The sequence below is a fragment of the Candoia aspera genome, chromosome 5, assembly GCF_035149785.1.
Source record: "Candoia aspera isolate rCanAsp1 chromosome 5, rCanAsp1.hap2, whole genome shotgun sequence".
NCBI classification, from domain to species: domain Eukaryota; kingdom Metazoa; phylum Chordata; class Lepidosauria; order Squamata; family Boidae; genus Candoia; species Candoia aspera.
The window spans coordinates 106,294,197-106,582,554 of NC_086157.1; the positions used below are offsets into that span (position 1 = coordinate 106,294,197).

General features: G+C 40.1%; 3 protein-coding genes across 3 annotated transcripts; 1 reads left to right on the top strand and 2 right to left on the bottom strand.

Moving 5' to 3' along the window:
- Positions 1–31,404: 31,404 nt before the first annotated feature.
- FZD4 (frizzled class receptor 4) lies at positions 31,405–40,613 on the bottom strand. The gene is made up of 2 exons (XM_063305900.1): positions 40,206–40,613; positions 31,405–33,991 (listed from the first exon to the last, which is right to left on the bottom strand). The coding sequence occupies exons 1-2, from the start codon at positions 40,473–40,475 to the stop codon at positions 32,660–32,662; spliced, it is 1,602 nt and encodes a 533-aa protein (XP_063161970.1). The 5' UTR covers positions 40,476–40,613; the 3' UTR covers positions 31,405–32,659.
- A 22,246-nt stretch (positions 40,614–62,859) lies between these two features.
- TMEM135 (transmembrane protein 135) lies at positions 62,860–238,486 on the top strand. The gene is made up of 15 exons (XM_063305905.1): positions 62,860–63,051; positions 81,493–81,620; positions 83,546–83,638; positions 101,485–101,518; positions 134,237–134,302; positions 181,466–181,512; positions 216,399–216,440; positions 219,208–219,354; positions 222,737–222,806; positions 229,822–229,989; positions 231,580–231,643; positions 232,681–232,757; positions 234,050–234,148; positions 235,972–236,039; positions 237,584–238,486. Exons 1-15 carry the CDS (start codon positions 62,911–62,913, stop codon positions 237,720–237,722), a joined length of 1,383 nt encoding a protein of 460 aa, XP_063161975.1. The 5' UTR covers positions 62,860–62,910; the 3' UTR covers positions 237,723–238,486.
- A 30,833-nt stretch (positions 238,487–269,319) lies between these two features.
- Positions 269,320–269,686, bottom strand: LOC134498408 (thymosin beta-4-like). Its single transcript, XM_063304486.1, has one exon. The coding sequence runs from the start codon at positions 269,613–269,615 to the stop codon at positions 269,481–269,483; it is 135 nt and encodes a 44-aa protein (XP_063160556.1). The 5' UTR covers positions 269,616–269,686; the 3' UTR covers positions 269,320–269,480.
- Positions 269,687–288,358: the final 18,672 nt, after the last annotated feature.

The window sequence follows — 288,358 nt, forward strand, 5'->3', positions numbered from 1 at the left end:
GATAACTGGCAAATAGAGGGAGAAAATGTAGAAGCAGTGAAAGACTTTGTATTCCTAGGTGCAAAGATTACTGCAGATGCTGACTGCAGTCAGGAAATCAGAAGACGCTTAATCCTGGGGAGAAGAGCAATGACAAATCTCGATAAAATAGTTAAGAGCAGAGACATCACACTGACAACAAAGGCCCGCATAGTTAAAGCAATGGTGTTCCCTGTAGTAACATATGGCTGCGAGAGCTGGACCATAAGGAAGGCTGAGCGAAGGAAGATCGATGCTTTTGAACTGTGGTGTTGGAGGAAAATTCTGAGAGTGCCTTGGACTGCAAGAAGATCCAACCAGTCCATCCTCCAGGAAATAAAGCCAGACTGCTCACTTGAGGGAATGATATTCAAGGCAAAACTGAAATACTTTGGCCACATAATGAGAAGACAGGACACCCTGGAGAAGATGCTGATGCTAGGGAGAGTGGAAGGCAAAAGGAAGAGGGGCCGACCAAGGGCAAGATGGATGGATGATATTCTAGAGGTGACGGACTCGTCCCTGGGGGAGCTGGGGGTGTTGACGACCGACAGGAAGCTCTGGCGTGGGCTTGTCCATGAAGTCACGAAGAGTCGGAAGCGACTAAACGAATAAACAACAACAACAACAACAATTTTACAAAAAAATACCCTGCTTGGGACTGCCTATATCCTCAGGAGCTACCTTAATAATTCTTAGGTCCTTGGTTAGGACTTGAATTATTAAGTTTTCACCAGTCTTTGACTGTGAATCTGATTATAGATTGCAATAATAATAATAATAATTTATATTTATTAATTTATTTATTTGATTTCTATAGCCGCCCATCTCAGCAAGTGACTCTGGGCGGCTTACAACAATAAAACTATAAAACAATTAAAACAATTACAATTAAAACAGTTAAAATACAAGATAAATACAAAATAAATATACATGGCTGCCAAGTGAGCAACGCATGGATGTTAATACAGCCAAGAGGCGGGACCATCCACACACTCGCGGCCCCAGGCCCGGGCACAAAGCCAGGTCTTCACAGCCTTACGAAAGGCCAACAGGGTTGGGGACATCCTAATTTCTGGAGGGAGGATGTTCCAGAGGGCAGGCGCTATGGAAGAGAAGGCACACCTTCTAGTTCCTGCCAACTGACACTCCCTGGCTGACGGGACCCGCAGCATACCCAACCTACTAGATCAAATTGGACGGGCAGAAACAACTGGGAGAAGGCGGTCCCTTAGGTAACCCAGCCCCAAGCCATGAAGGGCTTTAAAGGCGACAACCAGCACCTTGAATTGCACCCAGAAGCACACCTGCAACCAATGCAGCTCACGTAGCAGTGGTGTCACGTGCATCGAATACCTGACTCCATTTACTTCCCATGCAGCCACATTCTGCACCAGCTGAAGCTTCCAAATGCTCTTCAAGGGCAGCCCCATGTAGGGTGCATTACAGTAGTCCAGACGGAAGGTCACGAGGGCATGAGTGACTGTGAGCAAAGCCTCTCGGTCTAGGAATGGGCACAGCTGGCGCACAACCCAAAGGTGTGCAAAGGCCCTCCTAGCCACGGCTGCCACCTGCTCTTCGAACAGGAGCCATGAGTCTGCGAGGACCCCCAGACTGTGCAATGGATCTGTTTGGAGAAGTGCAACCCCATCCAAGACCAAAGGTGGAAAAACCTTAGCACTGGGAGGCCCACAAACCCAAAGCCACTCAGTCTTGCTTGGATTGAGTCGAATCCCATTGCACCCCATCCAGGCCCTTACAGCCTCCAGGCACTGGGATAGGACATCCACGGCATCACTCAGGCGGTCTGGGGTAGAGATATAAAGCTGCCCAATTATATGCTGCCCAATTCCCAGCAACTCTGGGTGGTTATGCGTTGATGTTACTATGAGCCAATGATACTGAGGATAACTGTTTGGGCCATCTGAACAAGAAAGTCCGTGTTTTCTTTGGAAAGTGTAACAAAAAGGGGCATTTTCAGTAGAGTCAAAGATACAGAACGTAGTTTTGAGTTTGTAGTATACATTTCTTAGAGGTAAAGTTAAGTCTGAAAGTAATATGCACTGGGAAGTTTATTTGAAACGCATGTACAATATTGGCATATCCATAGGCTAAAATTCTATATATCTCCTTTCATCTCCTTTCATCTCCTTAACTGTTGCCGGTCATTTATTATTGCTGGAGCTTGTCTGTCACTTTGTGCTGGTAAGAATGAAAGAACATATCCAGAGACGTGGGAGTTACATGAGTGCTTTATGAATCCTTTAGAGAACCTATGACAAGAGAACAGGCTGAGACTGGTTAGCAGAGGAGCCTCAGAATATGCAGGCATGATCGCTCTGAAGTTAAATCAGCAATGATAAAAGGGTTCTTGGTAGCTTCAGGGTCCCTCTTTTATCAGTACAAGAACAGCAAAGGAGTTTGGTGTATTTTAGATTAAAGCTTCAGCACCAGTTTCTTAGTCCTCAAAATACAAATGGTTAGAAAATGTAAAGTTTGCAATTGCCTTGTATTCCCTTTAGCCTCAAATATTCACTTTCTTTCTTTGCTTGGGAAATCTGTGATGTCTATGATATTAGAATTAACATTGTGGTCTATAGGTGCTACAGTTGTTCTCTTACATGCATGCTCAGACTAGAGAGCTACTGGGCCTTACAGTAGAAGCCTCAAAATCAGCCCATCATAAGGAGGGATTCTATAGATCCGGGTTTCTCAGCCAGGGTTCCATGGCACCCTTGGGTTCCACAAGAGGTCACTAGGGATTCCCTGGGAGATCATGATTTATTTAAAAATTATTTCAAATTCAGGCAGCTTCACATTCAAGAGGTAAGTTTCATTCTTTATTTTTAGTTTAAGAACCCTGTTCGTGCATAGAGACAGGCCTACCCATGAAACGAATAGAATAATGTTGTAACGTCTGGCCTATATTTGAGCCTGAATGTTCAGGGGTTCCCTGAGGCCTGAAAAATATTTCAAGAGTTCCTCCAGGGTCAAAAGGTTGAGAAAGGCTGCTACAGACTAACAGATGCTATCATTGCTTCTGGCCAATAGGAGGCACCATATGACCAGTTTTGTCCTGATTCGAGATGAAGGTGGTCCTTACTGGACTAAAGACAAAACTGGTCACATAGTGTCTTCTACTGGCCAGTAGCAATGACAGCATCTGTTAAACAGTGGCTTGTACTTTCCTTTTGAACCAAGCAAGTGCAAACTATGTTCTGTTGATTTAGGTCTTAGATGTGTAACCTGAGGAAGCAGAGGTATAGCAGAGATACAATCACAAATAAGACCAGAATTTTGAATTCTTTAAAAAAAATGACTTTAAAAATTGGACGCTAGAGGGAGCTAGAAGGAACTAAAGATTACAATTAAAGGAGAAGAACACTTAAATTTGATGAACAAATACAGAATGAAGCAAAATATTTTAACATTGGATATATTGAAGGACATTTTTGAACAATGGACCCAGATGTTAATTTTAAGACTGTCTGACTCTCTAGATAGACTGTGTTTAAAAGATGTTATAGAAGAGGAACAAGTTTTACCTGACAAGATTGAGACTGATCTGAAAGTGGATTTAAAAATGACGGCTACAAGAAGGATATGGAAAAAGATGCTACACTGGACATACAAAAGAAACCAGCTGATGTCTTAATAATTAAAAAGGATATACAAATAACAAACCAAGAGAGTGAGGAGTAATTACTGGGTAATTTTCCTATATTGGATTTACAAAAGAGGCTTGTTACAGCTTTGAAGAATTTTGTGAGAAGGGACAAAGGAAAAATGAAAAGCAATCAAGTTCTAGGACATTATTTGAATGGACTAAAGATGAAGATTGTTAGAAGTAAAAGGAAGGAAGATAAATTTGATTTATTTGGTCAAGGTTAAAATAGATACGTTGTTATTTCTAGTAACCCTTAATGGATTTTTGCTGACATCAGGACTGAATCAATGAGGTTTAAGGATATGTTTATAGATAAGAGATGGGATGTGGAAAGAAGAGATCACTTGTTGCATTTTAAGAGAAGGCAATAAGTTACTAAAATTGTTTATACTTGTTGTGATGAAGAGGGAAGTAATTTATATATTTCTTTTTCTTTCTTCTCTATTTTTTCTTTCTTTTTTTCTTTTCCGCCCCTTTTATTTATTTATTTTGTTTGTATTAGTTTTTATTGTTGCAATTATAATTTGTAATAAAATTACTATTAAAAAAACAAATATTCTGTCTGGGGGAGGGTCCATGAAAAGTAGTGGTTTTGCAGCTCCAGATGCATCTGAAATATACCAATTGTCTGGACCATTTTATTTGGGCCTTCAGGCAGGATGTAGTAATGGTGTAGAATCTGCTTTGCTCATCTTGGTAGATGGGCTATGCCAGAAACCAGATCAGGAGAGAAGGGTGCCTTAGCTGTCCTAGACTTCTTGATAGCTTTGATATTATCAGTCATAGCATTGATAATGCCCACAAACAAGGAAGCTTGCTTTCCATAGAGTCTCATTAGTCAGATTTATTCGAAGGGAAAGGTTTAGGTAATCAAATTTTGGAAACTGGATGTGCGTACCTTAACTCAGCATTTAGAACTTTAAGACAGGCTTTCTTTGATCCCTTTGATTCTCTTTCTAAATATCTCTTGATGCACGGGGGATGCTGTCATCCATTTGTCTGATAAGCAAGGAATGTGCAACTGTTTCAGTCCTGCCATATTTTGGAAGCCTATATTCCCAAACTCAGAGAATTCCATTACAGATGGAATCCTGCAAGACTGCCTAGTAGAAAAAGGCATTGGAGGCACTGTTTTACAGTGATTCCTGTCCTTCTGTTGGGCTGCATTCAGAAGGGGGTGCTGGAGGACTATTTGACATCTAGGCCTTTGATCTGTGGTGTTCTATTTGTCCACCATGCTTCTGAACATCTACATGTAATTGCTGAAGAAGGTCATCCAGAATTTTAGAGTGGGGCATCATCCATATGTTGGTAACACCCTTCTCTAATGCTCTTTAACATTCAGCTGCAAGATAATGTCAAACCACATTCATATTGTTGCTGAGAAAATTACACTGATGGAATGGAATCACCTAAATCAAATTCAATTTCTAGGTGAATTTCTGATGGTCAATGTGGTATAATACTTGAGCTTAAGAGATTGGAACAGGATTAGGAAAAGACGGTTCAAATCCTTTCTCAGCCATGAAAATTCACTGTGATTTTGGGCTAGTTGCTATCTCTCAGCCCATCCTATCTCACAGGGCTGTTGTGGAGATAAAATGGAGATCCCCATGTAAGTTGCCTTGAGCTTTAGAAAAAAGCAGTTATTAATCTAAATAATAATAATAATGAACACTTACCACTCAGTAAATGGCTGATCTCAAGCTAAGTTGGGTTGGACTTGGTTAGCACCTGGATGGGAGATCACCAGTTGAAAAAAACACAGTAGAAGAAGGTGGTGGGGAATCTATTCTGTACTGTTGCAAGAAAACGATGTGGATGTGTCCATAAAGTCACCAGAAGTCAAGCTCACTTTTATTTCTCCCTTCCAGCCAGGGGTGTCCAAGTGTGTGTTTGCCTCCAAGTCAGTGTTGGATAAGTCCCTGCAGCTTTCTTGGCAAGGTTTTTTCAGAAGTGGTTTGCCATTGCCTCCTTCCCAGGGCTGAGAGAAAGTGACTGGCCCATGGTCACCCAGCTGGCTTTGTGGCTAAGGCGGAACTCAAACTCACAGTCTCCCAGTTTCTAGCCTGGTGCTTTAACCACTACACCAAACTGGCTCTATGGGTGTCCAAATGTCTGGTCAATATAATCAAGATGGCAGTCATGATGGTCTGATCAAAACTCTGCACATTGTTTATGTGCCACAGACAAAAAAACAGGCAGAGCTTTGATTGCAACTTTGTGGCCCCCATCTTGAGTTTTTTTTTTAGCAGATCCTACAGACACCTCTGCCTCTCACAGCTGCTCTTATCCCCAGATGAGTGAAGTGGTGGGTGTGGTATCAAAGCAATAACAGAGAGAAGAATGGCAAAAATTGGTACCTGCCTTTATGCTGCATTTCAAAAAAAGTGTTCACTAATATTATTAGAGGCAGGGGGGAATAAAGACCAAAGGACAATTATAATCAGAAGAAAAATTAGCACAATTGTTTCCAGATTTATCTCTTCAGCAGTGTGCAGGAAAATTGATCAGTGCCTGCCTGTTAAATTTCTCAGGAGACAAGAATGAAGGAATCCTCTTCAATTCATTTAAGATGAGCTTGTCTTCTCTTGATGAACGATTTTTTAATTCTATGATGTTATCAGGATCCTTTCTTTTTTTTTTTGGCTCTCATTATAATGAAGTGTTTTCAAGTTCAAAGCTGTATTATTCCCTCCCTTCCCCTGTACTGCAGGCTGTTCTTCTTCTGTTGAATCTCTTCCCTTGTTTTCGATTAACCGCATGGCATCTGGTGTGCAGATGAAGGCATTTTGGGCCATGAAAGTCTGTTCCTGGAAAAAATCTGGGAATGCACAATCCCATATTTGTCTTAAACACAGTTCTTAAAAGTTACATTTGTATTAAACCCAGGGAAGACATACCCTGGGGTATCTCTTATCATTGCCCATTCTAGTCGAGGTTGCTAGGAATTGTAGTTCGGCTACCTCAAAACATCCCAAAGGAATCATAGAGTTGGAAAGAGTCTTGTAGGCCATGCAATCCAAAGATGGACAAGAGGCATTTTACTGTCCAATGTGAAGGGTGAAAGGACGCCTGTAACGGTACGTGGGAATGACCTTGGGAGACAGGAGGAAGAGCCACAGACTAGACAACCATTGTGCAAAAGGGATCTCCATTTTGCAAATCCAATAAAATGATAGATAGATAGATAGATAGATAGATAGATAGATAGATAGATAGATAGATAGATAGATAGTTAGATAGACCATGTCTTGCTGAATTGGATCCCTGGCCCATCTACTCCAGCTGTTCGTTCTCCCAGTGCCCAACCAATTGCACAAGGAAGCCCACTAGTCTCCCAGCAGATGGCCTTCAGAGGCAGTCCCACAGCCATCAAGGCTAATAGCCATCAATTCCCATGACTTCCATGACATGTCCCAACCCTTTTTTGAAGCAGCCAGCCAAACTGGTGTCAGCACCACATCTTGAGATACTGAATTACAGAGCTGAAATATGCATTATATGAAAGAGATGCATCAGAGTTTTCTTGTCCTTGGTTCTAGGTGGCAAAATATCTTAGGCCATCCCTGGCCATTGCTCATATGTTCTGTTCTCAATTTAACTCACCAGAGATGGACGCTATTTTGGCAGATGCTAGCCCAGCCCATGTTTGGTGTGTCTTGCAAACTCAGACAATGTGACAATGTGAATAAAGCAAGATTAAGTCAATCAGGCTAAGCATGTTGTGGGAATATAGCCAGAGTGGTGAACAGCATGGGCTTTTGTTCAGATCCAGCAAGACCATTCTTTTATTTTTTTTACTGATCAATAAGAACTGTTCTCTCTCTGGCCCTCAGTCATATCTCTTCATCAGTCCTGTACACTTTCTCTTTGTTACTGCCAAGATGAAATTAGAACATGAAAACACTGCACATAATTACAATCCCATTAAATTTGACATAATTATACAGTCAATTAGTTTAGAAATAGCTGACATTTGGCTAGTTGATAGCTTTTACACGCTCAATTGCATTGGCTTTTTAGAAAAGATGTACGTTTCATCCAAGTTCAAGCTTGCCTTTTCCATCCTCTAATTAGTAGCTAAGGCAATCGGTCAAAACCTCTGTCACCAAGCCAAGATTTGCTCTATGAAGGTGTTAATGTGCTGAACAAACCAGGCTGCGGTGACTCCTGGCCAACAGTGGTCAGAGGGACTTCAGTAAATGTGTACTCTGTCTGAAAGATGAGCCCTAGAATCCTTTGCAATGGCACAGTAGCTATGGAAAGAAAAACTTTTAAATAGCATTGCACAGTGCTTGGAGGCTGCAAATATTCAGAGGGAGGTTGGCATCATAGCCATAACAGCATTTATTTAAGGCTTCTTTTTGTCAGTCTTCATAAACAAAAGGTAACTTCAGGGTTTTATTATACCCAAATGCTGAGATACAGTGATAAAGCTATATAGTGCCCTCCAATTTATAAATTAATGTCCTGCTCAGACTATGAGATGGCCAGGCAGAATTAACTATTAAATTCTTTATTTACAATAACTATTGACAACAATGAGAGTCCTCAGACTAGATTAGACAGTGCTGTTCAATCAAGTCCACGCAGGCAGTGGAGGATAACAGGACAAGGCTGCAGACTCAGAAGTAGATCGTGGCAAAACAGCAAGGCAGACGTCAGCTAATCCTCCCAATGAGGTGGCAAGACCTGGCATAGCTAGAACGCATGGCAAGGAGGAGGCTTGAGGCACAAGTATCGGGCTTGGCATGGAGGCTAGGCAAGGCTTGAATGGAGCATCAAGGCAAGGCTTGGATCTGGAAGTAAGACTGTGCTCAGCTGGAACGGCAAGACTAGGCTCGACTGGAGTGGTGTGTGAAGGAAGCAGGTTCGCGATGGCAGGAGGAGCTGGCTCTGATTCCACGTCAGCTATAGGCGAGGCTCCCGACTCCGGTAAGGACTCTTCCACAGATGCTGTGAGCTCAAAGGATCAGTTATCCCCAGCAGCTTGCTCTTGGTGAGCCTACCTTTTTAAGCGATCCTTTCCACGCCATTTCTCCTCTGCAGGCAATCGGGCAGCCTTTTGCCTTGCACGCTTCTCTGCTCTTCTCTCTCAAGCACTGATTGGAGGATTCAAACCTCCCTCTGAAGTTTGTCCAATGAGCGTCTCCAATTTCTCCTGCTCTGCTGAGTCACTCCTGGTTTCTATTTCCCCAATTCCCTCCAGATAAGTTTCGTTTTCCCCTTCAGGCTTGAGATAAGTTTCGTTTTTGAGTCAGGGTCAGACTCAAACCTCACAGTTAAGATGTCTCCAGTGTTTGGTCAGATGCTTAGAACCTATCATGTAGAAATGCTGTCTTGGGTTTCTCTCCACGGATTGTTTAACAGCAAGTGTTCCTTAAAGTAATAAGAGACTCCCTAACTTCTGTTCATCCATTACAGATGTTATGGTCTACAGGATCCATCCATTCAAACCAGGAAGCCAACAGCCAGAAATAATTGAACCTGAACGCCAAAATATCTGAAAGGACCAGCACTGGGAGATGATCCCCAGAAATAATGCCTTAGGAACATTTTTCTCAAACTCTCAGAGAAGTCTGATAGCATCTTTCTACCCAGCAAATTTTATTAAAAGGCATAAGCTTTCATGAGCTACAGCTCACTTCATAAGATGTAATTTTTTGTTACCATAAACTAACACAGCTCTCCTCCTACAACTTTTGCAAACTGATGTCCTTCTGATGGGTTATACTGCAATACCCATCATTCCCAGCCAACATTATCTGTGTTGGCTTAATTTCTAAGGCTCAGTTAAACTAAGCTTTATTGGGCCAGGTTAAGCATCCATCACTGAAGTTCTCCTCTCTGCTCAGGTTTCCTTCTGGGTGCCTGAAATTTCTGAAACATAACCAGCTGAATGACCATACAGAGTGCCCATTCTCAGGAAGATCTCTGATTCAGTCCTCTTCTATTCTGGGCAACAGACAAAGCCCTTTGAATTTTATCCACTTATATCTTTCTCTAACAGTGTGCTTTTCACATGTAAAATTCTATAATCCACAGCCACTGGCCATTAACCTTTCCTTTGCTTGCTTCTTTGCTTTGCAATGAAACCAACAAGTTGATGCATGATGTTGTACAGATAATTTTATTGGTCCAACTTGGTCCTTCTTGTGAGCTTCTCATCGGTACTGTGATAACAAAATATTGGCTTAGATTGCTTTTCATTATTGCTCTTATGATGGAGAGTGTTTTTCATCATATTCAAAAATTCCATACTGGAAAAGACTCCTTGAAATGGTCAGTAGAATAATCTTATCCAGATGTTAGAGCACTCTAACCATGGAGGACTCCTAAATGTCCATTGGTTCTGTTATCTCCAGCCAATCATCTGGAAATGAAGATGCAGAAAAGCTGTCATCTTTTCTTCCTTTTCTGTTTTTCTAGCCAAGTTTCCCACCCATTGTCTCTGAAAAAATGTAATAATTCCCATAAAATAAGTTATTTTGAGATATGAAAGGAGTTGGCTGTGATTATTTTTGGAACTGGATTTGGATTCAAACTTCAGAAATGTTATATCAGATGAAATTGGCCATTAATCTTTCCTTTGCTTGCTGCTTTGCTTTGCAATGAAACCAACAAGTTGATGTTGTACAGATAATTTTATTGGTCCATCTTTCTGCATCATCAATAATCTGTGTTTTGGTACATATGGATCTCATGGGCCATCAGAAAGAGCCAGGTTCAGTGTCTTGGACAGGGATGTTGAACTGAATCTGCTCCAAGGGCTAAATCCTTCCTGTGGAATAATGGGAACACAGATAACAGCTCCATTCCTAAAGATCCTCCTCTCCTGCAAATCAAAGCCTTATCTCAGCCCCAACAGAGAATGACTTTAAGAATGAACTCCTGGCTCAACACTTACCTTTTCTTGAAAACACAAGTTCTGTAAGCAAATATTTGAAAATAATAAAGTCTCCTGTTGATTTTATGTGAATTTTTGTAGCAAAAAAACAGAAATGGCTCTTCCTCTTCTCCTTCCTTCCTTCCTTCCTTCCTTCCTTCCTTCCTTCCTTCCTTCCTTCCTTCCTTCTCCTCTTTCTCCTTCTTCCCTTCCTCCTTCCCTTAGATTTAGAGGCTACCTGACTCCAAACGATTCTGGGGAGCACACAATGTAAAAGCAGAGAAACAACAACAACAAAAATATCTAAACAAACAAAAAATCTGAACTTCCAAGACAACAATATCCCAGATCAAAAGAACACTGATGTAACTCCACAGCCACCCCACCCCAAGGCCTGGGAGAACAGTCATTTTTTTTAAGACCTCCAGAACATCATTAAGTGGGAGCCACCCAGATTTCAAGTGCTGTGATACAGAAGGCACACTTCCTGGGTTCTGCAAGATGGCATACCAACTCTGTCTGATCCTACTTGGATAGGGAGAAAGCATGAGATAGTTAATAATCAGTACTTTGAATTACACCCAGAAGCTTACTCATAACCAGTGCAGTTCTTGGACCAGTGCAGTCACCAAGGCATGGGCAACACTGCCTGTGCCACTACATTCTGCTGAAGGACCTCATTCCTGATTGGCATAGCTGGTGCATCAAATGAATCTGTGCAAAGCCATTAGATACAATAGCAATCCCCCCCCCCAAAATATAATAGCCTTCTGAGATTGCCAATCTTCTTAATTACAGTAATAGAGATTTGCTGGTTTGGGATTGCCTCTAGCAGTCAGATTTGAGAATAGATAAGAAGAGAACCAGTTTGGTGCAGTGGTTAAAGCACCAGGCTAGAAACTGGGAGACCATGAGTTCTAGTCCCACTTTTGGCACAAAGCCAGCTGGGTGACCTTGGGCCAGACACTCCCTCTCAGCCCTAGGAAGCAGGCAATGGCAAACCACTTCTGAAATCTTGCCAAGAAAACAGCAGGGACTTGTCCTGGAGTCAAACCTGACTTGATAGCACATACAAAATCTCTAATCTCTATCTCTCTCTAGTAGGCTTGAACAAACATACAAATCCAGCTCAGAAGTGCTAGTCTCTTATGGCAAAAACATGGTGGAGTTGTGCAACATCTTAAACTCATAAAACCTCTAAGATGACAATGCTACATGGTAAAGGCAGCTTCTGTGCTGATTTTGAAAAAAATAAAAAAAGCTGAGCAGTTTAGTTTAGAACTTGGTTGGGAGATTACAAGAAAATCACAGGGCTGTGCACTAGGTTGAGAGTGGCGTATGTCCAGCTGCTCAAGTCTGTCAGTTTGTTTTTGAAATAATTAAAAATATTTCTAAAAATGAAAAAAAAGAGGAGCTGAACTTCTCAAGAGAGACTTCTCTTTCATCTTCAGTTGTCGAGCATCTAAAAATATTGCTGAGGAGCAGACAGAAACAAGAAAAGCTCTGAGAGCAGAGGGAAATGAAATGAAAAAAAGAATAGCACCAGTTACATAATTATAATTATGATGAAAATAACACATTCCCACCTCCCTTTCCAGTTCAGATGGCAAATGGGGTTTGGAGGGTCAGAATAAAAATGTAGTTTCCAAACTTATGAAATAAATTCTTTTCATTCTGAGTTGGTCAGGCCCCCTCTTCAAGGACTTCCTCAGATTCACAAAAGGGCAATAAGGGAATTGGCAACTGATTTTATAGGGCAGACTGAAGGAAATTGGCTTCAGCAAAGGATCGTTACCTTGTCGTGGTGCTGGAGCTTGAGCACCTCAATGATGCCATGAGCTAAACCATGAAGGGCCACCCAAGACGGGAAGGTCATGACAGAGAGGTCAGACTAAGTGCGATCCCTGGGGAAGGTAATGGCAACCCACCCCAGTATTCTTGCCGTGAAAACTAAATGGATCAGTACAACCAGAGATATGTCGGTATACCATCGGAAGATGAGACCCCCAGGTTGGAAGATGGTCAAGATGCTACTGGGGAGGAACAGAGGATGAGCTCAACTAGCCCCAGACGTGATGACGCAGCTAGCTCAAAGCCGAAAGGACGGCTAGCGGCCGACGGTGCTGGTGGTGAACGGCGAATCCGATGTTCTAAGGATCAACACACCAGTGGAACCTGGAATGTAAGATCTATGAGCCAGGGCAAATTGGATGTGGTTATTGGTGAGATGTCAAGATGAAAGATAGACATTTTGGGTGTCAGTGAACTGAAATGGACTGGAATGGGCCACTTCACATCAAATGACCACCAGATCTACTACTGTGGACAAGAGGACCACAGAAGAAATGGAGTAGCCTTCATAATTAATAGTCAAGTGGCTAAAGCAGTGCTTGGATACAATCCAAAAAACAACAGAATGATGTCAATTCGAATTCAGGGCAAGCCATCTAACATCACAGTGATCCAAATATACGCCCCAACTACAGATGCTGAAGAAGCTGAAGTAGAGCAGTTCTATGAGGATCTGCAGAACCTACTGGACAACATGCCTAAAAGAGATGTTATTTTCATCACAGGAGACTGGAATGCTAAGGTGGGCAGTCAAATGACACCTGGAATTACAGGTAAGCATGGCCTGGGAGAACAAAATGAAGCAGGACATAGGCTGATAGAATTTTGCCAAGACAACTCACTCTGCATAACAAACCCTCTCTTCAGACAGCCTAAGAGACGGCTTTATACATGGACTTCACCAGATGGACAACACCAAAATCAGATTGACTACATCCTTTGCAGCCAAAGGTGGTGGACATCTATACAGTCGGTAAAAACAAGACCCGGAGCTGACTGTAGTTCAGATCACAAACTTCTTATTGCACAATTTAGGATCAGACTAAAGAGATTAGGGAAGACCCACAGATCAGCTAGATAGGAGCTCACTGTAATGGTTGCCTACTCCAAGATACTCAGTCTCACAAGCCCGAGCTTTAAGATAACTGATTTATTAAGGAATAGTATGCAGATACAGACAAAGCTGAGAATAAACCAAAAGCGCGCGAAATACAAATCAAATACTGTTGCTTCAGGCCAACTCCGCCCCGTGCCTCCTCGTAGCAACCACCCCATCCCAGATGCCATCCATCATCATACACCGGCCTGGGAAAGTAACCTTGAATAGAGTCACCAACCCAAACATGCATTCCAGAGATTACAGCCACGCAGGGCTGGAAATTTCCAACAGGGAAACACGGATGAGAAGAGTGACATGTGAAACGTTATGATGTCTACAGGACATTGAAACGGAGAACATGACATACTGCCCCCCCTAAAAAAATTACGGAGCGGGTTTGGCGGGATAGGCAGCATGAAATCTAGCGACGAGCGTCGGGGAACGCATATCGGGAGCGGCAACCCACTCTGGGTGTGGGAAATGCTTCCATCGGATGAGATATTGCAAAATAGAGCGCTTGCGACGAGAATCAAGAATGTCCTTAACTTCAAAGTGTTGCTGAGCGTCAATCATAATGGGTGGAGGAGGTGCTTGCTGAGGATGCCAGCGATCCGACAGAACGAGCGGCTTGAGTAAGCTGCAATGAAAAACAGGGTGCAAACGTTTAAGGTTGTGTGGCAAATCCAATTTAAACGTTACAGGATTGATTTGGGCAACAATAGGAAATGGACCAACGAACTTAGGGCCAAGCTTTTTGGAGTGTTGGGGGGATTTGATAAATTTCGTGGAAAGATGGACCTTGTCGCCGACTTGAAATGCGGGTTGGGTGGAACGTCTCACGTTGGCATGTTTTTTGTATGAGGCTTGCGAGTGTTGCAATGCCTGTTGAATCTTTGGCCAAGAGTCGGCTAAGGTTTGAGTCCAATTGGTGAGAGAGGAAGGGAGAGATTGTGGATTGGGGAGTTCCGGAATCGGGACGAAATCACGGCCGAATACAGTTTTGAAAGGGACTTGGCCAGTACTTTGGTGGACGGCGTTGTTATAAGCCACTTCAGCAAAAAGAAGGAGGTCAACCTAATTGTCCTGTTGATAATTGACAAAGGCCCGGAGGTATTGTTCCAAAGTTGAGTTGACAGCTTCAGTAGATCCATCCGTTTCCGGATGCCAAGCCGTAGAAAGGGCCTGTTTGGTGCCAATTAGTTCCAAAAAAGCCCGCCAAAACTGTGACGTAAATTGTGAACCCCTGTCACTCACCAAACGGGAGGGGCTCCCGTGTAGGCGGTACACGTGTACGAGAAACAGCCGGGCCAGCTGTTGCGCGGTGGGAATGGATGCACAGGGGATGAAGTGGGCTTGTTTGGAAAAGAAGTCTTTGACAACCCAAATTACGGTTTTACGTTGACTGGGGGGTAAGTCCACTATAAAATCCATGGAGATCTCCTGCCAAGGGCAGGTTGGGTTAGCCACCGGTTGCAGTAAGCCGTGGGGCTTTCCAACTTTGCGCTTAGTCGCTGCGCAAACAGGGCAGGCAGTGACATAGTCTTTGACGTCCCTGAGGAGCACTGGCCACCAAAATTGACGTCGGGTGAGATGGAGGGTTTTTAGGTAGCCAAAGTGTCCTGCTAGCTTATCATCGTGGCAGCGCAGGAGGATCGCCTTTCGCAAAGCCGAGGGGACATAAAGGCGATTATTCTTCCATGCAAAACCCTCATGAAAAGTAACAGAGTCTAAGTTGGTCTGCAACCATGTATCAGATTTCAGGTGAAGAAGAAACTGTTGTTGCAAGTCTGAGGAAATTGGCAACTGCCCCGGAGCGGGAGAGGGAGGAGCGGCTGGCTGCTGAGTTAGACGGGCGCGTGTCTGATTGTGCGTCACGGCTGCCAATCCCAATTGCTTTTCAGTCCATACTGTGCCTTGGACAGTTGGAGCAGGACCCGAATCTTGGGGCCGGCGGGACAGGGCGTCTGCCAAAATGTTTTTCCTGCCAGGAATGAACTTGAGGGAGAAATCAAAATGGCTGAAAAATTCGGCCCAGCAAAGTTGCTTAGGGCTGAGTTTGCGACTGGTGGTTAAGGCTTCGAGATTCTTGTGGTCAGTCCAAACTTCAAACGGGTGCGAAGCCCCCTCCAATAAGTGTCGCCAAGTGTCCAAGGCTGCTTTTACAGCAAAAGCCTCTTTCTCCCAGACATGCCATCGCCTCTGTCTCAGTAAACTTGCGAGACAAATATGCACAGGGTTTCAAAGTGCCTGACTGGTCACCTTGGAGCAAGAGGGCTCCGATAGAGAAGTCGGAGGCATCGACCTGTACCACGAATGGTTTAGTTGGGTCAGGATGCTTGAGGACGGGTTCAGTTGTGAACAATTGTTTCAGCGTGTCAAAAGCCTGCTGGCAGGCTGGAGTCCATTTAAGGAGTGCGCCTGGATTTTTTGATCGTCGAGTATCCCCCTGAGCGTTGGTTTTTAATAAGTCAGTGAGGGGGAGGGCGATCTCCGCAAAATTTTGGGGAAATGCCCGATAGAAATTGGCGAAGCCAAGGAAAAACCAAGATTATGGCAACCAGCTTGATTGATAACTGGCAAATAGAGGGAGAAAACGTAGAGGCAGTGAAAGACTTTGTACTTCTAGGTTCAAAGATTACTGCAGATGCTGACTGCAGTCAGGAAATCAGAAGATGTTTAATCCTTGGGAGAAGAGCAATGACAAATCTCAATAAAATAGTCAAGAGCAGAGACATCACACTGACAGCAAAGGTCCACATAGTTAAAGCAATGGTGTTCCCCGTAGTAACATATGGCTGTGAGAGCTGGACCATAAGGAAGGCTGAGAGAAGGAAGATTGATGCTTTTGAACTGTGGTGTTGGAGGAAAATTCTGAGAGTGCCTTGGACTGCAAGAAGATCAAACCAGTCCATCCTCCAGGAAATCAAGCCGGACTGCTCACTTGAGGGAATGATATTAAAGGCAAAACTGAAATACTTTGGCCACATAATGAGAAGACAGGACACCCTGGAGAAGATGCTGATGCTAGGGAGAGTGGAAGGCAAAAGGAAGAGGGGCCGACCAAGGGCAAGGTGGATGGATGATATTCTAGAGGTGACGGACTCATCCTTGGGGGAGCTGGGGGTGTTGACGACTGACAGGAAGCTCTGGCATGGGCTGGTCCATGACGTCACGAAGAGTCAGAAGTGACTGAACGAATAAACAACAAACAAAGGAAATTGGGTATGTTTAACCTTTGGAAAATAGGGGTGGAGGAAGATAAAAAAAAACTCCATGTCAAATAATCTGAAATGATGTCACAAAGTCAAACATCAAGACCTGTTTTCTCTCATTCTAGAATGTAGGACACAAAATACTGGATTAAAGTGACAGGAACAGACTGCAATTGAAAATTAGAAAAAACTTCCTAATGGCTGATGGGAGGAGGCTCTTTTAATTGATTGCCTGCATTGATCAGGACTTGGACTGATGACTCAAATGCTTTCTTCCAATTTTGTTTCTCCATTTCTCTGGTACTTATGAGGATGGCCAAACAACATTTTTTCTTTGCTCTTGTTTCGTCTGCTGACATTGGTTGATCTGGTGATCTGGTCCCTGCTGAGGTAAGATGTGAGGACTATTCTCACTATCTGGCAGATACAGTTGCTTGGATCCATTCAGAGTTGGATTCTGACTGGACGGGTCCAGTTGAGGTGCCTGAGGCAAGGTCTCGTAGGGTATCTGGAGTGAGTTTCATTCTACAATTTCCAAGAAAGTAAACAGGGTTCTCCAATCTGTAAGCTCAGCTACCTATTTGTTAGATCCAGACCCCTCCTGAATGTTTAAGGGCACCTGGGGATTGATCTACGGTTGGACCAACACAGTGGTCTCTGCCTCTCAGTGGGAGGAGGTGGTCGCCTCAGCCTTGGAGGAGACTGTGGCACACCTTCTCCTTAAGAGACCACTGCTGGACCCAATAATCCTGGACAATTTCTACCCAATCTCCAACCTTCCTTTTCTGGAGAAGGTTGTAGAGATGGTGGTTGGGCTTCAGCTTCAGAGGACCCTGGAGGAAATAGATTATCTGGACCCATTTTAGTCAGGTTTCAGACTAGGGTGCAGATGGCATTGGTCACACTTGCTGATAACCTGTGGCAGAGCCAGTATGGAGATGGTGCAACCATCCTGGTGGTCCTGGATCTTCATACAATTTTTTAAAAAATCCAATCATGGTATCCTTCTGGGCCAGCTTAGGGAGCTGGGAGTGGGAGGCATTTGTAGTGGTTTTCCTTTCTCTGTGGCCTTTATCTGTTTTTAATCAGTATTGATGGGGTGGCGGGAGATTTTGCCCATGGCCCCTCACTTCTTTAACATCTACATGAAACTGCTGGGTGAGGTTATCTGTTGGTTTGGGGTAAGTATTATTAAAATATGCTAATGATATCGCATACACACATACACACACACACAGCCTGTGGCCTCTGCTGGGAAAACATTGGAAGATTCTCAGAGGCCATATTCTGCATATTATCCATAGATTGTTTGTCTCAGGTGAGTCCTCTCTGCATTTTTTTGTTTGGGTAACCTTTGTTACAAAAGCAACACCCTGTGCTGTTTACTTCACAGAGCAGTTCTGGATTGCTGGTCATTAAAAATCCCCTGGTGATTTCTTAGAAACATGGAGCTTTAAATCATGCTGTTTACCAAGTACTGCAACTTTGGATTGGTGGTCATTAAAAATCCCTGGGAAACATTTCTTAGAAATGCTCTCGAAACCACGCTCAGTGAGTTTACCAAAACAGTTTTTGAATTCAACAAATTCTTTTCATGCCCTCTGCTCGGAGGGTTACCTAATTTGATCCCAGTGTTATAAACCAGCTTCCAACCATGGCTAAATACCTTCTTTCTATATTCTGTTATCAGCAGTTCACATCCAGAACCCTCTGGGGAAGAGGAGGGTGTTGAAAAACTCAAGATGGCAGCTGCAATAGTTGTGGTTGTCATCTTCACTTTTTTGACCCCCCACCTTGGCAGATGCTGCTGCCTGACCTTACAGCTGCTGGTCTTGCCACAGTGGTCGTTTTTCATGCCCTCACCCAGCTTACAAGTGATGCACAGGCATGAGACGGGGCACCGTTTTCTTAGCTTATCTGCCCCATTTGAATGGGGCTGTAGACCGGACCCTATGAGTATGGCAGGCATATGAGAGACAGTGGTGTAATTTTCCTTACCTTCAGGGAGAAAAACCCACATCCTTTGAGTTTTATTCTTCTGTCTTTGAACTATCAGTTTAAAAGTTCACCCTTGCTTCTGCTGACCACCAGTGCCATCTGGTGGACATGTGTATTATTGTAGTGAGACAGGCTTGCTGGATAGATTGGAAAGACCAAACGAGAGATGGGGAATGTTGAGAGCAATTCATGTGATTGTTCTCCCAGAATGGCTATGCTGGCTGGGAATTTGGGCACTGGAATTCCCAACCCATCTGGAGGTTACAGGTCAGCTGCTCGTGGCAAATTAAAATAACGCCAGAGACTTTATCTGGTCTAGGGTTCATGTTTGTGGCGGTGGGGAGTCTGGCACAGGGGGAGGTTCTAATCACAGACAGTCGAGAGCTCAGATCATAGATGAGACAAGACAGAGTGGTCTACATGGCTATTCAGCCCCAAGCCATTCAGGTGGCAGTAGTTTCTTACAATCTATATGCCCTGATTGGCTCGTAGAGTCATCAGGAGTCACCCTGGGAGGAGAGTAGAGGAGGCAACTAGTTTTCTTTAGCCACGTTGCCCACAACCCATTCAGTTTAATCAAGGGCTAAGAGCCCTGGGCTGCAGACATCCTTGGAATCACTAGGAAGAATTTTGCTGCCTAGTTCTGGCAACCCTAATCTAATCTGCCTGATCTTCTGATCAACACAGAAGGGGGCAGATGAATAAATTCTCACAGATCCTCACTCTGACACAGTGCAGACAGGTATGAGAAACCTATAGCTCTCTGTAGGTTGTTTCAGTCAGTCTCTCAGTATCCCTCCCTACTGGCCATGCTGGTTGGCATTCCTGGGGATTGTAATTCGGAGATGTTGGAGGACTATTGTTGCCTCTAAACGGTAAGACTTTCAGAGTACTGATGGTGTTTATGATGTGGCTAGATTAAAGCCTTTGGGATGTCTAGTTGCTGATGCTGCCATACAGGAAAAGGAAATCTGAAGCTGCAAAGACAGAATTACAGCAGGAATGTGGAACAGAAAAGAATGGCAATGAGTGCTCCTCTGGAAGAGCTGAAGGACCAGGTTAAGGACAGATCATCATGGAGAAAATCTACGTGGTCTCTAAGAGTCAGCAACAACTTGATGGCATGTAATCGGTCAAAAGTCTTGAATGAACAGAAGAAAGGAAAACAGCTGGCACCTATCTATTTCTCTTTTTGATGGGGTGGCTAACCTGTGCCCTTTGATCAATGGTGGCCAACCTACAAGCCACATTTGGAGAACGTGCTTCTAAAATTTGGCAGCAAAATCAACTTATTTTAATGGCACAATTTTCCTCTCCCTCAATCCCAAATAAGGCTGTCCTTCAGGACAATAAAGTTGGGAGGGTGAGTTTCAGCCCACAACTCTTTCAACATTGCCTATCTCTGGTCTAGACATTGCTGAACTACAGTTCTCAGCAGCCTCAGCCAGTAGGGCCCATGGTGAGGGATGCTGGAAGTTGCAGCTTAACCACCACTGGGCAGCTACAGTTTCTTAGCCCTGGCTTTTATGATATATAATAAGATACAGAGATTTAAGCTTTTGGCTGTCTACATCTGGTGAGCCCCCAAATAGGATTAAACCAGTTACTTAGTGCCTCCTGGTGGTCAATGGGACTGAAAACACCACAGAGGACATACTTGGTGTAAAAGTAGAGTGGGAAGTAGTGGAAGACATGTAAAGCCATGTACATGGGGGCATGACATAATACAACATCCATCTCTCTCTGCTTTGAGAGTTTAAGGGAAGGTGAACTGTATATACCATTCTGATAGATTCCAGATGGTAGTAAAGAATTATAGAAAACTCTCTTTCTTATCGTCTAGTAGCCATTCAATGTTTTGCAGCTTAGATCTGGTAGCCTTTGTATGTGGAATGGTTGAGGCTCAGTGCAAGGAACCAACCAGTTTAGCCTACATGGTTAAGATATTCTGGTCTTTAAGAAGCCAAAGGCAGAAGAAAAGCTCTCTATTTTTTTCAATGAAAATTGAATGGTGGTAATGGAAACAGAGATCCATTACCACACTGTAGCAAGAGGAGACCACGCAGTTGCCAGAAATGCAGTTTAGTTTACCTTTGTCTACTAGTGATTTGCTTGGGAGGAAGAGAAAAGGCACCCCTCAGTCTGTCTGCTGAAGAACAAAGAACAGAAGCGCAAGGCAAATATCTGGATGAAGTGCAGAAACATCCATCAACATTCAAGAGAGAAGATCTGTTTCCCGAGTTCATATGCAAACAATAAGTCAGTGTTCATTATAGTGACTTATATAGAATATGCTATCAGAGAAAAAGGATTTAGGCATAGACCAAACTTCTCCAACTTGGTGTCCTCCAGAAGTATTGGACTTCAGCTCCCAAAATCCAGTGGGCCAAATGGTTGTGCTGGCTAGGTCTTATGAAGAGTTCATCCAGCCTATCTGGAGGGTACCAAGCTGGGGAAGGGTGATGCAGAATAATCATTATGGTGTTTTGTGCAGAGGAGATTTCACAAGGGGGTGTTGTCACTTTAAGTTGAGGGGGAGGACAAGAATATATGAGAATAGGAGATTGCAGTCTAGGATAAAGGCAGGTGTTGTGCATTTTAAAAATTTATTTTCTTTACAACCCTTTACCTCCTTATCACATGGGCTTTGCACTTAAACTGTGATCTATTTATCCAACATATTTCAATCTGGTTGTCCTAGAATTCTGTCTCCAACACAGAGATAAAATACTTCCAACATAAAGAGATTAGAACAGAACTATGCTCCCAGATGTAACTTCTTGTCATTCATTTGAATTATTATTAAACACATACATGCTTATTGTTAAACAGCCAAGGTCAATCAAGCTCCAGGGCTTCCAAGACTGATATATTTCTCCTGGTCTTCTGTTTTAGGAAATGCAGCTTCTCCTCTAAAGAAAAGGCCTCTACAATCTATGTGTGTCCTGGAGGCAATGTTATTAAGATTGATAGACCCTTCAGTAGATCCCTTCAATCCCTTGATAGTCCCATGGATTACTGTGCAAAAGAGCTGAGTGGGTACTTTCCTTTATGGACAGATTGCTTCCAGCTGATGTTGGAGGAGGATGCATTTTTCAAAAATAAAGATCCACTTAAGTAGAGCTTGACTGCACCCATGCTGTCTTCTTGGGTGAATCTGTCATTGTCTTCTTTTTTTCTAACTTCTCACTTCTGGAATAATTTTCTGATCAACAAGAAATCCCTACGATCCTAGAATTTTTTGGTCCCATTAATATAAATGGGACCTGATTAATTTGATTTATCAGGTCCCATTTAGATTCTGAGATTAGTCAGGGTCAGTTCTTAGCTGACCCTGTTGTTGTTTATTCGTTTAGTCGCTTCCAACCCTTCGTGACTTCATGGACCAGCCCATGCCAGAGCTGATCCTGAGTTTGGCTTAATAACAGAATCTCGCAAATCTGATTGTGGAGGGAGTTCTCTTTTTCTTTCTTATAATTTCGTGAATTAGGGGGGTTTCTCCCTGAGCCACTTCTGAATATTATCTTGATGTTCTGGTCTTAAAAAATACTTTAGCCCCTTTTGCCAAGGCAACAGCTCCTGTATATCTCTGTCAAGGTCATCTTTCTTACTGTCTGCACTCCCTACTGAGGCATTCATGGATTAAGCAGCTGCCTAGGAGAATGTCCTCATCAACACACTATTGCCAAGGTGTCAGAATGCTCCACAGGGAGGGGGTCAAAAAAGTCAAGATGATGGACACAACTATGATGGACCAACTCACCTTTTTTAATGGATGTTGATAGCATGGTTGTGACCGCCATCTTTACTTTTTGGACTCCCTCCCTGCAAACTGTTGCAAACTAAAGCAAAAGATAGTCATGTATCTGGCAGTGAGAGCTGGACTGCTGGATTCCCTAAAGGAATGAGATGGAGGGAGTTCAGTCATATTTGTTTATCTTGCTGGAAGCCAAAAATGTTGGTGGGGGGAATACTTAAAATGTATCTATGACTCTAGGAGGAGCAGAATAAGAGGATAAGCTTTGTATTTCTTTTCTGGGGAGTGGACCAAGTAAACCACTAGGGAGGGAAGTGGGATGCCCTGATCTCTTGCAAATACTTTATCATGTGCAAAGATAAAGAAACCATATGCTCCTGCTGAGCAAAGAAAACATATGATTGTGCATCTCCTTCCAGGGTCATTCTGAGAGACCATGTCTATTATGTCATGCCAATGATGACCTGCCTTGAACCTGAGTGGTATCTTTGCAGTTACCAAGACAAGGACCCAGCTTGGCACAGAATTCCAGCTGGTGTTAGCAAGATTGCTGTATCAGGTGCCTCCAGGCCAGCCAGCTCCAACCTGGTTGTTCTCCAGATGTGTAGGGCTGCCACCTTCCATCATGGGCTCCAGGTTGAGAGAAGGTGCTGCAATCCATGATCTCTTGCTGTCCAGAGTCCCCAGATTTCTTTCCAGAAAAAGGCAGATGGTGAAGCTTGGGACAAACAAGCAGCATGAACATTTGGCCAGATATTCACATGAGGGTTCAGAGTATTATTTAGACCTTGAAAATAGACGCTGTCTATAACACAATGGTACTTCTTTCCAAGGGACTAGCATCAAGGCAGCAGAAGCCAATTCCATTTCAGTAGCTGTGATGGTGCTGAGTTTCAAATGGTTTTAAACATAGAACTCTACATTCCCTTCCTCTAAAATAAAACCAGCACTGGTGTAACATCCTTTGTGTTTTGCCCATATGAGGAATATGGACAAGGGGGAGAGAATAAATGGGCGAGGGAAGCTTCACAACTGAAACGCTGCACATGGTTCTAAAGCCATCTCCTCCAGCATCTATAATGATCTATCTCAACTTCTTTTCCACCAGGTGTCTTCCAGGTGTGTGGGATTGTGCTGCTAAACTCTGGATCATTCTACATCAGAAACAAATGAGCTCCTATTTCTTGTGCTTTACTTTGCAAATCTGGTCACCGTGACCAGTTTTGCCTTGACATCCATTTTTATTTGTGAAGAAACCAATGCCAGTCCAACATGGCATTGTGATGGCACAATGTGATGGCACATTGTGATGAACTGCATGGGCAAATTCATCATCTCTTGAAGCAAGGATAAAGCGTACACCCTGGTTGTGCAACTACTGTAAGTGATAAAATGGCCCCACAGGTACAAAGAGAATAAGAGGCCTTGAAGTTCAACAAGCAGGGAGGGGCATCAAAGGAATCTTTGTTCTTGATCTGGATTCATTTTACTCTGCTGTATTGATTTTTTTTTCCATGTTAACTCATTTAGATCCTTCTTTCCTTCCATTATTATAGTCAAGGGGGTCTGTGTGTGAGAGATCACAGAGCAATCGTCCATCCAGGCTTCCCTCAGCTTCAGTCCTTCTCAACATGCTCTCCAACATCTCCTCCGCCTTTGGGAGGGGACTGGCATCAGTCCCCCCTGCCCCCCAGAAGCTTACTTGGTGGAGACAGCAATCAGCGACTGTATTTTGATGAGGCCATTTTAATTTCTTACAACTTCTCTGACTCAGGAGCACAGCAGGTGACTGAACAGAAAACTCTCTGGTTTGAAATTAAATTGATGCAAGTCCTTTCAGTTCAAACAGGACTCAGAGTAAATGCTGTGATGGGCTTTGTTGGGGCACTGGAACCCAGCAATAATTTGCATCTCATTCTTACTTCCTTTTGCTCCACAGATAGAGTTGCATTCTTAAACTGATGACTGATGCCTGAATTTTCCACTAGATGTCACTAATTCATCACTTGATAGCAGAAAATCAAGCATTTAGAAACAGAGACTTGGATCCCTGGAGAGAGATAGAGATAGAGATAGATAGATAGAGAGAGAGAGAGATAGAGAGAGAGAGAGAGAGAATCAGTAGACCAAAGATTGTATTCTTTGAGTGTATTCTTAAAACATGGGCAGAAGCCAGCAAGAGGCTTTAATGGCCTTTTTAGGTTGCGCCTGCTCATCTTCCTAAAACGCAACCAATAGTTCACACCTACTAGTACATCCAATGGGGATCACATTTGAGCAACTAGAATTAAATGGCGCTGGCCCCTCACAAGCATGGGGCACCTTCTCTAGTGAGTTGCAGAAAATCCTCCCCTTTTCCACTCCAGAATTTGCTGAAGAGTGATGACTTGCTTTAAATTGGCTGCTTCATCCGGTTTCTCTTCAGATTGTATAAATCTTTCGCCCTTACACATGTATCTATATAAATTGTTTTGAAGAATCTTGATTAATAATATTAATTATTGCACTCACACCCACATTAAGAACATGCAAGTGGTTAAGCATCACAGAACTCTTTCTATGGAATAGGGATTGCAGGATCAGTTCATAAGAATGCATTAAAAAAAGAAAAAAACAGCCTGCTCTCTCCGATTTAGGAACATTCCAAGGCAGTTTTTCAATTAAATTTCAGGAAGGACATGTCACTTCCTTAGGGAAATGGGAGTAGACCTCAGGAAATTAGCTAACAGTTAATGTAAATAGAAAAGGCTTCAGGCTCTCGCCCGATCACCCATTTCCCTTGCGCTTAAATGTAAAATGGTACGAACTGTTTGTCTACATGAAGAAATGGTGGCCTGATGAACTCCATGCATCAGAATTTTGATGAGGCTGGGTTCTTAAGTGCTACTTTGGCCAGCGGTGAAAAATTTGCCCTTGTGAATGACACCATTTCAGAAGAGAAGAGACTAGTCAGTCTTTAACAGCATCTCAGGTGGGCAGAACTGGTTTGCAATCAGAAGATTTGGGGGTATATATAGCACGTCCAAAGGAATGAGATGAGGCATAAGCCAAGGAAGGTATTGCTTCTGGGCAGGAGAGAAATTTGAGAGACACAACTGTGCTCCGCAAAGATTGTCCCCAGGTTTCTTAACAGCAGCGAAGTAATAGCTGGTAAGTATAGATGGGCTCTGCCAATGGGAATTGTAGTTCAGCAGCATTGAGAACAGCACAGGGGCAGTACTCCTGCTGGACTTTATGCATGCAAGTTATGTGACTTGCTTTCTGTGAATTGCAGGAGGTAGAAGTTCTCTATAATCCAGTTTAAAAGCCCAAGGAAGTATATTATTTGGTGGGAGCCTTGCTGGGGTGTTTGTTCTCCTACTTTTGAGATAGGCAAAAGGAGACATAGCAGCATGCTCCCTATTAAGGGCAACATGGATTTTGCTCTCAATCACTCACATTGTTCTATTACCTTTTGGGCAAGAAGAGGGGACGTTTTACACAAATCGCCATTTCTTTTTGCTGCTACCACCAGAGGTACCCACAAGATCCCACACTTCCATCAAAACGATAGAAGAGCATTGTGCTATAAGCAATGCCCAGCTGAACATGCACGCAATGTCACAACGTGCATATAGAAGGGCAGGGCTTATGGCACGACGCTGTTTTCGTCATAATCGAAAGTGTTCCTAGTCAAGCACCTGTGGCTGCTGGACTCCTGGCCTACGCTATGGGGAAACCTTCCAAACTTTCTTTTTATTGCTTAAAGCCTAATTAGATGACTCTCCCCTCTTGAGGCTATGAATAACTTGGGATTTTCTCCCATCAGAAGGGAATGGATGACCTTTGAAGTCACGAGAAAGCCCTTTTTCCATAACGATGCACAGGTAGTATTTAGAATATCCTAAGTTCCACAATTCTTCTTTATTATACCTAGGATGGAGGATAACTCAGTACCACGTAACACGCTTTAATAAAACAAAAATTTATTTTGATACAAAAATTAAATAGGAAAGGCCTTTTTTTTTGTACAATGATAAATTAAGAAATTTACAGTAGACATAGCTATTCCCCTGTACAATTGCTGACAACCCGGCCCCCCAAACCAATCGCATCCATTTACCTTAAAAATCTGAGGATGGGAATTCTCTGCAAAACTTGCCTTAACACAAGTAACTTTATAACATGTACCTAAGTGTCACAATCTCTGCTGGTGAACCAGCTGGCCAACCGGGAAGATAAGTGTCCATGAAATCACCCACAGCAGTCGTTTCAAGTGTCAACAAGTCTTATCAATCTCTGATATTATAATGAAAGAAAGATGTGGCCAGAATCACTCCAGGACAGGAGGGTAGGGGAGGAACTGAGTAAATATGCTTAAATTAGAATAACTTCACCTTGGGCACAGGATTAGAATATTTGTGCATGATTTAAGAGTCAGCAGGAATACAATTTGCAACCCTGCAATTCAATGGTAGATTCCCCCCCCCCCCCAGTTCAACATGCCATAGGCTTACTCTACACCAGTGTTTCTCGACCTTGGCAACTTGAAGATGTGTGGACTTCAACACATGGCTGGCTGGGGAATTCTGGGAGTTGAAGTCCACACATCTTCAAGTTGCCAAGGTTGAAAAACACTGCTCTACATGCAGTGAAAGAAAATGGAAACAGTCAAAGCACAAATGGATTGTGTCACTACAGTGAGCAGGAGGGGTGCCCATTTTTTAAAGTGTTCCTGTAAATCTGCCCCCCCCCCTTGCAGCAACTAAAGACGTCAACGAGCTGGCCCCAGTCACTCTCCTGGGTTGCTTGAAAATAATTGCAGGAAACATTTCTACACAGGGGCTCCTGACTGTAATCTCAATGATACCATCCAGTCTATTGAGGTCATATTCCGGTGGCTTTACCCTATCCAGGGTTTTGAGTATTTCCAAGCTCAGAGCGGCCCCCCACCAAACCCTCGGGAGTATCAGAAAGACTGCAATCTTGCAAAGGTTTCTTGACAAAGGGTCACAAATGGCATTTCCACAAACTCTTTATTTGTATGTATGTTGGCAGATATCTGCATAACAAAGGCCCACCAATATGGTCGTCTCCTGGGTCGTGTGCAAACGTCTTGCACTGAGATGCGGGGTTTAGAAAGAATATAAAACACAGGCCATCTAAAAAGGCAGTTTGAGTGACAGTATTGCTTTTTTTAAGGCAGTTTTTCTAGATCAGTGTTTCTCAACCTCCAGGACTTTAAGATGTGTGGACTCCAACTCCCAGAATTCCCCAGCCAGCAAGCTAGGGCCAGAGATCGATAGCAAACTGAAAGAAACATCTGCAAAAACGTTACAAGCTAAGAAAATGCAAGGTCTTTCAAGGCAGTAGCTGGGGAGTTTCTATAAGCATGCTTAAAAGAGGCATTTGCATACTCTTAAAAGAAAAGGTGGGGGGAGGGAGAAGGACTCAGGTCTTCTTCAACTACAGTGCATCAAACCAGGATAGAAGACCTCCAGCCAAGTTAAGGAGCGGGTCAGGCTTTGTGACCGTTCACTTGGTTTGTGCACCGCAAGAAGCAGAAAACAAAATACACATCCCATTCCATCTCCCCCAGTCCCAACTGGGAACTCTAAAGGCTGCCATCCTAACATGAGGAAAGGTGAGCCATGTGTATCAGTGAGAACCTTGCAACTGTGCAGGGTAAAAAATCCCAATTCAACTATAACCGAACACCCCCAGGCTGACAGCTTGCATGCAGAAGACGCTCCATGCCATTAAAGATACTTGCTAAGCCACCCCAGAAAACTGGCCACACTCCCAGGGCTTATGAAAATGCTGTTTCCTTACAAGCAGCTCAAATCCTGGAGGGACCCAGGTTGGGGAAAAGTGGGACACTCTCTGCAGATGGAAAAGGGAGAACTAGGCCAGCTACCCAGCCAGCTAAATTCCTCAATGCTAAACGCCACCCAAAGGATCGTGGGCATCAAACACCTTCGGGGCAGGGCGAAGAACAAAGCCACCAAACTCTTAAAACCTCATATATCTTCTGACCATCGCTATATTTTATTCTCTCTGTGGCTTTTTTTTAATGGGAAAAAAATTCTTTAAAAAGTACACTTACATGCATGGACCAAAAGGCAAAAGAAAACAAAAAAGCGAAGCTTCCCGTTTTGGTTTGCAGGGAGTCAGCTGCGCTTCTCTCTCATGGCTGGGGAATGTCCTCTTAATTGTAACTGACACACAAATTATGCAACTGATCTGTGTGAATGCGAAGCTGCCAAGGAACGTAACATTTCAGTTTGCCCAGACTGGCGTCAACACAGATACAATCACACAGGGTGAAACATATTAAGCCTTAATTGCTTAATGCAATGGGTCTCCAGGGGTGGCCAGATTAGCTTACCGGGTTGAGGGGGGGGGGGATGGAGAGCGAGAGACCGCAGAACAAAACAGGCTTTGAAGAAAGCCAATTGTCAGAAGTGGCCTTCCATTCCCTTTTACTCATTAGCTCCTCACTGCATACAGGCCTTCCTTAGATAAGACTCTTAGATTTTGAGACAACAGAATGGGAAAATAGAAAGGATCTAGGAAATGGCCAAGAGGTCCATTAAATCCAAGCTAGGGGACTTTGCAAAGTGAGGTAGAATCAGATCCGGTTAGTATCTGGATGGGAGGCCACTTGGAAATCCCAGGGCCTACCTATACCGGGAAGTTATTTAAAAAAACCCATTAAGTGGCAATAGCAATCCACTTCTGTACTGCTGTGGAGGGATCTACATGTGCCTGTGAGAAAAATCAGGGGTTTTTTTAGCCACTTTTCTGACTTTTATTAAAAGACATAATTTGTTAGTTGGAAAAGTGGCCAACGGGCTTCTGATGTTTTGCCCCATAAGCTAACACGGCTCTCCCTGTCCAGTGGGTGTGTGCGTAAAGTTATCGGGTTGAGTTTAATCTGAAGGACGCTTTACCTTTGATCACGCAGGGTGAGTGGGGAGAACAAACATTTAGACTGGAAAGGGGCAGATTGGAGAGAAGAGATGGGGTCTGGCTGCAAAGCACGATCAGATTTCAGGGTGTTTTGTTTTTCCCTTTTCCTTTCTGCTTATTTTGATAAGGATGGCAATCCGTCAGGAAATCTTATGCCAAACCTTGCAGAAAGAAGACCTACACCACTTTCACCCTGGTGGATAGTGCTGTGTAAATTTTATTAAAATGAACTTTTCTTTCCCTTTTTCTTTTCTGCACTCTTAATTTTGCTTTCTTTCTGATCTTTTCTTCCCAACTCTTTTCTGCTGTTTTCTATATTTTATCTGTTGAAATTTAATAGTTTTATGAAAACAACAAACAAACAAACAGAAGGTCTACGTGCTCTGAACAGCAGGCTGGAACCACTCTACCAAGACCAAACTTTTTCAGAAAGGAGTGGGGAGTTGCAGGTTGAATGCTCCCATTTTTTAATTTTAAACCGCTGTCATTTGAACAGTAGCATGTGAAGGAGGCGGCACGCCTGATGTGCTTGTTTTCTCAAGGTGGGTGGATTTGGGATGTACACTGTTCTTTTGATTACAGGTAGTCCTCGCTTAGTGACTGCCTCGGGCGGTGACTGTTCACCATTATGATGGTGGTGAAAAAGTAACTTTGTGACCAATGCCTGCATTTACGATCTTAGCAGCATCTCTGAATCACGTGTTCACCGTTACAGTCAGTTAGTATGCATTGTCCTGTGTAAAATCATAAGCACAGTCTTGGTCACGTGATTTTTCACTTAGCGACCACTTCTGTGCCAGTCCCCATTGTGGTCATTAAATGAGGACTGCCTGTATTCAGGAGTGCAGTTAAATATATACCCCCTAGATCCCATTTGCGAGGGTACCACATAACTCTCTTTGGATCTGGTAGATGACTTTGCAGCAAGATTCAACACAGCCTAGGGAAAAAATGGAAATTTGGCACAGCAGACCCCCTGCCTGCATGCACATGAGTTACTTTGTGCTCAGTGGACTGATGAAGTTAGCCTTATTAATTTAGTCCTGTGGGCATTTACTATTAAGGGAAGAGGTTTCTTAAATCAAGAGCAGAGTTTACAAGGCTTCCTCCAGCAGTGTCTGCATGCTCTGCTCCTATGTGGCAATTGCAAACAGCTGCACAAGTGTTGTGTGAGACACCGTGAAATAAAGGGAGCTACCCAGGTATACAGGCATGGCTTTAGTGTCCTAGGGAGGCCAGAAGCCTGGCTAAATTAGCTGACCTCAGCTCGGGCTGAAAGTAAGAGAAGCTCCATTAATTTTCCCATTAATATTCATGGAGATCTATACAAGCTGTGGCCTGGCTCCAACTTACTCTTTTTACTTTGTAAGTTGGAGCAATTAGAGAGGATGTTCCTCAAGAGGGTCATAAGGCAAAAGTTGGTGACTGGAGGTTTTTCGCACCCCAAGACTGCATCTTGGAATTTGGTGCAGACCAGTGGAAGTGGGACAGAATGTTTGCAGATTAGAGGGTGAGAAGAAGACTATCTTTAATCCCAAACAAGAGCCAAATGAATGGATTTTAGTAGTAGGATTTTCAGCTTAAAAACTGGAAACAAGGACAGGCTGAAAAACATTTCTTCTCAACCTTAAACCCCATTTTCTAGCCCAGTGTTTCTCAACCTTGGTTCAACCTTGGCTGGGGAATTCTGGGAGTCCACACCACACATCTTAAAGGTACCAAGGATGAGAAACACTGGGCTAGAAAATAGGCCAAATAGCTTAATTTTGGTGATGCAGTGTTTGAATTTAAAGCATGACAATAAGGATGGCAATGGGAACACAAGCCCTCTGGGCCCTGAGATGTTCCCATCCCTACCCTTAATCTCCCCAAGAATAAAAACCAGGCTAAACATTTTCATCCATAAGGTCTGCAAAGGAAAAACCACACATCGGATGTCAAAGTGAAAAATGCTGCCAGACATTTGTTAAAGCCAAGGAATTAGTACAAAAAAGGAAGAATTGTTCAATTTCTTGGAAAGTGTTAAGCCACCGCCTCAATCGTTTAGGCTAGAGGTTTAATTCCTGGGCCAAACTTCCGCCAGCAACTTTTTAGTGGCTGTGTGAGACATGGAAGTCAAATTAAGAAGTAAAATAGGTGCACTAAGCTTCTTGCTTATTTTTTTTTTAAAAAAAACTTCCCCACCTCTCAAAATCTCCCCAAGCATCTGAAAACCAGCCTCGCCCCTGCAGGGGGTCATGTTGTCACTGCTATCTTCCTGTGATCCTTGGGGGTTAAACTTGTTAAGTAGCTGTTGCCACTGAATATGAAAAGAATGCTCATCCATGGTGTGGTCTGTGACTATTTGTATTTAAAGTTTCTTTGTTTTCTCACCAAAATAAATCTATCAGGGCAAGGGTTTTATGTGCTTGGTGACCTTACCTTTTGCATTGTGACATCTTGACGACACATGTTTTGTCATTCTGGGGGTCATCGTGATTAGAAACAGATCCTGTTTCCCTTCCATGTTTGTTTCCTCACCCCAAATGCAGCCTGAAACCATTATCATATTTAGTAGATGGAAGCGGAAGGCAAATGGCCTTGGCGTCCACCTCAGAACTTTCCCTGGTTTCTGTTTGAAGGATTCGGCAGAGCTCCAAAGCCTGCACACTACGCTGCAACTTTCTGCCATCTCCAAGAGCTTGGACATCAAACTGAACATCACTTTCCAGTTTGAGAGACTTTGGATTCTAAATTTCAACTTCCCCCTGGATCCAGCAAAATGATTACCCTTTGAATTCCTTCCCCTTCATTTTTTCCTCTTGCACTACTTTACAAGACAGTGATAAACGTGAGTTGGGACAGGACAGGGAAAGAATGGGAGTGAGAGAAGGCACACTGTGCGTTATCAGGAGGCGCAATGTCCCATGAATCTTAAAAACACGTCTCGCTGATAGAAATCCAAGAGGCTCCACTGTTTGCATTCACAGCTTTGTGAAGCCACTGCAAGCTGCCTTGCTTCATTTTTAGAAGTTGTGCTTTTTCCCCCAGTCTGGTCAATCCTCCTTGCTTCTGCTGCTCTCCTCCTCTCCTCCGAAATTCTGCCAAATTCATATATGGTTCCTTTTCCCATTAAAGGATTCACTCCAACATTCCTGCTTCGAATGCTCCTGTCCCACCAGCTCATCTTGCATTGGGGAGGAGAAGGAAAGACAATTTGCCTGTTTCTGAGCTTCCTTTATACCACTGTCTCATTCCCTTTCCCAGGCTTCACCCACCCATCTGCTCTCTTCGCTCCCCGTTTTACCCTCCCTGAATTCACCAGTCTATTTGAGCACTTTTGCCAAGTGTGTAGCGTCTTGGCCGACCAAATCCACATGCCTGATGTGATGCCCACAAGCAGGGACATAAAAATCTTAAGCATTTCCACAGCCATGTTGGAGGCATCTGCTGAGTAGCGGAAGATCCCCCAGTTGGAGATCTCATAGAAATAGCAGGCAATGACGCACGTGGCAGGCACGGTGTATAGCACCGAAAATACCCCAATCTTCACCATCAGCCTTTCCAGCTTGTCAGTTTTGGTCCCATCCTTTTGAAGGTTGGACCTGATCTTAAACAAAGCCACTAACCCGGCAGCAATGAAGAGAGTCCCAATAACCAAGTAGGTGAAAAGAGGAGCCACCACAAAGCCTGTTAAGGCATCAAGGTTCTGGTTGCCCACGTAGCACAGCCCCGTCAGCTCATCGGCATCGACCAACCGCATGATCAGGATGACGATGGTCTTCACCGCAGGGATAGCCCAAGCGGCAATATGGAAATAGGAGCTGTGCATTTCAATGGCCTCGTGGCCCCACTTGAGTCCAGCTGCTAGAAACCATGTCAGGGTCAGAATCACCCACCAGATGGAGCTCGCCATGCCAAAAAAGTACATCAGCAAAAAGATTATAGCACATCCTGTGTTCTTGAGGCCCTCCTGGATGAGGACAGGTTCTACTGCCTCGTCAAAGTCACAGGAAATCCTTTCTCGGCCTACAGTCAGCCGGACAATATAAGCAATGCTATAAATATTGTAGCACATGCTCAGGAATATGATGGGCCGCTCCGGGTAGGAAAACCGAGTGGAATCAATCAGAAAGGTCAGGACCGTGAAGGCGGTGGAAATGAAACAGAGGCTCGCCCACACGGCCATCCAGATGTCGGTGAACGCCTTGGCGGACCGGCTGTAGAGGCCAGCATCGTAGCCACACTTGAGGACACAGTTCAAGCTCCTCCGGACCCAGATATACTGGTCTGAGTTAGATCCAACACTCTGGCATTCCTCTCCAGGATGCAAGGGGGCTTTGCTGTGGAGGGGGACCTCTTCGTCCCCTGGTCCCTCCATGCACATGTGATTGTGGTCGTTCTGCGGGGGAAACTTGCTGCAATTCAAGTTTTCTGGCCAGGAGAAACCAAATTCTTTCAGGACTGGCTCACATCGCCTTTTGACGGAGAGGCACATGCCGCCACAGGGGCCAATCGGGATGTTGATTTTCTCTGTGCACATGGGGACGTAGACAGAGCAAAGGAAGAACTGGAAGAGGAAGAAAGGACAAACCAACCTCAGAAAAATGGGCATGTACGTGATGTTGTCTTCCCAAAGTTTTTCATCCCAGCCTTCTCTAACTGGATCCCCGCCAACACTGGTTTCTCTTCAGATTCCCCAAGTACAACTGACCACCTCCATTTGGGTTGGACTTCAACTTCAGCCAGCTCCTTGGATCATGTCCATTGACATCCAACAACTTTGGAGGATAACCAGTTGGACAGGTTAACCCATTGCAGGTAACAACACAGCACTATACTGCGCTTCTTTCACATGCAGGGCCTGAACATGTGAGAGAAAGGATCAAATCCATGGTTTTCCCTCCATTGATCTCATGTCTCCAACATTCCGCATCCACCTATCCAGCAGAGTCATTTGCAAATGAATTTTCATGTGCCAGAGATGGGGCAATCTCAATTTAGGGATGCCCCAATTCAGCAGAACTCTTAAAGAAAGTGTCTGCCAATGATAGATTCCTTTGCAAATGACTTTGGTTGAAGTGTAGAGGGGCTGACAGGGGCATGTACAGCTCTCAGGGGCACAGCAAAAAGCACATCCCTTGCCTTCCTTAACATGGGCAGGCTCTGTGTACAAAAACAGATCAACGAAGCTCAAGTGAAATCTCCAATCCAGGTACATATGGAAGATAACTCCTACTAGCTTAATGGACCCATCCATGTGTTTGTCTTGGCAACAGTGATTTGTGATTACGTTTTTCTGGAATGTCTTTTCAAATTCCCAGGCTGGGTTTTCCTGCTGCTTTCCCATCCAAAGACTAATCAGGTCCAACCCTGCTTAGCTTGAGAGTATCAGCCAAGGCTTGATAGGGGCTGCCTCCTGCCGCAGTTGAGTAGCCCTTATGCAATGAACAATGGCAGGGCTACAAGCTCTCACTTCTTTCCCCATTAAAAATGAGAACTGAAACATTCTGGAGTATGCCCAAAGTCTCCCCACCCCCTCCAAATATGCTTGCTTTCAACAAAGCCAAGATTAATGCATGCCTATAATTTACTACATAGAACATGACGCTGATTTTGAATAGTGAATATTGGAATATACACTTTTTTAAAGGAGAGAAATTCAGGGAAAATGATGCTGAGACACTTCTGCTTCCCCCACCCACCCCCAATAATGGAAGACCACTGTTGCAGAATTGATAATGATAATGATGATAGTCATATTTTAGTTAACATTTATAAAGTTAGTACCTCTAAAAGTTTAACCTGTTTTTTTTTTTTTTGCCCAAACTTACTGTTCTATGTGTAGGAAATTATTTTCATGCAAATGCAGACAACATGGAGGAAAAATCTCCCCTCCCACAGAACTTGGCATGATAGGATCCAACAAAGATTAATGCCAAACATGTATATAAATGGGAATGCCCCGGCCAAGAACTTTATAAAAACTCCACTGGGACCAGATTATGAAATGCTTGATGCTGGCACCACAACCAACTGGGATTAATTTAGAGCCAGAAAGAAGCTGAACAATTTTTATTCATGCTTACCATGTGCTATCAGAGTAATAGATACAGAAGAATTCTTGTTTAGCATCTTCCCTTATATTTTAACTTGCAACACAACCTTTTGCAGGTTTACTCTAAAGTCAGTCTCATTGCCATCTCTGATGCTTGCCTCCAAGTAAACACATTTAGTTAGGATCACAAACTTGGTCCTTGGAAAAGCCGGGGCATGGGTGGGTTTTTGACTCCTGGCAACTGCCTGGACAAGTCCCTGCAGTTTTCTTGGCAAGGTTTTTCAGAAGTGGTTTGCCATTGTCTCCTTTCTAGGGCTGAGAGAGAGCGACTGGCCCAAGGTCACCCAGCTGGCTTTGTGCCTAAGGCAGGACTAGGGCTCACAGCCTCCTGGTTTCTAGCCTGATGCCTTAACTACTGCAGCAGACTGGCTCTTTGGAAATGTTAGTGTGGGATTTTTTAAAAAAGCAAGAAATACCTATTGAACTCAATATAAATGTTTATAGTTCTACAAAGGTTGGATTTGCCCTTCACCTTTATTGACACAGATGGCGGCACTTAAGCCAGCATTGTTCCACTCCCAAATGATTAATACTTTGATAGGAGACACCAGGAAATTAGGGCTGAATGGAAAAAGCTAGAGGTTAGATCTGAAGACAGGCCCCTCTGCTTCAGGCCACGCTCTCAATCTCCGGATCAGAAAGAAGGTACAAACTGGTGTCTTCTCCCGTTCCGTGTAAGTCAGTGTGCATGACCTTGTTAACACTTTACCAAAAAAAGAAAACAAAACAAAATAAAACCCCAATTGGCACATTTTAACTGCTAGCAACAAGCAAGTAAACCATTTATGTGTCCAAGAAAATGAAAAGCTTTATTGTAGTTTCAGACCGCTAATTATTAATGTGGGCTAGAAGCATGCTTGGTTGCATTTGACCTGCAAAGCTGTTTCGAATGTGTTTTTAAAAGGGAGACTTTATTTAGCACAGCCTAAACTGGCCAACTGCCTGTTTCTTCCATCCATTTCGTTTTCATGCATGTTAATAGAGGGATTTCGCCTCCATTAACGTGGAAATATCTGACATTCTTAAGGCACTGCTGGTTCGCCTTTTGTTTATTAATGTCAGTTCAGAGGACCCACTCCGGAGTCAGCGCTGAGTGCTGTCGTCTAAATTCCTGAGCTACCTGAGCAAACACATTCTCTCTACAGGGATAACCTGCCAATCTCCTAAGACAAGCCTGAGATTTTCTTTTCAAGACAAACAGCTTTTTTGCCTCCATGTGCAAATTAACCTGAAGAGAGAGGGAGGCTGGCAGAGAGGGAGAAAGAGAAAGAGGAAAACTCTGGAATATTGCATTACAGCCTTGCAAGCCACACCACCAGACCTTCTTGGATTTAGCTGTTATTTTAAGTCTGTTTCTTATCTTGGCAGATTCACACCCAGTGGAAAACTTTGCTCCGCCCTTCAGTTTTCACTCCAAAGGAAGAAAATGCCGTGCACCGTTCCTGCTCTTAAACCGGCTAGAACTCCGGGTCCGAAAGTAAGAGGGTGGCATAGTCATGTTTTAATAACATGTCGTTATGCGGTCCTAGTGAGTCTGCAGAGACCAGGGTCTTGTTAGGAAATTCACCGACTTTGCAGTTTTCTCTCCGTTTAATCTCCCTCACAGGGGTGTTGTAAAAGTCCCTGAGAGTAAGAAAGATACCTAGTACTCTTTGAAGGCAAAGTGGGAGAGAAATGCAATTTATCAACCTTGGTTATATTTCTGGACATCTTATTTTGCACACCTAAGATGCAAGTCTTCAAGTTAGCCATTAACTTCCTGGAGCTGTTTTGGAAAATAAGTCTTAGCCAAAAGGAATAAAATGCTGGAGGTAGGATTACAAGCCATGATGTCAAGGGAAGGGGTGAGAAGATGGGATTAAACATGCACATGCCACCTGCTTTCTTTGGGAAGACAAGATTTTCCAGCAGCGCTGAAAAAACCCAAGCATTCATAAGGCTAACTGAAAGCTGTTTGGTTTGCACATTTCTCTCCACGATGACATTAGAAAACCCCAAGGTCTGATCACCTTTGTTGCTATGATTTTAGTCATTTGCATTTCATCATTTTCCCCCTCTTCTGAAACTCATCCACCATCCTCCTGGCTTTAGTTGCCAAACTGCCATGAGAGCGAGACTAATGGATGGATGGCATGTGGCAATTTTTCATGCAAGAGAAACACAATTTGCTGGTTGTGGTTACAAAAACAAGGGAGAACCAGGAAATGCCATTTGCTGGTTAACAGGAAAGTCTAGAAAGCAACCCAAGGTGGGATCTTTTTAAAAACTCTCCTAAAAATAGTGGTGGAAAGGCAGAGCCTTCAGGGGAAAAGACAGTGGAACTCCTAAGCTTCTGCAGAATATTGAGAGAGGGCTCTATTCCATGATGCAGCATAACCTTGCAATACATCCACTGTGCTCTGCTTGCACAGAGGAAGCGGTATGTGATGTGGGTCTCGCATGCAGGTGGGGAAAAGACTTGCAAAGTGACGGCACTTCTGTGTTGGATGAGGACATCCCCAGAGCAATTCATGAACCAAACTGAGATGCAAGCTGTCTTTCATATGTGGGCTTGTACTGAAATTATTCTGGAAGGCCACTTCCCAAGAGTCTCCTCGAGTTCTCACCAAAGCCATGCCACCCCAAACTGTCAGGGATAAGCCTGAATATCTGAGTGCAACCACCACCACCACCCCATGATTGAAACCCACCAGTGGAAACTAGGGTGCTGCTGACCTTGGAGGTTGAGGCCTCCATGGTGCCAGGACAGGCAAGGAGAAACGCAAAAGAAGAAAGTGAACTAAGTAGAATGAAGGAACCTAAGAAAAGCTCACCTGGATCAGGCCAAGGCCAACCCATCCAGCACTTGGCATCACACAATATCGAACCAGGGGCATTTAAACACAACACCATGGATAGGAGGGAAACATTCCTCTTCCACCGTTGCTCCCTAGCAGCTGGCATTCATGATTCCCGAGGTAGCAGGCAGCTATCAAGACTCACCGCCACTGATAACCTGATCCACCAGGAATCTGTCCAGTCCCCTTTGAAAACCTTTAAACTGGTGGCCTTCAGCAAATCTCATGACAATGAATTGCAGGGCTGAGTGATGAGTGGCAGAAAGATATCCCCTTTTGATCACTCTTGAATCTCCTGGCATTTTGTTTTCATGGATGACCCCTAGCTCTAGACAGGGGCGGGGGGGGGGGGGGAGAACCTCCTTGTCTACTTTTTGTTAATTGTGTGCAATTTTTATATACTTCTGTTGTGTGTGTGTCTCCCTCACCTTCTCTCCGAGCCAAAAAGCAACACCACCCCTCCCCCAATCTGCAGTCTCCTTTTGCCCCCAAATAATCCGTCCTAGTTGTCCTTCCTTGTACCTTCTGCCCAATTCCTCACAGCTCCCCTTCACTACAAGCTTTTACCAGTCTTGACTGCTTTATTTCCAATCCCCTCTGGCCTGATTCCAGCATGGAATTTGCTTTTTGTTTTTTGTTGTTTTCCAGCAGCAGCAGCAGCAGCAGCAGCAGCAGGGAAGCACGCTCTTAACTACTTAACTTAGTATAACCCTGATCCCCATTGTAATTCTAGTCTCCAGCCATTCTGGACAAGTTTGGCCTTAACTCCCCTGCTTCAACCTCAGCCAGGCCGGCCCAGAGCAACTGCAGCAGGCCCAGAGCAGCCCTCCTCCAGCAGCCTTTGCCAAATACCAGCTCCCTTTCAGTACACCTGATCCCCCCCAAAGCCTCCTGTCTGGAAACACCCAGGAGTGGATTAAGCTCTCCACTACTCCCAGGAGCATGTTTTGAAAGGTGCAGGAAGAGTCACGGTTCTTTCATGCCCGCCATGAATAGGCTGGTAGGGCTGTTCGTTGCAAGGTTCCACACAGCCTGCCTCAGCTCTGCCAAGCCTCCCTTTTTAACCCCCAGGGTTATAATTCAGATGTTCCAGAAGAAAGAGAGCAAGATCTCAAAGCATTTGAAGAAAGAGGGCTATTCTTATCAACCCAGCTGCAGCCACAGCCTCCCCAGATCTCAGAGAAGGGCCCCCATCCAAAGAAGAAAATGTCCAACCAGCTGTCTTGGTGCTGCATCATTCCCAGCTGGACCTCAACTTTGCCTGACAATTCCCACAACCTAGCCCTGGTTGGCTAATGAATTTTCTGGGTTAGTAGCCTGAGCAGGTCAAGCTTGATGAGTTCACACCATCTGCCCAAACTTCCATGGCTCATTTGGCCAAAGAGTGCCACTAGGTCTCCGATGTGGGCAAGCATTATATATGACCTCACCTTCTCTTCCTTTTAGGCCTACGAAGAGGCACTCAGCACATGGTCCGGGGAGCTCTTTTCTTGTTTTTTAATTCAGATCGCGGCCCTCAACGCATCTGCCACATTAAACTGGACTCACTTCCGGGGTAAATCGACTTCTTGCTAAATGCCTGGCCTTTTAGAACTCAGGACCGAAGAAAAGTTAAATTACAGGCGGAAAGCACTTGGGCTCCGAGCATTTAAGACACTGATCGCAGCCCAAAGGCCGAGAAGTCCCACGCGGTTTCCCACTGAGTAAGCACGTCCCACCCCGGGGCATCTGCAGGAGAGTTTGCATCCCCGGGAAAGTAAGTTCGCGTTGGGAGAAAACCATCCGGGGAAGGAGAAAGAGAAGTCACCTCGGGAGGCGGCGGCACCCACCTGCAGCTGGCTGGAGCAGCCGTACTGGATGAGCGGGGTGAAGGTGGTCAACTGGAGCTCGGCGTCGGTCTGGAACTGGCTGCCCACCAGGTTGGGCATCTTGGTGACGTTGTAGCCCAGGTTCTGGCACATGGAGATGCGGATGGCATCGCAGCGGCGCTCCTCTTCGTCGCCGAAACCGCGCGCCGCCTTCAGCGCCGCCAGCAGCAGCAGCGCCAGCAGCAGCCGCCGCCGCCACCGGGCACCGCTCTGCCCCGCGGCCGGGGACATCGTCCGGCAGGCTGGCCGCCAACCCTGCCGCTCCCGGCTCCAGCCCTGCCGGAGCAGGAACGAAGAGGCTCGCTCGAGCCGCCGCCGCTGCCACCCCTTCCTCGACCCGACGTCCCGAGCGCCGCCCGCCTCTTGCGCCGTGCGCCCGCCGAGCGCGCTTCTGGCTCCGCCGCCGGCGCAGCGCGCTGTGACACCAGGCGAGGCGGTCCTCGCTGGGCGAGAGGGCGGCGCCGGGCCCCTGGCGAGGAGCGGCGAGGGCGGGCGAGCAACCTGCCCAGGGGACGGGCGGCCCCACTTCGGCCCGCCCCTGCCGCGAGCGGCAGCCGCGCCGGTCGCGAAGCTGCCTCGGGAAAGTTTCGCGGCGCGAGGAGGAACCGGCCGCTTTCCCTGGGAGCAAACCGCGCGAAACTGGTAGAAGGGGCTTTCCTGCTGAGTCGGGTTGCACGCGGGGCACGGTCGAGCCCCTGCCCCCTTCCTTAGGAGTGAACCCCGCCGCGCGAAGGCTGGGCGGTAGAAACCGGGGCTTCTAAGAATCGAGGCGATTGCGTTTGCCGCAGCGTCCAGGGCACTGATCCTGCGGGCGCTCTCGGTCCCACTTCCACTAGGGAAGGCTGAGGCTGCGCGGGCGAGCATCTCTCCCCCCGCTGCGCACATTCGGAGGACCCACAGGAACCTCTTTGAGGGCTTCAGGTAACACCCCAAATCGTACGCTGGACTAAAGAGCTGGGTTTGCTAGCAGACCGCGCCAGTCACCAGACCCAAGACAAGTAAGGACAGGCTGTGCAAATACAACTGCGAAGTCTTTTAACTCGGTGTTTGTCAACCTTAGCAACTTTAAGATGTCTGGACTCCAACTCCTAGAATTCCGCAGCCAGTGTGGCTTAGCACAATATGTGAAATCATCCATAATTGGACCAATTCTCACTTATCCTTTCTGCAAATATCCCTTCCTATATCCTACTGAAGGGCGGATTTATCCATATTTATTCCCTTGCTGGCTGGGGAATTCTGGGAGTTGGAGTCCAGACATCTTCAGATTGCCAAGGTTGAGAAACACTGTTGTATAGCCTAGATAAGAGGATTTTGCTCGTTAATTATATTGCCACTTAGGACTGATAAGGTTTCAGCTTATACAAAAGGATGCATTGTGTCCTCCTCCGCAAAATAACGTATGAGAGCCAATCCATTCATCTAGGCTAGAAATGAATTGGAAAAATACAATGGAATTGAAGTTTATGTCTAAACTCCCAGATAGCCAGCTGGATTCCAGCCAAGCCAGCCAAGCTGCTTTAGTATGATGGATCATAGCACACTAGAGAGGTCTGATTTATATAAAAAAATAATAAAGGCCGGATATAAAAAAAATAAAAAATAAGCATTTACAGAAAAACTTTCAGGAAGTGGTAAGGGTCCTTTTGTAGCAAGAATCCTCCAGCCTGCATTAGCGGTGCAAGGTTATAATAGAGCCCCCAACACTTTCCTAGAGGTTCTATATACAATACTTTGCCACTTAGATTATCACCAAGGTCAAGGCAGGGTGAAACTGAGCTTGAGGTGAAAGGTGAGCTGAAATCTCAGTGTAATTCTACTGCATCATGGGAAACATTTTTCCCATGGGTGACATCACTGGAGGAAGTCCTTGGTCCAGCTTAGTCTTCCCCAATATGATGCCTTGAAACGACTCACATATTTCCCAGCCTGGGTGACTGACCTCTCTCCTCAAGGCTGAACCAGTATTTTTCTGTTAAATCCATGGTGCAGAATCCTGCAAATCTGCCCTCCGATTCCAATTTAGGCAAATTGCAGGAAGGCAGAATGGATGGATTGGATCCATCCTGGAATGGATCTCTGGAGATAAAGCAGAGCTTTATCTTACATAGCTTATCCGACAACATACAGAGTCTATCAGTCCCCCTCCAAAATACATTTCTACAGGGGGACTGATAAGCCATGATAAACTTATGTAAGATAAAGCTCTGCTTTATCTCCAGAGATCCATTCCATGTCTACCTACCTTCCTGCAATTTGCCTAAATTGGAATCTGACACCCCCCACCACCACGGCCAACATGCTATAACTCAGAGAAAAAATGAGAGCTATTAGCCTAGCCAACCTTGATTCATTGATTGATTACATGCCATCAAGTTGGTGTCGACTCTTAGTGGCTACACAGATTTTCTCCATGATGACCTGTCCCTATGTTGGTCCTTCAGGTCTCCCAACAGTGCACCCATTGCAGTATAACAGTCTATCCACCTTGCGGCTGATCATCCCCTTTTCTCTTTCCACCTATCCTAGCATCAGAGCCATCTCTAGGGAGCTGGGTCTTCACATGATGTGTCCAAAGTAGGATCATTTGAGCCTGGTATTCAGGCATCTTCTCCAACACCAAAGTTCAGAAGCATCAATACTCTTCCAATCCTGCATCAAGGTCCAACTTTTGCTTCCATAGAGGGTGTCAGCCCTTCCAGGTAAACCAGACAGGAAACATGACTAGATGAGCTAATTCTACTTTATTGTAGGGCTACATTAACAGAATCTTGCAAGTCTGAAAGTACAAATCTCCCTCCCTCCCTCCCTATTGATCGCTCGAGTGGTCAGGGCGGGTCTTTCCTAAGTTTCTTCTTTAGACCGTACCCTCTCGTGGTCTTCCTTTCGTTTCATCTGATTGTTCTCTAGGCAGCATCTCTTCCCTCTGTTCCCCAAGGTCGCCCTCACATTCCATCCCAGAAGGTCACAGGGATTACCATGGCTTGTACTATTGTGAGCTTAGCCAACCTTGACTGATCTCAAAAGCAGGGTCAGGCCTGGTGAGTATTTAGGTGGGAGACCAGCTCTAGGAAATCCTTGGATTGTGGGCTAGACTGGGAAGGTGAAAAAGCATCACGGGAGAAGGCAGCAACAAACCACTTTTAGATTGTTGCCAGCAAAACTACATAGAAGTTTCCATGTAGTCACCAAAAGGCAAGTTCAAGGGAGACTTTGCCTTTTTAATTAGCTGCTTTGGAGAAACTCAAAAGTTTGCGGAAGCAAACTTCCTTTTTTAATTGGCAAGTTAACGGGAAGTGTAAATTGGGAAACAGGCAGAGAAAGAGATATATGCTCCAGAGCCTGACTCAGAAGAGCAGTCAATATGCAAGTACAAAATATATTTAAGGGCAATGGAAAACCAGAATGGCTTATGAGCAAAAAGAATATACTCAGTGGCTACAGGATGCTGGTTGAGTATTTTGGGGAAAGTGTAGAAAATGGGTGTGGGAGGGTTAGTGGACTTGAGTGGTTGGATTCCAACTACAGCACCCACACATCGCCACATTTTGGTATTTTCCAATTTTGCCCCACAAAAGAGCATTCTGGGATTCCTTCATGTGGTTATATAGAATACACTTTGCTCTAAGCAGTGTTTCTCAATCTCAGTGTTTCTCCTCATGCTGGGGAATTCTGGGAGTTGAAGGCCACACATCTTAGCGTTGCTGAGATTGAGAAACACTGCTCTAAGTATAACGTACTTTATTTACTCTTTTGACTTAGCAAGATTTGCAAATCCAGTCACGGTGGGTAATAAATGGTTTATGTCCAAACCTATGTGAAAGTCCAGTACATTCTGACTTGTCAAGCAAGCCATGGCTTAGCATGATGTATGAATTAAAAAATAAGGAACTTATGAAAATAAACCATTTTCTCCCTCAGTCACTTGTCCTGCATTTCATGACCTTGCTTGTTTCTCTTCCATCCTGGATGCTGTTGTGCAAAATCCATACCATATAGGAGAAGTGCCCATTTTGACTCAGGTGCTGTGAAAAGCCACTTGGCTATTGGAACATAAACCATGTTGTAGCAGAGTTGGAATCTGCAGGAGTGTAGCTCTGGAGTTGGGAAGGTGCTTGGTCACTGTTGGACAAAAGGGATGGAATTCATTAATGGATCTGACAAGAGTGGTTTCCACACATTTTCAAAAGGCACAGATGGATCTGTTCTTTACATCAGTAAAATAATATGGTGTGCGGTTTGTTATGAACCTTTCAAATGGAGACTCACCAGCATGCAGAAAGATTAGGTGTATATTATATACTGCTTTAATGTTGCTTTCTGTTAGAAATAAAGCTAATGTGATTTCTGTTCAGTGCTGTACTGAATATCACATTTAAAAAGGCAATTTGGAAACAACTTTTGAACGTAACTGGAGGCAGCACCCAAGACTTTCAGGAATCAAACGTATTCTGGGTTGTATGCCTCTGCCATGAACCATGTTCTAAAAGTAAAGGTGCCTTCAAACTGATCTTTCATTTAGTTGTCTTCCCATGATATGGAGGTGCCTTTTCATTGCCTTTTTCTGGGATGTTTTCCCAGCTTCCAGGTGAGTGCTACTCCACAGTGCTCAGATTTCCTAAGTGGTCTCTTGTCGAAATAGCAGCCAGGTCTGATCTTTCTTAGTCTTCTAGATCAGCCAAGGTGGGCTACCTGCTGCCACCTAGGTGGACAACCTGTGGTTCACAGGTCATATTCTAACTTAGCATTATCTGTGAACCGGGCAATAGTGACTTCCTTGTGGCCCCCCAGTGAATTCCTGGATGCAAATCAAGTCTTTCCAGCCCATGTCCATGATGACCTACATATTGTAAGTCATTGGCAACAGTTAAAGAACTAATTATGCATTTATCTGCATTATGGAAGCACTGTTCCGATATGCATGAAAGTCTCCTATCTTCCCCAACTGCTTTTGGCTTTTGTTCTTCTATCAGGGCAATAAGTATCCGTTTAAGAAACATTTTAGTCTTGGAGCAAATACTCCTTTACAAATCTCTGGGGGAAACATCACATTCATCATCATCATCATCTACAGCTTGACCCTTTGGAGGTTAATTCTACCTCCCCTAAGAAGAATTCCAACTGTCAGCTGATCTTAATGAACTTCTTTTTATACTTACTATGTTCGACTGCATTTCTTTGAGCCATATACAGTATACAGGATCAAACAATTATCTGCATTATTGCCCCATTCTTGGAGTAGCTATCATGATGATCTTCCACACATTGAAATGTATCATCCCATAATTGATTCTCAAAATAAAATGTTACCAAATACCCCACAGCCATAGTATGTTCATAACTGGAGCCCTGGTAGAGAAACAAAAGCCAAAGGCAGTTGGGGAAGATAGGAAATACTTAATGTCTGTAGGAATACTGCTTCTGTAACCCAGATAAAGACATGCAGAATTGGTTCTTTAAATAGATCAAAGCAGGAAAATGCAGGGACAGTGAGGTTAAGCTCCATATCAGTGGCCAGCAAATGTGTGCACAGCTACCCGCAGCACATTTAATGAGCATGGGATGCTTGAATATCTCAAAGACTATGGATATAGCTCAAAGGGCTTGCTGGAATTAATTGAGTGAGATATGGACATGACTGATGACTGCTGATACAATCTTAAATCTTTGCCTTTCCATATGTGCCAGCATCTTCATTTAGATCTTATCTATAGCTAAAGAATTGCAACCAGCTCCATCTTAATTGTACAGTACATGACCAATCCAGGATAACAGGAATACATTCCATGTTTCTCCCTGCCCCTACCCTGCACTCATGTATGTTAAAAGAAGTATTTTTTTTTAACATTATAGATTAATCTTTGAGGAATAGAGAACCGTGGTTGGCTTTTCACAAGCCTGCCAAGGCCCACTCTAAAAAAGCACTGGGTGAAGCCAAGAGAAAAATTGAAGAAATAAGAATGAATATTTTTATTAATTAAAATTAAATTGATATCTGGTATTCACTTACTTTTGTCCCATTAAACAGTATGGTAGCTGGAGTTTGGGGTAACACAAGAGGCTGTGTCTAAGGGCTACTGAAGCTCTGGAACTTTGGGATTTGCATCTATTGTAGCCTTGAAAATTCCTATTTTAGAAAACCTGAAATGCTGGCAGTTCAAATGTTTTAATCCTTAGAGGCAGTCTTTTGGAACGAACATTCTTAATCAGGCACTGAAATCCGTCCTCTGAACAATTTTCTTCCCCCGTAAAAGAGGCTTCTGTTTTTCTGTCATTCTCAAGATGATGAAAATTTTCTCCAGGATTTCTTTGGGTGGTATCTTTCTGTTTAGTTTTGTTTTAGGCTGTAGTAGATGCTGTCCTTGTTGCCTGTTACTGTATGCATTTTTTAATCATGCTGAAGTTTCCTTGCTATCCATAATTGGAATAAGAGGCACCCCCTCACAATGGCTTCCCTTGGAATTTAAGGATTCCTGGCAAGAGGGACAAGGTAGCTAACCTTCATAGGTTTGTTCAGCTCATGCCAGACTGGCAAAACCAGAAAGGGGCAGATTCCATTTCACTAGAAACTTCAAAGTATACTGAGCCACTTTCAATAAAGTTTCAGTAAAACTTAATTCAAAGAATCAGTTGAGAAATCCTGGATTTTAGCATAGCTGTGATAGCAGACGTCACATTCCCCAAATATAAGGGGCATTGATCAAGAAAGATTTCTGGTTCCTTCTGACACAGCTGTCTAAAAAGCCTTGTCTAAATAATGTTATGGTTCAGCCTCTTTTTTTTTTTTAATCATCTCATATGTTTTACTATGTTACGTCTGTCTATTTGGATTTGCTTCACACGCAAGGGAAGATATTGTAGCGAAACGCAAAATGGCATCTCTGTCCTTTGAATTGCTGTGCGACAAATTTAATCAGACATAGGTTGCAGTTTAATTCACCCCTCTGCATAAATAGTAAAGGTGCAAAAGCGTTCTTCTCTTTTCTGAGTGGTGGACCCTGTTTTTTGAATGTCCTGATCAAAGATGAAGAAGCAATCCTGGATGAAAAATTTGGCAATCCCACCTAGAATTTTCCCATGTACAGTGTGTGACAAAACGTAACCTTCTTTCCTCCAATATTACTTTTCATCTATGTAAATGTAAGCAAAATATTGAGTTCCAACAGCCAAGGGATTGTATCTACCACCCCCTATTTCATTTTGTTTTGAAACTGAATCACTTCAAGAATTTTTCAGCTGGAGCAGGAATGACCTTCCAGATATTTTGTATTTTAAAATGGCTTAGAACTGCATTCTTCCCACCTTGAGGCCCAGAAAGCAAGTGAGCCAGCCAGCTTTGCAGGAGGAAATGATTTAATATTTTCGCTATGCAGATAATGACCCACACAGGAGATGTTTTCTGGCAGAAGCAATCGGTGCACGATGGAGAAGTCATTGCCCTTCAACTGGCAGGAGACCATGGTTATCCAGAGAGCCACAATTCTTTCTTCCCACAGCTGAAGGAGCTCAAAAATTGGATTATGTTGCATAGATTCACAGGCTCCTTCTCTAGAAGTTCAAAAGGCTGTGGCTGTAAATCTACAGTTCCTGTCAGGTTGCCAACTTCTTTTAACCATTTCTAACTCCAGTCCTTTGGCAGATCCTTCATCTGTAGATGTTGGCAGGTGAAAAATACTTGCGTGTATGGGTGGGTAGGAATACTCCCCTGTAGGTTTAAAAACCAAGGAGACCATCTGGTGCTCTGTCAAGCTGGTTGCCTATCTAAGGGCCTTTTCCCATCACCGAGTTAAAATGCTTTCTACCCATCTTTCAATTGGCTGAAAATGACACTGGCGTGACTTTTACTACCTCCATTGATGATCAAGATTGATTACCTCTTGTCTGATTCACTGGAAAATGGAGCTGTTCTGATCTTGCATGCACAATGCATGATAAGTGAAGCGACTGTTGCTGGTTTCCCTCTGCAGTGCATCACCAGCCAATGGAAAAAAAGTACAGTAGTTTTCAACTTATGACCTCAATTGGGACTGGAACTTCCATTGCTAAGCAGTGCAATCATTAAGTGAGTCGCCCCTGATTTTATGACTTTTTTTTTGCTGTGGTCATTAAGTGAGTCACACAGGTGTTAAGCGAATCACATGGTTGTTAAGCAAATCTGGCTACCCCCATTAACTTTTCTTGTCAGAAGCCCTCTGGGAAGGTCACAAATGGCGAACATGTGACCACAGGACACTGCAACCATCATAAATACAGGCCAATTGCCAAGCATTAGAATTTTGATCCTGTGACCTCAGGGACACTGTGATGATCGTAAGCGTGAGTGTTGTAAGTCACTTTTTTCAGCACTGTCGTAACTTCAAATGGTCATTAAATGAATGATGGTCATAAGTCAGGGACTACCTGTATCTATCAATCATGGCACTGGAGCAGAAATGGGACCGATCTAGTGCAGGCCTGTCCATCTTCCTCTGTTGCTTGTTGTACGTTCTACTATATTATAAACTAAGTTGAATAAAGTTAAAAAAAAAACCAACAGAATCACAAAGACAGGTAACATTTTTATTTCGCAATTCTCTCCCTGTCTTTTCCTTTCATTATACAGTATAAGCAGTAAATGCCAACTTCTAAATTCATCCTTGCTGTGTTCAGGAGTGTGCTGGCCTGTTGTTTCCGTCTGTTAGGCAATTTTACCGTTATGCTATCCCACGCTTACACTGTGTCGTGGTTCCATCATTCCACAGTTACCCCATTCTACTGATTTGCTATTTCAACTTTCCATTAAATGGGAATGGGCCATAGATTTAAAGCACTTAACTGCAGGCTAAGCAGTCTAGCACTAGTGCACAATTCTGATAAGCCACCAGCAGAGCACTGCTGTATCTGACTCTTTAGGGAGCAACAGCAGAATGCAGCAGGTAAGACCCTTGGTTGGCCACCTGACTTTGCCTCTGACATAACTGATGGTGACATGTAACAGATTGTGCGCACTTTGTAGCTGCTGCTGAATGCTGTCAGTTTAAATGGGGAAACACTACTGTAAAGATGACAAGCTTGTTTCACATATGGGCTGAGGATGAGATGAATGCAATGCCATGACAATACAGCAGAAGAAAAATGTAGCCAGGGCATGTTTGTTTCAGTTAGATGCAAGCGGAGATTAGTTATAAATCAGCATTATCTGGATGTTGGGCAGAGGTGTTTCTTGTCCCAACATTTCTATAAATTCCAGTGTCTTTGGGGTGGTTGTGTCTTTCTTCCTTGAGCATTTGTCACTTACATTTTATTTTTAAGTATGATCTGTTGAAATTAATACGGCATTCTTTTGAATAGTATGGAGGAACAAAAATCTGCATTTTTATATATGCAGTTTCCCAGTTTCCCACTTGAATCTACTAGAACATAGCACATTTGAGTGCTCAGTTGACATTTCTGGTCATTTTGTGATGGGGTTCACAGCTTCTAAAAAATGCACCAAATATATAAACCAAAATGGGCACAAAAAGTTATATATATTAGGGAAATGTGTACAGAAAAATACGTTAGAGAATAATTGGGCCAACAAAAAAAGGAAAAAGCACACACACTTGGAAAAAGTCATACAAAGTATGAACAAATATTCATGCAAACCTTTTTTTCACCATGCAGTTAGCAAATCGATGGCCCCAAAGAGAATGTCTGAGAAAATAAAAAATGGAGCAAACTTAAATTGGACAAATTTATCCATCTGTGCTTCTGACTAAACATGCAGAAAGCTAGAAGGAATTTCTATTTAACCTTGAAAAGTTTATAGGACAGGCACCCTTTGTACAGACAAGTATTTTCTATTTGGGGAAGACCAAGAATCCCAAAGACGTAGTGTAAGACATATTCCAAGTAAGAATTCCTTAAAAAGTAAGAAAACTAAATTCTGTGAACTATAATAATATTTCTAAACTTCCCAACTATTAATAGATATTAGTTGGCAGGCATTTGAAATGATGCTATAGGTATGCTAAAATGGCCATGTATCAACAGCACATTTAACCCAGGCAACCATTAACCCTGTCATATTTACTGGTAGATTTGGCAGCACACACACAACTGGGTCAAAATAATTATTTTAAGATCGCAGAATCTCTGCCCAGTTTTTCTAAGGACCTAGTGTCCCATAGCCCTTTGCCAGGAACGTACTGGCAGATCTTCATGATATCATAGGTTCTTATTCACTGGCCAGGTAAACATCAGCAGGAGGGGCATTGTCAGTTCAGCCAATGAGTGTATGGGAGACTCATTCCTGGGCAGTGAGTTCTGTAATAGAGAGGCTTGCTTTTTCAGATGATCTTGATTTCCAGCTCTTTTCTTAGAGGACTGTGTAGGTAAAAATGGGTCAGCTGACTTGAATTTAGGTGTTCTCATGACTGGGTATGGTTAGGTTAATCTTAACTAGCTCTTCTTTCAATTAAGTTAAAAATTCTTTCACTGGATCCCCTGAGTCTTTTTTGATGTTCCCATGGTATTTTAACTTCCTCATTGACTCAGTTGTAGGAATTATGTCTATTGAGTCCATACACACCAGGCAGGTCTTCGGTCTAATCAGGATCTCTCTGATACAGAATTTCACACCTACTGTATGTCCCATCTCACTGAATACATAGATGATAAAGTCATGCATTTGTGACCTCCAGCCTGGACTATTGCAGTGTGCTTTACATGGGGTTGCCCTTGGAGAGTATTTGGAAGCTTCAGCTGGTACGGAATGTGCTGGTGTGGGCAGTTACTTATTCATTGGACAGGTAAGCATCAGCAGGTGCTTACTTGATGCCAGTTACTTGGTGCATGTGACATCAATGCTCCACAAACTGCATTGGCCTCTGGTGTGCTTCTGGGTGCAATTCAAGGTGCTGGTTCTTACTTTAAAGCCCACCATGGCTTGGACCTTGGTTACTTATGGGAATGTCTCACCCCATGCCTCTACCTGTCCTACCCAATCAAGCAGGAGGGGCGTGCTCTGGGTACCATTAGCTACGGAATGTTGGCTGGTGGGGCTCAGAAGGAGAGCCTTTTCCGCTACAGTACCTGCCCTGTGGAACATTATCCCCCCCGAGATTAGATTGGCCCCTTTCCTGTTGGCCTTCTGGAAGGCCTTGAAAACTTGGTTTTGTGCCCAAGCCTGTGGCCCTGGGCATGGGATGGAGCCTGCCTCCTGGCTGTGGGGATAACTGGTTGGATAATGCCCAGCTGCTATGCTTTATTTTTTATATAGTGTATTTTATGTATTTTATTGTAAGCCACCTAGTGACTCATCTCACGTAAAAGTGAGAGAGATGGCTTTATCAATCAATCAATCAATCAATCAAAGTGTGTGGCTATGGATGAGTCAGCAGTAGCACTGGTAGGATGAGATTTGCTTCTTCATACCTACTGATGAGTGCATGGGGAAAACATTTGGGTTCTCTTACAGTCATGTACAAGATACCAGTTTCAATATAATGAAACTTTTAGCTCACTAAAACTTTTTCGTCAACTAAAAAGCTGGTGCAGAACATGCTTTTCCCCCCAAGATAAGGTGAGGGTTGGACATCAGGCTTAGATACTTTATTTTCTATCCCGCCTTTATTATTTTTATAAATAACTCAAGGCGGGGAACATGCCTAACACTCCTTCCTCCTCCTATTTTCCCCACAACAGCAACCCTGTGAGGTGAGTTGGGCTGGGGGAGAGTGACTGCCCAAGGTCATCCAGCTGGCTTTCATGCCTAAGGCAGGACTAGAACTCACGGTCTCCTGGTTTCTAGCCCATTGCCTTGATGAAACACAGCTGAGTTTTTAGAAACATGATTTATGAATTAGTACAATGAGTGAATCCAGCTAATTATGGCTTGTTAAATATATCATGGTGTAGTTGGCTATGTGAATCTAATGGGGTATGTTTTCTTTCTCTTTTATCAGTCTGACACTTAAAAATTAAGGAAACAAAACTTCTCCAGGGAGTACAGATAAAAACTTCATTTGCTTAGCTTCTGTATGTCATTACTATTATGGGCTGGTTTAAGAAAAAGCCAGTTATAGATAAACATGGTTCCTGTCACATGGCCCCACATGAGGTTATCCCAGAATCCTCTTCTGCCTATGATTGGTTCTGTGATTAATAAAACATACTTCTCTCTCACAGCTGGACAGGTCTCTAAAAATATTTAAACAATATTAACAGGAGACATAATATTGTTACTAATTCTTACTTGCTTAGTGCTGGTGTTGGAAATATTTTTTTTATTTCCAAATAAAAGACTGATGTCTCTTTCCCCCCATCATTCATTCATTCATTCATTCATTCATTCATTCATTCATTCATTCATTCAATAGTAAATTCTCATTCGCTTACAAATTAATCTCTGGTTTAATTACAGACACAAATCTTCCAATGTACCTTGGCTTCATAATTTGAAAGCTAGCAGTCTATATCAAGTGATGCCTTGTATGGGTAGAAATTTCTTTCTGAAATATCAGATGAATGTAGAAAGCCTGAAACAGCAGACTGATTACATTCAGGATGTTGTGCCACTTTGAAAAGTTAGATTTCTCTGTTATGGTATGTGCTGAAATGAACTCCTAGTTTTCTATTTTTTTTTCTTTTTTTGTCAAACATCTGTTTTGTTTTGGGATAAACACTAGGTAAAAAGAACACTGTTGTGGTAGACACATAAGGATATGATCCAGGCAAAGTTGAGAAATTGAAAGTCCGTATTTTATTTACAAGGGTGGTGGTGGTGGTTGGTATACTACCTCATTCTGAAAAGAGTCCCATCAAAGGAAACCCATGGAATGTAGAGTTTCAGAAAGACACTACTTCAAGGATTTATGATTCTGAGCCCAGGACAACAAGATACAGGTATTCCTCACTTAATGACCATTTCTTTAATGTGGTTCAGACTTACGGCAGCGCTGAAAAAAACAGACTTACAACTGGTGCTCACACTTACGACCGTTTCAGCATCCCCACATCACATGTTCATGATTTGGGTGCTTGGCAATTGGTTCACATTTATAACCGTAGCAGCATCCTGTGTGATCACCATTTTTGACCTTCCCAGCCAGCTTCTGGCAAGCAAAATCAGTGGGAAACTGCATGATTCGCCTAATGACCATGTAGTTTGCTTAATGACCGTGATTTGCTTAATGACCACTGCAAAAAAGGTCATAAAATCAGGTTGGATTTGCTTAATGACCACTTTGCTTAGCAACCAAAATTCCAGTCTCAATTGTGGTCATTAAGTGAAGACTACCTGTAGAACTGGATAGGGTTCCTGCTACATCTTTTTATTTTTTAAAAAAATCCTTAAACAAAATAAAGAGGAACTTGACATGCTGACCATGCCCACCACGAGACCCACTTTGTGATTAAGAAAGTTGCCCGATGAGACCTCTTTGATGAGAGCACCCATGATATGCTTTCAAAAGTCACAATGGATCCACTGGCTCGAAAAGTTAGAGTGTCCTGAGTTAGAGCAACAATACAAAATCCTGATTCGTAGAGGCAATCTTATGAATGCAGGGTTGCCATCTTTTCAACACTGCACTGTTCTTGTGCCTTTAATAGTAGCCTGGGCCTTTAAAGAGTAGAATGACAGGAAGTGAACATTTTCCTGGTGTGGAAAGAAGTGATAATAAAAATGACACTGTTCTTTTTGGCGGTGGACTGGGGGGAGATTGGCAACTGAGTGCTGGTGTGAGTCCAGTTAAAATAAACAGGCAAGCTTTTGTTAATTTAAGGCAGCAGATGCTGTGCCCAAAGGAGAAAGAAGCATTTCCCAGCAGAATGGTGTAACTCATGCTCACGTTAGAAGAATGGGTTTACCAGATAAGTTAATAGAGAAGCTGTGCTTCAACTGAGCGTAGCACAACAATTTGCATGTCAGATGCAGAGAATGGATTTAAGATCACGCTTTAAATTCACAGGTAGATTCTGGCCATTTTAACAAAACAAAGCTGCCTTTAATCCGCCCCCAGTCCCCTCACTGGCTCTGCTCAGCTGAGCTTTATGACGGCTGCATATCACTGGAGGAGCGCAAAGCACCTGAAGTACAGCAGTGAAAGTTTATTGCCCTTTTCCTCAAGGTTTATTGAAACCTCTCTGCAGAGGCACCGTTAGGGAAGAACATGAGCTTCAAAGAATCCCAGTCCCTCTACTGTTTGATTGGCATTTGAGGGATTGATGAATGCCAAATAAGTGGGTCTTGAGTCTTCCTGTAACTGTATCCCAGAGGATCACAGCTTAAGAAGCTGCCATAGACAGGGATCTAATCAGAGTAAACTGAGGATGAAGTTCAACGATAGGTCCTCCCATCACACATTCCTTTTAGTTGGGAATATCAGGGATCAGATTTTTAATTTCTGGTATACAGAACAGATGTCCTACCACTGAGTTACGGTTCCCCTCTTCATCTATTCTTCATTCAAATAACATTAAATTCAGTTGTCGTTAAATTCAGTGGGAACTGAGTGATACCTCCATTTATACCTAGAGAAATTCTGTTCGGCAAAGATCCTTCTTGTCCATCAAGAATTGGAACTGTGTTATAAAAGAAAGATTTTTTAAATCAAATTCAGCAAGATAGGCCGATTCTATTGCCTAGTTCAACCTTTTCCACTCACCAAATGTACTGGGGATGCAATTCCCAGAATTCTTAATCCTAACATGTCTGGTGGATTCCAGGTGGAAGTGGTTGTCTGGCTTTAATGTTCTTTAGTTTCACTGAGTTAGCAGTCAGTGGATTAATGGACCACTCAGGAGTTCCTGGTAACCTTTGTACTAGATCATCTGTAGTTACCCAAAACAAAATTAAGTATGGGAACATGTGAAATGATTGCAAAAGTGAGGAGGTACTCTTCTGAGACCTGGTTCTCTAGGTGTAAAAAAACCTAAAGCATTCTTCCCTAGATATGATGACTACATTGTAGTGTAACACATCTGGTTGGCAACAATTTGCAGAAAAGAAAATTTATAATAGGTTAATTTTGCCCTTGCTGTCCCTTCACTGGAGGACCCCTTAATGCATCTCAGTGGGATATTTTCACTGACCCAGCAAAATGTATGGCCAAAACTTTTCAACACCGTGACTAAAATTGGCAAAGGACTAAACTGGCTTCAGGCCCTGTGTTGCCTTGTTTTTGTTATTGCTGTCTTTTGCTAGATTCAATTGTATTGTGCCACAAGCAAAATTAAGGGCAACTCTCAGTTCAGTGGGCATTTTTCATGTTACGCTGCATTTCCTTGTGGGGAGTTGACTTTTTATTTCCTTTTTAGATCCATTCTGTAAGTGGGGGGCAGCGGGTTTGAATTGCAAATCCATGGTTTATTTCTCCTTCTTTCTGGATTGCTCTTCTTCCACTATTTTAGGATCCCAACCAAAACCACCAGTCCTCTAGTTGCCACAAACCTTGTTAAGGAATTTGCCAACAGGATTTTCCTCCTATTTCTATTAGTTGTGAGGAAGTTTTTTTAAAATCAGGATTTCAGTAGCAAACAACATGTTAACTCCCCATGAAGTCCTAATCCTTGATTTACTATTTTTTTTTTAGTAGAACATGCAGTGACAAGTTTAAGCACGTTGTTTGGGACCTCAGCTTTAAAAGGAGCTCATGGTACTTTCAGACAGCAATTCAGACATTCAACATGGCATGCTAGACTTTTTTTGAACCCTCCATTCTGTTTCCATCTGAAAGGCCTATGTTGACACATGTCAGAATTCTGAACAATCTCTTATTTTGAAAAGAGTTTTGTTTATGTCAGAGAACGATTCCAACATTCTGTAAGCCTGCCCAGGAGAATGGTGAATAATACTGGTGGTGTACGTGAATTTCAGTGTTTGTTTTTCGTATTTCTCACAGGAATGTTTAACTCTTCAGGGAGATACTTTGCAGCCAAAATAATATGGGAAGTGGTAATTTAGGTCCTCTATGCCAGAAACTCAATTTCTTAGTTACTTTGGCCCCATAGATACATCTCTGGGGTATTTTGTTTTTAAAGGAGCCTGGGAAAATTGTACAGGCAAACACAGAAGGATTGTGATTTGTAGATGGAGTTTAAAAGGCATAAAATGTGTTATTCATTATCCCAAGCTGAGGCCTAGTTCTCAATGTAGTGGTAAAAAGGTTGTGTTTAGACTGTACCACTTCACTGGGCAGGTGGGAAAATGCTAGCAATAATGTTAATTAATATGGTAAAATTATCTGTACAAAAATAGGTGTTGGGAGGATTGTCCTGGTGAGGAATCCTACTGCTTTGATATTTGTTTATACTGAGATATATGTAGAGTAGAGATACCCTTTAAGAGTACCCAGAAACAGGAATTGGGGCAAAATGCAACAGTTAGACCAGTGTTTTCAACCTTAGCAACTTTAAGATGTGTGGACTTCAACTCCCATAATTCCCCAGCCAGACATGAGAATTCTGGGAGTTGAAGCCCACACATCTTAAAGTTGCTACGGCTGAGGAACACTGAGACTGGTAAATGATACAAGATGGTTTGGGTGAGGTATCATCAATATGCTGATGATACCCAGCTCTGTATCTCCATGCCGGGCCGCCTGTTCATGTCTGGCCAGAACATCTATCACTCTCCATGCCAAACTGCATATTGGATTGAAACTTGGAGAGCAGTGTCTTAAGCCAAATACTTTTCCAGCACGTTTCAGCCCCAGGCAGAAACAGCTTAAGTTTGCTGTGTGGGAGACCCCTAGGATAGCCAGGAGAGTCTCCATTGCCCACCCCCAATAACCCCCATATTTAGAGGAACATTTGTCCAGCATGTAGGAGTCAATGTTCTCCAGAGTGGCTCCCAAGCTATAGAATGCATTTCTTTAGGAATTGCATTTAAACCTCTCCCTTCCACTCCAAAGAAGTGGCAAACTTTGTCACATTTGGAATTTTGAGAGCTTTATTGTGGATCTTTTCACAGAACAGCTGCCGTTGGGATGGTTGTCTATTCATAAAATAGACATGACTAATAAAACGCTGATTTACTAGAAAGCAAACTAAAGAGATTGCTCCATACAACCCTCTTAAGCCTCCTGCAGGATGTTCCATAATACCTCTGGTTACTTTGCCTTTTTGTGGAAAAATGGGTATACTTTTAAACCAAATACTGCTGTTTTTAGTTTTTAAGAATGCCCATAAGGCCTAAATGGAGACTGGATACATTCCTGAAAACAGTGAATCTTGGACCTACCCCTGTGTTTTGTAGCATGCAATCTTCACCATCCTTTAAAAAAAAAAACCAATCAATTTTTTTAAGAAGTCAGTTGAGACTGGAAACCTCTTGGGTTTCTGCTGTGAAGAAAAGAGCAATGGCTTCCTTGCATCTTCATCTGGACTTTTGAATAATTGCACCTGACTTTGTTTTTGCATCCTTAGCTTGCTTTCTACTCCTAGTCTTAACTCCAAGCATTGGTACTGTCCTAGCATAGGTTTATGAGAATTGTGCCTAAAACTGGCAGGTTGTTAAAATGAAGTGTGGCAAGCAAATTTAACAAGTCAACAGTGCATTGAATATCTACTGACTGCTAATTATAGAAGTTACGTCCAATACGTTTATTGATGGACATGACGGACCCCGTCGATAAGAGAATTCCATCTGGTGGGGTCCAGGAGGCGGGCCTTCTCTGCAGTAGCTCCTGCCTTCTGGAACTTCTTGCCCCCGGAGGTGAGGCTAGCCCCATCACTCCTAGCCTTCTGGAGAAAGTTGAAGACCTGGCTCTGCCACCGGGCTTGGGGCAGGGAGGAGAATAGTCGTACTTAGGGCTGGCTAGTACCTTGAAGTGCCCCTCCTATACAATGACTGAATGAGACCATAGCCATCTGGATTTTATTATATTGGGTAGCTCTGTGAAATTGTTTTATAATGTGTTTTATACTTAAATTTTATTATATATTTATTGTTTTATATTGTAAACCACCCAGAGTTCCTCCGCTCAGAGGAGATGGGCAGTGACAAATTTGATAAATAAATAAATAAAATAAATTTAGTGAACCCCCGACAGGGAAAGGCTGATAGTGAAGTTGGTTTGATTATGCTAGACCATGTTTGCCTAAAAACTGTTCGTTGAATACCAGAATTGGCAGGGTTTCAACAACATAGTAGGCATTTGTTTATTAACAATGGTTCATGCTCCATAATGGCTTCATGTACAGTGTAAACCCAGTCACTGTCAGGTTAGGCCCAAGTTAATATAATTCAATTATGGAGTTACACCATATCATGCACCAGTATTTTAGTATAAACCAACCAAGGTCGTTTTGAAGATCAACGATTTGTGAAGCAAAATGTGGATGAAAATGTGACCTCCATGTTAACTGGTGTTTGAATGGCTTCCTTTTTCTTGCCACCATTAAGGTTGTTGCAGTGTTTCAGAGAAGGAGTTCCACAAATGGTTGCTCATCTGTTTGAAAAAAAAGTTTCCTTGTCTCTGGATAGCATCTCTGGGGTACTCTCAGACGTCTTTGGTTATATTAGAGAAGTTGGGGAAATAAGCAAATAAATAATGAAGGGCAGTGGTTCTTTGGGCTCTTTTGGACTATTTAATTATTGGCAGGTGGGCTAAAGTATTTTATCAGTCCTCCAAAGTGGAAAAATGTGATTTAGAGAAAGTGATGGAGGCCCTTCACAATACCTTTGTTTAAAAGGATACACATCTATCATTGGAGAGAATCCAGTTTTCTACAGACTACAGGATACTGCTGTGAATAACAATTCACCCCTTATTTATTTTGGAAAAATGACATCTGGAAAATGGGAATGGTTCCAGTTAATTCCCTTACCTTGAAATATCAGTAGACACAAGGGTATTTTGAGATCATTTCTGCTTTTAAAAAAGAGAGAAAAGAACAAACAACATATAGCCACTTGCCATAAAAACTGCCTTCCAACCATGTGAAAAGTCTTTGGGGTTTAATGCTGTAATTTGGAGGAAGTTCAGAGCAGAGGCTGATCCTCTCAAGGGCCCCTTGAATGTAGGAGTTACTGCTGAACCACTCCTAATAGAGGGACACACCAGCCAAATATGGGATACTTTTTCTCTTAATACTGTATAAGGGAGGGGTAAGCAACCAGGTGCCCTTCAGATGTTTGAGACTTCATAATTCCTACCTGCTTGGCTAATGGCAAAAGACTGCAGAAACCAAGGCGAACCACATCTGGGAAGCACCAGGTTGCCTTTCCCTTGGTAAAATACCAGCCATCTTTCTTTAATCCCTGCTGTCCAGATGTGTCAGGGTATCTCTTTCCAGATTTCCAGCCAGTGTACCCCAGTGTTGGAATTCTAGAAGCAATATGACTGATACATGTGGTTGGCCCCAATTGGAAAAGTTGTTTTCCAGCAAGGCTGACCATTCCTTTTTGGGCTAAAGGTCCCACTTAGCCATTGGGTGATGTGTCCTCCCAAATGAGCATGGCCAGGCCTAAGCAAAAACTAAACGTAGCATAATTTAAGTTTAAATATAAATTAAACACAGTTCATATTAATGCTCATGTACTGAATAACAATTCCCTCCTACTGCATTAAAAATTGCAATGTTTTTATACAGGAAATAGGGTTCTCACCTGACTTAGAGAAGATTCGAGAAACATTTTGGTGCATAGGAGCTGCATTTAATGGTTCTGGACACAGTTGCAGTAGCTGGGATTTCTGCTTTTTTGTGGTGGTGGTGGTGGTGGGTCACATCTAAATATCTAAAGTTTAAATTAAGCCTATGTTTTCTTCCTCAAAATGCAAGACATTAAAATTAAGTAGAACAACGTATATATAGGACACTGTAGTAGCCTAAACAAGAGGCTATCAATGCTTGGGTGACTGAAGAAAAAGTATAGTGGTATATCAACCTTAATTAATACTAACAGTTCCAGAAAAAAGGGCCTTATGCCTTCAGTAATAAAAACGGAGCAATAAATATCTTAAGACTACGTTGAATTTTTTTAAGTTCCTCCAACTTTTGGGATCTGTGGGTGCATTTAGGTGCCTTATGCCACTTGTATGTACTATACACCACCTGTGACAATTTTTGTCATTGCCCTCCTTTAAAAATAGGTACAGTCATTGCTGCATGACCTATATATGCCTGGCAGGGTCACTCCAGTTTTATAGCTTCGGTCCAGAGGAACAGAGCTGTCAATCTACTACAACTAAAACACAGAGGAATGTAGGACAGCTTAAAATGTATCAGCAGATTCCTATTCATGTTCAAAATTAATCTCCCTGGGTGATTCGTTTGTTGTACAGAACTGCTATTTGACTGCAGTTGAGAAACTCCTTTATCAGATTAGGTTTCTACTGAAGTTGTCTTGTTTCACCTATATTTACAGTTGTGTACAAAATTGGACACAGGACAAGATGGGAGAATGGAGTATGTATTTTGTGGGACATGCTTTACGTCTTCCAGATCAGTGCTATGCCAAGACCGAATCAGATGGACACCCCCTGGAGGAAGACATTAGGAGACAAGATCTTGTAAAACCTGGTGCAGAACATTCCATGGAGATTTGCAGGTACCATCTTGGTGGTAGCAGTGTCCATGGGGGTGATTTCATATTCAAAAGCAGCAGGGCTTCATCTGTAACACGATATCCCCATGGACACCCCTCTCTGACAATGAAGCTGGTGATGATGGAATCAGGGGAAGGGATCTTCCCACATTCTATTGGATTGGTGAGTCTTCTTCTCCCTGTCTGATTGCTGGGCACTGGTTTCTGCATCCCTTTTGGCCCTTGTTTTAGTCACAACTATAAATGCTCTTGATCCACTACTATAAATCCTTGCCGAGAAAACTGCAGGGACTTGTCCAGGCAGTTGCCAGGAGTCAACACTGACTCAAAGGTACACACACATGCATAAATCCTTAATTTTACAAGGAACCTCTTCATAATAATTGTACTATAAAGTATGATTATTATGAAGAGGTTCCTTGTAAAATAAATCTGGTGTCACAATATTTATATTTGTACCTTTACACTACCTTTCCCCACCGTGGAGCTTTCTCACTGTCTCTTACACATTTCATCCTCCCCAACCAGTGACTCAGAACCCCAGGAAGCTGCTGGCTACCTATTCCAAAGGGTGTGTGTGTGTGTGTGTGTGTGTGTGTGTGTGTGTGTCTGTCTGTCTGTCTGTCTGTCTATCTATCTATCTATCTATCTATCTATCTATCTATCTATCTATCTATCTATCTACATACATACATACATACATACATACATACATACATACATACTAGAAAGAATTGTGGGTAACCAAGCAGATCACAATAGCTTAAAACAGCCTTTTTCAAACTTTTGACCCTGGAGGAACCCTTGAAGTAATTTTCTGGCCTCGGGGAACCCCTGAACATTCAGGCTCAAATATAGGCCAGGAATTATAAAATCATTATATTCGTTTCATGTGTAGGCCTGTCTACATGCATTAACAGTGTTCTTAAACTAAAAATAAAGAATGAAACTTACCTCTTTAATGTGAAGTCCGAATTTGACATAATGTTTTAAATAAATCGTGATCTCCCAGGGAATCCCTAGTGACCTCTCACGGAACCCTGGCTTAAAATAATTTTGTTACTCTGCTGGGGCTTTGGGTTAGCTCCTTTGAATGCCCTCTGGGCGGGGTGGGAATTCTCAACCAGTCACTCCCGACTCTTTAGGACCATTTTCCAGAAGAGATCAGGAACTGCTTGAGTTCTTGTAAGGTCATGCTCCTTAAAATCACGGACGGTTTCCATCTTTCCTGCTGTCCTCTTTTTCTAATGCCTTTGATTTTTCCAAGCATCAGGGCGGAAGGTGAGATATACATCCTAACGATCTTGCGAAAGACGGCAAAGAGGGAACGCTCAGTGCGCGGGAGGCGAATAGTCGTTGCCAAACGCGGGTCCTCGAGGATCGTCTCGATTACACGCTCAGTGGGATCTCTGCACCCGATCCGTTAAGAGCGGCGCGGATGGGCTGCAACTTCCCCCCCTGCAGCTAAGGGGTCGGGAAACCTTCCCTTTTGGGGCGGGGGTTCTGCTCCTCCATATAAAGATGCCTCCATTAGCAGGGGAGCAATCGCCGATTTCCGGACGCGTTGGGTGGGGGGAGGGGGCTGCTCTTGCTACGTCATCTTGCTGCTTGTGTTTATTGCATTCTTACTCTTTTTTTATTATGGTTCCTTACAGACATCATATCATTCCCACCCACCCTCCGGTCTCACGTTCATCGCGGATAACTCGGTGCAAGTCTTGGCCCGCCCGGCCAAGCTGCTCCCCTCGGCGCCTTTTTTGCAGCGTGGCCTCCGAGGCGGCGGAGGCGGCTGCGTCACGGCTGCCGCCGCCGCCACAGCTCCCCGTTGTCGGCCGCCGCGGCGCTTTCGCAAAGCCGCATCCACGTGCCGCCCCGGGCGCGATCGCGTGGGCGCCAGGGGGCGGGGCGGCGTTGGGAGCGCTCGCGCCAACCCCTTTCCCCTCCCCTCCCCTCCTCTCGCCCCTGCCACAGGCCGGGCGCGAGCGGCCTCCGGATTGGCTGAGCGGGCTCACGCGAGCCGGCAAAGCGAAGGGGCGGGGGGAGAGGTGGTTGATCGGGAGTAACCCCGGCGGCCGCCGTCAATCCTCCTGACGCGCGCTCACGCCGTCCTCTTCCTCCTCGGCCCCCCTCGCCCCCAGCCGCTGGGCCAAGATGGCGGCGCTGAGCAAGTCTATCCCCCACAACTGCTACGAGATCGGGCACACCTGGCACCCCCACTGCGGGCGGGCCTTCGTGCACATCACCCAAGGGGCGCTGGGAGAGTCGCTCCGCATCTATGGGACCCTTTACCTGGTGAGAAGCCCCGCCTTCCTGCCACCCCCCCCCCCGCTCCTCACCTCGGGTTGGGGAGCTGAGCGGGAGGAGGATGCATGTGGGGTGGGAGGGGGGCTTGGGGGGCTGAAAGGCCTGGGGATGGGTGGTCCCTGGCAGGGCGATTGCGTGACACCTGGACTGGAACTGTCTGGGTTGGTGCAACTGGCAAGGACACCCTCTAACATATATCAGATTAAGGCAAGCCTTGTATGTGGTTTGAATGTAGCTGCTAGGCCTTTCAAGTGAGAGGTTTAATCTGTTGTGTTATTCCTGTTGGCTGCTATTCTCTAAAATGTACCCATTGTTGTATAAGATGTGTGATAGATGGAATAAAGCTTTCTCTCTTTTTCTGTACCGTGTATGTATTGCTGTATACATGGCATAGGACCAGATTACTTGAGGGACTGCCTTCTCCCAAGAGCATCTGCCTGCCCCACAAGCTCCCACAGGGAGGGCATGCTTCAGATTCCTTTTTTAAAGTCTTGTCATCTTATGGGACCTTGGAGGTATGTCTTTTCTGTGGTTGCCCCTGATGCACGACTGGCCCAAACTCTCCTTGACTTTGGAAAATCCCTTAAGACCTGGCTCTTCCCCCAGGCATTAGGGGTCAGTTGAGTGGGATCCCCTCCTCTGAGGGTTGGTTTGTTTTGTGCTTGGTTGTCATTTTACATTCCTAGTTTTTTTGGTTTTTAATTTCCCCTTTATTATTTTTATAAATAATTCAAGGTGGGGAACATACCTAATACTCCTTTCTCCTCCTATTTTCCCCACAACAACAACCCTGTGAGGTGGGTTGGACTGAGAGGGAGTGACTGGCCCAAGGACACCCAGCCAGCTTTCATGCCTAAGGGGGGATTAGAACTCTCAGTCTCCTAGTCTCTAGCCTGGTGCCTTAACCACTAGACCAAACTGGCTGTTGTTAGTTGTTTGTTTGTTGTTAGCTTTTATTGCTATTATTCTTGTTATCATCATTATTGTGGCCATACAAATTTGATAAATAAATATTGTGCTTCTTTAATCGTTTTTAAAAAATGAATGTTTTTATTTATTTATTTATTTATTGAATTAAGTGCTGTACACCGCCCAGAGACACTTTTTGTGAGATGGCCATACGTATTTGGTAAATGAATAAATAAATAGTGTGTTTATGTTGTGTGCTGTGCAGTCACACTGAGTTGGTTGGCCTAATAAATCTTCAGCATACTTAGATACTAGATTGAGAATGGCTGTTCTGTGATATATCTAGTGGGCATGTGCTGTTGCTATTTCTCCCTAAGAGGCACTTCCCCCCCCCCTTTAATTACATTTAAGATGTGCAAGTCTTCCGATTCCAAGGCAGAAAAGTGCTTCTGAGCCTGCAGGATTGTGAAGGCAATGCCCCTCTGCAGCTGCTTAAAGGAAACATGTCTTTTCCCAGGATCACATGACAGCTGAATGATGGGTGGGGGAAGACACAGCTGCTTTAAGAAGTTGCAGGCAGTACTGCATTTATGTTCCTGTGCCTTCTGAAGCACATTCCCTCCTTGTGATTTGAAGTGCTGCAGAATCCTATTATGATTCTGTTTCACCTTTCCTGTAAGGAAGCCAAAATGATGCGATTTGTGGTTTCTAAGGGGATGCCATCTGTTGTTATTAAACTGGTAGCTATTCTGCTTCAATAAGTTGCTACAGCAGATACTTGCACTTCATACTTGTGCAAATGCTAATTAAAGGAGCAAAAGATAGTGAGGAGTGTAGTATATACTGTATACCAAGAGTTTGAATTAAGAGGAATCAATATTGTTGGGAAAGTATGTCACTGGTCATTGGAAGAAAGGACAGTATTAAAACCTGAGCTGATAACTAAGAAATAAACTAAGAAATAAAGGCTAATGTATCTCAATTATCTCTCCAGGTTTATATAACTCTCACTGCCTCCCACAGATCATCCTATGAGGACTGTAAATTCTTGCTGACCTTTCCTTTTTGACTTTAATTTCTCAGTTTATCTTTGCCTAGCTCAGGGAATGTCCAAAGTTTAAAGCTATCGTCATTTTCAATATTAGTTGTATGTGAGGACCTTGACCAGATTCTGTTTGGCTTCAGTACATACAAGGGAGATTTGTTATTGTAATGAGATGTAATAGTGAAGAATGCAAGCTGAGAAATTAATACTGTTATTGTACAGGTGTTCAGATTATTAGTCTGTTTCTTTCTGTATGGTGACCTGCTGATTCTGACCGTGATCTGCTCCAGGGTAATAAGCAGAACTTCAGCAAAGGATCGTTACTTTGTCGTGGTGCTGGAGCTTGAGCACCTCCATGATGCCATGAGCTAAACCATGAAGGGCCACCCAAGACGGGAAGGTCATGACAGAGAGGTCAGACTAAAGGCGATCCCTGGGGAAGGTAATGGCAACCCACCCCAGTATTCTTGCCGTGAAAACTAAATGGATCAGTACAACCACAGATATGTCGGTATACCATCAGAAGATGAGACCCCCAGGTCGGAAGATGGTCAAAATGCTACTGGGGAGGAACAGAGGATGAGTTCAACTAGCCCCAGACGTGATGACGCAGCTAGCTCAAAGCCGAAAGGACGGCTAGCGGCCGACGGTGCTGGTGGTGAACGGCGAATCCGATGTTCTAAGGATCAACACACCATCGGAACCTGGAATGTAAGATCTATGAGCCAGGGCAAATTGGATGTGGTTATTGGTGAGATGTCAAGATTAAAGATAGGCATTTTGGGTGTCAGTGAACTGAAATGGACTGGAATGGGCCACTTCACATCAAATGACCACCAGATCTACTACTGTGAACAAGAGGACCACAGAAGAAATGGAGTAGCCTTCATAATTAATAGTCAAGTGGCTAAAGCAGTGCTTGGATACAATCCAAAAAACGACCGAATGATCTCAATTCGAATTCAGGGCAAGCCATCTAACATCACAGTGATCCAAATATACGGCCCAACCACAGATGCTGAAGAAGCTGAAGTAGAGCAGTTCTATGAGGATCTGCAGCACCTACTGGACAACACGCCTAAAAGAGATGTTATTTTCATCACAGGAGACTGGAATGCTAAGGTGGGCAGTCAAATGACACCTGGAATTACAGGTAAGCATGGCCTGGGAGAACAAAACGAAGCAGGACATAGGCTGATAGAATTTTGCCAAGACAACTCACTCTGCATAACGAACACTCTCTTCCAACAACCTAAGAGACGACTTTATACATGGACTTCACCAGATGGACAACACCGAAATCAGATTGACTACATCCTTTGCAGCCAAAGGTGGCGGACATCTATACAGTCGGTAAAAACAAGACCTGGAGCTGACTGTAGTTCCGATCACGAACTTCTTCTTGCACAATTTAGGATCAGACTAAAGAGATTAGGGAAGACCCACAGATCAGCTAGATATGAGCTCACTAATATTCCTAAGGAATATGCAGTGGAGGTGAAGAATAGATTTCAGGGACTGGACTTAGTAGATAGGGTCCCAGAAGAACTATAGACAGAAGTCCACAACATTGTTCAGGAGGCGGCAACAAAATACATCCCAAAGAAAGAGAAAACTAAGAAGGCAAAATGGCTGTCTGCTGAGACACTAGAAGTAGCCCAAGAAAGAAGGAAAGCAAAAGGCAACAGCGATAGGGGGAGATATGCCCAATTAAATGCAAAATTCCAGAGGTTAGCCAGAAGAGATAAGGAATTATTTTTAAACAAGCAATGAGCGGAAGTGGAAGAAGACAATAGAATAGGAAGGACAAGAGACCTCTTCCAGAAAATTAGAAACATCGGAGGTAAATTCCAGGCCAAAATGGGTATGATCAAAAACAAAGATGGCAAGGACCTAACAGAAGAAGAAGAGATCAAGAAAAGGTGGCAAGAATATACAGAAGACCTGTATAGGAAGGATAACAATATCGGGGATAGCTTTGACGGTGTGGTCAGTGAGCTAGAGCCAGACATCCTGAAGAGTGAGGTTGAATGGGCCTTAAGAAGCATTGCTAATAACAAGGCAGCAGGAGACGATGGCATCCCAGCTGAACTGTTCAAAATCTTGCAAGATGATGCTGTCAAGGTAATGCATGCTATATGCCAGCAAATTTGGAAAACACAAGAATGGCCATCAGACTGGAAAAAATCAACTTATATTCCCATACCAAAAAAAGGAAATACTAAAGAACGTTCAAACTATCGAACAGCGGCACTCATTTCACATGCCAGTAAGGTAATGCTCAAGATCCTGCAAGGTAGACTTCAGCAATTCCTGCAGTGAGAATTGCCAGATGTACCAGCTAGGTTTAGAAAAGGCAGAGGAACTAGAGACCAAATTGCCAATATCCGCTGGATAATGGAAAAAGCCAGGGAGTTTCAGAAAAACTTCTATTTCTGTTTTATTGACTATTCTAAAGCCTTTGACTGTGTGGACCATAACAAATTGTGGCAAGTTCTTAGTGGTATGGGGATACCAAGTCATCTTGTCTGCCTCCTGAAGAATCTGTATAACGACCAAGTAGCAACAGTAAGAACAGACCACGCAACAACGGACTGGTTTAAGATTGGGAAAGGAGTACGGCAGGGCTGTATACTCTCACCCTACCTATTCAACTTGGACGCAGAACAGATCATGCGACATGCTGGGCTTGAGGAATCCAAGGCTGGAGTTAAAATTGCTGGAAGAAACATTAACAATCTCAGATATGCAGATGATACCACTTTGATGGCTGAAAGCGAAGAGGAACTGAGGAGCCTTATGATGAAGGTGAAAGAAGAAAGTGCAAAAGCTGGCTTGCAGCTAAACCTCAAAAAAAACAAGATGATGGCAACCAGCTTGATTGATAACTGGCAAATAGAGGGAGAAAATGTAGAAGCAGTGAAAGACTTTGTATTTCTAGGTGCGAAGATGACTGCAGATGCTGACTGCAGTCAGGAAATCAGGAGACGCTTAATCCTTGGGAGAAGAGCAATGACCAATCTCGATAAAATAGTTAAGAGCAGAGACATCACACTGACAACAAAGGCCCACATAGTTAAAGCAATGTTGTTCCCCGTAGTAACATATGGCTGCGAGAGCTGGACCATAAGGAAGACTGAGAGAAGGAAGATCGATGCTTTGGAACTGTGGTGTTGGAGGAAAACTCTGAGAGTGCCTTGGACTGCAAGAAGATCCAACCAGTCCATCCTCCAGGAAATCAAGCCAACCTGCTCACTTGAGGGAATGATATTCAAGGCAAAACTGAAATACTTTGGCCACATAATGAGAAGACAGGACACCCTGGAGAAGATGCTGATGCTAGGGAGAGTGGAGGGCAAAAGGAAGAGGGGCCGACCAAGGGCAAGATGGATGGATGATATTCTAGAGGTGATGGACTCGTCCCTGGGGGAGCTGGGGGTGTTGACAACCGACAGGAAGCTCTGGCGTGGGCTGGTCCATGAAGTCATGAAGAGTCAGAAGCGACTGAACGAATAAACAACAAATAAGCAGAAGCATTTGCCATTACTTGCTACCTGATCCTTTCAGTTGTGGAAATGCTAGAACCTTCAGTGGAGTTTATAGAACCTTCCAGTTAAAAAAAAATACTTCCCAGTTTAAAAGTTTAATGCTCCAATTAAAACGTCATACCAAACAATAATGATTGATATTTTTGGCTTAGTGGGATGTGGGAACCCAGCCATTGTGATTTGTAAACTAAAATGTATGGCTTAGCAAGTTGTGCAAACTTGTTAGTAAACTATGGTTTAGCATGAAATGTGAACCCAGTCAGTTTTATGCGTATACTAGACAACCCTGTGACCCATTGGGTCATCCTTTGAGAGAAAGGTAGTGCAGTCTGATGTGACCAGAATGAACATTAAATTTTAGGCTGACCATTTTTTTACCCCAATGCTGGATGGTCCTGTGATCATCTAAGAAGAGTATATATCATAAATTAAAAAATGATTATAGTGGCAAATGAACTTCAGTAATAAGTCTATATTTCCTTACCTAAACAGATAAACAGAATGACCACGGGCAGGCAAAAAAGTAGTGGGAACAGGAGTGACTTCCGACTTCCTGCCGGCTTCCCCATTGACTTTGCTTGTGGGAAGTTGGCAGGGAGCATCGGAAATCACGACCACGTGACTGCAGGGACACTGCAACAGCCACAACTTTGTGAATAAAACTGGTCTGAACATTGTGGAATTTTCAATTCCACATGAGTAATGGGTCCTGGATTTTTTACACATTCTTTACGTTAGCAGATTTTAGGTACCTTGATTCAAAAATTGTTGTGGTATAATGCACCATTGGGCTAACTTGTGGGTACAGACAGACAGATAAACAGAATGAGAGTTTTAGTAGTATATAGATCGTGATGAGCAGTTTTTGCCTATCATAAATTTTTGGTATGCCATTGGTGATAGTGTCATGGTGATAGATACAGGAGTAGATCAAAAGACCAGTTTAAAACAAATGTTTTACGTTGAAAGATTTGAAATTGAATCCTTAACATCCTAATTGCAGTGTTGCTAAGTTGTGTAATACGTACATAACCTAGAACTCTTATAGACATTGTGACCTAAAAGAACTGGAAGGCGTAGTCTATAACTCATAAGTTGGGCAGTGGTTGTATACCTAGATACCTGGAAATAAGTTTCACTGTACTTGGGTTCACTCCATATGTTAAGCCATAAACCATAGTTTATAAACTATAATAGCTCTGTTTGTGCAAAATACAAGCCAAAATCCATCAGACTGTATGAGATATGAGTCCAAACAGTGGTTAAGGTTGGACAGCTTACTAAGCTGTCTTCAGTCATTAGACGCACATCATAGTAACTGGATTACTCATTTTGCTAAGGCAGTGTTTCTCAACCATGGCAACTTTAAGATATGTAGACACAGTTGAGAAACACTGTGCTAAGGTGTGGAGAGTAGTTTACAAACCATAGTGGGTGAATTTATGGAATATGCTTAGCTAAAACCAGACCAACTGCATTATGGGCAAGTGCAGCGTATGAGCTAATCTTACAGACTTAAACTTGAGCAAGCTTACTAAGGTTGAGTAAATATGGTCAGCACATTTAATTTAATCATGGGTTGTTGTTACCTATATTTTGAAGAGAATCAGCGGTTCTGAAGAATATAAAGGAACCGGCATAGACCTGTGATTGTAGCTTCTTCTCTAACTGTGATTCTATGAAGGAGATCAAAAAATTGTTGCACTCTCTCTTGAGAGAAAAGTATGTGATGTGGGGTGTGAGAGGTTTACATGTTATTCTATTGCATGATCATCTTAATGTTGTTTATTGAATAAATCACTGTTACCTGGGTTTTCACAGTATGCTAAGCCCAATCAACATTGTGGCTGGGGCAAAAATGTTAACCAGCTTATACACAGAGACACATTCACAAAGTTTCTTCAGTAATAAGTTTTCTACAAATGAGATTACCAGTTGGGTGGATTGATTTGTGTGACTGACTCCATTGGCAAGCCTGCAGTATTCTCTTGTCTATTATGAAATCACACTGTGGAGAAATGGCTGTTGTGCATACATTTAAGAATGAGTTAAGACGTATCCAGGAACTATAAGGAACCTACACAGAAGGATTGAGAGCCAATTTGGTCAAGTGGTTAAGGTTCTGAGCTAGAATCCAGGAGTCTGTGAGTTCTAGCCCCGCCTTAGGCATGAAAGCCGGCTGGGTGACCTTGGGCCAGTCACTTTATATCAGCCCAACTCGGTGCAATGTAGACTAGCCTCCGTGTGGTGCACCCCGGGCAGTGTGACTTGTCACGGCTAAATAGTCAACACATCTGGCTGCTGGACCTCACAAGGATTTCCCAGCAAGAAAAAGCAGCATGAACACCAAACTGCCATGCCATATGATTAAAAAAACAAAACAAAACAGGAGGATTATTAGTATTACTGTATCCAAACTGAGATTGTACCCCAAAATGACAGCCACATCTGTTCAGTGGAACTGGCTCTTCCTCCAGGGAGTCTTGTTACTTAGGCCTTACCATTAAAAAGTTTAGAAGTTCTGTTCTTTCATTTATCTGAGAAATATAACATCAAAGATGAATGAAGCAATTTGTAAATGGCTTTGCGAGATTCTTTTTTGTAAGAGTGCTTACATTTGGGGGGTCCATGTTGAAATTTAGCTATGTAAAGTATTTCTCACAGCATCAAAGTACAGTAGGGGACTATACTTATCTGAACTTAATCTGATCAGCTTTACAAAAATCGTTTGGGAGAGGACAATGTACCAAGGTTCAGCCCTAGTCTGTAGTTCTAAAAAGTTATAGGGAACATCAGACTTTCGTTTATAATTTCTTTTGAAAGTTTCTGTAACACGTGATGGGACATCACATGCAGCTCGTTTCAGTCTAATTTTGTAGGATGAGGCATGATATGCAATTGAATTATTTAGACTTTGAAAAAAATCAATTGGATGGTTTGTGTTGCACATACCTTTTTGGAACTTGCTTGTTAAGGATTTTGAGGAAATAAATGGTTAAATAAGCACAACGAATAGGATGAATTTTGAGGTCCTTTGAGGCTGGGAGCTTTTTAAAATAATATTTACCACCTTAGGAGTAATTTGGAAATGCTGCTGCTGCTGCTGCTTCTATTCAATCATGTCCAATTTTCAGAGACTGCCTGGACAAGCCCCTGCAGTTTTCTTGGCAAGATTTTCAGAAGTGGTTTGCCATTTCCTCCTTCCTAGGGCTGAGAGAGAGGGACTGGCCCAGGATCACGCAGCTGGCTTTGTGCCTAAGGCGGGATTAGAACTCGTAGTCTCCTGGTTTCTAGCCCGGTGCCTTAACCACTGGACCAAACTGGCTCTCATAGAGCTTCTAGTAACTTTTATATATGTGCAGCACAACTCTAGCATTGATGATGGTTCAGAATGTGTATGCAGCTACTGAGATTTTAAATGAAGGGATGCAGTAATTACTTAGTTTATTATAGGCAGATACATTTTATTGCTTAGCTCAGCTTATATCATAATACTAAATGAATTCACCTACAATAAATATTTATCAGCATCCTGTGATTACAGATGGTAGAACATAGCATGTTAATAGCTGACACTTCTTATAAATTACGTTATTGGAATGGGAAAGATAGTTTTCCTTTTATTGCAGGGGCCAATAAACTTTATTTGGGATTTTATATTAAGCCTTTATTTGCTATTATTCTCCATATAGTTTTGACTTCAATAGTTAAACTAGGTGAAGGTTTAATGATTCTAAAGGAATCTGTCAATTTTAAATGGATGTTTCAAAGGAATCAGGCTATATTTATCCAGTGTCCATATTGCTGTGCATGAGCCAATGTGTTGCTGCTCTCTAGGTGAATACTTGACAGACTTGCTTGAAACTGATAGGTATACACGTGGGAAATAAGGAATTTGTTATAGCAGTAAAAGAACTTGAAGTTCCCAGCTGATGAGCCAAATATATTATAAAGAAAAAAAAGTAAAACTACTAATTATAGTATTGGGTTATTCTTTCACTACTTTTTATATCTTGCACTGAACAAGATTTAATTAAATAACACCTCATGGATAAGAGTAGAAAAGAAAGCCAGTGTTGCATAGTTATTTAGATGCTGGGCCAGGAAGACCCAGGTTCTAGTCTTCTCTTAGGCACAAAAGCTAGCTGGGTGACCTTCGGCCAGTCATTCCCTCTCATCCCTAATCAGTGTCAGGCTCTGTGACAAGCTGGCTGGTAAACAAAAAGATGAGAATGCAGTTATTTGTTTTGCCTATTATTAAACAATTTTATTCAATGTGCACATAAAAATATTTCAGATAAAAATATCCTACAATATGTGTTTACTGTACATTATTTTGTGAACCAGGGTTTTATACCTGAACAAATGAATGCCTTCTACAATCATACTGAATAGATTACTTGGTTGAGGTCCTATGTTCTTACCAGAAAACTTGCTATATTGAAAGTGGGATATTTTTCAGTATGTTGTTGTTAGTTGCTGTTGAGTCGTTTATGACTCATGGCGACCCTATGTATAACAGAATGAAAGGCTGTTCGGTCTTGCGCCATATGCCTGACTGTTCCAATGTTTGCATCCATTGTTGTGGTAATTGTATCAATCCATTGCATTGAAGGTCTTCCTCTTTTCTGCTGGCCCTCGACTTTACCAAACATGATGTCCTTTTCAAGTGATCGGTCTTTCCTGACTATGTGCCCAAAGTATGAGAGTCTGAGCCTGATCATCTTCGCCTCTAGGGAACATTCTGGTTGTATTTCTTCTCAAACTGATTTGTTTGTTCTTCTGGCGGTCCATGGTATTTTCAGTAATCTTCGCCAACACCATAATTCGAATGCATCAATTCTTCTTCTATCTTCCATTTTTAATGTCCAACTTTCACAGGCATATGTGGCAATTGAGAAGACCATGGCATGAGTCAGACACACCTTTGTTTTTAAACTGACATCTTTACTTCTAAAAACTTTAGACAGGTCTTTGATGGCAGATTTTCCCAGCATGGTATGTAGTTTGATTTCTTGATTACTATTTCCCTTGGCATTGATCATTGATCCTAGTAGAGTGAAATTGTTGACGACTTCAATTTCTTCTCCATTTATTATGTCATTGTTTATTGGTCCATTTGTGAGAATCTTTTGTCTTCTTCACATTTAGGTGTAGTCTGTATTGCTGACTATAATCTTTTATCTTCATCAGCAAGTACTTCAAGTCTTCTTCACTTCCAGCAAGCAAAGTTGTATCATCTGCATATCGCAGGTTGTTTTTGAGTCTTCCAGCAATTCTGATACCCTGTTCTTCTTCGTACATTCCTGCTTCTCAAATTATTTGTTCAGCATACATATTGAATAAGTAGGGTGAAAGTATACAACCTTGCCGCACACCTTTTCCAATTTTGAACTACTCGGTATCATCGTTTTCTGTTCTAACGACTGCCTCTTGATCTGTGTACAGGTTCCTCATGAGTACAGTTAAGTGCTCTGGAATTCCCATTCTTCGTAATATTAGCCATAACTTGTTATGGTCCACACAGTCAAACGCCATTGCATAATCAATGAAACAGAGGTAAACATCTTTCTGGTATTCTTTACATTCAGCCAAGATCCATCTGACATCAGCAATATCTCTCGTACCGCGTCCTCTTCTAAATCCAGCTTGGACTTCTGGTAGTTCTCTGTCGATGTAAGGCTGCAAATGTTGTTGATTTATTTTCAGCAGAATTTTGCTAGAATGTGAAATTAATGAAATTGTTCAATAATTTCCACATTCTGTTTGATCTCCTTTCTTTGGAATGGGTAGGAATATGGATCTCTTCCGGTCAGTTGGCCAGGTTGTTGTCTTCCAAACTTCTTGACATAGAAGAGTAAGTGCTTCCACTGCTGCATCTGATTGTTGAAATATCTCAACTGGTAATCCATCAGTTCCTGGAGCCTTATTTTTCAGTATAGATGTTCAGAAAGGGGCTATTCATTGATTTGAAAAGAATTTGTTCTCCATGAGCCCCCTTATAATTTCATCACAGTGTTTTTAAATGGTCCTGAGAAAAATGAATTCTAGACATAGTTGTCATGTTCACTGTTTCAATGTGCCTGGTACATCGTAACACTTCACATGTCATTTGCTAGTCACGTATTTGATTTGTAACACTTCACGTGTCAGTTGTTAATTGCGTGTTTGATTTGCAGGGAAGGGAGGCTGCCATAGCCCGGACTGTTATCTTTTGGTTGAGGGAATGGAATGTGTTTGGGTTTTCTCAAATGCTCAAGGTTGTTTTCCCAGGACTGGTGAAGACAGTTACTGGCACCTGGGAGGGGGGGTGGTTAGAACGGCTGGGTGGGGGGAGGTCTTACGTTTTGAGCCGAGGGTTCTTAATTTGTATTTGGCGCGCTTTTGCTCATTCTCAGCTTTCTCTGTACTTGCATACTAATCTTTCAATAAACCAGATTTCATAGAGTCCACTTGTGAGTCTGGCTTTGTTAGATTAGGCAACCATTACATAAAGCTGAGAATCTTAAACCCTTACCGCTAAACTCTATCCAGAGCAATCTGTGAGGAACTAGAGTTAGCGATGACTGAGCCCACTCCTTACTCGGGGGAGAGCGAGTACTCAGATGCTGGGGAGCCGGATTCCACGGCTAAAAGAGGTGGGAGAGAACCCACTCTGGAATCGGAGGATCTGTCGGGGGTGTTGAGTCCCAGTCCTGCGATCCAAAAGGCTGTGAAGTCCAAGGTGATGAAGAAGGCAGAAGAGGCGCCGACTGAGCAGGTGATGTGGGATGAGGAGCAGGGACCTCTACCAGGGACGTCAAGGACGTCTTGGAAGCTGAGGTACCCGCTGTCCCCGAATGTGACTGTGGCCGGTGAGAGAGGGTCGGAGGACTCTGCAACCCATGTGAAAGCACAAGGGTGGGATGCCAGGTTGCAATCCCTAGAGGCAATGGTGCTGAAAATATCGTTGGCTTTGTGGGACCCAGTCAGGGAGAGAAGGGAGCACCATTCCCGCCAGTCGTCCCCCTCTCCTCCCTCCTCCCCGGGGGCGAGGATGAAAGGTCGGAGGAGACATCGGGCGGGTTCACCATCTAGCAGCCCCAGATGATTGTCCCCATCGCCCCCATGGCATTCGGATGACCGAGGAAGGAGAATGGAAAGGGGGGAGAAGAGACATCCCAAAGTCAGGATTTCGGATTCCCCCCCCCCGACGAAAAATCGATGGGTGCCAAGCGAAAGACTGGGCAGAAGGAGAGGAAGAAGAGCCCGCTGGGCACTAGATACAGGGAGTTTACGGTCAAGTTTGATGGGGACCCCACGAAGTTGTCATTTTTCCTGACGAATGCGAAGAGCTATATGGAGGAGTTTGGGGCGCTGTTTCCTTCGGAGAGGGCTAAGGTGAATGCAGTGGCCACCAAACTAGAAGGCAGGGCAGCTGATTGGTTTGTGCAATTGACTGAAATGGAGGCCCTAGAATTGACCGAATTCGAGGACTTCTTGTCGGCGCTCAAGTTACACTTTGCTGACCCGTTGGCAAAGGAAAAAGCCAAAGTGGCCCTGAGGGAGTTGATCCAGGGATCAAGGTCGGTGGCAGACTACGCCCTAGAGTTCCAAGCTTTAGCTGCCAAGGTGGATGATTGGTCGCAGACGACCCTGATAGAAATGTTCAAGGATGGTCTGCGACCCAAATTGTTGAGGTGGTCTTTGGGGAGGGCAGACCCAACCACTCTATATGATTGGATACAGCTGACAGGGAATGTGGAGCAGGCCCACGCGAAGTTTGCGCAAAGCAAGAGGGGTCCCAAGCAAATGGCCATTTTGAGAGCTGCCAAACCCATGGGCACTGCGGCCAGAGCAGGAAGAACGGCGTGGCAGGAGGAAAGGGAAAGCCGCTACGCGAAAGGGCAGTGCCTCCGATGTGGGAAGGAGGGCCACCGAGCGGTGGCATGCCCGAAAGGGAGACCTGAGGAGCGCCAGGGGAGATCGTCGGGGAAGTCGCCCACCTTCCCCAGAAAGATGAAGGTGGCTGTAGCTGAGGGCGAAGAAGAAGGAGTCCCGTATTTCGGAGAGGAGGGGGAGCCCGAATTGCTCCAGCCAGCGGGAAACGCCAGCCACCTGCTCTAAAGGGCGCCGCTGGGCAGGTGGAAGAGGGAGGGCGCAACTACCCCTCGGTGAGTGGAAACTTTCCTACGTTGGCAGTGAAAGTTAAGCTGGGCTCCCGCACCTGAACTGTGGAAGCATGGGCGTTGGTCGATTCGGGGTGTTCCCGCTGCTTGATGCACCCGGACGTGGTGGATGCGTTGGAATTACCCATGTTCCCCCTAAAACACTCTATGATTTTTACCCAGCTGGATGGTTCTACGGCGGGGGGGGGGGGGGAAGCCAGTCACCCATTTTACAGATTTGGTGGCATTGCAGATGGGTAGCCACAGGGAGGGGCTGCCGTTTATCGTGGCGCCTGTGGGAGGGCCGTTGGTCATTCTGGGGATGCCCTGGTTGGTCCAGCAAAACCCACACATAAACTGGGTGCACCGAACTTTGACATTTGGGGATGGGTTCTACCAAATCCCTATAGAAGAAGACGCCCCGCAGGCTGCGGTGGGGAGGGTGGCGGCGGCGACCCCGCATCTCGCGGCCGCCCCCCTGGAGGGCCTGCCGGAACAGTACCAGAGTTTTGCAGATGTGTTTGGAGAAAAGGAGGCGGATCAACTCCCCCCTCAACGGAGAACTGACTGTGCGATTGAATTGGTCCCTAATGCACAGCTGCCCAAACCTAAAATCTATGCCATGACGCAAAAGGAGCTGGCAACGTTACGTGAGTTTGTGGACAAAAATCTAGCTAGGGGTTTTATTCAGCCAGCTAATTTGCCGGTGGGCGCCCCAGTCTTGTTCTGAGCCAAGAAGGATGGGACTTTGAGACTGTGCACGGATTACCGCGGGCTCAATGCAGTATCGGTCCTAAATAAATACCTGTTGCCCCTCCTAAAAGACATGCTAGCACATCTGTCTAAAGGGAAAATATTCTCTAAACTGGACTTGAGGGAGGCATACTTCCGTATCCGTATACGGGAAGGAGATGAATGGAAGACTGCTTTCAATTGCCTGCTGGGCTCCTTCCAGTACAAGGTGTTGCTGTTTGGGTTGGCAGGGGCACCTGGGGTGTTTATGCAGCTAATTAATGAGGTATTGCATGATCATTTGTTTAAGGGGGTTTTGGTGTATTTGGATGATGTGCTGATTTACACTGAAACAATGGAAGAGCATGAGCGTTTGGTGAAACAGGTGCTTAGCAAACTACGAAAGGCAGAGTTGTATGCCAAACTCTCTAAATGTGAATTTCACAAAACACAACTGGACTATTTGGGGTACAGAATCTCGGATGCTGGGGTGGAAATGGACCCTGCCAAGGTGCAAGCTATTTGGGATTGGGAGTGCCCGCGCATGCGCAGGCAGCTCAAGTTTCCTGGGGTTTTGCAACTATTATTGCCCGTTCATCCAGGGGTTCGCTGAGATTGCATTGCCTCTAACTGATTTACTGAAAACCAAGGGGCGGGGCGATACACGCAGGGTAAAAAACCCGGGGGCTGTGCTCAATTGGACGCCTCAATGCCAGGTGGCGTTTGACAAACTTAAGGGGTTGTTCACTGCTGAACCTATTCTGCAACATCCTGATCCCGATAAACCCTTTGTGGTTCAGGTGGATGCTTCGGATTTTTCCACTGGGGCTCTCTTGATGCAAGCCGATGTTGCCGGTTGCCTCAAGCCTTGTGCGTACTTATCCCGAAAGTTTTCTGAAACAGAAAGACGGTGGCATGTCTGGGAGAAAGAGGCTTTTGCTGTGAAAGTGGCTTTAGACACTTGGCGCCACCTTTTAGAGGGGGCTAAATGTCCATTTGAAGTCTGGACTGACCATAAGAATTTGGAAGCCCTTAGCATGCCTCGTAGACTCAGCCCTAAGCAGGTTCGTTGGGCTCAATTCTTTAGCCGTTTTGATTTCCAGTTAAAGTTCATCCCAGGGAAGAAAAACTTCCTGGCCGATGCGCTTTCACGCTTGCCTCAGGATTCAGCCCAGGCACCTGAAGTCGTGGGGACGCTTTGGACAGAACCCCAATTGGGGATGCAAGCTGTCACACGCAGCCAGACCCGTGTGTGGGGGGGGGGGGCTCAGCGTCAGTTTCACCGGCTGCTAGAGCTCCGGCTGTTCCTTCCCAATTGCAACAAAAGTTTCTCTCTGAGCTGAAATCTGACACCTGGCTGCAAGCAAATAGGGACAAGGTTTCTTTTGACAAAGGCTTCGCTTGGAGGCAAAATCGCCTCTATGTGCCTGATGCTTTGCGAAAGGAAATCTTAAGGGGGTCTCATGATGATAAGCTGGCAGGTCATTTTGGATTTGTAAAGACTCTACACCTGATCCGCAGGCAATTTTGGTGGCCCTCCTTAAGACGTGATGTCAAGGATTATGTTGCTTCTTGTCCAATTTGTGCCATGTCAAAACGGAAGGGGGGTAAACCTCAGGGCTTACTGCAACCTGTCGCCAGTCCCTGCCGCCCTTGGGAGGAGGTCTCCATGGATTTTATCGTTGATTTGCCTCCCAGCCAAAGAAAGACTGTGATTTCGGTGGTGAAAGATTATTTCTCTAAGCAAGCCCATTTCATTCCATGTGCCTCCATTCCGTCTGCACAACAATTAGCCCGCCTTTTCCTAATCCACATCTACAGGATCTACGGGAGCCCCTCCCGTTTGGTCACGGATCGCGGGACACAGTTTACCTCCCACTTCTGGAGGGCATTTTTAAAACTTGTTGGCACTAAACAAGCCTTATCCACGGCGTGGCATCCTGAGACTGACGGAGCCACGGAAGCTCTTAATGCCACCCTTGAGCAGTTTCTCCGCTCATTTGTAAACTATCAACAAGACAATTGGGTAGATCTCCTCCCCTTCGCTGAAGTGGCATACAACAACTCCGTTCATCAGAGCACTGGACACACACCTTTCAGTACTGTATTCGGGAGGGACTTTGTGCCCATTCCTGACCTTCCTCATTTTTGGGTACAATCTCAGTTTGGATACAGTAATACTAATAATCCTCCTGTTTTGTTTTGTTTTTTTAATCATATGGCATAGCAGTTTGGTGTCATGCTGCTTTTTCTTGCTGGGAAATCCTTGTGAGGTCCAGCAGCCAGATGTGTTGACTATTTAGCCGTGACAAGTCACACTGCCCGGGGTGCACCACACGGAGGCTAGTCTACATTGCACTGAGTTGGGCTGATATAAAGTGACTGGCCCAAGGTCACCCAGCCGGCTTTCATGCCTAAGGCGGGGCTAGAACTCACAGACTCCTGGATTCTAGCCCAGAACCTTAACCACTTGACCAAATTGGCTCTCAATCCTCCTGTGTAGGTTCCTTATAGTTCCTGGATACGTCTTAACTCATTCTTAAATGTATGCACAACAGCCATTTCTCCACAGTGTGATTTCATAATAGACAAGAGAATACTGCAGGCTTGCCAACGGAGTCAGTCACACAAATCAATCCACCCAACTGGTAATCTCATTTGTAGAAAAATTATTACTGAAGAAACTTTGTGAACGTGTCTCTGTCTGTAAGCTGGTTAACATTTTCCCCACGCTTATTCAGTTTGTTAGGATTCTGTTTATGTAGCAGTAATAAACATTAGAGTACTACTCCTCGTCTCAGCATGTGTCTCACTGTTAGGACATACTCTGATGTTACAGGAGTTACTTAGTTCAGTCTTACATTTTCTGAGAAACATTTCTGTCAAATTCATTGGACTGAAATGCATGTGATTGCAGTCTTGCACACAGTGTTTGTTTCTTTAATGAATTAATTGAAATTAGTGTTAAATTTTAGTGGAATTTCAAGAGGATTCTTCAAGTTGGATCAGAAATGTCTGTGTATGCTTTTAAATTTACCACTAGATGAAATGCATTAATGCTTCTTAGCGAGTACATTCTGGGGCTGTTGCTTCATGCCATGAAGTGTAATTAGTGCAAGTTAGTCTTAAATAGCTAATACTTCAATAATCCTAAAGACTATTTATTTATTTGATTAAGAATTTATTTTAATACACTTCTCATTTCATGCAGCCAGAGTAAAATACCTTAGAGGAATGTGTCATAAAAGATAAAACAGTGAAGAGGTTTCTCATATGTGCTTTTGGTGCTTATGGATGTATGAAAGGGAAAAGTGTAAAAGAGATATATAGTAGTGGTGCCTGCAGACTTGGAATTTGAACCATTCTATGTTCAAAATGCCACTTTGAGCGCATGGAAGTTCTGAGTTCCAAAATCCTCCAACTATTTTGGAAGTTTTGAGGTATAAACAAAGCTATTTTGAACTTGAAATATTTTAAAAATGATTAGAACCAGCCCATTTTTAATGCAAATTGGGTTGTTCCAAGTTCAAACAGTTTGCATAGGAATTTGAAATGCTTTGCACATCCCTAATTTGTACTTTCTGAAGATCCTTACTGGTTAGGACAAATGTATGTTTCTTAAAGGCTGACCTTCCCCACAGAGGTTTTAGGTCCTTTAATTCAAGGAGAGACATAAAGAGTAGGGGAACAGCATAAATGGAGGCATGTGAGTAAACGTAGCATTAATTGTAGTACTGGCTGACCAAGTGATTTTTCTGATTCATTGACCTCAATTAGTCCTGTTGGAAAATTGGAGTCCACTTTCTTGCTGAAGCAATATATAAAAAAAAGGTGCATGGGAGGATGCCTCAGGTATGTAACGTCCCCTAACCGGGCAAATTAACAGAATGAATATTAATCTGGGACAGGTTTTATCTCAGTGTTGGACATGTTTACAGTTTTATTTATGTGGGTTTTTCTTATTCATAAATAGGGTTTGAAAGGATATACATTTAATATTTAAATAAATAAATAAATAAATTTGAACTGGTGCATGGATCTCTTTCAGATTGCTGCAATTCTCCGGAAACGAAAACTTGATTATTATTTGAACAAACTGCTTCCTGAAATCCTGCAATCAACATCCTTTCTTACAGCAAATGGAAGTCTTTACATTTTGTTTTTCTGCACTTTAAGGTGATTTGATTACACATTTTTGACTAAATCAGAGGATGGTGAAATTACTGTTGTAAAACTAATGGCTTCTGAAATAGTTTATCTGACAGCTGTCTGATATTTTTAAGGAACAAAATTCATGTATCACTACCAAAGAGCATTCATTCTCCTTCGACCCACCACCACAACCAAGATATATTTGCAGCTGTCCCCACCAACAGCCTCTAAGTTGTTACCACTAAGTTCTGACTGTACTCTGCACTTCAAGCCTCTGGTGACAGGTTGCCTGCTGGCAACCCACATACTCTATAAATCCAGTTATCGATGATTAGTGTCAGCAGATTGCTGATATCCAATAATAGCCTGTTACTTCATCAGTAAATGTCATTTTGCAGAAATGAGAATTTTGTCTATTTCATCTAAACCCCAATCCACAAAATAATGAGTGCCAGTTTTCATACAGTCACAAGCAAACAGATACCAGACTGGAACCAAAACAAGAGGCAGGTGGAAACTATCCCTCCTGCCCAAAAAAGAGTGGCTTCTAATTCATTGTACCATGTGGGTGGGAGACATAATAAGAATTTGAATTGATTTCACTATGAATAGGGCTCGGGTTTGATACACAGCCGTTGTTGGAATTCTTTGATAATGCCTTCATTACCTTTTCTACAATGAATTTACTTATCAGAATGTTTATGTCCTTGAAACTGTAATATTTTGGATTCTTACTTAGCTGGTCAGGAAAAGTGTGCCAAAAATAAAGTATGCTGTAAAGCGAATTGCAAAACCAAACAAAGATTTGAGAAATAAGGCTGGAATTAATAGGTACAAGTTAAGCTACTCAGAATCATTTGATGACTGGAGTAGCATATAAGCCTAGTAAAATAAATAAACAAGAAAATTTGTAAAATAGAAAAAGCAATTTTCTACAATGTAAACAATAAAATATACATTATTGTATATTTTGGCAAATGATAGAACTTTTGTGCTTTTCTTATGAAAAAGGGCTGATTCATAAGCTTACTAATATTAAAAAGTCTATGCTCAGCTGCCAAGATTAAGACAAAATTTAATATTTTTTGTGACCCTGCTCTAAGTTGCTTGTGACCTGGGGGCATGAACCACAGTTTAAGAACTCCTGTTCTATGAAATTGTGGAGAAGAAAACAGTCTCATCACTGTCCTCTTAACATTTAAACCAGGCATTAACTCCAGCTGGCTCATAGGAAGGATCTCTAAAGAAGGAGAGAGAAACAGAGAAAACCACTACTACAGGAGCCTGCTCAGCTGATTTCATCTTCTATCATGCCCAGGCCTTTACTACTAACTGCCCTATAAAAGGATCCTAGCAATTTTCTTCTTTTTACAGAATATTTATTACATTTTTATTTACAGTTGTTTGTATTGATTGTGGGCTGTTTGAGGAATGTCATCCTGAAAGGGGGACATACATTTTTATAAATAATAAATTAATTGAATGCTAATGTAAATGTTTGGTCAGCTTAGAGTTTTCTCCTGTGGTAACTAATACGACTTACTACTATGTAAATGCACACGGTCCTTTGTATTAAGGTGATCCTTTGAAATATAAGGCAGTAAAATTGAAGTTCCTCCTGGAGGTGTTAGAACTATGAATGCTATGAGGTTCTTTGAAGTGTTGTTAAGAGCACTCTTGCTGGACCAAAGAGGAGGAAGAAAGCATGCTTAGTTCTTCCCACTGTAGCTTCCCACGTTGTTCCCCTAATCCTCTGCAGACAGTTTTTGGGAGACACAAGTGACTGCCAGGCAAAGGAGAAATCTGAAAATCACATCCCCTTCTTGCTTTTGTAGGAGCATCTGCTGAGTGTAGTGATCCAATGTGAATGTTTTGTTTCAGTATTTGCGGCCCAATATGACCTTCCCTTCCATACCCACTGTAACAAATTCTACATTTAATTTTTTTAGGAGAATATTTGGAAAATTCTATTTCTGGTCTCCTGGTTTTGGTGCTGCTTTACCAGCGTCCTATATAGCTATTCTTATTGAAAGGAAGAGCAGGTATGTGTTTTTACATCCTTTACAATGTTGTTTATGTAATATACTTCCCATTGGGGTGCGATTCAACCACAGTAATAAATTAACAAATAAGAACTAAACAGCACTTAAAATCATTCAAAAGAAATGCACTCAGTATATGCCACAATATATTTACAATCCCCATGAAAATAATGCTTATTCAGTTATAAAATTCTAAACCTATCCATTGCATTACTGCCTTCCGCTTTGTTCTAGATGGGACTTACTCAAATTCCAAATTAGTTTTTTAAATATTTTTTAAATAACATATATTTCAGCAAGGATATATAGAGACGCTGAAATATATACAGTAACTTGACTAAGGGGCAGGACTACACATGTGAAAAGGAACAGCTGGTGCTTATTAACCTCTTTGAAAGCAATAGGGCCTTACAGAGTATTTCCAGGAGTTGGATATTCTGTATTGTCAGTCCTACCAGGTAGACCAGACCAGGAATCAATTCCACAGGAAGGCTTTTATTGAGCTTGGGTATAACATAACTACTTTTATTGAGATTGGCTGCAATAACAGAATCTTGCAAGTCTGATTGTGTTGTGCTTCCTCTCCTTCTTATACCCATGTAAATTAGGGGGGTGTCTGTCTGAGCATTTTCTGCATACTTTCTGTGTGTTTTGGACTTACGTTTTTCCCCTTTCTTTGTTTTTGTAGCAGAGCTGGCATACCTCTGTCAAGGTTATCTTCCTTACTTTCTACAGTACTGCAGCCTTCCCATACCTGGCACCTTACAGATGTCCTGGGACTGCAACTCCCAGAAATTTCCATTCTGGTTGGGAATTGGGGGAGGGGGAGCTGAAATCCCAAAATATCTGGAACCCTGCTGAATTGCATAGGGCCCGGTCTTCCCTATTGCTTTCAGTGTTATCCCTTTGCTCTTAATGATCTTTAGCAATTACTATCAAGGGAATGGTTATCCCTCCCCTGTTTTGTTCATACCATACTCTGGTTTCTAACTGATAATGTTCTTGACACTTAATCTCCCCCTGTCAGATTTTGTCCCTGCTTGGAAAAAGACTAAAGGACTTGTGTGCATGTAAGTCTCATAGCACTGTCCATGCTGAAGGTTTCAGATGTGGCTTTGTATGCCCCCATAGAATTTCAGAGACAGCTGTGCATGCTGCTTTTGTGGAAGTGCTTAAAAAGGTGCATAAATGCTGCATGCATAACTTTCTGGGGCTCCTCTTGACTAAGAATTACTGGCTTTAAGATAATTAGAGAATATATGTCATGTTTATTTATTTTTATTTATTTATCATATTTTTATCACTGCCCATCTCCCCCACACTGGGGACCCGTTATTTTCAGAATGAATTATGTGTAGAGCTTCCATGGTATCTCTTAGTGGTAAAAGAGGTGCTTTATATGGCTGATAGCCCTTGCCATGGCAGTTTTGCAACTGCGCTTGACTTTCTTGAGGCAGTTGCATTTTAGTGTAGGGAAAAGGAAAATGCTAACTTACAGGCTGTCGTAACGCCCTTGGTAATCTGGTTTTCCTTTTTCCTTTTCCTTGTTTTCTTTTTCTTTCCATAATGTAGGTTTCTTCATGTGCAAATCTGAGTTAAAATGATACTGAGTCAAGATAGACAAGGAAGTACTTCTTTATGTAGGTCTTACTTAAAACTGTAGAGTTCATTACCATAAGATGTCAAGATCGACTGATTACATGCTGTAAAGTCACTGTCAACTCTTAGCAACCACATAAATAGATCTTCTCTAGGATGTATAAGCAAATTGCCACCAAGTTGTTGTTATTTTTAAAAATAATCTATGCAAGTCAATAGGGAATAAGGTAGCTAGGGAAACTGAGTGTGCTCTCCTGCAGATTATAATTTTTTAAAATGGTTTTTAATGGTTTTTATTGTTTTTAATGTTCTTAAATATTTTTGTGGTTATGTTTTTGGTTATTTTATTATATTGTTTTTGTTTGTAACTTTGTACAACACTCAGTCACATATGTGAGATGAGTGGCTCCATAAGTTTTACCAATTAATTAATTAATTAATTAATTAAATTCCTTCCCATAGGATCAGAGGCAGCATGATTGTGAATATCAGATGCTGGGAAGTAATAAGAGGCAGTTACTATCATGTCCTGTTTGTGGACTTCTCAGAAGCATCTGGTTTATGGCCATGAGAAATACAATATTGAGCCAGATAAATTTTGCATCAAATGCATCATGGCTCTTCTTATGTTCATATATATATTGGCATTGTTTTGCTCAGGTTTGAGCTTAAATGCTCATTTTTATTAGTTTGCTGCTTACACAATTTTTAATAATTCTTTCAGAATGTTTCAAATTCTTTTACAATGCACAAGGATACACTACATGCAATAAAGATGTCAAGATGGTATTGCTGGAAATAATGTTAGAAAGATTATAGTACTAGGGTTGGTCAATTAAGGTTTAAATGTGTTAGAGGAGAGGAAGGGAGTTTATGAAGATAGTCACATTCCTAGAGTGGGAAGGGATGTATCATACTCCCTCTTATTCTTATCTGTTTGGTTTAGATAGTTTCATGGAAGGTCTTCTTTGAGAACCATGGCTTTTTAAATGAACATATTTTCATGAGTGTATAACCATACCTCCTTGCCTTTTTGATGTGATGCATCATGCTGCTTGGCTATACATTTCACTGGTCCAGAAATCATGACACTGCCCTTCATCTCTGTATCCTGTTGCTCCATTTGTTCTCACCACATAACTGAGGCTAACCACCCACCCTTCTCCAGTCACCTGCTTCTCCTGAGGCTCCTAAAGACATTCTTTGGAATGAAGCCCTTTGCTTTTCCCTCCTGCTGGGCTCATGTTGTTCTCATCTATAGCTGCTCTTTACAAGTGAAGGCGTCACAAGAGAGGGCAAAAGGGATTAGTGAGAACAGGTGCAGTATTCATGAAGTTCTGTGAGGTTCCTTGAAAGGAAATAGCCCTGGCAAGAAGCTGGCATATAGAGATTGCCAAGAATTAAAGAGGGAAAATGGGTGGGCTATCTTTCCCCAGTTTCTGTGGGTGTTATTTGTTCTTTCTCTATGGGTCTGTATCATCTATCACTCAAAATACATGTCTACAAGTATGAGGAGAGCTTACAAAATTTGCTGCAACTGTAAATTGTAGGCAATCAACCACATCATCACCTGAGGACAAATTAAATCTGAGCCCCCCTTTTCATCAAAAGCAACTGCAGAAGCTTGTGTTGATGCCCAGTTCTTTCTCTCCCTGCTTCCAGGCTATTTTGGAGGGCAAATCAGGGACAGGTTTTATCCCAAAATGACAATTGAGAGAAGACTTGGAGCTCCTATGTTAGCTCTGGAAAATATGCTAAGACTGCTTGACTCGGTCAGTTCATTAAAACCCTTGCCGCACATTCAGTACTTATAACTGCTTGCTGCCATTCTCTCCTCCCCCCCAGCCCCACAATTTGGGCTCCCAATACGTCTGTATGAATGAGATGAATATTGCTTTCGATTATAAAATTATGTCTGTTGATAATCTTGAAATGTACAAACCACACCATCATCTTAATGGTCCAGGATGAGTCTCATGATGCAGCAGCATCATGAGATTTTATTTTAATTAAAATCTAGATAGGAGACCACGTTAGCTTCTGTGGAACTCAAATAACCCCTTTCTCTCTGTAGGCAATTCTGGGAGTTTTGGGTCAGTTGAGTAGATTCCTCAAACAGAACCTTGTCATTTTTGCTAAGCTAAAAATTTCAAGGCTGTTTAGGGAAAGCCAGATGGAAGTGACACAAGCCTTTGGTGTAAATAAGATGCTTCTGTCACATAAATATGAAGCATTTAATATTCAGCCTTCCTACCCAAAAGAGAGGATTCGTCTAGGAAACTAAGTAGCCCCTTTCTCTTTAAAGTCAGAAGTAGGTCCTCTGCTTATATTCACAGTATATTATCATCTGCCTACATCAGAGGTCTCACGTGTGCCCCGCGAGGACTGGTTCCTTAGTCCTAGATGGCAGCACCAAAGCCTTTTCATACAGTGATACGAAAAAGTCTGTAATGAGTTACAAATGGGAAAAAAAAAGAAGTGTCACTTTATGCCATGAAACACACATTTATTAAATAAAAAAGAACTGTGGAACAGAAGCACTTGCAAAACAGTAATTTCATTTTGACCGCTTAGCTGGCCTTGTTTTTCATTAACCAGAGCACAAATATTTAGTTATTCCAGGGTTGATGGGTTAGGGCGCGTTCCTGCTTTCCTTTTTTCTGAGCAGAGAGTTTCTTTTTTCTTTGGGGCTTTTTCTTACTTACTTCCCCACCTCTCCTGTTTTCCTTCCTTTCTTTGCCCAGCATTGTAGTCTTGCTTGCTTGCTTATTGCCTTTTGTACCTCTTACTCAGCAGAGAAATCCTGGCGATAGGGAGTCCAGGTCTGCCGTTCTTCTTGGCTGCCTTCTCCTTCCTTGCTCTAGTATTCTGAGTCATCTTTTCTGGTCACGTCTCACCATCTCACTCTCCCATTCCCCTACCCAGAGAGCCTGGCATCATTTCAGAGTTGGGTGCCCACCATTGAGGGCAAGAGTAGTTGGGGGTTGCCAAAGGGTGGCGCTGCATGGTGTAGGCTTGGGGTTCTGATTCTGTGGCCCACTGTTGGCAGGAGACCTGCTGGGTCAGGCCAAAGTGCATCTGGGCAGAGTTCAGCACCTGGTTCTTTCCGAGTAGTGTCCTCAGCATCTACAAAGTATTGTTGCAGGGTGCAGAGGCCTGCATATGGCTCATGGGCTAGCAACTTGAAACCTTACTGTCCATTTTTATTGTAAGTACAGGTAACCCTCGTTTAAGACAGTAATTGGGACCAGCAACTCTGTCGCTAAGCGACATGGTTGTAAAGTGTGACTTAGGATGGCAGTTGCGGCAGTTCCATTTGCCGTTGTTAGGCGAACCCCATGTGGTCACAGCATCCTGTGGTCACATGATCACCATTTACAACCTCCTGTGGGCTTCCCCATTGACTTTGTTGGAAGCCGGCAGCGAAGGTCGCAAATGTTGATCACGTGACTGCAGGGACACCGCGACAGCTGCAGCTACAAGGAACGGTCCTAAGTCCCCTTGTTCAGCACTGTTGTATTTTTGAGCTGTCAAGGAATGAGTGGTCCTTGAACAAGGACTACCTCTATTTGGCCAGTAGGAGAAAATAAATCATGCTTCTTTAAATAATTCCTTAACAATACAAGCAGCAAAGGCGTTTTTTTTAAATGTACTTTGATCCGTTTAAGTATAATGTATTTCTTGTGCGTGGTGCTCCAGCTTTGGAACTCTGTATAGCATAAGACTGCATATTGGAGCTGGCTGCATTTTCCATGAACTGGTGCAGGTAGAACTTCCATCTGATTGAAGAAGCTGATCTGGAAGCTTCTCCTGAATTTGGTTGCAATGGTCCAGGCATTTATGCTGCAGTTAGAAGGAGAGTGAATTTCCTACCAGCTAAATTCTGATAACTTCTTGGTTTGAACAGGTGCATCATTTGACTTTTTATGCTCTTCTGTGCCTCCCTCCTCCCCCCATATCAGAAATATTACAGCTGCAAGCTTAATCATCCCTTTTCTTTCTTTGGCGTGAGCAGCAGAATGGTGACTGCCTATCCAAGAGGGTAGCTGACATTTCAAGTGTGTGAGCATCAGCTGCAGCCTTAATGCAGTGAATAGGCTTTGACATGGAGCGTTTACCTTTGTAGTTGCCTTGCTTTTTTTTTCTCTGGTATCAACAGTGCAGTTGCTCTTGCAAGCAGGGCATCAAAACAACTCACAGGTTCATTTGCAAGTGAACTTGTTCCAGGTTGGTTCTTGCTCAGGACACATCACATGCCTGATGGCATCACCCACTCACACGCACCCCTCCCCCATTCTAGTTCAGGTTTAGCAGAGACTTTCAGACAATGCTTCAGGTCCAGTTCAAGGGGAAAAGGTTGGCCTCAGGTTCAATTTTGACTCCCTGATTTCAGTTGTAGGTATCTGCTAGATGTATTTTATTAAAAGCACCAATCAGTCTTGAGAGTTAATTTTTGAATGACTTCCCCCTTCATCACAACAAGCATAAATAATTTTAGTAACTTATCAGCTTCTCTTAAAATACAACAAAGGATCTCTTCTTCCTGTCATCCCTTATCTATAAACAAATCCATAAATCCTTGTTTCAGTCCTGATTAGCAAAAGTCCATTAAGGGTTACCAGAGATAACAACATATCTGTTTTAACCTTGATCAAATATACCAACTTTATATTCCTTTCTTTTACTTCTAACAATCTAAGTCCCTTCAAATGTCACAGAACTTGATTTCTGTTCATTTTTGCTTTGTCCCTTCTCACAAAATTCTTCAAACTTTTAACAAGTCTCTTTTGTTAATCCAATATAGGGAAATTATCCACATCATTCTCTTGGTCTGTTGTTTGTATATCCTTTTAATTATTGAGACATCAGCCAGCTTCTTTTGTATGTCCAGTGTAGCATCTTTTTCCATATCTTTGTTGTAGCCTGTCATTTTTAAATCTACTTTCAGATCAGTCTCAGTCTTGTCCAGTAAAACTTGTTCCTCTTCCATAACATCTTTTAAATACAGTCTATCTATAGAGGCAGACACTCTTAAAATTAACTTTTGGGTCCATTGTTCAAAAATACCCTTCAGTATGTCCAAGGTTAAAATATTTTGCTCCATTCTGTATTTGGTCTGGTTAGCACCCTAAAGATGCTTCCCGGAAATTAAATTAAGAACTTTTTACCATCTACCTCTTGGAACATATTATTTATTAAGAAGACTGTTTTTATTGCACTATATTATTCTTTTACTGTTTTGTTGTATTTTAATTAATGTTTTATTCCTCTTTTATGTAAACCACCCAGACTTACTCACTCACTTTCTGAGTGAGATGGGCGGGGAAGGAATTTGATTGATAGAGAAATAAATAAGTAAGTAAGACAAATTTAAGTGTTCTTCTCCTTTAATTTTAATTTTTAGTTCCTTCTAGTTCCCTCTAGTGTCCAACCTTCAAAGTCTCATCCTATTATGTTCTTTTTAGAGAATTTAAAACAACACTATTTTCCCATGGGAAGGATTCTTATAGTTATTTCCAAATTCTTATTTCAAATTCATCTGGACCCTTAGTCCATTTATAACTTTCCAAAATCAAAGTTCTAATCACCCTTTTGCTGTTTATTCCAAAAGAATTTTTTTTAAGTCCTTAAACTTGTATTTAATACTTCTTGAGCTAAGGATTGAAGGAAACTCACCCAGTGCTGTACACCTTGTCCATCCAAAAGTTCCTAATAGCTGTAAAGCAGTAAAGCAATTTCCAAAAGTGATAAGAAAAGTAAGTATGCGAACCCAGTGAAGGCGCCGACTGCGGTTTGAAGGCATCTACCATGGTTTCAGCAAGATGGCTATTCTGTCATCTCCCAGAGCTCTAAACCCACTGGAGACCGCTTTCTTGCAGTCTCTTCACAAGGAGCAACTCTCTGGAGCACTTGTGGGCGATCTCAAGTCCTCTCCTTGTCTGGAGAGGAATCCTCTCTAGCTCTTCATTCTGCCAGCTGTGCTCAGTTCTCCATTTCTTCACCGGAAGTCCTAATTTTCCAAAGTATTTTAGACTAAGAATGGCATAGCATTGCAGTTTGAGATTTTCTCTGCAGTGGAAGTTTTGTATGGCAATTTTTTTGTCTCTGCCAGTATTTATGGGATACAGCTCTTGATGATTCCTTTGCCTCCCCACCTTTCCTATTTTGGGATCAGAAATAATGATGGGAAGGTATACGGCTCTTTTCCACCCTATGAGTTCTGGTGGAACCCCAGAGAGACATGAAAAAATAGAGAATTTTGTGGCAAAACCTTTTAAATAGTATAAACATCCATTTGATTGGTATTGATTAGTTATAAAAATAGTCTGAAATATATTTTCCTCCAGGCATTAGGCTTGGTTAAACATCTAATTTTTGAATTGTCATTTCCCCCCATTTTGGAGTTCTTTGCAGGGAAATAAAGATACTACGGAGTAAATCCAAGTTCATGTTGCAGCTTAGCAACCGCGTGCATCATAAGCAAATCTGGATCAGTTGAAAAATCCTGGGATTTTAGCTCTGGCTTTTAAAGAATTCTAATGTTGGCATGTAAGTTTCAGTTTCCTCCTCATGGGATAGCAATGACTGTACTACCTAAGGAGGGTGTTTTGGTAAGGCTCTGTAAATATCCCATCCCTCTGGCCTTTCAGTATGGAAGTTTGAGCTCTTGTTTAATAAGCTCTTAGCTTCTCCACTTATGAGCAGGAGTCTGTTTGTTTAACAGGAAAACATCCAGGCACATTCCTGGTTTTGTTACCGTGCTGTAATTTATTAACTATAAAGGATAGCCTTCCCAACTTATTTACCTCCAGTTGTTTTGAACTATGATTCCTGTCACCCAGGATTCCCATTACCCCATTCAGAATTCCATTATTGCAAAGAAACATGGCAGCTGAGGTCCATTAAATCTGGAAACACTAGATTTGGGAAGGCTGTTCTAGAGAGTTACTGTTGTGGAGCAATGAAAGACTTGCCAGGAGAAATGAGGATGGACTTCCTCTAAAATTGTGGGTAATGCTGAGTTAGTTTAGCAATTATGGAGGAGCATAATTGGGTTTTAAAAACAATTGGTCTCAGATAAACTATCTTTGATTAAGGTGATAAGACATAGGACAAGGGCCTTATAAAAGATTTCTTGATAATTTTTACTATTGTGCACTATCCTATTGAAACTTAAAGAAAGATAGAAAACAAGAAAGGCAATATGGAATATACATTCAACTCTCTATGTCCTTCTGTGTATTATGAAACAGCCAGGGTTATCAGCGTTGCAGAAGCTGTGTATTAGTAATAAAATATAAAATGTGTACTTGCAGATAAAGCACAAACAGAGTAACGTGTAGTCAGTCAGTTTTTGCACGTTCTTGTTAAAGTAATCAACTAGCTGCCTATCCTACGCATGTGCATTTTTGTAGAAGTAAGTTTCACAGTTGTTCTGTTGGACTTATTCCATACTCTGGGAAAATTCTGGCCTTAGTTATATTTAAACCAGTTTGAAAACTGTGCAGAGTGAGGTGCCCCAGAGGTGAGATTGGCCCCATCGCTCCTGGCCTTTCAGAGGAGTCTGAAGACCTGGTTCTGCCGCCTCACTTGGGGCGGAGTGGGGAATAGATCTACATGGGGATGGCTGCTATAGACCACTCCTCCCACACTTGGACTGCTTTAGATTCTTTTGCCACTTGGACTTTTTTATTTTTTACTCTTATTTATATTATTTATTATTGTAATTTTATATTGTGGATTTTATGATTGTTGTTTTAATTGATTACTGTAAACCGCCCAGAGTCCCCTGAAGGGAGGAGATGGGCGGGGACAAATTGGATAAATAAAATAATAAAAAAATAACAAAAATAAACCTCAATTTCTGTTGTTGAGAATTTAATGAATTCCATCTTAAGAAGATGCTTAGAGAACATTACCAGATTCCAGTAGTTCTGTGCTAAGTAGCCAGTGATTGGGGTAACTAGAGTTGTTTTCCACTTCTGTGCTATTGTGACAGAAGCTGAGGATCTAATAACTTGGGGGAGGGAAGACATCCCGAGTGGCAGTGTTTCTCTTCCATTTCTCTCATAAGCCAGTTTTGAAGATAATCAAGTCAGCCTTCTTCCTTCTATTTCTTTGTGAAGACCACAAGAAGGTGAAAGCAATCGCATATCTTTCTGTCACTTTAGCATTATATGAGGCATGGTGAAAACATTGGTACATCTTTTGCTCATCTGACAATTCATACAACCATAAAATTACTTTTTTTCCTTGAAAAGAATGTGAAAGGTTACATAGGTGTAATAGCACCTAGATCCAACAGGTGGATACTTAGTTCTCTTCTAGTTTTCATAGCTCATTAATTTCTTTTACCTTTGATTCTAAGACATATTTATTAGGTGAACTGAGTTTTAAAAGCAGCATAGTAATTTTGGTACAGTGTGTGCAAGAACTTTAGGCCTCTCTTTAGAAGCTAATTGTTCTTTTATTTGCCTAATGAGACCAGCTATGTGGGTCTTTCCTTGTTTAATTACATCACTATGAACACTGCGAAAGAAATCTAATCTCAGCTAATGAAAATAAAGTTTTGGAGTGGCTTTGAAAAGACCGAATTGTGTGTGTGTTTCCTCTTCTCCCCCTTCAAGTGTCCTCTAGGTAGGATTAAGTATTTACTTTGTGCCTGTTAACATTATAATGGTGCCTATCACATCCCTACAGAACAGGCAATGTCACTGTAAATGCTGAGTTGAGGTTTTATAATTTGGCTACAGAAATATTCCTCAGGCTATCTCTAGCACTTTTTCAGATCATGGTGTAGGACCTGTACTCTAGGTTTAATATTTGTAAGGCATTTAGAAAGATCACTTCCTGTCTTCATTTTTATCAGCTTTCCAAAAGGCTCATGGGCCTCTCTTCCCAAGCTGCGGCCTTAACTTTCATGCTATATAAATTAGATGAATTTCTTTAGATGCTAAAATTAATAAAGATGTGGATGTTTATGTTAAAAACCAAGTTGCCTATTTTGGAATTTTACAAGTGTAGAGTTCTGAAGCTGGATATCCAAGTGGTAGAGGAAGACACTTCATTAACTGACTGATTAAATAGCAGAATGCTTTTTTGTATACAGCTTCCTTAGGAGATGTCAGTACTTATGCTGTCAGTTAAGTACTACAAAATTAAGGTAGCTTTTGTAGATCTGACAGCTTCAACATAAATTGCCCTTTGCCAAAATGTTACTGTAGATTTATGTTTGTGGCACTATCATATATCTAAATTTCCCTGACTAATTCCTTCTTGTTTCCTGGAGCTTTTAATAATTCCTGTGTAGTTTCATCATGGATTACTTGAAGTTTGTAAAATAAATCCCCTGCTTTGCATGTTGTGATTTGTTTTTTTTTTGTTGTCGTTTTTTGAAAGAGGTAAGAGTAGAGTCTTTACTCTCCACACGAGGAGTCTGTCCTGTTAAATATAAGTTTCCTTGAGAAGGCATGGTTGCTTGGATCCTGCCTAAAAGTATCAACAACTTAGAGCAAGCATTACTATGGCCATGGATAGAACTAGAGAGGGAAAGGAGGAGGATGAAGGCAGGAGAGAGATGAAGAAGAAGGAAGGGAAAATAAGGCTGTTCCACCCATTCTGCTAAGAGACATACTTCCTTGGGAGTCAACTGTTGCTACTTTCCATTCCCATTGGTCATTATAAAAGTTGTGCAACTTTAGAAACGAGCCCTTGTATGCCTAGTCCTTTTCTTTTATCTTATATCTGTTCTCCCCACAACAAATAATTTAATTTGTTTTAAATAAGTTAAGTGGTCTCTGTGCATCATTCATGATTTCTTAGCTGTCTAGACATACAAGGTTTGCTATGAAGATGTCTTGATCCATTCATTCATTCAATATTGTGAGCAGATCCAGATGTGACGGTGGGCAGAGCCAAAAGTAAATGGAGTCATGGTATTGCAAGAGTTCACATGTTGCCTGTATCTTAAATCTGTTTTGGCTTTTTTTCCCCTACCCTCTTCCCGCCCCTCCCGCCCCATTTAAACAAGTCTGAATTAATTAATATAATTAATTCAGGTATGGGTCCTGCCTTTGCACTACAGACTCCACAAAGAAATTTCAAAATGTTATATCTCATTTCAGACTTACAAAATTTAAGTACATATCATTTTTGCACAGGAACAGGCTTTTTTGTAATTCATCTGTCTGATGAGCTGCTGTTGAGCACTCTACTAAATAACAAATTAATAGATGCCATTGATAAAAAACATACTTGCTGGTGAAGGAGGGTATATTTAGAAGTTAGTATAAGGCATCAATATTCCCACAGTGGGAATCTCAGTTTTAGTTTAAATAAAAATATTATTTTTTAATCAGTGCCTGATGACCTCCTGATGACCAGGAAATTAATCTTTTGTTTTAGTTCCTTATCTTTCCTCAGGAAGGAGAACAAATGTTCCAAAACACAAGCACATTTTCATAATTTATTGAGACAGTTAAACATTGTGTTTCTCACAATGAAAAAAAAATGCACAGCTCTTGACTTTCTAATGGCTTCGTGTATTATGCGCCTTGGGGATTATAGCTGTCAGTAAAGCTATGTTGGAATGGGATGGCTCTGGAGGTGAGAGTATGATATCATGCTCTGACCAAAAAGCAAACATCAGAATGGGAACAGTATATACAAAAAGTTTAGTTTAAATGAGCTGCAGTTTCATGTTTAAGTATTTGAAGTTATCTCTCGGTGTGTATTATCTCTGTAGAAGAACAAATGATAGATGTCTGCATTTTACTGAAAAATAAGTGTGGGGAGCTTTCAGTCAATTTTTCTTTTCTTTGAAATGCTCCCACTCGCTGTCTAGAAGAGTGCAGAAAGCCTTTGACCATTGAAGCAGTTTTCATAAAGGTCCTGGGAATTTTTAAATGAATGTTCACATACCAAAGATGTAGGAGTTTCTTTTCTCATCTTCAAAGTATTTGGATTCTTCAGTGTTGTTACAAAGAGAGAAAGGAGAAAATCAGTTGTTTTCACAGATCAGGCTGGTTAGCGCCTGTTTGGTTTCTAACCTTCCTCAAATACCCTTTATCTTGTTCATCAGATTCTTACACTTTCACTTAAATATGGATGTATCTATTGGGATGTATTTATCTGAGAAGAAGTCTTGGCATGTTTCCAGAGCTCTCGTGCAAGTTGCATCATAGCAATTTTTCCCCACATAAAGCAAATGCAAATCAAATGTTTTATTATTGTGGTCCAAGACCAGTATCCATATAAAAGGACTAAAGACTAATTTAATTTAATTTATTAAAGACTAAAGACTAATTAATTAAGTCTAAATTAAAACTGCAATAGGAGAGGACCAAGAGTCAGTTTGGTGTAGTGGTTAAAGCACCAGGCTGGAAACTTGGAGACCGTGAGTTCTAGTCCTGCCTTAGGCACAAAGCCAGCTGGGTGACCTTAGGCCAGTCCCTCTCTCTCAGCCCTCAGAAGGAGGCAATGGCAAAGTACTTCTGAAAATCTTGCCAAGAAAACTGCAGGGAGTCTCCGAGAATTGGACACGACTGAACAGCTTAAAAAAAAAAAAGCGGGGAGGACAAGTGCAGAGTAGCAAATTCTTGGACAAAACTCATCAGTTGCATAATAATGAATTCATATAACATGAATTTGCACAAAATCAGGCCAACCTGTAGTTCGTTAAGAAAGAAGACTTTGACAGAAATAGCAGCATGATTACACAATGCTTAATGAGGAATTTGTCAACTAAGGAATGCAACCTTAATGCCAACATCAGAAAGAAAAAGGATCAAGAGAGAGAAAAAATGGTAACAAAACCACTTTTCTACATCACTAATTATGTGATGTCAATTAGGGCAAGGGAGATTATAAATAATAACATGCACCAGAGCTAGATAATCATACACTTGCTAGGTAACAAATGGATTATGGTTAACAGAGGAGACCATGAAAGCCAGATACGCATCTCTCAGTTAAAAGTTCTGTAAATGTTGTCCCCAAAGTGAAGTTTTGGTTTGTGCAAAATGGAGTATACACTAACAATATAAAACAGGTCAGGTTCATCTTTAAATGAAAATTGATGTAAAATGCTAATGAGACTTTAAAAGATATGTTAACAGATCTATCTATCTATCTATCTATCTATCTATCTATCTATCTATCTATCTATCTATCTATCTATCTATCGCCCAGAGTCCCCCTGGTGGGGGGAGATGGGCGGTGAAAGATTTGATAAATAAATAAAATAAATATTTACATACATATTTAACAATGCAACATTGTCAATTTTTTCTGATAACATACTTGAAATATAATACTTTAGATAATTTTTGTCCTTCATATTTTGATAAACTGTATGACTTCTTCAGTATTACCAGGAGTAATTATTTTGCTTTGTTGCTCAGATGAATAGCTATCTTAAATAAGTATTTTGCTGTATTCTACTATAATACGGAGCCAACATTACGCCATAATGTTGCTTTGGCTGTTTGAAATTGTTTCTTGAAATTACTGACTGGGAATCTGTAAACCATATCTTGTGATAGATACTTGTTTTCATTACAAGTTATTTTGGGGTTGTCTTTAGATTGAAATTTCCCTGCTCCGGTCTGCAGTTTTGGTTCTCTTATTTTGAAGCTTAGTTCTTCTTGTTGGTTTTAAGTGAACTTTTGCACCGGGGTCTCTCTGTCAGACTTCAGTTGAAAGAAGGAAATAGGTGGGTGTGAGTGATTAAGCATAATCTAAACATCAACTGTAATGCTTTGTTATTTCAGACTTCCCTCCCCACCAATCTCATCATAGTACCAGATATGGAATTGTGGGCCAGTCAGTTAGGCAGCTGTCCAGAGGATAAATTGGTGATTTCTTGATTTGATTATGGGTTTGAGGTCTCCATAATTTTTGCATTTGATTTAGTTGTACAGGTTAAGTTGTATGTTTAACTTTTAAAATGGCTGTGTTTGTAGATTAGATTCTATCTTCTGAAGGAGCGCTGTTGCAAACAGTTTTATGCAATTATGTTCACGTTAAAAAAAAATAGCCATATAAACTGCCTCCTGTTTGAGCCAGTGTATACAAAGATTTGTCCTTGTAGTATGTGTGTTGTGAACTGTATTTTCTTTAGCAGAAATACAGTAAAGCTAGCTATGGCACAGATTTCTACAGAAGTACAATACACAGCGGCATGGGCATTCACAGAAAATTTCCCAGAAGGAGCAAAATTGTAGTGTAGGATTTTTGGATGCCTTACTTGTTGGTACAATACATTTGCCCCCTTTTCTTTTATCACATTCCACAATACAAGAGTCATGTTTTGTGAGAGTGCATCTGTCTTAAGAACATATTGGATATTTTTGGCAATACATGTTTCATAAATTCGACAACTTCACAACTTTATCAAGATAAAAATCCTTTGTTATGAGATAGGAACGAGAGAAGCTGCCTTACAATGAATGAGACTACTGGTTCGTATATACCTAGGTATTGTCTACACTGACTGGCAGCAGCTTTTCAGGTTTCAAATGGGACTCTTCCCAGGCCTACCCAGATTAAACTAAGGGCGTTCTGTGTGTGAAAGCAGATACCTGTATGTTACTACTGTGTTAGAGTTCTTCCATTCATCTTGAAAACATTGGAGAGGGTTTCAGTAGAACAAGTACTAGCAACAAATACCATAAAAACAAAAATTCAAAAAACCTAAAAACAACAGCAAATAAAGATTATGAAAAGAGAAGGGCAAGACTGCTAACCACTAATAAAATTGTCCAGACAGATTATTGAGACAAGCATGATCGAATGGCAAAAATGATGCACTGTAATTTGTGTAAAAAGTATGGATTTGATGCCTCAAAGTACTGGTATGGTCATAATGTTGAAAAAATGCTACCAAATGGTAGTGTAAAAATTTAATGGGAATTCTGCATTCAGGCAGACTGACATCTAAAAAACAACAGGTTGGACATCACAGTAGTTGAAGAAAACTAGGTTTTATTTATAGATGTGGCAATACCAAATGACAGCAGAGTAGCTCAAAAGGAATTGGAAAAGATTGTGAAATATTGGGACTTAGCATTTGAATACAGAGATTATGGAATAATTTATTAGAGCTTTAGGAACTATAACAGTAGAATTGTCGAGAGGTGAAAAAATGAATTATTTGACCTCCCCATACATATTTAGTTTACAAAAAACAGCTTTGCTTGGAACCACATATATCTTACAGCAGTATCTGGACAATTCTTAGGCTTTGGGATAAAGCTTGTATCGACCCTAAATTACTGGCATTTGCTGAGCATTCTTCAAAAAATAATTAACAACAACAACAACAATTTTGATCACATCAACCAGCAGGTCTATTGTATATGGTACTTCCACTGAAGGAACAGCCTGGGCAGCAGATGTATCAACATAGATATGCCTGATTTGGAGAAAGTGATATAATATGACTGTCCTTTCTGCAATTAGTAAACATGGGATTCATTCAATTTCATAGAAACAGAGTTGGGAGAGACCTTAGAAATCATCTGACCCAACCCCCTACTTAGTGCAGAATCTATCAGAGCATCTCTATTAGATGATCATCCAGCCTTTGTTTGAAGACCTCTAGCCAAGGACAACTACCCTGTTCAACTGGGCGAGAGCTCATATAGTTAGGAATTTACGTAAGCAAAGAGAATTCCCAGACTGAATATTGTATGATGGAACTGTAGTCTATGTAGACAGGTTAGGCAAAGTTGACTAGAACTGGATCTGTTCTAATTTGATATAAGCAAGTGAACTTGGTTGATTGAAGATCAAAGATTAAAATAAGCTCTGGGGAACTTTCTTTAATGTATGATATAAGATCTAAAGACAGCATAGTTGGAATTTCTGACATGGACTGGTAGAACCTAGTTTAATGTCTTCGTGTTGGTCCTTAGCTGATCTGCAGTCTGTCTCACAGGGAAAAAAAAACCATACTGTGCTTGCAGTTCCCTGAAATCCCAGGAGAAAGCATTGGCTTCAAATGTATTAGATGTAATTTATCTGTTGCTTTAATGTTTAGATCTGGGTTTCTCAACCAGGGCTCCGTGGAACCCTAGGGTTCTGCAAGAGGTCACTAGGGGTTCCCTGGGAGATCACGATTTATTTAAAAAAAATATTTCCAATTCGGGCAACTTCACTTTAAAGTGATAAGTTTCATTATTTTTAGTTTAAGAACACTGTTAATGCATACAGTATATACAGGCCTACACATGAAACGAATATAATGGTTTTGTAACTTGTGGCTTATATTTGAGCCTGAATGTGCAGGGTTTCTCTGAGGCCTGAAAAATATTTCAAGGGTTCCTCCAGAGTCAAAAGGTTGAGAAAGGCTGGTTTAGATCAAGCAACTTTGCAAGGAACAAGGAACCATTACAACTGAATAAGGTATTAGCATATTGTACTTATTATACAAGCAATGACAAATCTCGATAAAATAGTTAAGAGCAGAGACATCACACTGACAACAAAGGTCCGCATAGTTAAAGCAATGGTGTTCCCCGTAGTGACATATGGCTGTGAAAGCTGGACCATAAGGAAGGCTGAGAGAAGGAAGATCGATGCTTTTGAACTGTGGTGTTGGAGGAAAATTCTGAGAGTGCCTTGGACTGCAAGAAGATCAAAACAGTCCATCCTCCAGGAAATCAAGCCAGACTGCTCACTTGAGGGAATGATATTAAAGGCAAAACTGAAATACTTTGGCCACATAATGAGAAGACAGGACAGCCTGGAGAAGATGCTGATGCTAGGGAGAGTGGAAGGCAAAAGGAAGAGGGGTCGACCAAGGGCAAGATGGATGGATGATATTCTAGAGGTGACGGACTTGTCCCTGGGGGAGCTGGGGGTGTTGACGACTGACAGGAAGCTCTGGCGTGGGCTGGTCCATGAAGTCACTAAGAGTCGGAAGCGACTAAACGAATAAACAACAACAACTTATTATACAACATATTGTACAACTTGCTGTACTTATTGTACAACACAGTCTGTTGGAGATGGGCAGCTATAACAAATTTGAATATAAATAAATACCTCTTTTCAAAGCCATCAATATGACCAAATTCCAAAGCAAAATAATCTAAAGTAGAGTTGGTATTTTCACTGTTCTGGCTATTAACAGAATTTCCTTTTAAATTTATGGTGGAATTCTTGATTCTGTTGTGTTTGATGTGATAATACAGTAAGTTTAGAATGCCCTAGTAGTTACTCTGTGTGTCTTCTTTTGTTTATAGGAGGGGTCTGCTTACAATTTACATGGCTAACTTGGTAAGTAATACTATTATAATACAGTATATATATAAACATGAAAGCTATATTTAGTCTGAATCCTATCTTCATTCAATGAGATGTAGTGTCTCCATTGGCTTAACTAATACCTGGAGCCTAGGCTCACCTCTGTTTTGGGGTTGAAAAGACAAATAAGGATCCTGGGCTGAAGAGTATTATCATTCTATATCAGTCTTCTTCAACTGATGCCTTCCAGTCAGCTCTCCTGGTATAATGGAAATTGGATTTCTGGGAGTAGTGGGTTTTATTTAATTATTATTAAAGTTGTTTATCGTAACTTTTTCTTAGTTGAGAAAAGGTATACAATGTGGCTCGCATTAGTAAGGAACTTCCCAACAGATGCAAGGAACTAACTATCTAAGATGCAGCAAGGGTGGAAAACAGGAAAGAGTAGTTAGAATGAAGGTTGTTTAGGATACACAGACTTATTTTCCGTAGAATTAGAAGAACAACAGGGCTGTGCTAAAGAATTCTTGGAAAAGAAATGGATTTTGAAGGAAGTAAGAATCGGCATTCTTGAAAGCATTCATTCAGACAGGACAGCAAGGGAGTGGCAAAGAGCTGGAGGCTTTTGAATGAAAAACGAGAAGCTTGGTTTAGATGTGGCAGGAAGATAATCTTTGGATTCTGTGAGGGCATTGTGTGATCAGAGTGTCTTATTAAAAAAATAACAAAAAGCAACAATTTTACAAGGTGGTGTAAGGTTAAAAATAATTGTCCCCCACCCCACCTTCATGAGTCATGTTAAACATTTGTGTACAAACTGTTCATGGATAATTTATGATAGTTAAGCAAAAAGCCTTAAAGATATAACCTTAACAACAAGGTCTCTTTCAAATATGGCTACCTTAACTGAGAAAATATTGGAAATGTCGCTTTAATTAATTAATTAATTAATTAAATAAATAAATAAATTTATATTGCTGCCTATCTCCCCCGATGGGGGACTCTGGGCAGTTTACAATTAAAAAATATTAGTGTTGCATTAATAATCTCAAACTATATTATTTTTTTAAAAACGACTGTTAGTTGAGTAAAAAAAAATCCAAATTCATAAATCCATTAAAGTAATATATTTATTAAACAACTGAACTTTTATAATACAAGTAGTCCTCATTTAATGATGGTAATTGGGATTGGAATTTCCATCACTAAGCAACGCAGTTGTAAAGCATGATGTCATGTGGCCATTCTGCTTAGTAGCAGCAGTTCTGGCAGTCCCCAATTACTGTTGTTAAATGAGGATGATACGGGGCATTAAGCAAGGACCTCAACATGATCGCAAGTTCCAACTTCCTGCTGGCTTCCCTTACTGACTTTGTAGGGAAAGTTGGAAATCACAATCACGTGACCATGGGACACTGCAATGGCTTGAAATCTGGTCTGGTTGCCAAGCGCCCGGATTGCAATCACGTGACCGTGAGGGCACAGTGATGGCTGGAACTTTGAGGACCGGTTGTAACTACCACTCATTCAGCACTTTCTCAAGTTCGAACAGTAACTGAACAAGCTATTGTTAAACAAGGATCACCTGTAATATGTTTTGGATTTCTTAGCATCCTTCTTTAGATAAAATAGATTCATGTGTCCACTAACTACTAGGTAACCAATAATGCTTTTAGGTAACTTAGATAATTGATGGGGTTTTTAACATTGTTTTGCACTAATACAACAATTTAAATTACCTCTGGCTTTGTTACTCTAAAGACTAAGTCTACATCAGTCTTCCCTAGCCTGAGCATCTTTAGTGTAGACTATCTGAGAGACAGATACTGTCCCAAAGTCACTCTATGAGCTTCCATGGTTGCTTGAACCAGGTTTTCCTTGAGTCCAGCACCCTTAAATACAATAAAATATAAGACATGTAGTCTTTTCAGTCAAATACATGGTAATCTATCAAAATCTACCTTTTCAGGATCATGTTGAAAATATTTGTCTGTGGTCAAGCTTTAGTAGTATAGTATCTTCATTACTGTGGAGTTTCTGTGGGATTATCAAGCAGTCATAGAGCCAGTTTGGTGTAGTGGTTAAAGGTATCAGGCTAGAAATCGGCAGACCGTGAGTTCTAGTCCCACCCTAGGCACAAAGCCAGCTGGGTGACCTTGGACCAGTCACTCAGTCTCAGCCCTGGGAAAGAGGCAATGGCAAACCGCTTCTGAAAAACCTTGCCAAGAAAACTGCAGGGACTTGTCCAGGCAGTCTCCGAGAATTGGAGACGATTGAAAGGATTTAAAAAAAGCAATCCTGCCCTTGTATTTAGGAAGATCTTGTTAGTTTTGGAAATTGTTGCTTTTAAAAGCTTTATATTTCTACAAGTATCAAGGTCTGCAGGGTGGAGCCTGTGATGCTCCAGATGTTGGTGATTGATGGCTCCTGGTATCTTTCCTTCCTTTCTTACAGTGGTTGAGGAGTTACCTGGGCCAATACAGGTTCCTCATTCTTGAGGTAGGTAGATGCCCTTTGACCTGCAGTTTTAATAAAACAGCCAATGATCTCACTGGGAGCTGGTACAAAGAGATGTATGTAAAGTAATACTAGATCTAACGCAGTGAGGAATGTGGGCTGTAGAATCTGAACCAGTTGCAATCAATGAATCAACATTTCTGTAATACCGAGGAACTGAGAATGGTAGTAGCTGGTCCTGGAGGCCGCACAAACATTCACAAGTCTTTCCAAGTCTATTTTGGATGGCACATGTTGACGGCAAGACATTTTTAAGATGGTAAGAAAAGGGATGTATTGGTAACATGTATGTATATAAGATGATCCCTCTAAAGATATATTGGGTTCAAAGAGAACCCCAGGATTCCAGCTAGAGGAAGAAAATGAAATGTGATCACAGCGGTTATTTTTGTCTAATGAGATAGGAAAAATGGGCCTAAGATCACTCTTGAAAGTAAAAGGCACAATAGGTAAAAAGCTGCCAAAAAATTGAGAAAAGTACATCAAAGAAAAAAACAAAAACAAATATTGAGCATTTAAACCAAAGGAAAATTAAGTAGGTAGGAAAGAACAATGCTGAAAGCTTTCTATATCAGTAGTGATATTCAGTGGAATAATTTGTGATTTATTTATTTCTTACTTTTTATTCTACTTCTTAGCTTGAAGGTTTAAAAACATTTAATAAAATATAAAGCAATAATGTTGAACTTTTATAAAACAATGAACCAGTAATAAAGTTAACATAATCACTGAAACAAAATACCTGTTCCCCTGTTAGGAATTAATGAGTTTAGCGTAGTTTGGAATTTTGGGAGACAGTTCCTTCAAAGAAAAGTTGTGGTTATCAGCTTTCTTATAATAATAAATTGCTCTCCAAGCAAGGGTACTTTTAAACAAATTTATATCTGCTGCCTCTGCTTGTATTATTCATACAAAATGTGTTTTTCTCTTTAGTTTTTAAAAATTGTTGAATCTGTAATTTTAGAATGTTTTGATTTGCCTTGAGAAAACTTCATTTTGAATGTGCCCTACATTTGTTTTCTCTCTCCTTCTTTGTCCCCTCTCTTTTGCTTTCCCTTTCCTTTTCATTTTCTAATCTGCTGTCATTAAAAATCTGTATATTTCACTAGGTTGATCAGTAGAATTCTTTTCCCTTTGTCCGTCCTTCCTTCCTTCCTTCCTTCCTTCCTTCCTTCCTTCCTTCCTTCCTTCCTTCCTTCGATTAGCTTAATATTAAACTAATTAATTAATTGGTTTATTTATGTATTGTCCACATTTCTACCTTGCCACAATCCAGGTGTAGCAGAAGTGTGTTACGTAATATTTGACCACTGCTGACCAGGATTTATTATTTTTTCTCACTTTTTGATGAGGGGATTAAACAGGATATGGCATGTCTTTTTTGGGGGGGGGGCTCCATGTGTTCCATATTAACATATAATGGCAGTCTTTTTTTATAGCATGAAATATGAATTGCGGTTGGAGTCTACAAATTGGTGTAGATAAGTGAGGGAAGTAGTTAATAACTTAAAAAGGGATGGACTCATAGTCTCCCTAAATGGTTTTTATAGATGCTTGGAGAGTCATTCTAAATGTGCAAGAGGTGTTGCAGTTTTAATTTGTAGAGGTTTAAGCTCATAGTTGAAGAAGAAATAATAGATGGAGAAGGTGGCTTTTCACTACTTCCTGACAGATTGTGTGATTAGCATCTACTGTTTTTTTCAGGTTTCCAAGATACTGCTCCAACACATAATGGGATATGAAAACCTATTTGTGAAGTTGGGCTGTAGGGTCAGATGGGATTGCTGCTTGAGTACCAACCTCTGTATGACACAACAGCCTCTTTGCCAAACCTGCTTGACTTCATGGCTGGGCTGTTGGTGGAGTTCCCCAGGCTGGGATATGGTGCTGGAGGATTTAAACCTGTTTTCACTTGGCCTGGAGTCAGGGGAGGCTTTGTAGTTCATGGCTACCATGGCCACGATCCAGGTTATTGGCCCAATATACGGTGCAGGTCACATGTTAGATCTATTTTTTATCTCAGGGAAGTGGCCATGTGATGTTGAATTGGGGTAAGTTGTCATCTGCCCCATGTTGGGGACAGATCAGCCTTGTAGTTTTCTGTGACTGTCCCCCACAGCAGGGAGGGGGGACTATTTGATCAGTCTGTCCCAGACACTGGTGGATCCTGTGGGGTTTCAAGGGAAGCTTTGGGTAATTCCTTAAGCTGAAATGCACTGCTTGGCTAAGGCTTAAGTTGCTGCTTGAAACGAGCAGGCAACAGTGGCCTTGGATCAGATCACATCTGTGTGGACTCGGTGTGTCTGTGGAACTTAGAGGGTTCTCTAGTTTTTGGAGGAGATTTGGGAAATGAAGTGGCTCAAGAGATGACTAGAATGCCACTGGAGGAAGACAAAGTCCAAGTCCAATTGAATCTGCTTTTTGGAGTACCACATGGGACTGCTCTTGAAGGGCGTTTGGAATCTTCAGCTGGTTCAGAATGCAGTGGCATGTGCATATTGGATGCACCACGATATACAGTATATAGCGTCTTGTATTTTTATAATGGTTTTTATGATTCTCTATTTATAAGCCGCCCAGAGTTGCTTTTATAGTGAGATGGGTGGTATATAAATTAAATAAATACCCATGTAACACCGCTATTATGTGCACTGCACTGGTTCTGTGTAGGCTCAGGGTATAATTTAAGGTGCTGGTTTAAAGCCCTACATAGCATGGAACTTTATTGTGGGACTGCCTATCTCTGATGGCTTTTGCCCATCTCACTAGTTTTGGCAGAGTAGGCATGATCCAGGTCCTTCAGATGAAGTAGTGTCACCTGGCGGGTCCTAGGTGGACCATAAAATAAGAAAGGAATCAAACTTTGGATCCATCTTTTTTTGGTATAATGCTACACTATTAAATTATATCCTCAAATTTGTAATACTTCGAAAGACGACATGTATTTAATTACATGTCCATGTTCCTTCCAAATGTGAAAATAATTTATTTTCCACGGTACATAGAAATCCTTCTCTTAGCTAGATATTCCCTGACTTTTCATTCTCTGATATCTAAAATTAAAACAAGTGACATAGCTATTATTACAATTTCAGACTCCTGTGAAATGTACTGATAGAGAGGTTTTTTTATATATATTAGCATAGAATTGGTTGTAGCATTATCTTTGATTTGGAACACTGATGCGAAGTGTATTTTGATTTGATCCAACTGAACTGAATTGAATTTGATTTTGATTTTATAGGATGTAAGATTTTGGATAGCTAAACATGCTTGACATTTTCAGTATCAATTTAGGAGTATACTGATACTAAGGCCTACAAGTTCAGTATTAAAATACAAATTGTAAACATAAGGCAGTTGGTCCTATATTTTCAAATATAGTGTTATGCTATAAGGTTGCTTGCTTTGTTTTGTTTTAGAATAATGCATGAATGACGTTACTGTGGTTTGTAAAGCATAGATTTAAGGCTTAACATTAAACAGTGTGGCTCAGTCAATGACTATGTTAGAACAAACAATGATTTAGCATCAGTTGTGAACCCCATAATTGGATAATTTCAGTCCCTTCTCATTCAGGCATACATTTTTCTTCTCACTTGTCATACCTAGCGCTAAAGATTATGTTACACAATCCATAATATAGTGTTTTAAGAAGAATCAAAGTTTGGTGTTCAAACAGAAGCTAAACTTGTTTCAGAAATCTAGTTCATCAAACCCAGGCTGGCATTAACAATGGCAAAGGCAGTTCTGTTTGAGGCAGTGGTATGGTTAAGTGATTTTACTTTCCAAAGTAAATACTAGCCATATTAATTTGCTGAAACAAAAGGGACAAAGAGACTTATGCCAAATAAAGATTAAAGTGTCTCAAGAGTCTTTGATACATAAATTCAAACAAACAAACATATATTCTTGAAGGCCAATAAAATATTGCCCAAATAATATTGATTAGACTCCATGGACAACCCTTGAATATGATGATCATTCAAGTTTATGCTCCAACCACCAATGCAGAAGAAGAGGAAGGTGATGACTTCTGTGATCAAGTTCAATTTGAAATTGACAGAAACATGCAAGCACGATGTGCTGCTTGTGATTGGTGACAGGGATGGCAAAGTTGGAAACATGAAAGAGGAAAATGTAGTTGGATTGTATGGCTTAGGAAACCAAAATGGAGCAGGAAACCAACTTGCCAATTTCTGCCACTCCAATGATTTCTTCATAGCTAACACTATTTTAGCTAACCAAAATAACACCTCTATAGATGGACATCACCAGATGGAGTATATAGACATCAAATTGACTATAATATTGTTAAAAGGAAGTGAATGAGCTCAATTATAGCATCAGGGACATGGCCAGGTGCTGACTGTGGAACAAATCACGAACTGCTCATGTGCAAGCCCCACGTTAAGCTAAAGAAGAAGAAAGCCAGTCAGTTTTCATGATATGATCTTGAACATATACCCACCATTTTCAAGGAGAACATCAGGAACCTCATTGATCGAGAACCAGAGGAATTATGGAATGAACTTAAAGAAGTCATTGAGGATGAATGTGAAAAGAGGGTGCTAAAAATGAAGAAAGAGAAGAAAGCAAACTGCAAACTGGAAAAACAAGGAAAGTCTTTCAAAAGATCTCTGAACTTAGAAGGAAGTTCCAACCTCAGATTGGTATGTTAAGGGATGCCAATGGACAGTAACCGATTCAAAGACATCAAAGGAAGATGGAAGTAGTATTCTGAAACACTATACAGTAGAGATTTCAGCATCTAAGATAACTTGGAAGATATTCCTTACTTACAAGAACCTCTAGTACTAGAAGATGAAGTTTGATCAGCACTCCAGTCATTACCAAGTCAGAAAGGTACAGGAACTGATGGAATACTCACTGAAATATGGCAAACAACAGAAGAAAAATCAGTCAAGGTTCTAACCAAGCTATGCCAGCAAATCTGGAGAATAAAACAGTGGCCAACTGATTGGAAAAGATCAATCTATATTCCAATACCAAAAAAAAAATAGTCTTAACAGAGTGTGCAAACTATCGTACAATATCCTTAATTTCACATGCTAGCAAAATAATGCTTCGGATCATCCAATGCAGATTAGAGCCATACATGGAGAAAGAGATGCCAGATGTTCAAACTGGCTTTAGAAAAGGCTGAGGAACACGATACATTATTGCTGATGCATGCTGGATAATTGAAAAAGCCAAAGAATACCAAAAGAAGTCAGTATGTGTTTCATTGATTATAGAAAAGCCTTTGATTGTGTTGATCACATCAAGCTGTGCAATGTGCTCAGAAAAATGGGAATTCCAGAACATCTCATTGTCTTCATGAAACCCTGACTATATATAAATACAAGTCAGGAAGCCACAGTACGGACAGAGCATAGTGAAACAGACTGTTTCCAGGTTGGCAAAGGAGTGCGACAAGGCTACATACTCTCCCCTTAATTATTCAACCTATACAGGTAGTCCTTGACTTACGACCATTAGTTTAACGACAGTTTGAAGTTATGACAGCCTCCGAATGGGTGCTTTACGGCCTGTAAAGCACTTCAAAGTGTTGCAAAATATCACATCAAACCCCAAGGTCACATGATTGCATTTTGAGCACTTGGCATCAGGTTTGCATTTCCAATCGGTTGCAGTGTCCCATTGTCACATAATTGCTTTTTGCGACTTTTTTGCTATTTTCTGGCAAAAAACGCCCATTGGGAAAGCTGGATTTGCTTAATAGCTGTGGTGATTCACTTAACAACCTGTGATTTGCTTAATGACCACTGTAAAAATGGCCGTAAAATTGGGTCCAGTCACTGGTGACTTGACTTATGACTGCAACGGCTTATGATGGAAATTCCAGTCCCAGTTGTGGTCGTACATTGAGGACTACCTGTATGCTGAATATATATTACAGGAAGCTGGATTGAACTCAGTTACAAAGGCAATGAGTGCATCATTGGGAGACATGAATGAACAGGTTAGGGATAGATCATCTTGGAGAAAATATATCTATGTGGTCACTAGGAGCCGAAAACGACTTGATGGCACATAATCAACCAATCAATCAATAAAATAAAGTCATTTTGATTATATGTTATGTACACAACTGGCTTTTGTGGGGGGGGGGACTGTTATCTTCAGAACTTTAACTCTGTGAAATTGGATGTATGAAGCTCTTTTTAACATTTCATTTTCTGTCTCCACCTGTTAGGTTTTGAAAGGATTGTTGAGAGAGGGAGTGACTGGCCCAAGGATTTCCAGTGAGCTTCTATGGTTGATAGTGGACTAGAACCTGGGTCTTCCCACTTCTAGTCCAATATGCTAACCACAAAGTTGATCATAATAATGAAGTGTAGTATGCACTGAAAGAGATAAAGGTGCTCCAAGCTGTATCTATGTTGAGGATATTTCAGTGCTGCAAAGAGTTTCTCAGATGCAACGTAAAGAAGAGTGTATGAGAGAAAATAGGCAACACGATCAAATCTGCCGAATGGTATAGGATGAATTTTGTTCTGGCAATTATCAAGAAGTTAGTGCATATTATGAATGACTGTTGGAAGTCATAAACAGGCAAAACAATTTGGGCTAAAATGAATTTATCTCAGTTCACTAACTATTTTTTATTTTTTCTATTGAGCTAAATTTAGGCAAGCAGTAAGTCACCTTGGTCTCTCTGATTTCATTCTCAAATATTATGGTAACTTTGTAAGGAGCTCACCAATACTGAAAACCTTCTTTAAAAATGAAATGCACATGTTTAAAGGAATCACAGAGGAAACATGTTTTACGTTAGCTTGAAAAGGCTCAGTATGCTTCCCGAAAAGTCATTTTACTCTTTGAAAACTGATGCCCTCAATGGTTAGCTGTGTATATATTAAACATCTCATATTTTGTGGAATAAGCAGTTTGAAATATAGCAAGGACAATACTACCATGAACTGATACCCTTAAAATAAGAAAGATTTATGAAACATAAGCAAAAAAATTACATGATAATCCACATTTTTTTGAGGCTTGTAATATAAGCTAATTTGATTAACAGTGCATGGTATAATCAAATTACAGAAAATGAATAGCACTCATATTGCCTTCTCAAAGGCCAGAGTCTAAGGTCGTTGCTGCCACTCCACAGTAAATCTTTTTGAGGCAGGTTTTAGAATTAGGAGTTATGTGAACTCTTAACGTTGCTGATATGTTCCGTTTTAAAAATCATACAGTAATAATGTTAGATCCCGGCAGCTGGTGTGCTTGCGGATTGACATGGCTAATTGGCATTGGCATGTTAGCCCCAGGAAACCTCATCTGTCACTTCAGCACAGAAATTCTGTCAGGAGCCAGAGAAATTATTCAAGATTTTCTCTCTTTTTATGTAGGGCGGCCTTGCCTCCCTTTAGCTTTCCTGGAACACTTTTCAGATTTTTAATCTAAGAATGCTTACGTTCTAAGAGAGATTCTTGAGTGTTCATTTATATTTTCCTGCAGTGAATGAATGTACATCATGCAATGTGATGGAGGAGGAAGGGAAACAAACAGAAATGTATGTCAGGGCCTTTTTTAAGATATAAAATGTACCATACCAAACTGCAATATTCAATACAATATTTTATGTCTGTGCTGACTTCTGTACTGAATTATACATTGAGAATATGAGCAAACAAAACTTTCTAGAATTTCTGATCAACTTCAAGTATGTTCAAAGTGTGCTTGAGCTGATTTCTGTTGACTAGGTATGTTTTATTATTTAATTTTGATATTTCTACTTTTGCATCATGGATATATTCTGCCATAGTGAGTTTCCAAAACAAGTAACAATTAAACCTACAAAATAAAAGTTGCAACACATTTAGCAAAACTATCATTTAAAATGAATCACTTCTTGATTTGCAAAAAACAATTACAATTCTTTAAAATTCTACTGCAGAAAGGAAAATCAACATTTTTACAAATCATAGAGTGGTGTGGCCAGATGGACTTCATTGAGAAGAGAGTTGGGAGGTGACCTGCACTGTGAGAACAACATGACTTTTGTCCCTGATGTCACTGAAATATGGAAAACCATCATACGGGAGAAGTCGCTGACTGAGATTTTATTTATTTATTTATTTATTTATTTGTTACTCAAATTTAGCCACTGCCCATCTCCCCCAGAAGAGAGACTCTGGGTGGTTTACAATAAAATCCCGCACAAAACATAAACATTAAAATCACATAAAACAATTATGATAAAATACAATAAATAAATAAAATCCAAGGAAGATGTAAAATCCACTGTTATGCTCAGAGTTGAAGAAAAATAGGCCAGCCAAGTCTCAGGTTCTTGAAATTGCCATTTGAGGACCTGGACTGATACGAAGTGGTGAGAGACTGCAGGACCTAAGCCATGTCCTTTCTAGTTGTACTCTCCAAAGCCTGACTTGCCAGAGGAGTCAAGAACTTTCCACTCTATGAGTCCTGCTGGGCAGAAGGCCAATGACGTTTGGAGAAATGCTCACCTTAAAATGTGATGTTTTAAATGTTCACAATCTTCAGTCACTTGGATGGAGCTCAGCTCTCCTCGAGTCATGGATGAGTTCTTCGGAGCTTTCCATGGTGCTGTAACCAGTATCCCCCACTGGTGGTTTTCAGTCTTTAAGTATCTCCAATTACCCTCTGAAAAGAACTCTTTCTAACCAAAATAGAAACAAAGTGCTAGGGTTTGGGGGGGGGGAAGGTTGCAAGAAAATATATATTTGCATTCCTTCTGTTGCTATGTTAATCAGTTACTGTAGGCTTTAAGGATATTAACAATTGCAGCAACACTTTTTTTTCATAACTTTACACTGAATGTTAATAACAGAAACATTACTGAGGAAGATTTGTTGTTGTTTATTCGTTTAGTCGCTTCTGACTCTTTGTGACTTCATGGACCAGCCCATGCCAGAGCTTCCTGTCGGTCGTCAACACCCCCAGCTCCCCCAGGGACGAATCCATCACCTCTAGAATATCATCTATCCATCTTGCCCTTGGTCGGCCCCTGTTCCTTTTGCGTTCCACTCCCCCTAGCATCAGCATCTTCTCCAGGGTGTCCTGTCTTCTCATTATGTGGGCAAAGTATTTCAGTTTTGCCTTTAATATCATTCCCTCAAGTGAGCAGTCTGGCTTTATTTCCTGGAGTATGGACTGGTTTGATCTTCTTGCAGTCCAAGGTACTCTCAGAATTTTCCCCCAGCACCACAGTTCCAAAGCATCTATCTTCCTTCTCTCAGCCTTCCTGATGGTCCAGCTCTCGCAGCCATATGTTACTACAGGGAACACCATTGCTTTAACTATGCAGACCTTTGTTGTCAGTGTGATGTCTCTGCTCTTAACTATTTTAACGAAATTTCTCATTGCTCTTCTCCCAAGGATTAAGCGTCTTCTGATTTCCTGACTGCAGTCAGCATTTGCAGTAATCTTCGCACCTAGAAATACAAAGTCTTTCACTGCTTCTACATTTTCTCCCTCTATTTGCCAGTTATCAATCAAGCTGGTTGTCATAATCTTGGTTTTTTTTAGGTTTAGCTGCAAGCCAGCTTTTGGACTTTCTTCTTTTACCTTCATCATAAGGTTCCTCAGTTCCTCTTCGCTTTCAGCCATCAAAGTTGCATCATCTGCATATCTGAGATTGTTAATGTTTCTTCCAGCGATTTTAACTCCAGCCTTGGATTCCTCAAGGCCAGCTTGTCGCATGATGTGTTCTGCGTACAAGTCGAATAGGTAGGGTGAGAGTATACAGCCCTGCCGTACTCCTTTCCCAATCTTAAACCAGTCAGTTGTCCCATGGTCTGTTCTTACTGTTGCTACTTGGTCGTTATACAGATTTCTCAGGAGGCATACAAGATGACTGGGTATCCCCATACCACTAAGAACTTGCCACAGTTTGTTATGGTCCACACAGTCAAAGACTTTAGAATAGTCAATAAAACAGAAATAGATGTTTTTCTGAAACTCCCTGCCTTTTTCCATTATCCAGTGGATATTGGCAATTTGGCTCCTAGTTCCTCTGCCTTTTCTAAACCCAGCTGGTACATCTGGCAATTCTCGCTGCAGGAATTGCTGAAGTCTACCTTGCAGGATCTTAGTTTTCTCTAGTAACTACTGATGAGACTCCTTTTATTGGAATAGGCAATCATTACACTGACACCCAAAATGTCTATCTTTAATCTTGACATCTCACCAATAACCACATCCAATTTGCCCTGGCTCATAGATCTTACATTCCAGGTTCCAATGGTGTGTTGATCCTTAGAACATCGGATTCGCCGTTCACCACCAGCACCGTCGGCCGCTAGCCGTCCTTTCGGCTTTGAGCTAGCTGCGTCATCGCGTCTGGGGCTAGTTGAAGTTATCCTCTGTTCCTCCCCAGTAGCATTTTGACCATCTTCCGACCTGGGGGTCTCATCCTCCGATGGTATACCGACATATCTCTGGTTGTACTGATTCATTTAGTTTTCACGGCAAGAATACTGGGGTGGGTTGCCATTACCTTCCCCAGGGATCGCATTTAGTCTGACCTCTCTGTCATGACCTTCCCATCTTGGGTGGCCCTTCACGGTTTAGCTCATGGCATCCTTGAGGTGCTCAAGCTCCAGCACCACGACAAGGTAACAATCCTTTGCTGAAGACTGAGGAAGATAGCAGCGAAAAAACGATGGAGGATGAAGCAATCCCAGGCATGTCCTAAGGGTACAATTTCATGAAAGTGGCAATTGAAAAACATGGAAACAAGCTGTTGGGTTTTTTGTTTTGTTTTGTTTTGTTCTGAACAGTGACTATTGCACATAAAACCAATTATTTCACCCCAGCTGTAAAGATGACCCAGCAATTTCATTAGATTATTAGCTCCATTCAGCAAATGTTTCTCACGTAGCACACACTGGATAAGAGTGATAAACATGAACGGAAAGATTTTTTTGCAAGTGATAACAGTGGACTTGAAGATGGAAGGGAGGTCCCAGTCTTGAGATATAGGGGAAGAGAGCTGAAGCAATTTAGGATTGGAGGGATGGAGAGTGTGGCTTAGAAGAAAACTGCCTTCTTCCTAGAAACAACACAATGGAAAAGTGTTAGCGCAGTGGAGAAAAGGAGGTAGAGGTGGCTGGAGAAGATATTTTACATCTTTCCCCCCAAGTTCTGGTATGGTGAAGGAGGAAGAGATAATGGGATAATGCTGTTTTAGAATATGAAATTTACTGAGATTCAAAAAGAAACAATAGGAACTAGCTGCCTTATATGATGAGGACTTTCCCCATGGAACGTATGGAGCTCCCCACTGTCCACTTCATTTACAATAGTTTCCAATTCATTCCCAGAAATACTTTGCAAAGATGCTTGAATGCTTCCTTTCTGCTGTCTTCTGGGCTATCTCTCTGTCTCCCTAGATAGTCTTCTGATTTTCCAATGCACTAATTTGAAGATGAGCCACATCCGATTTCGTCGTTCAGTGTGCTATCAGTAGAATTCATTCTACTTGTTAAGAATGATGTAGATTCCTTCATAATGGCTATGGACCCATCAGCATAGATGCTATAAGCTGGTTCCAGGAGAACTATCAGATCCTAAAATGTATTTCTTTATTTTACTTTATTTAAACAATTTATATGGCCACTCTTCTCACAGCAGTGACTTTGGATAACATACAAGGATTAAAACTACTGTAACAATTATAAACAATGACCCATGATGCCTGAGGCAAATAATACATTCCAATCATAAAAACCATATCAACAGCAGAACTTGCCTAACTTCCTGGCCCAAACACTTGGGGACCCAGAACATGCTCTCTTTGCTAGATCTGGTGGGGCAAATAGAAACAGTGGGAGAAAATCTGTCCCACAAATAGCTTGGCCCAATGCTATATATACCTATTTATATGAAGTATTTTATTTTTTATAGTAATTTTGGAATTATGGCCCAAAAGTTCAACCTTGGTCTCATTAGACCATAACACATTTTCCCACATCCTTTTGTCAGACCTGATGTAGGTTTTTGCAAAATGTAGCTGGGCTTGGATGTTTTTCTTTGAACTTTTTGGCCATAATTCCAAAATGTATGTTTGACGCCAAAACAACACTGCACATCACCAAAAGTACACTATTCCCACAGTGAAGCCTGGTGGGGGCAGCATGATGCTTTGGGGCTGCTTTTCTTCAGCTGGAACTGGGGCTTTAGTCAATGTGGAGGGAATTATGAACAGTTCCAAATATGAGTCAATTTTGGCACAAAACCTTCAGGCCTCTGCTAAAATGCTGAAGATGAAGAGGAACTTCACCATTCGACATGACAGTGACCCAAAGCATACCTCCAAATCCACAAAAGAATGGCTTCACCAGAAGAAGATCAAAGTTTTGGAATGGCCCAGCCAGGGCCTGGACCTGAATCCAGTTGAAAATCTGGGGAGTGACATGAAGAGGGCTGTGCCCAGGAGATGCCCTCGCAGTCTGACAGATTTGGAGTGCTTCTGCAAGGAAGAATGGGCAAAGATTCCCTAGGCAAGATGTGCTGATAGATAGACTCCTACCCCAAAAGACTGAATGCTGTCATAAAATCAAAAGGTGCTTCAACAAAGGATTAGTTTAAGGGTGTGCACACTTACGCAACCACATTGTTCTAGTTTTTGTATTTTTATTTTTTCGCCCTAAAAGATTTAAGTTTGTTTTTCGGTTGAATTGTACAGTTTGTATGTTATATTAAAGGTGGAAAAAATTCTGAAGTAATTTATCTTGGTCTGATTTTTTTACATCTCAAGAATGTGGCATTTTAAGAGGGGTGTGTAGACTTTTTATATCCACTGTAGGTTAATGAACTCTGAAGAAATTCTCCAGAACCAAAGGACTATGTGCATTCACAGTCTCTAAGCATTCTGGGATATAAGCCTGAAATTTGTTCCCATTTTAATACAGAAAATATCAATCCTCTTCCAGTGTTGTCCCAAGTTTCAGAAATTGACAATTTAGGTAACAAAGAGGGTTTTTTTTTTAAAGTAATTATAACATACTGAATTTTGAAGCTATAGGAATTCAGGCCTGTTTTATAAACAGCCTTTGAATTGACAGATGGGGGAGGTTGAGCATTTGAGATCTTGTATCTTCAGTGAGAAGCTCCTTGGCTCTTAATTAATGATTAGGATGGGGAGAAGCCTGGCTCTACCAAGACTGTAAAAGTCAACCTTGATGGAAGACAGCTCCATATCCAAGGAGACTGGCATTGCAAAAGCTTAAAATAAATTCCCTTGGAATTGTTCTGTTAAGGAAAAACAAGCCCTCACCTTACTTAGGGGAAAAAAATTATTGATTCCACTCAATTTAATTTGAAAATCCTTGTTTTAAATAATTGTTATAAAAATATTGACATTGCTGATTATGTTGATATTTCATTTTATCCTAACCTATCCTCAAAGTTGTTTTAAAGTAATTTGTTTGCTTCATTAAGAGGTTATAATTTGGTTGAGGAAAATATCCCATCCATTTAATAAACACAACAAAATCTCCTTTTTGTATGGAAGCTATTTGATGCATCTCAGAGCTGGTTGCTAACTTGCATCTTGACATTCCAGATCTGAGATGCATCATATGGGTTTAGGAATCTGAGGCAGGATTTAATTATCCTTCCCAAGCTCTCTCTCTCAAGAAGCAGCAGCAATGCTAGAAATGGAGCAATTTAATGTAAGATTGTGGCATATGAGACTGTGCTGACTGCGTACTATGCTAGAGGATTCTCTCCTTTTATAAATCATTGAAGTAAACCAAGTGAGCTGTTGAGGGAGAATATGTGCTTTGCACTTGTACAAGAATTGATTCCCCCCTTATCAGTTCTCAGAAAATATAACTGAGTAAAGGACCAAAACGGTATACTTTTCCTGTAAATGCAATAAGGAATAGCTAGGAATTGAGGCTACTTAACCTTGGGTAGGGAGATAAAAACTCTTCTGAATCCTGATAAGAATAAGATTGGGACTAAGTTACTGCCTTTATGCATTGCTAATGCTTTGACGTAGACTTCTATAAGAACGCATTTATTAGATCAGATCTGGTACGTAAAACTATCATAAATTGTTTCAACCATTTGACATTCAGTGTGGTTTTGGTGTCTGGATCCTTCCTCTTACATATGCTTGTCACCATATTCAGTGTTTCTCTTAAGTGTTCCTCTAAACTTTTCAGAAGCTTTGGAGGGCTTTGAGTTGTTTAGTTATTAAAGAACCTTAACTATGGATACCACATGCAGTTTGGCAGCACAGTTGACATTGGCTCATAGCAATTATGACTTGTATATTTTTGTTGCAGGTGAATGCCATGCCTTATTGTAAATATGAGATGTGGTACAGTTAAAAGTGGAAAAAAAAATCAGAATTAACTGTTAAATGCAAAATTGCATCAGTTTGTTATGTAAACTATCAAGACCCCAGTGCAAGGATTAAAGAGTGTCTTTGTATATGCGGAGGTGGACATGGCTTTTTATGTTACCTACCTCTGAACCTGGGGAGTTGCTGAATTGCAGTTCTTCCCATTCTACAAACACAGTATGAATAGAAATGCCAAAGCACATGGGTTGTGCTAGTCATTAATTAAATCTTCAGATACTTAGTCCATTTCAGACAAATAGTGCCTCAAGCAAAGGTGGAGCTGATGATGATAATTGCAGCAAAGAATTAGAAAATTAGGCAGATGGAGGGAGGCCGACAATTGCACAGTATCGTCTAATCTTCAGTCTTTAAGAATAGTCCATAATGATGGATGAGTGTGACAATTTCATTTTTTCTTCCAATGTTAATGTCACATAAATGTTTACATGAAAATCATACACATTTTCATGGCCGTTTCTCCTAATATATACATTTTTGCAAGCAACTTCTCATAATGGAACAAATCATATACACTGTTTTTAATATACTCATATTCTGTGCACAACTTTGGACTGAGAACTGCAGCACAATTCAAAAAAATGCAGACGATTGGTATTTGTATTTTGATTAATTGTATTGGTTTGGTTGCATTAGTTTGACAAATATCAACTAGGTGGGTGTGCATTAAAATATACATTGAATTAACTTCTCCCTCCTTATGCCTATCTTTCCAGCCATCAGCATTGAAAATATTTAGCTCCCTGTAGAAAGGCCATGGAAAGCCACCTGATAAAAGTATGCTGCTTAATGTATTTGGAAATTCTCTGCTGCAACAGAGAATGAGAGAGATGAATACGTACATACGTGACTGTTCCTACTTTGTTCTCTCTCCATGCTAGCCATTTTTTTGTCCTGAGGTCCTGGACAATATGGCGGTTGTTTCCTTTCCTCTAATACAAAATAGTTGTTACCATCTTAAACCTAAACCTTTAGATAATCTGCAGTGGAAAAAAATGAATAATAAATAAGAGAAATTCGTTGTTCTTTTTGCTTGTCTCAGTAGCACTGGCTGTCTTTAATAGATGCCTTAATCTTGTAATTATTGTAAAGCTTTCAGAGCCTTGTGATATTTTCATTGAAGGGTTAGCTAATTTTCTTCTGAAGGGATTCAGTTAGGAGCTACTACAATGAAGCTATTGCAATTATTGCTTCAGGGTAGTGAAACCTTCGATCTAAGTTGGCTGAGTAATTAAGAAAAATAGTTCATGAGACAGCACTTTTCTTAGCTGTCAGTGTTTCAGTAGCTAAAAAACTGCTTACCCCTGCACTTTTGATGAGAGTCTTTTAACATGTGGCTTGAATTCATGTTTTAATCAGAATGTGGAAGTAATTACTGTGACATCTGAAACTGAGGTAGCAATAAAAAAATTATCGCAAACAAGACAGCAGACACAAATTATTTTGTGTTTATTAATGGGTGGCCTTTTGGAAACTTCCCCCTCATCTAATTGATTCCAGATATTTAAAAACTGAAATTGTTTTTAGGGATATATTCCTGCCCATACTAACTTGAGCTGCCTCAGTGGGAATAAAGTTGTCAGCCATTAATGTCTGCCTTCAAAGATTTTGGTGATGATAATCAGGCTAGTGGGTTTACCAGAGACTGTTTTCAAAACAAACACACAAACTTACTGCTTTTCTTCTCCAGTACATTATCCTGCTTTAGTTTTTTCACAACAAACAAGTTCTGCAGGATGGGAACTTGCGTTAATCAGATTAACTGGAACCTTTTTTTTTTTTTTTGGTCGTATGGCATAGAAGTTCGGTGTTCATGCTGCTTTTTCTTGCTGGGAAATCCTAATGCTTGTGAAGAGGTTAAACACCTCTGCAAGATGTTCTTCTTGTAAACATGAGACAGAGAGAATGACTCGTTCAATGTGAAAGAACGAATTGTGCAAATGAGAAAGAATGGAGATTTGGATTTCAAACAATGCTTTTCAAGAAAATGTTGGCCTGCCAGGACAATAGATGAGCCTGTCTTCTGGGAGGTGAAATAGGCAAGCCCCAGCTGTATGTTTTTGATATGTTGGTTTATGGATTTCATTTTTGGTGGGGGAGTGCTGTATGGTTTTCATTTGCAATTTTGTCTCTTTATGGGATTTTATTTGATATTCACCTCCTAAAGTCATAATCATGTGAATTGGGCAGCTATGTAAATCTAATAAATAAATGAAAATTATGCAAATGATTCATCAATAAGACTGATGATACCTGATACCCTGGACAGGGTTCAGACCTCTGTACAAGAATCTGTATAAGAACATATAACTACAACAAGAAGCCTTCATCTCCTCTTCCTACCACCCATTTTTGGTCAACCCTTGGAATGGCTATCCCCTGTTCTCAGACCCTCTTCTAGTAAGAAGCTCGCTACTCCCCATATGTATGAATTAGTGAAGAACTAATTAGTCACCTGAAAGTGCAATTCTTCTATGGGTGATCTGTGAATTTACACAGTCCACCAACCCTGTTTGGTGTAAGGTAACCTCAGTGTTCCTTTGTCACCTATGTCAGTCTTAGAAACTGAAAAGGTTTGGTAGGAGCCTCACTTAGATATGTAGTATTGATGGAGGATAAGTCTCCTGACAAACAATTCAGCAAGCTCTAGAAGGTTCTGATGGAGCTCTCTGCAGATGTATAATCCAGGTATGTGAATTCACAGGTGACCACTGAGAATACTACAGTTACAGTTCTTGTTTTGCTAATATTATCTTGTTTTAATCTGCTGGAAGATTATTATGTTTTAAAATTTTATTGTTCCCTGTAACATCTCTAAATTGTGTTTGAAGATTGGGGTATAACTTTTCATAAAGCAATAATAAACATATTTTTCTTAAAAACATCTAGACCAAAGAGGATTTGCTTGAATTCACAGAGTTCTGATTTTGCAATCCTGAATTAAATATTTTATGGTGCAAAAAAATGTCCGTCACTGAAGTAAATTAAGGCAGGAAATAATGTTGTGGAAAATGAAGATTGTAGAGTACTGAAACACCTTTTATTCACTTTTTCCCTTAAAGAACAGTGATTCAATTGTTTCTTGGTATTCACATAGGCAGGCTAGAAGTTCATTTACAATATACTTTTTTAAATAGTAATTTTATTAAGAATTATAATTACAACAATAAAAACTAATACAACAAAAAAACCCTAAAAGAATAAAAAGAAAAAGGTGCAGAAAAGAAAGGAAAAAATAGAGAAATAGAAAAAAATAGAAAAAGTAAGAATACAGTAAAGAAAAAGAAAAGAAATATAGAAAGAAGTGACTTCCCACTTTCATCACAAGTATAAACAATTTTAGTAACTTATCACCTTAAAATATAACAGGTGATCTCTTCTTCCCATATCCCATCTCTTATCTATAAAAGGATCCTTAAAGCCTCGCCATTTAAGTCCTTATGTCAGCAAGAAGTCCATTAAGGGTTGCCAGAGATAACAACATATCTGCTTTAGCCTTGATCAGATAAACCTACTTTATATTCCCTCCTTTTACTTCTAACATTCTTGATCTTTAGTCCCTTCAAATGTCATAGGAGTTGATTTCTTTTCATTTTTTTCTTTGTCACTTCTTACAAAATTCTTCAAAACTTTAACAAGCCTGTTTTGTAAATCCAAGATAGGAAAATTATCAGGTCACTCTTTTGGTTTGTTGTTTGTATATTCTTTTTAATTATTAAGACACCAGCTGGTTTCTTTTGTATGTCCAGTGTAACACCTTTTTCCATGTCATTCTTGTAGCCTGTCATTTGTAAATCCACTTTATTTTTTTTATTAGAATTTTATTACATTTCAAGCAAAGGTAAAAGCTACAGAAAAACAAAAAACTACAAAGAAAAAAGAGAAAAAAACCAAAAAAGTGTAGAAACACAAGAGAATTTTTTTTTCCAACATTACAAAAAGAGGTGACTTCCGACTTTTAGCAGCAAGGATATGCAATTTTTTTCCCATAATCAATCCCTTACTCTATATTAAACCAGAATCACATTATTTGTATAAATCATTCCATTGGCACATTATAAAAACCACTAAATAAAGTTACTCTCTCCCCTTATATTAAAAGAAAAAAATATATATAAACCTCCTAAGCAACTGCCACCCCAAAGATAACATTTATTTAATTATTTCCTTCCCACTACTATTCTATACATTCCTGTCTACTGTAAGATCAAACTAAAAAACTTAAATAAATGAAATCAGCCAAACACTAAAAGCAATCCAGATAAATATTCTTACCCTACTTCAAAATAAACCAGAGCATTTACATATCCTCACAATGCGCACAGAGCTTTTTTCTTTAAAAAATTGAACAGCTCACCTGCCTCCTCAAAAACTCTGACTTTTCTTCAGGAGACCTCTGCTACATAATAATGGTGACATCCTAGCCTACCGGTTAGCTCTTACCAGTTGAACATGAACGCTGTTTGTGATCTTCTGGTTGCAAGCAGCCATCTGGAGGAAAAATGGGGTGATTCCAGGTGTTTTCTTTTTTCCAGAAAAAACACTCCTGGGCTTCAGGAAAAAATTGCCTGAGCCTGAAAAAACTGCCGCATCGTCAGTTTTGCCACTGAGCCTGCAGGCACAGCTGTTCAGTCTGCCATGTCCCCACCAGAAGTCCATTTGTAAATCCACCTTCAACTCAATCTCAGTTTTGTCAGGTAGAACTTGTTCCGCTTCTGTAACATCTTTTAGTCACAGTCTGTCTATAGAGGCAGACACTCTTAAAATTAACTTCTGGGCCTATTCTTCAAAAATATTCTTCAATATATCCAATGTTAAAATATTTTGCTTCATTCTGTATTAGTAAGTCAAATTTGAGTGTTTTTCTCTTTTAATTGTAATCTTTAGTTCCATTTAGTTCCCTCTAGTGTCCATTTTTTAAAGCCTTATCTTATTATGTTGTCTTTAAAATAATTCAAAGCAAAAGCATTTTCCCACGGGAAGGATTCTTATAATTTATTTCAAATTCTTATTTCAATTTTATCTGGACCCTTGGTCTATTTATAACTTTCTAAAATCAAAGTTTTAATCGCCCTTTTGCTGCTTATTCAAAAAAAATTTTTTTTGAAGTCCTTAAACTTGTTTTTAAAACTTCTTTCACTAAAAACTGAAGGAAACTCAACTGGTGTTTTCATACTTGTCAATCCAAAGGTTCCTAGTAGCTGAAAAGCAGTCAGCAAGCCATTTCCAAAAGTAATTAGAAAGGAAGTATGCAAAATTTGTGTCCTTTCAAAGGTGCCAACCACAGTTTGAGCAAGATTCTCTCATCTCCCAGAGCTCTAAACCCACTGGAGATCACTGTCTTGCGGTCTCCTTGTGAGGAGCAACTGTCTGGAGCACTTGTAGGCGATCTCAAGTCCTCTCCTTGTCCAGAGGAATTATCGAAGAGCTGGTCTACTTGCCATTTCTTCCCCGGAAGTCCACAATATACTTAACAATAGCACTGTGCTAATAAAGTAACACAAAACCATCCAGACCTCTTTTTTCCCCCCTAGTGGTATATTAATCCATTCCATTGTTACCTCTAATCACTTAAAGAATTCTATCCTAGTGCTCTATTTATATGGTTGTGTAATATATGTTATGCTACAATCAGGTGAGATCAATTAGCATACAAGAAGCAGCAGGACTGCCAATTCATAAACTAAAATTTTAATTGGCATAAAACATACTGAGGAGTTCATTGATTCTTGTATTATTAGCTTTTTGGGCAAAAGCCTCAGAGACTAGAAATTAATAATTTGCAGTGCTGCCTGTGACACTACCATTTTGAAAATTAATAGTATAGACTTCTTTTAAAACAAATAATAATAGTAATAATAATAATAATAGTAATAATAATAATAATAATAATTTATTCCAGTATATTTTGTATGTGGCACTAAGAAATGATGTGGGTAGAAATGCAAAGGAAATATTGAATCATACCTTGTTTTCAGAATACTTATGAAGCCAATATTTGAAGTTCAAAATACTTTGGGAGCAAAAGACCACTTGAGCCAGATGTAGTCTTGAGATCTAGGTGTGTAGTTCTCACTATTAGAAATGGGCCTTCCAAAGGATGGGTTGCAACAGTGTATCTCATGTTGCCCTTAGAATCATAGCATGTAAGGGGTGGAAGGTATCTTTGAGATCGTCTAGACCAACCTCCTGCCCAATACTACCACCTGCTGCTATGGAATTCCTGACAGATAAGGGGAGTTAAAAGATGGAAGAGTGTTGGAATAAGGAATTCGGAACAAGCAGCATCTCTGTCTTGCCTGGATTCATCCTGTTCTGGTCTACCAGTCCCTTACAGCCTCAAGGCACTCAGTCAAGTCTTCCACCTGATCTCCTGCTCAGCTCTTGGTAGAGAGATGCAGCTGAGTACCATCAGCATAATAAAGGTACCCAAAACTGACAGATGACCTCTCCCAGCTATTTCAGGTAATTATTAAAGAAGATGAGAGACATGCTGAGCCTTCAAGGACTCCATATTGGAGTGTCCACCATCACTAACGCACTGCTTATTAAGGAAGAAGCAAAACTATTGAAGAACAATGCCTCAGCCTTTCAGCCCTTGCCGATGGCTCAAAATATACCATAGGCAATGGCATTCAATGCAGCTGAGAGATCAGGCAGAACAAGGAGAGAGACATCCCTCACATCCGAGTCTTACCACAGATTACCCATAAGAATGATCCGTATGGTTCCCATGCCATGTCCAGGCTTGAACCTCAACTGGAAGAGATCCAGACAATCTATTTCATCCAGGACCATTTGTAACTGAAGTTCAACAACTTTCCCTAAAAATGGAAGGTTGGAGGCAGATCAGTAGTCTGTAATGAGGGGGTTGAAGGATAAAGGGTCATAATGCTGCCTTTTCTGAGGCTGAGAACATCACCTCTTCTTTCAGAGAGATATTCACTGCCACCTGAATGTAGTCTGTTATTTTCTTATTGGTAGTCTGAACAAGTTAGGAGAGTCAAGGATCAAACCCATAAGTGGCCAAATTCATCTCACAGAATACAGTTAATTAAATAGTTCTTTTTTTTTTGGCAAGAGTTAGTCTTCAGCTTCTGTATGTTGTGTATTATTTGGAGGAGACACCATCTCATATTTTAGGCTTGTTCTGTGATACCATTTTGGTTTGATATTCACAAGGTGGTTAACATGGCATTGCGAAGAGAAACAAATGTTTAATCTTATGCATGCTTAGCAAAGTATGAAGAATGCTGGATTTACCATATGTGATCTGTAGGTAAAAGAAACTGCTGTACCTGATTTAAAACCCTGTACTGTATTGAAGATACACTCTCATTCTTTACAAACGAATTGGCTTTTTATCTTTGCATGACAAAGATCAATACAAAGTAGACTAGATTTTCTAGCCAATGATACAATCTCATATTTTGCATCAGATTCCTGCTACCTTTGATTTGTGCAAACCATACAGATGTTATTAGGGAGAATAAACTTAATCAGCTTTGTATGTACCATATTACAATTCTGTAATGAACAGAACAATTTTCAGTTATGTAACAATTTCTACCACATTTAAAACATTTGTAAATACTTGAAATATTTTCATGGAATTTTTCAAAGCCCATTCTTCTAAGCCCAGTGTATTAAACCTCAAAGAGGTCAATTTTTCAAATGGGAAACACTTTTGTAATACATGAATGGGTTGCCTGACCTTTTAACTATTTTCACCCAATTGATTGTAAATCATTAGTTTCACTTTGAAGGTATTCCAAAGTAAATATTGCACCAACTAGTTCTATATCAGATTACAGGTATCCTTTGTCAGAAATGATTCAGTTCTAATTAGCCATCAATCTAGACAGAAGGCAGGGGCAACTCCCAAGAAATGTGAAATAGTTTAAGTTTTGTTGTTCTGTTTCTGATTAGTTTGGAGGGTTTGTATGGCATATGACTACTGAAATAAAGATTCATTTGTCACCCAAACTAGATGCAAGTGATAATCCTTATCATGTACAGTGGTATTGTAATAAATCACTGGTAGTTGGACAAGATACATTATTTTTTACCTTTTGAATTTATGTGTAAATGATTGGCCTGAAGTGCATACATAAATTTGCTTTTGCATTGTTGTTGTTGTTGTTTATTCGTTTAGTTGCTTCCGACTCTTCGTGACTTCATGGACCAGCCCACGCCAGAGCTTCCTGTCGGTCGTCAACACCCCCAGCTCCCCCAGGGACGAGTCCGTCACCTCTAGAATATCATCCATCCATCTTGCCCTTGGTCGGCCCCTCTTTCTTTTGCCTTCCACTCTCCCTAGCATCAGCATCTTCTCCAGGCTGTCCTGTCTTCTCATTATGTGGCCAAAGTATTTCAGTTTTGCCTTTAATATCATTCCCTCAAGTGAGCAGTCTGGCTTGATTTCCTGCAGGATGGACTGGTTTGATCTTCTGGCAGTCCAAGGCACTCTCAGAATTTTCCTCCAACACCACAGTTCAAAAGCATCGATCTTCCTTCGCTCAGCGTTCCTTATGGTCCAGCTCTCGCAGCCATATGTTACTACAGGGAACACCATTGCTTTAACTATGCGGGCCTTTGTTGTCAGTGTGATGTCTCTGCTCTGAACTATTTTATCGAGATTTGTCATTGCTCTTCTCCCAAGGATTAAGCGTCTTCTGATTTCCTGACTGCAGTCAGCATCTGCAGTAATCTTTGCACCTAGGAATACAAAGTCTTTCATTGCTTCTACATTTTCTCCCTCTATTTGCCAGTTATCAAGCTGGTTGCCATCATCTTGGTTTTTTTGAGGTTTAGCTGCAAGCCAGCTTTTGCACTTTCTTCTTTCACCTTCATCATAAGGCTCCTCAGTTCCTCTTCGCTTTCAGCCATCAAAGTGGTATCATCTGCATATCTGAGATTGTTAATGTTTCTTCCAGAGATTTTAACTCCAGCCTTGGATTCCTCAAGCCCAGCATGTCGCATGATGTGTTCTGCATACAAGCTGAATAGGTAGGGTGAGAGTATACAGCCCTGCCGTACTCCTTTCCCAATCTTAAACCAGTTCGTTGTTCCGTGGTCTGTTCTTACTGTTGCTACTTGGTCATTATACAGATTCTTCAGGAGGCATACAAGATGACTTGGTATCCCCATACCACTAAGAACTTGCCACAATTTGTTATGGTCCACACAGTCAAAGGCTTTAGAATAGTCAATAGCTTTTGCATTAGGAGAATGTAAATAGTGACATAATCATACAATATAAAGCTGTTGTGATTGTGATCATGTTTCTTAGTCCATCTGTAGGGTCATGTAGTGAACACAATGAATCTAGAACTCTCACAAAGTTTACCATACAGGTAGTCCTCATTTAGTGACCACAACTGGGACTGGCAATGTGCACACCCATTCATGCATAGTTTTTTCTTCTCCTCTCCACATACACAACTGACTATCTCTGCGAGAAGAATGAAGTTAAATACTGTGCACTTGACCCCTGTAGTAGTGCTTTTAGTAAGATTTCTGTATTCCATGCCAATAGCAGTGAGAAGTTGACAGTTTGCTCTGGATGGATGGAAAAGGGAGGAAGAGACCAAGATTAATGTTCCACCTATGTACTCCAGCAGCCTTAAATAATAATATATACTTTTGCCCTTCTTTTCCTTTTTGTTTTTTTTCCCCCTTTTCTTCCTTCCTAGAAACAAATGTGCACAAACATCATTGAGAGTGATACATATTTAATACTTTACTAGAGTTGTTTGTTTATTTAATTGGTTTATATTGCTACCCATTTCATGTACAGTATCTGACTTATGGAACATAGGTGTCCTGACTAAGCAAGAACCACACCGAGACGAGCAAGAAGTCTCTAGTGTTTTTTTATTGCTATAGTAGACAGAAAATTCTACCCAACTGAAGAAGCGTGGGAAAACCCAGACAGATAAACCCACAAAAGTCAAGGTGGGTCTGTTCTGTGTCTCTTTGAATGACAGCTCAAAGTCTCTAGACTACGCATGCGTTTTTGCCCCTGGATAGTGGCCCCCTCCTGCTCACCATCAGAACTCATGACAATAGGAGACACATGATAGTAATCTCCATTGCTGATACTTTTGCCTGAAACTGCCTTCAAATTATACTTCATAGTTATTTATTTATTTTTAAAGAACTTACTCAGTTTTTCACTCCATTTGGAAAAGCCTCAACTTTCAACCTGATGTCAGATTATAACTTAATAACATCTTGTGTCTTTGAAAGCTGTCATGTTAGGTTTTTTAAATAGATTCAAATAATAGAATTAGAAGTTAAAATGAGTTTGCAGATACTTGATTGAATTCATGCCATGCCTGATAGGAATCTGATCTCAACAAAATAATTGGCATACTATCTTGAAAAATAATTGGCGTGCTGTTTAAATGGAATGAAGAAACGCTACACTGTCACCTGTTGGCATGTTGCATCTGGTATTTAATGAAGTAATATACAGTTCTAGGTGAAAAATATACACATTTCTATTGGATTTAATTACTCCTTATTTCGTTAATGAATGGGGCTGTGGGCCATTTATGCATAATATGCATGAGTAAATATATTGGACTTGTGTATGTTGTTTAAATTCAGTGGTGTTCTTTAGTGGATGGGTGAGAGTTGGACGATCTGCACCCTATCCCTAATTGTTAGCCAAAGTAGTGGGTACAGTTGTCCTTAAGACCGTGTTAAATCTGTGCCTACTCTTCCTTGAAAGACATGTTGGCAATTATTTGAAAGGTAGAATAAATATTGTTCTCTTTTTATAACAGCTTTATTAAATGTTAAAATAAAGAGATAAAATCATACAAACTTATAAAGAGAATGAGAACAGCAGTGCAGAAAAAGGGAACAGAAATAGAAAAAGGAGTAACTCCTGACTCCTTTTACAACAGATATAAGTAAAACTTATACTCTTAGGTTACAATATAACATCCATTTGTTCTACTGTCAACTAATATTATTAATCATCAAATCCTTATATCATAATTTCGTTATTTTCTGTTTCACGAAAAAGTCCAAAAGGGACAATTCACCATAAAATTAGTTAATGTCTTTTCTCTAATCAAAGCTATCAATTTCTCCAACTCAGCCAAAGAATAAATATTTTTCTCAGACCTTGGTGGATTGAGGAAGTGGTGTCAGTTAAAACTTGGAAACAAAGGGTATCTGAGCAGACTGCCAATAGTATGCCTAAACATATTGCATTAATTAATGCCTAAAACAATAAGCAGCATATTGGCCTGTAAACACAGTATTAATTTATCCAGTGCAATAAATGGGATTTAAAACTACAGACCATATCACCTAGTCACCATGCCTGATTTCAGAGGCTAACTAGTGATGTCTTGGTTACTATTTAGAGAGGTTAGAACCCAGGAGTTCCAGAACTAATTTGACTGGGAAGTTAAAAAAATATATATATATATAGCAAAATTGCAAACCATGCTGCCAAGAAACCAGCATGCATGCAGCCATCAGGAGTCAATCTCAACTAGAGGATGCACTTATTTTCCACTTTGAACCGGTGTTTCAAGAAACAGTAATGTGCAATTTATTCTAGAAGTATAGGATTTGAATAAAAAATTGTTCCCTGGGGTTGTGCAGATGCTTTGAAGAGGTCCTTTAGAATGCAGAGGAGCACATATGAAGCACCTTCTCAGAATGTTAAAGCAGCCCTGTCTTTTTTCACATGCTTGTTTGTGAAGCCATTAGTGGACAGCTAGGACCACTGAATGGAGCAGAGTTTAACACAGTGGAGAAGCTGCACACAGAAAAAGATTTTTATTCATTCATTCATCCACTGCCCATCTCCACCCCATATTATCTTAAATAGCTTTAATGAGCACATTAGAAAAATACAGGTTATTGATCTTACACACTCAGCCCTCCCAAGCATAAAGAATCACATGCTTAGACAAAGTAGGTTTAAAAGTGAAAAGAGTCTTACTGATTTTATTCTTCGTTCAGTTACATCCATCTTTGGTGGAAAAATGAAGATTCTTTGTTTCTTCTGTTTTTTCCCTAAGCTTTATGAACTCTTAGTCTTCATAACTGCTAAGAGCTGTGTGCAGATAATGGGAAAAATCATCTCCAACAGTTTGGCCATTTTGGAAGCTGCTTCTGGATGTCTCTACATGAACAGGCATGCGTACCATGTCACTTTTTTTCCTCTTTGACTTGAATTATTATGGATACATATTATATGGTATTCTACAGAGTGTTCTATCAATACAGCATAGGACACACTTCTCATTTATTTCATCACAGCATCTTGATTTACCGCCACTACATTTCTCTAACCTCATGTTTTGTTCCACAGGAAGGAACAGATCTGCTTCGCTTCATTTTGCCAGGGTTAGGGATGACCAAAATTTGTTTAGATTTAGGTGCCACGTAAAAATGTTTTACATGCAATCTGTCATGTTTCCCATTTCAATGTTCTGTTAACATTGTAATGTTTCACATGTCAAGTTCTTTCCCGTGTTCATTCGCCCCTTCAGGCTTTTTCCATTCCTCCGCCCTCCGTTGTTTTGGAGCCTTGGAATGTGTGTTTGGGTTTGCGATCCTGTTCAAGGTTACTTTCCCAGGCGTGTGTAACGGTTCCTAGCACCTGGGAGGGGGTGCGCACTGACGGGTGATTGGGGCGGGGCTAGCTTACAGGCAAAGCTTTTAAGTTTGTATTTGGTGCGCTTTTGCTCATTCCCAGCTTTCTCTGTATTTGCATACTATTCCTTTAATAAATCAGTTATCTTTAAGCCCGAGCTTGTGAGACTGAGTATTTGGGATTAGGCAACCATTACACAATCACTGCTTTTAGAGAATTGCTTTGCAATATTTTGTTTTAAATAATCTGATCTTAGTTTATTCATTATTTGTATTACTTTGGTCATCCTTTTGGTATAGCTTGTATTTATTTTAATTTGGATGCTCTTGAAAAGTAGATACAAATAATAACAACATCACTTTTGATGAGCAAACTTGCAAAAATGCCTTACTTGTCCTCTGGCAAATCTTTAGGATGGAACTGGACATTGTTTTAGGGGAGTCTCCTCATGCTGTGGCACTCTTCCCAGGCACCCCCAGCATCTGCTGTGAAGGGTATTCTCTGCCCGGAGCGAATACTGAAGGTGCACCAGAAACTAAGGGAATATTCTTCCTTCTAGTTTAATTGAAGGAAGAAATTCTTTCTTCAACAGACATGGACTTTTGAATTCTGTCTTTAGACCTTGCTAGGAAAGATTATTTTTTAAACCTTTAAGCTTTTATGACAATTTTTTCCCCTTGATGCAGATTTGCAGAGCTGCTGAAAACTTGCTCCATGTATTATACTATTAACATTTGAAGATTTTTAGTGATGTTCTATTGTATGGATTTATTTATTTTATTTATTTAAATTTTTTTTTAAAAAAAATCCTGCCTTTATTATTTTTATAAACAACTCAAGGCAGGGAACATAACCTAATACTCCTTCCTCCTCCTATTTTTCCCACAACAACAACCTGTGAGGTGAATTGGGCTGAGGGAGAGGGACTCTCCAGTACCATGTATGATTATTGCAATATTTTTCTTTGAACCCAGTTACTAAAGTGTGCTATTTATTTTTAATCTCTTCAGCACCTATATTCTTTATAATTTTATTTTTTCATATCTTTTGTCTTAAACTCCATTCTTCCTATTTATTTATGCACTCATTTAGTGTTTCTGTTAATACTATCTTTCACTTGCCAGAAATTCCATCTGAATGTGTTTTTTTAAAGAAAGCTTACTACTAATGAGTAGTACTTGTTTTGCCTGTGATGAGCATCCTCTTTCCCCAACTTTATTTTAAACAGAACACTTCAGAAATATACTTAATCTTCTTAGCATGCGTGAGTGGTGATTCTGTCAAGAACTCCTGGGTTCACCAATTATGTGAGACACTCTTTTATCTAAGAAGCTTTGACAACTGAGTTTGGCTGTGTGAGTACATTAAAGAAGATCTCTTATCAGCTGGGGAAGAAGGAAAGTCACATAGCCCGTTGGCTCTCAATAGAAACAAAGGAGGCTTAGCAGTATTGACAGAATGCTCTATTTTGCTGAAATATCTTTAAAATGTTGATAGGAAGAATTGATGAAAGAAATCAGTTCTGAAGAACACAAGGTTGCATGAAGTTGTCACCCCTTTAGTCTTCAGGTGAATGTAGAATTAAGTCTTGGGGCTGGCTGCAACTTCTTGTGGGTGTAAATGAGCTAATAAAATGAGGTCTCTGACTAGGCAGTTGTATTCTTTGCCCTCCATCTCACCCAGAGTTGAAAGTACAAAGAAATAAAAATGCATTAAGACTACCTGAAACGTAGGAGACAGGATAGGAATGTAATCCATAAATCAAAAATAATCACTTTATAAAGAAAAATATTGCTTGTATTTTAAAAATTATTTTCCTACATATTTTGAACGTTAATGAACCCATTGTAATTCTTCTTACTGTAGTATGAGTCTTTGTAGCTCTAACCACTGAATTCTTGTATCATGATCACAGCAGTGTTTTGGTTGACCATTCTCTATATTGTTTTAATTAGCGTTAGTAATGTTGAGAAAAGAATGATCATTTTTGGAAAATTTTGTATTTTCTCTTTAACATTAAAACTCTTGCACTGAATTATCTGAGAGGTAGATTTAAAGCTGGTTATAAACTTAACCTTTTAATATTAATAAACACAGTTAATTTATTTCATTAGATTTAGGTACTGCCTGGCACAAAATGACACTGGGAGGCTCACAATATAAAATAAGGAACAATTAAAAAAATACAGCATAAATAAACAATGCACAAAAAGGGAATTACATACACTCTATGTAAGCCGGGGGGAACATTTAAGGCTTTCTGGAACATCATTGGTGTTGGAACTATACAAATCTATGGGGGGAATCTCATTTCAGACAGCAGGTGCCACAACAGAGAAGGTGCACCTCCTGAGTCCTGATGGGGGCATTGGTTAATTGAAGGGACAAAAAGTATGTCATCTTGCCAGCTCTTGCTGAACAGGTTGAAATTATGAGAGAGAGGTGATTCCTCAAAAAATGGTTTTTGTGCCATGTAGGGCTGTATAGGTAATAACCGGCACCTGGAAGCACACCAGCAACTAATGCAGCTTTTGTGAAACAGTGGTGTTACATGGGCATATCGTGGCATGCCCTTCAATCCCGCACCATTACATTCTGGACCATTTGAAGTTTCCGAGTAGTGTTCAAGGGTAGCCAGTGTAGAGTGCATGGCAGTAGTCAAGCCAAAAGATTAGGGCAAGAATGAATGTCTGAAAGGCCTGCTGATCCAGGAAGGGGTGCAACTGTCACAGAAGATAAAGCTGTGCAAAGGCCTCCTTGGCTACACCTACCAAGTGCTCTTTGAATAGAAGCTGTGAATCCAGCAAGACCCCCGATTGCTCACCAGTCTTGAATAGGAAGGGCAACCCCACCTAAGATTAAAGGTGGAAAATCCCTGGATCTGAGGGACCTGATATCCAAAACCACTCAATCTTGGAGGCATTTTTTGGGTATATGGATTGTCATGCATTTTTATCTCTAACAATCCCTGAATCATCAGCTACAACATGTAAACAAAGCAGAGCATTCTCCAAAAGTCCTCCTTTGGTCAAGCATTATGTAAGCATATATATAAATATAGTATAAATAGTAAGGACTTTTACAAAAAATATTTATTAAAAGTTGAAATCCCATTGAATTCTGTGGTACTGTCTTCTTAATAAGTCTTGTCCTGTGAATGTTGTTATTTCAAAAAGCAGATAACTTTATTTCAAATAAACTCTCTTTTTGTGTGCAGGCCACAGAAACTCTATTTCGCATGGGAGTATCAAGAGGAACAATTACTCCTTTAAGACATGGAGAGGTAACACTTTTTTCATGTGTGTGGTATAGTTTTAAAAGTGAACTTGGGTGAAGCAAGTTAGTGATGGCTGATAGAAATATCTGATAAATGAAAATAGAAATAAATATCACATCTTTCTCATGATTGGCATCTCTGCAATTAAGTAGCCGTTCAAGGGTGAATACTAATCCATATATAGATTATTTAAAAAGACAAAACAGTACCTTCTTAAGAACATAAGGATAGCCCTGCTTGATCAGGCCTTTCTTAGCATGACTTCCCCCCCCCCCCCCCCGGATGCACATAAACAAGAGATATAGATGTATTCCTCCCCTGCCATTGTTCCATGCAGCAAACATTTGGAGGCATGTTATCTCCCCTGAAGATAACATGGAGATTTCAAGAACAATAGCCCTTGATCACTAGTTCTACATGAATTTAGCCATTCCCCTTTTAAAGCCTGGAATGTTAGTGGCTACCATCACATCATGTGGTAATGAATTTTACAGATTAATTATGCACTGTGTGAGGAAGCAACATCAACAAGATGGGTGTCAGCAAACTGGAGGGCCAGCTCCCTCCCTAAAGGCAGCCCTTGTGGTCTGAGGATGAATTGAATGGATTATTTTGAAAGAAACTGGCTGGCTGGAATACCGAATAGGACCATTATACTCTGCAACATTTGTTATGGATCCCACTTGTATAGCAGCTGATATTTATGAAAAAACCCTGTTGCCTGCTGATGAGTTTATAGTGTTTGTGATTTTTATGTGGGATGCAAAGCAAATGTTTAGTTTGGACTCTCTGAGAACACATCAGCATTCACACAGGTTGTACAAACCTATATGGAAGCCTGTGGATGGAGTCTTGGTATTAACATTTTCAGTGGGAAATGATGAAACACACTTAAAATGATTGTTTCTCCTGATACGTTAAGTGGTGGTTTGAATGGTTGGTAAATAGAGAAAAGAAAGACTAATCTTGAATTAATAACAGATCCCCACTTTGCACTACAATGAGTCGATTTGAAAAATAGCACTCAAACCAAACAAGTCGCTAAGGACTCTTCAGACTTGGCTTGTTTCCAGGCTGAGATGGATGTGGAGTTTATAAGACTGAATGTTTTGAGGGAAGTCTTTTCCCTTGGTTCCTCCTCTCATCTTTTCTGTATGCTGGGATATTCAGCTCGTCAGTCTCCCTGGCTATGACTATGTTTCTTTTGTCACACTTTTAGGTGTCATCTTTTACACCTACAATAGGGTTATTTGCTGTTTACATGTGGATTACAGCATTATTGACAAGGTTTTGGCACAGGGTGTGGAAATGGGGCTGCCAAGTGTCATTCATCCAAGTAAGACAGATAATTCTTGGAATGGTGATCCTGTTCAACAACATCCACTGTATTGTGAAAAATTATTTCAGGACATGTTATAACCGTGGAGTTGACTGATCTCCAAGAAGTCTAATAGCACCAGGGGAGATAATGAAATTCAAGAATATAATTGGCTTCAGGACTGAATGCATTTTTCTCCTCTTTGCTGAAGTATTTCCATCAAGGCTCCCTTTTGGAAATTATGTGTTCAGAGGTCATGTATTTCTCCTCTGGCTCTTAGGGATCCCATTGGAATCTGCTGGTTTTGTGAAGGTTTTGTCAGTCTCCAACAAAACTTAAGACCACATGACATTTTTCTTCGGGGCAGTGGCTTGTGCTTTTATTCCTGTCTTTTTTCATGCTCCAGTTTTCTTTAAAAAAAAAAAAAAGAACTTCTGCAGTTCGTTTTTGATGGTGATCAAGGCAATGTGAAAGATAAATTGGGATGCTTGTCATTAAGAAGAGTTGGTTCATAACCTAAGTTCTCTTTTACGTGAGATGCAAAACACTGAATATAATTCTGCAGTCAACACTTCAGGAATTCTGGTTTGGTGGACAAAGGCTGTATTTCCTGCCCAAAATGGTAAAATTTTCAGGGAAAAAAGTGGACAGGAACTGTATGGTTTACTTGTTGCTAAGCAGCAGTCCCCTTATTTATAAAGGTAGCCCCAAGCTCCCTTGATTTCTTGGGAATTAAAAAAAAAGCCCTGGCATCCTAGACAATTGTGTTTAGTAATTCCCAATTATCCTTGCAAGAAGGTGATGTATTTGCTATAAATGAGTAGGTGTTTCTGTTAAATAATGACAACCTCAACAGCTTTCCAGTTTATTGGCTACAAAAGGAGCAGGGCAAAACTGGGAGGTATACGGTTTCCTTAAGAAGAGTGCAAATTGACTGCTGATGGGGAAAATGATACTTGGTTGCTGTGGTAAGCAAAAGTCTGTTTTTCCAAACACTGAATTTGGCTTTTAGAATCTTCCCAGGAATGTTATTTTCTCTAAGAGAAATCCACTTGCTGCTTTCTAGAGCCAGCATCCAATTCTGTCTGTGTAAGCATGGTGGGATCACAACATATCTTAAAATGCCACTGTCTCCAGCCTTTGCTGAGATGAATCTGGTTTATATCTTGGCTACAACTGATAGCCATGTTTCTCTTGCTGCATATCTCTGTTCTTAATGAAAACTGTAATAGCTTTGTCACTGGTACCCAGATCAGATTGCTTGGGGCAGCAAAAGAACTAGGATGTGGCAAGAGTTGATGCATTATTTCAGCAGCTATTTGTGAATGAGTTTCTGCCAAATCCTAGAGCAGGTATCTGGTCCTATGGGGCTCTGTAAAGTCTCCTGCAAAGGCATCAACTTATCTCACAAGCACACTGATTAGAGACAATTAAAAACAAAAAAACAAAAGCTAACCTGGTAGAACTCTCTGGTTCTCACATAATTCTCCTCCGTTCAAACATAACATATGCCTGAACTTTCTTCTTTCTGTTCTCTCCAAAACCTCCTTCTGCAGATAGATCTATTGGTCAGCAAGAGAAGCAAGTTCAAATATATGCAAAAGCCTGTTTTAATTGTAACTTTGCAGTAACAATTAAAGTTATATACAACATCTGAACTGGCAGTACCTGTGCAGTAGAAAATTATTCATTTCTCCTGGTGAAAACAGAGAATCAGACTTAGAAGTACATAAGAAAACCTGGAAACATAAAATAAATCTTCAAGATAGAAGTGCACTAATTCCTTATCTAAATTTCTCCTCATATAGCAAATTCAGGTATTAATGTGCATCTTCTGAGAACATAATTATTCTACCCAACAGATTCTCCCAGTGAAAGGCCCAAACATTTCTGAATATTTTCCCAAGCCAGAATCTAGTAACTCTACTTGAAAGTTGCAGGTGGGAATGCTGTTGCCATCGTTCTTTAACACTTTCAAAACTTTTCCACCTACTAGCAACATTTAGTATTGAGTGGAGTTGAAAAGGACACCAAGATCTAAAATGCCTAGCTATGTTTATCAAGCTGCTTCAGATCCTTTTTCTATGTCCTCTGTTTAGAACATGGGAGAGGAATGTGGAGGATTCATGCAGTTTAAACAGGCCTGTGGCAAGTGAAGTACACACTGATGTACATTGACGAAAAAAGGCATTTTTAGTCATGTGAGACGATAGTGTTGCCATGAGAAGGATGCAGTATAGCCATGCTAAATGGGAACAAATCACTGTGTGTGATTATGTTATGTGACTGAAAGTGAAAAGATTGCCACTATTGTGAAAGGAATATAGGACTGTATTTATTTGAGTTTTTATAGAAGAGAGTAAAGAATAAAAATTGTGGATAATTAATTTCTGGTTTAGAGGGCAGGAAACAGAATCAAATACTGAAACTGTTATTTCTTCTGAAATGTCTGTGGTTTTGTCCCTAATTCCAATCTTCATGCATTTTATGTGGATAGAGATGATAGAATTAAAAACATTCATAAATCAAGTAGTACTTTATAGAATCCACCTTGTAGAAATATAATATACATGTCACCCAACACCATCCTATGAAGCTAACCAGATGATCTGGGGCAAGTGACTATATTTCAGCTGTGTTTAAATTTATCTCTTACTTCAAAGGATCAGTGTAGATTTAAAAAGTCTGCACTCCATGGTGAAAAGATTGGATATAAATGTTTAAGAAATGCCTTAGATTTAGGTGCATATAAATGAAAATATTTAAGTACCCAAACCCACTGAGTTCCTTTTTATGCAACACATAATATAGAAAGGATGATGGTGATAAATTCCTTTGGGAAGGAGTTTATTCTTGACAGTGTTGAATTATTGCATTGTTTTTTGTTTTTAATGTTTGAGTTAGAGTAATGATCTGTCTTTTTGAGAAAGTACATAACGCTTGAGAGAAAACCGTTTCTGTTTTGGCTGAAACAGACAGTGAAAGTATCTTAAAAACTGATTTTGATTTAATCTTTTCAGGTCTCTCTCTCTCTTGTTTTAGCTTGAGGACATGGCAGGCCCTAGTTACAGGCACGTTACAGAGCTCAATAGTGATGTGATCCTAGATATCTGATCTGTTCACCCTTCTTCTTCATATCACAAAGATACCATTATTACTGTGGGTTCAAAAGGTCTGTTCTCACGGGTAGCTCATCATCTCTAGTTTCATTGCTGTTGTCTGACTACTTTGTTGTTGTGGTAATTTGTGGAAAAGATAACAATTTTCATTCTACTTTTACTTTTTCTTTATACAATTTTTATAATTATGGTATAACAACAAAATATTGTTTAAGGATTGGTAAATCCCTTTTTAAAAAAAGAAATGGAATAGTTGAAGAATACAATCCTGTGAGCTAAATTATGTTGTGCTTGTCTCAAAACTTGACATTCATGGAAAACTAAGTTCTATAAAGAATGCTTGATCAGAATACATGAAAAAATACTTTTGTAGACATCTGTATGCTCTTAATGTTATTCTTGAAGAGTGTTTAACTTCTAGCAAAAGGAAGATTAAGTACAAGTTAATACTATGGATTGTCCTTCTGACTACTTCATATAGTCTCTTACAATGGCAACTATTTGATGTTGGTAGGAATCCATGGTGTTGTTTTCCCCTTTGTTTAGGGGAAAATATTTATTTATTTAATTTTTATAGCCACCCATCTCAACAAATGACTCTGGGCAGCTCACATTCATAAAAACCATAATACAGTTAAAATAATTAGAAACAATTAAACAATACAAAATAAATATATATGGTCGCCAAGTATACAATGCATAGATGTTAGTATAGCCAAGAAATGGGGCTCTTAACACACTTGGGGCCCCAGGCCTAGGCACATAACCAGGTCTTCACGACCTTATGGAGGCCAACAGGGTTGGGGACATCCTGATCTCTGAAGGGAGAATATTCCAGAGGGCAGGTGCTACAGCAGAGAAGGCACGCCTTCTAGTCCCCGCCAACCGACATTCCTTAGCATGCCTAACCTACCAGACCAAATTGGATGTACAGTACATAGGAATTTTGAATATGTAGGTTTTGATTATTTTCACCAGTGAACTGAAAAATATTTATATAACTCCCAGGAAGATTCCAGTGAAAATCCAGTGCTTAGCCGGATAAAGGGACGTTTTATTGGATAGAAATCAAATGAAACATAAGAAAGAACAATCAAAGAAAAAATTAAGACTCAAACTGCTATTTTGTGGCTCTTGATTTCTTGAGTTAATGTCAGAAGTCTAAATGTACACATGCATTTCTTCAGAAAGTCAGTGTGTAGAGAAAGGTAAAAGAAGTATCTTAATGAAAGCTGTATATGAGAAAAATATTGTATACTTCCCAGAATTCAGGATTCTGTCAAAGAACCTACCCTGAACATTGAAGTATGGTTCAATAATGGAATAATTCAACAACAACCATTTTTATTTCAGTTGTAGACTAGTATATCATAACAAACTACAAAGATACAAGAAAACAATATCATCAACAGAATCTGAGACTTAATATTGTTTGCATAAAACTGTAACATTATGGATCTTTCTGTGAATAACCTGTTAAGCAGTCAAATACAGACTGTAAGATATACTGTAATATCCAATTTATTATTAATAATAAATGTTAATAAACCTTTTGTCTACAGTGTACTCCGTGCTTATCCAGTATCAGTCCAGTTCTTATTTATAAATGTCTATGTAATATCTCAAAATTTGCAGAGTTAACTAATTCTTTTTACTCAGTTCTGGGCATGTTTTACAACATGCAGTGGAAAAGGAAGTAACTTTGCATGTTGTTGAGGAACTGTAATCCTCAGTAGCATTTATGAATATGTCTGATTAGCATGAAGATGCCTTGGATCGAGCCAAATGGAGATGGATATGCAGCAGACCCTGCCACAGCACGGGAAAAACGCTAAGAAGGAGAAGAAGCATGCTCTGGCAGTCTTGGCAATATTGTAAAGTTCAATCCTTTTAACCACATATTTTCCCACTCTTCCACCAGTAATTGTGTCCAAAGTTCTTAGCCCATTTTATCATACAGTCTTTCCCTTGTTCTTTTTCCATTTCAAATTTCAGTAAAATTTATACATTTTAGCAATTCCATGTTCATCATTTGTACATAGTTCAAGTTCAAATTCTGTCTTCTGCTGCTCAGTTCCAAATGTCCTGTTATCTACCTTAAATATTTCTCTTAACTGTGCATATGAAAACCATTGAAAACTAAATCCCTCTGCAGCCAGTTGCTCTCTTGATTTCATCTTATGTTCCCCATGTTCCTGTTCTAACAACTCCTGATAAATTAACCATTTTTCTTTACCTGCTGTTTCTTTCCTGTAAAATACTTCTTGTGCTGAAACCCATAAAGGCATTTTCGGGCACAGCCTGGGTTTATATCTGTTCCATATTCTCAATATGGCACTTCCAGTATAATGATTCTTAAAAACTACATTAACCTCAACTTTACTGTACCATAGAAAGCCATGCCATCTGAACCTCAGATCGTGCCCTTCTAATTCTAAGATCCTCTTATTTCTCAGCAAAACCCACTCTTTCATCCAGACTAAGCAGCAGGCTGCAAAATACAGTTTCAAATCAGGCAGTCCCAATCCTCCTCATTCCTTTCCATCTTGAAGTATTTTATATTTAACTCTTGGTTTTTTCCCTTGCCATAGAAACTTAGATATATCTTTCTGCCATTGTTTAAATGGTACATCAGTTGTCATAATAGGTATTGTTTGTTCTTATACCTCCTCTTTGAGATTGCAGAGAGGAAAGCATTCAAGTGCACAGTGTAAAAACCCTTCTAATTGCAAGCGATACACTGCTAGTACTGTTGTGAATTTAGGATTTCCTGAGAATAATTGATTAAGTACCTAGTTAGATCTGACTGCTGCTCACTGTCTTCAAGCCTTTCGTTCAGAGTACTCAGCCTAGTCCAGAACCCTCAGCTGGGTCTAGCCTTGTTCCGAGTTCGAGTCCTGATTCAAGTCTTCAGTTCATCCCTGTCTGTTGTTCATAGTCCTGTTTCCGGGTCCAGTGAGTCAGAGATTCCGCTTCAGTGTTGTTTCAGTACTGTTCCAGTTCGAGAACCATTGCCTCCAGCCGTCGTGTTCCAGTCGAATCCGTTTGGCCCAGTTGGGCTTGCTAGCCAAGTCTTCGCATAACAAGGCCTTAATTATTGTAAATAGTTATTTAATAAAGAATATTCTTTGAGAACTGGTCTGGTGCTTAGTCTGAACAGGACAGGTTGATCGTTTCTCGCTGTTGAGATAGCTAGTTCATGCTTTTGTGGTGTTTTCTCTTCATCTAAGTCAGTAACAAAAATACTGAGGAATACTAGGCTGGAAACCTTGCTCCAGTTTTGTGAAGAACTGCTGTTGAGCATTCTTTAAATACTTTTTCCAAGTCAGCTATGACCTATCTAACAGGTTAGATCTGACCTATCCTTTATATACTTACTTAGCTTGCTCATCAGAATGACATTTGAAAATCATTTTATACACATGACTACAGAAATGTTGTAGACTGGAAATCCTCTTGAGAAGTTAATTTCAACTACTCTTTTCTATGTTTTTGACAACTTGCTGGAACAGCCTGCATGGTTGGCATTCCACTTGTCCAATAAAGCCAAGAAATAATGAGACATTAATTGGCAGGTATGGAATTACAAGTCTGTGTTGGTTTGCGAATGGAAACTCCTGGATACTTCTCCTGGGGAAAAACTGCTGAAAGTATTTCTTTGAGATTCTAATAATTCATAGTCCCATCTGTGTGCTGGGAAATGCAGTGACCCCAAACATTGAAGTTGGAAGTACTTATATCTGAATGCCCTGGGGATGTTTTAAGCTTGCAACAAGCTTGCTCATCTGCAAGTGCTCAACAGTTTTGCATGTCAACATTTGGTCCTCTCCTCTCTCCTCAAAAAATAAAAGAAAAAAAATCTGTGTTCACTGTCAGAACATTAAGAGAGTATTAAAGACCTTTATAATGAATCAGGTAATTCCCTCTGTCTACAGAGGGAAAGCAACCTGGTCCCCCCAGTTATTTTTAACTACAACTTATTAAAATCCCTCCATTGTCTCTATTAAGTGGGACTAATGGGAATCCTAGTCTAGAACTTCTCAAGATGCACCAGATTGGCAATACTTAGTCAGCAAGGGAGAGCCAGTTTAGTGTAGCGGTTAAAGGCACTAGGCTAGAAACTGGGAGGCCATGACTTCTAGTCCTGCCTTGAGCATGAAACCAGCTGGGTGACTTTTGGCCCTAGATAGAAGAAGGCAATAGAAAACCATTCCAAAAATATTACTAGGAAAATTCCAGGGACTTGCTCAGGCAGTTGCCAGGAGTCATAAATGGCTCAAAGGCACCTCCCCCCAAAGTTAGCAATGATTGGTAGAAGCCCCCCAGGATTTAACGTGAGAGTCTTTCTTTTCTGTACTTAAGATTATTATTGACTGAACCTGCAAACCTTTGAGTGCCAATCTCATCCCATACTATTGAACTGTGGACTTTCTCTTGCAAATTAGGTTGCCAGTTTTGGTTGTAAGAATTCTTATTCTTGACAAGAGCTGAGAGCAGAGCTAGAATAAGCAAGCAGCACAATCTGATGACCTTTACCATAAGCAGAATGTAAGGTGGTCAGAGCTTGGATTCTGCTACAGGTTTTGAGGAGGCTGGGCAGGGAAAGGGGGAGCAAATGGTTACCCTTTTGATACATTTGATATACCATCAGCTGCCTCCCCCATTATAGAAAGGAAGGAAGATGACCTTGGCAGAGATATGCAAAAGAGGCTAAAGCATTTTTTAAGTCCAGAATATCTGTATAACATTAGGAAATGGCTCAGGCAAACATCTACCTAATTCACTGAACTATAAGGAAGAAGAAGTACAGCACAATCAGATTTGCAAAGTTTTGTTGTTATAGCCAATATCAATAGAAGTGATTTTAGACATCCTTTGAAGTTGATTTCATGGTCTGGTCTGCCTAGTGGGGATGACACCCTCCCTCCCAACTTAACAGAATGTGGGGGAGGTGGGCATAGAGAAATTTTTTAAAAACTATAGCACCCTGTAAAATAGTATGCTGGGTCTGAATTTAGCATCTGGTCTGTTCAGTGTGCACATATGGATTAAATGAAAGTGCTGCTGCTACAAATAATAATTTTAGAAAGCCCCGTTACAGCATTCACATTCTGGCAATGAACCCACATTAATTTAAGATTTCTGTACCAGTGCTTTAATTTCTATGAAGCTACAATTTTGTTAATATGAATAAGGAAAATCTTACGCATTTGCATGGTGTTGTGAGTGTGTCTTCTCTCACTGACAATCATGCAGTTTCAGACGAAGTATTTTTGGAGGAACTGAGTAAGGAGTAGCAGGCTGCAGGACTAGCATCTGGTAGCATTTTTCAAGTATTGATTTAGAACATTGGCAAGCTTATTTCAGGGTTTTTGAAGGTACCAGTGAAAAATTTAAAAGGGCCAAGCTGATGTTTAGGACAAGTGTCGTGTCCAGGCTGTTTTCCTATCTCTAGTAGTAGCTTCCATAACCTAAAAAAGTTTTGGATCACATCCATTTGAGAAGATTAATCTACTTTTAAGCCATGACTTCTGATTATTACAGGGATCCAAAATATACTAAATAGACCACCTAATAATTTCACTATGCTGAAAGCAGAGTTAAACATATTTTATACTTCATAATTTAGAAGTGGAGATAATATTAAAACAGTTTTCAAACTCCTTATAGACCTGCCTCTTTCTGTCTTTGCAGCAGAAATAACACTTCAACTCGTGAATCAATATTCTGTCAAACAGTAATTTGACTTCTCTTTCCCAACATGTTTTCAGTAGTCTGTTTTCTTTTTTAAATACTAAATTTCTTAATTGGAGATTTGTTGAAGAGAAGAAATTTATAATACTTTATTGGCCCATACCGGGTTATTGCTTAAAAATCGATGCAGTAATAATCATCTTGGTTTGAGAGCAGCACAGGTATGTCTGAACATAATTTAATTCCCTGACCTCAGACTCTACAAATATTACACCTTTCTTTGCTTACATTTTATTTTTGTGAAACCACTAATTACATTTCAGCTTGGCAATTCTAAACTTTTAAGAAAACAAACAAATGGACTAAAGAACAAAATGCAGGGTTCTCATTCGAGGCACAAATAAGCAGGCTCAAATTATCATATTTTGGACACGGTAGGTGAAGAACCATATCTCCATTGAGAAATCCACAATGCTGGGAAAGATGGAAAGAAAGAAGAGCAGCAAGGTGGATAGACTGAATTACAGTGGTGATGGGTGCACCGGTGGAAGGCCTGAAGTGTCAGGTTATCCTGTAGAAGGTCTATCTATGTGATTGCTAAGAGTTGACACCAATTTAATGGCACCTAATAAGTCTACTACCCCCCGCAAATAAATCTTATTTGCTCCCCCCCCCAAACAAAACAGCAACAGTTATGTGCAGATAGCCTCTGTCCTATACTATAGGAGGTCACTGAATTCTGGCCTAAGTATTTTTCTTACTATACTGAAATTAAGCCATTGGTGCTTCTCCCTGGAAATTAGGAGAATACCATCCTACATTGCAGTGATTCATTTATTTCTGTAGAAAATAAATACAGTAAGAAATGCCCGTTGTGGTATACTTGGTAATATCATTAAGTAGCTTTGTTCTTTTAACTCATTCGCTTTTGCGGGCAGAACTGAAATATAGATTCTCTTTTATCTTCAAGGAGTACATCTGTTTTAGTAATTTACACAAACATATGCCATCAATTAGCATCCTTTATAGCAGCTCCATTTATAGCAATGGGTCTGCCTTTCTATTCATTAGAAAAGAAAGAAATTTAGCTATTAGCCTCCTTATGTTTAAGCTACTGGAATGGGAACCACTCCATGCTGCTACTGGTTTTTAATGTAGCCTTCCCCAATCCCATTCTTTTTAGATATGTTGGACTTTAGCTCACACCTCCCTCTAGCCAGTAAAGCTGGGGTATTTTGAGAATTGGTTCAAAGCATTTGGAAGCGCCAGGTTAGAGAAGGCTTTTTAAGAATATTGGAGAAGGAAAGTGATTATTCCATTTCTGTACTGTTCTTTCTTCATCTCTATTGCACGCGATTGTGGTTCTTCAAGAAGGGAGAACATTGTGCAATTCCTAGTTAAGGATCTTCTGGTCCCAGGTAAACATATCCCTCTGCAAATCAGAGTAGGAAACCTTTGAATGGAGAAACAAGATAATTGGCTACGCTTTACATCTTGAGTGATATTTTGCTTTCCTTAATTTAGAGATTAAACATGATTAAAATTACAGAGGACTTACCTTGATACATCTTTTTGGCAAAGACTCCTATGACAGGTGGCTTCTTCTGTAATGCAGATTAGAGGAAATTTCTTGTTTCTTCAAGCCAATCCAGTCTGCTATAGCCACCAAACATCTGAGGCCACACCACAGAGCACCAATGCAGTGTAAGATGGGAAATTTCCCAGCATTCTCTCTCCCCAAGCAAATCATCTTTGTCCAAAATAAATGCAGAGATGGAGTAGAAAATAGAGGTTGGAAGTAGGCAAGGGTCCTGAAGAAAAAGTGGGAAGGTTTCTTAAGAAAGAGCCTTTTTCTCAGGGGTAGGAAAACTAGTTGCCAGTTTCTGTGGAGAGGAAAGAAGGCAAAATACTGGAAATAATTCAATGGAGAGAGTTGGAAGTGACATATTCCCTTCCCTGTTGCATAAATTATACTCTGCCTTCTCAGGCAGGGCTCTGAGACCTGGTTTGTCACAAGAAGCAATGTAGGCTTACCTGTCAATTCTTTGTGTTTTGGGGGCGTTGATGGCAGTTGCTCTGCAAAACAGTGAAATGGGATTGTCCTATTCCTGTGTGTTTTACTTCTGTTAATTTCCCATACTGCTTTGTAATTTCAAGTTATCAACTTCTAATTTAAAAAAGCATGATTTGGGGCTGTGGTGGTGGGGTAAAACGGTTGAGGTACGTGCCTTCCTTCACTGCTAAAGTGAGATGGGATGTGACTGATTGCATAAGAGGGCTCCTTGCTGTGGCATCTTTTGCCAGATTGAGGTCTCAAAGATTAAGGGAGAAAGAGCTTTAAAGTCTTAATCCTTTTCATATTTTGTAGTTTCTGAAATGGGTGTCCCCCCTCAAGCTTTTTCTTTTTCTTTTTCTTGTATGTTTTGAAAGTGATCTATCTTCAGTATTTCCATAAAGATACTGCTCTTAAAAAAATGAAATAAATGCAGTCAAACATTAAACTAAAGCTACGCACAGCTATGCTCATGAATACCAACACTGAGAAACTTTTACAATTTATTGCCCATAGTGTCTCTTGATTTCATAGAATTAATAAATGGCTGCCAAGTGCTCTTGAAGGATTTTACAAGTTTGCCATCTCTTAGATGAATATGTTCTATTTCCTTTGGGTGTTCTGCCAGCTGGCAAGCTAAGATAGGTTTTACGGTTTGGAAAGCTTTGAAGCCGATACAGTCACCAAAGAAAGTTTGCATTGGGATTTGTTCTTTAAAATAACAGCTGCCTCCATTTTCATTGTTGTTCTCTCCTAGAAGTAAGGATAAAGTCATACCTGCCTAGCTGCACCTTTGTATATACTGTTGAAAAAAATAGGTCAGATGTTAATCACAACATTGTTTTTAATTATGGATTCTGTAGTACCCTCTGTGCTCTGTTGCCATCTGCAGTTGCAGATCTCAAATATCAGTTTAGCTTAACTAATTTCCTCTTTATTTTCAATCTCTTTTCAGCACATAAAAATTAACGACTGAAAATGAGCCCCTAGCGAGTAGACTGGCCTGTCATCTTTCATAGTTTTGTGATGGAGTTCCACCTTATGGGTGGAATTAGATCTACCGTTATTTGGATTTTATCGCATTTTATATTTATGGATTACTGGCATTATTTATGATTTTCTTGAATTTTAAATTGTTCTATTGTGAACTGCCCAGGGCAGGGTCCTCTGTGTGGGGGAGATGGGTGGTCATAAAAATATGATAAATGAAAAAATTATTCCAAAACAGTTGTATTAATTGAGAAACTATTTTGAATCATTTATTGCAATTCCTAACAGTTTATTTTGGTAAATGTGTTCCATTGTCTAATTTCAAATCGATTCCATTTTCTGTTCGTATGTAATTGAATATAAGTAGAACTATGGAAAGTTAACCTAATGGGTATTTACTAGAAATGTGTTAAGTTTTTTTCATGTGAAATGACTTGGCATCACCTGCATCATTAACATATGACGCAAGGCTTTTCCACCGTACACATTGACAGCGGTCACATTTGGTAATGAAGCAGGATTTCTTTTAATGGTGTTCTGCTTTGAAACAAGACCATTTCTTGCATACCATAATAGACATAATGTATTTGATTTACAATATATGGCTTTTTCAGTACCCTTCTCGTCTGGGACCCCCTATTTATGTATACTTTTATTTCCTCCTATTTACTTGTAACAGACCTGGATGCATTGTGTTTGTCTCTTTGCTTAAGCATCTCCCCTTGTCACCATCAAGTTTTCAGCCAAAATTATTTACCTAAGATCAGTAATAAATGAAACAGGTAAGTTTTCAATCTGAAGAACAGAAAGCAACAGAAAAAAGAGATTGGAAGGGAAAGGGAAAATATACTAAATCAGCCACTAGTGCAGTGTTTCTGAACCTTGGCAACTTTCAGATGTGTGGACTTCCAACTCCCAGAATTCCCCAGCCAGCCATTCTGGCTGGGGAATTCTGGGAGTTGGAAGTCCACACATCTGAAAGTTGCCAAGGTTCAGAAACACTGCACTAGTACTTAAATGAATAAGTCCTTTAAAATTCCAATAAGAATATTCAAAGAGGAGTAAAGGCAAGGCAAATGCAGCTAACTTCTCAGTGGCTGATAGAGTAGAATTTGCTGCCTGCTCTCTTTTCTTTCTCATCTAGAGCTGGATAGAATGGCTGCCTTAAAATTATCACATGGGCAGTAAATTTTGCCCCTGTCTCGACCAGCCCATGCAGGACAGTGACCTGGTTTTCATCCATGAATTATTAGATGGTATGTTTCAGATATAATTTTAAATAAAAAAAATGTTTAGCCTGCTTGCTGGAAGAAGGGCATAACAGAATTCCTTAGCTAGAATCACAATGAGCCCCAAGGTAGGACATCTGCTCATTATGTAAAGATACTATTGTGTGAAAAAATGGCATTTCCCCCAGTCCTTCTTGGAAACATGATAGCTCTGAATATCCATTTATACCTTGCACTGATGCAAAGTGATGAAATATGTCAGCATCAGCATGCATCACTTGATCCAATAGTCAGATTTCAGGCTGTTTTAAGGCAATGTGCTGCCTGCCTGTGCTGTTCTGCTTTTGACTCAGTTGTTTTCACTTTGGGTAATTATTCCCTTTGGCCCATAAACATTAAGGTCCTCCTGAGGTCAGGTTATACCTCAGTATTTTTAACAAAAATCTGTGACACACATGAAGAGCTCTGTGATGCTTCCTGTTTCCGCCAAATGTTTTGGTGCTTGGCCATTTTAACTGTGCAGATTTATCAAAATAAAGAGCAAAGTTCAGAAATTATCTTCAAGCTCAGACTGGGATTGTTGGACAGTTCTCTGTACATTCCCCATTGTTTTAAATACTTTCTGAAAGATGTAGGGAAGGGATGTTTTGTTTTCCTTATAGGTTTGTCTGTTTCCTTTTGGCATATGTTTTCTTCTAGTGTTTTCAATCAGTTTGGGTTTGCAAGCCTGTTTCCAGTTACGCAGCATTTCTATTCAGTAGTGTGAAGAGGAAATTAGAACAGTTTGGGAATAAGATTGTTAGTTAATTGCTGCTAAGAGCCCACATAGGCACAGTAAAACATTTTATTTAGTCAAACACAACTGTTTTGTGAGGATTTATGCAACTGTACCCCTATGAAATAGAGAGGATCCCCTATATTTAGGAGATTTTTGTGCTTTAGAGCAGAGCCTCCCTTTCAGCAAAAATCCATGTTGTTCTATTTGTTAGGCAGTACTGAGACAAGTTGCTGGTATATTGCACAGCAGTGTGTTACCCTCATGTTTCTGCAGGACATGGCTTGTTTCTGAGAATTTATGTCACTGGGATAATGCTGCTGGTGCCCAGCATAAAATGTAGTATTCCTTCTCTCTCCCTCCCCTCTCTCTCTCTTTCAGTTTAAGCATTATATATAGAGTAGAGCTTATGCAGAGAAGCAGCCCACATATCAAGAGGGTATGTGTGCAAGTGTGAGGTTTCAGCCAGCCTCTGACTCAGGAAACAACTTTCTGAGTCAGAAGGGGAAACAGAAACGTACCAGGCAGAAACCAAGAAAGCAAAACCCAGAAGTGACTCAGCAGTGCGGGAGAAGTTACAGACGCTGATTGGCCAGTCTTTGGAGGAGGATTTGAATCCTCCAATGAGCGCACAGGAAAGCTATGCAGAAAAGTGTGCGAAGGAGTAGGCAGCCTGATAGACTGCAGAAGGGAATAGGTGCACAAGGGATCAGCATAAAAGGCAGACACGTGAAGAGCAAGCTTCTGGGGACAACCGATCCTTCGAGCTTGCAGCCCCAGTGGAAGAATCCTTACCTGCGTCGGAAACCTTGTCTGTAGCCAGAGAGGAATCAGCGCCTGCATTTCCTACTGAAGAGGACCTGTATCCTGCACACGATGCAACAGTGGATCTTCTCCCTGTCGAATCCAGCAACCTCAGCCTCAGATATCACCACTGCCATTCTGCATGTTCTAGGTGTGGTTCCAGCCTTGCTTCAGGCTTCCAGCTCCCAGCCTTGTCCAGAGTCTCCAGATCAGTTTCGTCATGCTTCTAATTTCCAGTCTTGCCCAGGATCTCCAGTCCAGTCTAGCCATGCTTCGGTGGCCCAGCATTGTTCAGGAACTTCAGACTTACCTTGTTGCACTCCAGGTTCTCAACCTTGTCCAGACCCTGCAGTCCAGTCCAGTTGTGTTTCGAGCTCGCCGCCTAGTCAAGAACCTCCGGTCCAGCCTAGTCGTGTGCCAAGCTTCCAGCCTAGCCCGGAGTCTCCAGCCAAGTCCAGTTTTGTTTCGAGTTATCAGCCTTATCCTGAGTCTTCGGCCCAGTGTACCTAGTCCAGCTTAGATCACCCAGTTCAGTCCAGTCCTGCCTCCAGAGCCAAGCCTTGCCCAGCGGTTCCAGTTTGGTCTCACCTAGCTTCCAGGTGCCAGCCTAGTTCAGGTGGTGTTTCAGATCGTGGACACTCACCTCCAGTTCCAGTTTTGCCATGTGTTCTAGCTTCTTCCAGTTCCACAGCTCCCGTCAGTGAATCCTGCCTAGCTGTTTTGCCACTGTCTCCTCCTGCAACCTTGCCGGTTCTCCCGTTGTTGCCCAGGTGGTCTTGATCGGAACCAGCCTACCTCTTGATCACAAGGACTTATTATTGTAAATAGTTGTATTAATAAAGAGTGTTTTTGATAATAAACCTGTCTGGCCACCTCATAGTCTGAACAGGACTGCAAGTGCTGTTCAAGCGTTAGGTACCTGAAGGTAACACTTAGCAAAATATAACTGCTATTTGGAGCAAAGACATTTACTGTTGTACATGATGAATTTGTTATCCCCTCTCTATGATGGAAATATGTACAGGTGAGCTGCCGATCGGAAGGTCGGCGGTTCGAAACCGTGCGGCGGGTGAGCTCCTGTTGCTCGTCCCAGCTCCTGCTCACCTAGCAGTTCGAAAACATGCAAATGTGAGTAGATCAATAGGTACCACTTCGGCGGGAAGGTAATGGCGTTCTGTGAGTCATGCTGGCCACATGACCCAGAAGTGTCCTATGGACAACGCCGGCTCTAAAGGCTTAGAAACGGAGATGAGCACTGCCCCCTAGAGTCGGACACGACTGGACTTTACGTCAAGGGAAACCTTTACCTTTACCTAGTCCTTGTTTAGTGACTGCCTCATTTTGTGATCGCTTGCAGTTATGATGGTGATGAAAAAGTAACTTTACAATTAATCCTCGCATTTATGACCACCTCAGGTCTGTAAAGCAAAGGAAAGCTGAAGTATAATCATATGTATAGGCGTGGTTTCACTTAGTGACCACTTTGCTTAACAACTGAGTTGCTGGTCCCACTTGAGGTTGCTAAACAAGGACTACCTGAATTACAACCTAACGTTGGCTGAGGTGCTTATAGGAGATCCTGTTGTCCTCAAGTTTGATCAAATCTCTCTCTCCGCACATACAGACATGCCCACGCATATATATTGATTAATTAGGTGCCATCAAGTTGGTGTCGACTCGCAGTGAACACTTAGATAGTTTTTCTCCAGAATGATCTGTCCCAAACCTGGACCTTTAGGTCTCCCCAGACACCTGTCAATGGAGTCCATCCATTTTGATGCTGGTCATCGCCTTCTCTTTCCTTCCATCTCTCCCACGATTAGAGCTTTCTCCAGAGAGCTCGGTATTTATATAACGTGTACAAAGTATGGTAATTTGACCCTGATCATTTGTATCTTGAGTAAGAACTCTGGATTGATTTGTTTGTCGACCCATTTGTTTGTTTCCTTAGTTATCAGTGGGATTCTCAGGAGTTTTCTCCAACACCAACATTCAGAAGAGTCAATATTTTTTCTATCTTCCTCCTTCAAAATCCAACTTTCACTTCCATGTCATAGGGAAAATGATTCTAATCTTTGTAGGTACAGATGCATTCCAGCAGCTGAATATCTTTTCCAAGGTCTTCATGGCTATGTCTGTCTGTGGCATATTTCTTGACTGCTGGTTCCTTTATTGTTGGTAGGTGAGCCTAAAAGGCAGAAATGATTTACCACTTCAGTATCTTCCTTGTGAATTCTAAGGCTGGTTAATGCAAATCTGGTCATTATTTTGGTCTTTGCTGTTATAACTGATTCCTCCATCTTCTTGTACCAATAATACAGTCAATTAGATTTCCTTGTTCTCCATGTGGTGATAGCTGTATAAGTAGGCATCAACCTATAATATAGCCAACCATAAGTTGGTTGTTTGAAGAAATCATTGGATTAGCAGAAATTGATAAATCATTCTTCTGCTTAATTTCAGTTTCCTAGGCCATTACAGTCCAACTATATTTTCCTCCTTAATATTTGTAACTTTGGCATTCCAGTCTCTAACCACAAGCAGCTCATCAGCCTCTTGCTCTTCTGCATCAGTGGTTGGAACATAAACTTAGTCGATCTTCGTATTAAAGGTCTGTCCATGAAATCTAATTGAATTATTCAGTCATTGATTGCATTGTAGCCAAGTACTGTTCTTGCTATATCCTTCCTAAACAACACAATTTCTCCTTTGTTTTTCTTGTTCTTAGAAGTAAACAGTGTGATCTGACTGAAAGCATCCAATTCTACCCTACCTCAATTCATTGATTACTAAGATGTCAACGTGTAGTCATCTCATCTTTCACTGTGTTGCGCTTTGCCATGTTCATGCTTCTTACATTCATGTTCCCACTGTAATTCTATTTTTGCAGCTTCAGGTTTTCTTTTCCTATATAGTCAGCAATTAGAGATCCTGAAGGTTTTAATCTAGCCACACCATAAACACCATTAGTATTCTTGAAGATCCTCAGCCTTCTCCTGTGCAGTATGAAGTGATGCCTTTGCCATTGTCACTAAAGTGATTGTCTACCTCTAGCGTCTTCCTATATCACTGCTGCCCAATATAGGAGCCTGTCTGCTTTAGCTGGGCAGCTGGGATGACCTTCTCACTTTGGGTGTCCCTGTTGGGAATATATACTTTTCGGATACACTTCCAGCATTCTTCCCTCAAACCTCCCTGGAAAATCTCCACCACCACAATGGGCAGCACAGCAGAACTGGGGTGGGGATGGGGAAGCACATATAGGTAAAGGCACTTCAGTTGCATGGAACCTGTATGAAACGCTTTAAATCAAAAACATATTCTCCTGGAATTGCTGAGCAACTGTGGAGGACAGCCACTTGATCCCAGGAAAAGACCCAGCTGCCTTAAGGAGTTCTAGACAGGTACTACATAAGTGCAGTTTTAATACATACCATTTCTTTGTCTGTGTACACATAAAAAAAAAAGTAATCTACCACATTAAGACAAGGCTACCAAAATTAAACTTTGGATGTAAGCTCAAGACCATCTCCACTGCAGTGGAGAGCAGTGTCAGCTGCTACCAAAGGCTTTACTACTAAAGCTAGTATTTTATTTTTTATGTTTACTTGATTAAATAGTAGCTTCCCATTAAGATCAGTTTCCACTCAATTTTATGCTTTAGAAATGAGATATGGAGAATGACAAATTTTGAAGTATGGATCACCCAAGCTGATCTTAGTTCATCTGGGAGAATTACTTCTCTCCCTCTTGGAGATTACTCAGAATCTATGTGGCTTTCAACACATCATTTATACTGGGACAGTTGTTGAGTGACATCCAATAAGTGTGGGAAGTATTTGGAATGCCCCGTATGAATATTTTATTCAGTCAGTCCTGGGCCTATAGTGAGAAAGACAAGATTCTGAGGATGATTTACAATGTTTTGTTTGGGGTCTTGGCCTGAACAGTGACATTTTTTTTTTTCCTGTAAGGCAAAATTAAAAATGTTGCCATTAAAAAAAAAATGAACACAATGACCTGTGTCAAATGAAGTCCAGAATATAACAAACAAATTATGATGTTTGAAATGAAAACTTTCATAGCCTGAACAATTTAAAATGCACATGAATGGTATTTCTGATATTATGAATGATTGCTGGGTTCTTTGAGAACTAGTTACTACAGTGATTAAAAAAAGGATTACAAATTCAACAATAATTGAATTTGACTCCAGAGGTGAATTAAGAATGTATTATAAGTTCGGCTGCTTTGGGTTTAATATTTGATTCTTTTTCCTGCAGAGGATTTTAACAAAACCACCACATTTTGAAACCCAGGAGTTGTTTGAAGATTATGATCCTGATAATTGTTTTTCAGGGAGGGGAGAAGAAGATTTGGAACTTGGGTGCAAAGTGGTGATGTTAGGCTGAAGTATAATTATGCGAAAGCTGAAAACTTATTTAGAGCTTCCTTTCCACTAATGAAAGATTCAGAGTTTGAAGATTACTGGCTGTAATATTTATGGGGACAATGTCAGTTCCTGACCTGTCTTCAAATTTCACACCTATTAATATGGTAGCATAATTTAACAAGCTCTAATGTTCAGTCCCTTCTCACCATCTGAACAATAAAAAAGCGACTGCAGTATGCATATAAAAAAATAAAAGTTGGGTTTAGTGACAAAAGTGTTGGACTAGGACCCGGGGTGACCTAGGTTCAAGGCAGTGTTGTGCTGATAAATTATCCCTCACCACTACAGGGCTGCTAGCCATGGAACAGCTGATTGGCATAGTAGGTGTGGCGGCTCAGCTCTGCTCTCAACCAGTTCACAGGCGGTTCTCATGAGCTGTTGCAAGCCTGCTCCGACACATCACTGGTTCAAAGCCATCAAGACTCACTGGGTGACTTTGGGCTACTTGCTCCCTCTCAGCCAACCTACCTCACAAAGTTGCTGTTGTGGGGATAAAATGAAACTGCTTTGGGCTCTTAGAGGAAAGTGGAGATATAAATTTAACGAACGAGAGGAAAAGAGGAGTGTTCGGTGAAAACTACATAGTAGCCACATCTCTAGAATTGCCGTGGTGAAATTAAGCAACTAGAAATGGTTATCTGCAGTTTTCGAGCTGAAATTGTCCCTAAAGTGTAAATTAAGGGTAAAAGGGTCAGAATTAGACTTCTAAGCCAGCATTTTTCAAATAGGCCTTGTAGCCTTTAATGCAGGAAATGTAATAGAACTGTTGCTGAAAAAGGAACCAAGCCTCTACTATAGTATCAAAGAGTTATATAATACTTTTCAAATAGTGCCCATTTACTTGGTTTAAATATAAAGAAATTGAAGCCAAAATGTAAAGCCTATGATAAAGCTGAAAATGAGGAAAGTTAAAACTGCAATCATCTGCTAGCCATAATTTAAAATCTAGGGTCTTGCCCTTCCCTTGGAAAATGGCTTAACACCTTTTCAATCTGTTTAAAATACTTTAAAGCTATTAGGAGAGGAATACCTCTAAGTAAATATATGAATATTTGCAGCAATATTCATTTTTACTACATTATCTTTCTCCGTAAACTCACTGGGATTTTTAACTATGATGGCTTTGATCAGAGATAAACAATTTGATTCATTTGCATCCACAAATGAAGAAAGTTTCCTTGGAATAATTATTCCCGGATATTTAAAAGAACTCCAAAAAGTAAACCATATATTTTAACAAAGTGAAAAAAAAAGCTTACAGGAAGCTACTTGAATCTGATAGTTTACCAAACTGTTGAATAAAAGCAGTATATTTTGGAATACAGCATACATAATTACTAATGACGTAATATATCTTGCTTGGCTTTGCTGATTAGTGATATTATATGGGCAGATTGAGGCTTGAGAGCAAATTAATCTGACAAAGAAATGGGAGGGTGGAGAATCTGTCAGAAAACTATGGGGAAATCTTCACATTAGTACACATAAAAGCAACTTCATATTTCCAGTTAGATAAGTTAAAAGAAGGAATTTTGAAACCACATTGTTTGACCTCTGCAAGACAAGGCTATACTGTCCAGAGCTAATCAAGGGTATTTCCATGATTAATTGTGTGGCAGTGCAGAAAGCTGTTGCTTTTCATTTGAAAGGAATGCCTTAAACATTTAATGAGCACCAATATTTTATGGCCAGTCTTGCTATTGCACAGCATCTACTACACCTCCTTCTTTTTTAGCCACTTTGATTAGGAACAACTTGATTTTTGCAAATCAAGTTTTGCTGTAGCAGTGGGGCAACTTCAAGGCCATTATCTTTCTTTGAATCAGCATGAAATAGCATGGTTTTATTTTTGAAAACCAGACAGTCCTTCAAATAGAGAACATTTCTAGTAGAAGATTGCCACTATCAGCTCTCCAAATGTAAAATAAAGCAGGATACCTATGCATCTTCATGGGAGGCTACCTTATTGATGAAACAATCTAGATTAAGTCTTAATGACTTATTCAGAAACCAGGCCAAAATACATGAAGTGACAGAAGGGCAAGAAGCTGAGATCCTCCTGAATGTTTTTCTCATCAGTGAAATGGGTTGTAATCTTCCTTCCTTCCTTCCTTCCTTCCTTCCTTCCTTCCTTCCTTCCTTCCTTCCTTCCTTCCTTCCTTCCTTCCTTCCTTCCTTCCTTCCTTCCTTCCTTCCTTCCTTCCTTCCTTCCTTCCTTCCTTCCTTCCTTCCTTCCTTCTTGTAATTCTTCTGGGATCATTGCCTCTCCCAACAGGAAAAGAGAAACAAGACTGAATCTCTATTGTACTGGTACTTTTCAGGCTGTCCTTTGACAATCTGTCCCATAGGCTACATTTTTGTTTTGCTTACTGTGGTTTGTTCAGAATTGTGTTATAACCTTTGACGTGGCTTACTGTGGGCTTTCAATCCTTGATCTATACATGTTGGGTCCAGATAAAGCTTTAGCAGAGGATAAGCAGAGAGTCCTTGATTTAGGTCTACAAAAAAATAATACAAAATATTCCGTCACTGCTATGGAGACCTTAGCAGGCCCCCGTTACACCATCCCTAAATATTTTTATACTATTCTCTCCACTCAACATAAAAGAACATTTATATTGTTAAGCTTTGGTGCTGTATCCTTGAGGGCAATGTGCTAGCTGGGGAATTCTGGGAGTTGAAGTCTGCACATCTTAAAGTTGCTGAGGTTGGAAAACTCTGCTTGAGGGTATTGTAGGGGAAATTCAGTAATATTGCATAGCAGGAATTGTTGCGTTTATTCAAAGGTAGAACCGGTTGAACACATTCTGTTGGGTTGCCGTCCCTGCCACGCCTGGTGTGCAGAAATAATTTATCCCCTTCTTAGCAGGGGAACGGTCCCCCTCAGAAATTGTGCACTATCTTTTAAGGAATTAGTCCATTGTAATCTCCACAGAAATGGCAGCATTTCGCACGATAGCACTTAGAAGATGCTGGATCTGATCTGAATTAACTTCAGACTAGAACTGATTCTGTCATGTGTGAAGGTTTATAAAATATATATGATTTAATTTTTTTACTTTTTAGAATAATTTTCCTTATCTGTATATTGTCTGTAAGTATCACGCTCTCTAACTGTTCATCTAGGGCCACACTCCTAATAAAGAAATAAATAAAAGTAAGAGGACTATCTGTTTGCTGCTGCTTTTGTTGTTGTCAGATTTCACCCTGTATTCCATGTTCTGTTCTCCATTCTTAAAAGAGATAAGATTATAATGTAATTATAATTATAGTGTATTCTTCTGCACATTAAAGTAACAGCTCTAACTATTCTTTTGGGGAAAAAAAATTATCTGTAGTTCTTAATATCTGGACCATTGTATAATGCCTTTTTTTTAATGCAGGTTCAACAAAATTACGCTTCTCAGATTTTTATTCACCACAAAACATTATCTTTGCTTTCATTTTTAAAATAATCCTTTTGATTGTGAGGGTTTCCAAGTACAATCTGTGAATGTAAAATGTTAATTGTTCTGAGGCTTCGTGAATGCCGGGAGTTAATTTTATCATATGGTGACAGCTAACGTCAGCTGTACATTATGAAGTTTCCTGTCGTGGGAAATGTGAGAGGTATTTTAAGTTTGTGCTTGCTCTGCATTTTGGGGTTTCCCTCACTTCCTATATGTTCTCAGGAAGCTGCTACTTAAACAAAAAGTCTGTGGACTTCATGGCTTGATAGAAGAAACTGGTTTATGTTATCAGCTTACATGAAATGTGTACAGTGTTATTTGTATGCCTGGAAGTGAAAAACTTGTCTAGTGATGGAATGACTGTATATTTGCCAGTAGTTAGAAATTGCAGAAATTCTTCTTATGTACATACGTGTGGTGCGGAGTGGTAGGTGGCAGTATTGCAACTGAAAACTCTCCCCACGACCCGAGTTCGATCCCAGAGGAAGCTGGATTCTTGGGTAGCCGGCTCAAGTCGACTCAGCCTTCCACCCTTCCGAGGTCGGTAAATGAGTACCCAGCTTGCTGGGGAAGGTGACAACTGGGGAAGGCAATGGCAAACCACCCCGCTCTAGTCTGCCAATAAATGTCCCAGACATGACTCAGTGCTTGCATAGGAGACCTTTCACCTTTTCACATATAGGGTACCAAATATACCTGCAATTCAAGGTTACAGGTACTATTAAGTCCACTGCTAAAAAGAACAGCAGATGAATCCTTGCCATAAAAAGTTTGGTAAAATTTTCCAGTATACAAAACAAAACAAAAAACAAACTTAAAGTGTTGTGGGAGCTTTTTCTGGAAAAAGGATGGGGAAATTGGGTTTTGTATCTGACAGGGAAGAATCTTAGCAGCTGCAGTTTATTCCTGAGCCATTCAGCAGTAGGAAATATTCTTAATCATGGAAGTTATAATCATCCACATTAACCTAACATGGATGATAATTTTAAAATAAGACCACTGAACCATTAGATAATTTAATATTAAAATTGCATGATATTGAACAAAATACAAAAAAAAATCTGGACAAAAATTCACAGGAAAGAATGTCGTAATGTAACAAAACCAAAAGGAAAAGAGAATAGCACTGCTCATCCTACTTCATACCTCTGGAGTGGTGTTTCTCAACCTTGGCCATTTTAAGATGTGTGGATTTCAACTCTCAGAATTCCACAGCCAGCATGGGAGTTCACATGCCAGAATTCTGGGAGTTGAAGTCTACACATCTTAAAGTGGCCAAGTTTGAGAAATAGTGCTCTAGAGAAAGGTATGTTTTCTACAGTATAAACATAATTACAGAAATTGGAGATGTGATGGAATACAAAATCCACTTAATGGGCTTAGTGGTGCAGAAAAGACCAAGGTCTCTTAAAGCCTAATACCAATTTATCTTAAGCACAGTAGCGGCAGCTGGCTTGCAGGGAGAAGATGAGGATATGGTCCCAGGTCAAGTTACTGCATCCAACACAAAATATTTAAAAAGTGGCAGAAGAGCTATAGAATTATAGGAAACCAATTAACATTTTTACATGCAAAGGATACTGGAGCTGGAGCTGGAGCCATTTAGGCCATCAAGTCCAACCCGCTGCTCGGTACAGGATTCTAATTTAAATCATCCCTGATATATGGATTTCTCTCCTTTGCTTAAGCACATCCAGTGAAGAGGAGACCACTATTTATCTGGGTGATCGTTGAACTGCTCTTACTAGGTAGTCTTTTCTAAAACTCCACTGGAGTTCCTTGGTAGAGTCCAGTGTGACTGGGACTTTGCCTTACTATTATCAGCAATTCCTTTTAGATGTAGATTCTACAGAAGTAGATAAAGTGCTCTCTAGCTTGTCTTCTGTCACTTGCAGGCTTGATCCTACATGGACTTCTGGGGGATGAGGTGGATCAGGAAGTTGTCAGTTCCTCATTTTGGAAGGAGGTGATGCTAACAGTCTTGAAGGAGGATGTGGTGTGTCTCCTCCTTAAGAGGCTTTTCTTGGATCCCACAGGACTTCATAACTACTGCTAAGTGTCCAATCTCCCCTTTTAAAGAAAGGGGTGTTGTTGAAGATTTTGTTGCAGAGCACCATAGAGGAAACAAATTTCCTATAGCATTTTTATTCAGGGTTCAGGCCCAGACATGGGGCAGAGATGGCATTGATCACTCTGGATGACCTTAATGGCTGTATTGTGTTGGTGTTATTGGACTTTTGGGCAGATTTTGATACCAGGAACATAGTACCATGTGGACCAACTTCAGGGACTAGAGACTGGAAGTCTTGGTTCCATTTCTTCTTGATGGATGGTTCAGTCCGTAGTGAGTGCGGGGAGGAAAGGTTGACTCACCTATGGAATGCCTCAGTGGGCGGTTCCCTTTGCCATACTGTTTAATATCTATAGCCATTGAAGAGGTCATCTGCAGTTCCAGGGGTGATACCATCAATTTGCTAATGACACTGCTACACTGGGCCCAGCTGCTGATGGCATCAGAGTCTCAAAGTTTGGAGAATGTTGGTATTTTAATGGAAGTAGACTAAAGACAGAATTGTTGTTTGTAGATAGTGGTTCTCTGCATCAGTGTCTCTTGAAGGGGTGGTACCTCCCATGAGGGTACAGGTTCATGATTTGGTGATCCTGGACTGGATAGGCAGGTGGAAGGATGGCAAGGACCTTTGCTCAGCTTTGGGTTGATAGCACTGCAATTCTTCTTAATGTGTGATATCTAAAACTAAACACAGTACTTGAGGTGATGTCTGACCAGCTTACAATAAAGAGATACTGTAACCTATAAAACCTTAGATGGCATGGGTCCAGATTATTTGAGGGACCTCCTCTCCCTGATTATGTTTACCTGTCCTATTAGGTCCAACAGAAGAGGCTTGCTCCAGGTTCCATCTGCTAAGGAATACCATCTGGTGGGGCCCAGGAATAAAGCCTTTTCTGGCATGGTGCCTGCTTTTTGGAATACTATTCCCCCAGATATTAGATTGGCCCTGACCCTATTGGCTTTTTGTAAGGCCTTAAAGATTTAGTTTCAGGAAGTGGGGCCGAGCCCATACATTGGTTATCTTCATTTGTGATTGATGGGTCTGTTTCTGTGTGGGTTTTCCCCCCCGTTTTTTATGCTTTTATATTTTCTTTTAACACTGTTAACAACCCAAAGTCATGAATTTGAGATGGGTGGCTGAATAAATCAGAATGAATGCATGAATGCATGAATGCTTTCTATGACCTTGAAAGTATACTTTTCTTAATGAAGCCAAACAGCAAAAACGATGATTGGGGATTGGAAGTTAAGGAAGGGACTACATTTAGTCTTCAGAAAAGACAGCTAAAAAGGATATGATGGCACTTTCCAAGTACTTCATAAAGAAGGCCATAACTATTGACTCAGAGTGCTGAAAACAGAATAATGGTCTCAAGTCAGAGGAAGGCAGATTCTATCTGAAGTTAGGAACAACTTCCCAACAATAAGTATTGTTTGATAGTGAAACCAATTAATTAAGTAGTGAGTCATCTTTCATTATATGTGTTCAGGAAAAAGATGGATTTATATGTGTTGGGGACACTTTAACTGGAATTACTTCACTGAGCAGAAAGTGGAACTTGGTGGTTTAAATAGCCCCTTCCAACATATGCTTGTATTGCTTGTGGTCCTTTGATACTACTACAGCTATATATATCAACATTTTAAAGTCACCATCCGGCCCTTCCGAGGTTGGTAAAATGAGTACCCAGCTTGCCGGGGAAGGTGACGACTGGGGAAGGCAATGGCAAACCACTCCGCTATAGTCTGCCAAGAAAATGTCACGAAAGCAGCGTTCCCCCCAAAGGGTCAGACATGACTCAGTGCTTGCACAGGGGACCTTCCATCTTTCACAAAGTCACCATCATACTTTACCTTCTGGCCTTAATATCTCTTTAACACAGTAGAGAGGAGAGGATTGGAATAATATGTGAGAAATACAGTATGTCTCAGTGACTTTTCACTGAGCGGTATAGCAGTTAGGTCAATTTTCTAGTGGAATTAATATTACTTTGACAAATGGCATGTCATATTCTGGGATTACATTGATTGGACATACTGTGTAGTACACAACAATTGAGACTTTGGAGAAGCCCAGTAGACTTTTTTTTTTTTTGTTCCAGGCAAACAAAATGCTGTTTCAGCCAAAGTCTGAGTCTGTTGAATTAATATTAGCCTCACCAGGAGTTGGACTTTTAAGAACAGTTGTGATTGAGCTACTAGCAATGAATGCACTGCTTGATAAAGTTAGCCTAATTTTCTGAAAACCATTATGTTTGTGTAAGTTACTGCAATTATGTTAAGTCAGAAGAAGGGCAAGTACAATCAAGTTAGTCATGGATGTTGTTGTTTCAGGCTCTAATTCTTGGGTCTGGTTACTATCCAAACAACTCCACCTCTGTTCTTGTGGCTTGTGATGTCATTGGGACCCTTTGATGGAAATGCATGCTTTATTTGTTGTTGTCTTACTGTAATTTAGAAGCTTTTGTTACACCATTTATTGCCATAATTAAAGGGACAAATGTGGTTTAATTTCTTACAAGAAATTCTCTGATTTTATCTACTCCCTCTTTTCCTAGTATTAATTTAGCATTAATCACCTGGCAAACTAGAATTAGTTACTGAATGCACCACTGATATTGCATTTCCTTCCTTCTACCTCTCCACTAGCTGAATTCAGAATTAAGTGAAATGTTTTATTGCAGAAAGTCTTATTCTAATTGTTTAAATTCACCTTATTTTTTTTATTTTCTTTCTGTTACACGGGCATGGACTTGAGTTATGGTGCTACATTAATAAACACTTTGGGGTGTTTCTGTAATTATGCCTGTTACTTTAAAGGATGGGAAAGTTCTTAAAGAAGCAGATGGCACATTGGAAATTCAGCCTGTTGTCCCTAGTTGTTTCCCATATATTTCCTGCTAATAGCTTAGAATACCATCTCTTCCTTATGCCATGTCATGTTTTCCTTTCTTAGCCATTTTTTATACGATTGCAGTTCATCAATGCCAAAGAAAGTGATGTTCAGGTATGCACAGACTTAGACTTATCCTGTGCTTCACAGTTACTTCCTTTACAGACTTGCCTCCCTATTACCATTCCTTTTAATTCTGAATTTCTGCAGGTATCCACCCTTAATTCATCTGCTGTTTTTCAATTTCCATGTATATTAAATATCCTATTTTTCTAATCTCATCCTTTTGGACTTTTCACTTCCAGGAATATATGATATCATGGCAATATCATTAATGGAGTGCTTGCAGATGTACAGTTAAGAGCCATTCTCTTATTTATTTTAGGTTTTGTCCTTTGTTTGGGTTTTTTTGTGATTCACTTGGCAAATTGACACAATTTTAACTCTAACTTGACCCCTTAAAGGTTTGTGACCAGGTAAATTTCCCTGAAAGAAATATTGATATTAATTTAGATCTGCTTGCTATACAAAATGCTCACTAACTTGTTGGCAGTAATTCTTAAAAAGTTAAAACATTTTAAATTATGCAACTATATAAGCACCTGTGGTTGGGGGTTAAGCAACTTCCAGGGTATGAATATGGATTAATTTGTGGAATACTTCACAGAATATTGTCAGAATCAGATGACCCTGATACCATTTTAGGTCTTAATTCTCTAACGTTTTGTAGGAAGCTCTCTGTACTAGATATGCTCCTTCCAGTGCTGCTGCAATTTCATTAGAAGGACAGGGAATGCAAACATAGGGCAGCTCCCCAAACTTCTAAGCAATGGTACCAGGAGCCAGCTGCTCTGCTCAAGGGCATTTCCCATTAAAGCATTAGTAAAGTGAATTGTATTTGACCCCAGTCCTTCTGTATTTTTGCAAATCTGTTACTCACCCTCTCCTTGATAATTCTAATTTTAAAAACATAACTTTTTATCATTTTGTAAGAATCCTGCAGAACGCAGTTCACTAGCTATTTGCATCTCCCTTCACAACAATTAGACATGTTTTATTGTGCGTGTCTGGCTACTGAAAGGTAAAAGAAGATTTTCAGTTTGAGTGCCTGAGGGTTGCAAAGGAATTGCATGTGACCATATGACTCCACTTCATTCTTAATCATCATCTCAGTGTGAAGTTACTGAGTCGTTCGTTCTGCCATGCTGAGATCCTGCTTTGTCCCATTCTGGTTTTTTTGTGGGGCGGGGGGGTAGAGGCAGCATTGGTATTTTGGTTTCCTTAGACTGACGCTCTACTTTGGTTTGCAAATACAGTATCTCAGAGAAGGTTGTACATAGTCATGTTCTTTAGAATTTCATCTGAAAAAGGTTTCATCATGACAGTGATGGGAAGACTTGAAATCCCAGGAAATTTTTCAGTCGTGTTTTTTTCATTCTGCATATGTGTTTCTGTCAGATTATCAGATGCATGGATGGAGAATCAACAATGTCTCTAAATTTTGTAATTTTGTTTTTAGTAATGTTTAGCTTTCCTGACAAGAGTTAAATGCAAACTTAATTTAGTTGGTTGTCATATAGTAATATGTATAAAAGGAGATACTGCAGTTAATCAGTACCAATAAGAAATTCTAAGTTACTGCAGACCAACTTAAAAAGCCTGGCAAAATCCATTTCTTCCCTATCTTGAAATGACTGGAGAAGATACAACATTCCCTAAAATGTAATCTCTTTTTCCTTGTAACTCCAAAGAATTAAAAGTAATTTCTCCCAAATAGTGAAATCATCAGTTTTCCTGTTCGTTTTTTCTGTAAATTCTGTTGTGTAGTTGATGTTATGGAAATGGATTCAATTTAAATATTTGTTCAGGCTTATAAGCATGAGGCAATAAGAAAATTATGACTTGTGGGCCCATTCAAGCCATACAGTGTTTCATTTGTAGTTTGTATAAAACAAATTATTTTAGTCAGCAGCTATTCCTAAACTGTTTTTAAATGTAATGTAAGAATTCACATATTTCTTTTATATTTATGGGTTTTGTGCATCTACCATTTGAAATGTGCCTATTCGTCCTTGAGTATTTAAACTGAAACTGGTTGATAGATAAGTTTTTGTTATTGTGTGCATTCGGTACCTGAAATGTTAGCTGCTTTGAGTTTCTTTTTGAAAGGAAAAGTAGAATAAAAGCATTGAAATGTAATGCAGTTTTCAAATTTTGCAAAGTTTAAAAGGATTATTTGTGTGAAAAGAGGCTGTCTGCCCAAAAGTTAAACTACATGATGCTAATGGGAAAAAGAGGGGTGTTCAGTAAAATAAACCATTCTGGCACATGAAAGTCACATGGATGGTGTCTAAAGTAGATGTGTATGTATTTGAATTCTGTCTGAGGGTAAATTGCATGTGACTTTGGCTATGAGTTGAAGTCTGCTGGACGCATAGCAGATACTAAACACAATTTCTCTCTTCCATCAACAAAGGTATATAGCTCTCCATGTAGGTCTATGAAATGGTGTATTTTACTTTCTGGTAGGATCACAATGAAGACCATTTTCCATGCTTAGATCTAAAGCTTGCTCTATTTCCAGAGTGCTTAAAGCTAGTACATCTTGATCTGTGTCTTTAAGATGTAGTTTGAAAAATGAACTTGCATTTGAGTGCAGCCAAAGCAAAAATAAAGCTTTTTCATCATTCTTTTGTCACTTATTCTACTTGTCTTTATCTGGAGCAAGAAAAGTAAACGTATCAGCTATAAGAATAGTCAAATAGCAGCTATAAGAATGGTCAAATAGAATTGTATTTATAAAGAATTGATTTAGTACTTAAACATGTATGCTTATATAAGGTTAGCGAACCATGAAATCTAGGGATTTAATCAGATGTTCCCTTCTCCTTCTCTAATGACAGGTGTTCTCTGTTTTGGCTCAGTTGTGTTCTCTAATTGCCAGTTCTAATAATTTCACCATGATCAGACAACACTGCTTTAACAAGAATCTACATAATCTCTTGTTTAATATCATGTATTAGTCATCCTTTTGATCTTCTCTCTCTGCCGTTCACTTGGGGCTTGTTGGCAGATATGTTCAAGAGTATCTTAACAGCTGTGGTGGTGTAGGTATAGCTATCTTGGCTGAGAGCCCAATCTATGCTTGACAAATCGTTTTATTCCTTTCCCATAAAACATGTGAATTCAGGAGGCTGAGCAATTGTGGATTCCTATTAAGTTCCTTTAGGCCTGAAAAGTGATGACAAATATTTACCAGAGTGCATTACATTTCAGAAAGCTTAGGACCCAAGTTTGAGATATTTCTTTACCAACACCCATCTAGTATTCAAGTGTCAATCCAGGGAGTGAAAAATAATTTATACTGTACACAGTAACTAAGCTTAATTAAACTACTGACATAGAATAACAATTTCAGTGACCATGGAAGTATTCAAACATAATAGTTAGCCTATAGAACTAACAAAATTCCATCCTCTTCCAGTATTTATATTTTTGTGTTTCATTAAGACAATATAGTTTCTCTATATTCAAGAAAAACATACTGTGCTGTTGTTCCCTGTATACATGGGGAAGGCATGTCACTTGGTCCATATCCATGAACTTCATGAAGAGCAGGTTCACTTTTTAAGGATTAGATCAGCAGCTTCAGTTCTGGCAAGGTGTTGCCCAATACATCCTGGTGCTGCACTGAGAGGGTCTTTAAAGGTAATGACCAGGTCTTTGAACTGGGCTCAGAAGCTGGCTGGCAATCAGTGGAGTGCTTCAAAATAGGTATTATTATTGTAGTCTGATGGGATTGTCCTCTGGAAGTCTGGCTGCTCATTTTGTACCAAGTGGAGCCTCTGGATCAACTCCAAAGGGAGCCCCATGTAGAGGGTATTGCAACTCAGTTGGACTGCTCTAATGTGCTCTACATGGGATTACCTTTGGAATTGACCTAGAAGCTACAGCCGGCACAAAATGCAACAGCTGGACTTCTGAGAGGACAGTCCCATTATCTTTAAAGTCCCTTAGGGTGCAGCACTAGGGCATATCAAGTAACGTCTCATCAGAACTGAATCTGGTGGTCCCATCATCAAAAGGGGGCCCATTGCAGGTTCTCTTTACTCATGAGGTTCATGGGGCATGGAACAGGTGGCATGCTTTCTCAGAGCTGATCCCTGCTTTATGGCATACCTTACTCCCAGAGGTACACATGGCCCCATTCTGTTGGCATCTCACAAGCAGATAAAAGCAGTCTTACTCCAGCATGGCATTTGGCCCTTAGTTTGGTATGTTTATTTTTATGGGTGCCTATGATGCTCATTATTGATTTTTTAAAATGATATTTTAGTTTCTATACAGTTTTTATTTTTTAATTTTGTTTGGTTTGATCTTACTGTTCTCTACCCAAAGTGTACTAGTAATGGAGTGGGCTATAAATATTGCAGAATAAATAAATATGCTGCCCAAATCTCAGCTTGCCAAGATCACAGGTTGAGAGTGAAGACACTGGGCTTTTGCAATACTTACTGAATAATAATTCATACCTTGTTTCTGCTAAAGTACTTGCTAAATGTTTATTTACACTATTTGTATACCACTTACTCCACATGGACTCTAAATGGGTTACAGGAATACATATAAAATCCACTAAGCCATTAAAACCAATTTCCCCAAATCCACCACCTACCCACACAGCTTCCCAATTAAACAATCAAAACTAACAAATAACCATGTAAAAATTGCATAGCATTTTCTGATGACTGTAACAAAACCAGACATAGAACTTTATACGGAGGCCACTTAAACTACACAGACTACCTGGATTTTAGCCAGTTTTCTTCCTTTCCAGAATCCTGAGCTGGGAAGTTGAGAAACAAAGGACTGGCTGAGATTTCCTCCTACTGATGGCTTTATTTTTCAAAGGTTCATAAAAATGGAAATGTTGCACTGTTTTTTGAACCCAAATGCTTTATTATTTAATTTCCTGTAAAGGTTCTATGCCTCTACATGAAGTACAGTGTATGTGAGACCATTGGCCAGAGGTATATTTTGCAGTGTATTAAAACAAATATTGAGGCTGAACTGATGGCATGATAAAGCAAACTTAAATGGATTGTGTGCATGGGGAGATTATTTCTTTAGTTTCAGTCTGAAGGTTTCTATCTATTATACTATATTTGAAGTTGTTTTCAGTTCCAAACCATTTTTGTAGTCTCAGGTTGCATCACAGGTGGAAGCAAATACAAGCCAATCCTGTTGAGTTCAATGGAATGTCTATACAAACAACTTAGGCAGATTTGTGTCAGTCTATCTATATGTCTTTTACAACAGTGACTAATTTGATAGACCAGAGGTATGCTGTGGATGTAGCATATCTTGATTTCTGTAATGCATTATACAAAGTCTCATGATATTTTTGGACAAAATGGATAAATATGGGGTGTAATCCAGTAGATTTGCAACTCATTGAACAAATTCACTGAAAGAGCTCCTGCAAATGGTTCTTCATCAAAAAAGATAGACTGGAAAGAATATCTTATTTGCAGATGTCATCAAGTTAGGAGGATTGATTAATAACTTAGAAGAAAAAATCATTATTCAGAATGACCTTGACAGGTCTAAAGATTAGGTAAATCTAGCAGAATGATGTTTAATGTAACAAGTACAGTATATGGTCTTGTACCTAGGTCAGAAAAAATCAAATGCATAACTACAGAATTGGTGAGACCTGGCTGATGTCAGTGCATGTGACTACCTCCTGAACATGTATCAGTGGTGTGATGCAGCAGTTAAAAAGTCCACTGCAGTCTTGGGCTGCATATAAGAAGCACTGTTTTTAGATAATGGGAGGAAATAGTTCCATTGTTCTTTGTGCTAGTTAGACTAGATTAAAAAATTAAGGATCCGGGCATGCGCACACATGCAGCAACAGATGAAAGCAGCTTCAGGAGCGGGTGTTCAAAGTAGAAAAAGATACTGCAGCTTTAACAGTTGAAAAAGAGGTGCTTTGTATGTGGGGATGTATGCTCCAGTGTACCCCTTAAGGCAATTTACATAGCCCTAATATGTTGCTTGTGGAAGAGGAACTTTAAGGAGAAATATCTTAGTTATCCAGATATCTAAAAAATTGTCATATGCAAGAGGAGGTGGATCTGTTCTCTAACAGCAGGATAAGGACCAATGGGCAGGAATTAAAATAAAGGAGATTTAGGCTGTTAGGTAGAATTTTCTGAAGTAAGAACTGCTAAGCAGTAGAATAGGCTGTGTAGAACAGTGGTGGATTTTCACATAGGAAGTTTTCAAACTGGGACTGGATAGCTTCCAGTTCATACTTGGTATTTCTAATTTTAGTCTGGGTTTCACAACAAAATTCATTTAGTCAATATTTTTGTGTTCCAACTTGCAGGTTTTTTTTAAACAAATTAAGCAATTTTAGATGAAGGTCAAGCTAGCCTTTCAAGCAAAGGTCAAGAAGCTGCAGTGAATTGTCTCTTGAGTATCTCCTTTCCTTCAGCATGCTATTGAACAGTATGAGAAATTCTGGACACCAGCCTGACTGTTGATCTTAAGAAGTCCAAAGAAGCTTCACAATTCTGACAGGGCAAGTGCTTGTTAACTACTGGCAACAGGCACACCAAACATTTGATATAATTCTGTAGCAGTTAAAGAATTTCACGATAGCTGAGATGATGATAAAGGGAAAAGTACTCAAGAATTTTGACTTGCGTGCAAATATATTTCAACATGGGTATCTCTGCTCAGCTCTTTGAAAATGAAGTTGCATGAATTTTGAAACCAAGTCCTGAATGTAATGTACCTTTCCTGTTCTTTTTATACTATCCAGAGAACAGAAGCAATAACGTCAACAAATTAGGAATCACGTTTAGTATTTATTTATCTAAATTTCAAGGCTGCTCAACCCCTTGAAGACTCTGGGAAGCTTACAGATAAAAGGGAAACAATATGTATAAAAAGAGATCCTGGCCATATGGAAGAATAGTATACCCAATCATAAACCAAGTGTAACTAAATGGGGCTTCACAGCCACCTTGTCCCAAAGCCTGGGAGAACCACCAGGTTTTTAGCAGGTTTCCTGAATGTCATGAAGGTGGGAACCACATGAATCTCTGGCGGGGGTGGGGGGGCTGTTCCAGAGAGCAGGCACTGCAACAGAGTAAGCATGCTTCCTGTCTCCTGTAAGATGACACTGTTTAATCAATGGGACCTGGAGTTCACCCACTTTGCTAGGTCATACCAGACAGGCACCAAGAAAGCATCTCAGTAAGGCCAGACTTGGTCGGCCTCCAAGTATGTGGACATCAGCTTCCAGAATTTTCAGAAAAGGTCATGCTTGTTGTGGAGTTCTGGAAAATGAATTCCATACATGTGGAGGGTGTTGAGACAGGCACCAAGAAAGCATCTCAGTAAGGCCAGACCTGGTCGGCCTCCAAGTATGTGGACATCAGCTTCCAGAATTCTCAGAAAAGGTCATGCTTGTTGTGGAGTTCTGGAAAATGAATTCCATACATGTGGAGGGTGTTGAGATTGGGAGATACTGAAGTAGGTCATACCAATATATGTCTCACGAGGATTAGTTAGTTTCTCTGCTACTTAGGTCTGTCCCCAAATCATCAGATTCCAGATGATGGACCTTGCAGTTTGATACAGAGGAGCTCAGATATTCTGGCTTTCTCATCACTTGTTGGCTTTTTCTTTTGACATTATTGTGTCATAAATTTGTTCTTTCTAGAAAGAGCTGTGAGAAACAGGGAAGACTGCTTATGATGGGAATAATATCCCAGAGGAATTGTAATTGTTTTTGGCAAAATCTGAGGACTTCCTACTTTCTTTTTTGGTGCTTTGTGTGGAACCATTTCCAGTGTAATTAATTTTAAGAACAGGAGTTAGGGTAATCAAGCAGAAAATTGTATTTTGGAATGTTACTACAAAGTTCTCAAGCCATGTGAAACTATTATCCACATGTAAAACCAGACATGCCAACGCACAACTGTTTTGCAACTGGTGGTCCCAAATAATTCTAAACCTCATACTTTTTGCAAATATTTGAAGCACAGTGGGTTTATTATTAATGCTTTTTGTTGGTGTAGATCTTAAAATTTCCTTGGTGGTTTCTCCCCTACTTTTTATCTCCTTCTACTTTACCTTTAAGCAGGAGATGTCATGTATTCAACTTGACTCCTTCTGTGTGCCCTTTGTATAGTTTTTTACTTCCAATATTGAGCACTGGAAAGACGCTCCAGCCCTAGGCCACTGGTTTTTAAAAATTATTATTTATTTTAGCATGAACTAAACACAAAGGCAGGTTCAGTCACTTCCATATTTTATCGTTTGTGCCACTTTCAAATTTAGGGTACTGCTGATACATTAAAGCCAAAGTCTCAAAATCTTTGTCTATGCCACTTTCGAATTTCTTTTCAGTTCACCCATAAGAATTGATTCCTTAATGTCTTGGTGCTTAGTGCTAAGATATGCATGCTATAGAATTTCTGTTTTTTCCCCTCATTTTGTTACTTGATTACAGAAGAAAATATGCATTTCTATATTGACTGTGCTTGTAGAATATTGGGCAGTCTGTCCCTTTCTTCCTGCCTCTCACTTTTCATATCAAGCTCTGAGGTTGGTCTGGGCCTGTTAGTGATCTGCAAAGCAGCTGTTCCATGATAAACCCAGGGCAGCTGCATAATAATACGTGGGGGGAAGAAGCGAAAGAAAACATCTCCAATAGCCTCATGCATCCAACAATTTATAAGCATTCAACTTCCTTCCTGTTAAATTTTTAAAAACATGCAATTGAAGTGAAATTGTCATTATGAACAGATGACATTTTAGGTCTTACTGATAATTGTCAAGTTTGTGTGCCTAAATTTGTGGAAGTTATACAAGAGCTTGTTAAAATATTTGATTTTTTGGTTTGCTGGAGTGAGTCCAACATACTTACAATATTTAAGAAGGGTTGGGGTTGAATCTTTTTATGCTGAAGTATAATGTAATTGAGAGGACTCTGACACATGGATTGTCTTCTTTTTGTCTAATATTCTCATTATTTTTAATATTATTTTGGGAAGATAAATAAGGATTAAAGATGTTGATGTGATGTTGATTTATATACTAAAAGCCTGGAATTTATCAATTTTGAAGAATACTGGACTAAAGAAGCTTGGGGCGTATTCTAATAGTGTTTCATTATTGAAAAGAAATTACCACTCTGGGCTTAAAATCCTAGATTGGGTTCGCTTTCAGGCTGTGAACTGGCTCTTCATTCACATTATGAAGAGTGGTCAGTATGATTCTGTGTGGTCAAGTTTAGTTTGCTGTTTAAAAATTAAGCTGTTTTAAATGTTTTATTTGTAAGCCACCTGATTTCTAAGTGATTCTGGGTGGCTTATGTATTTTAGCATCTATGTTTGTTTTGTTTTTAATGTTTATTGTTTTTTATCTTGTAGATCTTTTGTCTTTTTATATGTTGAATCTATAAAATGAATTAAAAAGCATTTGTTAAAAATTCATCAATTTCATCAGTTTTTAGCTCTGCTTGCTGTAATTCTTTTACACATACGGGTTTACACATACAGGTTGCTTATGTATGAACTATAATGTAAGAGCTTTTGGTTGTTTAAGGAGCATCTAATAAACAATATAGGAAAAGCTAAGAATAAAGATAACTTAAAAGTATGCGTCAATAGTTCAAAATTCTTTTAGTCTTTCTACTGGATATAGCTATTTATACAGCTGGAAGATTTCAAAGACTCTGTGTTGCAAAACTCCATTTTATTGGCTTTCAGACATCAATCAACTATGGATGGGTCATGGCAAGGGGAAAAAAATGAAGTAAAATTCCAGCAGACCTTTGGGTAATTTACAACTTTGGTTACTGGTGAATACATAGTTACAATTGTATGTGATATAAAACATATTTAAGTGTTTAAGGAGCAGTGTGCTGGATCAAACAAATGGCTCCTCTAGTCTAGCAGTCTATCCCAACAACGCCTGATCAGGTACCAGTAGAAGCAGCACATGAGTGTAAAAACAACCTCCCACTCAGTTGCTATCAAGAGACGATTGTTTTTAGAATGCAGTTTGCTTTGTTACATGATTACTTGTTTTTTGCTTTGTTAAGGCTAACTCAATTCTATCTCTGTGTTTATATATTTATTTGGATATTTTACTGAGGGATTTTTGGTGTATGTAAATAATCAGAGTCTGAGCATTTTTACATCAGTTTTGTTTAGAATTCCTGGGTCTTTGTTCTTATGAGTTCAGATGGAAGCAGAATTGTAACTTTCCTACAACACAGTAAGGCATTATATCCTCATTATTGTTCTGCAGTGCTTTATTCCTATAGAAAAAGGGGAATGTTAATTTCAGACTGAAAGCAGTATATTCAGCCTCCAACAAATATGCATGATAGTGGTCCAAAGATGAGAAAGCCTTGATCTTGATGAGCAAAAACATTCGGAGAGGGAAGTCACCTTACATCATAGAATTATCTTCACCTTACATTCAGTGAAGATAATCATAAAATGATGCAAGTGGGTTTGGAAGAGTCAGGATTCTGAATGACATTTACAAGTTTTTGTTCTGTTATCATCCCTTCTTTTTCTGAAAATAGATCAGATCTTATTGGTCAGGTCTGGATTAGAGCACTGTCCAATCATTTTCTGGTTCTCTCAATTTCTTTTTCTTTATTTATATGTTCGAGACAGCTTTCTTGACATACTCTCTTTGCACTGCTCCTGTCTTCCTTGCTTAGTGGGCACTTGAGGGACACTTCTAATGCTAGCTTTTGTTGTTACTGTTGCAGTTATTATTATTTATTAAATTCGTATAGCATCCACCTCCCAATGACTCAGATCATGCGGGTAACAATAAAGGAAGACAAAGTGAAGGCAGAAATCCTATTATTTAGACGGTAGATTAAAAACAGGACCATGGAGAGCTCCGACTAAGTTTACTTACCAAAATATATTTTACTGGGAACAACTAACTATAAGAGGATGTTGTCTCAGCAGAAGCCAACTGAAACCTTATGTATGCTGATAAAATCTAATATAATTAGCACCATCTCCCCTCGAAGAGCATTCTGGGTTACCAAAAAAGGTAAATATTTTTGTACAGATTTGGGGAGGGGGGCAGTTGAAGAAGAATGCTGCCAGAGACATATCTTCTAAAACAGTGGATAGTGACAGGGTTCTGGCTAGGAAAGTCCTGGAGAAGATTCTAATTATCCTTCCCCTGAAGAAGTCCTCATTGGTGTGCTTCACTGCACTCAAACTGCTAGCCACAAAACTTCTGCCACACAAATTCCTACCTCCCCTAAGAATATATTCCCTCCACATAACTCTCTGTTAATGTACCACTTCATTCTAACATCAGTTTTTTTAAAAAAACAGACCTCCTTTTTAGTGGGAGAGAACAATTTCAGATCAGGCTTACTTTCCATTGGCTCTTCTTTTTGACTCCCCTTTGCTGCTACTTTTGTTTTTTTTTCTGCAGGTTAAATTAAAAACAATAAAACAACAGCAACAAAATTGCAGATAATAAATTTTAAACAGCACGGAATAGACTTTCATCCTTTGGTTTGAAAAAACAAAGATTCATAAAACAACAAGTCATAAAAAATAAAACATAGAAGACACAATAAAACCAAATTCTAACTCAGTGCTTCCTAATGGTGATCACTGTATAGCTTTTTTCATGGAAATATCAATGCTAGTAAATATATACCACCATCTACAGGCCAGAGAAAATATGAATAGAGGGGGATATTAGTTTGGAGTGCAAGCTGCCATTATAATAAGGCAATGTGTTTATATAGCTATTTATTCTATTTTTAAAATATATTTTATGAAAAGTTTAGCAATTACACAGCATTTATAAAATTCAAATATAAATGAATCCAAACCAAATTTTAACTGTGTCTCATTATTTGAGGCAAAACTATAATCATTATATGGGATTCAAGTGGGGCCTTACAGTAACCTAAGTGCAGTCAAGAGGGTACAGTCCAAGTTTTTAAACTTGATTGTGCAAGTCCCCAGATGTGTATTTAACACAGCTTTAAGACTAGAACTAGGAATTACAAGGATAGGAGCCAGGATCTGGAATGTTATTTTTAATTACTGGCTAAAGCTACTATTTAATCGAACAGGCCTCACATTCCTGGATAACAGGGGTAACTTCCAATGTACTTGGAAGATGTCCATTAGATTTCTCTGGGAGGCAATGGTTCTCTAATGAGGCAGTAGTACAAAGGATGGAATATCACCAAGCAAAAAGACAACTGAAGGAGAGACTCCTTGACCCAGGATGGCCACAAGATACCAGTTTAGCACCAAGGCTACATAAGTCTTGGTGACTGTCTTTTACCACCAAGGTAGCTGACTATTGCCAGTCCTTAATAAACAATAGATATCTAGACATCTGCAATCCCTTCAGCAGTTATTGATGGTAAATACCCCAAAATTCCCTTCCATGAATGACTGTCCCTTTGACTCCCACGCCATCGAGGTTGTTTAGCATGTCCTGTTGCACTGTAATTTCTTAATATATTAAGAAATATATTTAAAATGTTTTTAAAAAGGAAGATAAAAACTAATACAAACTAATATAAAGTTAGAAAAAGAAAAGAAAAAAATCAAAGAGAAAGTGCAAGAAAGTAAAAAAAGTAAAAAAAGAGAAATGAAAGAGAAAAGATACAAAGAAGTAGCTTACAATCTTCTTTACAGCAGTTATAAGTAGTTATAAATTTACCTCTTACTCTGTGGTTGTAACATAGCTCTCTTCTTTCTATAATTTATTCTGTCTAATCAAAGCCATAAATCATAAGTTCATTTTTTTCTCTTTTACACAAAAAGTCCATAAGGGGTTTCCAGTCAGCAATAAATGTAGATAGTGTCTTTTCCCTGATAAAAGAAGTCAATTTAGCCATCTCAGCAAGTTCCATCATCTTCACCAGCCATTCCTCCATTGTGAGTAGTGCCAAATCTTTCCATCTTTGTGTATACATTAATCTCTCTGCAGTTACCATATACAAAAACAAAGTTCCATGACTTTTTTCCAACTGTTCATCAATCCAGAAAGAAAAACCTCTGGTCTCAATTGTATATTAATCTTTGAAATCCTCTGAATCAGTGTATGCATTTGAATCCAAAATGTTCTAGCTCTTTTTACAAGTACACCAAACATGATACAGGTAGTCCTGTTTAATGACCATTCATTTAACAACAGTTTGGAGATATAATGGGGCTAAAAAGTTACTTACGGCCTGTCCTTGAAGTTACAACCATTGCACCACCCCCACGGTCACATGATCGCAACTTGGTGCTTGGCAACTGTCTCACATTTACGACTGGTTGTAGTGTCCTGTGGTCATGTGATCACTATTTGCGGCCTTCCCAGCCGGCTTCCAACAAGCCAAATCAATAGGAAACCGTTGATTTGCTTAATGTTCACTGCAATTCACTTAACGACTGGGGTAAAAATGGTTGTAAAATCAGGTCTGTTCATGTGATGCCTCACTTTACAAGTGCATTGCTTAGCAACTGAAATTCCAGTCCCAATTGCATTGTTAAGTGAGGACTACCTGTAAAATGTCCCTTCCTGTTCGCATTTCCAACATAAATTTGAAGTGCCTTTATACATTCTAGATAATTTCTCTAGTGACACATACCAACAGTACATCATTTTATAAAAATTCTCTTTATGATTATAACATAGTGTAAATTCCAATCCTTTCAACCACGTATTTTCCCATTGTTCCATCTGTATATTATAACCAAACATTTTAGCCCCCTTTATCATACATTCTTTCGCTTGTTCTGTTTCAAATTTCAATAAAAGTGTATACATTTTAGCAATTACATCTTCATCATTTGTACACAATTCTATTTCAAACTCAGTCTTACAATGTTCAACACTGTAATTTCTATTTGAACCTGCATGATGTATTTATTCAGCCCCTTATAGAGGAATTCCCAGGGAGAGATGACAACTGGTATGTCTCCTTCTAACAGATCATGAGACCACTAGTACTCATAATGTAGCCAAATTTTGCCTCACTGTTATGACAGGGGGTCAATAAATATTGTCCAATAAAACTGCATTCTCTTGATAACTTTGAACTACTTTCCCTTCCCTTCCCTTCCCTTCCCTTCCCTTCCCTTCCCTTCCCACTCTTTTAACTTACTTTAAGTACCATTTTAATGATGTGTGTAGACTTTTATGTATGTACACATGTTGGTCAAAGACCACAATAAAGTTTACCTTCCCTTCCCTTCCCTTACCCAGTCTCAGTTTTATTATATATTATTTGGAGATTAAATCCTTCCCAAGATATTTATCATTTTACAATCTTTCAAAATGCTGACAGTGGTTTATGAATGGGAGAAGAGGGCAGAATATAAATTAAAATAAAGGTAAACACAGGCGCCAGGGAAAAGATTCCTAAGATCTAAAATAGAAAAGTTTGCTGAGTCCAATTATGCCTCCATGTTCTTTCAGACCACTGTGTATAGCGCAGTGGGATGGAGGGTAAAAATTAGGGAATAACTGCAGAGGAGTCATGAAAACCTGCTTTCTAACATACTATGTGGCTCAGTGGAAGCCAGATTCCTCTTCCATTTTTTCAGCCTCTGGAGGAAAGCTTTGCAGTTCTCTCCATCATTTAATAGAGCTGTAAGATTATCCCCACTTACCGTCCCTCTACACACTTCAGTCTTAAAGCTACCCCCTCCCCCTGGAACATTTATGGTGATGTTCAAAATTTCTAAATGTGAATAATGATGTTTTCCCAAGAAGTACAGTGGAACTAAAAACAACAACAACAAAAATATTTTTAAATCACATATGCAGAATATATTTAGAAGTTAAGGGGCCTGCTTAAAAGTAATAGAGGAAGAGACTGGTTGCAGAAATAATGGCAACAGGAAATCACAGGACAATGTGGAGGAAATAGATTTTTTTTCTGCCTTCTCTCATAATACCAGAACATGGGAGTCATTCAGTGAAATTAATTAGATTAAGGACAGTAAGAAAAACACACAGTTGAAAAGGTCTAACCACCCCCCTGCCCCTGTTAAAAATATTTCAGATGTATTTGGCTAGTTATTGTGTGGTACAGAATACTGGGCAAGATGGGCTGTTGGCTTAATCTGGAAGGTTCTTATATTCTTAAGGTACTTTCAGACAGGAATTTTAGCATATAATCAACCTGGCTCTATAACAGAATTTTGGGAGAGTCCAGATGATGGTAGTTTTTACTTGTGAGACTGCAGTGTTTTCCCATAGCTTTTCTTTCTGCAAGAACAAAACAAACCTTAATAACTGCAGAATCACTTCTGATTATATCACACAACCTGGCAATGCCTTGTCATTGTCATAAGTGAGGAGTTGCTGCCTTAGTCTTGAAGTTTCAAATGAGGGTTAGGAAATCATAGAACTGTAAAAGGTAGGAAGGGACCTTGGAGATCATCTTATCTAATTCCTACTAAATGCAGGAATCTACTACTACAGTAGCCCCAACAATGGCCCTCCAGCCTCTAATTAAAACTTCTGACAAGTAAGAACCTACTCTGTCCATAGGCCAGCTTTTTCATTTAACAGGTCTTACATTAGGAATTCTTAGGAACGTATAAAAAATCTACTTTTCTTATAATTTAACCCCATTGTTTATTGTCCTGTCTTCTGGACAAGAAGTTGTTCAGTTGTCTCTGTGTGGATAGTAAGGGATAATTGTCAGTAGTTATGAAGGGTCTTAGGAGCATTTCCACCACATACCTAATGTGTGTCCCAGGAAGACAGCACAATTCTCTTGACAGACCATCCAGTGGGCAGATTGCTGCTTTGTCTCTCTCGGCATCTCTGTAACACTATCTGTTGCTTTTTCCTCTTCAGCGCAGAGGCAGGAATCTATCCCTTTGCACAGTCTGTTGAGGCTTCCTCCTTAGTCCCTGAGGCTTGTGGCTGTTGCATTCATCCAGCAAAAATACTGATTAGGAGACTCTCTGAAACTCCAGAGAATATGAGCTCATCTTGAGGGGCTTGGGCCTTTATGTCATGCTTCATCTATCTCTCCATCCCCTTTATCTAGCTTTTTTCTTTCTTCTGGGAGGCTTCTTGATGCCATTGACCCTCCATAAGTATGTCCTGTGTCCATTCCAAAATTTTCTCAACTCTTTATTATCTGGGGGAAGGCCCTCACTTTCTCTTCCAGGAGGGTAATCACCCCTTGTAATTCTTGTCTTCTTCATGTGGGAAAACAAACAAGGCACATCCCCTGCAGGTCATGAGAACAGTTTCCTCCATCTCCATGTTTCTCAGATGAACAACAGACAAACACAATGCCTCTTCCTTTATCTGCTCCACTGAACTCCCTTGCCAGCTTCTCTTTGCTTGGTCACGGAGAGCTTGCTTCTGTACATGTCTCCTGAAGGTAGATTAGATCTTTGCCTTTTTGTCCATACAGTCTTTTCAACACTTAAAATGGTTTAAGTGACTTAATGAGAAATTTCTTCTCTGATTCATCTGCTATGCTTAAAACTCATAGAGGAAGATAGGGCTTTTTGTTTGCTTGTTTGTTCAGTTTTAGTTGATTTTTAATCTTCAGGACTGTGTTGCTCTTACAATTCGTTGGACTTAATGCTCAAGCTAAGCACCTAATGAAAAAAGTTTGCTTTGTGGGATTGGTGAACATCAAATGTTAGATTTAACATGTTAATTCTATCAGTGATGGAGAATGTTAGAAGGAGTTTTAAAATGTAATCTTTCTTTTTATGGACTGTCAAACAGTACTAACAATTATAAACACATTTGTTTTAGAACAGCAATTAAAAATCAATGCAAGCTATTTTTGTCTTTTTTAAAAAAGGTGAAAGAGTTTACTCTGAATCCAGTCTTTATTAAATCATATGTTCCCATGTTGACTGTTAATGATCAAAAAGTCCCGTATAGCCATTTGGATGGCTGCCAACATCACCCACTGCTGGAAAAATAAAATAATTAACTTGAACTGACATAGTGAGATACAACTGTGCTAGTGTGTCTCTGCTGAAATTATGCAAGAACTTGTGCCAGTAGGTAGCAATGGAAACACATGGAAATGTAGCAGGGAGTTGCAAGCAGTGTTTATATGCGCAACTGAAGTTCTTCAGCTATTGGAATCAGTGTGTGTTTGGTCACAATTTGGTCACATCTGTAGACTATTGCTAATTGTTACTTGATCCAAATCTGGATGCAAGTTCCAATGCAATATATTGATGGATGCAGGTGGAAAGGAGAGAGAGTAAAAATGATACAAATCTAAGGCCTTTTGGTTTAATTTGTATTTATTACACATTTGTACTACGTAATGACAGGAATTCTCCATTAGATTTTTGATATATATGTATAGGTGATCATTCACAATCTTATCTTTTATATACATTTCTGCTTCATTCATTCGTTCATTCAGTCAATCAGTCATATTTTTCTATGTTGCTTCTTATTTATTTTGATTTATTTTACTTATGTTTCATATTTTGTCACTGACCATCTCACTAAGAGCAACTCTGGGCAGTTCTTCATTGATTTTAGATGGCTTATACCATAAAACAACAAAACGTACCCAAACTCACAATAATAGGCAATGCTTAAACAGAATCATATTGGCCAACCAATGGCCGCCTCCCCACTCCCAAATATGTGGCTATTGTTACTCTTCTTTTCAAAGACTTTGCAGAAAAGTATGGTCTTTATAGTAGGAAACATCAGTATCTCTGTATAGCTGAGCTCAGTTTATATTTTGAGCATTTCCTTCTTTACAGTCCGCATGAAGCTCTGGAAAAGATGAGCCATTATGCTGCACTGCCCTTCTGCTTTTTAGAAATCCTGGTTCTAGAACCCCTAGGAATCTGCCACCACCTCCTTCTCTCACATGTTTACTTTAATTTTTCGTTCCTAGCAATTCAGTCATTTCTGTGCCAGTGCTATGCCCACTTCCAATCCCTTTGCTGCTCTAACCCAATGGATAGATCTTCATGTTGGCCTAGACATACAGCAAAGCTGGGGTAATACAAGGACTTTGTGATAATCAATGAAAGAAGCACGGCCAAGTGTTTAATTCACTATATAGTTTGTATCTTGTTGAGTATATGCCAAAAGGACAAAAAACTCTTCTTTATAACATTGTTATTGACACTTTTCACTGTAAAGTTCACTTTTTATAATGTGCCTGGTGAGGTCTCTGAATTATTTAAACTTCCTGCAATCTGAAGTTGGTTTGGAAATACGTATTGGGATTAGTTGTTTAAATAATGTTCTTTTTCCTCTTTATAGGTCCTTTTATTCTGTGTAACAGCTGCCCTGTTTATGTTCTTTTTCAGGTATGTTGCCAATACTTTTCTTACTTTATATTAAAAGTTTATTTGAAATGGAAAGTGCTGTACTTTTATATCTTTACCCAAATAGAAAGTAAGTTCCATTCTGGAAAAAAAATAAACCCCTGAATTATAGTTCCATTTCACTGCGAGTTTAATTTTCTTGGGATATTATATAACACCATCTGCAAAAATGTTCAGGAAACATTGGGAGAGCTCCCAGTAAGGAGTTACTTATTCATTTGCTTTTAAAACAATGAAACATCTATTGTATATAACCGTTTCCTGCTATTGTAGTTCCATAACCACCTAGCTCCAAAACCACTTATGGCTATTAATGTTAATATGACAGCCAAAAAACAAATGCTCTTGGGAAAAATTGTGATGATATACCATGATGAACGTGCACGTAATGATACTTTTCTGAGTCTTTAAGAAAAATGGAATTTTACAAAGGCGTTCCATCTTTTTTCTGAAATGTCCCTGACTTATTTTCTGCAAGAAGAGGAAATAATCAACGCTGAAAATAAAATAATGAAAAAGCTAAAACAAACAAAAATAAAGTAAAAGTAATTGTTTGTAATGCTCAAAATCCATTCCTATCTTCATCCCATAGATAGATATTTATTTAATTTAATTTAATTTAATTTAATTTAATTTATCCCCGCCCATCTCCTCCTGTCGGAGGCCTCTGGGCGGTTTACAACAAGTGATTAAAACCATCAGAATAATACAAAAAATAAAATACAGTAAAAATACTACAAATAGAAATAAAAAGTAAAGAATAAAAAATCCAAGCGATGAAACATCTAAAACAGTCCAAGTGTGCGAGGAGTGATCTATAACAACCATCCCCATGTAACTCTATTCCCCTCTCCACCCCAAGCGAGGCGGCAGAACCAGGTCTTCAGACTCCGCCGAAAGGCCAGGAGCGATGGGGCCAATCTCACCTCCGGGGGCAGCATGTTCCAGAGGGCGGGAGCTACTGCGGAGAAGGCCCGCTTCCTGGACCCTGCCAGATGAAATTCTTTTACAGACGGGGTCCATAGGATGCCCTCTCTGCACGATTGGGTGGGACGGGTTGATGTAATGGGGAAGTTATCAGTTAGCTAAAATGTTATTTATGTCATTAGAACTGAATACTAAAAACACTGTTGGGAATTCAGATTTTACTAATAAGCATTTTGTTGTTTCTGATCTGTGGAACCTAGAGGACTTCAATATCTGTGTGCCTCCCTTATTTCTGGAGTGTAAGCAGGTCCATATAGTTGGCTGCTTTGAAAACGCATTTTGCCAAATTAAGTCTATAGGGAGCTAATACCTTCCTTTTCCTCTTTTCCCTTTCCAACCCATTCTATCTTATATAAAGCCATGTATTATCACTGTATTCTCTGAATCCCATTTGTGTAAGATTGGCGGGCAACATTTAGAGAGGAAAACCAGTGGGAATGAAGGGAGTAGTTCTTAATCCCAACCCCGTTGGCCTTTTGTAAGGCCGTGAAGACCTGGCTTTGTGCCCGGGCCTGGGGCCTCGAGCGTGTGGATGGTCCCGCCGCTTGGCTGTATTAACATCCATACATTGCTTACTGGGCAGCCATGTATATTTATTTTGTATTTATTATATATTGTAATTGTTTTAATTGTAATTTTTTAAACCGTTTTATAGTTTTATTGTTGTAAGCCGCCCAGAGTCACTTGCTGAGATGGGCGGCTATAGAAATCAAATAAATAAATAAATAAATCCCATTTTTGCACTAGTTCATGTTGGGTGACACTGGCTTTCAGTCCGGCCTTTTTCCCCATTGTGAGGAAAAATAGGAGGAGGGAGTACTGTGTGTGCTGCCGTGAGCTCCTGATGAAAAGGTGGGATAGAAATCATCCAATCAGGCAAAAAATAAATGATTGAAGGTTGCCTTTTCTGCATTTCAGTTTGGCTTTGGAGTCAGCCGGGAAAATTATTTAAAAGGGTTAGGGGTTTGCAGGATGGAGTCTCAGTTGGGATGGGTTACACAAATTAATTAATTGTACTGTGAACCGCCCAGGGTCCCCTGAGTGGAGGAGATGGGTGGTAATAAAAATATGATAAATAAAAATAAATAAATAAATAAATATGTGAGAAACTTCTGGCTGGCAATGTCAAGTTTCCATTATAATCTATGGATATACCAATCTTTAATATATTGGGGAAACTAAGTATTACCGTGTCATCACTAGTGTGAAGATAAGGTTGTTGCAGTTTTGTAAAGGTAGGACCTCATTACTGTATCCCATCTCAGAACAAGACAATGGTATTAGTAAAAGAAAATGTAATATGCTCCCCACTCCATCGCCAAAGTAGGTATTTAGCCACTATGTGCCTGCCCCAGGAGGAAAAAAAAACTAGTTTGAAAATCCTTCAATTTTTTGTGTGGATATATATTAGAATTTTTGTTGTTTATTCGTTCACTCGCTTCCGACTCTTTGTGACTTCATGGACCAGCCCACGCCAGAGCTTCCTGTCGGTCGTCAACACCCCCAGCTCCCCCAGGGAGAGTCCATCACCTCTAGAATATCATCCATCCACCTTGCCCTTGGTCGGCCCCTCTTCCTTTTGCCCTCCACTCTTCCTAGCATCAGCATCTTCTCCAGGGTGTCCTGTCTTCTCATTATGTGGCCAAAGTATTTCACTTTTGCCTTTAATATCATTCCCTCCTTCAGCAAAGGATCGTTACCTTGTCGTGGTGCTGGAGCTTGAGCACCTCAATGATGCCATGAGCTAAACCGTGAAGGGCCACCCAAGACGGGAAGGTCATGACAGAGAGGTCAGACTAAATGCGATCCCTGGGGAAGGTAATGGCAACCCACCTCAGTATTCTTGCCATGAAAACTAAATGGATCAGTACAACCAGAGATATGTCGGTATACCATCGGAAGATGAGACCCCCAGGTCGGAAGATGGTCAAAATGCTACTGGGGAGGAACAGAGGATGAGCTCAACTAGCCCCAGACGTGATGACGCAGCTAGCTCAAAGCCGAAAGGACGGCTAGCGGCCGACGGTGCTGGTGGTGAACGGCGAATCCGATGTTCTAAGGATCAACACACCATCGGAACCTGGAATGTAAGATCTATGAGCCAGGGCAAATTGGATGTGGTTATTGGTGAGATGTCAAGATTAAAGATAGACATTCTGGGCGTCAGTGAACTGAAATGGACTGGAATGGGCCACTTCACATCAAATGACCACCAGATCTACTACTGCGGACAAGAGGACCACAGAAGAAATGGAGTAGCCTTCATAATTAATAGTAAAGTGGCTAAAGCAGTGCTTGGATACAACCCAAAAAATGATAGAATGATCTCAATTCGAATTCAGGGCAAGCCATCTAACATCACAATGATCCAAATATACGCCCCAACCACAAATGCTGAAGAAGCTGAAGTAGAGCAGTTCTATGAGGATCTGCAGCACCTACTGGACAACACGCCTAAAAGAGATGTTATTTTCATCACAGGAGACTGGAATGCTAAGGTGGGCAGTCAAATGACACCTCGAATTACAGGTAAGTATGGCCTGGGAGAACAAAACGAAGCAGGACACAGGCTGATAGAATTTTGCCAAGACAATTCACTCTGCATAACAAACACTCTCTTCCAACAACCTAAGAGACGGCTTTATACATGGACTTCACCAGATGGACAACACCGAAATCAGATTGATTACATCCTTTGCAGCCAAAGGTGGCGGACATCTGTACAGTCGGTAAAAACAAGGCCTGGAGCTGACTGTAGTTCAGATCACGAACTTCTTCTTGCACAATTTAGGATCAGACTAAAGAGATTAGGGAAGACCCACAGATCAGCTAGATATGAGCTCACTAATATTCCTAAGGAATATGCAGTGGAGGTGAAGAATAGATTTAAGGGACTGGACTTAGTAGATAGGGTCCCGGAAGAACTCTGGACAGAAGTCGGCAGCATTGTTCAGGAGGCGGCAACAAAATACATCCCAAAGAAAGAGAAAACCAAGAAGGCAAAATGGCTGTCTGCTGAGACACTAGAAGTAGCCCAAGAAAGAAGGAAAGCAAAAGGCAACAGTGATAGGGGGAGATATGCCCAATTAAATGCAAAATTCCAGAGGTTAGCCAGAAGAGATAAGGAATTATTTTTAAACAAGCAATGCGCGGAAGTGGAAGAAGACAATAGAATAGGAAGGACAAGAGACCTCTTCCAGAAAATTAGAAACATTGGAGGTAAATTCCAGGCAAAAATGGGTATGATCAAAAACAAAGATGGCAAGGACCTAACAGAAGAAGAAGAGATCAAGAAAAGGTGGCAAGAATATACAGAAAACCTGTATAGGAAGGATAACAATATCGGGGATAGCTTTGACAGTGTGGTCGGTGAGCTAGAGCCAGACATCCTGAAGAGTGAGGTTGAGTGGGCCTTAAGAAGCATTGCTAATAACAAGGCAACAGGAGACGACGGCATCCCAGCTGAACTGTTCAAAATCTTGCAAGATGATGCTGTCAAGGTAATGCATGCTATATGCCAGCAAATTTGGAAAACACAAGAATGGCCATCAGACTGGAAAAAATCAACTTATATCCCCATACCAAAAAAGGGAAACACTAAAGAATGTTCAAACTATCGAACAGTGGCACTCATTTCACATGCCAGTAAGGTAATGCTGAAGATCCTGCAAGGTAGACTTCAGCAGTTCATGGAGCGAGAATTGCCAGACGTACAAGCTGGGTTTAGAAAAGGCAGAGGAACTAGAGACCAAATTGCCAATATCCGCTGGATAATGGAAAAAGCCAGGGAGTTTCAGAAAAACATCTATTTCTGTTTTATTGACTATTCTAAAGCCTTTGACTGTGTGGACCATAACAAATTGTGGCAAGTTCTTAGCGGTATGGGGATACCAAGTCATCTTGTATGCCTCCTGAAGAATCTGTATAACGACCAAGTAGCAACAGTAAGAACAGACCACGGAACAACAGACTGGTTTAAGATTGGGAAAGGAGTACGGCAGGGCTGTATACTCTCACCCTACCTATTCAACTTGTATGCAGAACACATCATGCGACAAGCTGGGCTTGAGGAATCCAAGGCTGGAGTTAAAATCTCTGGAAGAAACATTAACAATCTCAGATATGCAGATGATACCACTTTGATGGCTGAAAGTGAAGAGGAACTGAGGAGCCTTATGATGAAGGTGAAAGAAGAAAGTGCAAAAGCTGGTTTGCAGCTAAACCTCAAAAAAACCAAGATTATGGCAACCAGCTTGATTGATAACTGGCAAATAGAGGGAGAAAATGTAGAAGCAGTGAAAGACTTTGTATTCCTAGGTGCAAAGATTACTGCAGATGCTGACTGCAGTCAGGAAATCAGAAGACGCTTAATCCTTGGAAGAAGAGCAATGACAAATCTTGATAAAATAGTTAAGAGCAGAGACATCACACTGACAACAAAGGCCCGCATAGTTAAAGCAATGGTGTTCCCTGTAGTAACATATGGCTGCGAGAGCTGGACCATAAGGAAAGCTGAGCGAAGGAAGATCGATGCTTTTGAACTGTGGTGTTGGAGGAAAATTCTGAGAGTGCCTTGGACTGCAAGAAGATCCAACCAGTCCATCCTCCAGGAAATAAAGCCAGACTGCTCACTTGAGGGAATGATATTAAAGGCAAAACTGAAATACTTTGGCCACATAATGAGAAGACAGGACACCCTGGAGAAGATGCTGATGCTAGGGAGAGTGGAAGCCAAAAGGAAGAGGGGCCGACCAAGGGCAAGATGGATGGATGATATTCTAGAGGTGACGGACTTGTCCCTGGGGGAGCTGGGGGTGTTGACGACCGACAGGAAGCTCTGGCGTGGGCTGGTCCATGAAGTCACGAAGAGTCGGAAGCGACTAAACGAATAAACAACAACATCATTCCCTCAAGTGAGCAGCCTGGCTTTATTTCCTGGAGGATGGACTGGTTTGATCTTCTTGCAGTCCAAGGCACTCTCAGAGTTTTCCTCCAACACCACAGTTCCAAAGCATCGATCTTCCTTCTCTCAGCCTTCCTTATGGTCCAGCTCTCGCAGCCATATGTTACTACGGGGAACACCATTGCTTTAACTATGCGGACCTTTGTTGTCAGTGTGATGTCTCTGCTCTGAACTATTTTATCGAGATTTGTCATTGCTCTTCTCCCAAGGATGAAGCGTCTTCTGATTTCCTGACTGCAGTCAGCATCTGTAGTCATCTTTGCACCTAGAAATACAAAGTCATATATTAGAATAGATATTCGCAGTTCTTACCTGCAGAACTTACGGTAATTATTCCAGGTGGTTTCCTAAGACCCAATGGCATAACGAATATTACAGTATGAAGAGATTGAGAGGAATATATCTGTTATTATCCTCCTGCTTTCAACATGGAGCCCTCAGTAGCCTGGCAGACAGATAGACTACCGTAATATGTTCTGCATAGGGCTGCTTTTGAAGATGGTTTGGAAGCTGGGGTTGGTTCACAATGTAATTGTTAGTTGGCATGTGTTGCCAAGAGCACTTTACATAAATGCTTTAGGTCGTCCATTGGCTTCCAGGAGGCTTCCAGGTACAATTCAGAGTGACTCTACGAAGCCCTATATGCCAGCGGTTCCCAACCTTTTTGGCACCAGGGACCGGCTTCGTGGAAGACAGTTTTTCCACAGACCGCAGGAGGGGGATGGTTTTGGAATGATTCAAGCGCTTCCTCTTTTTCCTGACCTTTTATTCTTTTTTCTTTGTGCCGTTTGGAGATAGCAGCCAATGGGCTTGCTTCCTCTTACAGGAGCCGGAGCTCAGGCGGTAATGCGAGCGATGCGGAGCGGCTGTAAATACTCAGGCTGTAAATTCGCTCGCTCGCCCACCGCTCACCTCCTGCTGTGCAGCCCGGTTCCTAACAGGCTGTGGACCGGTACTGGTCCACGGCCCGGGGGTTGGGGACCCCTGCTATATGCTACACACTTAAAAAGCATGCTTAGACCTAGAACCGTGTTCTCTAGAATCAACTCAGCTTGCTTATTTGCTAACACTCCTTATCCTTCAAATGTGGGGTTGGGGCACGGATGTGCTGCTTTTCTGTGGCAATGCCTACCCATTGGAACATTGTTTTTATTCACAACATTGCTATATCACTCCGGTCAGACAGTGCCCCCTCCTTTGGGGGAGAGATGGGAGGTAATAAAATTCAGTCGATCAATCAATCAATCAATCAATCAATCAATGCCTTCAGATTTTGTTCTTGAGTTTTCCGACTGTTGACTTTTTCTAGGAAAGAGCACAAAAAATCTTCTAAACTTTGGCAACTAAGTGATTAGTAAGCCTAAGTTGAGCAAATTGAGTAAACCTCTCCTAAACCTACCCATGGGATCTATGAGGAAGAAAAACAGTTGTAATTTTGTCTGCTTTTTCTTTGGCTTCTTTGCTTCTCACTTGGCATCACTCATGATGACTGCATTGTTTGGGGGTTGACCTTTGGTTTCTGGCAACTCTTTCACTGTGTTTTGTTCAAACATTTTATCATGAAACTTTTAAAATCGGCTGCTTAGGCAGTCTAGTGAACGGTTTGCATGGGTTTTATTTTTAATTAGAAATAAAATTAATTAATTATTGCACCAATAATGTACAGTGTAATGTAAGATGCATATTGTTAAAAAGCAATACAGTAAGGGCAGTTTATTCTGTTTTGTGTACTGAGATACATCAAAAACACACAAACACAGCTATATGCTGATTTGTCTAGCAGGTTCATATTGAGAGAACATTTTTTTAATATAGTAATTTTACTAAAAATTACAACTGCAACAATAAAAAACTAATACCAACTAAAAAAAGAAAAGAATAAAAAGAAAAAATATAAGGTGCAGATTAGAAAAAAATAGAAACAAAAATAGAAAAGAAAGAAAAAATAAGTATATATTAAAAAAGGGGAAAAGAAATATATAAAGAAATGACTTTCCCCTTCATCACATGTATAAACAATTTTAACAACTTATCACCTTCTCTTAAAATACAACAAATGATCTCTTCTTCCCATATCCCATCTCTTACCTGTAAAGAAATTGTTAAAGCATTGTGATTTCAGTCCTGATGTCAGCAAAAGCCCATTAAGGATTACCAGAGATAAGAACATACCTATTCTAACCTTGATCAAATAAACCAACTTTATCTTCCTTCCTTTTACTTCTGACAGTCTTGATCTTTAGTCCCTTCAAATGATGTTCCAGAACTTGATTTCTTTTCATTTTTTCTTTGTCCCTTCTCACAAAGTTCTTCAAAGCTTTAACAATCCTCTTTTGTAAATCCAATACAGGAAAATTATCCAGGTCACTCTCTTGGTTTGTTATTTGTATATTATTTTTAATTATTAAGACATCAATAATTTATTTCTTTTGTATGTCCAGTGTAACATCTTTTTCCATGTCATTTCTTAACCTGTCATTTTTAGATCCACTTTCAGAACAGTCTCAATCTTTTCAGGTAAAACTTGTTCCTCTTCCGTAATATCTTTTAAACACAGTCTGTCTACAGAGGCAGACACCCTTAAAATTAACTTCTGGGTTCAGTGTTCAAAAACATCCTTCAATATGTCCAGTATTAAAATATTTTGCTTCATTCTGTATGTGTAAGTGGAATTTAAGTGTTCTTCTCCTTTAATTGTAACATTGAGTTCCTTCAAGTTCCCTCTAGTGTCCAACCTTCAAAGTCCCATTCTATCATGTTTTTAAAAAAAATAATTCAAAACAAAAGCAATTTCCCACGGGAAGCATTCTTTATAATTAATACCAAAATCTTATTTCAAATTTATCTGAACCCTTAGTCCATTTGTAACTTTCTAAAATCAAAGCTTTAATCACCCTTTTGCTGTTTATTCCACACAAAAAAATTAAGTCCTTAAACTTGTATTTACAGCTTCTTTTGTTAAGGATTGAAGGAAACTCACCTGGTGTTTTCAGACTTGTCAGTCCAAAGATTCCTGGTAGCTGAAAAGCAGTTAACAAGCAATTTCCGAAAGTGATTAGAAAATAAAATATGAGAACTCAGTGTCCTTTCAAAGGTGCCGACTGTGGTTTGAGCAAGATGGCTGTTCCCTCATCTCCCAGAGCTCTAAACCTGCTGGAGGGCACTGTCTTGCAGTCTCCTCATGAGGAGCAACTGCCTGGAGCACTTGTGGATAATCTCAAGTCCTCTTCTTGTCCAGAGAGGAATGATGAAGAACCGGTCTACTTGCTGGCTCTTCATTCCACGGTGCAGAGCCATCTTCAGGTTGCCATTTCTTCCCCGGAAGTCCAAGACCACATATTGTTAAAGTTGGAAGTTAGATTTAAAAAGCTGCCCCATAAGCAGTAGTAATTGCTTGGCTACATAGTACCATACTATGCCAGGCGCAAGATCTTCAGAATTGGAACTTCTAATAGCTGAAAGCTTCTAAATTTGGAAATCTGACTAATTAGAGAGAAAGATCAAGCCAACCTTTCCCTGTATACCCTTGTTCAGCCTTTTACAATATGATGTCTTCCAGTTGCGCTGGACTGCAGTGCCTTTCAGTCACCACCGATACAGATCAGAAACAACTTTGCTTCTCTGTTTTTGTTATGCAAAGTCAATAGTTACAGAGTTTAATCTGAATGTTAAAACAAATTCAGTCTTCAGTTGCCAAGTATGCAGTACTTCTGGTCTAGCCCACCCACCAAGCGTGTTTAGGGGCCAAGCTAGGAGTCTCTTTGCTCTCCCCTTCCCCAGCCATGTACTGAAGGTGTCACAAGATCTAGTAGCAACATCACAATATGAGTTTAAAAACAACTTTCCCCAACTTGAAATGCTCCAGATCTGTTGGACTACAATTTTCATGGTTCCCACCCAGGATGATCTAAGTCTATGCATTCCAACACATCTGGAGAGTATCAGGTTAGGGAAGGTTTAGCTAGCAATTTCCATGGACTGTAAGGTACCTTGGCAAAAGGACAGCCAACCATATTGGAATAACCTTTAGAAAGTCTGGTGGGAAATAAAGTAAAATTGCTTGGAAGCAAAGTTGGAGAAAATCTGCAGCATTAAATATTGATATGTTAGGAATAAAGTGAAGAGTGTGGCTTTTAGCCATGTGGAGCTTTTACATGTGTCTCATTTCTTCTGATCCATTGCATTTATCATTCTCCAATCTTTCCAAATCTTACCCCCTCTGCATACTTTAATTTACTGGAGCAGGCAAATTTTAATATGTACTCAGCAAAATCTCCCAAGAAGATGTTCACTGCTTTTCCATCATTTCTATCTCCACCTTTACCAACTGTTGCTGAGGAATGTTGAAGCCTGATGATTTTGATAATTATTTTGTATCAATGCTGGGTTCTAACACTCCTAAATTTACTAATTCTAGTTAGCTACTATCAGAATTTTCCTTCTCTCCACTGGGCTTTCTGACAATATCCTTCATCCTGATCTTTTTTTACTCTTTCCTTCCTTCATTCCTCCTCCCTTCTTTCCTACTTTTTGGTATGAGGCTGGTAAACTCACCAAGTTCTTTTCTTTGAAAAAAAAAAATGGGGGGGGCTGACTCCTGAAAACATGCTTATGTGTGCTTTTTGTTAAAAATTAAGTCTTTATTTGATCCTTTCATTTGTCCTAACTTCCACCAAGTAAGTGTCTCTCCTTCCCCTTTTATTTAAAGTTCTTGAAAGAATAATTCTTTTTCAGTTCTCACTTCATCTCTCTATAAATAATCTTATGAATCCATTCCATTCAGGTTTTCATGTGAGATACTGTATAGAGTCTGCATTGGCTTGTGTTGTTAATGAATTATGACGGCCAAGGCAAACTGCCTATCATCAGTGTTTTTACTGTCAGATCTGTCACTTTTGACATCTTGGACCACCAAATATTGCAAGTATCTCTGAGTTCTCTTGGTGTTACAGATACAGCATTTCAATGGTTTGAACCTTATTTATCTCACATTGTTCTGGTTTCATGGAACGGCCTCATTTCTCAATCTTTCCCCTTGTCAGTAGGCATTCCTCAAGTCTTATTGTTGGGCCTCTTATTATTCTCTTTGCACACTCTTCCTTTAGCATCTTTGATTTTGTATTCCAAGTTCAATTGCCACATGTACGTGGACAACATTCAGATTTACTCATCTCTGGATGACACCATGTAAACATCTTTTTCCAACTGCCTGAGCAGGATTTCAGATTGGATGTGCTCCCACCCTCTAAAACTGAATATGGATGAGACAGAGAACATTGTGTTCCACTCTGATCATGCTATTGATTCCCTTCCTGTTTTTCACATTCAAGACTAGCAGTTACATGTCTCCCCCGTTTTGAGGAACCTAGGAGTCCAGATTAAGGATATACTATCTTCAAAACCTTTAATTGGGGAAAAAAAGTCAAAATCTTCTATTTTCTGAATGTTCATAGAATCCATATATTCGTCCCTATCGAGACAGCCACATCGTTGGTTCAGGCCCTGCTTGTGTCACACTTGGATTATTGTAGCAGCCTATTGGCTGGGTTACCCAAGTCCTCATTCTGCCCTTAGATTTCTGTCCAAAATGCTGCTATTCATACTATTCTCTACCTTTTATTTTGCTATGAATGGTACACCTTTATTTCTTATTTGCTTGTTTACTCTCAGACTAGAGAGTTATAGATGTTAATTGGTCTGGACCTCATACTAGGTGCCTCAAGACCCTTCTCCCAAAGAGGGGTTTGTATGACCCTTGTTTTGCCTCTAACTGGTTTTCATTACAAATCATTAAATTGTTTGGAATTGTTTGGAATTCAAGAAAGGTACCATTGATAAGGTTGACACATTGTTCCCTGTACATGGAGATACTCATTTAGTTGAAAGACCATCTGGGGGTTTATGTACCTATGCATGTGGCATAAGTATTGGGCCAAGAACATTTGTTTGTGCTATAATGATAGAATAGCTACCACAGAATTAAGAGCTTTTTCTAATCTGGCTTTGTGCAAAAGAGCCCCACCCAGTTTACGCTTGGAATTGAATCATTTGAAACACTTCCTTTTCATGGACCCTTCTGAAGTTGCTTTAAACTAAATAAATTCTTACCTGTCATTTTATACAATTATAGAAAGTATAACTGTATGACTTTATATAGAGATTAATGTTATATGTTATGCCTTTTACTTTATATTATGAGGTAATGTACTGTTTTCAATTGTTATTTTATGTTTGCATTGTGCTTAGTAATCAACACATAATAAACAAAACTACTACTACTACATTTACAAGAAGATTATGCCAAATCTTATTCATGAGCTTCTACTTTAGTGTTCCTTACTAGACCAAGTGCACTAAATTATTTTTCTATAATTTGTAGAAAAGAAGTGGGACCACTGCTTTCCTGACTGCCACTGGCAATAGTGCTAAAAGCTCATGATTGGCTTTTGGGCTTTCAAATTGGAAGCACTGATTGGTTATCAGATAATTGAGCCATAAACTTCCAAAGTTTGAGCCTGTAGCAATCAAATTCTTAGGCTGGATGCTGAGAATATTAAGGCTCATGAAAAGGTTGATTGGACACAAGCCCTCTGCATTCACTACATACCTCCCACAGTTTTTATTTCTTTGTCTAGTCTGAAATCTTGTACTTGGGGTTAAATATCAAGTGGAGTTATGTTTTACTCTGTAAATAAGTATTCTTGAACATATTTTAGTTAAAACTGAAAGAACCCTACAGGTTCTCAGAAGGTTGGGAGAAATGGCTTTTCCAGTTTAGAACAGGTCCAGAGGATGGCAACAAAGGTGTGATACAAGGTCTTGAATATGCCTCTTAGGGCATATCCCCCAAAAATTGGGATGCTCAGTCTGGAGAAAAGAATACTAAAGGAAGGCATTATGTTGTTGTTCAGGTACATAAAAGGTGTTATAGGAAAGATGGTCACAAATTACTTTCATTGCCACTGAACCTAGGAGGAGAAATAATGCAAGCTTCAGCTACCTAGATTTTGTTTAAATATAAGGAAGAACTTCCCAATGATAGGTTCCGTGCTAGTGCAAACAGTCTGCCTATGAATTTCCTATCTTTGTTGCTTTTTAAGAGGGTAGATAGCTTCTCCTTGAAGAGGTTTAATTGGTTTTCCTGAATATTACAGAGGGTTGAATCCTTGTAATCCCTTCTAACTCCACAAGTCTGTAATTCCATAAATCTTTCCTATCTAGTTTGTCCTAAGTATTTTGCTCTATCTTTGCTCTATTCATTCTTAGAAAGTGTTTTGGAAGACATGTGGAGATGAACACAGCACCTGTTTGAAACTCTTTAAAACAGCCATATCTTTTCTGCACTCTGAAGCTTCCACACAATCCCAACAATAGATACGGTTCTTTTAAAAATTGCAGGCTAGTATGCTGTTGGTTCCCTCGCACATATGCACCAAACCACCTTTCTGGAACTGATTCCAAAAAATTGGACAGCTGTAGTATATACTACATGATTCTGGTAAAATTGTATAGGCTAAATAATTCATTTTGTTCATGACATGAACTTAACACAAGCCCATTGCAACATCTCATCCAGCAGTTTTCTTAAGTTGCATGGACAATAGGCTAGATTAGTTACTATGGCAATAAATCCTTAGTAGTGATTCACAGTAGATGTGTCTGAATTTCTACTAAACTTTGGAAAGAAAAGTGTAAAGCTAAAGTTGCAAACAGAAACAAGTTGTTAAGGATTACTTTTTAATGTATGCAAATAAGTATATAAAAAGAAACTGGCATATTGGTCTTAACGATGTAGTTTATAATTAAATATTGGAATCTTCAGTTTTGCTAGCAGATATATTTATTACATGCTGTCATTACAGACTGATACAGAAACAGTCAAATCCACTTTTGTAAATATGATTCTGATTTTACTCATTTCGGTTTTGTTCTCTGTTGAATGATTTTTATAATTATAAAAATATAATTCTAATGGAATTTGAGATTGAGGGCCCATTTCAGAAAATATTCTAATGATAGCTTAATTTTTTCCTCTCCTTTCCCCCATCCTCATGTCCTACAGTTTTTTGCAGGGAGTGTATTAATGAAACATGAGCCAAAGCAGTTAAGTAGGACCAAATAACCTGTGGTTCAGGTAACACAATCTTTTATCCTCTTTTGTTTTCAAAATACAATATCTAGACAGTCATCTTTCACCCTAGACGTTCAGTAGTTTTTTCCCCCTCCTTCCCGCTTAGCTCTGAATGCTTATGCTTTAAAAAAGGAAGAAAAAAAAGAAGGAAAACTGTACATTTTAGAGATTCAGATACTTTTTAACACCTAGTTTTCTTTTCTACCAGGGGCATTTTAATCATTCAAGTTGCATTCTCTTCTAGACAGGTACAGCAAACAAAGTCTTCCATTTCCTTTGTGAAAGCTTAGTTTGAAAAATGCTGTTGCCTAGAGTGTTGTAAGAATCAACTTCGTTACTTTAAAATCATGGCTGATAGTCAGATTGCTATCATGTAGTGTAAGAGATTTAAAGATAACTAACTGATGGCATCTCAAAATATGGACAGTATGATGTACGGTCCACATTTCTAAACTTGCAGAAAGCTAAGAGTGCATGGCATTGGAAGCAGAAAACAGAAACGTGAATGTGAACATTAAGTAAACATACACACTCAGTCAAAATTGAAGGGAAAATAGAATGTTATATAAAACACACAGCAGATTGTAGGAAAGGAAGAAACATAACATCAGTGAAAAGAGACTGCAAAAATGTAAAAATAACAAGTGGAAAATATTTTACATCTAAAACGAATTAAATAAGATAGGTTAATTTTGAAGACATGCCTCTAATAATCGAAATTAATAAAAACTATGAAAGAACAATAGTATTTGTCATATTGTGATGAATTGTGATACTGTGATGAAAAATATTAGGAAAAGTCAGATTTTAAAGGAAATATTTAAAAATTAGATATTGTGATGGAGATTGGAGCAGGGGGAGAAGAGAGCGCATTCCAGGCTGGTAAGCGTTCTCACAGTTTGCACTCCTTGGAGAGGGTGGAGGGGCCAAGGAAGAAAGACTATTCCCAACCTAGATTTCCCAAGAGTATTTTTCCCTTTAGCTCAGTTAAGGAACCTTTAGTTTGGCAAGATTCTGTATATGGTAGAGAACAATAAAGGAACTAGAGTTGCATCTGACTCAGCGTGGTTTTCTTTGCCAATTACCCTGACAGATATTTAGGATTTAATAAGAAAAAGGGAAGGTAGTATTTAGCAAAAAAGACAACTTAGACCAGCCTTTCTCAACCTTTTGATCCTGGAGGAACCCTTGAAATATTTTTCAGGTCTCAGGGAACCTCTGCACATTCAGGTTCAAATATAGGCCAGAAGTTACAAAATTATTATATTTGGTTCATGTGTAGGCCTGTATATATGCGTTAACAGCGTTCTTAAACTAAAAATAAAGAATGAAACTTAGTTCTTTAATGTGAAGTTGCCTAAATTTGAAATATTTTTTAAAGTAAATTGTGATCTCCCAGGGACCCGAGTGACCTCTCACGGAACCCTAGGGTGCCGTGGAACCCTGGCTGAGAAACCCTGGGTTAGACTTGTTGGAAGGAAATCTTACCAGGTCCATTCCGAGCTGGGAATGAAAGTTCTTAGGCAATTGCTTGAACAGAGATAATTTTATTTTCCAAGGGCATGGTACAGCATCTGCTTGTTGGAGGTGGCCACATTTATATTCTCCCCACAAGCTCTTTATATAGAAGAGCTTGGCTATTGTTATTTAAAAGTGTTCCCGCCCTGTAGGAACTTCTGAGAAAGTGCACTTGGCTGGTTTCTTGGCAGGGGGCGCTTTCTAGGAATTCTAGGAAAGTGCAGTTTACCAGAGTTCAGAGAGGAGGCGCTCTGTGGTCAAGCTCCCTGCTGTTTGTGTTTCCTGTTCTGATAGTCCAGGTTTCCTGCTGGGCTGTGGCTTTGTCTACTAGCCTGGAATGTTCACCTTGGAAGGAATCTTTTGTTACCTGATTATGGAGATCTGTTTGGCTGGGGAAGAATGTTCACCTGGATGGGCTCTGCTAAGTTCTGTGAATGAGCGACCTTTTGTCTTGCAAGGTCTCTGATTAAGTCTGAAGGGAATCTTTTATCTAAACAGTTGGGGTTTCATGTCATATTTTAATCTCTGGCATCTTCTTTGTATGAACCCATTCTATTTTGTAATTTTTAACCTTTTACCTTGCTCAAGGGGGAATGATATGGCAGGAAGATAGTGTTCTGTGGGGAGACAACAGGGCGGGCAGGGAGAGATCTTATTTTTTTCCTACAGACTATAGGATGTGGTTATCAGTCTCTGTTTACTGAATCCCAGTAGAGAAGTGCTTCATTACATTTCATCAGGGGTGTCTGCAGCAACAATCACTGGCTTCAAAATGGAGGGCATAACATGGCAATCAAAGCCCCAGCCCTGTTAGGCACGTTGCAGGCATTGCATCCACGTAAAAATGAGTGGGGCTTTGTTTGGCCAGTTTCACCCGCCAGTTTGAAGCCAGTGACTGTTGCTGTGGATGTCCTGCTCTCCACGCCATAGAGCTGGTAGTAGAGATTTTGGGGTTGTAGACTGAACCCACACTCTTCACCTGAAGGGACAAGGCACTATCCGTTCAAATGACCCACTTCACAGAATCAGTGTGTGGTTCGTTTTTCTTCCACAATTTAAATCAAAGCAGTTTTGGGCACATTGCATCTCAGTTGAAGAACAATATTCAGAAAAACTGCCTAACTCTTTTCCAGGCCCACAACTAGGGTCTGTGTCACCTGGGGCAAACATGGATTCCACGCCCATTTTGGCGCCCACCCATGCAGCGCCTGGGGCACATGCCCTGCTTGCCCCCCCCCCCCCCAGTCGCAGCCCTGCTCTTTTCCCCATGATGATAATTTAAGTTCATATTACTATTCTTTATATGTGGGTTCTCCTTCTGCAGAATATAGGGGGGGAAAGAGAACAATTAAGCCAGAAATATATGGAGAAAAAATGTGTAAGCAGCATTATTTGCAGACATATCTCTATCAAATTGACTTTGAAGTTACTGCAAGGTTTTGTGAATCTGAAAGAATATAATAAAATTCCATTTATCATGTACATTGAGCCAATGCCGTAGAATAGTAGAGTTGGAAGAAGACATTCGGGACATGGAGTTAAATCCCCTGCTTAGTGCTAAAATCCAAATTAAAGCATTCTCGGCAAATATCTATCCAGCATCTGCTTGAAAAACTCCAGCCAAAAGGAATATCAGAATTCTGATAATGTTGATATATGGAATCTCTCAAACCTTACTTTCTGTCTCTGAAATATGCAAATATAACTCAGGGGATAATTGTAGAACCTACATTTGAATTTGACATATTATGATATTTGATTTTGCATGAATAAACAGTAAGACATTGGAAAAGAAAATTGAAACTAAAAGCTACTCTGTAAATGGTAGCATGATCATGAAAGTCAATAAATTTAGTAATTTTACCCCTTTTGTGTGTGGAAACTTTCAGATATGGACTCTTAAATGTTCAGCCCCACTGTATGACCTGTAATGGGAATTTTGATGAGCTTTAAACAGATATTGTAGATCCAAAACATTCTTAAGAAATTAACCTAAGCAAACCTGTGATTCTTCTAATAATTATCCAGATTAATGTGCAGCAGTAAAACAATGGACAGAAACAGGCATCCTAATATACCGCATTACAGACAGGCTGAAGACAAGAAATAAATACATAAATGTATAAAGAAAGAAAGGAATGCAATTTTTCATAAACAGCTCTGGCCTGTATGGGAACACAGTTTTGGCTACAGATTCTGCCTCACGGGATACATATTACAGCAGGTGATGTCCGATCAGGTACCACCAGTCTGCAAGCTCCGCAGAGAAAAACGGAAGTAATAAAACGTTACCCTGGAGGAATTATATTATGTCAAAGGAACTGACTGGTAGTGAATATGAGGAAGTGGGCCCTGAGATGATGAGCAGGTTTGGGCCATGTAACTAGTGATGAATGTAGTAAGGCTGCAAAACACCTGGTGGGACTGCTGACTGTCGCTGGAGAACCGCTGCATGAAAACTTACAACTGATTAACAAGATATGGTAGCCCTGCCCATCTCCTGATAGAAATGGGATGTTAAGAGCACATTACACCAGTGTCTTCTTGAGCGTTTGCACCATAAGCCTTGTTGACCTGGTTCATAGAAAAGTGATGATTCTTAATTGCCGCTTCAAACAACTTTGGAAGCTAGCAAAATCAGCTTTCTTTAAGGCACTAGATATAATCCATCATCCAGGCATCCATCATCCAATCTTTAACCCGTGAGTGGATTAAGGAGGCCATTGTAACCCCTACATTCCTTCCTAACTCTTAAGATGATCAGAGATGCCACATACATTTATTACTTACATTTCAAATTATGACTGAAGAAGGTACACTGTGGGATATTCCTCCTGGTTCTCTTTTTTTTTTTATGATTCAACAAAGCACAGACCTGAATCTTTCAAAAGTAGCGTAGAACATTGCAGCTGGCTTTTGGGTTTAAATTGTGTTAATAATTGAATGGGTATGTGCTAAATCAGATTTACCAGCAGCTTTTGTTTATCTCCGTACTTACTGATCATTTTTGTTGATATCAATAATAAGGAAAACATGTGAGAAGTCATCGTTTTCAAGGTTTAAATTGCACCTAGACAGTACATTTAGTTTGTCTATTTGCCATTTCCCACAGTGAGAAAATGTGATACATTTATTGTCTCTGTTAGATATGGACCTTCCTGAAAATGTGTATCTATTACCAACATACATAAATTTCAATTATATTCTGAATGATTGCTGAACTCAAAGTGGATGAAATTTAATTGCTGCAGTAATTCCATTAGCTATGCCAGTGAGAAGCATCTTTGATACTTTTGAGCCAGGATCCATTTTTAGAGCATTTTATTATTGAAGCTCTAATTTAATAAGCTTCCACTATCTCTACGGTAGCCCTAGTATCAGGCAATTGAAGTTTAGAGGCTGTTTTCTTACTGCTTGTAAGTGCTACTGTGCATTTTTTAAAAACATAATGGAATGGAATGGAAGCATAATATATACATTCAGTATCTCAGTTTCAAATCCAGCTGCCTCTTATTTTAAAAATATTTTGTGGAAAATCTAGCACTGAGAGGAAGGCTTTCTTTTAGCTTGGGTTTGTGATTTAGATCATTAGTAAATAATAGTTATTTCAGCTTGTTGATCATTCTCCTTGGAGTTCTTTCAAAGAATGCTGCTATGTTTCCTGGCTTTTGTGTCTCCTCTGATAAAATTCTCATAAGGCAAATATAACTTGAGTATGAAATCAGGCTTGCAATGTTGAAAGAAACTTGAAGAACATCTGGCCCCAAACTCCTGCTTTATGGCTCATACTTTGGGATTTAGTAGGCGCTTCACAGCTACATCATGGCCATATTTGGTCTGGCCTGGTTTGGCCTCATCTTTCTTGGTTGTATTAAGCAGAGATGGCTTTTTAAGGGAAGTAGAATGAGGAAACTCTGTGAAAATGTTTTTCTTTAGAAATGGCAGGTTGTGGAATGTAAGAACATGGTCTGTCTGTAGTAGCAGCTTCTTTTTCTTAGACTGCTGGAATTGAAAGGAAAGATATCTGTAAAAGCTCATATGTAGGATTATACTTTGTGCTTGTGGTCACGATATAAAGTGATTGCAGGTAAGTGATCATGCTGTATTTTTTGGGAAAAGAGAGCAGGCCACGTTCTGCACGAACAAGCGTTTGCACAGATATTTTTACCTGTGTTTGGTGCCCAGTTTTGGGGCAGCACAAGTGTAAGTTGAACATGATATCCTAAGCAGAAAATATTATTTTCATGTTCTCATCATGCTCTCAAATGACAGCACGCAACATTAGACAGATGCAATAAGTCTTGATTTGTATACCTCTTAAATATGTCTTTTGACATCCAAAGAGAATGTCCATAATTTTCATGGGCAGCCACAGAGGAAGAAAGCTAGAGGAAAATGACAACAGAAGTATCACAAGGCAAGCCCTGCTCCTTTGCATTGCCATGATGTCATGTAGTGAGAGTGGAGCTTGTGTTGCGGTATCACGATGCTGGTTTAGTCATTCTGATGAAGCAGTCAGATTCTGTCCATAACTCTCATTATACTAACTGTGTCAGACCATTGTCTGTTCTTACACAGAATCTCACACTTGGACAGCATAAACAGAAAATCCATGCCACATGCATATGGAAGAGTGGATGTTACTCTTCTGTCTATGAGGCTGGTGGTAAATCTGTCATTATAGCTCTCTTCCCTTATATCAGTGGTTTGATGCTGCCACAGAGATTTCAAAAATTTGTGTTTATTAATTATATTTATAATCTTCATATTTCAGGTTCTGTGAGGCTCTGAGAGGAGGGCAGCATGCAAAAATAATAGCACGAATGCTGGCTATAAATAACTGTAGCTTTTGCATTCAGTGGGACCATGGGATGCAGCTATCTCAAGTGACCAAAATTACTGAATTCATCCTTTCAGTCAGAACCGAAATGTAACTTCACCCTTGCTTGGGAGATAGGCTCCTGAAGCGAACTGTGCCTTGCTTGACTGTATTGCTTTCATTCCCCCTGATACAGTATGCAGGGATGTTGTCAGAGAGGAAATCAGTGCTGCAGACAAGCAGTGCAGAATTACAAGCGTGGTCCACCATTCCCAACCATTATCTGACTTTAAACAGTGGTTGCATTTCCGATACGTGACTGATTCTCTGAATCAGGAAGGTGTTTACTTGCAAGGTGAGCTGGCAGTAATAGGAGAAGCTTTTAAGAGCTAAAGTTTCGGGTGTCTCTGCACATAGCCATCCCAGGAAGAAGAATGAGTGGGTCTCCTCGGTTTCCTTTTAAGATTCCCTCTGTCAGTCACAAAGCCCTTTTGTCCTTTTAATGCATTACGTGACTGGCCTTTGGCTGTTAATCATGTTTCTGTCATCCAGATACAAAATAATAGTGTGGGGGGAGGGAGAAATAGCTTTTCTGGTTCTCAGGCCTCTGAGAAGAAGTTGCTTGGGGCTACAGCAGACCTCTATGTCCCAATTGCCTGGAATGGTTAGGATTGGGTCACCAGCAACGATGCACATTATTGTTACAGCATTCAGTTCCTGGACTTTGCTGAGAACAGGACTGATGTTACAAGGGTGATGATGGAAAGCATTTGAACTTTACGGATTTGGTTTCTTTCTTTGGTCTTGGTGGCATAGCAATGCTACAGTTTGAAAGTGGAACTATGCTGTACGTGAAATGCCTGGCAAGCTTTTAGATCAAATGTCCTGTGCTGCTTTTTCATGGACCATTCATTCCAGGTTTCCATAAGGCAAAGATGGTGGCTTACTCTTTTTCACATCTCCTGCTGTCCTAATCAGATTTGCTGGTGTCCCTGTCTGAAATTTTGCCTTAGCATTTCTCCTTCCTGTAATTTAATCACATCTTCTCATATCCTCTCATTAAAATAGACACATCTTGCCTTGAGCGTGGCAGTTCTATGCTAGTATGCAGTTTTATGTACTGGAGTCTTTGGGTGTGGTTATTTGAGAATGCACCTTGATAAATTAAACACAATTTACTTATATGTAAATTTGCACAAGCTCAAGATTCTTATTTGTTAAACCATCGTTTCCCAATGTAGTGTCTCCCAGATGTGTTGAGATTGCAATTTCCAGCATCAACAGAATATGATTTAGGATTTCAACTAGTCTGTCGTAAGCTTAATTAAGCATGGATCCAGTCTAGTGTCCAGATTGATTTAAAAAACTATATTGTATACAAAAGCACTGTCTTTCAGCAAAATTAATTCTTAGTACTAATGCCATTTTAAATTTTGTGAAAGACAAAAGCCTTCTTTATCTTCCTCATACAATATATTTCATTCAAAACGTTTTATTAATAAATTAAAATTTGGCTATAATGATTTTGAAGTTTATATTAAAAGATGTGAGTCATAAACATGATTTAAAAAATAAACTTAAATAACTGTCTTCACTTTCATTTAGGCCATTAATTCAAATTTGTGCATTCCATAGTATAATACTGTAAGCTATACATAAATTTTAGATGCCACCCATTTTTGCTATATAGTTACCTTGGAAATACAGTTTAAATCAACATGTTTGCACATGTTTCAGAAAGCATTTGCAGGTTTTAAGAGATTACTAGAAATTAGCACATAGAAATGTGTAGCATTTCAGAACCATTGCTAAATACTTCGGATTCTGTTCCAGTGAGGTAACCTGTAAGCTCAAGGATGGAAAAGAACAGCTACTCTGTGGTTAGATGTTTGTGGTTTCTTCTTTGGGCAGATAAGTACAGTACAAGATTACTGGAGGGTGAGTTATATGAAAATAGCCACTGATACGAAACAGACTGTTTCCCACACATCTTCAAATTTGCCAAGTGACTAATGATAATTTTTTGCATCATTTCTTCTGTTCCCATTCTGACATGTTGAGATGTATCAATAGGTTTAATACAAAGATGTGAAAACAACTGACCTTGCTATAATATTGGGGGGGGGGGGCTTCTTTAGTACATTTATAACCTTCCCCACCGTAGAAGCCCAGGAATACTGGATGTCAGGAATACAGAAAAATGCAGTATACCCCCTTCCCAATCAAATGCAATTTCAAGTATGTAAGTCTCTTAATGCTTTCAGAAGGTTCTAAGCTTGGACTTTGGGAAGATTAAATTAGAAACTCCTTAAATGAAAATGAGTTCCACTTTTTTTTCCCACTATACTGACTACTTGAACCTAACACAAAGAAAGAATCATTAAGTAGAAACCTGTTGGTTGATACCATATCTGGAGCAATATTATACCAAAGTGTTGTGATGTACAAGCAAACTATCTGTAGTTTCTGATGTTTTAGAGATATAAGGTGAGAAATCCTAAGAATGGGTATACAGTGATGCTTGTATATCTGTCAGAACAAAGTTGCATGAATTGGCAATATTTTTAAAATATTCTAATTCCCTTGAACCCTTGATTGATTTAAACCTAGTGGATCATATTATTAAATCTTTGAAACAAGATGCACTTAACCAGGCTTTCTTTTGGTTTACTTTGTGCTAGCAATCACCAAGAATTCCTGAATTTCTTTTATTTATAATTGTTTTAATAGTACATAATATTTCAAAGATGATCACATAACTGTATGTATCTAACCTGATATAAAAACAAACTCAAATTTAGATCACTTTGCTTTCATCCAGTAGTGAATCTGTATGGACCTTAGCCCTGTTGACAGAGTTATATATTGTCATGTTCATTAAGGAGATATCCAGCAACTGAATCCAATGAACCCCATGGAAAAGAATGAATATTTTCCATATGTGAGGAAGATTCAGTGGTTCCTGCTGAGTGAATAACAGGAAATTGTTTCATAGCAGCCCCCACCCTTTTGCTGCTTGGAACCTATGGCAGTGAACCTCTTCACTGTATAACTGTAGAGGAGATTAATCTGGAGATTGCTATTTCCTTTAACAACTTTTTAAAATACTGATTATTATCTCAGATTATTGGCATGAACTTTTTTGGAACTCCATTTTTCCTCTACTCAAGGCTACTTAGGATGATGATGGTAATTTGGTGAGAAAAATCTCTCCACTTCTGCATTTTGTTCTTACTGTTTGAAATTTCTCTGTCTTCAAGTCCAAAGATGCAATTCCTAAAGTGATAGATTGTAAGTTGTGAGATAAATTGAAAACCAGATACAGTTAAATAAATTACTATATTTTAAAAACAGCACAATACCTACTGATCTAGCTTCAGATTTAGTAATGTTTTTGTAACCCAGGATAAAGTGGCATTCTCTGTACTAATCAGCACAAAATCTCATTTGGGTAGCATTTAGTCCAAAGTTGTGAAACATGGTTCTGGTTCAACTTCATTACTAACCCATCATATAGGTCACCATGGAATACTTGCCCCAAATTTTAGTCCAAAAAGTCCTTCACATCTTGGATTTGATGATGATCATATTCTAGTTTAGGAGAGGTTGTTGTTGTTTATTCGTTTAGTCGCTTCCGACTCTTCGTGACTTCATGGACCAGCCCACGCCAGAGCTTCATGTCGGTCGTCAACACCCCCAGCTCCCCCAGGGACGAGTCCGTCACCTCTAGAATATCATTAGGAGAGGAAAGTTTATCAAATGAACAGTAGCTAAAGGACTTCCTGTGCAATCCAAGCATATAATCATGTTTTTTCTGCTACATCATATACCATTATAGTTGTTGTAGGAGCAGAGGATATGTTGTGCACTTTAGTTGACAAAGCAGCACATTGATTTGGTCAATCTAGATTGTACAGCATATGTGTAGACTGCTCTCTCTTTTTAAAAGTCATGTTGTCTATGTATTTTTTTCATACTGAAAGTCCCTAATCAGAGCTACTTCAGCCTTAAATCAACCTTCATGGACTTCAAGTCCAAAGCAATATGTATAATGCATTTGGGGGACTGAAAGAACAGCAAGTCTTTGTAAGCATAATTTGGAAAATTTGCTGCAGTGAATATTTTTGCAAAATTTTAGTGATGGTATATGCTTCTCTGTGAAAATTTTAATAACTGGGCTCCTTCATAGCCTTATATACTAGCATCCTTAAATTATCTCATTCTTCAAAATAGAGAATATTAACCAATATTTTTTGCTTTTGCATTACATTTATGAATAAGTAGAAATTACTTCAAGTTTACAGAGAAATAGTAATTTCTATTAGTATGTAAATTCCAGGATAATGTAAATATAAATAATGAATTATGGGATAAATAGGCAAAAGGAAAAGTAAATTAGAATTGATACAAGAAGACAATACCAGTTTCAGATAATGCTGACTGCTGCTTTACATGCCTGTAAACTTGAGGGAAATCAAACGGTTAGTTTAAAATATAGTTTTCTCTGTTTAAAAAGACCAGGCCCAAGGCAACCTTGGCTTATTCAGATTCACATTTTGCTGTGTTGTACAAATAAAACCTCTGATTGTAGTGAGACTTGGGACAGGAGTGATCTTTGTGGTTCTGGAATCCAAGTTTGTGTTGTGTGTTTGTGAAGTAGGGGGATTGGTCTTGTGACAATGGAAAAGGGCTTAGGAACCACTCTGTCAGCCTTCCTGGGATTTCTTGAAATTTGTGTTTTCAGCAGGAAAGAAGAAGCAAGATTTTAGTTCCTGCCAACCCTTTCACAAAATAGAGACCAGACTGTTGACTTTAAAATACACAGCTAAATAACAGTGGAAAGTCTGGTTTCTAGATTACATTTTAAATTTCATTTCCATAGCCATTTTATTAAGTTCTACATGTGCTGTGATGTCTGAGACTTTTCTTCAAAGCTCTCCTTGAGTCCCCCGATGGTTTGCTGTTTGAAGATAGAAATGAAATCTTTGTTCAAGATAAGTGAACAACTTGTGACTATACAAAACATTGGATAGTTTATACGGGAGCACCATCACCGACATTTATTGCAAGCTGTTTTACTGCTGTAAGGATAAGAAAGCAATTTGTGTGTGTGAAAAGGGGAAAAGATTTCCTTTGCGAGGATGCCAATTCATATATTCCTGGATGTATGCAGACCACCCAGGCCACAAGCCCCTCATTTATTCCTCTGAGATCTAAATGGATTCAGCAAAAGCTTGATATCTTTGTTCCATCCAGCTATTGTTTCTGAATCTGAATGTCTAAACATGGTTTTCATTTCTTTTCCAGCATGTTCTTTTAAAGAAGTTTGGTGGGAGGAGATGATTGACTATAAAGAGATAGCTAGAGTGAAAATTTTTACATTTTACTAGCCTGCAGTCATGGGCTACTTCATTGGCATTTCCTTGCTTGTGCAGAGTCAAGATTACTATTCATACTTAGGATGCTTGATTTGGAATTAAGTTGGATACTAGGCAACACTGTATGTAATTTGATTTTTTTTGCCAGGAATTTATACCTTGAACTGGAAACATCACAAGTGGCCATATGTACTGTGTTGATGGTCTGGTAAAAATTTAGAGCAGGTAAGGTCTGTAGGAAAAGGGGCTGTAGGAAAAGTACCCTTTGTTGGGGCTCCTTATATGTTGCTTGGGGTGATGCCAGACAGCTGGATCTAAGCACCAGCATCTGTCTGTCTGTCTGTCTGATCTGTCTAATTTATATAGCTGCCCATCTCACTAATGGACTCTGAGCCACATGCAATAAAACAAGAAGAAATCTTAAAAAATCATTAAAATAATTAATAAAATATAAATAAGATCATGAGAGAATGCACCAAAATCTCACATACAATGCAGCCATCTCATGGGCTCCTCATTAGCATTGGATCCCCAGGCCTGCTGAAAAAAACACATTTTAAGGAAGGACAATAGGGTGGGAGCTATCTCACCTGGGGGGGGGGGATGGAATGATGTTCCAAAGGGCAGGCACCAAGGCAGAAAAGGTTTGTCTCCTGGGTCCAGTCAGATGGAACTATTTAGCAGATGGGACCCATAACATGCCCCTGCTGCCAGACCTGATGGGACAGGTCCCATTTATCTAGATTTTCCAAGTGGTTCCAATACAGAAATTGCTTTGAATTGCAGATTATTTTTTCAAAAGATATCATAAGGCAGTAATCAACATCAGACCACCCAGGACGTTGTAAGGTGCCATAGGATGCATGGGTTCATTCTGGGCTTGATAGCAGATCTATGTGTACTGTACAGAAGGATGGTGGCATGGATCTTTCATTTAGTTTAGCTACTCAGAGATGCTACTGGAAAAATAAAGTAGTGATCTAAATGGGCATAATGAAAGGCTGCATATGTGTTAAAAAAAAGTTTATAGTTGCATCAACATGGATGTTAATAGACATATATTGGAGTTGGGTGGCTAATAAATTCAAATAAAGTAAAGTAAAATAAAAAAAATGAAAAGACGGATGGATGGATGGATCTCCTATAAGAATAGGCCTGCAGGAGTTGCCAGATTGTTAACAAATTTTATTCAGAATTGTTGTAATATTACAGATACAAGCAACCATAGACAGATCTAAAGATCTGTAGCTATTGAAGCACCTTAAGGTCAAATGTGGAAAGATAAGATATAAACATTTTATTATTTAATTGCTATGCATTTTATATTTAAATGTGATTTCTACTGTAGAAACAACATCTCATATATATTCAACTTTCTGGAAACTTTACCTCTTTTGAAATCTAGTGTCCTCCTAAACAAAGTTTCCCAGGTATATCATAGAGTAAGTTGCATAACTCTTACTGAAATTTCAGCATCTCAATTGTCACATTGATACTCTTTCTAAATTTTGATATTAATTTGTACTGAATTGCTGATCTTTCAAAAGATTTTGCTTATATTTAGTCATATTATGCACACTATCTCAAAGTAAATTAAAATATATTTTATCCATGTGATTGTGTTTATCTCTGAGGGTAACTCTTATATTTACAAAAGATTCTGTTTATATTTACAATATAAACAGTAAGTTTTCTTTTTCTTAAGAGTAATTTGGCATCCTTGTGTGTGAGTGAGTCTGTTTCATTGGAGAACATCAGCAGTGAATTGTGTCTGTGTGCTTTCTCAATTACTGAAGTGTCTAGCAAATAATTACAAAGGTTTTCAGTGAAGGAGTAGGAGTCCTATCTTTCTTATGTGATTGATTTGAGGGTAAAGGTTGTGACCTTTAGGGTTGAGGAGATTGTGGTGTGTGTAATAGGGCGGTGGTCTTATCAGCTAGTTCCATTCAGTGTGTGCTTTCCTGTTGAGGCTACAAAGCTAGTAAACATCGGTTACCTGGGATGTTAATGTTCTCAGGAGGGTTTCTTTGTTTTTGTCGCTTGTGAAAGTCTTGATCTGTGCTTGAGCCTAATTCCTCAAAATCCTTTTTTGATATAAGCTCCTTTCAATGCCTCTGCGGCACTGGAGGATTGGACTGTTGCAAAACAGCATTATTTTATATTTGATATATTGTCTCTATTTAAGCTGGATTCCAGCTGCTCCACTGTTTTCTCTTTAGGAAGCCTACTTATGGGATAGAATGGACAAGAGTAAAGAAAGATGATGAAAACATATGCTAATGAAAATACTTTTATTTTATTTTTTTCTGGCTGATGAACTTTTTTTTAGAAGTGGGAGAATAGTGACAGATTTGGATTTCATTCCTGTTGTAATAATTTGCATTCCTTCTGAAGACATTTTGGCAAGGTCAGCTCTACCATTAGGCTGAGTGGGATGTTGGGGGTTGTGGGGAGATCCTGAAAGGTAGCTCCAAATCTTTTTGGAGATTTCTCTTGATTTTCCTGTCTATTCTACTTCACTGGAGGACAGATATGAGTGTACTGCATAGCTGTCTTGAGAACACTGTCTCATTATCAAAGTTGACTTACATTTCTTCTCCCAGTCCCAGTTCATTTCTGCAAGTGCGATGAGAACGAGGCATCATTTTGTTTTCCACAAGCAATAAAATATTCCTGGCTGCCTTTTTGCATGAGAGCTTTCTTCTGAACCATCCTTGAAATTGTCCTCAATATATATATTTTTTAATTTTGAAGAAAAAAAATAGTATCGAAGTAATTTTTCTACAACCAGTTTAAGTTTCTCATTTTAAAATATATACACCTTTTATTTACTTTTGCTTAATGAAATGATGAAATAAGTAACTTCAAGACTTAATTGAAGATACATGATTGTAGACAGATACATTTTGTTGTTGAAGTAATAATTTAGCATATTGTCAGGCGTGCTGTTTCCAAAGAATGTTCCCTAAATATAGCTGCTTACTCATTCAGAAATTAAAATGTCCACTTAGAAACAGACTCCTATTCACATGTCACAGATGATTTGTAACATCCTAATCCATGTCATGAATCCCTTCGTTATTCTCAGTATCTCAGATGGAGAATTCGCAAAAAAAAAAAAAAAAGTTATGCTACCTATGAGAAATAAACCCCTTCATTATTTGAGAATCCTATTAGTTTGAAGAAACAGGTTGAGAACCAGCACTGTGTAGTGATGTTTGGGGTTGGGGGTGGTGGTTCAAATCTGTTCTCAGCCAAGAAACTTCACTTCATTCATCCAGTCTTAACCAAATCAACCTCACAGGACTGTTGTGAGGATAAAAGAGGGAAGGAAGAAACTCATACTGGCTACCCTAAATTCTTTTGAGAAAGGAGGCTGGGATACAGGTGTAATAAATAGTATTTATGGAATATAACACTTGCAACATGCATGGTTCTTTTCTCCAAGAAAAGGGCATCTTTCTCATATTTCATCACAATCATAGTGAGAAGTTTATTTCCTCTGTCGATTTCCACATCTGTTTGGGGCTGTGTCCCATGGCATACGTATTCTATGGTTTATTTAATATTTTCGTTTCTTAGGTTTTATATTAACTGCTGAAATAGTTTTGCCCTCTCTTTCGATCTGAAGATTCTGAAGGCTGTTAACAGTAAAAAAAATCCTGAAAGAAAAGGAAGTATGGCAAGCATTTAAAATCAGCAGGAAGTTAGTGTTTCACAATTTCATGCAGCCACAGGCCATTATAGCTGGGAATTATGGGAGTTAATGTCTTACATATATAGAGGGTTCAAGTTAGACAAGTCTCAAGTAAGATAAACACAATTCCTGCTGGAGTGGCAAATCTTTGCACGTAACCAAGATTGCAACTTGTGCTATTGCTAGCTCCACGGACAAGAAGCTTACACCAGGCATGGTGGATGGCTGCTCTTGTCCTCACCCCCAGTTCCTCACCCTTGTAAGGGCTTCCTCAGTATCCAGATGATATGTAGTACTCCGTCACAGTCCAGGAGGCAATGGTGGGAAAATGAAGAGGTTCAGGATAGCCCCGCCCTAGAGTCTCCCAGGTTATTTCCCCTGAGGTCAGGTAGAGTAGCTTTAGTCTGGCAAGACTCTGCCTATATGGTGTGAGCAAATAACTGGAGTTTGAATGGACTGACTCTTCGTTGTTCTTAGGCTGGGCCTGACAGTTTGTTAGCTAACGCAGCTGTAGAGTGCTTCAATCTAGAATGAAAAATAGCATGATGTTTTTCACCCAGGGATATATTTCATATTCGGTAGGTAACTTCAGAAAATTTCTTTGTGCCCCAGTGGAAGAATGGTATTTCAAAATGAAAAATAGACTCCAGTAAAATGTCAAACAAGTCCTGTTTCTTTCTACCCGTTCCCCTTATCTTCTGTGTTCTGTTTCATCTTGCAGTTTGCATTGACTACTTGGTATATGGTTTCTTTTTAAATCTTAAAATAAGTTGGCAAGACCGATCATATTTGGAAGGATTCTCAATTTCTCCTCTTCCCCAATTTTTCCATTTAAAGGAGGACCTGGAAAACCCCAGCAAATCATTCTTGACTGATTGTTTCCTGGTTCTTGCTATCAATTGTTTGTGTTGTCAGAAATGTTTATATTTGAATGTTAAAGCATGACAGGAAGGAATTGGATATTTTTTATGTCATGATCGTTTCATTGCAAATGAAAATAGTTAAGAAGGTCAAAATAGCTGTCAGAAAGCAAAATACAGGGCAGTTCTTATTTAATGTTTCTTAATTTGAACAAATTTACAAACTATGTACTATAATGTATGCCTCCTGTCTGTGCAGGTACTAGAAATACTGTTATATCCTGAAATGGCTGTGTGATAAGCCTCCTTTCAGCAATCGATTCTTGCTGGCTCTTCATGCATCCGTACAAACATCAGTTCTGAATGTCCACAATGCAGATTTAAAATGTCAGCAGTTGACTTTCATGTTATTTATTGAAATGGTTGACAAACTCTGACATTGCTTTTAATTTGCACCTCTTGCCCTGAGTGTAAGGAGCATTTGCCTGATCTTGACAGAGTTCTACAGTATAGCTTTAGACTTGCTTAGTTTATATTTGTTTGTTTAGAAAATTTAACTGCTGCCTACTTCTTTAGCCACACTCTGTGTATCGCAGAACAACAATAATTGTTATTGATTATGGTAGAAGAGTTCTGACCGCTAAAACTTTATCTCTGAAATGGCATATTTTAGAAGACATAGGAACATGTGCAGGTCTTTCGACATGACATTTATTGTGAATTTCCCACTCTTTCTTTCATAATCGGAACAGAATGGAAATGCTAACAATAAAAATAAAAAAAGGACATGCTTAGAGCTGCGCTTTCCTGAAAATAACCAAAATTATAACTTCCTTATAAGAAAAGTTACATTTTACTTTTCTAATCCTTTTTCTAAAATTACATTTTCTCTTACAATGCTTGTAATTTTCACTGCGTGTGATGCTTGTTGTTGCATACTATAGTGATTAAGCCTCACCAGAGGAGTTCTAGACAGTCACCCTCTGAATGAGAATTTTTGAAAGGTTTACAGCAAGACACACCAAAAAATGGAAAGCTAATTGGTGACATTTAGCCCTACAAAGTGGTGTGGAGACCTCTTGCCTTCACTCACAATGGGGGTGTGGAGAGAAGATTAGTACGCCCACATTCACAGCACAAGAGCTATTAGTTTTGGTCTGTGGCTAGACACAAAATGGGTAGATCTCCTTGGCATGTTGAAGTTACTAGAGGCAAATATAGCTCCTGTAAGCAGAAATGTGTATATGCAGCAGCTGCAGATTATACTTGGTCTATGTCTATGTATCCTTTGAGTGAGGAGAGTTAGCAAGTCTTTTGCAAGTTTCTTTCCACTCCACCACCACCCCTCCAATTATGGCTATATTTAGATAGTATCCCTGTGGCCCTGTTAGCTGGTCACCATGGGGATACAGCTTTTTCCTGTACCCTTTTGTGAAGCTGACTTGCTTGGTCCATCTGTATTTGTTGTAAATGTGTCCCTTGTCCTCCATCTACATCTGGCATAATGCTTCTCTTGGGAGGGGAAAAACTGTTTCTAAATTAAATAAAGGAGCATGGAGTTGGATGATCTTCAGATATCTTAGAGACATACCATTTTATAGATGTATAGCACCCTGCTTTTTTACTTTATTTAATATGTGGAGCAGCTAATATCAATGAAAAGAAATACAAGACAGTCAAGCTGCTTTGGAAATCCCTCTCTTATGTTACTTCTAGGGTGAAAATCATAAACCTATATAGTTCTCCTCCTCTACCTCCATATGATTCTGATGAATAACACTTGGCCATTTGTTAGGTTTCTAGGTACCTGTGTCTGGCTCATAAGCCAATTTCAGTTTCAGTTTTCTTTGAAAGGATGTGCTACCCATGAGCCATGCTGTCTTTTCCACAATTTGCCAACTGAGAACTTCACTTTCGTGGAAGAAAGTACTGGCAAATTAATTGGATCTTCTCTTAGTGGTCAGGAGGGATACTGGGCTGAGCATATGGCTACATGACTTTCTGTAAGAAGAAAGTGGGTGTTGGCATGATTTTAAAAGATGAATCGATCTCCTGAAGGTACAGATTTCTTTGTCGATTTAGCAAAGCCAGAATCATTATTTTGCTGATTCAAATCATTGCAAGGCTAAGCCATGATTTCAGCTTCACCCTAATTTTCAAGCTAATGGGAATTTCTTGAAATATAGGGTTTTTGTCTGTACTACAGACAAAGCAATGTTTGTTAACTTAGTGGTTGACTGTGGACTGAAACTTTTCATCCTGATTCTACACTTAAAATAAACTCAGCAGAAGTCAGTTTTCCAGATGTGTTGGAACTGCAGTTCCCAACCTGGAAAGTGCCAGGTTGGAGAAGAATGACTTGAGAGGTGATGGCAGCAGCCCCAAACAACTGACAGCTTTTTGGGAAATACAAAATTGTAATGTTGTAACAGCAAATCATAGCCTGATAAATTATTATTTGCTCAGGGCTTACATATGCCACAGACACACTTTGCCTCAAATCTATTACACTGTCTTTGGAAAGAGTTTAGTCTAATCTTAGATATTCTTAATCTCATAATAGAACTACAATTTCAAAGTGTCTTGGCTTGTTACGGAGTAAAAATACCTTCAGGGTTGATCTTTTTAACTCTTACTGATGTTATCAGAGCAAAAACCTTTGACAGGTTTATTCTTCTTACAAATGACATTGCAACTGATAGGGTCCTGCATGCCTGCTAAAGAAATGTAAGTCTTACTAGGCAACATCTGGATGTAAAGTTTAAAGGTTATTTCCCCTACAGTACTCTGAAAGATACCTGTGGCTCAGCAGATGTTGCTGAACTGCAACGCCTAACATCCCCAGGCATCATAGCTAATGAAATTAAATTGGAATTGAAATCTAGCAAGATCAAGAGGACCGTAAGTTCTCATCTCTGGGGTATAGGGTTGCAATGTGAACTGATTTGTATAGGAATGTGTCTCACTGCGTATCAACAGACCGGCTCAATTTTAGAAGGATATACCAAAAGCAGATACCCACTAAGATTGCCAGCTGTTTATCTTATAGGGTACATGACTAGAATCAGTGCCAGTGTGTATTAAAATGAGAACAATCTGGACTACACAGTCCTTTTCTCATCTCACAAGGGAAGTTAGATAGTTCCCTTTCATTTTATAGAGAAGTTTCTTTTGTTTCCTAAATATTGTTGTGTGTTTCCAGATCTTTCCCAAAGCCACAGCTCCTTTTGTTTCATTTATTTATACACACACACACACACAACACACACACACACAACCACACACACACAACACACACACACGTGCTTGCGTGTGTGTGTGCAGAGTTTTGCGGACGAAATTAATGTCATCTTTGTGCCTGTACACACAGGCACAAGATGGATTTTGTTTAGAGATTCCTTCCCAGATTTTACATGTTTGTCGCATAAAAGACTTTTGTTTAATTAATTATGAAAACTGATGTTGATACTACACAATGCGGCAGATGGTGGTCCTTAACCCGCATACCTGATTATTCATGCTGCTAGCAGGCAAATCCCACAATAAGGGTCACAAATTGCACACTACACCAGCACTGCATGAACGTATTCAAGTAACTTTTAAGTACCTGTATCAGCTGGAGCTCTGTTGGTTTAGTGGCCTAGTACACTGTGCACACCGGTTTGTATTTACATTTGTACTCTTTCTTTGGTAATTGCCAGGGTGATTACTGAGGGTGAGTTATGGACCTTCTTTAGGAGAACACTCATGTACCGTATACGCAATATTTTGTTAATGCTCTTGACATCTTCCCTTTAAATTGTTGGCTCAGTCCATCTCCATAATATTTATTATATACAAAATGTAATTATTCTTTGTCCCATGGGAAAAGTGGCCTTTAAAGAGGAAATCTGTCTTTGAAGCATGTTTCCAGCTCTCATAATTGGTGGCTAATGTACTAATGTGTACAATGTCTCAGAGAAAGCTGCCAGAGTAAATGTCTGTCTGTGGTCTAGCTAAACATTAGATTTATTAGTTTGATGTAATTTTCAGTGGAATTGCTGCTGATTAGAGACACCTGCTGGCAGAATTGTGGAACTATTTGGCAAATGTTGGAATGGAAATCAAAAATCTTTTTCCAAAGCTGGGCTTTGCTAAAACTTGCTGAAGCTGCTAATGTCATTTGGAATGTTTTTTGTACTCCTGTTTGCATTACACGTATTCTCGCAAAAGCTTTAACGTACAACAAAACCAGAGTAACTGCAGACATATTATCCTAAGCCAGTGTTTCTCAACCTTGGCCACTTGAAGCTGTGTGGACTTCAACTCCCAGAACTCCCTAGCATGCTGGCTGGGGAATTCTGGGAGTTGAAAGTCCACACAGCTTCAAGTGGCCAAGGTTGAGAAACACTGTCCTAAGCTGACTGACTGGAAGTCTGTGAGAAATAAGTTGTAAGGCTGTGATGTTGGAAATTGTCTCTATGGTGAGGTTGTTCTTGGTTACTCATAACTTTGAATATGTGATTTTTATTTCAGAAGCAAGGATGGTTTGAAAGGATTTACATTCTCAGCACTAAAGTAAGTGAACCCAAACAAGTCCCTTCTTTGTAGCCTGATCAACCTAGATAGAGTGAAATTTTGTGCGAATTTAAATCTGGGATGCACAACCAACAACCCCAGGGCAGAATGTGGCCATCCAGAAATGGAGAATCAGAGCCCTGACAAAAGTTGTCGTTGAATTGTAATGCGAATGTCATCAGGTGAGAAAGCCTCTGAAGACATGGTTAGGCGTAGCAGTTGTATTTACTTAATGTAATGATAGATAGATAGATAGATAGATAGATAGATAGATAGATAGATAGATAGATAGATATCTGTTCAGTCATGTCCGATTCTCGGAGACTGCCTGGACAACTCCCTGCGGTTTTCTTGGCAGGTTTTTTGGGAGTGGTTTGCCATTGCCTCCTCCTTAGGGCTGAGAGAAAGTGACTGGCCCAAGGTCACCCAGCTGTCATTGTGCCTAAGGTGGGACTAGAACTCATGGCTTCCTAGTTTCTAGCCCGGTGCCTCAGTGTAATGTTAATCGGGTTTAAATTAAATGAAATCAGCTTTAGTTTTCCAGTTGTGTGTATTTTTTTGGATTGCCTTTGTGTCACTGCACTTAGAGAACAAGTGGAATCCTCAGTCCAAACAAGATTGTGGATCCTTGCCTCAAACAGGGGGAAATAAGGTGGTATGCAAAACATATGAATTTAAGTTTCTTCTCAAATGATGGTGCCCAGGCTGTTCCTAAATTTTCAAAAGACAATGGATATCCCTTTTGGGGATTTCTTTTCATCGATATTTTGTAGGAGAGGGCTACAAGTCCAGAATTTCATTACTATGTTCTGGCTACTCATCTTCTCTTGGTTACCTCATTCCCATATTGGACAGCCACACTATTTAAAGTTATGACTCCACACAAATGTGATTAAACAAAATAGAAATTAGTATTTGTATCCATTTCATATAGAGAGAGCCAGTTTGGTGTAGTGGTTAAGGCAGACTAGAAACCAGGAGATGGTGAGCTCTAGTCCTATCTTAGGCATGAGAGCCAGCTGGGTGACTTTGGGCCAGTCACTCTCTCTCAGCCCACAATGTCAGGCTCGGGCAACAAGCCGGTCAGTTAATTCCTGTCGCAACCAACAGATCAACGTTCGTTTGATTGGAAAAAAGCGGATCCTGCACCTGCAGGAAAAATGCTAGGAAGAAAATGTATGTATGTATGTTTCATGTATAGAGAAATGCATTCTGTTTTTACTTTCCAAACTCTCCTCGATTTATCAGTGACACATTACAATAGAATATTAAATCTTGTAATAACGAGCAGGGTTCCCTGTTTTTTAAAAAAATAACACATCATTTCAGAATGCCATAACTATGTAAATCTAACAAGCTAGGCAGTAAGCTAATATCTTAAAAACCTTGCCATAAAAGTTTTAAACTGTAAGTATCCTGTCTTGTTGCCAGATGTACAAGCTAGGTTTAGAAAAGGCAGAGGAACTAGGGACCAAATTGCCAATATCCGCTGGATAATGGAAAAAGCCAGGGAGTTTCAGAAAAAACATCTATTTCTGTTTTATTGACTATTCTAAAGCCTTTGACTGTGTGGACCATAACAAATTGTGGCAATAATAATAATAATAATAATAGACTACTCCTTGCTTGTGTGGACCATAACAAATTGTGGCAAGTTCTTGGTAGTATGGAGATACCAAGTAATCTTGTCTGCCTCCTGAGGAATCTGTATAACGACCAAGTAGCAACAGTAAGAACAGACCACAGAACAACGGACTGGTTTAAGATTGGGAAAGGAGTACGGCAGGGTTGTATACTCTCACCCTACCTACTCAACTTGTACACAGAACACATCATGCGACATGCTGGGCTTGAGGAATCCAAGGCTGGGGTTAAAATCGCTGGAAGAAACATTAACAATCTCAGATATGCAGATGATACCACTTTGATGGCTGAAAGTGAAGAGGAACTGAGGAGCCTTATGATGAAGGTGAAAGAAGGAAGTGCAAAAGCTGGCTTGCAGCTAAACCTCAAAAAAGCCAAGATTATGGCAACCAGCTTGATTGATAACTGGCAAATAGAGGGAGAAAATGTAGAAGCAGTGAAAGACTTTGTATTTCTAGGTGCAAAGATTACTGCAGATGCTGACTGCAGCCAGAAAATCAGAAGATGTTTAATTCTTGGGAGGAGAGCAATGAAAAATCTCAATAAAATAGTTAAGAGCAGAGACATCACACTGACAACAAAGGTCCGCATAGTTAAAGCAATGGTATTCCCAGTAGTAACGTATGGCTGCGAGAGCTGGACCATAAGGAAGGCTGAGAGAAGGAAGATCGATGCTTTGGAACTGTGGTGTTGGAGGAAAATTCTGAGAGTGCCTTGGACTGCAAGAAGATCAAACCAGTCCATCCTCCAGGAAATAAAGCCAGACTGCTCACTTGAGGGAATGATATTAAAGGCAAAAGTGAAATACTTTGGTCACATAATGAGAAGACAGGACACCCTGGAGAAGAAGATGATGCTAGGGAGAGTGGAGGGCAAAAGGAAGAGGGGCCAACCAAGGGCAAGATGGATGTATGACATTCTAGACTCGTCCCTGGGGGAGCTGGGGGTGTTGACGACCGACAGGAGGCTCTGGCGTGGGCTGGTCCATGAAGTCACGAAGAGGCGGAAGCGACTGAATGAATAAAGAACAAATCCTGTCTTGTATGAGAAGCAATTGCATTACGTGTTTTAAAAGGCAGTGGAACTCAGGTAGCTAATAAATGTGTTTGTGTTTTCTTACCAGATTCATTGTAGGGAAAGAAGAAATTCCCACCCATTCATATACACCAGAAGGAGCTTTTCTAAAGAAAGAGAGAAAAATAAAACACTGCAAAGAAATAACACAACAAATGAATTTTATTGCTGCAACAAAGAAATTGGTGGACAATATGTGAGTGCAAAACGTTTATTCTTTGTAATGTCTGTTTTTATGTGTACTTCGCCTTGTGTAAATTGTAACTTTGCACTGCCTGTTTTTTATACTGACCCCAATATTTGTGCTGATTACCTGAGTTGTATACACACCTCTCCCTGTCTCTCTTACACAGGAACACATTCTATGCATATTTACATCTTTCCATTTATTCATACTTACTTCACAAATGTCTAGCAAGCATTGCCTTCTTTAGAGCAAGTAGTGACTGTTCGTGCACATGAACAATTTCTTGATTTCCTGTTTTTCAGTAGTAATGCCTGAAAAGATCACATGTTGTTTTTAAATTGCTTTTACAATTCCTTTTTGCAGTTTTGTTTTATACTTGATTGTATTGGGAAGCTAGAATATAATGAACTGCCTTAAACGCTGAGAAATAATCACTAAATGTTTTAATTAATAAAAGTGGCAGCTGGTTGCAGGAAGCAAGCAGGTTATTCACAGCTAACCTTTCTATTATAAACGGTACACAAAAAAGTTAACAAGAAAAAAAATACAAGATAAACTATATAGTTATAATTAAATATTAAACATGTTCACAAAGAAGAAATAAATACAAATCCATAGTGAAACCTACATCAACCAAGTGATCTTTAAAACCAAAAGGTGATCTTGCCAGGTGGTAGAAGATCAACAAATCTAATACTAATGTGGCCTTTTTTGGCATGGAATTTCATCAAATAGCTTTGGTCTCACATGCCCATCAAATGGGGCTCTGAAGATGGCCGGGCAGAGAGAGGAGTCACTCCCAAGAGTCTTAAACCCAGTTAGGCTCATCAAGACTCAAGACTGTGATAGAATCACCCAGCTCCAAGTCAGACTTTAGGTTACCATCAACACTTCCAATTATATCAGCAAATGCTAGGTAATGAAACTGCTGTACTCAGGAAATCACATTCTCCCTAGAACTGATCCCAGTCAAAAGTTTGTCAAGTACATTCTGGGCTGGCTAAAAATTTTCTAACACTTCTTTAAAAGTACTCCCACTATTATAGTAATATAATATAATAATATAATATAATATAATATAATATAATATAATATAATATAATATAATATAATTAATATAATTAATATAATATAATATAATATAGAACTAATATAGAACTAATATAGAACTATTATAGACCAATTCCAATATAGTTCAGTCATGGGTCATCATTGCCAGAACAGATCTCTGAGAATGGGCACAGCTGGCATACTTCTCCAAACTATGAATACCTCTACCTCCACAGCCAGAACTTTGGCATCTAGGTTCAGGATTAAATCTAGGAGCCATCTCCAAATTTATAATCCTACCCAAAACAAATGGAATCTTTGTTCCTTGGATTAAGTTTTAATTCCTTCCCCTTCATTTGTCCATTGACATCAATCATTGATTTAGATGCTGAATAGCTTCTTTGGTTTTAGATGGAAAGTTAGATTTTAAGTTAGGTCTTTTAGTTAAAAGGACCCATTTGGTCTTCTATAAACTGCACAACTGGCTCTGAAGTAGAGTGGAGGACTGGCCAGTAATGTCTTATTCTTGCTGGTTTCCATAGCAGAAGAGAAAATACGTCAGATATATTTTACTGTCTGAATTCTCAAGATTCCTGGTGCCTGCCATATGAGTAATGTAAAGATTTTCATGGTATATTTCCTTGAGTGAATGACCCTGTGAAGTACAAGAAATAAAAAGAGACCCAGTTCTCCAGAGCTCAGTTCGGTATATGTTTGGATTAATCCTGGATATTGTACTTTAATAATCCAGGAAACTTGTACTTTAATTCAACAGAGTCACACAAAGCATAACAAAAAGCTATCAATACCCAGTCAGTAGCTCCATCAAAAAAACCTCTCACTGCAGGCCTTAGGGGAAAAAAAAAAAGGCCTGAACAATCAGCAAACAAGGTGAATGAACCTCCTTTGGTATTTCTAATGTCCCACTTGCACATGTCCAAAAAACCATTGAGTTCTTAATCCTAATCCTCTATCATATTTCTCTCCCATATGTTTCCTTTCAGATATAGCTAAGTCTAAATGTCTGTAACTTGATCACATCCTCATTACCATTTTTGCTACACAAACTGACCTAACGGATGATTTATGACTAATATACTTTTGCAGCACATAATTCAAAGCTTCCAAAGCTATTTGGCACAGTAAGAAGATTGAGTAATGTTGTTTTGTGCTCCAATCACAAATACTTGAGTACAAGAAAATTTAATTCCTAAAACCAGTATCAAATTGATTTACTTGTAATTCCAGTTGTCTAACAACTGGACATCCCTCCCTGAAGTATTTATCATTTTCAAATTCTCTGCCTGCCATAAAACTGTTGGAATCCCACATGACAGTAGGGTTTGCACAGTTATAACGCTCATGGAAAGTGAGGTCCTGTGAGTTTGGAAGAATATACATTTGGCAGGCTGTACAGACTCTCTGCTGGATCTGGAAAGACAAATATTCAGCTGTGTGCTCTCTTTCTGGGATATTTCCCCAACCAGGTGTATGATGCTGCCAAACACATTCCTGGCTACCTGCAGATTACTCAGCTGATGGGACCCTTTTTTTTTTCCATACAATTATTCTAGAAATGGAGATGGGAGTTCAGTGGCCTTTAGAGTGCAGCTATTAGATGTCATTGAACTTTTTCTGTCCAGGCTGGTGCCATTGTATGGTTTGTGACAAGGTTCTGATATCCAAGTAAAGGCAGGAGGAGGTCTCAGCCCTTTCTTCTTCGGCAAAATGAACACAAGAATTCATACATTCTTGCACTGCTATTTTTTTTTTCAAGACAAGGAATTGAAGTTGGAGTTAGTGATAAGGCTGAAACTATAGTTTTATGACACAGGATTGTTATCAGAAAGTATAATTAGAAAGTAAGTAAATAAATACATAAATAACTAGAAAGTGGCTCATTATAAGAGAGTGTAGTGATAGTCACTGGCTTGCTTATAAACTAATTAAACTAATTTGTGAAGGATTTGAATTTAATAGCTCCTTTTGTTAGGTTTATCCAGTACTACCAGTACTGGAGGCAATATAGTTCTTAATGTCAATTACTGGAGAACTGGAAGAAAGGATGCTGCTTTTCTTGTGTCCTGTGCGTGGGTTTCCCAGTGACATCCCATTGTGGGATTATCTTATCTCTAGAATAAAGCTTTTGCCTTTATTTGTATAAGTTACAGAACATTTTCAAAACTTGTCTCACTTATCTACATTTAAGCATCGTAAGTAAACCCTTGATAAATACAAATAATGAAGGACTGGTAGGAGAATACTTTGTATATTCATACTGTATACCTGTGGAGTGCAAAAGAAAGCTAGAGAGTCAACACTGTTTTGTTTACTTTTTCAGATGCAAAAATGGGCCAAGGCACAGATGCTGTAAACACTACGAAGATAATTGCATCTCATATTGCATTAAAGTGAGTCACCACTAGCCCTTCTGTTCACAGATAGTTGTCTAAAAATTAACATGCAAATAAAAGAAGCTGATGAAAGTTGCAATAAAGATGTTCCTGCTCTAGGTCCTTAGTGTGTGGTCTAGAAATGGGAGTGGTGACCTAGAATGAATTTTAGTTATACATTGTACTTCCCAGATAATCTCTTAAACCACAGTGTGATGTGTGTTCTTTTGGCACAGCAGGTTATGTGCACCTTGCAATTGTAATTAGTAAACCATAGTTTATGGCAGAGGAAGTCAATTCACAGGGCACATGAAGTCCTCTTGTCTTCTTTGTGCCATTAATATCCCTAGGCACCAGTTTCCAGTGGCATGATTTTCCAGTTATTATTGCCCCCAATAAATGCTTCATACTTTGCACCTTAATTCCAGAAACTGACGAAAAGGCTGAAAAAATTCTGCTCTACCGTTAGTGAGATAACTGCGTCACCATAATGCCTCCTGAGACCCATAGAGACCAATTAAAAATGGACATATGGGTCCCAGGCAGAACAATGTATGAACTCCTGGAGTGTGGTTCAGTGTGTTGCAGAAAGCCCACCAAATGCAAGCTGTGCAATATACCACAGTTAATCAAACTGTGGTGTGTAACTCTCATCTTGGTATGTTTGCTGGGTGTCACCTGCAGCATGTGGGCAGAGCATATAGCATAAAACTGCCCCTTGTATGATAATCAGATTGGGTAAATTCACAACAAGATCTCTAACAGCTGTCTGCAACTCCCATGGTCCTGAGTGGGGCTTGTTGTGCAGCATATATGGATGACACTGGGTTGAGGTGAGTTGATGTGTAAGGCACCAGATGTGCACACAGATAAAAATCAATGTTGTCTCTATTGCCCTTTTGTATTCTGTTTACTTTCTCTTTGTTTTAGATGAAAATCTGATCCATTTGTATGTTAGCTGCTTATTTTTCTAAAACAACATGCAACTTAAGTAAGTTATTGCTGTAGTAAGGTTAGAACAGCCCATAGGTGCTGAAAGGTGTGGATGAATTGAATTGCAATAAAGAGTTTGGGTCTGGGTGCCTATCTTACATTTTATAGTTCTGGGTGTCTTTTAGTGATGCCTTTCCAAAGAATTCCTTCTTCCAAGAGCTGCTTCATCCTCTTTTTAAGTTTTTCCTCCAAGAGGTTCTTCAATCTCTAAGAAGTTTAAGTTGGGTAGAATCTGTACATAGAGAGGTGTTACCCTCATAATAATGGTATAGTCACAAGACAAACAGAAAGGTTTCCAAACCTTGTTCATGAGTGCTTTGAGGCATTTGCTTAACTGTTGTAGTGGAGAAAATACTGGACTCTTAGCAATTTCGGTAATTGTATTTTTGAAGAAAAGCATCAGGCGGTATACACTAGCAGATGCAATGAACTTCTGAACAGCTGCTTCTGAAAATCCAGTTAGAACATTTTCTTCTTCATGACCAACCTCCTTGAACAAGCATCTTCAAAAGAGCCTTGCTTTAACAAGTGTCTCTTTCCTTGGTCGCTGCTGTTGCCTTGCAAGTGGAAGTAATGTTCCAGTAGTGTCTATGGTGAGCTTTTAAAGTGAGTGAAAAGCAAGGTCTTGAGTGTCTTGATTAATTTAATTATGCCCAGAAAGCATGTAACAGATCCCACTTGCAACCAGCCCCCCAATTGACTCAAATATTGGGAATGTGCTGTGCTCAGCAGCTCGAGTAGCATCATCCATACAGCTGTGTCTCTCTGGTGCATTGGGGCAATCTTTTTTTTTTTTTTTTGAAGCCAGTCTGTGAATTTAGTTTAAGGATAATGGGAGAAAATCCACAGTTGTTGCCGACATGAAGAGCAGTCGTTGTCCATGGGTATAAATTATCCTCCCCCAGAATGTGATTAGTATGTGTTTTCTTTCCATAACTCTGCAGGGAAATTGTTTTGGCTGGAATTTGGCTGGGACAGGTGGGAACACCTGCTTCTACTTGCTTTGGTGGGACTCCGTCAGATTTCAAATTTGGATTTTGAAAGTAACATTCATTGGGCAAACTGGCTTTGTGGGCACCTGTTTTATTTGCAATGTTATTTCTTCCATTCAGAGTTAATTGGTTTGGCTTTTCAGCAGTGGGTATGAAAAACCAGCATATGAAAGACAAGATGCAGCTCAGTAGTTTGCATATTTTGACACAGTGTGATTGTTGAGTTTTGTGCTGAGCGAGTCTCTTCTACTTTCCATGTGTCAGCTCTTACAGCAGATTACAGCCAGCTAATTGCCAACACAATCCAGACTACTAATAATCAACACAAGAGGCTGTTGTTGCTTAGCTTTAGTTGTGACTTATGCATTGACTTTCTTCACAGTGGTCTGTTTTAAGTCTCATGTAAGACACCAGGCCTTTCACTTGAACTATCTTCATGGGCTTAAATTTCATTGCACAGGCATATTTTCAGCAATGACTTCTATCATTGCTACCAGCACACACTAGCCTGTTTAATCACACCCAAAATTCTTGTACCGTGGCCCTGTAAAATAATACACAGTAATCAGCACTATAAATGAATCATCAAGATTTTTTAAATGCTCTGTTTAAAAATAGAAAACAACCTCCTTCAAAGTCAAGAAATAGAAAGGGTCATTGTAGATGAGGCCCATGTTCCGTTTCTCACAATAATCAGCCAGGCCCTGTGGGAAATCCTGAGCAGGACAAGAGAGCAATAGTCTACTCTTCGTTTTCCCCAGTCATTGATTCTGGAGTTTATGTACATCATGATGCCCACAAGACTTGGATTGCCTTTATCCACCACAGTTTTGTCTGATAAACTTTACTGCTAATCTGATTGTAACAGGACTGGTGAACTTTGAGTTCTTAAGAAGCCTGTGCCAGTTTTCTAGCTGGTGATGTCATCAGACATTCATCTGTTTGTACACATTTCTTGTTAGTCTGAATGAAAGAGCTGTGAAGTACGGGGTTAAAATTTCCATATTAGCTGGAAACTGGATAGTCCTTCTTTGTCCGTGATTGTGGAGACCACACCTGATAGTTGTCCTTTGAAGTCATGATTCCTTTGTAGGCTGGTGTCCCTACAGTCCTGCCAATTGCCTCCAGGATCATTGGCAACCTCCCTTTTTTTCTTTAGAAGAAAAATCTTCTCTTTCCTTGGAGTTGTTTTTAATTTTTACTTCCTTGAGATCCTAGGAGCTGTGGTTCAAACACATCTGAAGTGCCACAAGTTGCCTATCTTGATTTGAAAGTGGGGTGCTTAAAAGGAAACCTCTCTGTCCTGCTCTGTTGTGCAACTGCTGCTGTTTCTTGATAATATGTTAGAGAACTGAAGCCAAACTGAATCCTGGCAATGTTGGCCGGTCTGGATTTAACTGTTCATATTTTGTATTAATTAAGCTGAGACAAAATTCAGTTCTTTAGGTCATTTCCTTCTGGTCTGAAACTTGTGGATTGAGATTTTTACAGGATGACAAGCAATTCTCATCTTTTTCTAAGGAGGTCTTTGGACAGAATTAGCAGCAGCTGTTTGTTAAGGAAAGGCTGATGTGGTTTTATTTTCTTAATAAAACAATTGTCTCTTTATTCTGGAAAGGACAGCTACTAGCAGTTTTTCTTATCTGTCATAGCTTTCCTTTCTGCCAAACAGCTTGCCTTACCATCACCATACTTCCTTATGCATTGCATTTTTCTGGCATTTCCTCTTTCATGAGTGAACAAAGTGGGGCAACCTACAACTGCTCCCTTTCCTATCTTTAATTACAGAGAAATTTTTATTATTCTAGTTACTACAACAAAATAAATAGCATTTTAGATAGATTAAATTTGGTTGACTGAAAAAAATGTGGTTTGTATTGTTTTGTTCACTTCTAGCAACTGCATCTAACCAACACATTGCATTTTTCTAATGCCAGAAGAGAAAAGTACGTTAAATCTCTTGGTCATGGAACTGTAGAAGGCAATCAGTCCCTTCCTGCCAGCCATTTCAGATGTCTCAGCTAGAGAAGCATGCTATTAATCAAAGAAATCAAAGCAGCTAGACACAATCAGCAGAGACAGCTGATGGCACCCAAAATACCCAGGTTCTAAACCTTTAATTGCATGCTAGTTACATTAGATTGGATAGGACTTACAGTATATATATTCTGAATGAATTCATGGTCATCTAGTTTAGATGGGAAGGGAAATGAACTCTGCAAAAATATTAATTTATTTAAACTGTTTTCACAATCTGTATGTGGGGTCAGAAAGGAATTTTCCTAGAGGTTAGTGACCCTGGAGTTGTTTTGCCTTTTCCTTCACTGTGTGGTTTGGCTCAGTTTAGTAGCTTGAGTCATCTGGAGCTGTCTGCTTTCAGATAAGATGTACCATGCTTGCTCAGCCCAGCCATGTTGACGCTAGTTTGTGTGTGAGAGAGAAGGATTTAGAAATCTGATTTGACAGCCTTACAAAGGACTCCTGCAGATTCGCAAGATTCACATTGCTTGAAGACTAAAAGAAATGCTCAGAATGGTAGCCCATTGGAAAGAGGACAGCAAAACTCTACAGTGTTTTTCAGATTGGCAGCTTTAAGATGTGTGGACTTCAACTCCTAGGATTCCCCAGCTAGCAATTCAAGGAGTTGAAGTCCACACATCTTAAAGTTGCCAAGTTTGAAAAATGCTAATCTAGCACATCGGTGGAAGTCGAAAGAACCATTCACCTAAGGTTACTGAAAAGCTTAATGTGGTTGTGGTGTATGCTTGGAAATGATACGGAGGCAAAATAAACAGGTAAAACAGGCAGTGACTTCAGATGGATGAATCCATGATCATGCCCACCCATGTTAGCACCCTCAGCCTTTCATGGCATTATTGTTACTGCTACTCGCTGACATCACTGCTTAAAGCAGGTTCCCTCTGCTCCTCACTTACAAAGTACTGAACTCCAAGGAAATATGACAGTTTAGGCAGGCCTCCGCATTCTCAAACAGCTTTGCTAGCTGCCAAGGTACTTCAAGCAAATGCTTCTCTGTGTTCCCAATGAGGTGAGGAGATACTGGGATTCTGTGAAGAAATACAATAAATAATCAGTTACTCTGAAAGCTGTAGATCTGAAAGGCAGGTGCTAGGTCTGCAAAGTCTGCTTTAGAGAATAGGATGTACACTTATTCAGAGCCCTGAAAGTGAACTAGATATTGAAACAAATGATTGAATCAAATATAGGTAGTCCTCCTTTAATGACCATTCATTTAGCAGTTGTTCAGACTTACAATGGCACTGAGGAAACCAACTTATGACCAGTCCTCACACTTAAAACCATCGCAGCATCCCATGGTCACGTGACTGCCATTTTCAACCTTCCCAGCCAGCTTCCACCAGGTGAAATCAATGGGGGAACCTTGTGATTCACTTAACGACCACGTGGTTTGCTTAATGCCCACAGCAAAAAAGTCGTAAATTGGGTCAGATTCGCTTAACGACCACATCGCTTAGCTACTGAAATTCCATTCCCAGTTGTGGCCGTTGAGCAAGAACTGCCTGTAATGAACATTAACTGGAATGCTTTACAACACATCTTTTTGCTCAAGTAGACCCCTTGCAAAGTAGTTGTTGAAAGTAGTTGTTGAAATGGGGGAACCTTGTGATTCACTTAACGACCACGTGGTTTGCTTAATGCCCACAGCAAAAAAGTCGTAAATTGGGTCAGATTCGCTTAACGACCACATCGCTTAGCTACTGAAATTCCATTCCCAGTTGTGGCCGTTGAGCAAGAACTGCCTGTAATGAACATTAACTGGAATGCTTTACAACACATCTTTTTGCTCAAGTAGACCCCTTGCAAAGTAGTTGTTGAAAGAACTGAAAAGTTGAGTATGCTATAGTTGGAATTCTAGTTCCTTTGCTTTCATAAATATCTTAGTGTTCTGAATTTTTTCACTTAATCTTTGTGGTCTTTGTGTGTTCAAACTGATGGCTTTGTGCTTACCCAGACCAGCGTTTTGGAATGCTCACTAGCAAAATGAAAGGTGAAATTCCCGCCGCCCCATGGCCTATATTGCACCAGCCTGCCCAAATCTCCTGGATACTTTTTTTCCCATCACAATATTGGCTTTGTGAGGAGATCATAAGATCTTTCTCACCACAATGTTTTCCTTTGTGTTTCACAACTGAGTGCTGAGGCTTGGTCCACCAGAATGATACTAAGGAGCAGGAGATTTGGAAGTCATGCCTTTCTGTTTGAGTGAAACTAATGCTCTTAAGCTTGTCATTCGGGACCAGCCCTCTGCTTAACAGACCCCAGTTCCACTAAGGCAAAGCAAAGATGAATTGACTGATAGGGCTAATTTGTTTGGACAAATTGATTCACAAAAGAGGGGGGGAAACACAATAGTGTGCTTTTAAGATTCCAAGGAAGGGTGTGGGATGAGTTAGTGGAGTAATCCTCAGGTCCACTCTTGTTTTTCATTTTTATCTTTAGTGCTACCAGCGAATGCATATGACGCGACATGGTTGTAGGCCATGAGGAGCTGCCCAAATTACTCGAAAAAAAAAGGAAATGCCTAAGTCCTCCTAAAACTAAATAGCTGAGCTGGGAATCAAGAATTTCATTCTTCCCCAAAGAGTTTGAATGTTTGTAGAGTAATAGTCTGGAGAGCACTGTGTTGCACTGGGACAGGGGTGACCTGGATTCAGATTTTTATTCAGTCACAACAGCGTCAGTTCAAAGATCTCTTTGGGTACATCAGTCAGCATCCCTGAGCCTCATTGGCCTCCCAAGATTTTTATGAAGATGCCCAAAGAGAAGAGCCAAGTACCATTCAGACGTTTCTGGAGGAAAAGTAATGTCAGCCTGTAATAATTATATAGGGAGTTCTTTCTCGTACCCTGAAAACTTTGAAAATAAAACATTGTTACAAATCGGTGGCTTCTAGAAGAAATAAAAAATGAAAAATGAAAGTCTTGAAATTAAAGCTGTGTTTTCTCGTGAAGCTTATGTGTTTCTCGCACTCCCTTTAAATGGTACATTCTTAATACCTTCTCTAGGGCTTCATTAGGATGTTTAGTGTTGGTTACTTGATCCAGTGTTGCCTTCGCATCCCATCAGCATTCCGACATCTGTTTACAAAACCATCCCGGTTGCTCTCACTCTTCTACAACAAAGAAAATTTCCAGCTTGGAGCTTTCCTTGGGTCATTTGTCAGTATATACAAAGTAAGTTTCGAAAGTGCTGGAAAATTAGAATGTAATTATTCTAAGCTCCTCACCTGTGGCAGCTGCTGCTGTTGCAACACTTAATAAGTACCTTTATTGTTCCTGGGCCTGAATCAGGGTATCTCTTGAACATAAGTTAAACATATTATTTGCAAACAGTTTCGAAGGAAAAAAAAACGTTGGCATTAACCAACTTTGTTTTATCCTAATGTGGATAAAGACCCAGCGCTCTTTAGTAAGCATTAGAGGGAAATTGGTTGGTTCAGACAGAAGTGCATAACCTCTTTAATAGGGGCAAGGTGGAAATCCCCATGATTTCACTTTCTCTGGCCTTACCAGGAATATTCTAGTCTTTATAACATCCCATTGCTCAGGAGGAAGGAAAAACAAGAACTGTAAATGAATAGGCTTCTTTTGAAAAGCTGTGATGGTTAAAAAAATGGTTAGTATTATCATGGCTCAGGAGAATTGAAATTTAGTTAAATGATTATTATAAACCACCCCTAGTATTTTTTAAACAAGAAGCAAACAGGTGTATCTTTCAGCAGTTTCGTAATGAAACCTACAAGATGAAACCTGCAAGCTAAAGAATTACTTCCTTTAGATCAGTAGTGTTTCCTCTCATGTATTACTTGAGAATGCTGGGAACGCTGTGTTGGGTCCTACATAATTTTCCACTCATGTAGCTATAAAAGATGGCATGAGCTGGATATGCCTCTAAGCAGTTCACCAGTTTGCTTGATTGCAACTCATCAATCTGGATAATGTATAAATGGGTTTACTGTGAAACCAAGTCCCACTTTCTGTATATGCCCCCTTTCCTTTTCCTAGCTCCAGTGCACTGTGAAAGAGTTGCTTTGTAATAGTTATTCCTTTCTACATGCTTGTATATAAGTTTAGAAATCTAAATTGGTAGCCTGTCCATTAAGCAAATGGATTGATTGAAACGGTAGAACTTCAGACTAGAAATCAATGATGGGAATACTTTCTAATTTTGTAATGCTGCCTCATATAAAACACTTTTTGTAGGCATTGTGTTAAGCTTGTCTCCTTGAAGTGCTAGCTTGTTATATTCAAGGAGATTTTTTCACTGGAGGAGGAGTATTATTATGACACCTTCAGCCTCCTGTGCCTGCATTCTGCAGTACTGGAGTATTGCCTCCTTGGCTACCTGTATAATGTATGGAATGAGAGAGCAAATTCTCCATAACGGAAGTTGGAAGTAGATAAGAAATGTACAGACTTCTTTGTGTGAGGAGGACATTTAGATAACAGCTTGCTAATTATTAAATAACCGAATAAAGTCTATATTAGACGGGAAGAATACATTCATTTTCACACACGCAAACATCCCTACCCCTTTGGCTTTGGCTGAAGCTTTATCCTTTTGAACGACCTTTTAATATGTTCCCAAATACGATGTTTACTTTAGAAGTAGGGTAGCTCTTAAATAGTCATCAAAGCTGAAGCCATAATCAGCAGGTTTTCTTTGCTTGATTACATTTTAAGTATATTATTGGGATCTTTGTTACTAGACTATTGTGCAGTGTTGTCTTATAATGTTGCCATGATATTACCTTGAAAATGCAGGGTACAAGCTGTTTCCTGCGATGGGTGCGGAACTTGGATGATGAAGTCCACGCGCTCATTGCAGGTAAATCTACATTTCCTCACAACAGTCTCTTAGATTCCCAAGGTTAGTAGCTTCCATATGTCTCTCGAAGACTGGGATTCTGATTCAAAATGAAAGCCTATGGATACCTGCCGGAGAATAATTTTGTGCATTTCATAGTGCGGTACCTCCATAAATGATTGTGAAGAAGCCTTTATAAGTTATTACATTAGCTACTATAATACACAGATGTGCTGTGGAGACCATGTCTGGAACGGAATGTTTGCAGTATTGAAAAGTCAGGGTTTTTTTGTGCTGAGAATAATAGAACAGGTTGTAAGAACAGAAGGAACCCTTTCCAGAACTTGAAAGTATACGAAAAAAACGAAGAAGGAACCTAGATAAAATAGTTACAACAAATGAAGAAGGAACCTAGGATAAAATAGTTACAAATCTTGATTATATGAGATAAATAACAGATCGGGGATATGTTGATCATTGTGGTACCTTTTTTCCCTCTACTCTCATAGTGTTAAAATCAGCATTCATCCAGTGAAGCTAATGATTAAAGATTTAGGACAGGCAAAAGGAATCATTTCTTCACATAGCACATGATTAAAGTGTTGCATTCTGTACAGATGATGTGATGTACCATACATAATTTTCAAAGGCTTCAAAAAGGGAGTAGACAGATAGAGCATCAGGTTTTAAGTGACTCCTTATCATCACAGTGATATATTGGCCTTCTCCAACTTGATTCTGTGGAGCGAATCAGAAGAGGAAGGCTGATATGTTTTATCTCAAGATCTCTTTATAGATGTTCATGGTGGAAAGGTGTCTCTGTATAAAAGCTCATTGGGGAAAGAGTCAGAAAGGGACATTTCCCTTATATTTAGCTTGCAGGCATCTCAGTGGCATCAGGCTGGCCACAAGGGTAAGACAGGTTGCTGAACTGGATAACCCTTTTTCAATCCACCTGGACTCCCTTTATCTCCATTTATTTGGGGACTGCTATAGTAAAGTTTCATGTGGTTCAGTATTAAGAATTGGGCTAATTCACTTTTTTTTTTTAACTGCAGGGTCCCTGGCAGGATTGTCAATGATGTTTTACAGAAGTACAACTATTTCAATGTACCTGGCTTCCAAACTAGTAGAGGTAAGCACATGTGTGGTGTCAGAGTATCTTGTCCTCCGGAATGGCAGGATTAGTTTCATCAACAAACTCATCCAGGTCAAGCTTCCCAACCAGATATTTTCTGGATGAGTTTGTTCTGCTCAAACCACCTTTCAAAAATATTAGGATCCAGCCCTTAGCTAGCCTACAGGATTTCTTCTTAGAGAGGCTGATGAAGAACTGGTAGCCCCATCGTTTCAGTATATTTGGAGAGTGCCAGATTGGGGAAGACTGTCATCAGTGGTGTTTTGTTCCTATCCTGCATCCTTCTGACTTAACTCAATCTGAGAAGCTTGCTAATCAGATGTTAGCTCTACTTTTTCCTGGCCAGTATTATTTTGTTCCTTACAGCTCACTCTCCAAGTGAGCACGCATCATGCAACATTGGCATCAACTTTGGTTCCACTTTGGATTCAGCAGAGGCCTAGTATGTATGAGAGTATGCTCCAGAGATCTTTGGAGTGCCCATTTATTGTGCAAATAGAGCAGGAGGGAGAAAGGTTGGGTGTGTGTATATGTATGTCAGCAAAACAGAAGGCAGCACTATTTTGTGGCTTTACTTCAGGCTGAGTTGACTGCCTCTCAGTATGAAATAAGAGGATGATCCATAACCATTATTCTTCTGAGGCTGCCCCATCCTCTTCATCCAGTGTGCATGAAAGGGCATGGATGCAATTTGCAGATGCAAGGCATGGATGGGTCTGATACTCTCAGGTCTGACTTACTGTGAAGGGCATGGGGGGATCTACTCTAGAATGCCCATCTCTTATAGAAAAAGGACCTTCACAGGAAGTCCAAGGTATGGCTTGTTTCCAATATCTGGCATGAATATTGCCTTTGATTATGGTTGTTCGCCTTAACTATCATAGCTATTATCCTGGTCACAAGGTGCTGTCAGGGTAGTACCATATTCCAGGCAGTCACCTGAAGTTCCATTCAGCTGAATGAATAGGATGGGCCCTAAATGCAGGGCTACCTTTCCAACATTTGGAAATCGGTGAAATAATACATTTTACGATCCATAGAGTTTGTCTCCTCAGGTAAGACCATTAAGCCCCCAGTCTAAAGTACTCACATCAGTGATCCTCATTAACTATGAATGAACCCTGTGCTGGTGGGTATACCCAACGGAGTCTACTGCTGCTTTTTAAAAAGCTTCATAGAGTTGGTTCCCTGCATCTATCTATTTTTTTTTTTTGTTCCTAGCCTTGGTCTTTCTGGAAACTCATTCACTTGCTTGCTTGCTTGATTTTTTTTTTATTTTAATTTTACAGGCCATGTATTTCAAAGGCATTGAAGCTGGAAAGGTTCCTTATTTCCCTCATGCAGACAGTATAATCTATGCTGTATCCACAGCCATCTGCTTCCAAGCAGTAAGTTTTTGTTCTTTAGGTTGAAGCTCTTTTGTTTATGTCTAATGATTCTCATTGATTAAAGTAAAAGGATATAGGGCAGTTTGTCCTAGTCATTCATTCATATGATAGCTGCTCTATTTCACATTAGTAGGTTTGTTAGTATTTTTATGCTGCTAGAGAAGAAGAGACTATTAAACCTGCCAAAGCAGGGGACGTGTTCCAACAGCCCAAACGACTGCAGCATCCACAATGTCTGTTTGCACGATCAACTTGGGTGAGCTTATTCCATACCGTGGACTAAAAACTTGGCACACTATTGTAGCTGGATATTTGAATGTTGCGCAGCTCATTAATCACAAGGTGGCATATCTCAGTGAATTTGGAAGAAATGGCCAACGTAAGAGCTCTGTATATTCTATTCAGTAACAATATGAACTGACACCCAAGAAGTAGTACTAGCATAATAGTGCAAATGCTTTGTAGCCAAGCCAGTTTGTTGATCTTTAGTGAAAGATGCTTGGATTAGCTGTATGTATAAGCGTGTCTTACCCAACCCAGTGCCCTCCTGCTTTGCTTAGACTTCAGTTGCCATAAACCTTCACCAACATGGTCAAAAGCAGTGCTAGCCTGGGGGCATATGGGAGTCATACAGAACATCTAGAGCAATGTTTCTCAACCTTGACAACTTTGAGATGGGAGAACTTCAACTCCCAGAATTCCCCAGCCAGCATCAACACTGATCTAAAGAGAACCAGACTGAGAAATGCAAATAAGGAGCATGGTCTTTTTGATGAAACTTTTCTTTTGCCAAAAGCAAATTGCGGGGAGAAGTATTGTTATTACCAACCTGGAGTCTGAGGCATGAAAGCCGGCTGGGTGACCTTGAGCCAGTCCCTCCCTCTCAGCCCAAGAGCCAATCAGGCGTAGTAGGAGAGTTCTAGTCCCGCCTTAGGCATGAAAGCCGGCTGGGTGCCCTTGGGCCAGTCCCTCTCTCTCAGCCCAACCCACCTCACAGGGTTGTTGTTGTGGGGAAAATAGGAGGAAGGAGTATTAGATATGTTCACCGCCTTGAGTTATTTATAAAAATAATAAAGGCGGGATATAAATAAAATAAATCAGAACAGCAGATGGTGTTGCTTTTTCCCTTCAGATGGTCACTCATGCCTTGGTCACCTCATAATGGGAATTTTGCAATGTGCTCTACACAGGGTTGCCCTTGAAGACCATCCAGAAGCTACAGCTGGTACAGAATGCAGCAGCACAAGCAGTAATGGGCATTTCATGTTGTGCCCATGAGTCACCCCTGCTATGCAAGCTGCAGTGGTTGCCAGTAGGCTTCTGAGTGCAATTCAAGGTGCACCTATAAAGTGCTTCACGGCATAGGGCCTGCTTATCTGGAGGACTGTCCATCTCCCATTGTTTCTGCCCACCTGGTACATTTGGACAGAGCAGGTGCACTCCAGATCCCTTCAATTAGATGTTGCTATTTTAAAGGACCAAGGAAGCATGCCTTTTCTACTGCAGCCCCTGCCCTCTGGAGTATCATCCCCCCAGAAATATGGATAGTGCCCATTCTTCTGGGGTTCCAGAAGCCTTAAGACCTGACTCAGGCCTGGGGTTAATGTATATGTTCATGCATTTGAGGGGCCCCTGTCATATTTGTGCTGTTTATTGTTCTGGATGTTTTAATCCCAGCTGCTTGTTAACTGTTTTAATTGTTTTTTGGGGTTTTGTAAGGCACCCAGAGTCTAATGGAGTGGCTAGCTATAACAAAATTAAAAAATTAAAATGGAATGGAATGGAATGGAATTCCCAAGTTAAAGCCAGAGTTTTTGTTTTAGGCTGTGATGGAAGTTCAGAACCTGAGACCTTCATACTGGAAATTCCTATTGAGATTAACAAAAGGAAGGTGAGTAACTCTCAGTGGTTACAATTGTCCACTTCTCTAAGGAGCGTTGTGGATGCCAGACTTTCTTTTTTAAGTCTGCTGTGAATGAATTTTGTGTTAAATGATGAGATTGTCAATTAACGCGATTTTTTAAAAATAAAATCATTCTAGGGGTGCACAGCTTACATGAAGGTTGGGTTTTCTCTTAAGTTTCCTAGCTTTGCTTGTAATCTTAAAGTTCCTTCACAGCTTACATGAACAGAATTGTCCTTTATGTAAGATTAGTAGTTGTGTCCAAAAAGAGCAGTGAGTCAGACAAAGAGTGTGAGAATCCTAGACCAAGCTAAACCCAAAAACGCTAGGGAATTCCTAGAAGCCTGGCACTCGGACACCTCAGCCATCAACAGGCACATAGCGGTAAACAACATTTACATACTATTCAAAAAAGACAATAAAAAAGCTAAAAAGGTAACAAAAAACCCAGAACATATCCTCTCTAGCAACCAACATCCAGATAAGCAGGGATTAACACCAGACAAATAATCAAGTAGTAAACCGTACCCTAATCAAGGAACTACCAACTCAGACAAACGATCAAGCACTAAACAACAGTCCAATCAAGGAACGACCAAGGAGAGAACAACTCCCCCACCCACACTGGCAGGGCAAGCCACGGTATACAAACTGAGAGCAAGGCCCACTCCCTCCTCACACTGAAGGTGTTGCCTAGTCAGGCAACGAAACGTCTGCAAGAAAACAACGAGGCTCAGAGAGCACCAAGGACTCCACAGTGTCATTTTTACCACAATGTTAGTTTAGTTTTACCTTCATTAGTCCCAAAGAGAAACAGAATAAAAGTATTTCAGATTGCAGCCTTTTCTGGTCTACCTGGCTAACAGAGATAACACTCACTGAAAGTTTGTTGGTCTCACATAAGAAGTCTAATAAAAGAATGCCTTTGAGTCATTGGGGAAAAAATTCAAACATCTGAAAGAATGTACAAACTTTTAAAGGCCTTTAACAAAGAATTAGAATAGAATAGAATAGAATAGAATAGAATAGAATAGAATAGAATAGAATAGAATAGGTTATATGGTCATTACACTATACACCAAGTGCATAATAAAATGAAATTTTGTTGCAGTTGGCTCACAAACACAATCAGACACTATAATAAAAAATACCATAATTACTATAAAATATATGTTCTCTGAACATTCTACTTATTATTTATATAACAATAAACTTGAGATGTAATATAAGGATCATTTTAGCTGGATTTGTTTGAAAATATTTTTGACATTTCATAGTCATTTTCCCATAGTGGCATATAAACATAGTAGAATGTTTATTATATTTCTCTTAATAAATATGTGATTATATGGTTCCCTTAATAATTATATAATTTCATGATTGTTTTTCAGTGGGATAAACCAACCTAGTCTTAATTTCTTAAGCTTTGCTGGTAGAAGTTTAACTTACACCACTCTAATCGTAATCCTCTTTTATGTTGCTTTATTCCCTGAGTTATATATTAAATTAATTTTGGATCTTTCCCTTTCTAGATTTGCTGTCATGAACAGAAAAGAATTGGATGTATTTGGCACTGAAGCATCTAAGCATTTTAAGGATTTTGTTCTAAAACTCGACCCAAGATATACAACTGTTCCACCAGAGATACCTATTGAAAAGTCTTGGAACTGATAAATCAGCTTGTGATTATGTCTTACCAGTGGCTGTCCTAAAGAATTAATTAACTTAACAGTCAAATGGATGGAAGAGTGCTTGTGTTCCACATCAGTATTGTTTCAGTGAATTATGTCACACAATCAAAATACTGAAACGCCATTGCAAGGTGTGGCTTAATTCCACTTCCCTTCTTAGATAGAAGCTCTGGATCACGGTGGCTGGGTGACACAACCTGGTAGATTTTTTAATTGCATTATATATCAATGAATTAATATATGAAAAAAAAAAAAATTAAAAAACCAGATGTGGTTTAAACGATACTATATATCCACAATTCACTTTGATTCTTTCCAGTAGGTAGCCTTTTTAAAAATGATATTTTTACACTTAGAAATAAAAATACATGAAACATATATGTATATGTATGCTATAGTTCCAAATCAGATTCTAGTGGAAAAGATTTTCTTTAGATAGATTTTTTTTTTTTTTAATTAAAGATGATTATGGCTCTGAGAATTGTTTAAAGAGGCAATATCAGTACCTTATTTATACAACTGCACTGTATATATCCAACTTTAGCTTTGACTACTGCCTTCTAAGAGTATCAGCTCTACAGAACCCAGTTGCACATTGAGAGATGGGAGGGGGAGCAAGTCAGACATTCGGAACTTTTAAGAGGTCTTGTAAAAATAATAGGAAACTATCACCTCCAGATAGAATGTATCGGTTTTCTGTTTTTGCTGTATATGATTTGAAGAGAAAAAATTAAAATATTCTAATGAAGTTCTTGAGAAAGTGGGTATGCCCCTGAATATACAGCTGTCTTGATTTTTTAAACTTGAGTGTAATGCTGGTTTCCAGTAACCTTCAAAGTGAATCCAAGTCCCTATATTTAATGTCTAAAGTAAAACAGGTGAATATCTTAACATTGGTGATACTGACTTCTACAGACAGTGTTAGCTGGTTTTCTGAAAGCAGCATAGACAGACCAGCACTTGACATTGGATGTTAGCTGGTCATTGCACAAAGCCACTTGTCTTGTTTGCCACACTCCCATTTGATTATCTGATTCTGGTTTAACAGTCACCTTAGTATAGCTGCACATAAACTGCAGTGAAGGACTTTCAGAGCGTTTGAGAGATTCAAAAAAAGCTATTCTGATCCATATGATTTGTCAAAAGCTGAAATACCTGTGATCAAAAGTACCAGAAAGAGAGAGAGAGAGAGATTGTTCAGAACTAATTTAATTTCTGTAAACTATTTTTCCATCTATTACATGATTGTGAATATGCACAAAAATTACCCAGTATTCTTATTTCATACACTGTGACAATGATGTTGCATTCACTAACAATAGCAGCAGAAGATTTTATTTTGATCATAACGAATTTGTCAGAACTGTCATTCAGGATGAACGTTGTAAGGAAAGTTGGATGGAAAATAATGTTCCTGGTGTATTATCTATATCACATCAAAACTTGGAGCAGCTCTTTCTCTTTCTGGTCTGAAATAATATTTCAGTCAAAATTTGCTCTTATATTATGCTCCAGTTGTTGTTTGGACTGATAGGACTGACTGTGTTTATTATCTTCATTGGAGAATGAAATGATATGTCAGTCTTTTAAGAGACTATTGATCATGCTTGTTCAGTGTTTTAATTTTTTTTTTCTCCAGTGCTAGATTTCATATCTATTTCTGTCAAACCATTTTGAATCCACTCTTGCCCTTAGGTGTGGACCAAAAGGTTGTTTAAAGCTGATGGTTGCGTTACTAATATTGTCACTGCCAACTGTGTGGTGGAAGTGATGCATTGTCAATTGCCAGATGAGCTGAAAGTTTGAATGTTCCATGTAATGGTGAGTGGTGAACCATCTGATCAATATTGCTTATGAAGGGCTATGGAGCCAGTATTTCGCAAAAGAAAACCTAGAACTCAGGGATCTATCCAACTCCCATCTCATGCGATTGCCTGTGACTATGAAGTCTGCTGAGATAATTGAATGAACCCTGACACCGGTGCAATACAGTGCCTAAAAACAGAATAAGAATCCCCTTTGGGCAGCTGTTAATGGCTGGTCAGCATTTTTTTAAATTCTATCTACGAACATCAGTATGTCTTTCATCTGAACATCCTCCATAATTTCTTGAAGAGAAAAGCTTTTATGGCACCAAGAAATTAACTTGGTGGCTGGAAGATCTGGGGGGCATGGGGTGTGGAGGTCATTTACAGTCTGCTTTGGGTATGATGGAGCCAGAAAGATGCTTAGCAATGCCCAAGAGTTTGAGCATTTTCCTCTTACTCTTGGGAGGATCTAGGTAGAAAGAAGGGGAAGTGGGGGGCAAAGTTCAGAGGATTCCAGCTGACTAGAACTAAGGAGAAAGAGACCCCAGACCCAAGCTTTTTGGATGCTTATAGTTGTGTGATTGATTGATTGATTGATCGATCGATCACATTTATATCCCATTGCAATCCAAAAACTCTCAGCAGCTTCCATGATGCAAAAAATTAATTTAAACCTCTGAGGTACGTTAAACATAAAAAAAATTAAATCATAAACCAATAAATCATCTCAGCCACAATCATAGAAATAAAATGAAGGCCAAGAATAAAAATAATAATAAAAGAAGATGCGAGTCATGAGCTCAGCTGGGACTCTCTCCAAAGGAGCTCACTTTTTAACATCTTCTAAAAGTCATCAGGGAGGGGGAGCAGGTGGTCCTGTAAGATACCCAGGTGCCAAGCCAAAATCATTTGGGGTTATGTAACCTAACAAAAAGGAAGACCTCCCGAAACAAGTTTGGAAGCGCATGGGCATTCTTCTGCGGAAGTGTCTGTTTCCTAGTTGTCTTCGTTTTGAAGACTCTTCAGCATTCTCAGCCTCATTAGTCTGAGAGATGCAGATGAAGGACTTAAACTTTCCAAGGACTAATGGTCTTTTTGCATATTGGTTTGAGATAGATCTTTATATTTGAGCCTAGATCTTTTATTACGTTTCTTCATAATGAAGCTTACTATATTTTAAGATCTTGTTCAGGTAGGCTCAAATTGCCTGTAGCAGAATGTTGTTCAGCTTTATTGAAATGGAATCACTTTAGAATTTGAAAATCGTATGTGGAACTGCAACTCACAGAAGATTGACCTCTAAAACCCACTGATTACATCCCATATCATAGATGTTTCATAGAACTGTGTGAGATGCTTGTTAGTGGAAGTGACTTTTAGGGGGGCACTTACAACTGAAAGAATAAGTGCTCTCCCTATATATGTCCCTTTCACTGGGAAAAAAAAAACATTACTCTGGGCAAAACACTGGTATGAAAAAAGGTGTTGAACTTTGCACATTGTGGCAAACTTTTGAGTGGGAGTTACAAATACTTTATGTGCAATGCAATTTGATTCTTCTGTTCAGGGGATAGCATGCCTATAAAAAGTTTTTACATTTTTGATTTGGTGTACTATTTATACATATAATGGTTTTCTCCAACCTGGTGCCCCCCAGAAGCATAATTCTCTAACATGATCAAATGGGAGTTGGTCCAACAGGTCTGGAGGGAGCCAGGCAGGGGAAGGCCGATCTTTAACAGACCAATTTAAGCATGTTGTGTGGAAGTAAAAATATGATTGTAAGGGATAGTGAGAGCTAGAATGCTGAATTTTCTCTGTTTGTGGTTCGCGTAAGAAGGTGGGAGGTGTTCGTTTCCCTCACTATGGAATGCATTCCTCCATCAGGTGAGTGTGCATCCTCCTTGGAATTACAGAAAAGATCAGGAAGTCCCACTTTTTTTTAAACCTTTTTACTTCAACAACTAAATGTCCAAATAAATACGCTTAGGAGTTAGGATCTAGTATACATGTGAGACATTAGGACTTTCCTGTGTAATTCACTGGTAAACCTTAAGTAGTGTATCTTGCAGGAAGCACTTCTACCAATTTCATAGTGATGATGGATTTTTGTGTAACATGAAAGAATGAAAAATAAAGGACTGAAGTTACTGTTTTGACTGGAAAAGTTGGAAATAAACAGTGAGTTCTGCAGTCTCTCATTCCTGATTATTTAAATATTGCTTACAGCTCTTGAATTAATTTCATAAAGCTAAATTTCTTTTAAGGAACCTCTGTTTAGTTGGAATCCTTATGGAAATCCCATAATTCATCCCCCTCTCAGCAGTCCTGAAGATTGCTGTGGTGGTTATATTGGAAACCTGTTTTGGGGAGAGGGAATGAATGTGGCGATCATTTCTTTCCATCTGCATACCCTTCACCTTGCAGTGAACTGTGAAGGAGCTCCACATATCCATATTGATATACCAAACACGTGGGAAGTTGGGCCTGCCCCTCTTTAAGTCAGCAGCCAAGCCAAGGGCAGTGTTAGGTTGTGTGGTCCTTTTACTTGCTTTGAATCTGGAAAGGACTCCAGTTTGAGCCCCTGAGATTTCAAAGGGGAAAGCAATTCCTATTAGGGCGACTTGTCCCATTTTTCAGTTTTTGAAGGAGCCAGTAAAGCATGGGAGGCAACAACAACTTAACATGTTTGCTTATTTATTTCTTAGACTTATATGGCGAGCCATCTTATAAAACACAACTCTGGGCAGCTCAGAATGACTGTAAAGGTCCCCCTCCTCCAGAAAATTAAACCCAAAACTTGGTATTTCCATTGTTCTTCTCTGATGCATCCAACAAAACCATCCCTGGGTTCCAACCGTATCCTATCCCAACGCTTGTGGGAAAAGCCAATTTTCACAGCCTTCTGGAAGACTAAAAGGGTGGGCTTCTCTTGGATCTCAGATGGGAGGATCTTCCAAAGGGCTCAGTGTCCCTAGATGGCAACGTTTAAGGGAAGGGACCTGGAGTACGTCCACCCTGTCTGACCTGCTGGAAGGGGCAGATGTCCTCAGGGAGAGGCAGTCCCACAAATAAGCTTCTGACTCTTGGCACCAGCCAAACCACAAGGCTATGTGCCATTTCTCTTGGTTCTAGGGTGTGTTCCTTTGCAGAGGTCTCACCGTTACTGTTACTTGTATGAAAACAAACACGAGAGGGACTTTGCCCAAGGAGCTTAGGATCTGAGATGGCACAAAGAACCCCAGAGGAAGGAGGAAATGGAGGCATAAGTGGAGGAATAAATGATTGCTCAAATTTTATTACTTTGGCTTAGTTACAATAATTTTATATAATGTAGTAGTATAACTAGGGCAGGGCAGGAAATCGGTAGGCTGCCTGTGATCTGCACTGCCTTTTGTTAACCCCCTGAGTTGCCACTCCCATGATGAGCACACACTGGTTATACTTGGCAAGGCAGTCTTTTAAAAAAGAAATGTCAAATAAAATAGATTGTGTTATTGTTTGCGTGTAACGTCATCCCTGAGTTTCGGGGCTGAAAACCAAATCATTTTAAAAATGCTGCCTTTATCCAGGAAAAGAAAGAACAAAAAAATGGAGTAGGAGATATTCCAAAGGCAAACCAGAAAATGACTGGGATTTGCTTCTGAGCAGACGTGTATATTTGGACATATTATGGATGATGCAAAAAGAGAACTTGGTTTACACAGAATTCTTACCAAGAGCATTTCCCCCTGTTCCTTCCCTTCCTTTTAAGTACCTGGATTTTGTTCTGCTTTTACAGCATCTGTTTGTGTAGTGACTGAGAACTTGCCTCTGCTTCACCAGCCTCATTTGTGGCATTGTTCTTTGCCAATGGGTGGGAACTAATGTCTGCCACCTAATCCTGGGCTGACTTTCCCTTAGCAAATGGGCTGTCTGGAACGCAACTCCACCCATGCCAGTGTAATTTGGTTATTTGGGGCAAATTCAGCGAGGGCCAAATTATATGATTAAATGCCCTTTACAAATGAGCTTTAAAAGTTTGCCCAACAATTCAGCATTTCAAGAGAAACACTGTGTGGTATAATGCAATCCATTGTAAAACACTGCGTTTCCTTTGAACACCCTGGCCCCAATTTTTATTAGTGCTCCCCGTGTCCGCCTTGAAAGGCAGGTTTGGGAAATTCTGCAGAAATCACCGCTTTTTGGAAGATATTGATTACAGGGGGTAAACAGAGACAAGGTTTAACTATCCCATTGCTATAAACGTGCTTACTGTGAATCAGTTTGTTCTAGTTAGAAGGCAATTAAAAAGAAACAGGTGGTCTGAATCTCCTTTTGGTGGACTTGTTCAAGCTTGAACTCCAGAATGATGTTTAATCAGGGCCAGACATGAAGCTGACTCATCTGAAACCACAGAAGTAAAGAAATCTCACTGTTTTCACAATACAGACTTGTTCCTCTTGTCAATATGCCTCCTCATCTCATTATAACTTTGGTAAGACTATGACCAAATATGGGCCAGTTGTTGATATAGTTACATGTTAGCATGCTATTGTTTCATAGGCAGTCATAGGTTTTAGTGTTGTGGCTATATTTCATACTCATTGAGGTTTCTGTGAAGTCCTCAAGAGAAATCACATAGGACATTGTTGCATAGTTCGTAGAGGGTAGGGATCACAACTCTCTCCATAAGATTTCCCAGTTGGGATCCTAGTTTTACTTGCTGAAAGATGCTGAGTTCCTCAGATGGATATTGGGACAATACTTTTTCAAATTTCTCGACCCCATTTTTAGATAGTTCATCTACAAGTGCTCAACTGTAGAGAAATATATCAGGATCTTACATGCAACTGTACATATGTACTTCAGAATCCATAAAGCTTTGTGGGTTAGTATGCTCATCCAATACTGGTGCTAAAACAGCAGAGAGTTTCAGACCACACACTAAAGCTATACAACAGGTAAGGGGAGAAGGAAATGGAGAATCTGGAAGGACAAGACCTTAAACAAGCTACCTTCTGGAATCAGTGGGCTACAAGTTGCACAACCCCTTGCCATTGCTCTTGCCAGCTAAAGCTGCTAGGCACTGAAGTCCAAAACATCTGGGCTAGAGGTTCCCATAAGTTTCTTAAATGTTTCCGGTTTCCGTTGGATGTCTGCTGCAACGAGAGAAAAGCAAAAGATTCATGAATGCAGATATTCAAGACCTACAAACACTTCCATGTTAATCCAGCTTCCAGAAATCACAAGCCTGGGTGTAATTAGCACACAGTAATATGCTAATGCAGGGTTTCTCAACCAGGGTTCCCTGGCACCCTAGGGTTCCATGAGAGGTCACTAGGGGTTCCCTGGGAGATCATGATTTATTTAAAAAATTATTTCAAATTCGGGCAACTTCACATTAAAGAGGAAAATTGCACTTTTAGTTTCAGAACACTGTTGATGCATATATACAGGCCTACGCATGTTACAAATATAATAATTTTGTAACTTCTGGCCTCTGTTTGAGCCTGAATGTGCAGGGGTTCCCCAAGGCCTGAAAAATATTTCAAGGGTTCCTCCAGGGTCAAAAGGTTGAGAAAGGCTGTGCAACGTGTGAAGGATGGAAGTGTGAGCTGGGGCTTCCCCAGTCTGGTAGCTCTTACTGTTCAAACCCAGCCATTGAAATATTAACCCTGAGTATACATAAGATCTGGTCTTACAGATCTGTCTTCTTACTTATTAATGGACTTCTCAATCCTCCATAGCTCTGCTTCATTTAAAAGCGGCATCCCTGTTTTGATCCCATCAATATTGGCAGGCATATTGTTTTTTATACAGAAATGGGGCAATGGTTCAAATCAGTAAAGCCTGCTGAATTTTTTTTAAAAAATACCATGTGTGTGTGTGTGTTGGGGGATATATGTGTGTGTGTGAGAGAAAATGAGAGAAAGATGGCTTCAAAGTTTTCACAGTTTCTGCTCCTTGTTTCACAGCAGCTCTCCTGTTTGTCAAAGTTCTCGCTGATGCAGCTCAGATTCCTTGCTTCCATTTACTGCTTGCCACAAAGCAGCTGGCAAAGTACAATTCTCCATACCAGTTGACAATTTCACTGTAATTGTCAGAGTCTTGAACTCTTGGCAGAGTCCCTTACAGTAACACTCCACTTCTTTGTGTCTACAGGAAGTTTTCAATCCAAACCCCCCTTTCCTCATCTTCCCTCCTTTTTCTGGCCAGGCAGGAAAATGAGTCACACTGTTTTCCCCTCCGGCTGAAGGGACGTATGAGGGAAAGTTTCACTAGAGGAATTTTGGCTGGGCTATGAGGTCTTCCGTCAGAGAACAGACAGCCTGGGAGGCCAAGAAGTGGGAAAGCAAGCCTAGCAAACATCAGGGATTACTGTGCCCCAAAGGGCCCAGTTGCTTTTCCGGTGATAAATATTACAAATACAAAGCCAACAGTTGAAGACACTTAAAGCTACTGTTGCAGGAACTCAAATGGCAAAAGCCTGGCAAAGAAGGAGCTCTCAGCTCCTTTCTTAAGATTAAAAAAAATGGGTGCTGAGTACAACTCCTGAAGGAGTGTATTCCATAGGTTGGGAATGCATAGGGTAAGGTCCCCACCCATCTTGTTGAGCAGAAATGAAAATTGCGAGGGAAAGACAAAGTGCAAAGCAGTGAAGGATACTTTTGGTGCTCTTTTTCATCTGCCCAAACAACCCCAGTTGTTGAATTGCTGGATAATCTGGAGGTCCGTCTCATTTTGCACCTCCTGACTAAGTGAGTTACTTCCATTGCTCTTGTCTCATCAGAAACAACAGTTATGCAACCCAAATCAAGGGCTCTGCTCATAGTTTCCTTTACAGTGGTTCTTGAGATACTGGGAGTTTATTAGTCAGATTTCTCAGATGCTCCATCAGTGTTTTATCCAGAGGTTTAGGCAGGGGACTAAGTTTCACTATCTCCATAGGGGTTTAGTCTCATGTGTAGTAGGCATTGAGAGTGACACACCAGTCAGACTGGGAAGTCCAGCAACAGAAGTAGCTGGAGCAGGGTATTTTTTAGCTAGTGCAGAATTCAGACAATATCCCTGGTCTTCATCCTGAAGCTCCCAGCCCTGTTTAACGTTGAAGTCTCTTAATTAATTCCCAACTGAAACCTACTTTTCAGCACAGTGAAAATTTGTAGAGAGCAAAGAGATGACAACTATACCTTTTAGTTTTAGTATCCTCATTGTAATTCCATCACTGAGGTTTTTCAGACTAAACACAAGTGTAAACAACATGCCAGTTAATCAGAAGGGGATGAAGTTGAATGAAATGGATTCTAAATTGTATTTGTTGGGCCCTTAGTCCTGTGTATAGCCAATCACCAAGCTTATATCACTTGGAATTGAATCTCAGAATCAGACCTTTGTACAACTCTCTTATCAACCACTACTTTGATGATTGGCTAATAGTAGGAAATTTAAGTGCTCTTAGTAGCAGGATACTACCCATACTCTGGGTCTGTTGGATTCTTTGGATCTGTGTGTTAAGGTTGAGAAGTGCCATTTATGTCTGGCAGTTTAAGAGCTCCTAGCTTATAGCAATGAATGACATAGCATCTCTTCCCAGACAGCATTTATAGTCTGTCAGCCACTTGGAGAGACCCTGAAAAAGGCAGTTTGCATTTAAAATCATAAACCATTATGAAGCCTTCAGTATATAAAATTGATGGTGTCCTTCCAGAAAGATGCCACCTAATGGAGATAGAAGGATACTGCTTTGCAATAGCAGAAAATATGGCATTGATGGATTTGGAAAGGAAGTAGAAATTAGAAAGCAATACGGTCATACCTCTTGACCTGTATCACAACCCATGGGCTAGAACTTTAGATGTGTCCTGAAACAGATTTGGAGCAGCAGTGTTATCCTCAATCACGTCCTAAACACCAGCCCAGGGTATGCATGTTGCATTGTACAGATGGATCTTGCCAAGTTTCTAACTTCTAGAAAATTCTGAATAAGAACTGCACAAACATAGAATTGTGCAGCTCTGTACAAATATGTGAATTCACAGATGCCTACCATAGAAAGAACAGAGCAAGTAAATAATCCAGTTAATTCAATGAACATTGTGATTAAAGATAATTTTGTGGTGAAACTTACTGTCCCACCTCTACAAAGATGACTTTGGTATGGATATTTTTCTGCTGTATACATATTTCTGAAGAAGAGACAGCTGTGGTTAAATAACCAGTAACCCCATCTGATGTATGTTTATTTTGAAATGAGTCCCACTGCTTTGCGGGTTTGCTCCTAGGTAAGTGTGATGCATGAAGAGCTCAAGCCCCATTGATCTCATTAGGAGAGTTTAAATGCCATATTAAAACAGTTTTAATTATTATTCTGCATTTCCACTGGATCATACCTTAGATTTGCTTCTGAATATCTATATCTTTCTATATATAAATATTGCAAATTCTAATTTTAAATTAGGGAGTGCATTTGTTCCTTCCTTAGTGGACATTTACAGTCAAGTACTGAAAATCCAACTCTTTCTCACATAATCAAAGTAGTTCAAGGAAAAAATATGTGCACCCCTAAAGCTTGGGACTGGGATCCCTGGAGTAATCTCCAAAAATTGCTGCCAAATTATAATTTTGGATGTAATAGAAGGATGAAAATATTAAATGCATGAGCAGTCATCTTATTATTAAGTGCATTTAACTGATTTAGTATAATTTTAATTAAATTTAAATCACACCAAATTTAGCAGCCCTATTTCCATCTTTGCCATTCTCTTTTTGCGTTGTGCTACCTAGCATGGTGTAGAGTAAGCAAGATGATCTTGATGGAGGTATGCAGGAACCATTACCTAGGCAAAAGGGGCTGAAACATTTTTTAAGCCCTGTTAAACAAAATAATATTTGGAAGTGGCTCAGGCAGATGCCTTTCTGATTCACTAGAATATACGAAGGAGGAGGATGTATGGCATAATCAGACATGCAAGGTAGCCTATCTCAATTAAAGTAATTTTAGCCTTCATGAGAAGTTGATTTCCTTGTCTGCTCTATCTAGTGGGACAGGCAGGACCACACTAATCCATCCTTTCCCACATCGCACATTTGAGATGCCTGGAAAATGTAGCACCCGGTATTCCAACCCAATATGGATATGGATATGGATATGGATATGATGGATGGGAATTTCAGGACTTTTAATCCAGCATATCTGGAAAGTAGCAGATGGGGAATTCTGACTTTGTGGCTTAACTGTTCAACCCCACGTGGTGGCACTGTGCCTCCACAATGCTAGTTTTCTTTTGTTTTAAAAGGTCTATTATATTGGGCTGGCTTGTTTCATCATATAAAAGGATGCAAAAGACAGAGGTACAAATGAGTTGAATGGCGTCAAGTGATGAGGCCCCAACAGATTCAGTTCAACTGTCGAATTGTCAGTGATGGAAGGGAAATTGAAGAAAAAACCCCAAAGCAAAGATCAAGAAGTGGTAAGAAGAGAAAAATAAAATAGAAGTCTGGCTCAAGATTTATAAGAGGGAGACAAGCATCCTGTTCCTGAAATGCTGTAAAATATTAAAGTTTAGCTGGAATGCTATCATTTTCACCAAATGAATTGCAAAAGAAGTACATTTAAAATCATGCAAGGCTTAATTAACTTAGGGAATTCACTGCCACTTTACTGTGTGATGGGCAGCAATGAAATCAGTTTAAAAGGGATTAGACATCCCTGGAAAGCTGATTGCTGAGATGAAATACTGTTTTTTAGGGTAATTATAAATTTGACAAAGTAGCAAGTTGGGAAGGAAACTAGGTATAATTCAAAATAATTGCCTCCTGACAACTTAAGTTGAAGCAGTGAGTGGTTCAAGAGGCACTTATCCATTGTCCTTTCAGTATTCATGAGCCATATTTTATTTCCCAACCGCCCTGTCCGAATACCAAAAGAGAGCAGAAGATTTCAGCAAAAGGTGGGACCGTCCTGATATCTTCCATTCTCCCAAAGCACAAATTCATTCTGTGGTCCAGGTTCAACGCCATAATCATGTTATGGGGGTAAGTTAAAACCGAGTTGCTGCTGTGGAAGAAAGGGGGATAGAAATATATCCAACAAAGAAATAAATATGGCATTTCTCCATCCAGAAAGAGAGAGAATTTAAATATTTCTAATAAGCAATAAAAAAAATTAGCAACTGCCTACTTTTGAGGCTCCATTTAAGTTTGACCCTATGGCTTTCCATACCCTGTGGCCAGCAGGATGTTTTGTTTTACATTTTACTAATGGTCGTTCCATGGCAGGGACATCTTAAACTATAGCACACTGGAATTTTCCAACCTGAGCACAGCTACACCCATTAAGTCTAGCATACAGAAAGATGTCCTCGGCTTGATGCTAAGCTTAACTGATATTATTGCTATGTGTTGCCCTGAGCGGCTATTAGGCAGAAAATGTACATTATAAATTTAATACTATCAGATCAATGCATAATGTTTTCATCTGTCACAATCCACTTGGGTTCCAATAATTCAGAAGTCAGTTCCTATCCCAGGCTTTCAGTGAATTAAGCATTACTCTTTATACCAAGTTTTCTTGGAGAAAGGCAACTTTTGGCAAATGTCAGAGGCTCTGATGATTAAATCAGGATATTGGATTGGTCATTGATTTTAGTTATGTGTGTACCTTACTGAAACATAGGTCATCTTTGCACAAAATTCCTGCCCTAAGTGAGCAAATGAACCAAGTTATTCAAATTTTCTCAAAGTTGCTTCCCTAGTGGCACAGGGTATTGGGGGCACTTGTCAGAGCTGCACAGTGGTGAAGACAACCTCACCAATTTTACTTGATATTACTTTGATGGGAGATGCATATGAGGAGAACAAGAAATATTCTCACGCATATACCTAATGATGGATTCGAAAACTAGCATTCAGTTGTGCATAAGTAGACCTAATGGCATGGAATTCAGGGATAGGGAAAATCTGATTTTTCTTGCACTTGAATCCAAGTTTATTGAATTTTTCATTTTTGAACCATGCTGCACATTGAGGCTTACTGAAGGTTTGAAACTCACACTTCTCTGGATTTTGCAGTGCAGTTGGCCAGTCAAAAGCTATAATGCATCTCAGAGAATGGGCTGCCCAAAACGAAGATGTTAATGCAAAAGATGCACAAATTATATTTGGGTGGAAACTAGGCACATTAGATAATATGGCAAACAATTGTGGATATGAGACACACAGACAAGGACAAGGAGACACAGACAAGGAGAGGACTTGAACTCACCCACAAGTGCTCCAGACAACTGCTCCTCATGAGGAGACCACAAGACAGCAGCCTCTGGTGGGTTTACAGCTCTGGGAGATGAAGGAACAGCCATCTTGCTCAACCCACGGTTGGCTCTTTTAAGGACACTGGGTTTGCATACTTCCTTTTCTAATCACTTTTGGAAATTGCTTGTCAACTGCTTTTCAGCTATTAGGAACCTTTGGGTTGACAAGTCTGAAAACACCAGGTGAGTTTTTCTCAATCCTTAGTGAAAGAAGTTTTAAAAACAAGTTCAAGGATTGTCATGGGGGGAGGGGGGGAGGAATAAACAGCAAAAGGGTGATTAACACTTTGATTTTAAAAAGTTACAAATGGACTCGGAGTCCAGATAAATTTGAAATAAGAATTTGGAATAAATTATAAGAATCCTTCCCATGGGGAAATGCTTTTGTTTTGAATTCTTTAAAAATATTAAGTTAAGACTTTAAAATTGGACACTAGAGGGAACTTGAAGGAACTAAATATTACAATTACAGGATAAAAACACTTAAATTTGACTTAAAATACAGAATGAAACAAAATATTTTAACATTGGACATATTGAAGGATATTTTTGAACAATGGACCCAGAAGTTAATTTTAAGAGTGTCTGCCTCTATAGATAGACTGTGTTTAAAAGATGTTATGGAAGAGGAACTCATATTACCTGACATGATTGAGACTGATTTGAAAGTAGATTTAAAATGACAGGCTACAAGAATGACATGGAAAAAGATGTTACACTAGATATACAAAAGAAGTGGGCTGATGTCTTAATAATTAAAAGGGATATACAAATAACAAACCAAGAGAGTGACCTGGATAATTTTCCTATATTAGATTTACAAAAGAGACTTGTTAAAGTTTTGAAGAATTTTGTGAGAAGGAACAAAGGAAAAATGAAAAGAAATAAACTTCTAGGGCATTATTTGAAGGGACTAAGGATCAGGATTGTTAAAAGTATAAGGAAGGAAGATAAAGTTGGTTTATTTGATCAAGGTTAAAACAGATATGTTGTTATCTCTGGTAACACTTAATGGACTTTTGCTGACATCGGGACTGAAATGAGGCTTTAAGGATCTGTTTATAGATAAGAGATGGGATATGGGAAGATGAGATCATTTGTTGTATTTTAAGAGAAAGTGATAAGTTACTAAAATTGTTTATACTTGTGATGAAGGTGGGAAGTCACTTCTTTATATATTTCTTTTTTTTTCTCTTTTTTTTCCTTTTCTGCACTTTTTCTTTTTTCTTATTCTTTTCTTTTCTTATTTGTATTAGTTTTTATTGCTGTAAATTGTAATCCTTAATAAAATTGCTATAAAAAATAAAAGTAAAGAAAAAAATGTAACCTCATTGCTTTTTAAAATCCTGCCATTCTTTTACTTCTAAATAGCTCAGCCAGTTTCCATTAATCCTCCACCTTTGAGGCATACCAAGGACTGAAGAGAAATAGTTAATGGAACCAGTCTGTTGTAGTTATATTTTTCTGGCCATATTTAAGAAGGCTCTCAGTTTTATTTAAAGTATTTTCAATCATTTCAACATCACTTAAATCATAGGCAATGACCAAAGCATTCATTAGCTTCCCCCCATTTTTTTTCTTTTCATTTTGGAGCAATAAAAAGAAAACTCATTTAAATTCAAGCATGACCTTATTTGACTTGACTATTAAAACAACAATCCTTCATGAAGACTCTTGTTTCAGAAGGACAAGAATGAAAGAACAAGAAACATTGCCAAGAGAAAAACTAAACAACTTGTGACAATATAACATGATTAATGCCAGGAACCAAGATTTTTGCTGGGGAAGCCAGCAAAAGGGAGGAGAAAAAATATGGAAGGCTCCAACATCCTTAATGATGAGGGTGTGTGTAACTTTGCCAGTTACACTTTCTGTTATATGCAAAGCTCTACCAGTGACAGTCTGTTGTGGTTCTGAGGGGCCCAGAGAGTCATAGCTACAAAGGAGAATGCCTACTGCCCCCAAGCTACCTGAAGGGAAGTGAAATTGTCAACAAAAGGAGTGTGTCACAGAGGAGCTGAACAGAAGAAAGACAATGGAACTAACAGGTACAATGCAATGAATTAATAAACCCACTGTTCAATTTTCTGCCATATTGTGTTTCTTTCAGACAGCTGGGTTTGGATTGGTTAAAGACTTAGTGGTGACATTTGCACAGCCTGCTTGCCTAGGCTGGAATTAACCTTGACATTTTTTTTAATGGCTGAGCATGTTGGATGAACCCAGCCTTTGTTTGGGTAATTTAATACACTGTGTTGCACAAACATCAAAAATGCCTTACTCTGATAACCAAATCAAGCATGAGTAATGCCAGCCAACAAGAAGTGGACAAACTTGGAAAGGTTGAGGTGGAGCTAGAAATCAAACTTGGGAGCAACAACTTCTTTATGAGCATGGCATCACACCACTGAACTAGAGTCCATATAGAAACATAGCAGGCCTTCCATGTGTGGAGTAATCCCAAGTGTTACTAATTTCAATGCAGGAATGACATTTCCTAATGCCCACTTTCCTATTTCCATATTTAACTGGGGCTGTGTAAAATTGTAGAGCAATGTTAAAGCTCTTTTCAAAGCCATGGCCCACAAGGTGCCCCTAAACTAGCCAACCAAATCCAGGAAGGTTAATGGTTCAACAGTAGCCATCTCTGTTAATATGCTTTCTACTACAGATTAAGGTTACTGTGGTAACTAATCATTTTGGCCAGGTGAAGAGATTGAATTTAATTGTCCCCTTTTCACGTGTTAATGGTTGCATTGCCTAAGGGAGGAACTTGCCTGAACTTGTTTTAGTTTCCGTTTCCCTTCTGTGTAGGCTTGCAGAGAATATGCAGCTGAGAGAAATCTCTCCTCTCAGCAAACAGCCTTTAAGTATGTTTGTTTTCTGTAAATAAAATTATTTTTATAGAAATGCCTGGTGTGTGACTTTTCTGATCTCTCCTGGGCCAAAGGCTTTCCTAGCAATCTGCCAACTTGTCTCTAGAGCCCAACATCACAAATAACCCTTACGTCTGATTATCTGCAGAACAATGCCTCTAGGCACCAACAGCATGAAAACTACCATCCCACCACCTTGCCTTGAGCATGTGACTGATGCTCTAATGTGAAGCCTGCATAGGCATAACCTGTGAGGAGAATGTCCTCCTTTTTGCCCTTCCAACTTTTAAAAGGCAGTTTGCCTGTTACCAGCAATAAGGTTACTGCTGAGGATTTGTTAGAGCTGTTGACTAGAGGCTCTGATAACCTGGGCCGTGGGCAGAAAGTGTGGGATCAGAAGTGGGAATTGGTCTCAGGCACCCAAGCTGACACCCAAGTGGCCCACCTCTGTCTTCCACCATGATCTCCCTCCCCCTGTCACTACCATGATCTTCAACCCTCCTTCTATACTCTTATCCTGTCCCCAGGTCTTTACCCTCCACAGTCCATAAGGAGGTTCCCATTTACTATCCCATTTAAAATATCCATTCATGTCGACATTCAATCTATCCACAACTACGTGCTCAGTCACCTCATCACCAGCCACAACTCTCTTAGGCTGTACTTCACTTAACCACTCAGTAGCTATCACCACAATTAAATCCCCCTCAATTTTCACAACCTCTCATCTGTCTGCCAAGACCCCATTCTTACCTAGGTCAGTTGGGGAATAACACTAATTTCTCACCTACTTAAAAGTCTTCAATCTTCTCCACTACTACTCTTCTACTGAAATAGAAATGGCACCTTCTTGCACCCTCCCTCCCTATCTCCAATAAATCCAGCCTCAAAAGCTTCACCTTCACTCTTCCTCTTCCTCTCTTTACTTCCATTTTCTTCATCAGTTAGCATTAAAGAAGATTTGTGCGAAATTTGCCAGCTTGATTGTGCTCTGCAGTTAAGGGGCTTGACACCCTGGCGTGAGTTTGCAATAGCCATAGTTCTTTCCATGTGTCCCAGTGTCACTCCAAAACAAGCACACAGCTTCTCCATCAGATGGTGGTCCTCATGTCCCATTAACAGAAATTGCCATTTACTCAGCAGTGGTGACCCAAATTGTTTTAACAACAGTTTGAGTCTATGACCCTTATGAAATCTCTGTTGACCAACTGTTACCATTTCTCATTCAGACTAAAGAGCTTAATTAGAGCTGATTAGAATCACAAGAATGATGATGAATACTTCAGCAACAACACAGTAGCATCCAACTAATCCATCACAAAAGTATTAAATGGTATTATAGGACTTTTTCTGCAGTTATTATTCCCAATACTGGAGGGGATTTCAGATAGAAGAGGATATTGCAGAGAATTGATTTCAAGGACCCATGTTATCTCATATTTCTGCTTTTTAATGTTTTGCTGCAGAATTGGCATTCAAAAACATCACAATATAGCTCTTCTGCACAGCAAATCCAGATAACTAATAGGTCAATGTCCAGATTGTTTAATTTCTTTCTTTACTTTGTCCAAAGCCCTGTCACCTTCTTGTTCATTACAGAAGAAAACAAAATATATTTTAGCACCCTTCTTTATTTTCTTAAAGCATTGCAGCATTTCAGTAAGGCAGAAGACATTCTATGATAGCTTGATAAAAGGATCTTTTTTGTTATTTTTGTTGTTTTATTGTTGTTGTTCCTTTAAATGCCAACTTATATCTCTTTCTCACTAACCTATTGAACCCAAGGCCTGCCTTCCACAACCTGGCTATGTGTGAATTTCAGCTTACAGAATTCCCTAGGTAACATAACTATTCCTAAAATTTTGGGAGTTAAGGTGCACATAATCCATTTATCTGGTTGGTGCCCAGGCTAGGGAAGCACAATGCAGGAGATGTAGAAAACAAAATAAGCAGTAGAAAGTTGAGATACATAAAACGTTGCCACATTGTTCATGTACTCCACTAGGTGGGGTATAAAGGCTTTGGTGGCATCTGCACACGATGTATGTATGTATGTATTTAATTAATTTCCATCCTGCCTTTTTTATTTTTATAAATAACTCAAGGTGACAAACACATCTAATACTCCTTCCTCCTTCTATTTTTTCCACAACAACAACCCTGTGAGGTGATTTGGGCTGAGAGGGAATGACTGGCCCAAGGTCATCCAGTCGGCTTCCATGCTTAAGGTGGGACTAGAACTCACAGACTCCTGGTTTCTAGCCCAGCACCTTAATCCCTTATGTGATTGAATTCACTTTTCTCTTCTTTGTGAAGAACAGGTTTATGCTGATTTCAGCAGGAGAGGCTTCAGGAAGCTGTCACCTCTCTGGATAGATAAGAGGCTGTGGGCAGATCCACCCTTCCTGCTTAGCTCATTACCATTATGGGCCACTCACCATTCCCTGAGTGCAGGAATGGATGATGTTGTCTTCCTTTCATTCTCAGCCCATTTCAAATGCATCCCATGCCTGTGTACTCCAGCTTCGATTCACAATGGCTCTGAAGCTTAGAACAGAGCAAAATGTAGGAGTGTGTAAGATTAAAGGAAAGTGTTAACCATTTTGCTAGCTGCTTGACTGAGACAGAATTGGCTAGCTAAATAATAAGAAAGTGAGGCTCTAGAGAAGAAGCAAAGGGTGCCTATCTAGGTGGTATGCTGACTAGCTGATCTGTTGCTACACTTCAGAATTAGGCCATTCATTTTCTCAACAATGCTCTAATATACAGATGAATGTACTGATTATCTGGAGCTGGTAAATTGGCAATCTGGTGCCAACTTATATGTAGATGGCTCTTTTCATTTTCCATCAACTGGAGCCGGTGTGGGCTCCACGTGTCCTTGGAGATATGTTGTACAGTATAACCTCCTGGTTGCTGTGTATTTTCAAGGGAACTCCCTCCTAGTCTGTGTTTTATTTGGCTGCTCCAGTTTTCTTCCTGGTAAGAAATGAGAATGGAAAGTAGGTGATCCAGGAGGAGGAGGATTGGGTAGGATACTCCCCTGTAATATCTTCTCCACAGTCCAAAGCTACTCTTAGCCTTCTCAGTGTGACAACTGGTTACTTAGCATTCCGCTCTAGCTTCTTCAGTTGCAATCCATGCTGCACAGAAATCAGTGGGGAGCACACTTTGAGCTTAACATCTTCAGACAGCAGGTTGGGTAAGACTTTGAAAAGCAACTGAGTGGAAACATCTCAAAAAACTGTGTATTTAGTTTTAGTTTTAGTTTTAGCTTTAACTTTTATCTTTTTTAAAAAAACATAAAAGTTCCTCTGTTGACCAAGTACATTTTATAGGATGTTTAAACTGGAGATCAAATGGAAGTGTAATGCTTAAGACAGTTAATGACTGTGCTTATTTTCCTCTTGGGAAAATCGGCATGATAAACACTACTGACTCTGCTAATAAAAAGAATGGGAAGAGGTGAGAGAATCATTTGAGAGCAGAAGAGGCCTTCCCTTTCTTCAACAGATTGACTGTACCCAATCCTTGCTTCTCTTTCTTTGCCTGTGTATCCCATCAGAAAGCCATATTACAGCATTTGGGTTTTGCTGGCTAAAAATAAAATCACTACCAAAAAGCTGAATCTGAGTGATACGTGGCAGGAAAGTATCTAGTCCTGTTGATTTCAAAGGAACTTGACTGAATAATTTTCAAACATTGCTTCAGACAAATGATAGCAATTGCAGCAATAAGTCATAAATAAAGTCACAGAGCAGGCATCTCCTGTTTTGTGGGGCCAATGAACACATTTGGACATTTGGGCACTCCACTCCCATCTTCAATTTTTCTTTCTCTGTTTTCTGGAGAGGTAAGCACACTTTCTGGGTTGAAGCCAAACTGCACCTTTAGTTTCCAGTCTAAGAGTGATCCCAGAGATAAGTTGATAGGCTGAGTAGTCTAATGGGTGCCAAAGAACGTATCACATCACACACTGGTGCTTCCCAGATCACTGATGGGTGTAATAAAAACAGCTTCACTGGCAGGTTTTGTATAATTGAATGATGGCATTCGTGATATGTCCATACCTGATGCGAAGGCTGCATATTTCATTGCTTCTTATCTCAAGGAGGAGGCTTATATCAGTGGACATGGTCTTCGTGCTCTAAGCTTTTCAGTCTATGCAAAGCTTTCAAAATTAAAAGTGAAACCTGCTGGAAGTTTTGGCAAATCCAGCATGCCTCATTAACATGTAAATTAAGTTGCCCAAAATGCAACTCTGAGGAAGCTGTTTGTTGCCACTCCCACTTCCTCTTTTGCTCTCTTTCCCCCTTCTCCACCCTTGGAGTTGTATGGAATTCTATGGCGAGCCAGCGAGCCTGTAGGTAGCCAGAATGCGAATTGTTCACATGCATCCCTTGGCCACCTCAGAACTAGATATAAACAAGAGTATTATGCTCCATCTTTGACAATTTTCCCCAAATTCTTCCCTTTGAAATAATTTCTAAGGGAAATTCACTTTCATCAGATTTAATGCAGTCTGATAGATAAAATTCTGCCATCCATCTGCATAGATTAGATTGTGGAGCAAAACTTATCTGTTGGACATAAGTAGATACTGCAAAACCTTATCTATCCAGCATCTCTCCCTCTCCCTCTCCCTCTCTCTCATCTATTTATGTATCTAATGATTAGTGTCATCAAGTAATTTTCAACTCCTAGCACAGATAGATTTTTTCCATGACAATCTATCCCTAACCTGTTCTATCAAGTCTCACTACGGTGCACTTATACCCACTGTAACTAAGTCGTTATCATATCTATCTATCTATCTATCTATCTATCTATCTATCTATCTATCTATCTATCTATCTATCTATCTATCTCTGTCATCTATCTCCATGATCTTATCTATCTCTATCATCATCATCATCATCATCACCATCATCCTTATCTCCATCTATCGTCTATCATCTATCCATCATCATCATCATCATCATCTTCCTTATCTTGGGGGAGAGGAGGAGGAAAAAAAGTAGGCAGAAGCTTGCTCCCATGTGCAGTTGCTTACTGATATGTGAAATACTTTTTCATTTTATTCTAAAGTCCCCAAATCTATTTTAGCAACCATCAGACTTCCATGGACTGCACCACTGAATATCAGGAGCAAAACTGCTAGAAGTTAATGGTATAGTGATCCACCATTTTGAGGTGGGAAACTGTGCTGCATAAGCTTTAAAATGGCAAAGATAAATACATCCTTGAATGAAGCTTGACTTCTAGTTTCTACATGGACACATCTTTACAGTTTTCTTGGTATCAGTGAAGTGGTTTGCCATTGTGTCTTCTGGAACATTTTCCCAATTTCCAATTTCCCAGCCTGGTCTACAACCATAGAATTTGTTGGTGGTCTTCAATCCAAGTATCAACCAGTAAGGATCCAGCTTAGCTTCCAAGCCCAAACAAGAATGAACCAAATGCTGCTACATTTTGATCCTCCTAAACTGATGCTCAGTATTTAAAAAACAAAAGCTACTCCCTTCATCAAAAAACCCAGAAAGAGATAGAAAAAAAACCTGTAACTCCAGATATAAAGGATTGGATTTCAGAGATGTGCGATTTAGCCAATTTTGGCAAAAAAAAAAAATCTCTTAATCAGAAAAGGTCACATTATCTCTCGCTTCGGAAAAACAATCTTGGACAGGCTTGGTTAACACTGAAAGCTTAGTTTTCCTTTTTAAAGACAAAATCAGGTGAACTTGGGATATAGTTCTAATTAGGGTTTTTAAAAATGTATTTACTTGTGTAACTTTCCCCCTTTTTTGCATATGGTGACTTGTTCATTTTATTTTATGTAAGTCTGTTTGAAAATGGATTAATAAAACCTATTTTTTAAAAAACAAAAGTCCAGAAAAAAATAAAAATCTTGGCTCCTCCAACTTTGCCTCATTGCCCCACCTACCATAGACCCCAAACTCACCCCCCACCAAAATATGGATTGCCCAGTTGCCAAAAATCTGCCCTAAATATGTTCTAAATAGTTAGCATTCCAGAGAAGAGCACCCAGAATATCCTCACATTGTCTGGAATTTCTATAACGTGCTAACCAGGGCAGCCTGTGTGTTGGGTGCAAATCTTTGACCTTGGTTGAGGTGGTGGTGGTCGGTGTTTGTTGGCTTATTGTGTTCAGCTATCTTAGCTTGCTTATAGTTCAATGTATTGTGTGAACTCAGAAAATGGGTACTACACTATTTAGGTGTTGTCTGAACAAAACCACTGACCATTCATAATTCCAAGGGAATGTAAAACACAAGCATACCCTTTTTCAGATAACACTGTTCCAACAGCTCTCTTTTGGTCTGGTTTTAAGAAGGAGGTGGAACTTAAATTAAAGAGCATAGCAACACTCTGGGCTCATTTTAGGGTTTAATAGGACTCCATCCCTGTTTGATATCAAGGAGAATGGAACCAGACAAAGCTCTAAAGCTTTTGTTTCGCTCGCTTTGTTGTTTGGGATTTTATAGTGGAACGTTTACAATAAGTTTGAAAGCTGGTTAGAAGGTAATTTAAACTGAAGCTCAGTCTAGCGTTACAGCTCAGACTGCTGTTATTGCTGCGTGTCTGTGATCATACAATAAAAAGCGCTGATGTGTGTAAAACCCAGTTGGACACTGTTGGCCTTCAAGATGGTTTCCATGGTCAGCTGCAGTGAGGTAGTTAGAATTTCCTTGCAGTTTCTCAAACATGTTCTTGCCTTGTGAAAGATTTTTTTCTTTTTTTAAGTTGTTTTCAGGGTGCTTAAGATTTTCCCTTGAATTTCTCCCACTGATGTTTTTGAGCTTGGAACTGGTAGAAGTGCCATTGTTGGTATCATTGATTCAGTTCACACAAGTGTCCATTACTCTGAAGCCTTCCTGGATGCTTGTTCTTCTCCCTCATCCAATCCTGATTTGAGAGCTAATGGAAGTACAAGATACAGATTCCTGACGGGATGACTATACAATGAAAGAAGGCACATTTACACACACACACACACACACGCACTTACTATCATCATCAACATTTATTTATGGTCCAAGACCAAACACCATAAAAAACCAGCATACTGTACAATATCTATAAAAGATTTTTTTTTTAATTTCAAGAAAATCCTGAAACTCTTAGCAGCTAACAGTTAATAGCATTGAGGAGGAACAAGATGGTTTATAATGGATATAACTCTTGGTCAAATTTTGGCAACCTTCTTAGAGGTTTCTGAAGAGTAGTCACCCAGGAGAAGGCTAACAGCCTCCTGGTCACAATAGCAATTAGAATTATTAACAATTGGAAGTATTAAATGTGATCAGTGCCTTGGACTGCCAGAAGATCAAACCAGTCCATCCTCCAGGAAATAAAGCCAGACTGCTCACTTGAGGGAATGTTATTCAAGGCAACACTGAAATACTTTGGCCACACAATGAGAAGACAGGACACCCTGGAGAAGATGCTGATGCTAGGAAGAGTGGAGGGCAAAAGGAAGAGGGGCCGACCAAGGGCAAGGTGGATGGATGATATTCTAGAGGTGAAGGACTCATCCCTGGGGGAGCTGAGGGTGTTGACGACCGACAGGAAGCTCTGGCGTGGGCTGGTCCATGAAGTCACGAAGAGTCGGAAGCGACTGAATAAACAACAAAAATGTGATCACCATTGGGTTTACAATGGACATTTTAAGAGCACATCTGGCCTGAAAGTAGTGGATTATTTCAATTTCAATTAATTGTTTACCATCAGTTACAGACTGATCTCCACACATACCAACTCCTGGGCCACTTCATAGCCAAACAAGTACAAGAATGCCACACTGCACCCAATTTTGTTGAAATTCTCTTCTACTTATGAAATTAGGTTCAAAAGTAATTTCTCTTTCATCAAATGGAATGACAATGTGTAAGAAAAATGAGAGAGAATTATTCTTGATTGATTATGTGCTATCAACTTGTTGTTGACTCTCAGCAACCACACAGATAAGTTTTCTCCATGAGGAGAATTCTTCTATGTGTCTCTAATTTACACCTATGTTGTATGATATAGGCGAAAGAGCTGACCCCAAATGCTGTATTTGTTTGCTGATGGAATCTTCAGGAATGATTTGAGAACTTTGGGGGTGGGGGTGTAATTAAAGCATTATGTTTATTAGCATTCAGTCAACATTTTCCTGGAAAAGGCAAATGTAGGTCCAGTCCAAATGTCATGGGAAACAATTAGCTCCTTCCTCTGGCACTCAAACTTTTGGTCAGGTTGCTAGATTCAGAGATGAAGGCTTTAACTGGAGCTGAAGCTCTGCCTTAGAGAAGAGGGCTAGAGAAAGAGATTCTTGTGTTGCCTATGAAGAAACCAGGAAACAGCAACCTTTTCCAGCATCAGATGCCCCATCACAAGATCCCATGTGATGGCCTAATTCCTCTACCCTCCCAACCTCCAACTGCACAAACCTTATGAGGTTGCCAGGTCTTGCAACTCTGGCAATGTCACCCTGAGATTTTGCAAGATTTTGCAGTGAAATGCCCACATTTCACGAGGTCTTGCATAAAAGTTGAATGTTCCTCCTTCTCTGTTATGGGAGTTGGCATTCTTGCATGAGGTGCCAAGCTAAGCGGACTGAAATCTTGCGAAGTTAAGCAAGACATTTTGAATTATTATTTTAATCTAGTGGGGAGGAGGGACTTTGGGGGAAGCAGAAGTGCTCATGCTGTTGCTGATCCCCAGACCAGTGCATTTTGACCTACTAGGCCTGATATGGGTGCCATTGTTACAATCAAGCAATGCTATTTCCAGTAAATGTAGGATCATTTATTTTCTGTTATGCAATCATGCCATTCTCCTGTCCCAAGGCAGACACACATACACATTGAGGAATAGTTGCAAGAAGCTTTACTTAGGATTTAGTAAACACAGGCAGCAGTAGGCAGGCATGGGTGCAAGTGCATATGGAGAACTGCAAAGTCCCAAATCCCTAGAGGCCTTGCCTGCAATGAGTTGCAAATAGGCAGAGTCCAAAGTGGAGGGCAGAAGCTGGTCCAGACCAGGGTCCAGAAGTCCAACAATCCAAACGTGGATCATCAAGGAATGGAATTTTGTCAGGCAACAGGTTCAAGAAACAAATGCACAGAATTCTGGCAAGCAGAGCACTTGTTCCCAACTGCTGAGTGGCGATGGCTCTTAAATGCACCAAGGGCAGGCAATCAAGGGCAGGCATGTGGAGGAGCCACATAGATCTCCTCTCTGCATTGCACTCAGCTCTACTGGGAAGAGGTCCTGGATCCAGCCCCTCATCTTTTTCTGCCTTCAGTTGACTTGAATGTTTCTTGGCCATGTCAGCCTTGGGTGCCTAATTTCTAGGGGCCCTGTGAGGATGGTATTCTTCTGGGGTATCTTGAGTGGCTTCCTCCATCTCAGATTCTTCTAGGTCTGAGGTGGCCATTGTAGTTATGGATGTTTAAGAATACAGAGTTGATTAGTATAAACCTTTGTAAGAAGGGACTGATCTCAGAAAAATACTCAGCATTGTTCCTTTCTCTAAAATGTTGCAAGCCTACAACATTTATCGGTTCTATGCCCTAGATGGGTTCATTAACTTGATTACCAAATTAATCAATTTTCTGGGTTTGTATAACAGATTAAACAATAAACTAACCAAATCTCCTGTGTTCATACGACACATTAAGATACACACAGAAAAACCTGACCAAGATTAAAACTAATCAAAATTAACTTGATGTACAAATGCAAGCACTAGATGTATAGTTGAACTATTAGATATGTTGTGTGAATGGAGCCATTGGGCAATTATTAAAAACAAGCAACAAAGGCCTAAAAGTATTGTTGGAGGTGCAAACCCAGCAGGTCTGATTCTTCAGACCTTCAGCACCTTATGACCTACAGGGGCAGCATAGTCAACGTAGTTAAAATAAACCAACTCTGAGTCGCCTCTTTGTCTCTCACTGTTTGCTCTTTGTGTAAGAGGTAATCTGAGATCCCTCCCTTCTGCCTTTCCTCCCAGGTATATGTGCATGCGTGTGCACACACACACACACACACATACACTGCACCTCCTCTTTTGACTTCTCTCCTGGAATGATGTAGTTACTAGGCACTAGGCTTTGCCTCTCCCTATTATGTATATTTCCTGTAAATTAATGGCCTTTCTGTTAGTTATAAAATCTGTTTCATAAATCCATGCTCAGGTTAGCTTCCCACTTCAAGAATGTTCACACGCACGCACAGAATGCTTCATCCTCCAACATGTAGTGAACTCTAATAGCTTTTCCTAATCTGATGTCCTCTAGATCTGTTAGATAGTTTAGAATTTCCAAAATTCTTAGCTGTCTGTCCATCATTGTCTTGGCTTTGAATTCTAGGGTTATTGTCCAACAGATATGGCAGGCATCTGGTCGAGGAAGGTTGTACTGTAGAAACACTAGTCTTAATTGAAGAAGCGGTAGACTGTTGGAATAACTAATTATCTTTTGCTATGGGTCAATTGTCTCATGTCTGTGACTTTTAAGACTTGGGCTCCATTGAATCAAATACATGGTAAGAAGAGCTGGTAAAGAGTCTGCAGGTTAGAGATCCTCAGAGGAAAATTTGACAGTAATCTTCTGAGGGTGCTTTTGACCTACATTAGCTTCAGAGAAGAGTTGATGGCCTGTATGTTCATCTCCTCCAATTCTATGAACCTAAATATTCAGGGGTGCCAAAACTTCTGTGGGCCAAAATGGATGAGAAGGTCCAGATTACTCAAAACACCTCAAAGTCCTCCCCAGCCTCACATTTTACTGTTTGCAGTGGAATTTTCATTATGGTGGAAATGTGTAGTATCTCAAAAGATTCATGGACTCACATACCGAAGAATATTTATGTTCTGTTAGTAAGATGACTAAAGTTAATGTACAAGGTACAAAGAGAAATGTCATCACACTCAATATTCTTAAAATAAATTGTTTACTTTAGATTCAGACCTTGCTGGGTTTCCCTGTTTGAAATAAATCCTGAGTACATATAAACATATTTTTTTGCCTCTTGATATCCCTACACTTTTTCTTCTTCTCTTTTTAGCTTGTAGAAATTCACACTGCTCACCCTTTGGGACAGCATCTTTATGTGTTTAGTTTGTTAACTGATGCTAGTGTGCATCCAGAAGTACATAATTTTTATGGTGCAGCCACAGGAATGCGCTCAGCGGGTTTAGTGATATGCTACTCACAGTTGAGAGACTCTTGTGCAGAGATTCATGGGTATGGGTGTGAAATGTGTGTGATGATATCACCATGCAAATGCTGCAACATACTGTATATACTTCCATCAGATATCAGGATACTAGTATAGCATGGCAGCATTTAGGTGATACCATAATCCTGGGTGTGTTATCATTTTGGTATCATTTATTGTGAGTCCTGTTGAATTCTTGCTTTGCTTTGTGCAAAAGCTAGATGTTGACAGGGCATATTCGATGGGCCTTCTATCTTCTTTAGAATAAGAAGGTGCACTGGGCTGATTGGCTAACCCTTCTGTCACTAAGGAAACTACCTAGCCTTTAAGTCTGGGTGGGTGTAGGTAACCAATTGATGACCAAGGCCTGAACTTTCATTTCTTTAGGAGAGTGAAAGCAAAGGGCTGTATCGTGCATAAAGGCAGTACTAGTTTTGGAGAATTTCTTTATTTTTTTTTAAATGATAGTTCTATTTGAGGAATTACATTATGCTAAACTGCACTTGACCCTTCATCTGGATTCTTACCTTGAAAAGGTTTTCATCAATTATGATCAGAGAACCTTCTGAGGATTGTAAAAAGGGGACTTGAAGGACAGTAGTTGTGGGATCATAAGTTGCCTACCTCCATAGTAGGCTTGACCTGAGCTGATTGGTTGGCCCTTGTGTTAATCATGAAGCTGCTTACCTCCAAAAGTAGGGTTATGCATAATGATGATTGTAAGTTATGTAAGCTTGATATATAACACTACATGCAAAGCTAGGGCTAGGTGGACAAATTTAAACCATGAAAAAGCCTCTCGGCAGAAATAATATGTTTTAGCTGGGAATAAAGGCTAAAACAACCTTTTGCTTATTGGGGCCACCCCTAATGCATTTTGGGAAGGCTGAAGGTCACAAAATGGGTGAGGCCACTTCACACATGTGGGTGACACAGGTTTGTGGGGGCTTCTTTTTTTATTGAGGGATGATATGCCAGTAGTAGGGAGTTTTCTCCATCTTTCATCATATAACCAAATTACTAGTTTGGAAATGGTTGCCCTAGGGAGATCAGGTCAAAACATTCTGGCAACATTTTGAAATAACAAGTTTTGGCAATGGGCTAAACGAGAAGACTAAATTGACTGAGAGAAATCCACTTAATCCCCATTTTCTAGAGGTTTTCTTTCCAAACAGGATAGCAGGAACTGCAAATAATCATTTTACTAGATTGTGTGGGTCTTTTTGTATCAGCAGAAAAAAAAAAAAGAACAGTATGCAGATGTAGATTGAAGTACATCTTTGCAACTAGGGAAACATTCTTGAAGGGGTTTATTATCCAGGAAAACAGTTATTGCACAAAGCCAGTGGCAAAACAATGCAGTTATGAGCTTTATTGTTTAGGCTCTGAAGTTGGCGAGTGGTTGCAGACACAGGCTGAACCCCAGAGATTGTCGATTAGTACTACTCCAGTGGCTGAAAATGTAGGAGAGGGGGAAATAATCAAAAAATGAAAGGACAAATGCCTGAAGTCTGTGCTGGCCTGACCACAACAAATTAGGACTGTTCTCTTATTGTAAACGATCATTATGAGAATTTGCAGATTATGAAAATTTCACGCTAGAACTCCTTAGCAGCCTCGTCCCTTCCATTTCCACTCATATTGTCTTTAGAACCCACTTTGTCCAAGAAATTTCAACTTCTAAATCCAAGGATGAGCAAGTACAGCTTTACAGATGCATATGACCTCTCTAATGCCCTTTTGGTCACCATCGTAGTCTTCTCTCTTAACGTGTTTGGTGAAAACTAAAGATACAGTTTCTTGTGCCTAATGGTGCCTACTAGGCTTCTCCCTGTGGGCCCTGGAGATGTTGTTCCTTAAGAGACAAGACCCAAAGAGAACTCATTTTCCCGATCTAACTGGGTGGGCAGAAGTCACTGGGAGAAGGTGGTCTGTACATAACCAGGTCCTAAATCTGAGAATTTTATGTAGCTGCAATTAAAATTCCTGAACAAATGGTCATGGGGACAGAGTGTGGGCAAATCCAGCAGAAGTCCTCTTCTTTTAATTGCTGTTTCTGATAGACACACTTTCAAACTGAGGTCTCAATTTCGTGTCTTTACAGCTTATTTGTTTGTATTAACCTGTAATGACCGTATTACTCAGTCTGCCATCAAATTCGATTCATACGTAGTAGAAATCTCTTTAATGGAGTGTAGCATACAGAACAGTGAAAAAGTTGCGAATGAAAGTTCCCATGTTTTCCCCAAGTTAAACAGCCCAGTGAATTCAAACCTCCTCCCCTTCTTGGGCATGCAGCCCTCCTCTTCGTGCCAGTCAGTTCAGCTCCATGCAGATGTCTTCAATGGCTTGGCAGCTTGACCTTGGATACCAGAGATAGTCCAGACAAAATGCTTTCACACTCCTGGCATGTTCCCCCTCCCAATTCTGCTGACTCACGAGTCCCAACATGTGTTAACTCCATTCATGCATGAGAGTCCAATCAATTGTTCTGGATACGTTTAATTGGGGAGCATGACAATTATATTGATTGAGAAGCTATTGATCTAAACATTTTTCTTTGCATATTAATGTTATTAGATCCTTAGTTTGGAATATTTAACTTTTATCAGTGCTTTATCACTGATATTTTGTTCTACTATTTTAATTAAAGGTTGCACTTTTTTATTCCACTTAGGCATCTATTTAAACTTTTTTTCTCTCAGTTCTAAAGTTTTCTTGTAGTTCATTTATTTATTTGAATTTATTAGCTGCCCGACTCCAATGGACTTTATAATGGACTTTACAATTATTGTTATGGAGTTAATTATTGGTCAATGACCATAATAAATTTGACTAACTGATCAATTGCCTGAGAATGTCTTTTCAGTGTACAATTATCTTCCCCTAGTCTGCAGGGTCCTGGGTTTCCCACACTTCCATTAAACCTCTGTTTTTAGAAAGAAGTCATCTACAGGCATGGTGTGTATGTGTCAAAATCTGCAAGGTGGCAGGCACAGCATCATGAACCAAGCCCCACTCCTTTTGTATGTGCATCACAAACATGTATAAAGGAATGGGGCTTGGATTGCAACACTACACTCTCTGCCTTCCGGAATGCCCCTAGAGGATGCTTAAAAATAACTTTTGCCCTGTTCCAAAATATATTCATTCATTCTGTCTAAATATATATTGCTGTGCTATATTTGGATGGGAATCCAGAAAAGTAGAATCACTCAAGTATTAAAAATGGGCTGCCGTGTCTCCATTCAGTTCTCTTCTCTAAACCAAACACTTACCCCATAGAATACCATCAGGCTATTTAGGTCTGAGAAGTCTAAAATAGGGCAAAATGAATCAAATTCTGCCTCCTGGTGGCCAGTGTAACTGATAACACCAGACAGAACGTGTGTATGTGTTATGTCCTTCGAGACCTTCTGGGAAAGTCCATACATTTCTTTTCCCCCCAACATTTTCAGAAGTGGTTTGCTCTTGCCTTCTTCCTAGGGTTGAGAAGGAGTGACTGGCCCAAAGTCATCCAGGTGGCTTGGTGCCTAAGGCAGGACTAGAACTCACGGTCTCCCAGTCTCTAACCTGGTCACTTAAACCAGTTCACCAGACTGGCACCACATAGGGTATACACTGTGTGAAATAGAGAAAATCCCCCTGCCCTTCCAAAGCAGGACAGGTGGAACTCATGTAAAACCTTGTATATGGGGGCATGACATAATGTAACATCTATGTGGCTATTTCTCTGTGAGTTTAAGAGAAGGTGGACCTTATATACCATACTGATAGATCCTTTTTCTTTCTGAATTCGACCTGTGCAATTTAGGTACTTGCTCACTCTTGGTATCAGAGAAAAGCACACTGCAGGTTTTTAGCTGCAGACTTACCTTTATTTTTCTTCCATGCAAGCATCAACCTGAAGAATGCTTTTGTATACAAATTAAAGTCCTAACTTTAGTGTTTTGGTCCTCATGAAGTCTTTCCACTGTATGAAGCTATCTGCTATCCAACAGCACATCTATGGAAGCAGGTTTTGGCTCTTAAAAGTACAGGCATGATACTAGCCAAATCAAAGGCAAACAATTAATCAAGGACTTTTCCTTTTTTTCCCCCCAGGTTTTAAAACATTTTATTTGTACATTAAAAAAATTGTGAATTCCAATAATTAAAATTATTTGAAGAAAAAAAAATGGCATTCGATTAAAATGCATTGTACATCTCGCAGGACCCTGGTACAACTTTGCATATAATTGTGTGTTGTTATTACTGTAGTCCCATGTAGAATGTTCTTTCAAGAAACATGCAAGCTTTCATGCAACCAGATCAGAAGCTGGACAGGCAGATGGAAAGGAAAGCACCTTTGTTCAATGTCAGCAGTTTGCTCTGTTCTTCCTTTCTTTTTCTTTTTTTGGATATGAAAGGGGCAGTACACTCATTTCAACTTTATCCAACTCTTTGCATCTTACAAAGTTAAAACAGCGAAAAGAAGTAAAATAAGGCAATGCTTGTGGAATGTACAATGCATAATTTGGAAGGGCCCATTTCATTAGGATTCACCCACTTGCTTCTCCGGTTCAGTTGTTTCTTTTGAAGGCAGTGGGTTTTTCTCTTGCATTTCTGTCTTCCTCAACTTAGACTTGTCAAATTTCTCAATTTCAGCCGTATCTGGTTTGTCAGACATAGTTGCTGACTGATCAGTGAGACTGTCCGAACAGATGAAGCCCGAAGTCTTCCTGCAGCAGCTCTGAACCGTAATATCTAATCAAAGACTTTTCCATAGTACTGGTGGCTGCTGCTTGTTGGATGAACAGCATTCACAAGTTGGGACAAGAATGCATTGATCTTCATGCATTGAGAAGCGTATAAACAAAGCAGAATGGGGAGAGACAGATTTCCTTCAAAATTTCATCCAGAATTGATCACAAAATTTAAAAATCTATAGTCCTGGCTTATTTCTATTATTACAGTTCCATCTCATCTATCTTTCATGATGGACACCATGACAACACACGGATATTTGTCCCTTCTCCCCATATATGCCAGATCTGGTCCCATGTATCTTCAGCAAGTTAAATACATCAGGTTATTCCATTCAGGCCATAACCTAAGCAACTTTCTACAACCAGACATCTCCTATTTGTATTGTAGCTGCATTTCCAGAATTCACAGCCAAGTTACGTAAGTCAACTTTGAAAGAAACAGCTGGTAGCAAGCAGGAACTGCCTTAATGTGTATAGGCCAGAACATTTTAAAAAGCATATTTTAGTATACAATTATGGGTGAGGAGGCTCATAAAAACATTGTATTTGCTAGTAACCTGGATGGAGTGCTGTGCCTGCCATCCTGTTGAGTTTGAACCTCCCTCTGGACAGCCCTTTTGCCACCTTGACCAGCTTTTATTGGTCCATAACATCTAAGGAACTTCTCAAATGACACCGTGCTCTACTTTCTTCATGCCCAATTTCAATCCCCAGTCAGTACTGCTCATCTTTAATATACCTGTGGAAGAGAAGAAATAATGGTCCTGAGCTGAAACCAAACTTTCAGGGTACTTTTCTGCCATCCACCAGAGTAGCCAATGCAAATACTATTGTGGTGATTTCAAAATGCCATAAGACATGAACAACAGGTTAACTTAATAAAAAAGCATCCTCAAGATGAAAATGACAAAAACAGCATTGGACTGTTCTGCCCCTTTTGTACATGCATGTGGTGTCATGATGCATGTGCAATAGGAATAAAGTTTGCACTGCAATGGTGTGATGCTGCTTTAGTTATTACACACACACACACACACACCCTGCAGATCCCTCTGATTTAAAGCAGCTATAGTTAAAATGTACAGCCAATTAGCAGAAGGCAAACCACCGTTCCTCACACTCACCTCCAGAGTTGTCCCTAAAGGCAACCACAATCTCAAAATGCCTCTTCCACCTTCACTTCTGCAGCCTGATGCTTTCTTCATTCCATCCTTAAAATTCTCCTTTCGTTCTTGAATCAGTCCCGTTGACCTTGGCACATGATCCTGTGCTGAAGTTTCGGTCTCTTCTTTTTGATTCTGCTTCTCCTGTTCAAATTCTTGCCTTCTTTCCTAGCTTTGTCCTATTTCCTTAGCTCTTTGTTCCTTCTAACAATGCTGGTCTCACCACTGAGTTCCTCCCCAATTCCAGCAGCTGCCTTCTTCTGTTGCCAAGGTAACTTCCTTCCTTCCCTCACTTTCTGCTTAGGCTGGTAATCATCAACACAGCCCCCAGGAACCTTGCTGCCCCGAACTTTATTTGTTTTCAAGATTTATTTGTTTACGTCCTTGATTTACATACTGCCTTTCTGTTTGAAGGACACAATCAAGGTGGTTTAACCTTGAAAACAACCCCCACCCCCAACACATAAACAGAATTTAAAAAGTCCTTTTAATTAAATCAAACTAAAGATACCCTTCAGCCAAGTTCATGAGTACATCCATACTGAGTTTTCAGCAACAGTCCAAAAGCAGTTTCCGATGGCTGTCTGCTCTGATTTTGCCTTACCTGGAAGGTGTGTGGCTCTATTTTAGGGCACCTGATCTTGTCAAGTTTACAGGCTTTCCATCTTCCCCAGCCTGAAATGACATTGTTCCTTTGCTGGAGTATCAAGGAAAGCTTCTTGGAAGTTTTTGGCGTTGCTGTTACAACAAAAGGGCACAAAATTCCTGCCCCACTGATGCAATGGATTGGAAGCCCCTATCTTTCTTGGCTGCAAAGGGGCATGAATCCATAGTGCTGTTGTAGCCATTGATGCAAAGGCTTGCTTGTTGCTTCTCCCTGTGCACTGGGAGGAGAGGGCCCACAGGAGCCTTCCTTGCAGGATTGTTGTGGCAGCATCACAGCCAAGGGTGGAGGCCGTGCAACCATTTCTTTCCTGTTCACAGGGAGAAACTGGTAAAGACTGTGCAGTCACCACTTTACTCCTAGCAAAGGAAGCTCAGCGTTGCTGCTCCATTGCAACGGATGATGCCATTTATTTCTATTTCTATTTCGAATTTCGTCACCGCCCATCTCACTCAAAAATGGTGCCATTGTTCTGTGGGTGCACTTAAGCAAGGGTAAAGAGTGTAATCAGAATGTGACTGAGGGTATGGGTCACTGGCTGGGTTGTCACAACCCCTCTAGCCAGGCCTAGCAGATCATTTTAATAACTAGCTAGTATTAACTCTGCTTTTTGTATGAACTTGGCCTCATCAATTAGTTTATAACCCAATGGATATTGTAAACCAGTTGCTGATATCAGCATGTTGTGCAAATCTCACCCTAAGCATGTGTCCCTGCATATTTGTTTATTTATTTGTTTGTTTGTTTGTTTGTTTCTCTAATTTATCCCCGCTCATCTTCTCCCGTCGGAGGACTCTGGGTGTTTTACAACAATCGATTAAAAACCATAACCATAAAAAGACAGAATAAAATACAGTAATAAATAATATAAATAGAGGTAAAAATAAAGAATCCAAGTGGTGAAGAATCTAAAACAGTCCAAGTGTGGAAGGAGTGGTCTATGGCAACCATCCCCATGTAGATCTATATGTGGAATGTTTAACCCCTCTGTAGGAACAGGTGTGCATACATATGTGATTACTGTGTACAAGTTTGACAGTGTGACTAAGCTTTCTTCTCTGTGTGCATGCTTCTTGCACTTGCTGCTTGGTGGGCACATTTCCCAGATGTCTACATTTAGTGCTAAATGCCTTCAGGAGCAAACGACTCTGGAGGGGGAATTGAGGGGCCCTGACTAGGGCCTTTCTCATACAGGTTGGCAAAGAATTCAACAGACAACACAATGTGTTCAGTCTCTCTCCAAAAATACAGCATGTCTAAGTGCTGTTGATTAATTGAAAAATATGAAGAATGCCATGAGTTCAGCCTGTACCATCAGCCTGGAAGCATGTACAGTGAGAACCAATACTGTATATAACTGTAGCTTCTGAGTACAGCATTGAAAAGTTACATCAATCACATCCCACCTAAAATTTCCACATAATCCAGTTTTTGTTGGTTTGTTTCTTTAAGGTCTTCAATATGGCTGATAGCTTGGGTTCCGTTACATCTGGAATGAACTTCTCCCCATTTAATTCAAATGATGACTTCTAACTTGAGGAAAACATAGTCAAGGATGCTATTTCCTCCCCCAAACCAATTATTTGGGTCATTGAAATCTGGGCAGTAGAAAGTAGGAAACACTCTGTAGCTATAAAGAAGACATTGGCAGAGGAAATGTGAGTAGCTAGCCAGATCTTCCCAATTTCTACTTTCTGTGATGAGCAATAAAAAGTCTGCATTATTTGTTATCTGTTAGGGGAAATGAGAAAACCACCGGCTTTGGTCCAACTGCATAAATGAGGAATCTGGCATTTGGAAATGACCATTTGTCGATGTTGCATCTTTGATCACAATTGGAAAGGAAAGGAAAGGAAAGGAAGATGAAGGTTGGGAAAGGGCAGAGATGTCTTTGGTCAGAATTGCTCAGAGTTTATTGAGCAATTTTCCTTTTCTCTCCAATTTATTATGTACAATTTTTATACATCATTGTGGAAACCTTAGATATCTAATTAGTGATAGGATATGATTACTGCAGCCCTTCCATGATAAGAATAAGACAGCGTACCCATCGTCAGTTACAGCACCTGATCAAGACTTCCGCAGATCTGCATCAGGACTGAGAGATCCTTGGATATTTTACTGGGTCTCATGCCTGTGATCCTAATGCAGTAACAGGCAACCAAGGTGTATGGTGAAGGAACTGCACTTTTGCTAGTCAATTCTCCATGAAGCCAAAGGTACTCTCTGAATGTTTGCATGAACTTCCTGCTCTGACCTCAGTTAGGTAATTATTTTCCATTTTTGACTTAACTAGGCACCCATACCCTGCTATACACTTGACAATATAGCTATTCCTCACTAGCATATTACCTTCCCTTACTGATACCTAAACTATGCAATTATCTCCTAACTTATTTTCCCAGAAGCAATCCAATAAACAAGAGAAGGTGGGTGAGGGGAAGATTGAAGGGCTATAAAATGTGCCCTACAAAAGCAGCCCATTGTGGGTAGCTCCACCATGGGTGATCTCTTCCACTGGTTGTACCCACTGAAGGTGATTGAGACAGGAATTTTCCTATGGAAATGTACAGAACTGATCAATAAAGCTTCTGATTCATTCTGGCTTCTGTTGTCCATTCCTTTTTTGGAATCTGACCTGTGGCTGTTTCAGCTGACAATACAAGGCCCACAGATTGCGTGCTTACTGAACAACAGACATGTGTCAACCACATAAATCCTTCTTGTCATGTAATCAAAACTTGAAGTTATGTGCTGAATTTAAAGCTGTAACATTTCCCCCTTTTAAGTGTAACTAATGGCTAAGTTGTTTAGATAGTGTTTCTCGACCTCAGCAACTTTAAGGTGTGTGGACTTCAACTCCCAGAATTCCCCAGCAGGCTGGGGAATTCTGAGAGTTGAAGTCCACACACCTTAAAGTTGCTGAGGTTGAGAAACACTGATTTAAATTATTTTCTCCCTGGACCCATCCATTTTTTTATCCTGTTCCCAGCAAGCTTTGGGAGGGCAGCCCAGGGCTGCTAATCAAACTCTATGCAGTTCCTACCTTGGGAACATATAGCTATTTCTCCTAGCATCATGTGAGTAAAATGGCATGAATTCAGATCATGTATAGCAAGGGCTTGAGGTGATTCAAGCCTAGAATTATGTTATTATCTGCAGTGACCATTATAGAACATGATTCAAAACATTGGAAATCCAATGCTGTCAAAGCAATTTTCAGTTCTCCTGAATTCCTTGAAAATCACATTGATTCATAGCATGACATTTTCAATCTATGAAAGAAATGAATAATGACTTCTGATCTTCTTTTCAACAGATGCAAATACAGTCCCTCCTCCCTCTTAGTTATTATACAAGTCCCTTCAGCCCCCCATTTAATCTGCATCTTTCTTAATTTTCAAACCCATCAATCATCATGTCACTTCTTTCTTCTTTCAGCAAAAAGTCCATATAAGGTTTCCAGTCTTTCAGAAAAGTTTTTTGTTGTTTTTTTCCTGACCAGACAGGAAAAAATGTCTGCAAATTCTGACATTTTCACAATCCATTCCTCCACTGTGGGTATTTTGTTGTTCTTCCATTGGATATAGCTTAGTGTGTTCCACCAACCTGCTTGCTGTTTGTACCTAGCTATAAAACCACAAGTTGACTTAGAAGAAGGCTCTTGTAGAACCCTGATTTAGACCTGTCTGTTGATGGTTCTGCCTTTAGTATGTCTGAAGGGAAACAGCAGTGATTATACTGTTACTTCTCCCTTTGGTTTTTTACACGGGGGAAAGCTTCCCTCAGGCACATCTACAGGAGATCCACAAGGCATGATTGAAAAAGAGAGTACAGTGGCCACAACGGTGTGATCAAGCTTTACCTGCTTTTATGCGTCACACATAAAAAATGGGTGGAGCTTTGATTGCACCACTGTGGCCACCATCTTGACTTCTGCGATGACACAAAAACTGTGCATGTCTGCCCAGACACCTTAATTGATGATCCCTTCTGCTCTTGCCTCTGACCAAACTTTTAACATTTTTACTAATCATACCAATGGCTCTGTTTGGAAAGAACAGGGTTACTTGATTTCACCTAGCTCACGTCTCCTTTCCTCCTTCTCTGTGCTGTTGCTGTTATTAAGGTATTTGGACCCTCTTCATTGCTGGGAAGTGATTTAGTGGGCTCTGCTGCAAAATCTGTGGTCCTCAATGCTCCTAAGAAGGAATATCTTCTCTTTGTTCACACATCATAGACTGTACTAGCTCCTGAGTTGGCAATGGCGTTGGAGTCACAGATATGGAGGAGATAGGAGGGCACAAAGATCTAAAATAGTCTCTGGTCTTTTTTGTAATGGTAGGACAGAAGTCAAGGTCTTGTTTATTTGAAGACATTGGAGGTACATTTGGGCTAGCTTTTGACAAAGGAGGGCTTCTTTTCTGAGCTGATTTAAAAGCATCCCAAGTACTTCTCCTTTTGTTTTCTTTTCACTCAGTCCCTTCAACTATCAGCTGTTTTTCTTTTTCTTCTCCATCTTTATATTTATTCAAACTGCTTCCCAGACTGCAAATTTGAGATTCCTATTTCTTACAACTGCTTTAGCTTCCCATTTTCCAAAAACGGAAGATACATTTTTCTCAGCGTTATTATCTGCTAAACTTTTGCAAAGATAGGCTAAATCCTCTGTATCAGATGTGCCTAACTCAGCAAACTGCAAATCCTTATTCTTTCTGTCCAAGTACAGTATGCTATTTTGATGAAGACTCCAGATCTCCCTCCCCATGCTTTAGTAGCAGAAGGCTCTTTAGAAAAGGGAGACATCTCTGAATTCCTCTGACCCATCACCAGGCAGAGTAGTAAGGTATGGTCCATTTATAAGCCACCATTCAGCCTTTTACAGTTCGCAATCCTTCTTCTTCAGTAGGCACATTTGACTGAGGTGTGACTGGGACATCCTATGGGCAGCCTTGGTCAACAGCTTATTCATCCCACATGCAAATCACCATCAGCCTCTGAAGCACAATCTGCCAGCTGTCTCCCTTGTTTTCAAACAACAAAAGGGCGCAGCTGGGGGGTAGCTGAGAGTTTTGGCAGGTAGCCCTGGTCTGTGGCTGGAAATGAATACAAGGAACACATACGTTCAGTAGATACACAAAACAAGAGTTAGTTCTCCAATTCCACCCCTCCTCCCATGTTCTACATTTTTAACAAATATTATGCTTTATCAATTGGGAGTCTCATGCATGCATCACTCTGAGTATAGCCAGTGACCTTGTTGCAGGTACTTTCTGCATAGTAGCCTGAACACACAAAGCCCTCAAAACTCACACTGCTCAATCACAGGTGCAGACTTTGCAGTTCACTTTCTCAACTTGCAACACTATACAAATTGCAGAGTCCACAAGAACTTGCAACCCAATTTTCCAAGGGCTTACTCAAAAAGCCCACAGAAACCATCACCTGTTGGGAAAATCTGGATTGCAAAGTCACCCCAAGGACCTTTCCCTGCTCAAAGTGCTCTCCCAATATCAGAACTTTCTATCCTATACTGCCAAGTATGCCATGGAATGTGCTGGAAAACTTACCCAAGAAACACAAGCAACAGTAGGAGATCCAATGATACAGTGACTATTTCAAAGCTAGACAATTACAGGAAGTAACTGGTCTCTTGCACCCTGATGGGTCAAGAGCATGAGCCTCAAGGTTGCCTAGATTTTACAAAGAATGGTGATCAAAGGAGTTCAGTATACACACATCTATAGAGACCCCAAATTACAAAGAAAAAAAATTACAACTGATAAAGATGCCAGATAATGCAGAGGAGACATGGTTATTATTTACAGTGTGAAGAAACCACAGTAACATTCTTTGGAATTCAGCATAGCAGTTTTGATATAGGGGATGTCTCAGGACTAATTGTTATTCTAACACCTTGTGTTTAATTGCAGAAGGGGAAAAGACCAGAAGGAAATCACTATACTCCCTTGAATCCTGTGCATCCCACTGAAGACAAAAATTCCTTAAGAATTTGAGGCCATTGGCATAGCTATAGAGAATGCAAAGATTTTTATTATTTAAATGAACCACTGAAGAATATACAATACTCTGGATACACACTTGAAGGTAAATAAGACCAGTGTTAAAACATGCATAATTAATGTTGGCTTGCCAGATTTTATTTCATTTCCCCACAGTAATTTGTTTCCTTAGAGGTCACTCAGATGCCTCCAGTGGCTTGAAGTGAAGGCAAGATGGTTAGTGATCAGCAATTGATCAGTGCAATTTATGCTGGTATAATATTCTGCCAAGAATGAATGGACAGCTCTTCAACTTAGCAATAAGTATTCTAAAGCTATGTAGCTTAGAGCAAAGACAGATGAAGGGTGATATGACAAAACTATATGAAAGCCCAGTATGGAACATGGAGTGAAGATTTTCTCTCACTTTCCCACTGTTAGAATTCATTGAAACTCAGCACCTTGAAGGTTCAGGACTGATAAAAGGAACCACTGTGGAAAATGCTATCATCAGATATGATGGCCACCAGCTTAGACGCTTTAAAAGTGGACTGGACAAATAATTGGTCATGGGTAGTCAGCTCCTCCATGAATTTGTCACAATGACCATGGATAGATAATACTTAAATGATATTCATCATCTTACACGAAAGAGCATATTTCTCCAAGTTGCAAAGCAAAAGCATTGTGATAGGGTTAGAGAAATTTTAAATAGGAATTAGAATAAAATAGGCACTGTCTACCTATGGCTGGGTAGCCAACAGGCTAAACTCAATCAGCAGAATCCATTAAGCGTTACTTAAAATGACTGAAAATAGGCCCCAACTTAGAGCTGCTTGAGGTCTGACATTGCCATATTTAAAACTGCAACTACTCCTTGAGTTGTGAGGAATATCAGACAATCTCATCTCTGTTTGGTTTGCTTTAAATAACAGAATCGTAGAGGTTGATGATGCTTCTGTAGCTTTTGTTTCATTGATCAATACAAAGATGTACTGAAAGCAGAGCCAGACTGGAGGTAAACCGCAACATTTTGTTCATTTTGATTATCCATTCATTTTCATTCATTTCTAAAAACAAAAAACAAAAACTCCCCATTTTGTTGTTTTTAAAAATCAGGTCTCAGTATATGTCCAGGAATGAGAAACTAGAACTTCATATGGACTAGAGAACTTGAGTATCCAGTTGTCTGAACATTTCCTTCACCTTTTCTCTCCCTCTGTGTATATATTCTGAACAGTTTTATGTAATGGCATTCATTGTAGAAGCACCCTTTTCAGCAAAAGTCCATCTTCCACTGGGCCCACTCCTTTGATTTGGAAATGTCCTTCAACAGAGAGCATGAGGTGTTGATAATCTGCTATCATGCTTTATATAACAAATGTGCTCGTTACAAGCTATACTTAGTCTATTGAAATCCTGTCTAATTCTTGTGCCAGAGTGATAATTCTATTCTTCCCCCAACTTGGCGCCATGGAGAACAAACTCTGAACTTTCAGACTGATAAGAAAATGGCCACTAGGTTCGGTGTGGTGTGGCTGTAATTCAGCATGCCTGCTAACAAAACAAGCCAGCTTCTAGACTCTCCAAAGATATCTGCATGTACATTGGAATGGGGCAATGTGTCTACTCACTTCTCTAGCTATTATTATCTCTGTCTGGAGCCTCTAATTTGTATGGATTGCTACAGCTTTCCAGAGGCTCATATAAATAGAATTGAAGTAGCACTGAAAAAATCTGCAGTGAGTTGTGTAAAAAGATTGTGTTGGAATTGGTCATTGCCTCATGACACTAGACTGCTCAGCTGGAAAACCTGTGATCAGGGCCACCACAATCCAGTGTGCAAATTGTGCACCACACAAGGATGCCAGAAAGGGGGGGGGTACCCACTGTGTGTGAGAGAGAAGAAATACAATATCAGCAACACTGTCTTAACAGCCAGGAACCACGCTGAGACAAGGAATAGGTCTCTAGTGTTTTATTACTGCTACATTAGACAGAAAATCCTAACAAACTGAAGAAGCGTGGGAAAAACCCAGACAGATAAACCCCAAAAGTCAAGGTGGGTCTGTTCTGTGTCTCTTTGAATGGCTGCTCAACTCCTCATTACTACGCATGCGTTTTCCCCCCTGGATAGGGGCCCCCTCCTGCTCACCATCAGTGGTCATGACAAACACAGGCTCGCCAATTTTGCACATGTGCACTTGGCTGCCAAGACCAGTGAGGAAACCTGTACCCACGACTCAGGCCTTCGCATAATTATAATAATATTCAATAAATTTGGAATATTTAAAAATTGTTGGGGGCACTTAGTGGAAATCTATACAAGGGCACCATGTATGTCAGCAGTGATCCTGCCTGTGATCAGGCAGAATTAAGCATTGATGCAAAATGGGAAGGAACTCAAATGGTAATATATAGATCAGCCTTCCCCAGTTGATGCTACAGTAGATGTCTTAGATAACAATTTCCTCAATTCCCAACAGCAGCAGTCCAACACAGCTCCATATTCCAATAAATCTGGAGGACCCTGAATTAGGGGATGCTGGTAATGGTGCTAGAATCATAAAATGGAAGGGTTGATGTATAAATGCCAAATATAAAATGGCAACCAAGCACATAACAATCACAAGGGGACTCCTCCTCAACTGGCCCCTAATGCCTGGGGGAGGAATCAGGTCTTAATGGTTTTCCTAAAGGTGAGAAGAGTTGGGGCCTGTTGCGTATCATGCATTCCAGAGAATGGGGCAACCACAGAAGAGGCACACCTCTTAGGTCCCTTAAGATGTCCAGTATAAAAGAAGGAACCTAGAGCATGCCCACTCTGTGATAGTGTGTGGGATGGGCAGATATTTTTGGAGAAGGCAATCCCTCAAGTAACCCAATCCCATGCCATATAGGATATTAAAGGCAATAACCAGCACCTGGAAGCCTATTGGGAACCAGTGCAGATCATGAAGTAGTGGTGTCACATGGGCATAATGAGATGTGCCCATAACTACATGCACTGCTGCATTCTGGATGAATTGAAGCTTCTGGATGGATTTCAAGGGCACTATCCCATTCAGAAACAGCCTCGTGTGGCGCAGAGGGGTAGGTGGCAGTATTGCAACCGGAACTCTCCCCACGACCCAAGTTTGATCCCAGCGGAAGCCAAATTCTTGGATAGCCGGCTCAGGTCAACTCAGCCTTCCACCCTTCCTTCCGAGGTCGGTAAAATGAGCACCCAACTTGCTGGGGAAGGTGACAACTGGGGAAGGCAATGGCAAACCACCCTTCTCTATAGTCTGCCAAGAAAACGTTGCGAAATTGGCGTCCCCTCAAAGGATCAGACATGACTCGGTGCTTGCACAGGGGACCTTTCACACACCCTACTCAGAACCAAAGATGGAAACTCTACAACTCCTGGATTTGGGGGAACCTGGACCCATAAGCACTCAGTCTTGGCAGGGTTGAAAAACAACCTATTCTTCCCCATCCAGACCCTCACAGCCTGCAGACAACAGGGAAGAACCTTGACAGCTTCAATTGGACAGCTGGGGACAGAGATATATAACTTGCTATAATCTGCATATTGATGATACCCCACCCTGAACTGACAGATGACCTCCCCCAGCGGTTTCTTGTAGAAAATAGAAAGGAGTGGGGAGAGGGCAGAGCCCTGAGGCACCCCCGCAAAGCTGAGCAGCATCTAACAGAAACCACTGGTGTCCAACATTATTTAAGCATATACTTAATTTCATTCACAGAAATACATAAGACCTATATCTACTTGACTTGGGTTGGAACATGTCCCTCTTTTTGAAAGGCAAAATATATCATGATATATTTGGGGAAAAAATACTGAAAATCCATTTTGCGCAGACAGTTTTCCACAAACCCAAATTAATAGTGAAGGCAAATTAATCACAGGTAGCAAGTGACAAATCTGATACAAGTTTTCAACATCTGTTCCATCTCTGATGAAGAGATCTGTACTATGGAACAAGAAGAAAGGAAAGGCAGATTTTTAAAAGCAAGCGTCTTTGTTTACAGAATGAAAGGCCTTTCTGAATCAGGCCACTGTATCAAAAGGATAAATATTTACATCATGAGAGATTTATTTTATTTTATTTTATTTTATTTTTTATTTTGTGGGGGGGTTGGTGTCTTTGAGTCAATGTGGACTCCTGGCAGAGAATTCCCTTTATTCACACAGTTCTGTATGTTGTGCATTTTTGCCCTGTTTTTATTTTATCTGAAGGAAATGGCAATTTAAACCCTATTTGATAAAAGTTATTATCAAATGCAGCTATACGTTGAGCCATTCATGCGTTGAGCCCTACCCTGTAATACCTTCATCACAATGGGCAAAAATGCTGATGAAACTTCACAGCATTTGCTTGATCTTTATTGCACCACCAGAGCAGTCTTAGTCTTAGCGAGGCTATTTTAGATTGCTCACGACATTAACTTTGGGTTAAGGTCTTGGTATATTGGACAGGTGTCATCTTTTTAAAACTGATTGATTCATCAGATTTATATCTGCACATTCATTCACTTGGAGGAAGTCAAACAATCAATGCAGACTCACCGTTAATTTGTTCCAATCTGCCCTTTCCAAACTAAAGACCTTTTTGGTTCCTAGGATTCAGTCTAACACTTTTGTCTAAAATGTATGATTAAGAGACAGTACCAGGATAACTACAATCACTATGTTGGAGTGCAGAAGACTAAGAAAAGTCCTCTTGGGATAAACCAAGGAATAATTTAGAATAGCAAAGTTTAAGCAGCACCAGGTCACCAAAGGCACCGTCTATATAAACCAAGCCAAAAGTAGGACTTCCTCATTCAGAAAATCAGTCTGCCATCACTGGTGAGTTGTGTTTTGCAAATGATATTTGCAGGGAGTAGAAACAGGTATGTTCTGCTTGTTCTCTGAACCATTTGTGTATTTTAATTGTCACAATGTGCAAGATTTCTAGCAGGAACATGGATCTGTTTTCTCATACTTACTCAATGAGAGCTGTTCTTTACAGTTGTAGATGCGGTAAAGGTAAAGGTTTCCCTTGACATTAAGTCCAGTCGTGTCCAACTCTAAGGGGCGGTGCTCATCTCCGTTTCAAAGCTGAAGAGCCGGCGGTTGTCCGAAGACACTTCCGTGGTCATGTGGCTGGCATGACTAAACGGAACGCCGTTACCTGCCCGCCGAAGCGGTACCTATTAATCTACTCACATTTGCATGTTTTCCAACTGCTATTAATTGTTGGAGTCTTGCTTTCAGTAGGCCTTGAACAACTTCACTATGGATTGCAACCTTTTGAATTAACACGACTTTAAATCTACTTTCCCTCATCTTGCACTGCTTAAAGGGCTTTAGGAAACAGCAGCACTAACAAAACTATTACAAACTTCTTGTTAGCTGTTGGGTTTTGAGTTCTTTTCAGAGGTAAAGACTAAAGATAGTCTTCTGAAGCAGCCTGAGTCTTCCCCAGTCCAAATGAACAGAGTTCAGGTGAGATGGAAATTGCTATCCAAAATAATTGGAGGGGTCCAGGTTCCTTACCCTGATTAAACAGTGAATGAAATCTGAAGTCCTGCGATTATCACCAAGGCAATAAGACAAGCAAGGGCTGCATATAGTTAGCAGCTGTATTGAACATGGAGAAAAAGACCCCACAAAACAAAAAGCAGATCTTAATAAAAAATACAGTTGAATTTGCCAGCATATTTAGTCTTTATATTGTTCAATTTCCGACACCTGCAATATTGTCTTTAAAGCGCTAATTTCCGGATGCTAGAGGCTTTGTCAGTAGGGCCCATACAACTTCTCCATATCCTGCATTAGTATTCAATCTTGTTTTAATCAGACTATTTTGCAGATTTTCTTTCTTGATCTTGAGCAATGTATGCACTGAAAAACTCTATTGTCATTTGAATTTGAGGCACTTCCATTTCCACTGCAATCCGCTTAACATCATAGATATTTGTGTTTTGCAAAGCCCCTTGTTGATTTCAGGAATGATAGATTCTCTTTCACCTACTTTCTCTCACAGTTGCAGTCCTGTTAGATACCATCAAGTCATGACCTTCTGGTGAGTCTATGGACAAATGCCCATTATCTCTATGGGTTCCTGGGGTCAATGTGGTGTTCTTCCAAGGACACAAGAGTATCAGCTGAGATTTCATCAAAATGATGATACATGCGTTGCGATGTTACAATGCAAGCTCCATTCCTTATGTGCCTGCATGTGATACCACAACCCAACCATGAAAGGTCACAACACACATTTCATTATTTGCCCCTTCACATGATGCCCATGCTGTCTTCCTGTATGCACTGCCTGGAAGGTCAGCTTCAGCAATTTTCAGCTAAAAGTAAAGAAGACTGGAGAAGTCAAAGATAGTTTTGTTTTCTTGGGCTCAAAAATTGATAAATTGGGCAGTGTCCTGGAGAAAAAAAAAGAGGATATTTGTTCTAGGGAGGAAGACAATGACAGGCTTGGAAAAAGAGGATGTTATTTCTAACCAAGGTCAGAATTTTTGTAGAAAAGGTCTTTCCAGTGGTACTATAGAGCAGTAAAAGCTGGATGTTGAGAAAGAAAATGGATGGTTTTTAAATTATGAATTTGAAGGTCATTATTAGAGATTCATGGACTTGAGAAAGAACCAATGATGACCATACAGATAGATTTTCTCCAGGCTGATCTGTCCTCAGCCTGGTCCTTCATGTCTTTCAATGGTGTACTCTCACCTCTGTAATCCTAAAAGGCAGAAGTTTTCTTCAATAACTTCAGTGTCAGTTCTAAGGCTGGTTGCTGTATCTGCTGTTATTATTTTGATCTTCTTTATATTTAATCTTAGTACATTTTCTTCATGTGCACCTTGAGTTTCACAACTAGAACTTATAGATCATTTGCATTTTCAGCTGTCAGAGTAATACTGCTCTGATAACTGATGTTCGTTGATTATCCATTAATTCTAATAGACATGATCCTGTCATTTATAGTGTTGTATTTAAGCATATATTCTGAGTATCATTTACACACCATTCCTTCTTATGGCCTCATGCCTTGAACAGTTTATCATGTAATCAACTGATTTAAAGTGGTCTGCTTCAGTCCACCTAATTTCACTTATTTATATCTAAAACATCCAGTTTAGTATGCTTCATTTCCACTTTTCATTTCATTTCCACAATTTCAAGTGTTCCTGGTTCATTCCTCATACTTTATGTTCTAATTATATATATATATATGTCTAAAACAAAGAACTCTTCTATAAATATCGACCCCCTCTGTAACCACACTTCCTTTGAGTTTGGTCTGGCCATGTGATCGTCTCCAGATATTCTTGCGAAAGCTTGATGTATCTTCCCCAGTAACCACTGGAAAGCCTTCTGACCTGAAAGTTTTATAATCAGGCACTTGAACTTGTCTATGTTTCAACCAGGATCTTGAAGCCAATTTAGTGGCCTGATGGAACCACTGAAATGGAGCAGAGCTTATAACACAGCTGAGAAGCTGACACAGAAGAAGAAAATTATCTTAGATAGCTTCAGTGAGCATGCCAGAGAAACACAGGTTATTGGTCTTACACATTCAGCCCTCTCAAGCATAAAGAATCACATGCTTAGACATATTAGGTTAAGATAAGGAAAAAGAATTTCTTACTGACTTTATTGTTGCTTCTGCTACATCCATCTTGGTGAAAAAGATGAAGTTCCTTTGTTCTTCTTTTCTTTCTAAATACTTAGTTTTGCCCTAAACTCTCAGCCCTACAGCATGGAAGAAAGGGGAATTCCAGGCCTACCACATAGTACCCAGAATGGAGGAGAGCAGCATACAACCATGTGCTTGCTTCTGGTGGAGAAGGAGGAGGAGAGAAAGAGGAAGTGGGAGTGGCAACAAACAGCTTCCTCAGAGTTGCATTGTGGGACAACTCAATTTACATGTTAATGTGGCATGCTGGATTTGCCAGACTTCCAACATCCCTTCTCAAATCCTGCATGAATCATGCCTACATAAGATTTAACTCGCTTTGTAGGCCTTGATAGACACCCCTTGCAAGTGGCTTTGTCAGGATGTCAGCAATCATGTTCTCTGAGGGACAATACTCCAAATTTATTAGTCCTGTCTCCTTTTCCTCTCTAATAATGTGGTAATGAACATCCATGTGCTTGGTCCGCCCTCCCACCTTCTTTGATAGAGAGAGTCTTATACAAGTTTGGTTGTCCTCAAAGACTCTTATTGGAGCAGGAACACTTGCCCCTAGATCATCAAGTAGATACTTGAGATATTGTACTACTGCACATGTCTCAGCCGCTGAGACATACTCTGCTTCAGTAGTTGAGCATCCCAATATAGTCTGCTTGCGACTAGCCCAGCTCACAGCCCCTCCCCCAAACCCTGATCACCTTACGACTGGGCTGTTGAAGTATGCTGTACATGGCCATACCCTTGAGGACTATGCGGAAGCAACAGCTAGTCCAAAACACAGCAGTTAAAGCAATAATGGATGCTTGTCATTATGCCCATGTGTCATTGTTGCTTTGTGAGCTGCACTGGCTTCCAGCTGGCTTCTAGGTGCAACTCAAGGTGCTGGTTTTTACTTATAAAACCCTTCATGGTATAGGATCTGGTTATCTGAGGGACTGCATGTCTCCAATCATTTCTGCCCACCTGGTATGCTTGGGCAGCGTGGGTGTGCTCCAGGTCATCTCAATTACAGTAAATGTTGTCATCTTGTGGGATGAAGGAAGTGTGCCTTCTCAGTCACTGCCCCTGCCCTCTGGAATAGCATTCCCCCAGAGATACGTATAGCTCCCTCTCTCCTAGGGTTCCAGAAGACTCTTAAGACCTGGCTAAGTCCCCATTTATGGGGCTTCCCATTGGTCACCTTGGAAATAGAATGCAGGAGCACAGTGCTTAACTAGATGGGCTTCTGCATTGTCATCCTGTCACCACTACACACATTAATTCCTCTTCTTGTCACTGGTCTGCTTTCCCCTGATTGGAAGAATGATATTCTTAGGTCCTCCAGTTCACCCTGCTTCCTACAGGAAGAATATAGCACTTCCTTTTCTTCTTCTTTCCCCCACAGTGAAGACAGAAAGCTCACAGTTGCAGGGCTTTTCTAAGAGCATGGGATTTCCTTAATCAATATCATTAGTTCTTTTTGACCATAAGCATCTATCCCTAAATGTTCTAAACTACTTTGGTTCTACATTATGTATGTATGTATGTATGTATGTATGTATATTCTCTATTAAATATCAGTACCAACAAAGGGACTGGAGGATTCCAACCAAGGGCTCTTCAGAAGGAGGACAAGTGACACAAAGTGTGATGTTGTGATGGAAACTTCATCTTATACTGTATGTACTCATGTTTGACATCCCAGTGCAAGTCCAAGAAGATGGGGCTTGTGTCATTGATGTCACAATGCATATTTTGTCATTTTGGTGTCATCATGCAAGCTTTGGATACCTATGATTCCAATCAAGTTGACCTCAGCCCTTTATCTAGAACAGGGTGAATCACAAACTAGCCTCATTTATTATGTTGCATGAGCCCAGCCCTTAGCAGTTGCTTGAGACACGGTCCTAAAATGCAACATGTGGAAGTGAGTAGCTTTGGAATAGTGACTGCAACTTGCCTGGCTTACAAAAAAAGATGAATTAGCAAGCATTTATTGTAAATGAGGCTCACGCTGAATCTTCTTCCACTTTGATTTTTGGGACAAAAGTACTGCCTTCTGTTCTTATACACAGGAACCTGGTGGACAGAGTCTTCTGTGAACTCAAAAAGCTTAATAAAAATAAATATCAATATAGTAACTCACACAGATGTCTTTTAATCTCTTTTCCTCCCCAGTATTTCGGTTCAGTGTAAGATCGATATATCATATTCTACAAAAATCTGAATTTTCACCAGATGGTATCATTTACTTGCCTAGAGATACCGGTTGCTCTTGACCCATCCCATTACTTGTAATCAAAATGCTGTTCAAAATGCAATGAGCTCAGTTAATTCCCAGATGGTCTGTGATAATTACTGAAGCCCAGCTGGCCAATCCAGATGGTGTAATATATATCAACCAGCCATGAAAAACCATATCTTTCTGAATATTAGCAGCAAACAGCAGACTTCAGAGTCATTTTATACTGTCAATACTATACCCACTTACCATAAACCCATCAGAGTAGTGTGCTCTTTCAGTAGCCTAATAGGACTTGCCAACGTGTGATTATTTTAATTTTTTCAAACTTTCGGTAAAAGATGTAACTCATTTGTTTAAAGGTAATTTTATCAATGAACCAATTGTTGAGGGTGTAGCTCCAGAAGTGTTGTCTTTTTGCCCCTTTTACACTATGATCACTAGGGGGATTAAGAGGACAAATAATAAGCAAAAATCTCCCTCTTTGTACTCTTCGGATTTTTCCCTATGGCTCTTTGGGCCCGTCTCCATGGCTGAGTCAAAGTGCAGCTGATCCATTACTGAGCCAGCACAAACCCAGCATAAAATTTGCTGCCTCCACTGCTAAACCTTATCCTGCTATAATAACAGTGTCACAAACCGGTGGTGTCCTTATTGCAGGGCAAGTTTGGAAAACTGGTGGATTCTCAGGGTTGGGTTTCCTCCATTCCACCAGACATCACCAGCTATTAGGAAAACATCCAGTCCTTCTTGTTAATATGGAATGGAGCTGGGGCTGGGGAAGGAGAAAAGCTTTGACAGATGGTTGGACCCATAGATTTAGCCTTCTATCAAAACCTGATGCTGAGACAGCTGGACTGCAACGGTGGGGTGGAGGGTGATTGGCAGATGATCCACAGGGTAGTGGCAACTGTCCA

Coding starts and splice junctions, on each gene's coding strand:
- TMEM135 (XM_063305905.1), top strand. CDS start 62,911: ATGGCGGCGCTGAGCAAGTCTATCCCCCACAACTGCTACGAGATCGGG. Junction 181,513..216,398: donor CTGTTTATGTTCTTTTTCAG/GTATGTTGCCAA, acceptor TTTTTATTTCAG/AAGCAAGGATGGTTTGAAAG. Junction 236,040..237,583: donor TTGAGATTAACAAAAGGAAG/GTGAGTAACTCT, acceptor TTCCCTTTCTAG/ATTTGCTGTCATGAACAGAA.
- LOC134498408 (XM_063304486.1), bottom strand. CDS start 269,615: ATGTCTGACAAACCAGATACGGCTGAAATTGAGAAATTTGACAAGTCT.
- FZD4 (XM_063305900.1), bottom strand. CDS start 40,475: ATGTCCCCGGCCGCGGGGCAGAGCGGTGCCCGGTGGCGGCGGCGGCTG. Junction 33,992..40,205: donor GCTGCTCCAGCCAGCTGCAG/GTGGGTGCCGCC, acceptor TTCCTCTTCCAG/TTCTTCCTTTGCTCTGTCTA.